Genomic DNA, 288358 nt, shown 5'->3' with positions numbered 1-288358 from the left:
CATATTGATAATCGTCGTAAACGAATTGTCTGCTGAACTTTGCCTTTGAACGGGCTTCTTCCTTACGAGCCCGTCTGTGATAAATAAAAGTAAAAGAAGATCACTCTTCTTTAATTTTTATGGTATCATCTTTGATGAATTCGAAGTAAGTTTTGCAATAATTATTTCCATGTTTCAGAATAAGTTATTATATACAATTATTATGTCAATAAGTTACTTACTAAGCTAGCCTCTCTCTCCCTTTCTTTAAGTTAATTATAATTAATATCATAAACCAAACATCAATGATGGAATATAATAATAATCAATAATCACAAACGTTGGACGTGTCGATATAAAACATTGATTTTTATCAAAATAATGATTGTTTAATAGTTTGTTCAATATTAATCAAATCACATTATAAAATCAAAAACTGTATTTTTCGTTTGAAAGCGAAAAAATTTCTGTCACTCGTATAAAATGTTAAAAGATTTCTCATATGTTCCATCAATTAGTAAAGATATAGAACAGAGCTATGTCGTACAGTTCTGTGACAATATTTTCAATATCTATGACAATTCTTATTACAAATTTTCTCACGAACATCGGTAGCGACCGTAAGTATTGTCATAGAACTGTACGACATAATTCTCTTCTTTATCTCCGATAACTGATGAACCAACCTAATCATAGTCATGGAATATATGGGAAATCTTTTGACATTTTATATGAGTGACAGATCATCTCGTTTTCAAACAAAAAATACACAATATTTAAGAGAGAGTGAGAGAGAGAGAGAGAATACGGAGAGAAAGATGTGATTCAGTCAATTTTCAGACGAATACTAACCTTAAGGCCACAAGGCTCGTAAAAAATGTCGTAAAAAAATTTGTATGTTTCGAAGTATATGTCTCCAAGCTCCAGCTTCCTTCCCTGGCAACCGCTCAATTATTATCTCGAAGTCCGAGCTCCGGCTTCTCTGGCAGCCGGAGCTCAAACTTCGATTCAAGACCACAATCAACCACTCACTTCTCCTTCCGGGATTGCGTGCACGCACAAAATTAAGAAAATGCAAAAGAATTAGAAACGGAAAAACCGGGCTACGTCCACCCGCCGTCAGAAGCAGAGAGAAAAAAAAGGTCCAGAAAACAAAACGCGAGAACCCGCGTCCGTGTCGTTAGCCGTGAGAGCCCCGCTGGCCGGTCGAGCGCTCCTTCAGCGCCTTCACACCGTGTCCCATTCAGAATGAACGTCCATTGCAGGTGCGCACAGATGTTTTATCTTTGTTGTTTACCGAATGTTAAACAAGGATAAAATGATGTCTTGGTGCACCTAGACATTCATTCTGAATGCAGCAGACTCGCTACAAAGCACGTTTATTTAAACAATATCATTTTTCTATATATACTAGAACAACACAAGCGCGCGCTAAGCGCGCGCCATTTATTTAATTTCATGTTTACATATAACTAAATATAAATAATAAGAATTTCAAAAATTATACATTCATGATTAAGAATAATACAGTTCATGATGACAATAACAGATCATGTTCTTGATGACAGATTATGAATAAATAAAAATAGAATATGATTTGATTTATTATTACCCTATGAGTAGACAATGTTTTTTAAATGTTTTATATATATATATATATATATATATATATATATATATATATATATATATATTTATATATTATATATATGTATATATATATATATATTATATATATATGTGTATATATATAATATATATATATATATATATACATATATATAATATATAAATATATATATATATAATATATATATATATATATATATATATATATATAAAACATTTAAAAATATATATATATAATATATATATATATATATATATATATATATATATATATATATATATATAATATATATATATATATATATATAAAACATTTAAAAAACATTGTCTACTCATAGGATAATAATAAATCAAATCATATTCTATTTTTATTTATTCATAATCTGTCATCAAGAACATGATCTGTTATTTGTCATCTGAATGTATTATCTTAACCATGAATGTATAATTTTTGAAATTCTTATTATTTATATTTAGTTATATATATATAAATATATATATATATATATATATATATATATATATATATTCTTTATTATAATGTCTTTTAAATATTAAAAAAATATTGTTTCCTGATAGGATAAATGTCTCTAAAATTATCATTAATAGTAGTATACGTTAATATCACATTCTTGTAATTGTACCCATATGTACAACTCTTTTATGTTTTTTATATAACCAAAATCTACAGAAAATTTAAAATTTAAACATGTTATAATTATTTAGTTTATAATTATTTAATATACAATAACGTTTATACTTAGCACGTGATATGATTGTATTTTTGTATTAAAAACAAATATTATACATAAGTCATCAACTTCCAAGCACACGAGATTATCATATCTCAATAACTTTTGAATCGATCAAGTTCTAAATACTCTCAAACGATGGGTAAAGTTTTACAATAAAAATGTTTTTATTTTTTCTATCCGTGTTCTATGGACAGAGATATCACAATGAAAAGTTCACTTTTAAAATTTTATTTTCTGAGATATACGTGGTCATTAAAAAAATCTTTTAACTTGTGTTCAATTGCATTCTTAATTTCTTTTGTCCTTCATTTAAAAATCTTCACATTTCCCAGTCTTCTTTAAATCCTTTCTATTTTCTACTTTTTTCCTATTTTACACTCTCACAATTCTTCTGCCTTCTTCTTTACATTATTTCACACTTAAAATTTTTACTATCAAAAGATTATGTACGCTTAATGAAATAGTAATTCTTAAAACACAAAATATTAATATATCGTGATAAGCATCTTTTATTAAAAAAACTTTCAAATTTGTGTAAAATTACATTCTTAATTTCTTTCAAATTTTATTTAAAACTTTACCTTTTCCACCTCCTTTAATTACTTTCTGCTTTCTACTTTTTACTTATTTTACACTCACAATTCTTTCTCCTTCTTTCTTATATTATTTCATATCTCTCCGTTTCTCTACCTTCATTGCACATATTTTAAAATCTTTACTAAAAGAGATAATGTTCTATTAAAGAAATTTTCATTTCTATAACACAAATCTTTATAACACGATATGATATTCAACCATTATTAAAAAGATCCTCAAACTCGCGTTCAATTGCATTTTTAATTTCTCTCCTTCTTTATTTACAAACCTTTACCTTTATATAATATAGGTATTCAAAGATTATTTTATTTTACATATATTGAGTGTTGTACAAAAATTACAAATTTATAAAATTTTAATTAACTTAAGCAAGTTAAAATATTAATTTTTTCTAAGATACAAATAAAAATATTTGTGGTTTTTAAAAAGGTTGAATTTTTCTTCAATTGGATTTTATAAATTCGCCATTTATATCTATGTGTTTTTGGAACTCATTGAGCTAGAATTTTATTAATACATTTGGGTGCTTGCATTTTATTATTTATAAACTTTTTTTTAATAATTTTAGTATTTTAAAATATTAAATATTAATTGTATCAATAATTATTTAAGAAGATAATTACTACAGAAATTTTAAAGAGATCTTTGTGTTGTTTATATAAACAGGCGTAAATAATTTAAAATAAATGACTAACTTGAGAAGATTATATGGGAATAATAACTGGAAATACGATCAACGTAAAACATGTTGGATTAGAATCTATATTGCAGGATCCGTGATACACGTAATAAATTAAACAATTTGTCGAAATAAACAGATAACATAGATAAAATTATATTAGAGAAATTTTTATTCTAATGACACAAAATATCAAAATATCATGTAATAGTAGCACATTATTAGAAAAGAGCCTTCAAACTGGTGTTTACTTGATGTCTTAATTTTTTTTTATTCATACTTTATTTAAAAATCTTAACCTTTTCAAACACGAACAATTACTTTCTCCTTTCAATTTTATTTCCATTCTACACTCCTTCGATACTGTCTCCTTCCTTCTTTCCTTTTTCTATTATTCTATTCAAAAATCTTTATCGTCTCCAACAACTTCAATTCCTTTCTCCTTTTAATTTTATTTCAATTCTAAACTCCTTTGATCCTTCCTCCTTCCTTCCTTTCTTCCTTTTTATAATATTCTATTAAAAAATCTTTACCATCTCCAATAGATTTAATTCCTTTATCCTTTCAATTGTATTTTCATACAAAATTCCTTCAATCCTTTTTCCTTCCTTCCTTCTTTTTTATATTATTCTATTGTATTTCTATACTTTCTTTCATTTTTAATACTAATTTTTAACAAACTTTACTAAAATGGATAATATTTTATTAGAGAAATTTTTATTTTTATGATAATTATCAAAATATCAAATAATATTCACGCATTATTTTAAAAAAACCGAACCAGTATTTAATAGAATTCCAAATTTTGTTTACCCTTGATTTAAAAACCTTAACCTCTTTAAACACCTTCAACTTCTTTTTCCTTTCAATTTTATTTTCTTTCTAAACTCCTTTGATCCTTCCTCCTTTCTTCCTTGATTTAGATATTATTCTAATCATAAATCTTTACGTTTTTAAACACCATAAATTCCTTCCTCCTTCAATTTTATTTTCATTCTGAACTTCTTCAATTCTTTCTCCTTTCTTCCTTTCCTTTTCATATTATTTTATTCTTCTTTTTTCCTTGCTTTTTAATACACATTTTTAAAAAACTTTACTAAAAGAGATAATATTATATTAGATAAATTCTTATTTTTATAACAAAAATTATAAAAATATCACATTATATACACTTATTAAAAAAAAACCTTCAAACCAATATTCAATATCATTTTTAATTTTATTCATCTCTGATTTAGAAACCTTAACATTTTTAAATATCTTCAATTACTTTCCTCTTTCAATTTTATTTCCTTTCTAAACTCCTTCGATCCTTCCTACTTCCTTCCGCCTTTTTTATATTATTTTGTACAAAAACCTTTACCTTCTCCAACACCTTCAATTACTTTATTCTTTCAATTTTATTTCCATTCTAAATTCCTTCGATCTTTCCTCCTTCCTTCCTTCCTACCTTTTTGTATTATTTTACTCAAAAATCTTTACTTTCTCTAACATTTTCAACTCTTTTCTCCTTTCAATTCTGTTTTCTTTCTAAACTCCTTTGATCCATCCCCACTTCTTCCTTCCATTTCATATTATTCTTCTCTAATCAGAAATTTTTACTTTTTTCAAAACCTTCAATGCCTTTTTTCTTTTAATTTTATTTCCATTCTACACTCCTTCGATCTTTCCTTCTTTTTTCCTTCCTTTTTATGTTACTCTATTAAAAAAATTTTTACCGCCTTCATCACAAATTTTTTTTTCTACAATTTTATTTTCATTCTGAATTCCTTTGAATCTTCCTTCTTCCTTTCTTCTAATTTATATTATTCTTTTTCTCTTCTTTTTTTTATCTTTAATAGTAATTTAAAAAAAAAATTAGCAAAATAGGTAATATACCAATACAGAAATTTTTATTGTTTATGACAAAAAAAATAAAAGTATTACACGATATTTAAAAAAACCATTATTTAAAAAAACTTTCATACCAGTATTCAATAGCATTCTTAATTTTATTCGTCTTTTATTTAAAAATTATCACATTCTCCAATACCTTCATTTCTTTTCTTCTTTCAATTTTATTTTCTTTCAAAACTCAATTCTTCCTTCTTCCTTCCTTCCTTTTTGTATAACTCTATTTAAAAATCTTTACCTTCCCAGAATATCTTCAATTCCTTTCTTCTTTCAATTTTATTACCATTTTCGATCCTTTTTTTTTCTTTTTTTTTTTTTTAACGGGGGGAAATACTCATAGTACCCCGGGTTGGCTAGACCACGGGAGTGTGGGACTCGGGACGCGGTACCCCTCGCCGGCACAGACCGCTTGCGCGGCAGAAAGTTGACGAGGCCCGGCCCGCCTACCCACTAAAAACCCACCGAGCCCATCTCGCCCCGTTGCGTGGAGGGACCGGGATTGTAGAGACATACGCCAACGTCCCTCCACTGGGGATCGGAGCATGAAGCTCCCCGACGCGCCAGTTCATCGGGTTGGGAGTCGGGCTTTGCTGGCCCAGCCGAGATACGTCGGCCGGTAGGGCCTAGCCCGACCCCGGGGATGCGGAGCGAAGCATCACGCACCCCCGCGCCCATTTAGGGCCATGGGGCCGCTCCCGACATATCGCCGGTGCGAGCCCCACGCCCAGGGACGAGCGGTCGCCGCCGCCCGCCCCACCACCTCCCGTCCACGGCGCTCGCGTGGCCGGGCCGGGCGCCAGGGGAGGGCATCTCGCCCGGCGTCGGGCCCCATCGGCCTGGGCCCCGTCCCGTCGCATCCCCCGAGCGCTAGGGGCAGCTAGGGACGGGCACCCGAGGAACGGCACTAACGCCGCTTCCCCTTGCCGAGGACGGGCGGCCCCGGGGAGGGCGCACTGGGCGCGCCTCCCTTGGGCCTCGCCTCCCTCGTGGCCTTACTCCCCCTCCGCTCCCTCTGCGGGAGTTGGCGGGGGAGGGGAGACAGAACTACCCTAGCCACGGGGAGGTTCTCCCCGGAAGCGTGACTCGACACGCTGACTGCGTCGGGCGCGCCGGTCTCATCGACCGCGCGCGATTTAGGCGGCGGGGGCTCCTCCCCGGACTCCGAAGTGTCCGAGGTGGACCCCGGCAGCCGAGCATCCACCGCAGCCGGGGGCCCATCTACTGGGACCCCGCCCGCGGGAGACGCACCCCCCTTGGCGGCCTCGGCCACCGCCGGACCGTCGCCCCCAACGGCCTGAGCGCCGCGGGCAGCGTCAGCGTCCGGCGATGACGGAGGCCGCTCCATTTCCATTTCCTCCTCTCTCCCCAGATCTGGGGAGGAGGGAGGAGGCCCCCCGGCCCTCCGAGGCATGGGGGGTATTTTGGGGCAGCCCGCGCCACCCGGTCGGTGGCCGGCTGCCCTGTTGCGGGAGGCACACTCGGGACAGAACGGCGGATTCGCGCACTGAGCCCGAGTGTGACCCTCCCCGCCGCAGTTGAAGCAGCACCGGGACCGGTCAAAATAACCGGGACACCGGTGCTGCATGTGGCCCTGAGCCAGGCAGCGATAGCATCGCTGTGGAGGCGCCTTAAGCGCCTCCACGCGAGCAGCCGCCCAGCCCAGGGCCACTTTCCCCAGTTTGGCGAGCCTCGCCGCCGCCGCGACCGGGCACTGCGCAATCACAGAGCCCATGCCCCGGCGGCCGCGAGTAACTCGACCGACTACAATCTCAGTGGCACTGCATGCTCCGGCGCATGCCAGCGCCACCGCCACCTCCTCCGGCTCGGTGGAGTCCAGGAACCCGGACACCCGGACCCCTACCCTACGCATAGGGCAGGTTATCCGGATCCCCGGCCCCCCAGCCACCCGCCTCATTTCGGCCGCGAGGCGCTCCGCCGCCGGCCGACTATCCGCACCGGGGATCTCTAATAAGACACCCCCGGCCTGCAACACCCTGAATTTGAGGCCCAGGGCGGGCTGAGGGAGTATGTCCCCCAGGTTAATCGCCGCCCTGGACCTCCTGATAACATCGGTGTAGAAGGCACACCCCGGCTCCACCGTGATTGCCACCACGGAGGAGCGCGGGATCCGCCTCCCCACCGCACCCGGGGCAGCGGACGCCGCGCGGGACGTCCCCTCCCCAGGCTTACCCCCTTCGGCCCCTTCTTCTTCTTCTTTTTACCGGGCCGCAACCCCGGCGGTGGAGGGGCGGCGATGCCGCACCCCCCCCAGCCGAGACACCCGAACCGGCAACGCCCGGCCGCGGAAGGGAGCGCCCACGGCCGATCTTCGAGGGCGCGGGGGCGGGAGCCGACTTCTTCGTCGGCGCCCCCCCGCAGCAGCCCTCCTCCTCTCCTTGCGGCCCAACCCAGTCGCCCAACTCGGTCCGTCCGTGGACGGAGCTCGAGCGGGCGAGTCCGCGGGGCCGCTGGGTGGCTCGGGGGAAGGGGGCTCCTCCCGCGGAGCCCTGTCCCCCCGACGAACACCCCTCACTCTTTTCGCTCCAGCGCCGGCCGAGGAGTAGGCATAGTACGCCTCATCCTCGACCCGCGCCAGGCGCTTCTCCATCTCCCCCATCGACCCAGACATCCGCCCCAGCAGCCCAAGCACCCTCTCCTCGAAAGAAGAGGGGTCGGGGACAGGGACGGATGCCAGGGCCGGCGGGGGGCAGGATGAGTCCACCCCGTCGCTCCGGGATGCAGCCGAGGGCCCCGATCCGAGCACAAGTGCTCGTCTCGCCACCCCCAGCTGCCCCCGTAGTTCCGCGACCTCGGCGCGGAGGGATCTGAGTTCCTCCTCGCGCACCGCTGCCGCGACGTCTTCCTGCCCCTCATCCCGCCCGAGGCGGCCCATGGCCCTGTAGGCCAGGGTCATCACCGCTTCTCGGGCGAGATGGGTGCATTTCTTCATTTGTCCGGACAAAGCACCATGCATCCCTAGCTTGGTGCACTTCGTCCGGACAATTTCCACCTCTCGCAGCCAACCGTCGGCCAAGCCGGCCAAGTCGGTCGTCGTGCTGCGAGAGATGACGCCGATCTCCCGATGTAGCTCTCGGCGCTGCTCGGGAGTAAATAGCGTCGGGGGTATCTTGATCCGCTGCCTAGGCCGCGAATCTGACCCCCCCGCCACTTCTTCATCCTCGGACGAGTCTCGGATCACGTTGGCTCTGAGCCTCCGTGCCCGGAAACCCTCCATGGGCACTCCGTGGAGACGGTCCTCAATGTCCGCCCCGTCCGAGAGGGGAGACGGAGACCTGAAAGGTCCGCTCCCATCGAGCCGGGGACGGCCACGCGCCCGCTTCCTCCCGCGCTGAGTCCCGGATTCGGGGGGCACGCCCGGAATATCCGGTGTGACCACCACCTCCTCCGGAGGCTCAGGCGGAGGGGCGACCGCCTCCGTCGCGCCCCTGGAGGTCGAAACCTCCATCTCCTCGGGCCGGTCCACATCCACGGTGGTGCCCGGAAGAGACTCATCGGGTGAGCTAGGCTCACCCTCGCTCCCCCGGCCACCCCCGCGGATGCGGATCGGCGAGCGCGAGCGCGACCGACGTCGCCCCCGCCTCCGCCAGACTGATCGGCATCTGCCTCGCGGCGTCCACCGAGCAGCCGGCCCGGAGACAGGGAGCGCGCCCGACGCGCCCCGCAAACCGGGCCCCGTCCACCGACTTCCGCCTCGCGGCTTCCGTCGGGTGACAGGTCCGACGTCTCCCCAGTGGGAGGCACGGGAGCCTCGGCCTTATCGGCCGGCTCTACCCCGGGCCGCCCAGCGGGCAGCGATAACTTCCCCTCTCCCTCGCTGGATTTCGAGACGGGGGCCACGACTCGTAGAGCCGGCTCCACCCCGTCCTCTTCATCCGACGAAGAAGTGACGAACTTCCCCGTGTCAGACTCACTCTCCTCGTAGTCGCCCACGAGCAAGAGTTTGTCGACGTGTATGGCCAACATGTCCAGCCAATCCTCCTTCGGGGCCCATTTAGGGTCAATCCCGCGACGCCTCATCATCCGATCCAGGCGCTCCCAATCTAACGGGCCAAATTGATCTTTGGCCTGTTGCACCCGACTCCAAAAGGGATCAAGCACGTCTTCATCACTGTCCGCAGTCGCCCTATGGTCGGCGGAGCCTGCGGGCACTCCGCTCGACCGCCCGTCGTTCGATGATGACAGGGGGGGACCCGGGACAATAGCCCCCCCGTGCCGGCCCTGGGGTGTCCGTTCACCCCTGGGCGGTAACTTCTTCTTACGTCTACCCATGTACTTGTTCCATAAAGGGGTCTTATTTAACGAGGGGAACCCCACCCTCGCCCCGGAGCCTACTCAGGCCGATGTCCGGGGACCATCGGCCCGAGGCGCCATGGGCAGACGGATCCACCAAGGCGGGGGAGACGGCCCGGCGAGGCCACAGACGGGCGCAAGCACCCGCCCGGGACCACACCGGAACGGCACCCCCACCCCGGCAGCATAACTGCCGACCTACTAAAAACGTTGGCGTCCGAGACACGAAGCACCGCCCCGCTGTTACACGGAACGACACCCCGCGCCACTGACACCACCCTTGGATTTTTTATAGAGGTTTACTCCTCGCAGCCCGGGCGGTGAGACCCAGGCCACCGGTCCGTCCCGCACGTAATTTCAGCACGTGACGGATTACGGTATACCAGCTCGGGCGCCAGGGTCGCTGAGATCCCTGAATCTACGGCCTACGAGAGACCGCAGACCCCCTAGCGAGCTCGGGAACCGCAGGAACGCCAATTCCTGTATCTGGAGTCGTTGCGGAGCCTCGGGAGGCCCCGAAACGACTCCAGACCCCTACGGGAGAACCAGACCCCTTTTTTTTTTTTTTTTGTTTACGGAGGGGAAATGCGTTACCGCATACCCCGGGCCTCGGGGGAGGCCCGGTGGTTATGTGGGGCTCTCCCCCGCCGTCGGCGTGACGGCGGGGGCATACCCACTAAAACCCCTCCGGGTGTCCTGCCCTGGTCCGTAAATGGGGGGGCTCCGGGAACGCGTGCAGCATACTTCCGGAGCCCCCCGGACCCAGTCGGCCAGTTGGCGGCCGACTCGTCTCGCCAGGGGCGCCCTATCGGTGGGCGCCCCTGGCAGGGCTTATAGGCCTAGGTCTGCCTTAGGTCGGGGGAGAGGGACACCGTCCCTCCCCCGCCTCTTCCCCGTTGGTGTTGGGGGTATAGGCCCGGGGGTCCGGCCCCCGCCGGATGGTTCTCGGGCCTAGCTGCGCCGGTTGAGGCGAGCTCCCTAATTTCTCTAGAGGAGGGGGGAAAGCTTGTTCCACCTCCCTCACCCCGGCGGAGCTGGAGGGGGGGGCTATCCTCCCCGTCATGGAGGAGAGACAGCCCCCCCCCGGATGTTATTGGGGATTAGCTCCGCCGGGGGCCATGTTTAGTGTAAGCCTCGCCCTACCTCGGGTCCCATACGCTGGGCCCTCAGCAGGGGGGGGCGCAGGAGGATCGTCCTCCCCGTTGTTGTTGGGGAGGACACCGTCGTCGTCCCCCTCCTCGTCGATAGTTTGAAGGGAGGGGGGTTGGGCGCCGGCGATTCTTCTCCGCTTGCGGCGGGGACCCCCGCCATCGGGAGGTCCAGGTCGATCTCTCGGAGGGCGGGGATCCCCGCCTCCACCATTGTCCCGGGGGTTGGGTCGGCGACGTCGTCGCCTGCCACCCCCCCCAGGTCTTCCTCCGCGTTGCCGCTCCCTCGCGGTCTCGGCCGCCTCCTTCTGCAGCATGACCTGCTCACAGAAGGAGGCGACCGCCTTCCAACAGCTCTCCCTGAGGAGCATCTTTTCGATGACTACCCCCAGGGAGAGGTCGTCCCCAATTTCTCCCTTTAGGACCCCGCGCAGCCCCTCCCACGCTGGGCAGTGCTCGAGGGTATGCTGCGCGGAGTCCAATTCGGCTCGGCAATGGTGGCATTGCGCCGTCGGCTCTTTCTCAATACGACACAGGTACTCACCGAAACATCCATGTCCGGTGAGCACCTGTGTCACTCTGTAAGTGAGACCGCCCCATGGACGGTCCACCCACTCCTCCAGGTGGGGGAGGACGGCCTCCAGGACCCGGGTGCCCACTGTCGGCGGGTTTTGCGTGAGATGATCGCGCCACGCTTGGATTGCCCGCCGACGGGCTCTCTCCTTCCACGACGCCAAGGTCCTCGGGGCGACGTCATCGCCCCGTAGGCGGGCGGCCCTGACCCGAGCGTTCAGAATAGCTCGGGCCGTGGCCAAGTATTCCGCAGGCGGTATGCCCGCCAGGACCATTATGGCGTCGGTGGGAGCGGTGCGATATGCGCGCACGATGCGGAGGGCCAGCAGCCTCTGCAGGGAATGCAGGTGCTTTTGAATCTTCCTGCTGGCCCCCATCGCCTCGCACCAGACCGGAGCGCCGTACAGCGCCCCGGACATAACTGCGTGCATGTACGCGCAAGAACCAGACCCCTACGGGAACCATTTTCGATCCTTCCTCTTTCCTTTCTATCCTTTCTTATTATTCTATTTTTCTTTTTTTTTTCAATAACTTTATTTTATATTTTTAAAAAACTTTACTAAAATACATAATAACTTATTAGAGAAATTTTTATTTTTATGACAAAATATAAAAATATTATGTAATATTTGCTTATTATTAAAAAAAACTTTTAATCAAGTATTTAATTGATGTCTTTACTTTATTTACCCTTTATTTAAATATCTTTACCATCTCCAACACCTTCAATTTATTTCTCCTTTCAATTTTATTTCTATTTTAAACTTCTTTGATCCTTTTTTTCTTTCTTTTCTTTTTGTATTATTCTATTCAAAAACTTTTACTTTCTCCAAAACTTTCAATTTCTATCTCTATTCAATTTTATTTCTATTCTACACTCCTTTCTTTTATATTATTCTATTCTTCTTCTTTTTTATGTCTTTATTTCACATTTGTGAAAAATTTTACTAAAATATATAATAATCTATTAGAAAAATTATCATTTTTATGACAAAAAATAACAAAACATCATGTAAAATTCGCCCATTATTAAAAATAAACTTTTAATTTGGTGTTTCATTGATGTCTTTACTTTATTCATCCTTAATTTAAAAATCTTTACCTTTACCTTCAATTCATTTCTCATTTCAATTTTATATTGTATTTCCATTTGAAACTCCTTTGAAACTTCTTCCTTTCTTCGTTCCTTTTCATATTATTCTATTCAAAAGTCTCTATTTTGTCCAACACCTTATATATTCTTTCTTCCATACAATTTTATTTACATTCTATACTCCTTCGATCCTTCCTTTTTATATTATTCTATTCCTTCTTTTCTATCTTCATTTTACATTTTTAAAAAACTTTACTAAAATACATAATATTCTAATAGAAAAATTTTCATTTTTATAACACAAAATATCAGTATATCATGTAATATTTGCACATTATTATAAAAAAAAGTCTTAAACTGATGTTTAATTACGTCTTTACTTTATTCATCTTTTATTTAAAAATCTTTATTTTCTCCAACACCTTTAATTCATTTTTCCTTTCAATTTTATTTCTATTCTAAAATTTTTTGATCCTTCTTACTTCCTTCCTTCCTTCCTTTTCATATTCTATTCAAAAACCTTTACCTTTTACAACACTTTGAATTCCTACCTCCATTTGATTTTATTTCCAATTTACACTTCTTTGATCCTTCCTTTTTATATTATTCTATTCCTATTCCTTTCTATATCTTCACTTCACATTTTTAAAAATTTTACCAAAATACATAATAATCTATTAGAAAAATTTTCATTTTTATGACACAAAATATCACAATATTATGTGATATTTGCCCATTATTAAAAAAAAATCTTTAATCTTGTGTTTAATTGATGTCTTTACTTTATTCATCGTTTACTTAGTGAACAAATCTTTAATCTGATGTTTAATTGATGTCTTTACTTTCTCCAACACCTTCATTTCTCCTTTCAATTTTATTTCCACTTTGAACTTCTTTGATCCTTCCTTCTTCCTTCCTTCCTTTTCGTATTATTCTATTCAAAAACCTATACATTCTCCAACACCTTCAATTCCTATCTCTATTCAATTTTATTTCCATTCTACACTCCTTCAATCTTTCCTTTTATATTATTCTATTCCTCTTTTTTCTGTATCTTCATGTCATGTTTTTAAAAAATTTTACTAAAATACAAAATATTCTATTACAGGAATTTTCATTTTTATGACACAAAATATCATGTAATATTCGCCCAATATTAAAAAAAAAACATTTAGTCTGGTGTTTAATTGATGTCTTTACTTTATTCATTCTTTATTTAGTAACCCTTACCTTCTCCTACACCTTCAATTCATTTCTACTTTTAATTTTATTTTCATTTTAAACTTTTTTGATCTTTCCTTCTTCCTTCTTTCCTTTTCGTATTATTCTATTCAGAAACTTTTACTTCTCCAACTCCTTCAATTCCTATCTCTATTTAATTTTATTTCCATTCTACACTTCTTCGATTCTTCTGTTTTTATATTTTTCTATTTCTCTTTTTCTATATCATTTCTCATTTTTAAAAAATTTTACTAAAATACATAATATTCTATTACAGAAATTTTTATTTTTATGACACAAAATGTCAATATACCATGTAATATTTGCCTATTATTAAAAAAAACTCTTAATCTAATGTTTAATTGATGTCCTTACTTTATTCAACTCTAATTTAAAAATCTTTACCTTCTCCAACACCTTCAATTCATTTTTCTTTTCAATTATTTTATTTCCACTCTAAACTCTTTTGATCCTTCCTCCTTCCTTCTTTTTTTTCATATTATAGCATACTATTCCATTCCTTTTCTCTTCTCTTCTTTATAATCATTTCATGTTTTTAAAAATATTTACTAAAATAGATAAAATTTCATTAGAAATAAATTTTTTAAATTTATAAATATTTACTAAAATTGATAATATTCTATTAGAAAAATTTTTATTTTTTTAACACAAAATATCAAATATCACATGATATTTACCCATTGTTCTTTTATTTAAAAATCTTTATATCATTACCTTCTCCACCTTGTTAAATTCCCTTCTTCTTTCTGTATTAGTGCCACAAAACTCTTCTTTCTTCTATCATTAATTCATTTTTATACTTTTTCTAATCCAACCTCACAATAATAATGTTTATATACAAAAGAACATTTTAACAACAATAATGTAATAAATGTTAAACGAAATCGCTACCTGAAAATAAAGTACAACACAAAGTATCAATTCCTTCTAAAGATAATTTTTACAACTATAAATAAAGACGTTTATTAAAACTTATCTGAAACAATCATGAAATCCTCCAAAGGAAAAGAAAAATCTTTAGATGCAGGAAATAGAACCAACGCAATAAATAAGTTTGTAATAATTAATTCGATAATATAATAATATTACACTATTAACCTCTTTATGCATGTAACAGTTATTATGTCTATAAATTGAGAAATAATTGGTGTTCAAAATATAAATGGGCAGAAAGATCTTTTATTCAAAGAGCAGAAATTACAATCAGCAGTGCGTCAAACTCTTAAGAACGACAGAGACGAAGTGACAAATTTAATAAAAAGATGACAGCTGTTTCCATACAACTAATTGCTTTTGTTTAATAAAAGAACTCTTTAATACATTCAAGACTTTTAAAGTATCAACTTAACTTTTCTTTACATGTCTAAATTATTCATTTAACACTCCCTCTTAATTTAACATCTTTATATATTTAACTTTTAAATCAAAACATACAATTTCCTATTTCTGAACGGAATTTGACAAACCGTTCTCGAGTTAACCCTTTAGTCAAAAATCAGCAATCTGTTTATCTGAAGGTATATACACAACTTTCAACTTTCTTTTACTACACAGATCTTTAACAAAATTATATTTAATGTCAATATGTTTCAGTCTACGATGTTCCCATTTATTTAGTAAATGTATACAAGATTGATTATCTTCAAAAACAGTAATTGGTTCATCACAGTCATGTCCAAAATCGCGTAACAATTTAATAAACCATAAAATATCAATTGCTGCTGTAGCTAAGGCTACATATTCAGATTCTGTTGACGACAAAGCTATCGTTGTTTGTTTTCTTGTTATCCAGGACACCGTAGCTCCATAAACTTGAATTAAATAACCAGTAACAGATTTCCGATCGCTATCACTGGCCCAGTCTGCATCAACGTATGCAAGCAGAGGAATATTATTTCTCTTCTTTGGTAGGAACAATCCATATTCCAGTGTACCCTTTATGTAACTTAGAATTCGCTTTAGACCAATCCAGTGACTCTCTGTAGCACAATTCTGAAAACGACTAAAATAATTAATTGCTGCACTAATATCCGGACGTGTGTAAAGCATCAGATATATTAAACATCCGATCAATTCTCGATAAGGCTTTGTTTCAATAATACTTTTGACTTCTTTATGATCTTCTTTCTCCTTTATTTTTGCTTCCATCGGTGTTTTAGCTGGTTTGCACTCAGTCATGTTAAACCGTTCTAACATTCTCTCCATGAAAGCTTTTTGACTTAGGAATATGCCATTATGCCGAAAATCAATCTTCATTCCTAAATAATAAAGTGGGTTCTTCATGTCTGTAATTGGAAACTCGTGCATTAGCAAATCTCTTAATTCTTTTAATTCTCGTTTATTATCAGCTGCAATAATAATATCGTCCACATAAAGAAGAAGAAACAGCTTGCTTCGTTTTGTTATACGAGAGTATAAACACATATCATTTTCTGAACGTTTAAGATTAAGTCCTTTAACAAAACTATCAAATCTAGCATTCCATGCTCGTGGCGCCTGCTTCAGTCCATAAAGAGATTTGTTTAATTTGCAAACTAATCCATCTGATTTCTCTAAACCTTGAGGTTTCTTCATATAAATTTCCTCTTCTATAATTCCGTGCAAAAAGGCATTCTTGACATCTAGCTGTCTTGTAAATAATTTATTTTGATTAATAAATGAGAAAAGTGTTCTGACCGTTGTAATATGTGCAACTGGTGCATAAGTTTCCGTATAATCAAAACCTTTTCTCTGAGCACATCCTTTAACAACTAGACGAGCCTTATACCGCTGAACGTTGTTATCTTGATCTCGTTTGATTTTAAAAACCCATTTGTTGTTAATTGCTTTCTTACCTTCCGGTAATTTCGTAAGAGTCCAAGTTTTGTTCTCCAATAAAGAGGTAATTTCTTCTTGTACTGCTTTATACCAGTATTCTTAATCTTCTTTCCGTTGAATATCATCATAATCTTCTGGTACATCATCAACAAAAGCTTCAGCATTCAAAGCTATTCCAATATATTCATCATAATATTTGGGTTTAGTCTTTAGTCTTGTACTGCGTCTAAGTTCTTTATTCTTCTGTTCTTCTTTTCTTTCTGAACTGCAAGAACTCCGTTTATGAACAATTTCTTCTTCATTTGCACTCTCGAAAGAATCATTTTCTTCAGAACTACTAATATTCATTCTTGTTTCGTCTCTTGAAATCCTTTCCTCTTGAAATTCCGCTTCCTCATCCTGATGTTTTGTTGAAATCGTCTTCTTATCTTCATGTTCTATTTGACCGTTTCTATAAAAATCTTCATTTCCATCAAGAACAAACCTTGTTTCATCAAAGATTATATCATGTCCTAAAATGATCCTCTTCTCTTCCGGACACCATAAACGATACCCGTTCGGACAGTAACCCATCATACGACATTTCTTTGATCTTGAATCAAATTTTCCACCAATTAATTCCTTGGGTAAAAGTAAATAGGCAATACATCCAAAAATTCTTAATTTTTGAACATACGGTTTTTCTCCATACCATAACTCAGCAGGAACCTTTCCTTTAATAGCTTCTGTTGGACTTCGGTTAATTAAATACACTGCTGTTTGAACTGCTTCTGTCCAAAAACTCTTGCTCACCTTTGAATTTAAAAGCATACAACGTGCTCTTTCTGTGATAGTACGATTCATCCGTTCCGCCACTCCATTTTGCTGTGGTGTATACCTAATCGTAAATTCAAATTGAATTCCTTGACTAGCGCAGAAATTCTTCATTTCTGTAGAAAGATATTCTCGTCCGTTGTCACATCTTAATCGACTGAGCTTCTGATTGAAATATGTTTCCACCATTGAATGATAAAGCCTGAAATACTTGAAAACTTCACTCTTCTCTCGTAGAGTATACACGACAGTAAAATGAGTAAAATCATTAATAAAAGACAATAAATATTTCTTCTTGTCATAAGATTCAGTGCCCATAGGACCGCAAACATCACTATGAACCAATTGAAGTGCCCTTTTAGCACGTACACCCGTCTGAGAATGTGGTAAAATCGTTTGCTTTCCATTTATACAAATTTCACATTGACCAATTGCTTTCCTGTCAAACTTTTCTTCTAGCTTAATACCGTTTACCAAAAAAGACAGCCGCTTTAAATTATCATAACAAAGGGGGCAAAACGCTTATGCCACAAATCTATTTTATTTTCCACGCTACAGACATTTGCTATTAACGATTCTCTACAAATATCAAGTTCATATAATCTATTTTTCCGTATTGCTTCCGCAACCGTACAGTTTCCATTTTTAATAACTCCTTTACCATTACTAAAAAGAATTGAATAACCATTCATTTCCAGCTTTCGAACTGACAATAAATTAAATTGAAGATTTGGTACAAGCAACACTTCTTTAATCGTGATCAAACGTGCTTTTCCATCTACTAATGTACGTACCTGAATTTCTCCATATTCCGTTGCAAATAATTTATGTCCAGATTTAGCAACATGTATTTGAACAGGTTTCCGTAATACCTTGATATTAAAAAGTTTCTCACCCGAACGGGCTAGATGTTCCGTCGCACCTGAATCCAAATACAACGTCGAAGTATCTCCGTCGATTTCCGCTTCAACATTGAATGCATATTCCTCTTCTGCAGTTGATTTCTTCTTCAGATCCTCCGTAGTAATATTTGCACTTCCTGCTTCTTCTTTTATTTTACGAGGTTTCCTGCAGTCAGCCCGTTTGTGTCCATACAAACCACAATTATGACATTGAAATTGAAATTTCGATTTGTTCTTCCACTGAGATTTCACATTATTTCCACTTCCTTTCTTCACTCCACCTTTACTTGTTGCAAATGCCATATGTTTTCCATTGTCCGCATCACTCGATCCGCTACGCTTCGCTTCTTCGTCTAATAAACGATTCTTCACAAAACTTATTTTGAGTAGATCTGGCGATATAGTTTCTAAAGCTGTCACAACCGCATCATACTCTGAAGGTAGCGTTAATAATAAATGGCAGACAACATCCGTTTTTCAACCACGGCACCAGTGGACTTTAACTCACGAATCAAAATTAAGGAAATGTGTACTCATCGTCTCTGTCGTCTCAAATTTCATAGTTAGCAGCTTCTTCCGTATTCTAAGCTGGCTTGCGATGCCTTTTCTCTCGAAGGTATTTTTGAGAATTCTCCAAATTTCATAAGAAGTTTCTTGATCCTTTACATACTCCAGATGGCTATCGCCCATTAGTGCCCAGACTAAAACGCGCAGTGTAATAATAGTTAACGCGAGTGAAAATAATAATAATAGTATTAATTTGTGCGTGTGTTCCGGAAATAGTTTATATCGTGTGTGCGGTTTAGTGTAACATGCAGGCGGAAGAAGACAGATATAAAGTTCCTCTTTTCGATGGAACCAATTTTAGCAATTGGAAATTTCGCATGGAAACGTTACTCGCGGAACACGATTTAACTGATTATGTTGAAAGGCCGGTAACGCGGACGATCGAATTGAAGGATACGGACACACCGGAACAGAAGGCACAGAAAGAAACGCAGCTGAAGGCTCTCTTTAAAAGCTATCGAAAATGTAAATCGCTTATTGTTCAACGAATAGGCGATAGCCATCTAGAGTATGTAAAGGATCAAGAAACTTCTTATGAAATTTGGAGAATTCTCAAAAATACCTTCGAGAGAAAAGGCATCGCAAGCCAGCTTAGAATACGGAAGAAGCTGCTAACTATGAAATTTGAGACGACAGAGACGATGAGTACACATTTCCTTAATTTTGATTCGTGAGTTAAAGTCCACTGGTGCCGTGGTTGAAAAACGGATGTTGTCTGCCATTTATTATTAACGCTACCTTCAGAGTATGATGCGGTTGTGACAGCTTTAGAAACTATATCGCCAGATCTACTCAAAATAAGTTTTGTGAAGAATCGTTTATTAGACGAAGAAGCGAAGCGTAGCGGATCGAGTGATGCGGACAATGGAAAACATATGGCATTTGCAACAAGTAAAGGTGGAGTGAAGAAAGGAAGTGGAAATAATGTGAAATCTCAGTGGAAGAACAAATCGAAATTTCAATTTCAATGTCATAATTGTGGTTTGTATGGACACAAACGGGCTGACTGCAGGAAACCTCGTAAAATAAAAGAAGAAGCAGGAAGTGCAAATATTACTACGGAGGATCTGAAGAAGAAATCAACTGCAGAAGAGGAATATGCATTCAATGTTGAAGCGGAAATCGACGGAGATACTTCGACGTTGTATTTGGATTCAGGTGCGACGGAACATCTAGCCCGTTCGGGTGAGAAACTTTTTAATATCAAGGTATTACGGAAACCTGTTCAAATACATGTTGCTAAATCTGGACATAAATTATTTGCAACGGAATATGGAGAAATTCAGGTACGTACATTAGTAGATGGAAAAGCACGTTTGATCACGATTAAAGAAGTGTTGCTTGTACCAAATCTTCAATTTAATTTATTGTCAGTTCGAAAGCTGGAAATGAATGGTTATTCAATTCTTTTTAGTAATGGTAAAGGAGTTATTAAAAAGGGAAACTGTACGGTTGCGGAAGCAATACGGAAAAATAGATTATATGAACTTGATATTTGTAGAGAATCGTTAATAGCAAATGTCTGTAGCGTGGAAAATAAAATAGATTTGTGGCATAAGCGTTTTGGTCACATTGGTTATGATAATTTAAAGCGGCTGTCTTTTTTGGTAAACGGTATTAAGCTAGAAGAAAAGTTTGACAGGAAAGCAATTGGTCAATGTGAAATTTGTATAAATGGAAAGCAAACGATTTTACCACATTCTCAGACGCGTGTACGTGCTAAAAGGGCACTTCAATTGGTTCATAGTGATGTTTGCGGTCCTATGGGCACTGAATCTTATGACAAGAAGAAATATTTATTGTCTTTTATTAATGATTTTACTCATTTTACTGTCGTGTATACTCTACGAGAGAAGAGTGAAGTTTTCAAGTATTTCAGGCTTTATCATTCAATGGTGGAAACATATTTCAATCAGAAGCTCAGTCGATTAAGATGTGACAACGGACGAGAATATCTTTCTACAGAAATGAAGAATTTCTGCGCTAGTCAAGGAATTCAATTTGAATTTACGATTAGGTATACACCACAGCAAAATGGAGTGGCGGAACGGATGAATCGTACTATCACAGAAAGAGCACGTTGTATGCTTTTAAATTCAAAGGTGAGCAAGAGTTTTTGGACAGAAGCAGTTCAAACAGCAGTGTATTTAATTAACCGAAGTCCAACAGAAGCTATTAAAGGAAAGGTTCCTGCTGAGTTATGGTATGGAGAAAAACCGGATGTTCAAAAATTAAGAATTTTTGGATGTATTGCCTATTTACGTTTACCCAAGGAATTAATTGGTGGAAAATTTGATTCAAGATCAAAGAAATTTGGAAGCGTATGATTAACCAATCAGAGTAAAGAATTTTATAAATTTACCAATCAAAAAATGCTCTAAAGCATTATTTGCAGCCTCATCGTGACCGTATCCTTAAACGCATGCAGATGATGCACATTAACGTGGGGTTGTAAGATGTTTCAAAGTTAATGTTTCAAAAAAAATCTTTACATTACGTCGCGAATTAACGTTTCAGAAATATCGCATTTGCTACGTTGTTGCGGGGTTTTTGAATGTGTAAAAGTTAACGTTTCAAAGGAAACATTGAAGAATCGTAGCAAACTGAATGTTTCAGAAACATTGTACGTGTAACGTTGAGGAAATGTTTTTAAAATTATAAAAAAACGTTTTATATAAAACGTTACTGTCATGTCACGAAATGTTTCTTTTGTGACGTTCCAAAGGGTCACATTTAAGGTGAAAATGCAATGTTTTTGACACGTTCCATGGACTAACACAAATCGAACGTTACTTTTAAACATATACAAAATCTGTTATTTAACCTACACATACAAAACGTTACAAATTTGCTAAATTAGAGCGAAAACGTAACGTTCCCTGAAGGTTTCATGTTCAGCGGGTAGTTTACAGAAGTAACAAAAAGTTATTTTTAAGTAATATTATATAACATTTGCGATTATCGTTTAAGTCAATCTTGGACTTAATGGAAGGAAATTTATATTGAGAAATAGATGTTTTCATTTTTTTAAATGTGTTCTGTTATAACATCAAAATCCATCTGTTATAACATCAAAGGTTTGTTGAACGCCTCTCGTATTACAATCGTTACTGGAGCGCTCCACGATCGCGTTATATTATCATTAGAGAATCCAAAGAATTCGGGATAATCTACTGAATATAAAGATATCAAAAACTCGATTTTGTTTTGAAAGTATACTATCGATAACACCTTTTAACAGATATTCAAAGAGAAAATTTATTTTTTGTTCTATCCTTTCAAATTGCTCACAAAAATTTGATGATACTTAAGTTAGACAATTACGCTGGCTAAGAAAAATGTTGAAGTTTTAAAGAACAGAAAGCAATTTTGAAAAATATTTTTTCCTCCAGCATTTAGTGTTTTAAAAACCAATTTAAAATATATTTTAATGAATGTTATACGTTAAGATATTATGGAAAAAATTCTCCATGAAGTATCCAGATACATCGCCAATATTATATAGATAACAAAATTGTATTAATGATAATAACGATATTAACTCGGGCGAACTTCAATATAACGACCGATAATCTGGATGTGTTAATGAAGATAGAATTAGGTCTGCGCACGAAAGACGATTTCCTTTTAGCGCGAGACATTTGTAGAATGTTATTAAAGAAAAAACTAGCAAGGACGTCGAAAAACCACTTCTAAGATAAGTTTTCAAAGTGGTGAAATTAATTCGAAAAGTAATTTGAAACTTGTTGGGAAATTATTAATTAAAAACAAAGTTTCTTATACAGGTATTCTAACAATCATGACATATTGAAAGAGATCTTGACATTAGTAATAAGATGTTTTATTAGCGCGGGAGAGGACGCTTATATTTTTTTCGTCACAGATGCACTTAACGCTATATCATCATAGCAAACGAGAAATGATTGGATTGGATAAATCCATATGAATCATGTTTCTGAATCCGCAAAAAAGTGTTGAATTTTATAGAAACTGAACACATTGAATCCGTTTCTTATATCCCTAATTAAATATAATTTATTGCATTTTTTTTACATAAATCATTCAAATGGAATCGACGTGAGCAAAACAACATTTTTGTAATACTTAGTTTCAAAAACAATTTTTGCAAAAAAAATCAATTTCTTAAGAATTTTTCAAGCGGTCACCCATCCAAGTCGTGACACCGGTGAACGTTGCTTGACCTCCGTGATCGCTGCGAACTAATCCTTTATGATGACCTGTGAATACTTTATGCTGATATGTGTATATAATTGTTAGATCAGGTCAATATACGTTATCGAAAAAATGAAGTATGTATAATTAAAGCATATTATTTAACAAATATAAAATTTAACAAATATAAACAAATATAAAATTATAGTTATTTTACTAATTTTGCAAATGTAAAATAGCATCTAGAATAACTTTTTTTGTTGTTTAAATAAGAATGCAATTAGAAAATATATATCAATAAAATACAATAATTAAATTAAATATGAAAAAATTTTTATTAAAAAACCAATTAAAAAATATTGTTTGCTCATTGGCATGTAGATCAAGGTTTCTTCTTATATGGACTTATTTTGTCTATTGATATAAATATTTATGTTTCTCAACAATACATGATGCACACAGGACTACAGGACCGCATGCCTTTTTCTAAACGTCGTGAAGTCAATATTTGAAGGACGTTTATGCAAAGTCGACTTGCAGTCAACTCCGAAAGCCTGACTTAGAAAAGTCGATTTATAGTTGACATATAGATGGTTGTGCTGTTAGGGTAGTTAAATATAATTCATTGCATTGTACATTGAATATGATACCAAAAGCAAATGGCTAATCCACAATTATAGATTCAAACGAATAGACTCACGTTCATTGCATTGAATATTGAATATGATATCAAAAACAAATAACCAATCCACAATTACGGATTCAAATGAATAGGTCGCACGTTTTACTTTTATGTATATTGAATAAGATACAGAAAGCAAATAGCCAATCCGTAATTATTGATTCAAATGGATTACGGATAGAAAACGGATTCAAAAAATCCAAAAACTGGATTTAATTTCGTTTTATTTAATAATCCTAAATATTTTTCAATCATTTCTCGTTTGCTGGGATGTCAGTGCGATTATTGTGTGTTAATTAAATGCAACTGGAATGAAAACATTGCATTGAGAGAATTTTATTTTAATTGCAGTTAGCGAATCAACCTGACAAGTAGATAAAGGAATTATTATTGAACATCGTCGAGAAGGGTCACTTTATGAATAAAAAAATGAACGAAGTATCAGATGTGTCAAATACTACGCTCTCCAAATTGCTTTACATATAATTGAACACGCCATCAAAGAGTTAATTCACTTGAACGTGTTCATTTACAAGGATTTAAAGCGTAGAAATACACTACAAGAGATGCAAGATAAAAGAAAGAAACAGAAAATCGCGTTTTCGACTCCAGATATTAAAGTTAAATTGACGAACGCATCAATCTCGAGAAGCTCGAATGCGCGACGCGAATTTCTCGAGCTAAGGAAACCTCGATGCTCAGGATAATGGTGAAGAAGCCTTAGAGAGTGTTATGAACTACGCTAAGGCGAAGTTTGTGAATGGCGCACTCAAATATGAAATGATTACTGGGGAAGGCTTGCTCGTGAAATTTGTGTATGTATTTGAATATTAAAAATTGTAAGAACTTGAACTTACTCGATTATTAAATATTGCAATTAACGAACGCGCGATTATTTACAGTCCGCTGGTATTGGATGTATGCCAGTATCCCGGAAAACGTACAGGCTGCAAGTTTACTCGCACTCAACAAAATGATTATGATGAGCTCTGAATTTTGCGAATAATTTTTGCAACTTTTGATCACCACATTGGAGCGATCGCCGCATCCTGAGATCCGATCAAATATATACTGATTGGATTAAATGATCTCGCTACTATAATCAGATGAAACCATGGTCGAAATACATCTACAGCAAGTAAATTAACTTTTATGAATAAATTTTTAGCATTTAAAATCAATATTTTAGAATTAATATTAATAATTATATTACATTGATTTTTATTAAATTGATTATTTTTATAGATTTCGAGATGATATGAACGTGCGTAGGACATAAATTCGTATGTTGTCAAATCTAATAATGAGAGAAATGATATGCGTGAAAGCACAGATTTCGGAATTAGCCCTTTGCGTCATCGATGAGGATGAACAGATACGTTGAGATACAAAGAAATTCTTCATTCAATTTTCTCAAAAAGGCAATGTCTTATACAATATAGTTCCGGATATATTAATTGTTGCGCTTAGTAGATCCTCAATTAGGAGAGGAGAAGAAAGAAGAGGATGGCGAAGTGGATTCAGATGCGGAGTGTGGAAGAGGGGATCCACTTTTAATATTAATGGAAACAATAAATTTTAATAAATATTGACTAATAAAATATATATAATTGTTCACTTCTTAATACATGTCTTTGAATAGAAAGACATTTCCCTTTATATAATATTTATATTAACTTATAATTAGTCCTGTTGTGGATGCAGCACGCCGACACGCATCAGATTTATCGTTAGCAAAAGATTAATATCGAGAAGAATTTTATTAAAATCCGTTACTCTATCAACCAACGTTTCGATACCTCATATTGTATTATTATATAATTTTTGATTAATTTCTTTTTGCAAAATTTTGATTAATCTTTACGTGACATTTTGTAAAAACTGTAGAAAGATTCTATTGAAATCAGATCTATAATTTTCACGCTTGTAAGAAAATAAAAATAATACTCAGATATCTATATATATTCCATATTAATCTTTATTACATTATTATTTATTATACAATATTAAACACGCGCGTATTATCATTTTTAAATCATACATGCGCGCATATGACATTATAACAAAGTAAAAAAATTTATAAATGTGGGCGCTTTCTGGTCTCTTTACGTCCTTGCCCAAAAATCGTCCGAAATCCTCTTTCTGCATTTTACGGCTAGAACGTAGCACGGAAAATGAGATCAGTGAGAGGGAAGTGGAGAGGAGTTATTCATAGAGATAACATCGCCGCTTGCTCCGTGTTTGCCACCGCGATGCTTTCTCTCTCTGACTAGTGATGTAAACAGAGAACGAACAGAGATTGTCCGTCTTTATCTAACTAGAAAAGAACGTCTTAGCACGGACACGCATAACGTCAAATGATTTATCGACGGGAAAATGGATGTTAGCAAAGACAACAACCCACATCCACCTTCACGAGGCACTGTTTTTAACGGCGAGTCGCAAATGGATGTGACATGTAGTTCCCATTCCGGCCTAAATGGATGTGCGTCGCTGATGTACGGGAGTTTTCAAGCGATACTGGAAAAAAGGCGGATGATAATTTATCGGCGGTGGCGACAAATGGTGGCGTCAATACACACACACACACACACACACACACACACACACACACACACACTTATCGGCGGTGGCGACAAATAGTGGCGTCAATACACACACACACACACACACACATATATTTTTTTTTTTAATAAACGAGTTAAATTCTAAAATTAAATAAACAGACTTATATTTGAAAGATATATTTAAAAATTATCAAGAAACATAAATATTCCTTGTATTTTATATTATTCTCTTTATTTAACTTTTCCATTTTAAAAGTTTGCAATTATTTTAATTGTTTATCATGTTCAATAATGTTATAAATTATATAATGAATTTCACATAGTTATTTTAAATCCCTCTAATTGGGAATAAACATTAATTTCAATTTTTAATAAGTTTAGATAATTTAAATAAATAAAAACAGTAGCAAACAATACATATAGTTATACGTATGTATAATTGTACGTATAATTATATGTATGTACATAATACATGTAATAATAAAATACATATAATAAGATTATAAAGATAAAACACAATATTTATTTTTAGAATATACTTGCTAACTTATTTCCTTGTAAAAAAATAAAATAACAATTTTAAAGTAATTATAATCATCATATATGTAACAAAAATAAAATATTATTTGCTTTAACCATCAGACTTCTTACATATGAAAGACTTTCGCATTAAATAATAAAACTTATGTAACTTATTTTATTGACTTTAAATATATATTTTTTATTAATTTAAAATTATCATAAATAAATAAGATTTTATTAGATTTTGATAGTTTTAACGCAGAACGTTTTGCTGTGATAAGTAAACTTGCAGAAGAGAATGCACGTTCAGATGCTAAACTTGTAACCGGTATAGCATAAATGCTGCACATCAATTTGTATAAGTTTGGCAAAGAATTAAGAAATAAGAATCTGTATTCTCGACTGTGATTGGCTAATTCTTACGGTACGTCTTATGGTTTCGGTTATAGAAGATGTGTGTTATAAAGGGCCTCGCACATGAAATGCATAACAGAGCATAAGCGTAGCATAAGGCCTCTGGACCAATGGGAATCTTATGTAAATCAATATGGCGACTTTATGCTGGATACTCATTGGACTATCGGTCTTATGTTGTGCTTATGTTATGTTATGTATTTCATGTGCGAGGCCCTTAAGGACATAACAGAGCATAAGCATAGCCACCGACGAGAGACTATTAAAGACCGTCAACACTGGGTAAATTTTCGAAGCCATTACTGGGGTCCCAGGGGCCCGGCGGTAATTGAAGAGCAATGACGTTATCGACTATACGATTGTTAATACAAATATATGAGTAATACGTTATTAAAATCTTGATTTTTTTATTATATTTACGAATACTTCATAAGCAAATATGCATACTTATATTTAATAATATCATTGTATATTGCTTAAAAATTGTAATTCTTTTTGATCAGTTATTATCTCTGTCGATAATCAAACTTAGATGTTAACATCAAAACTGCAATTTTTAATAAAAATCGAGAATTGTTGGGTTACAAATACATAAGCATATCTATGAAACTTCAAGATAACAATAAATTATAAAATTAGTACTGTATTGTCAGTTAATCATTAAAAATTTAACAGTCACACAAACTCCCGTAAGGTTAGCGGTCTTTAACAGTCTCTCGTCGGTGGTATAGCGTAAGACCTCTGGACCAGACCTGTGCGCCGTTTTATTTTATACAGGCGGCGGCCGAATCGGCGGATGATAATTTATCGGCGGCGGCGGCGTAGCGCGGCGGCGCATAGCGCGGCGGCGTAGCGCGGCGGCGTAGCGCGGCGGCGTAGCGCGGCGGTGCAAAGGTCTATTTATACCAACTCTAGGTTCCACTAGGGCCGAAAAATGTTGGGCGTAACTCTCTCTAGTACCTTTATGATTTATGACAACTCAACGCTGTATCGTATTACCTGAGTTAAATTAGACCTCGTGCTTAGCCGATGTACTATGTAGAAATTTCAGAATAGCTATTTGTATAAGTTTCTCATAAATTTCACACATAAATATTGCATCTTTTAAAGGAAATAATAAGCCTCCTTTATTTTTTATGGAAATCAAATCATGGTCATAAGAATTTAGCTGGAGTCCTGTCAAAGCGTCAACACACTGTTCAAAATTTTTTTTTGTAAAAAACGCACTGCAATGCCTGATATGTATGATATAATACTGCGGGAGCATTTTGTAATTAGCTGCGAGTTATTTTTACAATACAAAGCAATATCATATATTTCTAGTTTTTATTATCACAATTTGATGCATCAGTTACTACCCACATAGCACGTAATATTTCTGTGATATCACAGAATCATTGCAATATCACAGAAATATTACATATTACTGTGAAATATCACAGAAATATTACTGTGATATTACACAGTGATAATGACATTGAAATATTCCACTGATATCACAGAAATATCACAGAAATATTATTGTGATATTAAACAGTGATAATAACATTAAAATATTCCAATGATATCATTGCAATATATTGTTGCAATATTGAATTTCAAAGAACAAGGTAATGTCAAATGACGTTTTTATTATGTCTTATTAATGCAACGTCAGTATCGCTTTGATTAATTTCGATATTTTTAGTATCCTTAATATTCTTGGTAATTTCGGTATTCTATAAAAGAAATCAACTTACAAATAAAATAATTATGTCTTTACCCATTCGTGGAATAAAAGTAAATGTTAAGAAAAAAAATTAATTAACTTTATTATTAGTTTAGATATTTACTTAGTTTATTCCTTAAACCGTATATATGTATAAACTATAATGTACGCTCTTCTATGTAATTTATCAATTTAATTATTGCTTTACAACTCGATCAATACTGAATTTATTAAAAAATTACAAAAAAACCTTTGTATTTGTCTTATTGCCATTTATAATTTTTACAGGGGCACAAAATTGATTTTAATTTTTAAAAATTTTTATCATGAGGAATTTAAAAAAAAAATGTTTACAAAAAGTTTTGTTAATACACATTTATTATTCACTTGACAATAAATATTTCAAAGTATATTTAGAAGTTTTTAAAAAAATATACATTTTTACGTCATTTAATATTTATCGGTACATTATTTTGTGAAATAGTTTATTCATTAATATTGATTAGACTATTATACACCACAGTAAAAGGTTTTTCAAGTTAATTAAAATATTAAATTTCCAACAAATATTTCTTTAGATTTCACTTTTTTTCAACTTTATTAAAAAATATGATTATATATATTCTATCATTAATTAGGTATTTTACAATGTTCATTAATTATATGTATGTATATAATGTTGCGGCTCGGTCACCGACCGTCACAACATACGACGAAACAAGCGAGCGCGTGCACAGCCGCTATGCGGTCCCGCCGTGTGTATAAGACTCCACGCAAACAAGTGAGTGCTGGCACCACCGCTAGGTGGCCGCGCCGCTGGAGACCTTCTCGTGAGTCAAGTGCAGCCACAGGTGTTATATCTAGACGCCACTGCGGCCGACCGGGCCGGCTCACTACGACTCACTAGCTCACACTTCAGTGAGATTTTAAAGAAAATCGTTGCTTGTTGTAATTTGGAAACGAATACTTGTTCTAATTTTTTTCCCAATGTAACGTCCCCTGAAAAAAAAGTTGATAAACTTGTTTCAATAAACTGATTACTGATTATATTTTGTCAGTTACTGATCAGTAATCAGTTTATTGAAACAAGTTTATCAATTTTTTTTAAGGGGTACGTGTGGAACGCTGTTCCATATAAAATTTTATATTTTTACATGTAAATAATATTTTGTATTGTTATTTAATCTTGAACATAAATTAAAATTATAATTCAAATTGAATCTTTTTTAACAAAAATGAAAAAGGATACAAGAGATTTTTTTTTGTAAATTAAACATTTATTACGTTTACATTATTGTATTCTGTTTTAATAAATATAATTATTTTTTTTATGTTTAATATATATTACATGTAACAATATGAAAATAATATTAAGAATAAAAATAAAATAAATTGAAATAATTTATTTATTTAATTTCTTGCAATATTATTTAAATATCACATAAACATCACAGAAATATTGTGAAATATCACAATGTGTAATATTACTATGAAATATCACAGTAATATTACTGTGATGCGTTTTCGCGGACATTTTGATATTACTGTGATATCACAGTAATATTTCGTGATATTTCTGCAATATTTCATTTGTAATATTGCAATGTAAAAGTGATATTGCTATGATATCACTGCAATATTACGTGCTATGTGGGTAATGTCTATTTTCCATTATTGGCGGTTTTATTTACTGTCGTAATTAAATTTAATCAAGAAGTAAAATATAATATATTTATATTTGATAATGAAATACAGTTTCCAGACGAATCTTCTTTTAATTCCATATGAAGCAAAATTTTTTTTATTGCACTTTGAAATTGCTTTAAACTATAGAGTTATTATTGCATCTAAATTGCTGTCTTATAATACTAAACATAAGTTCTAAATGATCTTGACTTAATTTGAAAGTGCAAATATATTATAACAAAGAATTTGGTTTTTCGCAAAGCATAATCCCATTAAACATTTAATTGAAATACAAGAACCTAAAAATCTAGCGTTTCTACGAGAATTAATGAACATGTTTCCATATGGAGTTTCTTTTAAATTGGAAATATATTTAAAACATTTATTTAATTTTGCATACATGATGTTTCTATTTCTAAAATTAATTCGTGCCTTATAATCGTATTGTTTCATATTTCGACTATTCTACGCAGTCCACCGGTTGAGCACGAGGTTTAACTTAACTCAGGCAATACAATACAGCGTTGAGTTGTCATAAATCATAAAGGTGCTAGAGAGAGTCACGCCAATATTTTTTGGCCCTAGTGGAAACCAACTCAACTTAGGTTATCGTAAACACCCAGCGACTTCTTAGTTTGAAAAATTTCCGTATGGACAGAATCAAATTCCATGGTGTACACCCAAGGACTTTGAGGGTGCAGTCCCATGGAGCGTATCAGGCGTATCGCGGATTGCGCGTATCGAAAATCTGACCAATCGCGAACGTTCCGCTGCTTTCGGTACGTGAACGTTTTGTTCCTACGGTCCCATGAAGCGGAATTTGCGTAAGCGTATTAAGCGGATGCTCAATCACGAAACGAATTTTGTTATTTCTCTCATCCAAACAGTCTTGTGATTGGTGAACCGCTGATCCGCTTACGCGAATTCCGCTTCATGGGACCGTAGGAACAAAAGCAGACGGAAGAATAGTCGAATATTCACAGTATATATAAAGTGAATTTTATTTAATTTATTAATTTATTTAGTATAAGTAAATAAAACATTTGACTTTTAACAGGTGCAGAATGAAATCGAAAACAATATTGCTTTCAATTGCTTTATTAATAAAACGTTTAAAACGAATAAATTACGATGTTTTTACCAGGCATGAAATACATCGTAAAATTATTAATCGTTATGCGCTTTATTATTAAGCATTAAAAAACGAGAGAAAAATTGCGAATAAAGGAAAACGGAAATATTGGGTCAGACCAATATTTGTAATTTGCAATTTGTAATTTGCAATTCATAATACAATATTTATATCCGTATTTATATTAAACTGAAATAATCAGTGTAGACTAATCAAAAATATGCTTCGTCAAATTCTAAACTAACCTTAAAATATTATAATTAATAAGTATTACAAAAATAATATTTTAAAATGCTATATGCTACTCACAGGACTTATATTTCCTTTGTTCATAATTGTTTTAATTGTATCAATTACAAGAAACTGCTATTTTTCTTTATGTTAACCTCAATCCGCTCTGATCCGCTCGATTGAATACGCTAAAGAATAACTTCGGCGGAACGGCAGCGAACCAAGAACAGCGGAAGCAGCGGAACGTTCGCGATTGGTCAGATTTTCGATACGCGCAATCCGCGATACGCCTGATACGCTCCATGGGACTGCACCCTGATTCTGTCCATGGAAAAATTTTTCAAACTGAGAAATCACTATCTTTCTACATACTTACAGTTCATAATTAACGTAACGACCAATAAGCTCTAGTCGTTTCATTAATCATGAACTGCGAGTATGTAGAAAGCGGTGACTTCTCAGTCTAGAAAATTTCCCTATGGACAGAATCAAAATCCTCGGGTGTACAGTCGCCTACATTATAGTTGTGACACTTTTTTTTCGATGATTTTTGGAATGTAGCCTTGCTCATCGAGCGGCGAACGTAATTGATTAGATCCACAAGTAAGAACCAATCACGTTCTCAGCTCTCGTTATAGTTGCGCGTTCAGAAATGCATCTAAGAAAAAGTGTCGCAACTATAATGAACACGACTGTACACCTAAGGACTTTGATTCTGTCCATAGGGAAATTTTCCAAACTGAGAAGTCGCTATCTTTCTACATACTTACAGTTTATGATTAACGTAACGACCAATAAAATCTAGGCATTACATTAATCATAAACTGCGAGTATGTAGAAAGTGGTGACTTCTCAATTTAGAAAATTTCCCCATGGACAGAATCAAATTCCGTGGGTGTACACCCAAGCATGATGTAAAAAACAAGGTGAAACAACACGCATCGTCGGCGGCTCGATGCGCGGTAAGAGGCGTGGCTCAATGTGATGCGCCAATGAAATTTGGGTCCAAATATATCCGCGCAATTTAAATACGAACAATCATATGTAGTCACACGTACTTAAAATGTAGAAGTTGTTAAAAAAAATATATATAAAAATGTAAAAATACTTGAAATTTATTATCTTTAACACAAATCACTGTTGCAATAAACACTGTTGTTATAAACATGAAATATAACAATTTAGCCATACACATAAGCTCATTCTTATAACTTTCCAAATTTCTTCTAATCCAAGTTTAAAAAATTTGAAATCACAATTTTCATTAATGTACAAAGTCTCAACCTTACCTTTACGTTCTTCTTTTTTTAAGTAGCTTTAAATTTCTTCGATTCACCAATTATCTCAGATTCACGTATAAATACAAGTATACATACGTCCCAGTACCGCAGCCGCAGCCATATTAAATCTCAAAATTTGGATCCAGTTCTAATTGGTCTAGAGTATGGTCTACTGCGCATCTGGTTACTTGTTTCACCTTTCTTCTTACATCATGCATACATACACCCATGGAATTTGGGGTGTGTTCCAAAAGTTTTATTGAAAATGGTCTTTTTAATTATAAAGTTGGTAGCACTGTAACTAACTACGATGTGTTCCGTAATGTAAGTTGAATTTGTGATTATTCTTGGCTTGCAAAGATCAGCAGAGAGGTTAGTTTAATTTCTTGTATTTTAATTATTTTAATTATTTAAAAATAATTGTAATTATGTATTATTAATTAAAATATTATTTACTGACAATAACTTTTATTTTAAAATAGGAATTGAAGAGCACAAGAACTTCCAAAGACTGAAAATTAATTGCAAAGTTTGTTTGTATGATAAATTTTTTGATATTGCCAATATTGATATTACTTTTTTATAATCTTACACTTATTTGATTTTGTATGAAATAAGTATGAAATTATATTATGATAATATTTAAGAAGTCTAACATTTATAAGCATGCCAACCTTTGACTATATAAATATGGACTGCTAGTTGGCTCTTTTAGGCTGTAAGAAACATTTACAGCGCCATTATCTCCTAAGCGACGATTTCCAGTATAAAATAACATATGGTGTGGTGTGTGGCTTTTATACGCGACAGTAATAAACATTTGTGCGATTGAGTGATATAATACAATGGTAGTATATTGTTTTATAAATGGTTGTAAATCAACCAAATATAAAAGTGTAAAGGAGAAACACATTTCTGTATCATTTTTTGGGTAAGTTATTAGTTAATTGCATTGTAACCTAAACTTTTTAATTTTTTTAAATTAGAAAATAAATTAAAAATGAGAAATATAATTCTTACAATGATTCAAGAAACATTAAGAAATCTAAAATTAGATACATTATTTATTAACTTTGACACACATATTAAAGATCTAGAAATATTAGAGAATCACAAATATGTAATAATAAAATTAATTATTACGTATTATTTGAACGTTAAATTAGCTTATGAAGGTAAAATAATTACGTTGAATGAACACAAAGACTTCATAAGACGTAATTTAATTAAAACTGTTATTTTCAGCGGGCAATAATTTATACTGTACACTTTATTACCCGAAAATGACGGTTCTCTAATGAGGCTTCCTTTTATTTATGACATCACTTATTTGTTTTTATTTTTAATTACTTTCTATTTTTTGCTTTATATATTTTATTATTTTATATATATATATATATATATATATATATATATATATATATATATATATATTAATTATATAATTTTTTTAAATATATCTTTAATAATAAAATGTGTATATTTTATATTTATTTTCTTTTAATTTAGTAAAATTAATTCTTATTTTACAGAAATATAATCCCATATTTTGGAGTGAACGTATAAATTCGAAGCGATATATTGTATTCCGTCTCTTTCTTTTCTGATTTTCTACTATTGCTGTCTCGCTTTTTTGTTTCACATTTCTGCCACTTAGGAGATGGAAGCGTTGCAGATCTTTCTTACACGAAAACATAGGAAAGTGGAGGGGTACTAGCAGTCCATATTTATATAGTCAAAGATGCCAACTATAAGCTATTGTATGTAGGTTCTCCAACTACTTAAACAGAATAAATTTTATCATGCACAATTAAGTGCACACAAACGGATATAATCTAATTTATTTACAATTAATAATTTAAAATTAATCAGAACTTGCGATTTTTAGCTTCACGGAATTTTTGGAAATCCATCTTTTGCTTAATTCCTATTTTGAAATAAAAATAATTGTTAGTAATTATTATTTTAATAATACATGATTAGAATTATTTTAATAACTAATACGTCATTAAAATTATTTTATAAACAATTAAATTACAAGAAATTAAACTAACTTCTCCGATAGTCTCTGCAAGCTAATAAAATCACAAACTCAACTTTTATTACGGAGCGTAGTTAGTTACAGTGTTACCAATTTTATTATTAAAAGGAATATTTTCGATAGAACTTTCGAAATACACCCTTTGCAACTCTTGTAAAATTCTTGGATGCGATTGGTTCTTGTCCTTGGTTCCTACTGGATCTAAATACACAAACCAATCATATTAAAGAATTTGATAACAGTTGCAAAGTTGCTTTTTCTCATGAACGCAGCCAATATCTTCAAGCACAACCCAATCATAATTCTCTACATCCATTTTAATGAAACAAATCAAAATGCGTGTAAATTATTAAAATATCACCAAAAATTGTACTCTAATCCAATTTATCGTAATTTCACTCGCCACACTCTTTACACTAAATTCGACACTTTATAAGTTAAGATGATGCGCTCACCTATTTAAATACACGCACAAGTGTTTGGACATATCTTGTATGCTTTTGTCTAATTAGTTAAAATTGCTGTAATTTCTACGCTAGCTACACTCAAATACCACTCAAAGGACCACATTAATGGACCCTACTTTTATATAAAGTATAATCATGGTCAATAAAAAAAGCATCACGTTGTCATTTAAACATGAAATTAAAAAAAAAGAGAAAAAATTAAATTACGAATTTAATTTTTTTTAATTTCATGTTTAACGTAAAATTTAAAAATTACAAATTTAAAAAAAAAACAAATTCATTTATCCGATAAATTAAAAAAAAGTATTAAAAAATATTATAACCTATTTATTAATTTAAAATATATTATGTATATAAATAATAATTTATAGCAAATAAACAAGAAAGTAATACAATTTATTTTATAGTTGGCTATTCATAACCCTTTGTGATTCATGTTTTTTCACTATTTTCCTAATCCAACTGAATCACTGTAATGTCTAATAATGTTTTTGAAAGGGTTTTTGGGCTCTGAAAGATCTGAAAAAATTCTAGTACATTCCTCCAACATTCTAGAATACAACTTCACAATCGTTTAATTCGAAAAATTTTTCACTTTTTCTCAAGCTAATCGGAGATAATTAGCCCTCTAACTTAAAAGTATACTTCTATTCTTTTTTTAAAAAAATTCAACCAATAGAACAACGGACAAAAAAATCTGATTCTTCATATCTATTTTTGTCTTTCTATGTTTTTCGACACAAAAGAACAAAGATATTTCGGTGCACACTTCATTCAGAAACTTGATGGTTCCGAGACTATACTTACAATTACATATGGCTTGTATTCATAGCTGATTCTTATATATAAAACCGTCTCAAATAGTCTTAAGCCCGTATCAGACTACGCATTGAAGATTGAGATTGAAGATTAAAGATTGAAATTTGACCAATCAAAACAAGGAAATTTTAACTCCTTTTATTTTGATAAAAGCTCAATCTTTAATCTTCAATCTCAATCTTCAATGCGTAGTCTGATACGGGCTTTAAAGATGTCATCAACTAATCATAGAGCCATATTAGCATCTAAAAGTATTGCTTAAGATGGTTTTGAAATAAGATTTGATTATGCCCGCTAAACATGAAAGGACCTTCAGGGAACGTTACGTTTTGACCCTAATTTAGTGAATTTGTAACGTTTCATATGTATAGATAATTAACAGATTTATAATTATCTATAACATTTAAAAGTAACGTTTTACTTGCGTTAGTTCGTGGAACGTGTCAGAAACATTGCATTTTTACCTTAAAGGTGATCTTTTAGAACGTCACAAAATAAACGTTTTGTGACGTAACAGTAACGTTTCATATAAACCGTTTTTTTTTGCAACCTTAAAAACATTACCTCAACGTTACGTGTACAATGTTTGTGAAACATTCATTTCGCTACATTTCTTCAATGTTTTCTTTGAAACATTAATTTTTACACATTCAATAACATCACAGCAACGTAGCATATGCAACATTTTTAACTTTGTCATACTTTCCTAACCTGCATTAACGTTGTTACATCACTGAAAGGTTTAAATTTATTAACTACTTTATAGCAGCAATAATGTATTGTATTAAGACAGTCTTAAAATAAGAGTCGACTATAAATACCGTCTTTTGAGTCAATAATTATGTTGTATTATACATTTGAGAAATAAATTTTCGAAAAAGTTTGTTTTAATTTTAAATAATGTATTATATATTTTTATTAAATATTTTTTAAATATTTCTTTTATAAAATACTTGTTTAAGAAAATTATTTCAATAAACATTTTTCAAATGTTTATTTAATATTTATTTATTGTGTATTTAATGTGTATTCAACATTTAAACTATTTATATTTCAATTATTATTTATTTTAAAATATTTTTAAAAAAGTTTAAATTTTTATTTTACAGAATTATTTGGAATAACGATTTAAAATAAAACAATAGGAATTTTTTTATATTTAATTTAATTATTGTACTATTTTGTTTCTTTTTTCTAATTGTATTTTTATTTAAACGAATATAACAGAAAAGTTCAGATGCTTATTTGTAAAAATCAGTAAAAAAACTGTATTCTTATATATGTTTATATAACTAATATGTTTTAATTATGTATTTCACCTTTTTAATAACATATATTTACCTGATCTATCAGCGATATACATGTATTAATAACGCAAAGTGTTCACGGATCATCGCTAGAAATCAGTTCGCAGAGATCATGGAGATTAAGCAACGTTTACCGGAGTCGCGACTTGGATAGGTGACCGCTTGAAATTTCCGAAAAAAATTCTTTAAAAAAAACTTCTGCGAAGCTGGCACCTCCACAATTTAAAAAATTAGGAATATAATTCTAATTTCTCACAGAGAAAACAATTCTCTTTTGATTTAAAAAGCATATTTTAAATATTTTTACTTGCTTGGGTAACGTTTCCCTAACATTGTATTGCAAGTTTTAAAAACGTTGCAGAAACGTTGGAAATGTGATGTTGCATATGTAAGGTAATTGAATCGGGACATTTCTGGTTACTTGAACGTTACCGAAACGTTTATGCGACAAAACGCAAAACGTTGCATGACTATAACGCAACGTTACAGAAACGTCGTTGCAACATGATTTTCCGTTTGTTTTCTGTTCTTGAACTCCCTGAATTAGTGTGCACTTAAAATGAAATAAATATATATTTGAAAGTTAGTGAAAGCAAGATGGAACGTTCCAGTGCAGACTAGTGCAGGAATAGAAAACAAGCCTTTTGTTTAGCAGGCGAACATCGACCTACAATTCACATTACGTAAATTTTCAATCCTGGCAGTAAATTCCAGAACGCAGTTAAAATATCTCAATTTCTAAAAATCTCGCCGACAATATCGACCGATTCAAGTAGCTTTGTCTTTTTGGAGTCGATGAGTAGTGCTGCTACCGACTCGCGGTGGTTACGTCTGAAGTTTGTGATAACTGTGACGTCAGGAAGGGACGTTGATAAAGCCGCTAGTCGCTACGCAGTCGCGCGCGCAGCTCCGTCTTTAAGTATATCCGTACCCTGTGAAAATAAATGAGAAATATGTATACTTCTAATCTTTCATTGCTTATCATAATCTAAAATTAAAGGTCATTTGTCGCAAGAATCAAATGAATTCTTGTGTATTCCTTAAGTTAAATGCAAATTTACAAAAATATTAAAAATATTGTATATGCGCGCGCACACGTGCAAATTGGAACGCGATCTCTATTAGCATTTAAAGCCGGCACTGGCAAAGAGGAACGGAAGAAGGAAGAGAGAGAGAGATGGTCGGCGGCGGCGAGTCGTGGTCGGCGCTGTGCCTCGTCGCGGGCACGCATTGAAATCGAACGCGAGTGTCATGCGGTTAGTGTTTGGCGCGGGTCGGGCCTGACGTCTCTCCTACGGACGTTTGGTTTTTCGGCGCCGTGCGGACGCAGCGTGTCTCGGGCTTTGACGGGGCCCTGAAGATATTTAAATGGGCGGGGTCGCGGGCACCGCCGTTCACCGTGCATGATAAGGGACATGGAGCGACCTCGGTGTTACTAGTGGGGAGCTGCCGCCGCCGCCGCCGACCGATAGTCGGTCGGTTTTTCTCATCGGAGCGTTACATCGCTACGCCGCGTTATATTAAATGGCCGCGACTCGCGCGTCAGCTACGCCTACAGCTATGACGTCGCTCTAAGAGACGAGAGACAGAGAAAAAGAAAGAAAAAAGGGAGCCCCGCAGCATACTCTTTGCTCCCCGCGGCCCGGCTCCAAAGGTAGGAATTTTTTCCCACCGAGATTTCGGACGCGCACTCTGTGTGTCTGTCTCTGTTTATCATCCCCCTCCTGCCTGGTCGCGCTCACACCTTCACTCTTCTCCGCTGCGCTACTGATCGCTGCCTCTGCTGATCGCTCTCTTTGTCTCTCTATCTGGCTTCCCTTCCGCTCTCTCTCTCTCTCTCTCTCTCTCTCTCTCTCTCTCTCTCTCTCTCTCTGTCCTTCTCCACACTTTCTAAGCCCCTCTTCCTTCTCAATCTCTCTCCTTTTTCCTCCATCACTCTACAGGATATTCCCCTATAGGATATTCCTCGGTACCGTCGTCGACTCGCTCAACACGTCGACGTCGCTCGACGCGTCTTTCCGGTGGAGTCGGTGGAATAAATTCCGAGATACCGTTCTCCAGCGGGGCTTTTTTTTAAATACAACGTACACGCGCTATGCCCTCCTTTACTGGAGAATCGTCGCTGTTTGACGCGGTGCAGGCCTTTCTGGCCTTTCCTCCTCCTTTTGTCTCGGAGAGCGGTAGGCAGGCAGGCACGGTGGTTCGTTTTCATGATAAGAATACCACCCGTATATATCCATGGCACGAAAATTAACATGTAGTCACCATGCACCACGGTCCGGTAAAAAAGAAGTTGAGGAAGGAAAAGAAAAAAAGTTCGTTACACTCAAGAGGGTCCCAGTCGCTACGCTTCGCACGCTGCACCTGCGATGTGTGTTTTTCTGTCTCCGTCGCCTGCCCTCCCCTTCCTTCGCCGCTTTCCTTCCTTCCCCTTCCTCCTCCAACGCCTCCCACCCGGTCCGACACACATTTGATCCTTTTGTCTGCCGATCGAGATGTATGTGTGTACGTACGCGCGGCGCGCGCGTGTACTGTACCGTACGTTTGTTTGTATACAAATATCCGTTAAACGCGTGCACACGCGCGTTACGTACGTACATAGGTACTCGCGGTACCCGCTCATGTACATATATACTGTCGATGTTAAACCAGTGATCGGAAAAACCGTACGAATCCGAAAACGGCTTTTCTAAAAACAAAGGAATAATATGACAAAAAACAAATGCGCTAAATAATGAAGGTTCATACATCTTGTCGACACTTGTCGCATGTGAATATCAATGTTTAGTTTGTTATTACATATATGTGTGTGTGTGTGCGATACCACCTGTCTTTTCGCAGTTTTTCTGTTTTTATATACTTCATAATTGATTTGTGTAACATATTTTCTGTCGTTATGTTCTTAAGAATATACAAATATATGAATAACATAATATATTTTACATTAACAATAAGTTATAAACAAAAATTCAGTCAAATTTGGCACTTTTTTTTTAAATTTATACAAGAATAAAAATAATAATAAAAACATACCTCAAAAATCTTTACATTAACGTTTTACAATCGCTGATTTCAAATCTATATTATAATTGGAAAATTTTAATAGCAGATTAAATATGATGGCCAAATGACTATTGAGAGAAATGAGAGTTAAAGTCTAATTTTTAAATTTTACATATTTTTAAAATTTTAGATTTTAGATTTGTAATCAACGATCTCAAGAACTTTCATACATTAAAATTTTGCACAGTATTCAACCGAAAAATTTATGCAACAAAGGGTTAATGCAAATGTAAAAGAGTCAGCGATAAAATTTAAGCAATTTTAAAATCAAACTATTCATGTTAGTGAAATGAGAGATTTGAATTTGAAAGTAGAAATTTAAGAGGGCAATTTGTAGCACGAAATCGAGATGTACAATTTTTACTTTTTCCTCAGAAAGAAACTTTTTTTTAAATCTTTTTAAGATGTGACGAAGAAAGTGGAAATCCAATGTAGCAAATTAAAGTCGAAATGTACGATTTTTATTTATTTTTATTTTTAAATAATGTCAAATCTTTTGAGATGTACGAAGAAAGTAGAATTTCAAGCAATTGAAGTCGAGACATATGAGTTTTAATTTTTTTTTAACACGATACATTTTTTAAGATACGATGGTTTACATAATTTGCGCGCACTTATATTATTGAAACATATATTTCAAACGACTTTCAAGAAAAACATGGATAAACGTAATACATTGAAATAAATCTTCACAAGTCGAACTTACAACTGAACCGGTCATTTAAAAAACAACATGAGTTTTTATCGAAATTGAAATGTTAGGGAATTTAGAATCAGCGCGGAGGTAAATACACAAAATTTCCTTCAAATATCTCAATTTTGACAAAAATTAACTTATTGTTGTTTTTCAAATAACTGATTCAATTACATTTTACATATAACCATCCGATAATCATATTACCGCGCATATTATCTAAATGGTAAAGTGTCAAAGAAAATTGGATAATATCGTGGAGTTGAAATGTCGAGAGAGACGCAGACAGTGTCCTAACGTTGCAGAGCACGTACACACCCGCATGTATGACATGTATTTGTAGCATGCATATATGGAGCGAGCATTTCCTATCTCCGTTTCGTCGACCGACGCACAGACGCGTCTCGTGAGCTTACGTCGTTGCGACGTAAAGTACGACTGGTTGGAAGATCGAACACGATCGAACGAGTACGAACGAAATTGAACGATTGCGTGTATTTTCTCCCCTATGCGACGAAGGTGGACGAACGCGGACGACCGATCTTAGCAATTAACGGTACATCGCCGGCCGAGCATTTAAGCCGCTGACCCTTTAAATCCGTACGCGTGTGACGCCCTTCGATCGATTCTGTGTCCTGTGTATGTGTCGCGCGCGCGTGCATGTATGTGTGTGTATGTTTGTGTGTGTACCGACCGGGAATTGCGTTTCTGCATACGGGGTGTCCTCTCAGCCAGGGACGCTCGCCGATACTCCGATATTGGAGATGCTATCGACAGCTTTCCATTGATATTTTAGCATCGACGCTTCGCGAATTCGAATTGATGAAAATCTTGGTGCAAACGGATGCTCTCCTTTTTTTATCCTTCATTTTTTTAACGGCTTAAATTATAATTAAAACAGATTGATTTGGTTTATCCTGTATCTTTCTGATTTATAATCATTGGCTTATCTTTTTGGGGATAATAAATATTTTCAATAATAACAAATATTTTTCTCAACTTTCTGTATACACGATTCGACAATTTTATCCTGCAAATTTCATTTCTTTGAAAGACTACGAGTATTTTAATGAGTTATAATATTCATATATTTATACAATCTTTTTTAATTAACAACCGTACAAATACTTTCCAAAGATGTTAAAGTATGTACAAGATATTGAAGAATGTTTTCAATAATTGTAAAATTTTTTTTTCAATACTTGTAAAAATATTGAAAAATAAATCCAAAAACGAATGGCCCATCGTGTATAAAGATATTGAAAAACAACGTGTGTACAAAGGGTTAATATCTATTAAAGGCCCGCTGATGATACTTACATAAATAAAAAATATTTAAACTATAAGTATTAGATAAAGACTTGCATAAATAAAGGTATTTTTTTAAACATAGGCATATCAACGCATTGTACCATTTTTGTACAAATTTAGTCGAATTTGAAATAAATTTTATCTTTGTGATAAATATTCGATAGATGATGCTAATTGTAATTTTAATATTTTTAATTAATGATGACTCGATGAACAGGCATTTTTATAGCTTGGCTTTTAGTATCTGCGGTTGATAGGATATCCGGTATACGTGTACATTCTATATAAGACTTATCAAATTGCCCAATACGTGCGTCACAACTCCGCTATGTAGAGAATTACAATCGAATTATTAAAACGGAACGAATTATTAAAACGGAGCGCGCTAGAAAAATCATATGAGAAAGATCAATTTTACTGAAATACAAATCCAAAAATAATTATGTTAAACTATTAAAAAATTGTATCGAATGTCACAACTTATAGTTGTTAAAATGTCAAAACTATTTACGTCAACATTATCATGCTTGAGCGTCCAACGTATTTATTTCAATGGCCCAATATAAAATTATTTTCTGATATGTATCTAGCTAAATTTTTAGATGGTGCAGTAAAGTAGTTCTTTCCATACATCTGCACGTTCACGTATATTTATGAAAAAATGAAAATGATCAGCTAATTAACAAGACTAGAATTAGCTTCTACAATAATTATATAGTAAAATAACTATAGTGAATTGATAGAATTTTGTATAAATGTATCTTCTGAGAAGTCGCGTATATGTGTAAAGTAAGAAATGTGCTAAAAATACTTGATTTGTAATCATATTTTTATACTTTTCCCTGATTAAATTTTATCTCGTGCAAAGTACACAACCTGCAACACATTATTCATTACAACAGCAAAATTACGTAACGAAGGTGATGATGTCCAGCCAGAAATTAAAAATTCGATTTTGAAAGAGATGATCCTTGGTCTGTGAGAATCGTCTGTCTGTTTTACCGATATGCAGGATTTACGGACCGTCGTTAAATCGCGAATTAAAAACGCACTTGGGAACACGAATGAAAAATATATAAGTAACAACAACAGACCCAGGGAGCCCGGCGGTCGTTCTGTGCAGCACGCATACTTATAAATGCATAGAATTTTTCAATAGACGGACCAGAAAGACCGGTGCACACGTAGTAGCTTTTCCGAAGATCCGTCTAGCGGTTCGCCGGCTAAGATTTAAATCGTGCAATCGTAATTCTGTCGCCATCTTCCTGTAATTAATACGGTGATTCGACGATTTAACCATTAAAAGAAAAATATATTAAAGAAGATATATTATTCAATAATTATACGAAGAAAATATATAATTATATATTTTTTAGTTAATTATATAAATTACATAAAAAAATATATTCTTTTTCACAATATTTTCTGTAAAACGGAAGTATAATATATAATGTTTATTATACTGCATTTACTACTACAAAAGTTGACATTGAATTGTATATATTTTTATTAGTTATATTAGTGAAAATTACAATATATATTTTAAAAGATTCTATAATAATTATATATAGATATATTTTAAAAAATTATTTCGTAGATATTTAAAAACTCTGATGTATGTAACAACGTTTCTACTGTAGTAAGTCAACTTTTTGTTACTAACAAATATTATTGTTTTGATTTTAAAAATATTGTATTTAATGAGGTATAACATGGTTTTATACTGTAACATGATATGCGATCTTAACCCTTCCAATGCTATAAATGTCCAATAAATAGCATACTGTTAAGGCGAGTTTATGTGTTCGTTAAATTGGACATTACAAGCGCTAGCTTTGCTGGCAGCATTTACAAGTCCAAGTTTAAAAATAGTAAACAAGTAAAAAACGTATATTAATCTGAAACGCACTACAGATAACGATATTTTGCACGCGCACAAAATCTAATCATTAAAAATACTTAACACTATAAAAATTAATTATGTACCAAGAATCTTAAAAGAAATGTGTATTATCCAAGAATACGTTTTAAATACGAAGAAATTCTTGAAAGTGTGTGCTATCAAACATTTCCCAATAGGGTATAAGAAAATAAATGATAAAACACAAAACAGAAAACGTTATCAAAATTAAAAAAATATTTCACCTAAAGAACTTGGCGTTACTAGATATAACATCCATTCCAACTATATTTACAATTACTTACGTTAAAGAACTATATGATAATTTATTAGATATAATACTAGAATTATATAGAGTAATAAATTTTATTTTTGTTGATATATGTAACTTGGTGATTATTATTATTTTTTTATTATTATTACTTATTGTGTATAATACTTTTTTTAAGAAAAATAAATATAAATGTTAAAATTGTATTTTGTTAATATTATTACAAATTAAATTAAATTGCCATTATCCGTATGAGTCTTCGCGGTTATTAATGCGAACACAACACGATTTACACAAGACTTTTAGTAATCCCTTGTAACAAATATAATTCAAAGATTTGCAACAACCACATTACAAATTCTATGATAACGTATAATTCTATAATAAAGTACAGACGTTTTGATCCATGATGCGGATCCTGTTCAGTATAACCAAGAAACGAAAAACAGAGTTTAACGATGATGGCTGTAAACTCTCCTTCCTCGTTACTCATTTTTGCCCAAAACTTTATATTTGTTAATATTATTCTTTACAATTATTTTTATTTTTTATACGTATTTTATAAATACTTTTAATTCTATTTTTGTATAGCAAAATAGTTATGATTTTTAAATTATGTTTAACTGTTATTATGCTTAAATTTTTTAATATAGTAAAAAAGTCGCTTGTATAATAATTTTTTCATGTAAATACCATGAAACATGACGCTTTTTTATCTCTTTAAGAAAAGCAATTTTTTAGAAAATTATATCATTCTTTTTTATAAGAAAATATTTCTTATAAAAAATGCACCTGTTATTATTGAATGAGTGCAAAAGTTTTATTATTAGAACGAGAAGCAGTAATTTGGCATGTCACAAATTTTTTAATTATTAATCAATAATGTAATTGCAGTCGTTTTTATAACTTTTTCCCAACCTTCTGGTAACATACGGATGCCTCGAACGAAAAACGATCCCAGTTTCGCATTGAAAAAAGAAAAAATATGATGACTTCCAAAGATGCGAATTTTTTCCTATTCAAATTTTTTTGCAATTATCGAAACAAGTAATCTGATGGTATGATGTCCAAAAAAATGTGGTAAATGTGATGTGATATCCCATTCCTTTGGCTTACACAAGGTCTATAGAGTATCGTTGTAGTGAAAAATTTCCTTTTAGCCGATTAGCTAGAATTGGACGCTTCTTCTGGATCACTATCTCTAAATTGTCTAATAATTAACAAAATTAATCAACGTTTAATCAACGGGAAGCAGCTCAAAATAAATTATTATTTTGCAATCCCGTTAAACAGAAAGCATCACTTTCTCAGGATACAAAATGGATTACATGGATTTTGCACGCGCGCGCATCCAGTTTTCAAGAGCATTTGTGGTAAACATTATTGTACAGAATTCGTTTTTCACTGCCAATCACAAGTCGCTCCAAAAACGACTCTTTATTTAGTCAAATAAAGAAATAGCTGCAGAAACTGAATTCAATTTGTTCGTTTAACAAATGCGGTAGCCATATATCGAGCTTCAAAGTGTACCCAATCTTTTTTAAATGCCGTCATGCAGTTGATCAGTCAATGTTGAGTTTCAGAAGATTTCAGCAATCTCTTCTATTGAAATTCCTATCATCAATTCCGAGATACCTTGTGTATATGTATATCTTCTGTTAGTATCTTTATTATTTTTAAATATTTAATTTAGACAATGTATAAGGCTCAGTGAAAAAATCAATTAAAAGTTGTCTGCAAGACATCTTACTGCTATTTTTAGTATATGAAATTACCGAATGTATTTAAAACTGGAAAATATACATAAATGTAACAAACGTTTCGACTCTCATTCAAGTCTTTCACAGTGTATGCATTTAAAGTTACAAAAACCGAGTAAAGTCTAATTCAAACCCTTCTTCACAACATCAAATTAATAATTGAGTCCAATAACACAGGTCAACAAAATTTAAAGAGGGTCTTGTGCTTTGTACTTTGAAAGATGTTTCTATAGAATTTTGATGCGTTGAAAACAACCGTGTTGTCTGTTTTTCTTCATCATCCTTCATTTTTTAAATAATCGCAAAAACAGTTTTTTTTATCTGATTTTTTATTTTTTTTTGTAAAATGATAGCAAGATCAGCTTTCGGCATTTTACACAGAAATGTTACCACAATATTGAAAATATTTTTACACATATAAAAGTGTTTTATGCAAACTGTAAACAAAAAATCCGAAGAAAATCATGAAAATGATAAACAAATGATAAATTTTGAAGTATAAAACCAAGTAGAAATTTGAAAGAAAAAAAATCTTAAAAAATATTTGACCATTCAGGCTTATAACTGTATGTTTCAAGTTAAAATTTTTTTTTTTTTTAAATTAGTTTTTGACCATTTGTTAAAAAGTTATTGAATTTAAAGCATAAATGCCGCACGTGGCGTTACCTACGATGCATGATCGAACTCGAGAGGATATCAGAAAAAAATCAAATTTGAAAAAAAATGTTTTTGCGATTATTTAAAAAATGGATGGTGATAGAAAAAACTCAAGAGAACGTCCTCTCGAATCTATGTAATCGCGCACTGTAGGTGGCGCGCGCGGGATCTCGTATGCTTTATATTCATAGGAGCCCGGATTCTCTGCGCAATATTAAATTTTAACAATGGATTACTTTAACTTGACATTATCTACATTTTTTAAACATTCAACTACTTATCTTGAGACTTAATGTGATGCCGTGGATGAGGATTCGAATCAAGCTTTACTCGGTTTTTGTAGTTCTAAATCCGCACCGAATAGAATTCGAACAAAAGTTGAAACGTTTATTACATTTATGTATATTTTCATGTTTTAAATGTATTATTATAGATAATTTCACGCACTAAGAATTACGATGAACCTTATAACAATCTAATTTTTTATTGATTCATACATTTATAAACGTGTTTATGATCAGTACTACACTTATTGTAATTAATTTTTTAATGATATTAAATTATTTGTAAACACCGTAACCAATCAATTTATTGCAAGAACGAAATATTTGATTAGCTATTGCATCATTTTTCTGCCCGGCTAATGTTTTGGCATCTAATTTGCATAAGCTTTTAGTTTTTTTACAATTATTGATGAAAAAACAGTCGTACAAACTCTTCTAAAATTAGTATGTAGTCAAAATTTATAGCAACACATTTTTTCTGGCGATAACAACGATTTTTAAATAAAAATTTTACAACTCAAACTTTGTCCAATATATCTCTGTTGATGAGGTATACATAGAAGGTAAATAAAAATATTTTTACTTAACGTACATTACCTCAGTTAATGATTAAATCAATTCAAAATTCGATCAATTTAAGTGTTATTACGATATTATAATTGAGGATACTTTCAAATGGCTATTTCGTGTAAAGATACACGATCTATCTCGCCGTTACGCATGAATTTAGCATGAAACACGATCGTGTTTGTCTTGATTATTATATTAATATTGTAATTTTTATTTTATTTTCATGCATAATAAACATACTTGTACAAAAACAACTTTACACAGATTGTAAAATTTTTATCTCATTTTAGTGAAGAGAAAGAGAGAATTGTTTTAAATTGTATATTAAAATATTTGAATAATTACAACAATTCTTTTGTAATGAAATGTGAAACTAATATATCTTTGAATAATTTGATAATAATTTAAAAATATAAATTTTATTATAACATTTATTACAATAATTTTTCCACTTAACGAAAAAATCAATTTTAGATGGAAGAATTATTATTATAACATATAAAGTAGAGAAGGGTTTAGGGATTATTAGTAAGCTTTACGTAAGAATCCAAGAATTCTGACTATGCCTTTGCTATGGCTATCTCGGCGTGGTTTCACGTCTGCTCAGGTGGTTCAAGACGAAGCAGCTGAGGAGTTAGCAGAGGCGGAACAAGAGAGGTCCCTTTCGCCCTTTACGTAATACGTTATACAAAGGATACTTGAGCTTTCACGGTAATCATTATACGGTAATTGGTATATCTTCATCCGCTTTACGGGAAAACGAGTTCGTCGTAGGACTCGAGTTCGTCGAGTTGGCGGAGAGCTTATCTGTTTGGAACTTGTGAATTATAAACGTATTCCAGATCCTAAAATTTTCATAAAAAATAGAGCTTTTGTAACGGCAACCGCCCATAGACAAGAAATTATAGATGCGTGGCGCGACGCGCGTCCTACGTCTCCTCCTACTTCTCCTCGCCGTTCTTCTTACATTATGGAGCAAATTATAAGAGCCACTTTGCGCGACGCGCTCCGTGCTCGCTGCAAGCAGCGTAATAATTTAGCGGACGATGGATCGCCTATGGGCGCGTCGATCGACTGAGAACTCCCTGAGAACTCCGCTGCGATCGAACACCCCCGCGACACAGCCGCTGCTGTCCTTTCGAACGAGGCGGGTGCACCGGTGCGCAACGTTCCATTTGCGAAAAAGGATACGAGGAAAGGTCGACAGGCAGCTTTTGTGTTAAAAGACAAGGCTTCATAGATCAAGAGACGCTGAAAGAAAGACGAGCGATAGTAGCGTCTTTAGAAAATTCAGTTATTTATTTATTAAATTGTAAAAAAAATTTAATCGTTTTAACAGAGCTTTTAATAGAACTCGCGTTTTACAGTTTACCACGTATACAGCGAACTAAAATATCGGTAATATATCACGACACATATACCCACTCGAAGAGAATTTTCAACAATAGACAATAATGCCTTCAAAGAATTTTAATTTTAGTAAAGATCAATCAAAAGTATAGTAAAATTACTGGAATTCCATATTATCTCACGGATACCATGATTTTGAAGGTAAATTTTAAGAAAAAATTCTCTCCATACATGTGCATAATTATGAAATGTATTTTGCCTGATTTTCTTATAAATTCGAAAAAGCAAAATATAGATCCCCGTTATTTCGCACTTTTTTATTGCACGATAGCTACGGCCCTGCACGACGCTCTGAAATTACAAAGCACCCGCAAGACTGTATGAATACCGTCCCGGAATTATTCGAAGCGACGTTCCCTTCGAAGTCGACCTGCGCATCCACCCTCTCCTCCCCCCATCCCATCTTCCCTGCCCTTTCTTCAAAGTCTCACCTGTCTCTGAAACGAACACTCCGAACGCATACGAGACGCTTAACGCGCGACAATGGCTCAACTTCACGAAGGTTTTGAGAGAAAAATCACAGAAAAGTTTTTTTTTTATACAAAACTTTCAGTATATAAACTTCCATAATGTTAATAATTGGACCGGCAAGATCTCTAGCATTTAATTAATACGGCAATCAATTTTCTTATCTTTCGAAGATGTTAATAATTTCGAGTCACTGCTACAATTACAATGAAAATCTGAGAAAAATATATCGTAACACGTTATTATTGGCTTTAATAGTGAAATTGCCTTTTAGTAGAAATGTTAATAGAATAGGTTTTTTTCACTTTCCGTGAGTTGATTCACTGATAAACGTGAGAGATGAGAACGCCTCATGTGAGTCATGTGGGTCGATCCATAAAAAGTGAAAAATGCCTATTGATTCCTATGTTTATTCATAGCCACGTGTAGAGATATATCCACGCGCGACGAAATATAGATATAGATGTAAAATAAATTTCGCCGTATCTACGAAACTAAATTCTTAACTATTAGAGTTACAATACATATTAATTGCAATGCCTGACTCTTTGTTCAAGTCTCGAAGCGTATGTGTACTCTTTTCTGTTTATTTAGTTTTGTAATATGTTACAATAAACAGCGTCGATTCGAGAAGGGATCCCGCGATTCGATCCTCGGCCCTGAGCGGTTCGCCGCTGGGCGAGAGAGTACACTGCTCTAAACCCGCGCAATAATTTCCCCCTTATTAGCCCGTCGCCCGTCGCGATCGATCGAACGTGGATCTCCGCGATCGCGTCTCTGGTACTCGTCGCGCGGTGGTTATGGCAACGCGCGACGCCGTCAGATCTCTCTCGCGAGGACCGACGGCAACGATAGAGCGGGACCCGCAGCATGGGAACCACATCGAGAGACGGTACATACATACGGGCGTCCTGGCATTAGAGCCACACGCGATGCTCTATCTCTCTTTTTCCCTTTCTCCCGATCCCCACCTCTCTTTCGCTCTCGGTTTCTCTCGTGTGTCAACACGTTTCCGACGCCCACGATGAGTGACGCATGCGCTTCGCGCAACCTTATCAGTCCCTCGCTCTGTCTCCTTCTCTCTCCTCTATATACTCCCACCCTCCGTCCCTTTCTCTCGTTCTCGTTTCGAGATATAAGGTTCCTGGGTTCCCCCTTTTGCATTCTGAATTTCGACGACAGAATTTGGAGTAAGCATTTCCTTTGTTAGAGAGACTCTGTCGGGACAATTTTTTAATTTTATGAAAGATTAAAAATGCAAGATTTTGCGAAATAAATTTTGGAAAGAAGAAACAAGAAAATCATTATTTTTTAGTTGTAATTTGAAATTTATTGGGCAATGTGTAGATACGAGAAAACGCAATCGATACAGACTTCGATACTCAATAACTCATTTATTGAAGTAATAATTCTAATAAAATAAAATATAAGGAAATATGACAGAATTGTCATTGTAAATTGTTAAGTGTGCGCAATAGTAGAGAATATGTTAATAGAACTTTGCTCTTCTTTCTCTTCTCTCGCTTTTTCATTTGTTGTTACATCTTCTTTTCTTTTCACTTCTCTACTTGTCTCTTTTCCGGTCGTTTCCAGATGTGTCTCTGTCTTTTCTACTCTCGTCTCCGTGTCGGCGAGTCTCTCGGTTAGACTAGCGAGCGCGGAATTTTCCAATTCACAAGGGTGCATAGACGATGCGGGTCGTCGACACGGCAACATCTTTGATGTCATTCGACAGCGAACGTGGCTTGCCAGCAAGAAAAATTTTATCGTTAGTCGCTTACTGGTAACGAAGATACCCTTTCATCAATACAGCCCTGTCCCGAAAACGTAAACTCAATCGCTCTCTCTCTTTCTCTCTTTCGGTCTTTAGCCCTCCTTTCTCCTCTCTTCTTTTTTATTATCTCACTCTCTTCAGTGTCGAATTTTAATCTCAGGAACCGTGTCCTGCGATCTATACTCAAAATAACTTTTTTCAAAAACAATAATTTCAACTGCTGTTGCATTACAAACAAATTATTTCATTGTAATATTTCACTTTGCGTTGCTACATATACGTTGAAATATTTTTTACGTTACTAACAATAGAAATACAACAAGCTTTTTTACATTGATAGAGAGTTGAAAATTAATTCGTGGAATATCGACCGATTAATATTTGTAATAATAAAGAAAAAAATGATATATAGAGATTCGTGAAATGTTGCTTCTCTGGTAGTTTTTCAATAACCGGGTTCGAAGGCGGCTTAACGGTAAATCCGGCACTGGTTCTCTCCCTCCCTCATTCTCTCATGCTCGCCATCCTTATACCGTCACCCTCGTTCGTACGATACAGCCTTTCCCCTCCTCTTCCGTTCCCATTGCGTGCACCAATTTTCCAATTGATAAGGGTGCATAGTTGATACAGAGCGGAGCAACCCTATCCGTCTGCATCCCGCTTTATCTGCCTCGCTTCTCCGTTATCTCTCTTCTCTCTTGCCTCCTCTTCCTATCTACTTCTCCTTTTGATTCTCATCTTTATCTCCCTTTCGCATGCACCTTGTCAAGCTCAGTGCACGACTCTATCATTTGAAATATTGACAAACGGACTGTGTTCTTTGTCGCACGAAACGCATGCACAAAGCGCAGAGTCACGAATATCCTAACGCACAATTTTGCAAGTATTGTTCTGTAAGATGCTTTACTGCGCCCACATCGATATACGCCATATCGTGAGCAGAACTCAAAGCGAAACCTCCTCTTTTTCCTATTCCCTCCCTCCTTGCAAGCGTGCGACACGAGCGTTAAGTATTTCGCACGCGATCTTACATATGAACGTAGTTTTCCTCGAGGAGATGCCACTCGACTCTGTTCATCTTTTCTGTAACGCCCGCGAATAGCGTCGGGATCGGAAAGTAAGTATATCCGAGACTTTTGCCTGCCCCTCTTTTTAGGTATAGCGGGTGACCGTATGTTTCTGAGTGCGTAACAACGATGGAATACGGAAGAGAAGGGAGCGAACTAGAATACACACCTGTCTTTTCCCCTTTATTTTTTTTATTATTAATCAGGCTAATTCTGTCGATGTATTTTCTTATCGGTTTTAATTACTGAACGCTTCGTGCAGGACATAATGAATGACACTAGGGGGGGCCAATGTCATTCCGTTATGACATTGAACATTCCAACTTTTATAACGTTTGTGCAATATTGTTGAAATGTTACAATACCTATTGCTGAAATGTTGTATTGTATTCTGTGCTATGGATGTATGGATGTGATATAAAGCTCAATAGAGCTAAGGTCTTTTCGTAGAGACTAGAAACCGAGGCTAGCACCGAGCGTCCGTCGACCAGTCGGAAAACTCGGTTATCGATCCGGGATCTCCGATAAACACACAAGGTAGCGAGCGAAGGGAGAACTCGTTCCTACCGAGCGCAGACCGTGCGCTCGTTGCGTAAAATTAACAGTCATGTTCCGAAACTTACTTTCCCATCTGGGATTTCGGTGGAGAGAGAAAAAGAGAGAGAGCAGGGAGAAAACGGAGAGGGGGAAGACATCATGAGAAAACGCTATGAAAGGTATAGAATAAAACCGTGCCTCTAGCTGGCAGAGAAGAGCGGGGAGAGACGCCTCCTTTTCCTTTTAACGCAGAAGTAGCTTTTCCTTAAAGCGCAACATGCGCCATACGTCTCTATAAGGACGGATGTCCGGGGAAGGGAGAAAGAAGAAGCAATCTTTTCTATCGATATCGAATTTGACGAATCGCCTGGCACATTATATCTAAAGATGAGTCGTGAGAAAGAGAACGAAAAATACAAAGAAAGAAAACGGGAGGGGGAGGGGGGATAAAGAGAAAAAGAGAAAGAGAGACATCTTGAGCTTTGTCATCCGACAACGTGACGCATTCGCGACAGCAGCTGCGTCGTGCTACGCTCGACCCGCAACGCGGCGTGTTGATTTTGGCTTAACTCGAAGTTATCAGCGCGTTCAGTGTGCTCGGCCATGATAGCGTCTGGCCTCTGACGCTCTCGTCTACGAGAGAACGCGGCGCTGCGCAGTAGTGACCGCGTGATCATGGTATGGCAGCTCGTATACGCGGTATTACGGTACCATCATACGAGATATAATTTCGAGTAGAAGAGATTCTCGACGCCGATAAGAGTACGGATAAAATTCCCGGGGAGGAATTTGTCCCGCGCCCGCGGAGCTGAAAAGCGAACGTGAGCGGTGCGCACGCGGCGGGACTGGGAGTCGCTCTCGGCATTGTTTCGCGAGTTCTGGCCGAGAGCCGCTTAACGATCACGGCGCGCCTCTGTGTAAATCCATACATTTTTTTATGCACTGTAAAAAGAGTATGTGAACTATATGAGCGACAATAGAAAACTACATAAACAACAAGTGTATAAAAATTATACATTCCATTAAGTTTATAACTGAACATGTACACATTTTCATCATAAATTGTATAAATTTTACATTTGTTCACGTAATTTTACATAGTTTTTTTTTATAATGCAGGATAAATTTTGTCTATCTCAGATTTTTTCTCGGCGCCAAATAAACCATTATAGCGTGAGTTGATGGAATTAAAAAGGCGCATGCGTTAAGCTGAATTCAAATCAAGCAAACGAGCGCGAACAAATACAAATAAACAACTTGCTTCAACGCATGGACGATGCGTAGAAGAAGTAAAACGTAGTCAAAACTAATATTGAATTAATAATTAATATTTAAGAGAATAAAATTAAAATACGCATATAAATCATAAAATATAAATTATGTAAAATATATGTCATATTATAAATACTAATAGAAATAAAATTTGAATAAATATCACTAACAATAAAATTAAGAATGTGTTATTCTGAAGATAAGATTAATACGCCTGAATTCCAATCCTTTTTATCTTTTCTTCAATTTTAATTTTTAGTTTAGTTTTTTCAGACAATTAAAAACCGGATCATCCAGATAATTTGAATATCTAAAATCATAAAAAGCAAATAATTTCAGTATAAATTAATTATTTCTGAAGTATTTAGCAAATCTGGAATGTGTTTACAGCCCAAGATTTTGAATTTTATAAGCGTGTTGCTCAGCACTCGAAAGTTGCGTTCACGCGTTTGTTTTCTCTTTGCTTTTCTTTCTGTTTTTCCATCTGCTTCCCTGCGACTATCGTTATTTTTGCAATAGTCTACGGAAAAGAAAAGCCACCTTTTCTCTCTAGATATTAAATTATACGAAGCAAAAGATCTTAAGTATCTCTAAAACCAATGTAATTTTAGGAAAATTCAATTAAAGCAAATTTTATAAATGAGAAACGCTATGCCATGTCTAAATAGCCGCGGGTAGAGGTCGCGTTGGCGTACCATGGCCACACGGGAATCTAATCTCGTCGAAACGATAGCGATTTCAAATAGTCGCTTCTTCGGTATCTTCACGGTATCCTTCACGCGCACGGACGCGTCACGGAGTGTGTTTACTCGGCTTCTTCAGGGCTGTGTCAGCGAGTTCCCCGGATCGCATGGACCCGTGTGGGTGCGGCCTTTGGGAGGTAGGGGCCCTCGCTCGTCGACGCAGCGCTCTCTCTTCCAGAGTAGGTCCTACCTTTTTTCCCTTTCTTTTTCTCTTCTCTTTCATTCGACGATCCCTTCATCGCGCTTATGGCTTCAGTACTCCCTTCCATAAGATCGCCCCTATCTTCCTTCCTCTCTGTTACCCTCGTAGAGATATTAAGCCCTGTAGCGTCCCAGGGCTGTACAATCGCAGGGATGGAAGAGAGAGCCTTCGAATTCTGATGTTCAACGCAAGAAATGCCTATAATCGCGGTATTCATATAAGAAAAACGATTTTGTGTTACATTTATAAAAAAAAAAATGCAAAATACGAAATGTTGAAAATTCGATCTTAAATTTCATGTATAAATTATATTTATACATAATTGTATTAAATTTTAAATTGAATTTTTGAACAGTCTACTTTATTACATTTCATAAAAACAAAATTTTCATCTTCTAATTAAAAAAAATATATATTTAAGATTTCCAGTATTAAGATACTGTCAAAAAGTGGGCCGTTTAATTTACTGCAATAACATAACTTATTGTTACATAAAATTATGTTCGTGTAGTATTGTCGATGTAGATATCAATGACTCCAATATTAGTGGGAAATAAAAAATGCATTTATTCATCTGTTGCAACATGACATGCAGGACAAAGACGACTAATTTTTTTACGCTATCTTTAATATTTCGTATTTGTGTGCGGTATTTGTTTCATGATTATTTTATGTTGCGGAATATTTCATAGTTAAACTTTTAAAGTCGCGAAATTTTTTATGTCACCTAAAACGAAAAGAGATAATGGACTACGATATGACTTTGAAGGTAACAAATATCTATTCTGGAATTTTCACATTTGCATTCAAAACAAGATACCTAACTTAGCGATTGACTTGAAAATGCATGACACTTCTGAACTGATTATGAAATAAAAACTTTTTTTGGAAATGAATAATTCCTAAAGAATCGGAATTTACTTCTTTTCGCGTAATAAAAATTTTAAGTTTATTCTTGTCTTCTATTTCGATCTTTTTCCTGGTTCGACGTTTTTATATAGTGACTTTTGAATGAAGCAAAACGACGTTTTGATTGGAACGATATCACCTAACGTAGGAAAATAATGACTTCAAATTGAGAATGTTGGGTTTGAAAAATAAAATGACGCTAATTGCGAAATCGCTAATAGTAACAATAATAATAATAATAATAATAATTTGCGCTCTTAATTAATTTATAATTAACTGCCGCGTTGCAAACGATTTATGGAGTTGTGGATTCGGTAACATTGCACGACTTGACAATGGAATAGTTATTTGCATCAGTGATAGAAAATATATACATATATGTGTGTGTGTGTGTGTGTGTGTGTGTGTGTGTGTGTGTGTGTGTGTGTCGAGTACAGATATATTTTGGTAATAACTTGGATAAGGGAGTTTGTAGCGTCTGTTCCAACTGTTGTGTCGTTGTGATCGTCACAATTCGATTGGGGTGTAATATCGCTTTTGCGCATATACATACGATATTCTACTTTCTAACGATCTCGCCGCTCAGTTCCTCCGAGTATCGCTAAATTTACTCACTGTCAAAGTCATTAAACATGACGTGCAGGACATGACGACCAATATTTTTATGTTATGTTTAAAATTTCGTATTTGTGTGCAGTATTTGTTCTCGTTTTATAATTCCACAAATGGTAACATGCTTGACTTAATGACATGTTAACTTACAATTAGATAAAAGTAACGAAAGTAAGAGACGCGATATGTACACAGGAGAAACGTTAGTATTAAATCAACAATTATTATAAGAGATTCATAATTTAAAATTTTATCAAAATATCATATTTTTATTATAATATTAAGGTAATCATTTAAAGATATGATTGTTTTGGTAATAATAGTAACAAAATTTTAATTCTTGTTTTGAAGATATTGTTATTTTCTATCCAATATTTTTTTCCCTTTCAACTTATTAAAGTTATTGAATAAGGTTGAATAAATTTATCTCAAAGCTATACAAAATTTCTTCATGTAAAAGCAAGTTATACCTATTTAAGAGTATCAGTGTCTTTAAAGATTTTATATTCTTGTTGATATACGAGTATGTGAGACAATAATTGTCGATTTATTATTAATTTTTTTATGTACATCGCATTACGTGATATTTAAAATATAATGAATGCACTATAATTAAATACTAAAATTTTTTTGAAATTTCCTTTTAACGACAATGATACATTTTCTTGACAGAATAGTGTATCGATGGTGTATTGTACAATCAATTACTTCCGTCATATCTTGAAATATTTCGCAAGAAAAGAGATTGAAATATCTTTAACTTATTGTTACATGTGTATCCATTTTTCATATTTTTTAATAAACGTGCGTCGTTTGATCTGCGTTATACTTATTTTAAATATTTTTTTTGAAAAAGATTTGACTATTCGGAAACCTGCTTTTGCTTGAAATACCATTATTTCAATATTTAAATGCAAATGCATTTTAATATATATATATTAAAATTACCCAAAATGATTATCTGATTATTTAAATTTAAGTATTCGAGTTAACCCGGATAATTTGAATTTTAATATCTCAAGAATCGAGTTTACGAATTTGTAAAACCGTATCCAAAACTATTCAAACTACAAAAGCTCCAACGGAACATTAATTGTAAAATATAATATATAACAATTTATTAAAGGTGTATAATATTTCCACATATCTGTACATATACCTAAAAAATTTGCTTTAAATTTTATTTTAGAGTCACACAAAAAAAATGAATATATTCTTCACAACGGAAAGAATATTTTTATTAGAAATTATCTTTAAAGTGACTATAATATGAAAAATTCTTATGAACGCAAAGAAGTAAATTGAAACCTTTTTCGCGCGAAATTTTGATATCACTCATATGCTGAAACAGTTTTTTTTTTATTGTAACGCGCGAGATCTCCCACTGTAAAGAATATATTTTTAGAGTCAACTTTAATTGTCTTCCAGGAAAAAAAGATAGGAAATAAATTCAGGTTAACTTGACGATTATTTTTCTGTCCAATTTTGATACTGCAGATGATCTATTTTTAAGTGCGCACAGATAATTTTCACATACAAAAATAACAGTTTCTCAATTGTGATCGTATACGAAACTGTCATTTTTGTACGTAAAAATTATTCGTATGTGCTCAAGAACAGACTCCCAGGTATCAACTAACAAATTCGTAAATTCTAATAGATTTGATTCTTTGCTAACTTCGTGTGTAGCAACTTTTAGTATGCACTAATATGATGTAATGCAAAGTAACCGAATTACTATTAGCACTATGCGCAAGAAAATAAATACGTCGAGACGAAATATCGATAAAATATTAAAATGTTGTAATTTGCGACGCTGACGGCAAAATGTCGAAATATTTAATAAGTGATTTTTCGGTATTTTTTTAAACGTCTATATTTCTGCTCATCCCTAGTCGAAAGCTCTTTGAGAAATTCGGTCGTGGTACTTGACGCGGCACGTCCGCACCTGCGATACGCGTCCTCCTCCCCTCTGTATGTACGCCTTCCCAACCCTTCGTCTCACCACGGGAATGATAGTTCCCCCACGTTGCGGCCGACAGCCCCTCCATTCCGGCGCGTCGTGACGCGCCGCGCGCCGCGCCGCGTATTCGAGTCTCTTGCTCGGTCGGTTAGAATTCAGTTCGTGGTGCGCCGTCGGCGAATGAGGTGTCGTGTTCCCGAGTGCGCGGAAAGACCTCACGGTGCTGTTCTCGGTGCTGTCTCTCGCTTCTGTGAAGTCTCGTGAGGGAGCGAGCGAGCGAGCGAGCGTGATGCGCACGCTCTAAAGCGGGAAGGAGAGAGAGAAAGAGAACAAGCGAGTGTGTCAGCGATAAAGAGCGCGGCGTGCGTACATGCGTGCGTACGTCGTGCACGCGAGTGTTTCCTCCTCCGTAACGCTTTCGGTCGGTGTGCCGTATATACCGCGCTGCGCGTGTCCACCGCCGCCGTCGCCGCAGCCGCCGCTTGGTCTCGATATCGCTCGTGGCTTCTGCTCTCGACGCGCTTCTAAGGCCGCTCTCGTACACACGCACACACATACACGTACGTACGTACGTACATACGTACGTAGGTACGGAGGACACACGGGCGGCCGCGCGCGACATACACGCACGCCAACATACACACGGGAACAACACGACGTGGAGGCATGACAGCGACGCGGGAGTGTTACCCCATACGGTAGGACTAACTCTATACACCGTGTTCTTCTTCTTCTTTTTCTTTGCGATAGCGATTGCGATTGCGACGACGATCACGACGACCACGACCACGACGACGGCGACGATGACGATGACGGAAACGACGAGGACAGCCGAGAGAGCTGGGCGGTGACTAAAGATTCTCTACACGACGACGGCTCTACACGACCTCGGTACCAAGTGCGTAACTCAATCAGCTCGCTATGCGACCAACGCTGGCCGCGACTTGGCCACAATTGTTTTGTCCGAATCGATACGCCCCCCCCTCCCCCGCCGGCGCGGCGTCGGCGGGCACTTTCGTATGCCACACGGCGAACGGAAACGGCACGGGCCTTCGTGTGATTTCATCGCCGTACGTCTTTCTCCGTTTCTCTCTCTCTCTCTCTCTCTCTCTTTCTCTTTTTATATCTCCATAACGACGACCGAGGGGAGCGCGTTAATACCGGCGACCGAAAGATTCGTGTCCGCCCTCCCCCTCTCCCCTCTTCCTCTGCCCTGTTTATCCGTATCTCTCGCGTCTCTATTTATCGCGTTTGTATATCCCCTACCTCCTCTCCCCGTTGTCTTTTTCAGGGAGATTCTCCAAGTGTCTTGACGTAAGGTTTGCTCTCTTTCCGCATCCCGGAAAACTAAACTCGCACGGCTTATCGCTTCTCGATGCGAGGATAAAAAAAAAAAAGAAAAGAGAGGAGGAAGAGGAACGAGCCTACTGCTCGATCACTCGATCTCTTTAATCGTCCTGTCATCGCGTGTCGCGACGTCTCGGAGACGACGACGACGACGACGACGTCGACCGTCGCATTATCGCCCATTCCGCAGCACACGCGAGTGTGCCAAGGAATTTTTTTCCCTGTCGGCGACGCAGCTCCGCAACTGTTTTGCTCGGCGCCCCACCGAAGCCGCGGAGCTCGAGCTCCGGTTCGCAGCTTTCGCACGAAGGCACTCGTGTTTTGCTCGAGATTAAACGACGCTGCGAAGAAGCGAGCGCGTTACCCCCCTCGAGTATACACGCGCATACCGTCTCTCGGATGGTGTCGTGCCCGTGTCTCGCCCGCGAGAGACGTAAACAGGGAGCGAAAATCGGAATGATTTCGAATTCCGACGCGCAAACAGTCTCTGTTTACTCTCGCGACGAGGATACGACACGCGAACGCCGCCGCTCACCCGCTTTACCCTCGACGACGACGACGACGACGACGGTCGAGTTAATCGCGATTAACTCGCGATTTCTAATATAGTCTCGCGGTGTCTCGCGGAGCCCCGGTGCTAGTTGAGTTCTCCCCCTTTTCTTCCTCGTTAAGATTAATCGTGAGTCAGGCGCGTTAGGCCACTCGATTGATCTCATCGGGATTATTATACAGGGCGTCCTGGAATTGTCGATGGACGCGCGGTGCCTAGCTCTTACATTATCCGGAGAGAAATATTTAAATGCGAACGCGCTCGTTTAAAATGAGATCGTCGCGAAGGTTAGCGTAATTATAAAACGTCTCGGTTTTTTTTTATGAAGCGCTAGATTTATTAAGTTACTGGAATTAATTTTTGTTGTTTCGATGAGGAAACCGCGAATTCTCGAGGAATTTCAACGTTTTAGTATTTTAATAATAAATTTCTTAAAAAAAAAATTAGTATATCGAAAGAAACTCTATTTCAAAGGCTACTTTTCATTGTTTGCCTTTGTGTGCTTGTTTTCAAATGAGATCGCCACGAAGATGACCACAACTATAAAAGATCTCGTTTTTCTTATAAAGTATTAGATTTATTGCTTAAATTAACGTTGTTTTGACGAAAAAAACCGCAGAAGACTATTCCCTCTGTATAGTTCTTAGAATATTTCGACGTTTCAATTTTCTAAGTATTCTAAAAAAATTAATATATCGAAACAAAAATCTATCTTAGATACGACATTTTATTGTTTGTCTTTGTAATGCTTAAAATAAGATCGCCGTAAAATTTATCGCAATTATAAAACATCTCTATTTTTAGTAAAGTACTAAATTTATTAAGTAGCTTAAATTAGTGTCATTTTGACGAAGAAGTCACGGAAAAGATTATTCTCTCTTCAATTCTTGGGGAATTTTCTATTTTGGTAATAATTAATTTTCTAAAAAATTAATGTATCGCAACAAAATCTATGTTAAACGAGACATTTCATTGTTTGTCTTTGCATTTGTTTAAAATGAGATTGTTACGAAGGTTAATTACTGTAATTATAAAGCCCACTTTACATGACCTATAATTTGCGACAGAATTAAAAAAAGAAACAATCGAATATTTATATTCTACACATAATTTTAAATCAAATTATAGTTCGTACAATGCATTCTCATCTATATTTATAATATAAAATTGTAAATAAAATTTTGTCTTGGATTCTCTCTGTCGCAAATTATTGATTGTGTAAAGTGAAACATCCATTTTTTATTGAGTACTAGTTTAAATTGTTTAAATTAGAGTTAGTTTGATGAAAGGACCGTGAGAGAGGCCATTTTCTTTGTAATCTTCGAGGAATTTTAACATTCTAGTTTTCTAATAACTAATAAATTTAATAATAACTAATATTTAATAACTATTAAATTTAATAATAACCATTAAACAATTAATATACCCAAGCAAAATCTATTTCATCTGTGACATTTAATTATTTGCCTTTTCGTTTGTTTAAAATGAGATCGCTACGAAAATTACTGCCATTATAAAACATCCCTATTTTTTTAAATAGAGTACTAATTTAAATTGTTTAAATTAGAGTATTATTTTAATTCACTGACATACCATAGGATTATTCGTGCGCAATTCTTTTCTTTGATAAACTAAAAGCACTGTAACTAGTTACAACATTTATGTTCAACTTTTTCTTATAAACAATTTATACAAATTCTATTGCTTGCTTTTGTCAAAAGATTGATGATTTTTATTGACTTGAAACGATACGGAGGACAATTTGTGTCTGGATATATTTGTTAGATCAGCATTTGTCTTCCGTCATTTCTGGATGATCCACTATACAGAGTGTACGAAAATAAGTCGTTTGTGAATTATAGCTACTTTTGTGTTATATCGTAATTTATTTTTCGTAATCATAGTAATTTATTTTATATATTTTTTTTACATAAATAACTTCATTTTGAATTATTATATTATGGCGATAAATTACGATTTTTTAACATAAAAGTCTATAACTTGGAAACGACTTATTTCTGGGTATATGTTTATATAGCTTTTTTCCTTCTTTTTGGGTTCCGAATCACTTCCCGAAGTATGGCGAATGATTTTTTAGACACCCTGTATAGATTTTAATTTACGGCGCAAACTACTAACTCTACTTGAAAACCTACTCATTCTGCTTGTAATAATAATGTTCCTAATCCAAGAATTTTCAAAAATTTGAGATAAAAAATGGCTTTTCTTTGCTATATTTTTTTCATTTTCTTTCTCCTTCCAAAATGTCACTTTTATTCTCTTCTACGTTAACAGTTATAAAATTTTGCTCACATTTAAATGTTCTAACCAGTAATTTACATCAATAAAAACCGTTGTCATTATCACAATATTTATCACATATTTTTCCGCATTTCTCGGAAAAAATAAAAAATCTGTCTTTTTCTCGATTTTATTTTGCAATTAATACTCCAAAATCGCTTAAAACAGAGAACACAATTGAGAAAGTGCATTTCTTTATTCGATTAACAGTCGGATCAACTCTCCTTGTACATTGCCCTCGGTCGTGTCTTGATCGCACACCCGATTTTAAATAAAAAAAGAATATATAATTACGCCGTCTGTAATATTTGAATAGGTAGAATAAATTCGCCTCGATTAATCGGAGGAGATTAATCTTGGTACGGAGGGTGCATTTCTGCATGTGTAAACGTACGACGACTTGCTATTCCGGATGTATCGTATTTCTTCCTCTTTTTCTTTTCGCGGCGCGCGTCTCTCCATTCAAATCGACGTTGCAAAACGCTGTTGCATCGTTCGTTACTGGAATGAAATACACGCCTTGCGACACGGAGAATGTCACTAGCGACTCTTCGAAGCACCGTCTTTCGTACTTATTTTTTCCGCACTCTCGTTGACTACAACGAATTTTCGATCGAATTTGCGGAGCAATTGTTTCGCTCGGCATCTTTGCGAAACACCGCTTATGTGTGCAATGTTTTCAGATAAAATTACCTAGATAATCGTCCAGATAAAGAAATAGCTTTGTTTTATTTTTATCCAGATTATTGTATATTATCTTTATCTTTATTTTAGATAAAAGAGGTGTTTGCCATGCTAAAAGATAACATGAAACTATTTCTTCCTCTATAAAGATAAAGAAAGTCTAATCTACAAAAATAAAGATAGAGTTTTACGTTATTTAAATTATTATAAATAATGTATATTTTTATCATCTTTATTCTAGATAAAAGAAGTGTTATCTTCTTCAAATTCCAAAACTATAAATTTGGGGACTTTATACCAAGCATTTTACATTAGTTATATTCCCAGGTAGCAAGTTGACATTATTTGCCATCATTTTGACGTCAAAATAATGTCTTTGACGACATTTTGACGTCAACATGACATTAAATAACGTCAGCTTGCTGTTATCTACTTTGAGAAAAAGAAAGTTGTTAACTTCTTGACTTGATTTTTTTCATTTCAAGTTATTATTTATGTATTACTTAAATACATAAAATATTTGAATTTCAATTTAAGCATTTATATATTTAACTTAAATGCATAAATACGTGAACTGAAGAATCAAGTTGAAAGATTTAGCCAAATTAACAATTTTTTTTCTTGGTGTAAGTAAAATTGTATACAAGTTTATTTTTCATGTAGATAAATTAACATTAAATCAACATTAAATTATCTTTACTGTAAGCTATATTTATAAGATAATTTTAAGTTGTCTAAGCACAACATTAGTTATATGTATATCCCGCTAGAAACGTTAATAAAAATTATTATTATTTTTCTGTTTTAACTACTGTGCTAAATTGCGACTCGTTGTTTTCCACGGTTTCGAGTGTCGCGAAAAATTCGATATTTTGCACGCGGAGGAAAAAAAATGTTGCGATATTTTTTTCGCGATATTCGTGCGATTCGTGAAAGAGCAAACACTACGCGATTGGCAATAAATAAATAAATACGAAGGTCAATGTAATGCAACACGTGTCTATTCTTCATTAATTACGCGAAAGCGGCGGTATGTGCGTTCAATGCGAACGCGCCCGTTTTAAAAAGAGATCGTCGCGAAGGTTACACGCAATTACAAAACGGCTCTATTTTTTTTTTTATATATAGTATTAGATTTTATTGTTACGTTAAAGTAAATATGGCTGATACACGTTGCTTATTCACACATCACTTGTTTACATCGCGTTAGACGCGATCTATCAGAAAAGTTTTTCGACGCGTAAACCATGTAAAAAATGTTACACAACGTATACCTGACTCATAATGTAAAGGGGAACGAATATCGTCTTCGTGGCCCGACATTGAACGCGCACATATGTATATTCACGCACGTGGCAGCTTACCGTTCTTGGACGCTTTAATGTTTCTCGTTTATGCACGATAAATAAATAGAATAAGTGACTCGGTTATACGATCGACTCACTAACGTCTATCAGGTATGCAAACATTCATCGTTCGCATTTATATTATCACGTATAGTATACATGATAATGCAAATGTCGCGCGAGCGGAACTTCCCGTCATTCTACGCGAGTTTGGAAAAAAATACAGCCGCGAAATAAACGCGAAATTAAACTCTCGACGCCCGCTGGTCGTTCCCGTGAACGTTAGTTAAGGTCAGCCGGCATTTAACCGATTCTCCGTCTCTCTATCCGATCCCGCAGTGCCAATTGGCACGTGTAATAAAACGCAAAAATATGAGAAAGTATTCGAATATTTGTCGTATTAATTTTTGACGTTTTTGTATTATGTCAAAAATTTTGTTTTCTGTTCTTAACAATGGAATAGGTTTTATCTTTTACGCATAATTAAAATATTTATGTGATCGCCAAAACCACGTGTTGCGAGATTAAAATGCCATTATTTGAATGTTCGACACAAACGTAATACATTTTACAAAATAATCTTTTCTTCTTGATGTAATAAAAGTTTATTCCATTTAGCAGTAATTTTGATCACGTACCATTAATTGCTTAATTAATGAATGGTGTACTTTACGCAATTTTCACGATAACGTCATATTGCCAGATAATTAGAGTTTCCGCGAACTTGAACATTTCATAATTTGTCGGGATGTATGCGTCACATTCATTAAAGCATTTCCAAAATTATAAAAACGTCATAAATTATTCTTAATTACATTCGAGTGTCTGTATTAAAATTGAACGCAATTCTCTTATTGGTTTAAAAGTTGTTTGATTTTTGTTTGCCCTTGGTTCTATAATAAAACTGCGTTTTATAATACTTATTTACATATTTGATGGGGGAGTAGCATTATAAATTTTTTTACACATACTAATAAAATTTTGATGAAAATTCGCGCGGAGATTTATTTAGATCTACTTGCTTTAAAGTTTTTAAATTTATATAAAATTACAGAAAAAAAAGGATTGTTTACGCTGCATAAACTATTATAAGCCAAATTATTAGAGGAAAGTTGCCAATACTGTCATAGACTTAAAGTGGGACCTTCTTATTTCTCGAAAACTAAACATTGTACTGTACAGACAACAGTGATAAAAACGTGATTAATTAAAGAGATAGTTTAGATAATTAAAGAAATAAAACATACAGTTAGTATAAAACATACATTTATGGTTAATTTCTATATAAAATCTGCTAAAAATGAATTTTTGAAAAGTGACAATAAAATTTACACGATCTTCTTTTGTAAATTACATAGTTTAAGCAATAGTGACTATCAGATAACATTAGATAATTTTACATGTTTGTAGCTTCCTAAAAATGTTTTGTTTACTCTTTTCTCTCTTGCATAATTTCCTCGTAGTGCGGTTTGAAATCGCTGTGCATTGTAAACCGATGCATTTCTCCGTAAAACTATAGAATAACTACGAATCTTTAATCACAATGTTGACAAATGTTTCATGAATTTTTACTTTTTTTTTTTATCTTCGGATAGGAAAAATAGTCGAAAGCGACAAATCTACATATGCATTAATAAGGTGCCAAAAAATCATATAAAGCGAGAGAGTTCAATTTTTGACTTTTTATATATTTTTACTTTTATAAACTTTGTTGTTATTTAATACATAAATATATATTTTATTACTTAGTGATCAATTTATTTTATAGTTAAGTTCTCTACGGAGCTCTATTTCTCAGACTCTCTTTTTCAGTTATGTTGCGAAAACATTAATTATTACAAAATACCAACAATATTATAAAAAACTGCTATACCATCGGAAGACATTTTCTGGTTTGTTTTACGTTTTTTTGAAATTTTATTTTTTGCTTTTGCTTCAGAAATATTATGCAAAAAGTGATATGTCAGTATTGGTAAGTTTTCTCCTTCGTTTCGTTCATTGCAGCTAGTTTTACGACCAAATTTTTTTGTCATTAGCAGAGAAATAATTAAAAGCTTGCAATTTTCTAATTTCGATAACTGTTAATTGACATTTGAATAGCCAAAATATTTTTTGTTAAATGCAATGCACGAAATATACATATAATATATATGAAGTGTAGTTTTATTCTTCAATATGTTTCGCTCACGTGCTTTCTGTTTTTTCTCTGTTTTTCCTTTGTCAAGACCACATGGCCGATTCACGGTGTAACCTTTCAATCATTCACCCAGAAAATCTATTTCGTTACAATAAACTATATATTTTTTTACTCCTCTTTCTAAACGTATTATCGCATCGATCCTTTACTGTAGGTACACTTTTGTCTCTTGCGGCCACTGTTATCTCTCGCTGCGCGTCCCGATGCCGAAGAAAATGCGTTTGAAGTTCTTTGTGGATCCGAATGAAAAAAAATAGCCTACTTCCCGACCTCTACGAGGTTACGATACATACTCGTAAACTTTTCAATGTAGCGCGCAGGTTGTGACAGAGCGGTGCTGTTGCGAGCAACTTCGCCGATGTATCGCAATCTGTGTACATACCGTATACGTTGATTCCCGTCGACGTCGGGAAGAGAAACGTTTCCTTGAAGTTTTCGTTCTGAACAAAGAAACAGATTACTTTTCCTTGAAACATTGCATATCTGTGTGAACCGTGCTCATTGCGCGAGCCGCGATACGTTGCCAATATTATCTTCCAACCGCGAGTACAAATCAATTTGAACGAAGAACGAAGTTCGTTTGAATTGAACCATCACGATGTGTCGCCGATATTACTTCAACGCCGTCGATTATCTTTCGCCGATATCAAAGATGGAGCTCTCGCGCGCGGAGCTCTTTATTTTGAATAAAGAATAAATTTACTCCGACCTCTGTAAGACCCAAGATATTGCATATTTACGAACGTGAGCGGCTAAGCATTTCATTACGACGCGCGAGGAAGCGGCGATACGTCGCGTCGCCTTCTTGTAAACAGCTCAAGGAAGTAACATCGAAAACTTGTCTCGCGCACGAAATACGCGATCATCAACAAATTTAGCTTCGATATAACAACGCTACGGTGGTACGTAAATTTTGCGCACACATTAGCTGTCGATTGTTCTTCCTTCGAAAATCATACGTTTAATCCTTTGTTGTGTAGCGTACTATACTGGGTGTCCCGTAAGTACCGTAATGATAGATTCTTGAGATTATTTTGAGACGAAAATTCCAATACTAAATTCGAGGCTGTTATTATGTTCCTAAGTCTTGTATATATGTTACGATCAGTTTGATGAATTTGGATATTATACATAATGGCCGATCAATATGCACGATGTCCGCTAGTGTTGGGAAATTTGAATACTAAGAGCAAAAATGTTCAAATTATTCAAAATGATTGGTCATTGTATCCATTATGCCCGTGGATAAGCGGACAATGTGATTAATGGTTGAAAGATTGAAAGTATTTTCATAAAAAAATAGGGCAGTCCGTTTTCCACAATTTCAGCTTGTTACTTAGTACAAATTATCACACACATTTAAATACTTTTGATAATTTATGCAGTAATTGGCATCACCCTCCGATGACCTTGATTTTGACATATGTTGTCAGAGGACATTGTTAAGAACATAGACTGACTACCCTTCAGCAAGTTTTAGCTATCGCTCGTTATTCGTTAAAAAATTATTAACAAAAAAAGTTGACAGATCGAACGTGTACTTCTTGCAACAAAGGTTTACCTGGAGGGTTTTCGCTCTTTTTATTGCGATTGACTGCGCTGATATTGGCCACGTTCTTAGTTCAAAATGGCAATCTGGTCAATTGGAACATGGTCAATCGCGACAAAGGTAAAGCAGATAGTTGTCTGCTTTACGACAAAGCTTTACGTAGGAGCCTTTTCTAATTTTTACAAAGTTTTCACTTTTAGAAAGTTATAAATCCATATGAAACAGTACAATTGCAGACCTTGTTTCACCCCATACGCAGGGAGGAGGGGGTGGGATGAGGTGGATCTTGTTTCGCGTGGAAAGCACTCTAAAGCCTGATCTACAATGTGCTTTTTGCCTCTTGCTTTCTTGTCTCTTCGCGCACTGTTTTACCGACAATCGTGATTTTTGTCACGTGTTTCTCGTTTTTTCTGAAGTTCATCAAATTTTATCTCGGACAACAAAGACAAAGAAACATGTTGGTTAGGTTAAATACGACCATGGTATCGTGGCAAATCGAACATAGTCTCATAAAGAAAATGTTTGATAAAGAAAATAAAGGTGAGATACAAGTAGACGAAGCTTTTGGCGAATTGTTTGCTAATTTTGTGAAAAATGTGTAAAAATACAAAAAGCAAGGAAACAAAAAGCAGAAAGCACAAGACAAAAAGCAGAAGGGACAAGGCAAAACGCAAAGAGCACATTGTAGATCAAGCTTAAGACTGTCGGGAAAATAAGATGGTTTATTATTAAAATGACTGTTTACCATTGGGAAGTATATATAATGACCGAGAATTCGATTAATTCTTTCTTATTAATCATTTTGATCGAACAAATTAGAAATTATTCATATTGACCATTATGTATAATTCCCAATTATTTAAATTGCCCGTAACATGTATAAATGAATAACATAAATATGTAATTATTTTAGAATAATAGTAAATAATAGTAAACATACATGTCTTGAATTTCTACATTAATGTTTCTTGAGATTACTTTCAAATCTGCACTTATAATTGAAAAATTTTAAAAGGTACATTCAATATGGTGGCGAAAATAACTGTAAAGGGAAATATTAAAGTCTGATTTAATTAAAAATTTATTTTTTTAAATTTCGACTTTAGATTTGCAATCAGCGACCTCAACAAATTTTCATACTAAAATTCAATAAAATATGTTGGACAGAAAAATTTGTGCAACAAAGTTCACGAATATAAATGAATTCAATGTTTTGGCTACATATAACACCAAATAAAATTATCGATATTTAAAAACTGTTTGCTTCTCAGATTTCTTCTTTTTTTTCTAATTAATGTAAAAAGTTCTAGTTGTAAATAGTGTAAATTTGAACCTGAATTTTTGTCTTGAAGCTAACTGCAAAAAAAGCAAAACGACGAATAATTCGCCTTTACAGTTTGTGCAGTGCAACTGACCATATGTTGCTGCAGTTTTAGGTACATAACTTTTAAATAAGCGGCTCCAAATAAATTTTCTCACGAATAATTATTTTTATTATTTATATGTTTTATATATTTATAAAATTGGATTTAATTCGTAATGCTAATCTTTTATCAAATTTGCAAGTAAGTAGTACAAAACGTGATTTTACGTAAGAATCAAGAGCAAATAAAAATTAAATAACTTTTAATCCAATAAGAAAATTGTGCTCAAATTTCACACAGATACTCAAATGTGATAATAGAACAATCTATGAAATTTTTATACATTTGATAATACTTTGAGATATAAATAAATTGACGACGCAGACGCGAAGTGAAGAAGCGATTACCCAAATGTTATGTGCAAGGGACTGGCAAGAGAGACTCGGGGCCCCAAGTGGGATCCGTGCCCCGGAACGCGCAAGCTGGTTGGGAATATTGTTCGCCAGACACGGCATATGTTCATGAAGGTCTTATAGCGGCGAGAGAGCAGGTGGTGGCCGGGGGAAGACAGGTATCTCTCAGGGTTTTTCAGGAAGCCGCCTATCGCTGAGCCAGGTACCGCGATCGGTATTTTCTATAATAGCTGCTGCGCCGCTGGCTACGCCAGACGACGGGATAGATTTCGGACGTAGGAATCTTTATAGCGACTACAATACCGTATCCAGACTGCACGCGACCTTCTGAATCCCTTTTCGGAATTTTATTCTTGGGGTACCCTACGCGGTCCACCGGTCCGGATACCCTCAGGATCAGAGGTCCTGGGAAAAGGGAGGAAAAATAAACGCGAGGCACGTTTTCATCGCCGTTGTGGAAGGTGATTTCGCCATCTCCCCCCCCCCCCCCCTTTCTTCTCTCCGCCCCCCGATGTTTTTCGGTTTCCATGTGACGCTGTTGCTTCTCGACTGTTCTCGACTTATCTTCTGCGCTATGACGCTGCCTACATTGATAATGACACATTACGAGAGACGTGAATCAGTTTCCAACGATAAGAGAAAGCACGCGTTTTCTCTTGAGATGGTAAGCGAAAAGTATGTGGTTTTGAACAAAGCCCGTGAAGTTTATAGTTAGTTATGTTATTACTGCCTGTAAATAAATTATGTGAAAATAGATTCTAGTAATTAGCCACTGTACTATAGTAAGTATTAATCTCAGAGTTACTTATGTGCTAGTCGTTTTCGTATTTACGAGATTTTAGCCTCACTTTTATGCTCTGTATTCTTCGTTTTGAATAGCGATTCACATTTCCTTGTGTCTTAAACGAAATAATAAATATCCAGACAATTATGTAATTCTGTTCCGTCACACAGAAAAAAGTGATATCAAATCAACAAATATTGTCTTATAAGCGAGAATATAAAACTTTTTTAAAGATGATAATTTAAATTTCAGCAAAATATTTTTTTTTTATTTTTGTTTCAATATTAAAGGATGCGAATTTAAATTTTTTGACGTCTGAATTGAATCTCACGAGTTAAATCAAACCGATTTAATCGTTGAAACATAACTTTTAATTAACAACATAATTATTGTTGGGTAGAATTTAATATAGATGATAAAAGATTTTTATGTAATAAAAATAATATTATATGATATAAAGTTATTTTAAATATAATTTTATAAAATTGTTAACATAAGATTCGCATTCGAATATCTTATTGTTAGAATTTTTGAATAGTTCGGGTTTCAATCATAGGGATTCAAATCTGAATCGAACTTTACCTGATAGTTCGCACGTCTCGACTGTATTATAATAGTCACCTAAAGAGCACAATACGATTGTAATAGTATTGAATAAATTTAAAATCTTGATTTGAAGACATTTTCAATTCGATATTTTTCCCCTTTCAATTCAAACAATTAATATTGAATTAAAACAAATATATTTTTTCTTGATAAAACTATTTTTTGATATAACAACATTTCTTTCAAGTTTATTTTTCTTTAATTTTACCAAACTCTTTAAAGATTTTATATTTTTACTTGCATTTGAAACAATGATTGTTATTTGATAATAATATTTTTGTGCATGGAACAAGATTTGTGTACCACAAAGTATAGTACCTGCAATATGTAAACGAACGAACGCACATTTGAACTTATTCTCTCCTGTTTCTTATGAATGGCTTTCTAGATTGTCATTTCTTTTTTCAAATCAAGAGAATACGCACTGAAATTTGTTTTCTCTTTGTTGTCTTCAACATTGATCGCGCCAATCGGTCGATCGAGAAAGCGTACTTCACGCGCGCACAGCGCGTTTGCAGCCATGGATGAGCAATGCGCAATTTACCAGCTTGCAATAGCCTCGCAACAATCACGGAATGCGCGTCGCAATTGTTGAGCACTTTCGCTCTCACGAGCGCATCGTTGATCGGCTGCGGAAGCCGCTGCTGACGTTGCAGCAAAACCGGCAAAGCTCTTGACCACGATCTGGTTATGTTGTAAAAAATCGTGAAAGTCGGAATCGGCTTGTTTACTAATACCGAATGTCTCAAATCGCAACGTCCACGTGACGATTTGTGCGAGGATTACTTTAATCACACTCTTGGCTACATGTAATTTATATAAATATCGTTTAAAAATAGAAAACGTTACATATAGAGAGAGAACGAGGAGGAGGAGAGGGAGGGCAGAGCAGAGGGAGGAGGAAGAGGATGTTATGAAATTTTAGTCTCACTTTTTTGCTTTGTATTCTTCGTTTTAAATAATGATCTACGTTTCTTTGTTTTAAACAAAATAATAAATATCTAGACAATTATCTAATTCTGTTCCGTTACACACAGAAGAAAAATTAATATGAAATCAACAAATAAGTCCGAAATATTTTCTAGATAATAGAAGAGAGAGAAAAAAAAACGTAAAACTTATTTTTTTTTTTAATAGACTAATATTACCTTTCTAATTTTTCAATTTATATCGAAGACCTTTTCTGTTTCTTAAATAAAACACTTTTGTTTTTGCACAAGAAATGGAAACGGAAAAAGAAGAAGAAATTTAATCCTGGAGCAATTCAAGATCTCGATTCTCATCTGTTTTAGACTTTCTTCCTTGTATGTAATATATTTTACACATACTCCTCCCTCTCTTTCCCCACATAATATACAATAGTATATGACATATGTTACATAAAAGTACGGCGATCATATTTGTACTTTATTTTCTTTGGAAAAATAAAGGTCACGTCTGAAAATTTTAGGGTTTTCTTCATACGTGGTTCTTAACCATATTTAAAACAACTAAATTCATCAATTGTTCCAACGACAAAATTAGATTTGACGAATATAAATAAATCTAAAGGACAGATATCCGAAAAAGATTGTCTCTTAAAATAAAGGACGCTTGATACTGTGTACATAATAAATATATTATATAGTGTATAAAATTTATAATAGATTACATATATGTACACAATTCTATTCTGTTCTCAGAATAGAATTTTTTCCAAGACTTTATTGACATTTCGTGTTTCATACTCGAAATATGTTTCTACGGTATTTTATTCGGGTCTTGCGTGGGTGTACGGTGTTCTCTAGGTGAAAAGGTGTTCTTCGGGTCTGCTGAACTTTTCGTGGAAACGCCTTTCTGAAACATGAACGTGGACAATTGCTGCTCCCCATTACGTAGGGTCGTAAGACACGAAGGGGAACCAACCATCTCTCTCCCTTCTTTCTCTTTCTCAAAAGGTGTTATTTTCCAATATCCACTTAGCCGAGCTGCGTCCAAAACCGTATTGAGTAACTAAAAATTTATAACATACGTAATGTAAATTATAGCTTCTTAGTTACTGTAGAACGGTTTGGAACGCACCTCTGTGAGTTGTTGTAGATATGTGACTACGCGATGATTATTCGAAATTCTTTAAAGTATTTAAGTGTAACGACTAGCAAATCGAAAGAAGCGTGTCTCGCCTCACTGATATGTTATGATTAGTTTCATTTTTTATTTCTTTTGAAGATTATACTTTGTGTCGCAACTATAACAAAATTTCAACTGTTACAAAGTTTTCTGCGCGAAATCGTATTAGTTGCGTATTAATATCGCGTGCATTTTTTCCAATGACATTTTAAATTTTAATCGAATGATTCAAAAGGTTTAGTGTTTCACGAGAATTAATCCTTTTGTTTATGGTTTATCTCCTTTTTCAATATATTGGGTGATATTGGGTGAGAAAATAAAAAAAGAAATGGAGAAACGTTTTATCTGGGTGAAGCTAACTTTTCAATATTACGTTAGTGTAAAGTTGTTCACCAGAAATTCATTTGTTAATAATTTTTTTTAAAGATGTGAAAACGAAAAATTTATCTGTTTAGGACTGTGCAAATCTACTGTTGATTAATGCTACTTCAAACGCATATCTTTAGAATTAGCGTCAGAAACGTACTTTTGCGGTGTAAAGTTGGCCTTGAAACATTATTATTCACTTTGTAACTAAGAAGATGCAAACGCACATGTATCGATTAATGCCATTTTAAACGCAGTATTCATGTTTCAAGCTTATTTTGATGACAACATCAATTGTTCTCGAAACTCTAATTGTTAATAACTTTTTAACTAATGGTGTGTGAACAAAAAAATTAACTTGTTTAGGAATGTGCGGGCGAAAATCTATTGAAATCTACCGAAGATTATTTGGATCTAATTTGCTTATAATTGGAGAACTATTGTGAAGTTGTCCCCTTTTCCAAATTATTTTATTAACCTTTAAGTAAGTAGGTGGAGTGTCGACAAACCCAAAAAAATGTTATTGTCACATTTTCCATTAGTATATTATATTTAAAATATTAATTAAGATAGAGGAATTTTAGAAGACAGAAGATGTTAAAAGGAAGAGATTTAAGATTTGGGGACAATACTTTCTATTTCTTTTTTTAAATAAGGTTTCTAATCCTACATTTTTTGTTGCTTGGAGTGCTATGGCCACTCTACCTACTTACTAAAAGGTTAATACTTTTTTTATTAAAAGTGTGCAAGTAAAAATTGGAAATGTACACACACATGTGCAAATGATAAGTAATTTTATAAGCTGTAGAAAGTTATTTTTTTAAATGTTGGGGCTAACTTGATTCAAATAAACGCTTTCTCAATTTTTTATTTTTTATATACTGCCGTAAAAGAGATGAAATTACAAAATTTATTACCTAAATTACAAAATAAGAGTTTATAATAAATAACAGTTTATAATTGAAAGATTAGGCTATGATTAAGCTATGATTCATCGTCAAGATGAAGAGTAACGACAATAAATTTAGGTACGCTACAACGAAACGTTTGCATTATACAACTTATATAATTTAGACAAAAGTGAAACGGCGATGTGCCGAATCTTTTAATATTAAATGTTCCTCTCAATGTGACACGAAGAAGCAAATTTCACGATCGTAATTGCATCGCATAGTTAATTCCTCCGAAATCGTAATATCAAACGTAATTTGCTGCAACGATCGCGCGAGACCAGAAGATGCCCGAACCGTATGCGTATACATTCGCCCTTCGGTCCTCCGAGATTCGTTCTAACTCCGTAAAGTTAGTTATCCATCTGCCTTTTCCCGTGGGCGTAGGAGGGAATCTTCTCCCGAAGGAAGTTGAGTTCTAATCGTGCGTCCAAGAGACGAAAAGAGTAGAGCTTCTTTACTACGATATCCGTACCTATTATACATATAGTATGTTACAATTATACAATTATACGGAATCATAAACGTTAGTAAAGTCGTAAGGTGTGTCTTTTGTGATACTAAGGTGTTTACTACCGGGAAAAACCAGGAAAATCTGGAATTTTCAAGGAATCGATTTTTTAATCCGTAAAAATTATGAATTTTTATGGACTTTATTAACAGGGAAATTTTTGGAAGCTTTTAAAAATTTGATCTCTTTTCTGACAAATATGTTTCTTTCGATTATTTTTTCTTGATAATTCCAAATCAATGAACAATAAAGATCCACGTATTCTCTTATGAGTTGCGAGTTTTTATAAAGGATTAGTAATAATAGAAGACAACTTACATTGTTTCAAATTGGCGTTATGTTTCAAACACCTCTCGAATTTTATATTATGAGCTAGATTCTATTCGTGTTATTGTAGACAATTTGTTGTTTCATATTTAGTTTAATTCTTTTTAATACTTTTTCAAATTTAAAATTTAATAAGTGCAAAAAAATGCAAGGAACACGAACAGACTTTTTATATGCTGACTGCAATAGTAAGTCACTATATATAAAGTCCCTGCTTACAAAAATCTCATTGGTTAATCAATTTAGTTTCTATATAGATTCATCCAGCATTTAATCAATGAGTATACATACTACAGAATATATAACCTATCCTAACCTAATCTAATCACAGAATATATAACCTATCCTAACCTAATCTAATCCCTAACCTAACCCTGACCAATCAAATTTTATGTTTGCCAAAAATACATTTATTTATTATTACAAAAACTCATGGTAATTATATGCTTTAAACCAGGCTTGATTAATAAGAAGTTTATAGCTAAAAATTGATAAGGATTATATTGTAGTTGTGGAGATCTTTGGTCACAATCGAGCTACTTCAGTGAAACGCATATGTATTTTCTCCGGTTTTGCCAACTTTCGGTTAGCAGCAGTCGGTCGTAAAAAATGACTTTGCATGATTAAAAAACATGATAAATTTATTAAAAGATATGATAAATTTATATTTCTTAAATTTGCATTTAAAAAATTCTCTTTTATCTTATCTAAAATTTTAAATAAAATTTCTGAAAAATTCGGAACTTTTAGAGAATTCTTTAAATTTAAGTAAACTTTCTGCTTACGCTATCACCGATACAATGCATGTTCCGGTGTTTTCGAAGGCTTTGCCTTCGAGAAAATTGAGTTTTCCAAATTGGAATTAGAGTGTATCTACGCGATAGAATTTATAATTAATCGATCATATTTATCTGTTTCTTCTTTTGGGACATTACTATTCTCATCTTCTACTGAGAGAAAAATATAATTATAATAAATGTTACAATAATTATTGTTAAAAGCTTTATTTTCATAGTTATTGCAATAATGTTAGTAAGAATGACGTACAATGTGTTACACTGACAAAGAAATGTGATTACAACGATCATAATTTAAATATAATTGGCACCGAAAATAATTATAAATTATAGTCTCTTTGTGTCAACTTATGTATTATGGTAATTGCAACTATTTTTTTCGGTGTAGCGCGTTATATGTTATTATTATTAATATTAGAACAATAATAATTATAAAAATGTAGTTCTTAAAATCGTAATTATTAATATTAATTTTATTATAACATCAAATACCAAAAACAATACTTGTCTCGCAAGAAGATGCTTGAGTAATATTTCAATGTGTGCAGCCTTTTGATTAAAACTGCAAACTAAAGATTGTCGCAACGGGCGTTCAAAATTACGCGATCTTAACGCGATTGATATACAGTACCGGCCAAAATTATATCACCTTTCGATTATTTTTGAGCATAATTTGTTTCAAAAGGCACGAATCTCTCTTAAATCATAATATATTTTAATGATAAGTATAACTTACGTAAATAATAACTTTTTATTAAATAATAAAAACAGCAATATGTGGAAAATTATTTTTATTAACAATTTCCAAAATATGTAAAATTTGAATCGTAATTAATTTTAAGTCATAACAAGTATAAATAATGTGGAATATTAAATTTAACTGCTAAAACTAGGTTATGATGGTAAAAACAATGATCGCGACATGAAAAACAAAAAGTACAAAAGTGCAACTATGAAAAAATTAATAAAAAATTCGAAGATCATAGTGTATGTTGTCAAATCTCATTATACTTTATATACGAGGTGTAACTTTCATCAAGAATTTATTATACAATTTTTTCGATGCACTCGATACACTTCGATAAAAGTTATACTCCAAAAATCGAAAGGTGACATAATTTTGGCCGGTACTGTAGATCGCGAGTCAATGAAATGGTATGCGAGACTCGTATACACGTGTATGACGAAGAAATTTCCGTAATAGAAACGCGCATAAATTTTTGTGAAAGAGCGGGTCGGCCAAGGCATATCGTAGCCACGAATTTCTTAGTCAGCAGCCATGACGCGGAGGCCGCAACCTCTTCGAGCGGAGAGACGCCAACGTGCGAGCGAGCTGGTTGGTTCGCTCGCGCAATTGCGCGATCGCCTCGGCGCAAGACTCGAGCGATAAATCGAACGCGACTCCTTGAAGTTTTTGCACGCGGGACTGGTTCGCAGGGGCCCGGTTTTTAACGCTACCGCGAGTCGCGTGTCACCGCCACCGATCGCAACGTCGATCCTATTCGGTCGCGCGCAATTCTGCGCAATCACTCTTTATTGATAAAATATCCGACCTGGACCATGCATACTTGCATGCGGTAACTGATCGCAACGTCGCTTAGCCGATTCGGCGAAAGACCTTTTGCCGACCGGATATCTTCCCCCTGCGAAATTGCAATGTAATATCTCCCTCTGTAAAGTCCCTCTGTTTACATTTTTGAAGTTCTGAAGCTTGATATCTTTAGCCATCGATACTTTCGCATTGAAGCGATTGTCTTTCTCAGAAGCCTCTTATCTATAATTGCAGATGAAGGGATATTTGAATAATATGGGAATTAAGTTGACTTTGCTGGAAAAGTGTGAAGTAATTAATGCACGCGCGCGCGATAAAGTTTTTTTTTTTTTTTTACTTGGCGTAACGTGTAACGGATCGTGATTAAGTTTCGCAATGCAGTAAGCGATAATGAATTTCGCATCAATCGGATATTCTTATGGATTTACGTAATAAGCATGTGACTCTATTTCAATATTTAGTTTTATCCTTTGTTCATAATGCATGTGGAGAATTAAATCAAGAATCACCGCGTATGCGAAGAGAGATGAATAATAATTTCCTTTTACATATACTATTGTATCAGCTTGAAATATTTGTCGTAAATATTTATCGACAATAAATATTAATCTATTTAAAAATGAAACCGCGCTCACAAATGCATTTTACAATTTTTAACAGCTGATAAATTTGCAATTGCGACTTTCTTTCACTTTTCTTTTTATTATTTCAAGTATTTATATAAATATATATGCGCCGAACGTGTGATATAACGAACGAGAATATTGAAGATAACAGTTGTGAAAGTTAACAAGTGCACAGACTGGCACGGTTCTCTTTTTGTAATATATATTTTGTACGGCACACAAGGTGATCATAATTTCCGAAAACTCGTTATAACCGGGATCTGCAGTGAAGAAAATGCATTCACTAGAGGACCACGTCCTCGTCGAACGTATCTTGAATATTTTAATAGCCACATCCTCTCATCACAGACTCTCCGAACCTAGCGATTGAGAGTTGCGTGTTCTTGACTGCGCTAAACATAATATTATCTTTATACAACATTTACTGGTTTCCATTATCGGAAATATTGATAAGTTAATTTATAACAATTACGTAAGATAGTTACGAAATATGTAAACGAGATTCACGTATAACTCAAGCAGAACGAATACATTATTTAAGTTTGATCCTTTAATTTATTTAAGTATAAATAAAAATGATTGAATAATTTTTAAATCTTTAATCAATAAATAAATCAATTTTTATTAGTCGTATCTTTTTCAATATATCCAACGTGCATCATTTTATCAAATTCAAAATTAAAGGAGTTTCTTGCGATGGAGTAATATAATATTTATATCATTATGAGGAATAAAGAATATTATGTGATTTGTACGAATATTCAAGTATAATATAGCGATAAAAGTCGAATATAGAAGCAATTTTATAATATTTTATTTAAAGAAAAATAAAATTTAGGAAAGCAAGCGAAAGAAAGTATGACTTTGGATTTCTAAAGAAATAATTGTGTAGGACAGGTGTAATAGTCATTCGCTAAACGATTAGCTATCTTACTAACTCTTATTTATTTATTTATTTATAAAAAGCGATTTATAGAATCATCTGTTAATCAAGTGATGAATTAAAATACTCGCTTTGTGCACATGATATTTACACACATATATCATCGATGTGTGTAGAGAGAGAGAGGAGGGGGAGGAGGGGGAGAGAGCTTTTAATTAAAGTTTAACGCGTTTGACAGAAAGTGGAAAAACTAATGCGATGAGGAAAATGTGAAATCAGTAGTCAGATCACTAGCCCTCGGAGAGCAAGATGGGTCGGTCTTCCTCTCTCTCTTTCGCTCTCTCCCTCCTGCTCTCCTCTCTCTCTCTCTCTCTCTCTCTCTCTCTCTCTCTCTTTTGTGCCGTGGTTCTCCTTGTTCGTCTCTCTCTCTCTCTCTCTCTCTCTCTCTCTCTCTCTCTCTTCCATTTTCCATCTCCCTTCCTCTCGAGCTCTCTGAGGTGCCAGCCAGTTTCGTGATACGAAGCGGTTTGGATCGATAGAGAGTGAGCTCCTTCGAGCCCTCTCGGCCTGGCGATTCCTGGAGGATTCGGAGGAAGCCGAAACGTTCTTGAAGAAGGCCCCCCGGCAACCGGGCCTCGATTTCCGACCCGGGGACCAATGACCTTTGTTCTTGTCTGGAGGGTTCGAGGACTCGAGTGGACGATGAAAGTCTGAGATCGGCTCGACTCGAGTCGAGTCGAGTCGTGGCAAAAGGCGACGACGCCAGCTGTGTGCTTCGGAAAATCGAAAACGCAGCTGCTCGAGAACGCGCCGCCGCTATTTCGAAGGAGTCGATGGATTTCAAGCCGATAGAATGTTATACACGGCCGCTACACTCGAATCCGTGCTGAAATAGTTCGAAATAGTGCGCGCGCATACGCGGCTGTGTGTACAGAGGACCGTAAGCGCGCGATGAAATATGAGAACAATATATGGAACAACAAACGATATAAGTACGGTAGAGAATTATACGGCACCGATTAAAGGCCCGAGTCAGGTTTTGGTTTCTGCTGAAGAAATTTTTAGATTTTCCCATTCGCGCGAGCCGAGATCGCTCCGAGAAATACGAAGGATTCCAAAACGGCTGTAGCTTAAATAAGATATTAACACGGTTGCTTGAAATTAGATCTAAGCAAAACGACTAATACCTACAAATATACCGCGATCTCCGGATTCACTAGCGGAGTTTTTTTCTCCGTCAAATGCTCTCGTCGCCGCACATTTTGGTGCTAAATTTTGAAAGCGGAGACGAGTGGTTTTCCACTTTGAAATGCCCTTCAGTGACATTTTCCGGGATATTTTACGCAAAGAGCGTTTCGTATTTGACATAAAGCGAAGAATCACTAAATCTTCGCTCAGGTCTGGCGCACAGTATGTGGTGTCGCCTCGTCTTATCGAATTCGGGCTGCTACATAAAACGCGTTACCTTCGTCCTTACAGCCAAATTCGAGCCGTTGACCTCAACGCATTGTCTGCTGAGCTTCGTACAAGAATATAATAACAAAATTATTGCGGGTGCAGCATGATTAATGTCTATTTCCATCGATATAAAACTTGGATCTTAATTCAGTTTGCTCTTTATTTTTTTTCTACTTCTAAGAATTAAATCGATCAAAATTAATCTACGTTGGTAGAAACGGATATGTAAGATAAGATAAATGTAAGTTTATCTTGCGGGTAGCGTACTTTTTATTTTGTTACATCATTATCATTTATACGTTTGGTAGAGGAAATACGTCAATACTGGCGTATCCATCCTAAAGCGTCATCCTTTTATTTCTCAGAAACTAAATATTGCGCTATATTAATACTGATAAAAACTTAATCTACTTAGACAAATAAAAACGCATACATTCATGGCCTCTTTCTGTATAAAATCTACTGAAAACGAATTTTCGCAAAGCGAGAATTAAAATTTCATCCATCATCTTCTTCTGCAAATTGCACAGTTTAAACAATATCATATATATTATTGATAATATTAGATTATTTTACACATTTGTAAAGATGATTCTTCCTAAAATGATTTTGTTCATATTTTCTCTTTCATATTTTCCTTGTAGTACGATTTGAAACAAAATCGTTATGCAGCGTAAATCGGTAACACTTTTCCGTAAGACAATAACTACGAAATCTTCAGCTACAATGTTGATAAATGTTTCATGAATTTTTTCACATTTTTTGAAATACCTTGCGGTAGCGATGTCAGACGCGACAGATTCACGTATGTACACATTAATAAGAGTAAAAAAAAAATTATTAAATGTAAAGGTTTAATTCTCGTTTTTTTTATTTTATAAACTTTACTGTTTATAAAAATATATTTTATTACTGTACTTAATTTATTAATTTATTTTATATTTATTTTAGTTGACGCCTCCACGAGAGGGCCGTGTCTGATTTCTGCCATTATTGCTATTACTCTGCCAGTTTTGGGACTCAATTCTTTTTGGGTTATGCTGCAAAAGCATTGTTACAAAATACGGAACAATATTATAAATACTGCTACATTATCTGATAGAAAGAGAAGACACTTTCTAGTTTGTATTCATGTTTTTCAAGTTTTATCTTTGGCTTCTGTTTAAAAAATATTATCAGAAAAAAAACAAAATGATATGTCAAGTAACTTTTCTCTATCTATTTATCATTTAGAATTTTGTATTACGTGACATTTAACTTTCATGAGTATCAAAAAATTTCGAGTTTCATCAGTGGCCATTATTTAAAAGTCAGTCAATTGCCAGTCACGGATGGTTACACTAAAGTTGACTGAAATGACTCTAAACGCTAAACCGAAGTGCACACGCGTGTTAACCCAGACTCGCCTTTGACTTTGCCTCGCCTCGCGTTTTTGCTTTTGTCGCTTCCTTTCTCCGCGTCTCTCGAGAGAGTAGAGAGAAAGAGAACCAGACACTGTCGTCATCATCGTCGTCGTCGTCGCCGTCGTCGCCGCCGCCGCTACTGCAAGAACAGCAGTTTAAAGGTAAACGGGTTTCTCTCCGCTCGCGCAGACACACCGTACCACATCACCAGGAGGCTGGGTCTCGCTCCCGGCTCTCTCGCTGGCCCCGCTGTATATACACACACAGCGTGTGCCCGGCACGAATCGCCACGCATATTGAGGCAACGGTGCCTGCCTGCCTGCCTGCCTGCTTGCCTGCTTGCTTGCTTGACTGCCCGGTTGTCTGGTTTGCGACGTCCGCTCGATGCATATCCCACGCGCCGCTTCAAAATTTCATGAACTCGATAAAAGGAATCGGAGAATATCACCGCGCGTGTAGCATAAACGTTACAATGAGAGAGCAGGGAGAAGGGAAGAGGAAGATCCTCAAACGTGTGGTTATTGTTAGCCGACGTTTTTGATCGAGCCAACTATTTTATTTATTTATTTTTTTTTTTTTTAACTTTTGAAACGAAATTATTCGGCTAAAAATATCCGTTCGCGCATTGCGGGCTGCGAGTTTAAGAACCTTGTAGATAGGCGAAAAACGATGCTCGATACGCATTGCGCCTGGAAACGTGGTTGAAGAGTCGATGAAGAGTAGACTAGATTAGCCTTTGTATTACGGAAAATGTGAAGATCGATAAGAGTTCCTCTTCCGCAAAATCCGACTCTCCAACCGTTTCTAATAATCTTCATCTTAATTCCTTTGTCAATTGATGAACGCATCATACACGTGATCGCCTCTTTGGAATGGTAGTAAGTTTTTGTTCGCGGCGACGAGACGGCGTCGTGAATATTTACCACGTGTCGAGGGAACCGATTTCACACGCTGAGACAGAGGTCGCACGATTCCGCTTTTGAGCGCCTCAAAACGCGCGAGAGCGTGCTTTCGGGAACGAACGTCTTGTTTCTACCGGTTTACATTACAGTTGGTAGATCTTGCGAACAATCTCTGGGAATAATATTTTTATTTCTGATTTCATTCTCGAACAATTTGAGAAACTTATTATTTTTCCACCGCTTTCTGGTATACATTGTAATACAATTTCCGAATATTTTTTTGCTGTATCTTTTATGGTACGTATAATGTAAAGCAGAATCGCGTTACATAATTCCGTATTACACTCTATGTCTACACATTGTGCCTTCATCGAGAAACAGTTCTTCGATCAATAGTCGCGATGCAACGCGCGAAGAGAAAACTGTATTAAAAGTATAATAGTAAAAGAAATGAAAAGATTCCTGGTCGTCTATACATTCATACATGCATACATACAGGGTGTTCATTAATGGTTGTACCTACTTTTTACCATAGGAGCATGATTTACCGACGGATACGTATTTTTAACATATTATATTAGAAATAACAAATGCGTGCTCCTATGGTAAAACGTGGGGACAGCCATTAATGAACACCCTGTATATACGTACATGCATATATAGAATATATCTGTAACTTGATGCTAAAAGAGCCAATGTCCTAAATTGCCAAATTTGAGATATATTCATTAATGAGCTCTAAATGAGAGCCACTATTATTGTTAAAAAGGGCCAATGTCCTTCTATGAATACATTTTGAAAAATAATAATTGTATAGAGGTCAATCTCATTTTAACCTTTGTGCAAAAACGGCCAATGTACACGTAGACCACGTTTACTCAGCACTCATTAACACTGTTAAAACATCAGTAAACAGCATTAATAATTAAAATATAAAGAACACAAATTACGTACAAAACTTGCTGTTTTAGAAATATAAAAAATGAATTATAAATTTCAGGTAATTTAAAAATTCGGACATTGGTTCTCGTAGCTCCAAAGTAGAGATGTACGCTGTACCTAACAAAAACTTAATTTATCAAGTATTATTTATTATGTTTAAAGCAACAGAATTATACCAATAAAAACTTTATACTGTCTACTATTATAAAAAAATTTGAAATATGAAATATTTTTTTTTTATATTTGTGAAAAAGAAACTTCCGTCATATATCCCATAAGAGTAGGCTACTAAATGTGGAGGATGTACGGCGCAAGATAATTTACAAATAATGTTTACAAATGTGGTGTAAAGTAACACATAATAACTTACAAAATGTGTTTACAAAGTTTATTGGGGAATAAGAACGATAAATCTATACGAAATAATAATAATAATGCAATATAGAAGAGGTTAGCATGTGCAGATAGTAATAAAGTGCAGATATGTGCACTTTGTGTTCTTTGCACAGGCGCAAGTGCTGCTCCACAATTACGAGGCATCTGTACTGCGGCATAAATCCCGTGTGCTAAAAATGCTATGTAATTACAGTGACCATGCGTCTTTTATTCTAAAGGACTTTTTATTTAGTTACCTTTTAGATTTGTTCATTTTCGTAAAATCCAATTTTGTCATTTAGCTGATAAATGAATAGCTGATAAATTTAGTTATATAAACTGGTTTGGAACCAGGTAGAAAGAAAACCTTAGAACCTTTCAAATGTATCCTTTATTTTCTCGAAGAAAATAAAGGACAAATCTGGTCACCGTATGTTTCATCTCAAACAGATGGAATGTACAAGACATCAAGTTAAACAAAAACGAAGCACTTATATTTTGCTATATTCCATTCTGTATCCCTCTATACTTATGCGTTGTGAAATAATGATTAAATTTTTTACATTCTTTACAATAATTATTTGAAGTGAGTTGTAATTACTCGCTAAAAAAATTGATTCAACCGATATGAAGGTTTCGTTAATATTAACATTAAAAAACTGGAATCATAACAATACAAATATAACATCAAGACACATAACTGCAAGCTAATTATTTTCATTTGTTTCATTTCTTTTTTTTTTTTTTTTTTGGTGGCATAAATACCAAAGTTACCATATATATATTTAATATTGTTTCGTTCATCTCCTTCGTTCGTATGTCATATTTTGTTCAAAGGCATTTATTATGGAACAGACTTTGTCTGTTTAAAGATTGAGTGCTCCGTCTCTTTTCCTCATAGACAATCGAGTTGCTTTATCACGTTGTCAACGTCGAGCGAGCTAGTACGAAGAGATCCGCCTAAAAATACACGACGAACTTACGGTTATCGTCGGGGCCCGCAGACATTTTTCCCTTGTACCCGGGCCCGGCGCCCGCACGAAAGCGGAGAGAGGGCCCCGAGTCCAGACCCGAAAGCAACGGGGCCTGGATATTCCGGTTCACTTAATCGTTTCCTCGGACCTGTGCCCAGGGATCACGGGGCGGCCTGGCGTGGCGCGGCGCGGCGATGCCGCGATGGTTCTCGGCCCAAAAAGGCCCACAAAAAGCGGCGGCGAGCCGAGAAAGGATTCTGAGAGAGATCCTCGCCACGTCGAATAACGCAAACAGAGCGCCGGGCACAACTTCGTTTAAACTATCCGTCAAGAGATGATATTGTTCCGACCAAACTGGAACATGCCTTCATATTACTACCGTTACAAATAGAAGTCCATTTTTAGTTATGATGAATATGGGAATAATTATTTTCGAGTTGAAAATGTTGAAAATAAATGACATTTTGATTGCTCGAAGTTCATGTATAGAATCTAGAATAGAATATAGAACGTAATTTTATTCTTGGAGAAAGATAAAAATGTAATGTATATCGAATTATATCACGTGTGTGTGTATGTGTGTATTACACACTATTGCACACAAAATATGCAATGTTGATTGTATTTATTGTTGGTTTTGTTTACAGTAATTTGATACAAAGTTATAGATGAAACTAATTGGGTTTTAATTAACAATCAATAATAACAATTTTTTAAAACTCAGGGTTTTGTGGTAACTTTTTAAAATAAAAAACTGATTTTGTTTTGGGAATTAGATTTTTTTACTTTTTGATTTTTTTTTGACATAAAATATTTGTTTTTAATTATTTTACTTCAATAGTTTTAAGCTAGTGATACATAGAAAAACTTAATCAGTAAAAGTGTAAGCAATAAAGAAATTAACATTTTTTTTATTTGCCACTGTTTAAGTTATTATCTAAATTGTTGTAATTAGTCAATTTACTTACTGACTGCTTGTGTTTTTTTATATATCACTAGTTCTACATTGAATAATAAAACAAACTAATTTGAGTTAAAAAACATTTATATGACTTTAAAATTATATAATTTTGCTCATATATGTGTGTAGAGTGTCCAGTAATAGTCGCGTTGTCTCTCGTGAGCAGGCTAAATTGAGTAAAAAAGTTCTTTGTCATTTTTTGATTCAATTAATGAAAAATTAATTAATAAAAATCTGTGAATCAGCATGCACCCGTGCGATTCAGTGACAAGAGACAGTCCAATGTTTACACGTGTTCAAATGTCTCCCAGCAACTGTGAACACGTGTAAACGCTGGGTTGTCGTCAAATCGCGCAGACGTACGCTGATTCGCGGATCTTTATTAATTAATTTCTCACTTTATTAATTAATTCCCGCTTGCGGTTTATACAATACACAAGGTATCTCAAAATCCGTAGACACAGCGTGATTCTCTGTATAATGTATGTGCCCATCTCTGCTTATACCGCGTTTGATTCATGCATAATTTAGAGCGTTAACTTTAAATTTTCATTTAAAAAGTACTATTCGGGCTTAATTTGTTGTCCCAGAATTTTTTTTTATCTGTTAGACAACGCTGTATGCATTTCATGTCCGCGAATTCTATGACACCTTGTATATAGCGTTACAGAATGCGTATAGAGAGAATTTTCTCTTAAAAAATGTAAAGTCCTCGTGGTATAACATGGTCATTGAAGAATTTTAGTATTTAATAAAATTTAGTAAATTTTATTAAAATTATAGTAAAGTTCTTCTATGTGTTGTCCCATGATTACTATGATTTCAAGGATAAATTCTAAGAGAAAACTCCATGTATGCACATGCGCGCGCCGCTCATGTGAATTTGTCATAAAATTATATTTTAAAAAAGATAAAAATTGAATGTAATGCATTAGAAAATTATCTTTTATATTGAATTACAATTCGTATTACCAATTGCGGGTCGATGTGCAGCGTAGAATCGCGTCACAATCGGCAACACGAGTACCGTAAATGAATGCGCGTAACACACACAATATGAAAGTCAAATGTGCTATGAAAATGTATCGCTTCGTGTAATATATGCATCCACATCTGCAAACGGAAGCTAGCACAAATAATTTTGTTTTATTGCTTGGAATAACTTTCTTGGAAGATAAGTAACAATAATTAACAATAATTAGTTATCAATTTATTAAAGCTAATCGACTCAAGAATAATAATCCCACTCCAGAGTACAGTGAATTGATTGTTAATTATGTAATCATCTCTTAACTTTGCATTTTTTTTGTTTGGTTTACAATAACATCTATTTATTTTCATTTATTTAAATAGTTTTGCTATTGGTAATTTTTTTTATAATGTGATTAAAGTGTGATTAAAAATGCAATTATTATATATATATATACAGGGTGATTATTAATGAATGTCTCTACTTTTTACCATAGGAGTATGATTTACCGACGGATACGTATTTCTAACATATTATTATATTAGAAATTACAAATGCGTGCTCCTATGGTAAAAAGTGGGTACAATTACCTACCATTAATAATCACTTTGTATGTGTGCGTGCGTGCGTGCGTGCGTGCGTGCGTGCGTGCGTGTATATATATATATATATATATATATATATATACCGTATGTATTTTAAGAGATAAACATTTAAAATATTCTTTAGAAGCGTTTTCGATATTTTTTTGACATATTAGTATCATTTGAGAAATTATGATTATAAAATAATGAGGAGACAAACATATTGACAATAGAATGTTACTATTTTATTTCCAGAAAATGTTAATCAAATGTTACGAAAATGTTAATAAATAACAATTAAAAATTAGATTTAATATGATTAAATATCGTAGATTATAGAGAGAAAAATTATTTTGATTATATTTACATAGAGTAAATTGGCCTAGAAGATATAAACGCGTAGTGTCATTAATTTGTACAGATAAAATTATTGATGAAGCTGTTCTTAATTATACTATTTAATTATTGGATATTTCTAGAATTTCTAGAAAAACGCAATTTTTGCGAAACTTTTATTCAAATATTATATTACTATGATGTATTCTCGCAATTTATATGTACGAAAGAATTTTGAAAGATTGCTGTAATATTTCGTACATTCTTTATTTACTTCATAATAATACGAGGCGTGTGTATACGAGATATATTAGACTACCTGTACGACTCTTTTTCTCGACAATGGAATGGATGGTTGTCGAAAGTTGGGGAAAAATTTTTCAATGCCAAAGCCTACCTGAACTAACAATGGAATTTCGGTCTTTTGGAAACTATTGAAAGCAGAATAAACCTGGGTCAAGTCTGAAATTTTAAGTAGGAACATAAATCAAATTGGACATTGTTGGACAGGTATTTTAAAGCTAAACAATTTTTGTTTAAACTTTTTTTGATATCAGGTTGTTTAATATCAGAAAAAAAAATCTGGAAAGCAGGGATTTGAAACTATGTCCTCTGGAATTAGGGATTTTTTTGGAAATTTTATTACTAGTCCTGAAAATTTTTGAAATTTTACTTTTACATTTAAATTTTATATCTTTCTGACGAAAATATGTCTTACATTTTTTTTATATCTAATAATGGAAAGCATGACAATGCTCCATAAGATGGCTGGAAAATTGTGATTTAATACACCCTATATAAGGAAGAGTATATAGGGAAAAGTTAATCGTATTAGTCAAGATATTTTGTGTTATATTTCTTATTTGACATTAATTTGCATGCAAGTTAATATTGGACATGATTATTTGACGTTTAAAACATTTACTATTATACTGGGTGTCCCGTCAAGACTGTAACAACATGTAGATTTCTGAGATCATTTTGAGTAAAAATACCAAAATATCGGAACTATAATAGTTTTTAAATGAGATATATTTACAATTGGCGAATCAAGAAAGATACCAATTGATGTCGATATTAAAGAGAGTAATTTGCTGATAATTTTCTATATTATTCATGTGTGTACAATACATAGGTAGGCGAAAAGGAACTCCGTTCCTTCCCCATCTAAAAAAAAATAACCCACATTTTAGTTTTTAATTGGAAATTGCTTCACGTGAAAAGTAAAAAATTTATATGGAACAGTACAATTATAGATCTCATCTTACCCTGTAAACAAAGGAGAGTCCTTTTTTCAAGGAAAAACTTATATATTTATTATTTTATCACGGAGAAAAAAATTAAGGTTGCCGTAACAGAATAATAATGTTATTTTTTGCCTATCTATTAGAATTGATAAAAATCATATTCTTTAAAATAAAATAAAACGTTGTGTTTTTAAAATGAAACGTTGTGTTTTTGCTCAATATGTTAAATATAACATATTATGTGTTAAAAACATGTATTAAACAAAGAAACAATGTTTTATTTTTAAAAAAATATGATTTTTACCTGCTATCCATATAAAAGAGTTATAGGATATACCATAATATTTTAAAAGTGACCTAGGTTGCCTTCCAAAATTCACTGCGAATGCTTAAAATTTATAGTCACATATACTACAGATTTTCAGTATTCTGAGTAAATAACAGAATACACCCATAATTTGCCCAATCTTGACAAGCTGATGTTATAATAATCTATATCATCAGATAAGGATAATGTACTACCAGAAATATGATAGAATCTGTTCACTTAGCAGTTAACTGATGGTAGAAACAGAGCAGCTTTACACACAGTTTAGCAGATTGTAAATTAGCAGCAGAAATCTAGCAGAATCTCTCTGTCGCCTATCTGCCATTAGATTAGCTCAAGTTATATCGGACTCTACAGGAAGAATAGGAGTTTAATGCGAACACGATTGCTGCTAATCCGCTGGCATACTATAGAAATTTTGCTGAGTAATGGGATATAAATAATATGCACCAAAAGGATCATAATATAACACATACTTTATTTTAAAATTCTTTGCGAATTGATACTGCTACTATCAATTCTATTACTGCAATGAAACTGAATTCTCAGTGCTGTACCGTGCAACTATAACTTATAGATCTCATAATCATACTATTTGTTCTGCAGACTACGTTAAAGAGATAGTAATAATCCTTTGAGGATAATCTTTGAGATAATCATAAATAAGGGTATTTTAACTGAATTCTTATTTGTTACTTTTGTTATTTTATATTATAAGAATTATGGTTAGAGCTGTATAAATGAGCATATCTAAAGAGCTGTATTTAATGTAATATTAATATAATTTGAATTCACATACATTTCTTTTCCAAACATACTTAGAGAACAATTGTAGCTATTTTTTTTGTGGTCAAATAAAATAACAGATTTATTAAGTGCTACATATATTTGTAAAGGGTGAAACAAGGTCTATAATTGTACTCTTCCATATATCGACTTTCAATTTTTCACGCAAGTTAACTAAATTGAGGGATTTTTCCTCAAAGGAGTTTGTTGTAACAACAAATTTTGTGAGAAAATTTAAAAAGTTTAAGGAAAATATTTATAGGGACAATGAATTAAAAGAAATTTATAATGTTTTTATAATATTTCTATATTGTGTATTTGTAGTATTTTTATTTTCTCAAAAAAATCCGTGATAAATTCAAATTTAGGGGAAAATTGCTTAATTTAGCAATTCTGCATTCCGCACTCTTCGCCGTTCTGCTTAAAAGACAAAACGGGACAGAACGGGATACTTTGTATTGTTTCATCTGGGTTTTCCATTTTTCACATAAAACAATTTTTAATTTGAATCTAAAATTGGTTTTGGGTTAGGTTATAATATTGTTGGCGAGACAAAGAGTGCAGAGGGAGGTACGATGCCCTTCCTCCAACCACACGCGTACTACTGGTACTACTACTACTACACATACGTAACATAGGACTGATAATATAGAAAATTATTAGCAAACATTACTTTCTTCAATATTGACATGATCTGGTACATTTCTCAAACTTTTTTATTAATGAGTTTTCAAGAATATCTGCCAATTGAACCCTTTAAAGGTTACTCAAGGTTATGACCTTGACAGCACATGTCAAAGTCAAGGGGTCACTGTGAATCATTCTATCCTTGTTTAATATTGACGAACAACAAGGATAAGATTATTCGATGTGTTACACAGTATCGCCTGTGTACTTTGTAGTTGGAAAGTATCCCATATCATCACCGTGATATCTTCTAAATGAAATAATTATCTTACCAAAAATTACATCAATCAAATTGGATTTTTTAAGTATTTGTATCGCGCGCAAACTAAGACGTAATCTGGACATTTTTGTGTCTATTTCTTATTATTTATTGCATAATTTTGCTACTAGTTGTCATTTATATTCTGCAAGGGAAAAAATGCTGACGTACGATTTAGGTGACCGGTACGCATTAGGTTACTCTCTTTTATATACTATAATAAGACACATAAATGTTAGGCTATAATAAGACATCACAAAAAGAATAGATGAAATAGGTCATTTTGCGGTTATATTGGCGATTCATTATTTATTCAAACCTGAACTGCAGTGACACAGTGATTTTTCGAGTAATGAAATCGACCGCGACACAGGATTAACTAATACACGTGGGAAACGTAATAGCGATTCGAAACATAAACTAAATGATGTTATTACAGAAGTGGTGAACATTGTACGTATCATCAAAACATAGAATGTGTAATAATATTGCTGCCAATTGCGGGCCGTAAACTGCCGGACTTAAAATACCCTTAACGTTTCATTTTGTATTCATTCTCGTTCTTGCTGGAGTACCTCGCACTTGCGAAAATTACGGAAATCAATTATGCATATGGTATTCGAATCGAACGTAATTCTGGTCAGGGGACTCGTTTATCCTTCCCATTTCTCTCTCCTATCTGACGCCGTCGTCGCCCTCCTCGCTTGTACCATTACGTTAATCGCTAAAATGCATCCTTGTGCGCTTTTTGCTCACCGCATGGAACTGTCTGTCTTTTTTGCTGCATGGAACTATTTCTATTCCTTTCGCTTACGTAGATTATAGTTTACATCGCCCAAGTAGCAATAAACATCGCTCGCACCTTCACGGATGGTGGAAACTTTCCTTCCATTTGTTTTCCCCTGCGCTTCGACCTATCGACTGTATGCATTATTTGTAAGTGTCTCTCCCTTGTTGTATTAACGACTGATTGTACCTCGATTCATTATGTAAATATCGCGATCGATAAGAGAGGGTAGCGCAAAAGCGTATATACTTGTACGATTTTTCCTTCTCTTGTTGTGCCTCTGCTTACCTAGGACTTGGATGTCTAAACGCGCGCCTTGCGTGCCGGCGAGCTGTTGAAAAGGAGCGTTTATTTTGATGTTCGTTAATTTACAAAACTGATATTTCTCTATAAATGTCGATACACGTTTTGCGAGGGAAATCCTTGAGAAACATGAAGTCAAAGCGTGCGAGGGACTTTAATACGGATGCAACGTTTCATTGTTGCAACGGTTGCTGACACATTGCAGCAACTTGTGATAAGATAGTCGATTACGATTCTTTATTCATTTTCGTTTCTTAATTTTTCTATAACCTTAACTCTCAAAAATTTACTGTCTTACAAACTGATGAATGGTGCTGAAATATTGTGAATACTTACAGTATTGGTAATGACTAAATGAATACTTTAATAGCATTAGGAATAGCAGGAATAGGTATATTAATAGAAGTTACTTCGTAAAACTTATTTATAATTCACGGCATGATAAAGAAGCTTTACTGCTTCTGATAGTGCTAATTCTCTTTTATTCGATTTCTATCAATTGAGTACATGACGACTTATTTGGAATATTTAGTGAAAAATCAATTTTAACCTTACACATGCAACATCTTTATCTATAGCTGAGAAATAAGAAGAAAAGAGAGAAGAGAAGCAACAAATTCTCAATATACGCTACTACTCAAAAGTTTCAATACATTTAAAATTTTCTTTTACATGAAATTAAAAATTTCGGTAAAAAAATTGTAAAGAAGTTTTCAAAGTTGTATTTTAGAGAGAAAAGATAGAGCTTGAAATCTGTCTTTTAATTTTACCTCTGCAATATTTGTTCTTAAATTATATAAAATTGAAAATTGACAAAAAATTATTTTGAAACAGACTTTCTAAGCTTTAAAATGCTTTTTTAAAAAAATTCAGTGCTACAATATCGAACTTCTCATGTAAAAACTATCTTATTAAAAATTATTTTTTATAAAATAAATTTTAACTTTGAAACTAAAGAGTTTACATAAAAAAAAGAGAGAAAAAATGTTTGCCATAATGTGCTTGATTTACATGAATTTTTTAAAATCTTTTTAAAAGTTTTATATTTAACTTTCCGTAAGATGTGAGAAAATCTCAAACGTACTGAAACGTTTGAGAGATAGTGTATACTGCAAATAAAATTAGCAGACGACTTATAAGTGGTCATAATTCCTTTCAAGATGTCGTCCACTAACAATGTGTCCTGCATTATTTAAAATGACAATATGTCTTTTGAAAATCGCCTCGTGAAAAATTGTTGCTCATCAAAGTGCCTTTGCATGCTGCTCGAATTTCATGGATTTTCAGGTTACCTTGTTTTGCGCTGTGCACAAAGTAAATGACATTAACCGTTAAAGAAAGTTGCTATCGAAGAAGAATCTGCAAGCGCTATTTACGACGTGCGCGACATTTTCGAAAATTAGCGGCATAAATATTCGCATTACATGACTTTGCTAACGTTCCGTTCAGCTTATTGAATCTGATTTACATGTAGCACTAAGTCGCTCCTTTTCACGAGTGCCTTATCGCGATATTTCAGTGTTGGTAAAAATATACGATCTCGTGTGTAACAGCCAAATTGTTATGTTTCTCGAATATCTGCTGGAATGATATCTGTTCATACGTGGTACTTTTATTATGTAACAATTGAAACTGCTTGTAATACACTGAGAGAAAAATATTTGATATTTGACTATAATTGAATATACAGGGTGATTCTTAATGGTTGTATCCACTTTTTAAAAAAATTTAGTGCTACAATATCGAACTTCTCATGTAAAGACTATCTTATTAAAAATTATTTTTTAAAAAATAAATTTTAACTTTGAAACTAGAGTTTACAGAAAAAAAGAGAAAAAATGTTTGCCATAATGTACTTGATTTGCATGAATTTTAAAAAAATTTTTAAAAGTTTTATATTTAACTTTTCGTAAGATGTGAGAAAATCTCAAACGTGCTGAAACGTTTGAGAGATAGTGTATACTGCAAATAAAATTAGCAGACGACTTATAAACGCTATAGGAGCATGACTTTTACGGCGCATTTGTAATTTCTAAGATTAGAAATACAAATGCGTCGGTAAGTCATGCTCCTATGATAAAAAGTGGGTACAACCATTAAGAATCACCCCGTATAAATAAAACATTTATTTAATTTTTATAGTTATTACTACTAGAATGTCAGTAATAATAACATATAGTGGGTGTTACAGTGTGTTACACTGACAAGAAAATGATTGCAATTACCAATTTAAATATAATTGGCCAAAAATGATTATAAATTATGATCAAATATTTTTTGTGTACAACAGATTAAGCCTCGTATCGCTTATACTTTTTGCATTTAGAATCTTTCTCTTTTTTTAATATTGAAATGTATGTTTATCTCGTTTAAAGTACAAACATTTTTGAAGACTTCAAGCAACTCGAACAAATTTAATGTATATTATTATAATATTATAAACATTACAACAGTAATAACTGTAAAATGATAGTCCTAATTATAATTTAACAATCAATTATAATCACAAATAATTTTCTCTTTTATAATCAATGTAATCCCAATATATAATTTTAATAATTGTGTACATTTTTTAATCAATGTCCAACGATGTATCATAAAAGTAAAGACAATATCGACTTTTGCTTAAAATTGCGATTGAGTTTTGTGTTTAAAACAGAGATGTGTATATAATTTCATAAGACTGTTTAAACTCTTGAGAAATACAGATCGAGGCAACTTTGTGTTTAAATATACACTGAAAGAAAATAAGTAAATTGCAATTACTATGATACATAGTCATTTTTGGTGTCAATTATACATTTAGTTGTTTTAACTATGTAAACTGTAGTTTTTAGTTTATTACTACGCAAATAGTAAGCGAATGATGACAAAATAATTGTATTCACTATAATTATGATTGTTACATAGAAATGTTAATTTTATTTTTACCGTTCATATCTTGATATTTTACTATATTAATATAATTCAAATATATTAATATAGTAAAATATTAAGATTATTCATAATTTATAGTACATTCTTTTTTATAACTGACAGTATTACAAACATAAAGTTATTATTACTAACATTATAGCAATAATGACTATAAAAATGGAGCTCTTAACCATAATCATTTTACCACGCAATTATCACAAATATCAAACACTTTTTCTCACAATCAGTGTATTTAGATATAAATGCAGTTATCAAGAAACGTGCGTGATATCGCATATATAAGATACACATATTTTTAACAACACTGTCCGCGACATGAGGCAAGCGAGAGAAGACTGAGGATTTAGCAGAGATTAAGAGCAATATTTAGGAAAAGGTCATCCATGAATTACGAGCATACAGCACGTGTTGTAGACGTCGAGGAACGCATCCGATTTAGTTATCAGTCGATTACACAAGTCGTTTACTTTGACAATCGATAGCCGCATTTTAAAACGCTCTTAGAGGAAACGTACTTCCCGACAATGCTTTTGGATAAGCGTAACATACGTTTCTCTCTCCGCGGCATATACATGTTTGCTTCTGGCTCGATTGATTACTTGACGCGGATATTTAATTTGTTCTCGCGACGTTGAGAATTGATTTAATTCTCATTGAAATCGGAGATAAAGCGCTAGGGGGTCTCTGTCGAGTCCAGTCGAACCGTCATCGACCGTTACTAGTAATCGACGATTACTTTCTTTCTAAGCTCTCTTCAGGAAATAAACACGACACGATCGAACGAGTTTCCATGGCGAAAAATATCCAAGTGTCGCGAGGCGCGGTATCGGTGGTACGCGACCAACTCGGACGTTCCCTCGACGCGTTTTGTCTCGCGTTTCGAAATGTCAAGTCGGGGGGAGGGGTTAGAGAGACCGAGAGAAAAAAGAGAGAGAGAAATCTGCCACATCCGTTCAGGATCCTCCCCGACCAGGTAACATTTAAATACCCTCGCCAGGTTCTTCTCGGTGCACGTCGATCGGTTCAACCAGTGATCTGGTGAGAGAGGCGAGAAGAGACAGCCGGCTGGCTGCGCCCAGCGTCGCCCAGCGTCGCGCGCGCATACCGAGAAGAGGCCTCCTTGTGTCAAGCGTGAGGACGAGGACGACGACGACGACGACGACGACGACGACGGCAACAGCGACGGCGAGGAGGAGGAGAAGGAGAAGGGGGAGGAAGGGGAATACCGCCGGAGAGAGCAAGTGACAAAAAGGATAGGGTGAGGCAAGCAGAGAGAAAGAGAGAGAGAGGGGGAGGAGAGAGAGAGATAGAGAGCGAAAGAGAGACACGAGCGAAAGGAAAGAGGGACAGACGGAGGATGAATGGCCCCGGGAGTCATCAGCACCGCAGCTTGGGCATGCAGGGACGTTACAGAGCCGTGGTGGCCAATGGCGCCCCGTCGGGGCCGCACGCGCGCGCCCCCGCGTCCTCTCATCCCCGCAACGGCGGATGGCACCCCCATGGTCTGCATCAGCAACAGCAGCAGCAGCACCAGCCTCAGCAGCAGCAGCAGCAACAGCAACAGCAGCAGCAGCAGCAATTCACCGCCGGCAGCAAGGAATACCCGTACCGGCAGTGCCCACCACGATATCACAATGGGTATATTAACGAACCCGTGCAATTGCGCTCTGCCACTGCGCTCTCGTGAATATACGCGAATTCTCGCGGCGTGCACGTTTCAAGTACGCTTCTCGAGAGAACGGGGACTCGGGCGATAGTACCGTGACAAGAATATTTTTCTGTAGAGCCGTCGGTAGATCTAATTTTTTTTTTCTTTTTTTGCGGAGACGCTTTTGTTGCGACGAAACGCTTGTGATGACGAGGTAAAACTTCCTTTGATATTGCGTCTTGTTTAAATCTCATCCCCACGTATGTCGATACTTTTTACAGCCTCGATATACAGAACTATAAATATATACATCCAGAGAAAAGTTATGTTTAGATTGAGGAAATCGTTTCTTTAACTTTTTTTTTACGTTGAAATGAGAATATCTAAAAAGAATTATTTAATTTCAAGAAATGACATTATTAGCCTTTTTGAAATAAATAAATTATTTGTTTAATTTAAATAAAGGATTTTTTAATTTAAAAATAATACTAACAGAAATGTAAGAAATAATTTGATTGTTTGGTTTCAAAAATGTACTTTTGTTTATTTAAGGGAAAGATGTGTATTGCACAATCACACTATTTCTTTAATTCTAATAAAAAGAACAATGAAAAAATTTCTTTGTTTCAAACAAATTGTTTTAAAAAAAAAAAACTTTTCTCTGGGTATAGAGTACTACACCCTTATAAATTAACGTAAACGTTTTGTCTTACGAAAAATCAATTAATATTAGAAAATAATATTTATTTTTATAATAATTTTAATATTTTGTTAGTCCTCTTTTCTTTGTTATTATCTCTTTTTTTTTTAAAGAAAATGCATTAAATTGAAGGTACTTCATATTTATGGCCAAGGCTGTACATTTTGATAGGATTTGTTATTCGTAGAAAAAGAAGAACAACATTTATTATTGGAGGATGACAAACTTTCTCTATAACACAATTAATGTTATTAAATGCTTTGTAAGTTGTACTTTGGTACAACTATCAACGTTGTTAATCCTTAAATACCCGCGTACAATGGAATTTTGTTCTTCTTCAGGCGCACTTGACATTAAATTCCTAGAAGAGCTACTAGAAAACTTAGCAACAAAAAACTATATTAATTCCTTTTATTTTTAAAGAAAAAGTATAAGGTGAATGAAAAATCGTTGGTCAAATTAATACAAAATTTGGCGAATATTTAATTTTAATATACAGAGAAAGAGAGAGAGAGAGAGATATATATATTCTTTTTATGTTAGGACCATATCCTATTATTTTCCACTATCCGGTCTCTTGGGATGTCGATGTCCAATATTCTTCCCATTTTTTCGTTTGTCTTTCTGGAAAGAGAGGTTTGAATATATTATATAGAGAGCAATGCAAAATTAAGAATATTGTTGAAATAATTGTTCTCGTTCTTAATGCATACCATCTTTACGCTTCGATCACCGTCAGAAATATTATCCACGTGTTAGCCACATTTGCTCGCCTGGGTGCCTTCCGGTTTGACACTTGGGCTGAACGTAATATGCATGTGTTGCACGATAAGATCGTTTTGCGTTGATGGAGAACTTTTACGCACGGCAACTCTCATTTAAAAAAAATGTATAGAATATACCAAAGGTCAGATTTGTACTATACATCGACGAACCTTAAATCGCCTCGAATGAGAGATTTAATGGGATGGCAATACTTCCGCTTTAATAGAAACTTTGTTCTACTCTACAAAAATTTACTTTTGAAAATACAATAAATTTATCACAGAAGATACATGTGAACATATTGGTAAATTTATCAGTACGCTCGTGACATGTACTTTATGTATACATTTGTTCATTAAATCAGCTCTATGCGGAGTATCACGTAATGTAACTTTTTTACATTTATTAATAATTTCAATATTGATAACTTTTTTAACAATTTATGAATTACTTTTTTTAAAAAACAACTTTTTGTAATACTTTTTTTTTAGAAAACTTGATCTCTAAAAGTTGAATAAAAAAAAATTTGTTAATTTAATTGATATTTAACGAAGAAAGAAAATCTCATGCTTTTATGTGTGCCTTTGAAGTTTATCTTCCAAAGATAAATTATATGAATTGCGCTAATCGTAACTAAAAGTCTCTCTGTCTGTCGTACTTTGATATTTTTGAAATGGAAAGTTATTACGTTACACGGACGAAAGAATTCTTTGGAGAAGAATTCCTACGACGAATTTGGGACGCCCTGTACAATTTTCACGAACTTTCTACCAGCTGTAGAAAGTCCGAAGTAAATAGAATTCCGTTTATTCAACGCCTGGAAAACGCTCTTGATCTCTATCAGATCGTTCAAAAGTCGACACGCGTTTCATTACGGGATGGATCGAGCTTTTTTTTCTTTTTCCCATACGGCAAACATTCTCGTGCCATGTGCCCATTATTCACCGTGCATTTGTGCATTTGTGCATTTGTGCAAATATCACAAGCTTAGCAAAATATGCTTTAGTGAGACTGTCGTACGATATGTATTTGTATTATTATGTATATACATTACTATATAAAATGCATTAATGTGTGTGCGTGCGTGCGTGCGTGCGTGCGTGCATGTGTGTGTGTGTGTGTGTACACACATTAATTAATTTTATATAATAATATATATACATAATAATTTTTTCAAGTAAATTTCTCGAAAAATATGGCAGATACGGAAAAATGTTTTAGGCAAAAATTATTATTAAAGGAAGATAAATAATGGTAAAATCAATATTCAAAAAAATTAAATATCACACAGGTTGTTATTTTTTTTAATATAATTGAATTATTTTGCATATAAAAGTATTAGCATTGAAATCTAGCTCTGGCTCTTGTAATCCGTTTTTGTTTATTATTGATTGGATTTAATCTTGTGAGCTCAGACATTTTGTATTGTTTATTATGAAATTAGAGTTATCAAAAAATGAGTAGTTTACGAAGAATTTTATTCTAGCATATTTTAAATTTTGTAAACTATCAATTTTTGATAAACGTATATTTATACTGTTACGTACAGAATAATTAAATTGATAAGGTGAATTAATGATGTAAAAAATAATACAGGTTTGCTATAAAAAAAAGTAATAAATGCAATTTACAAAGTCTTTTTGGAAAAGAATCATAATTTCATTAGAAAAAAATAATTTTTATAATATCTTGAAAAATCGACTTTTTATTTTGCTATTATATGTTTGCTTTGAAATTCTACAACTCTTGTTGCAAATGTTTTTTTGTTGTAAAATCATGTGCTCTGTAGACATTCGATGATTAAAATTTAAATGAACCACTCTTTATACATGCATATGTACATCAAAATACTTATTCAAATATATATATTGTTATATACGGGTACATATGTATGTATGTGTGTGTGTGTGTGTGTGTGTGTGTGTGCGCGCGCGCGCGCGTGCGTGCGTGTGCGTGTGCGTGTGTGTGTGTGTGTGTGTGTGTGTGTGTGTGTGTGTGTGTGTGTGTGTGTATATTACATAAAAATATTGCATTCAGATCAGGCTGAGAGACGACGGCGTTCGCGTATATTTAATTTTCAGAGGAGCCGACGTTGAAGAGTCGACGATTCTCTCTAATCAACGATAATTAACAGGCCCGCCGCGATGACGTGCCCGCGAGACGCGCTTTATTTCCGCGCTCTCGCACTTCGAAACCCCTTTTTCGCTGGTTCGCGCGCACAGCGCCCATTTCTCGTTCATCTGCCTACCTTAATTTAAATCGGTTTATCGATTTTCCTTCTCTCTCTTTCTCCCCATGCCGACCACGCGCACTTTCGTTCTATGTATACGTGGCACCGCTGGATTTCATTAGACACGAGTATTATACTCTTGTGCCGCACGTGTGTAGACCTCACAGACCTTACGGACTTACGAACGTTCAATTAGGATTTCTCGTTGGATCTCTCGTGTAGGGTGTCCCGATACTCTGCCTTTGATCTTAATGACGAAGTTTGGAGTCGATAGTAACTCCTTAGTGAATATTTTCAAGCAAAGCCGTAATAAATAATTTTTTTTTAGCGTAATGTAACACCAAATTAAATTTGGAAATGAAACTCCGAAAGTTTGCATAGAAATTTAGATGGACAGTTCTTTTCTTTGTTCGCACTTTACTATATCATTTATCACAATTAATTCGAAAATAAATTATAAGCATCTCGACTCGATTCTAATTGGAAAAAAACTCGAGTTTGAGTAAATCGAAAACTCTACCATTAAAATTGAAAGCAGGAATTTTTCTATATTTTGCGTGTATGTGTGTGTGCGGACTAGATAATTATAATTGTTATTAATGATAGATGCTGTCAGATATTCAAAAACCCTAAGAAACCTGCGAAACAATATTTTTTACTCTTTTTTAGAGTGAGATTCTACTCCAAAGAATTTAGAGAGTAAGTGTATTAATTTTGACAAAATATCCAAATAGAGGGTCCAAATTAAAAATACCATTTTGATTTGTACAGAGTTATCATACGTCTATACATGACGCATTTGCATCCTCTTGCAATTATTCATCGTCGGCCATTATTGTTTCGCAAACAGAAATCAAAAATTAACGCAAACAATTCGATTTTTGACGCAATTTTTCGCCATTCGTTTATGTATACGTCATTGATAGGAAGTATGGTCGGTCATCCTGCATGCTAAAAAATCTGCAAGTTGCATGCGAAGAGACATTGAAAAAGTGTTGGCTCATGCGTTTGACTTGACTTCACTATCAAGCCCTGCCTATATACAAATTCATGTTGCAAACACGTGTTTATAACTTTATGATTGCACGATTTTGAGAGATACAATTCTTTCTGTCTGTGGGAGAAGGTTAGAACCAGTAGAAATAACTTTATAGAGTAAAAGTTTTTTTTTCAGTAAAAAAAATATGGCTGATATTTAGATAAAAACTTATTTTTATATCTCTACTTCTGTCTGTTCTATCTATTTATTTTAGATATTTTATTGCGGGATACAATTCTCTAATAAAATTCAACGCTATCCAAATGATTTAATCAATTAACTAACATATTATTTCATTTTAGGAACGTATTTTTGAGAAAGTTTTATATTCTTTCGTGCCTGACTTTTGTAGGAGTAACGATCAACTAATTCACTAGATTTTTAGGCTCACTAATTATGAATTTATAGTCAAAATTTCGAAATTCAAAGTGACGGATTAAAATCAATTTTATTCAATCTCAACAAAATTTTAGCATTTTTGTTCATTATATTGAATCCGTCATTTTTAATTTTGAAATTTTTCCATTAGATTTGTCATCTCAAAAACCTTAAAAACCTACAGGCCAAAATGCTAAATTTTGTTGTATTTACGCATAATCATATAGAGGGTGTTCGATAATGGTTGTTCCCACGTTTTACCATAAGAGCATGATTTACCGACGGATATATACTTCTAACATATTATTATATTAGAAATTATAAATGCGTGCTCCTATGGTAAAACGTGGGGACAACCATTATCGAACACCCTGTATATATATACACGTATATATACGTAAATTTGTTCCTGACCTTACGTGACACTCGTTAATAGCAGATTCCTGAGATTTCAAGACAAAAATCTTGATATTAAAATGTCACGGCTACAATAGTTGGAATTTAGACTCCGAAATTCACGCACCCAGGTATGGCACATTGCACAGTAACAAAGGTGTTCCTAAATATGATACTTATTTTTCATATTGATTTTGCATGCATCTTCACAATACGATGTGCTGCTATATCTGAGCACGCGAATTTCAGGGGGGAGGGGGACAGTTTGAATCTTTCTCATTTAAAAACTTGTGTCCTCGATATATTGATATTGGAATTTTCGTCTTGAAATAACAGGAATCTGCTATTAACGAATGTCACGCGAGGTCTGAGACACCCTGTATACATGTGATTATACGTACAACAAAATACAACAAAATTTAACATCTTGGCCTGTCACGTTAAATCCGTCATTTTGAAATTGAATAGCAATTTTTTTGTATAGCCCTTACGTTGACCTTTAAAATGCATCCAGAAAAAACTCGCTATTTTAATTTTTATGGAAGATACATGTATTTTTCACTTTTACGAGTATTTGATGAAATATTCGAGGGGTGAAATTTTCAAAGTCGATCTTTTAATGAAGAATCTATCCATAATTTTTCAAAACGAGTTTAGAAAAAAAAATGCTGTCTTTATTTTTGTGAAAAAAATGTGTATTTCTATAGGATCGTGACATAAAGCATGAAAGGGTTAAAATTATACTTTTAATGCGGCGCGGACTCGATTTGCGGTTTAATTAGCGTAACAAGCAACACACATCCCATTATAGTCATCATTTTTCGACGGTTTAGATGGTTTCGAGGTCTGTCTTCGCTGCTACGTGCGATCGTACACAAACTGGCGTAATCTTACGCCGCTATTGACGCATGACATCGACATCTTTGAGAGTCATTTAGCTCCGTCAATTGACTCTAATATCCATGAGGATACGTATGGTTCTACTACGCCCGCTTCAATATTTTACTTCCCTTGACTTTTTCTATATCATGTTTACTATGTCCCGCTGTGTGGTTATGTCGTTTAGCATGCTCGCGCATATTTATCAGTTTCTTGCAAACGTACACATGTATAGATTTTTTCCTTCTCTCCGTTACAACCGCGAAGCATTTCTCAATTCCTTCTCTCGCGAATGTTACACGTGACGACTAAAATAAAGAAAGGGCAAGGGAACAGGACAGATATTGCCGACATACAAATGTGATTTTTAATGAAAATCGAAGCGAAGGTCACTCGAATATAATAATGCAACGAATTAAATACATAAATACGTTAAATAAATCGCGCGTACGATATGCAATGCCATTAATATTGCACACCGTATTCGCGATTTATTTAACACCAAGCCGTACAAACGCGCGGGCGAAATTATGTAAATAGTATTATGTTACATCATGTACTACGAGAACGTAGTGCGACTATTTTACGAACGTCACGTCTCGTACATTATGTAACGTTACAGTTCGGTTTCCATTGATACGTATATTCTTTATGTCGCCATGGTTCACAAAGTGCCCGGCCCTGATTGTATAACGATAAATAAATCCGCGGCAAACAAAAATAAATAAACCGCTGGCGCACCAGTTTGTCGAATCGTTAGCTATAACAGCCAATTTATTCGTCCGTGCTTGTAGGTCAAGCGAATATACAGAGAGAGTGCTGTCCCGCTACTGTCGGACGTCCTTTCGACCGCGGATTCGTTGGCATGTCGTTTTTCCGTTAATCGAAAATTAAAGGCGGAATCGGATATATAACGGCGATGAATAATACGTTAATGACAAAGTTGTCGTGGCTCTCGAATCTTTAATACGGTGCGAACGTTTCTAATTTCGGCCGATGTAAAATCGTGTTACAAATATCCTGACAAACGAAAGCTTTGCGCTCGCGACTTGCTTAACCTATACAGCTCAGCAAGATTGCAGATATATTTCTTTGCAAGATTGCAAAATTGCAAAAACATTGCGAAATGTTGTAACATTGCAGCAACAGTAGAATGTCCTCTTTTACGCTGAGAGAAAAATTCGTAGTAACTTTGGCAACTATAAAAATGACACGCAAGTTTTGTATGTAAAAGTAATGTTACATAGTTTAATAAACTATTTTATAATTATTGTAACTACAGTTTTAGTTGTAATAACTATAAAGTACAATAGTTTATATCACTATGGCAACAATATTTGTGCAACTATTAGTTTATAGTTGAATATTACCTCAATTGTAATTACGTAGTTACTTAGACTTTACTACAAGCAAGTTATGACAATTATATACTTTTAGTTTACGTATGGCCGATTAAGGACATGTAGAACATTTCTTGAAACATTAAGATAATTATGAAAAAAATACAGATTATTTTATGTTGCATTTGAAAGTAGTGGAAAAAATTTATTTAACGTATTTATAAATATGTGCTTTAATAGAAATATCATAAAATAATGAAAAAAAATTGAATTTTTAAATTTAAGTATTTTAAATATTCAAGATGATTTATGTAAAGTTTTAATACGGGATCAGTTCTGTAAAATAAACAAACATATTTAAACAAATTTATAAATACATAAATAATAAATTTATTTATTTATTTATTTATTTATTTACAATAACAGACAATCACAATAAAATGTGTATAAATCATTTTGAATACATAAAGTACTCATACAAAAAAAAAATTGAAATTTTTTTAAATGTTGTAGAAAATAATTTAATTTTTAATAACAAATAGAGCAAATAAATTATAAAAATATGTTATTAAATAAAAATATAATTTATTTTACATAACTGATATATATATATATATATATATATATATATATAAAATTTCTTTTAAGAGTTAATATTAAACACATTTCCAAATTTTATTTACTTTGCAGAGATTGTACGATCGATACATCTTTAAGTATGCCATCGGAATAATTATGATAGCACTAGTGCAGGGTCTTAAGTGCTAGGAATGAGAACTAGTTAGAATCTCAATTCAATGTTTCCATTACTTACATTTACATTGCTATTTTCCTATATTGTACTAAAATGTTACTGCAGTATTACTGTCTTTTGTTATATAACCTATTGTTTTTATTACAACTTTGTAATAAAAATATTGTAATAAACACAGTTGATGTGCTATTTGTTCACAAATTTATAGTTTGTACGATTTTCTTCTCTGAATGTAAAAGCAATTCAATGCAATATTACAACAGTATTACAATATAATATATATTTCATATTACTTTATAATAAATACTTTGTAATTATATACAATAATTGGGGCATTTTTAATTTTTTTTTAATATGAACAGTTTGTTGGTTACGTATACAAGTGCCAGAAATTAAGAAAGTAATTATATAAATAGATTTGCAATGCTTTATTAAGAATTATCACAATACGTATCTATTAATACTATTAATATTTATTAATACATTTATTAATAACACAATTGCAAATTTATTCATATTTATATAGCTGTTTTTTATTTTTATCATTCGCATATACGTCCCGCATTGTTGTGATTTTAATAATTTTTATTTATAGTTTTAATTATAATTTTTAGAATAGAGATTTTTAGAATCACATTAAGATTTAATATTAAAACTTGGCTATGAATACACAATTACAAACTTGAATTGTATTTTTTTTAGAAAAATTTCTTTGATTACATGACCATTCACGACTAAACTTAACTGTATTTTCAAGGCGCTACGAATTTGCTTAGATGTTAAATGTGTTACGTAAAATTATTTTCTAGCAGTTTTCTTTCATAATATATATGTTTTATTAAATGTTTCTGCAACATCATTCAGAGATCACGTTGCACATCTATATTTTAACGATTCCGAAACATTGCATTGTAATATGCAAGATTGCAATTTTGCTGCAATGTAGCTGCAAGATCCTGTGCCGTCAAATTCTGAAGGCGTCACTTGCGATTCAACGACGATATTTTCACTACGCAATAGCGATCCATTCTTATTTACGAATAAGACGCGTCGCGTCACGAGTGGACGTCGCTATCGTTTCAATTCTGATGACTGCGACTTTCATAACTCGCTCGCGAGAAGAGGCTTGCTTAATTGCGAGTCGCTCGAGCATACAACCGAGTCGCGACATCGCAAATCGCCGAGCAGTTGGGAATAAACGTCGCGAAATGCTTTGCCAAAATCGCGATGAGACCACGAATAGGATAAGGATAATTCTTAGAGAGATTTCCCGATCGGACGGAACCGGGTCTTCGCCCGGAAATAAGATTTCGCGAATTTGGCGCGCACCAGCAAGATCTTGCTGCACGCCGGCGAGTTGAGCGACTAAAATTAATTAGACACGTCGAAATAGATCACGTTCGCGTCCACGCGGATCAATACGCTCTAGATTAGAAGTGCGAGCGAGAATCGCGGGATTAACGTTGACTCTTTCAAATTTGCATAACATCGAATTTCCGTAGCTTCCTTCATTTAAACATCGAATTAAATAGCAGTATTTCTGTGTGCTTCCACACGTCAGCCGGGAGCCAGCGCGAACGATGAAATTTTAAGGAAAATTCCATGTTCATACGGTTCCACTATCGATTCGCTAAAGGAAAAAAAAAAGACGGAAAAAATATTGTAGTATCAAATCAAAACTATTCTACTTAACAAGCATTATTTTATATGTAAACATGAATATAATTTCAATGGCACGGAAACATGCAATGAATAATCTAATTTAATCTTCTCCAAAACAGTTGATAACCTTAAATTTCAACAGAAATATTTTTATTTCGATTATTATAACACATTATAATAATTATCAGAAGAGCACACTATGATTGTTTTGATAATAATAATAAGTGTAAGCAATTCTAAAATTCTCGATTTAAAATAATTTCCTTTTCTATATTTTTCTCTCTCAGCTCATGAAAATTATTATTAAGTAATGAGAATATGTTTTTCTTCATGGATTATACAAAATTTATGTTTAAACAAATTATGTCTGACGCTAACAAGATATCCCAGGTTTTTCCTTGAAACTTTAGTATGTACAAACTACAGTATTTTATATGAGCAGAAATAAGAAAAAAATGTTGTGTAAATATAGGAGAGACTGGGGCAAGTTAATCCACTTTTCAGTTTCAAATTTTTACAGACAAAACTGAAAGATTTATTAAAAAATTAAGTTCTATCAGTTACTAGATATGTTAGGTCATTTAATAATATTGCAATAATAAGTAAAAACTTGTTGATGACTTGTGAACTCCTCAGTCACGATCACAGTGGTGATTATGGCTTAAGAGTTGCGCATTTGCTTTCTGATCCAGGTTCAAGTCCACCCAGAACAATATCAGATTTTTACTTGATGACCACTTCTTGAAAAACAGTGGCAAACCACTGAGAGTATTTTTTGCAGAGACAGTCATTGGAACTTGCATAAAGATCACGATCTTCAGTCATAGAAGATTGATTTGAAAAAGAGAGAGAGAAAGAGAGAGAATAATAATTGATATAAGAAATTATTTTTCAAATATGTGTCAAATAGCCCCACAGTCGGGATAAATTAATTCCAATATTTGAATTACGAAATAATATATATTAAGATATCAATATATTTCAGTATATTTTTATTTATTTTAATATAATTTATCAAAAATTGAAAATAAACTTATTTAAATAATTTTTTAATTATAACAAATTTTTTTTTTAATCTGTTAATTTTACAATTACAATAAATGTACGAGATCTTTTATGACACACTCGGTAAAAATTTATTCTTGCACTCGGAAAGAACGATTTGCTGAAGCTTAATATAATACAGATCTAAAAATAATTTTGTTGGACCATCAAAATAATTATAAAGGATGTTCAAGCATGATGAATAATGCTGTGAACGTTTTGGCATTCTACCCTGAGCGTCCTACATAATTACTTTGATAATCTGTCAAAACCATTTTTTCAAATCTGTATCCAGTTAAATTTTTGCATTTTAAAATGCTGTCCGTTCGTATCAATATAAGAGCATCCACACAAGAACATCTCGTTAAGAACGTTAAGTAACAATATAATTACTTACGTTATGTTACGTTGCTTCATGATTACGTTAGTCTAAGGTTGTTTATAAGTATAGACTTGAGCTTATGGTTTATATTTAATGCAACGTAACGTCTTATGAATGTTCTTGTGCGGATGTATTAAAGCTTGATATTGATGTAATATTTATCACTGTAGGAATTTCATGCCGATTTCGATTGAGGGGAGATAGTGGATTGAAAACTTTAAAAAAGAATCGATTTTTTTTTACATTTTCTTAAAGTTCGAATTCTGAAATGTATAAATTAAATTTTATTTATATCCGATAAAAATTAACCAAGTTACGGATTTATTAACGTTGCCAGATTTCCGCTGTGCACGCTAATTCCTAGAATGAGTTTCAGAGAAGTTCAGTATTACATCAATGTCAATCTTAATATGATCGGATGCTTTGAAATCAAAACTTACGTGAAATTGTTTTTCACACATTCCTTTTTCTGCCATAATTTCTTTTGGGATACGTTTCGTTATGTCCATGGAACATTTTTCTCTCATTTTTGTTCATAGAACATATTACTAAAGTTTGTACAGAGAAATCTGGGACTATGATCTCATTTCAATATTTAACACTTCGAAGATAGAGAAATTCTCAAAACGAGAAAGTTCTTTTTTTTTCTGTTTCGTAATCTCCTGTAATTTTTGTTAAGGGAGGGGTTTCTCCGCGGCTTGTTTTTTTTTTCCCACGTAGAAAACTCCTTCGCGGAATCGTCGCGCGGTAATATCGCTGCTTCGTTGTGCGGAGGCGAGTGGGACTCGCGTTGGCCGAGATCCTCGTACCGCGCGGGGCCACGTATGTGACTCATCTCGTTACGAGTGCGGCCAGTATCGGCGCTTATAATCGAGTTATCGCTCGGCAGAGAACAGCGTATCTCCCGGGGATTTATTACGTACTTTCCGCTCGCGTTTCTCTGTGCGCGCGTCCCCCGCGTGATACGCGAACTCCCCGGCGTATCTCTCTCGCACAACTCCCGCTCATAATTTCTCCTATGCACGACGCAGGGATTGCCCCGGGGTTGGCACGTCCTCTGGGCCGGCCGGCAAGGAGGTGTCCTATCACGGGAACGTGGGTGGAAGCAGCGTTGGATATAAGCCACCACCGCAGCACAGCCCGCAAACGAGGGGTCCGCCGCCGCACTTCCCCCAGGAGCCAGTAGGCCCGCCGGCCAACTCACCGCCGTTGCACATCAATATCTGTGGACAGGTGAACGCCTCTTCCTCAGTCCTTTCTCTCTCCCTCTCTGCCTTGTCTCCCTCCCTCCCTCCCTTTCTCTCTTCCGAGGAGATCGCTTAATTGCAATGATCGCTGTGATTTCAGGAGAATACGATGCGTGGCCCTATATTGAACATGAGTCCTGGCCTCGGAGCCAGCGGAGTAGACATGGAATACCGCAGGAATTCTCAAGGTAGTATTTTTAAATATGTTATCTTTATCGTCTTCTACGTCAATAGTTTTAAGATTTCTCTTTTTCACATTTGAGTGCTCTAACAAATAAATAATTCATCGTTTACGTTCGCTGTCGTAGTCATAATTTTTTTTTTTTTTTTTTTTTTAAATCTGTTTTTTCTCTCGATTTTATCTTTCTGGAAAGTTAAGAACTGTTCTTGATATCTCTGTTTTCCTTCACTGAGAGAAAATGTTTGCGATCACTGTAATTTAAATATAATTGGTGCCAATTGATTATTATAAATTATGATTAGATTGTGAAAATTGCAGCCGTTTTTTTGTTAGTATAATAATAATAATATACAATGTATACATATTATTATTGTTGTTGTTATTGTTTGTATTATTATTATTATTATTATTATTATTATACTGAGAGAAAAGTTGTTGACTTGACTAAATTTTTCAACTTAATTAAATTTCTTCAGTTTAAGCATTTATATATTTAGCTTAAATACTTAAACTGAAGAAATTTAATCAAGCTGAAAAATTTAGTTCATTTTTTTTTCTTTTTTTTAGTGTAACATTGTGGCAGTAACAATTATAAAAAATAAAGTTCCTAATTACGTTAACATTCAATTATAGAGGAAAGTGCAAACACAAAATATTTTTTTCTCAGCGTTCGTCTGTTCATCTGCAATGGAGGTTTCCTGTACGAGCCTGTGTGCAATTTTTTTTTGCTTTTTTTTTCTCGTCGCGCCGGTTTAATTCGGTGAAAGTAGCCCTTAGAAATAGTTGTTCGTGATCGGATGTCGCGAAAAAGTTACGTAAACTTCTGCTTTCAGCCACGAACCAGCTACCTCTGAGCCCTGTACAGATCCAACCGTCGCCGCCTTACTACAGGCAGCCTAGTCAGGACGACGGCAGAAAAGTGAGTAACTGTTTTGCTTTGTGCATCTATAGATCTGTTTGCGTTTTTTCGAATTTAAGCATTTTTCTCTTCAACGTTTGAATAATATTTTCCTCGTTTTGGGCAAAAAATTTTTTTAAGATTTGGAGCAGCGCAAACCTTTTGACGACAGCTAGAATGATATCTCAGTGCCAATCTGATCATTTGTATTTTCTGTTCAATAATTGGTACGAGAAAAACAAATCGATTGACAAGGAGATCGCAGTTGACGACGGCAGAATTGATGAACTGAACTCTCTGATTCAAATAAGAACGTTTTCCGGTCTTTTCATATAATAGCGAAAAGCTATTATATGAAAAGACTAAAGAACCATTACTGTGACATAGACCTCTTATAGTGGCTTTTTCTCGAAAACTAAACTATGCACTGTATTAATACTGATAAAAACATGATCTGCTTAGGTCATTAAAGAAATAAACACTTATAGTTCATTCATAGTTTTTTTTTCTACACAAAATCTGCTAAAAATGGAAAACGAGAATAAAATTTGTACGATTTTTTTTTGCAAATTGTATAGTTTAAATAATAGTAAGTATATTATTAATAATATCAGATCATTTTACATGTTTGTAATTTTCTAAAACTGTTTTGTTTATATTTTTCTCTTTCATACTTTCCTTGTAATATCAAACAGAATCGCTGATGCAACTGGTACACTTCTCCGTGATGTTAGACAATAACTACAACATTTTTAACTTCAATATTAATGTTTCATGAATTTTTTAACATTGTTTTTGATACCTTAAGATAGTGTCGAACACAGATCCACTAATAAGTATACATGAATAAGGTATCAAAAAGACGTATAAAATGACAGGATTTAATTATGGCCTGTCAATTTTATAAATTTTGTTTAATACATAAAAATAGATTTTATTATTTTTCTTTCTTAATTTAAAAATGTTCTTCGATTTATTTTATAGTCAACTCCCCATACGGGGCCGTGTCTGATTACTGCTATTACTGTTTATTGTCTTTTTTGGAGCATTTTCCAGGTGCTCTTTTTGAATTATGTATTACAAAAACATTAATCAATATAAAATACGAAACAATATTACAAAAATTGCTGTGCCATGTGACACAGCAAAACGCACTTTCTATTTGTATTCATGTTTTTGAGGTTTATTTTTAGCTTTTGTTTAACAAATGTTACTAAAAATAAGGATAATTGTTATGTCAATATTAGTGACTTTTCCTCTATGAAACTTGTTTTTGAAAATAAGTTTATGATTAATGTATAGGTATTCTTGAATTTTTTCAAAATTTTTTTGCATTGTCTTCTTTAAATAACTTTCTAAAATAACATCTTTAGGAAAAAAATTGTATTCAATTAATCACAAAGTATAAGAATTTTGAAAAACCATGTTTATAATAAAGAATGAAGTTTAAAGAACATTTTTAAATTAAGAAAGAAAAATAAAGTTTTATTGTTTTATTTTCATATAAAAATATGAAGTGTTTCATGAATTATACAATTCCCTTTAAATATGATATACTGATTTTTATCATTTTTATGTGGCAATGTTCCTTATTATTATATTTAAATCGTTATGAATAATTTGTATCAATTTTTAAATAATAAGTTATCTCTTATTGCTTAAATTTTATTTATTATTTATTATTTTGGAGATGCCAAAAGCTCTTGTATTAAAAAATATATATGAATGAACAGTCACGTAACTTTTCTCGAACAGACTGCAGAACCTTCTTAAATAAATTGTGTGTACAACGTACACTCAACAGTTTCCGATAATCCAAAAGTAGGCTTATGATCTTTTCAACAAAGTACAATATTTTTTTTTTGTGATGGGAGAATCGCGCATCTTGTTGTCTTGAGCGAAAGATGTCGAGAAAAATACGGAGTGCCGATCTCGTGAATTTTATTTTACAATAAGCTTATGCGATCAACTCACTTAAAGGGTGTTTACGTGTGACATTTCGATTACTTCACTGATTAATAAAACGACGCAGTGCAAGTTTTTAAATATTCTGCAGACGAACCGAGAGAGCTTTTCTCCAAAACGGCACATTTATTTGGAAGCGAGTAAGGAAGAATAAACAATATAAAGCGTGATATTTTTCAGAGCGAATCGCCGTCGAGGAAGCGTCGCCGAATATCTCGCAACGGTGCCGTGTCCGGAATAGAGGTCCGGGAAACGACGCCGCCGGCGCCGACGCCACCCCTGCACACAACCCCACCGCCTTGGGAATTTGGGGGCGCGCCACAACGGCGCTCGCCCCGTAATCACTTATCCACCCGCGGCAGTCCGACGGTCAGGAATCGTTATCAACGGTACACGGAACCGTTCGGGCTCTCCTATCCGTTCCTGCCGGGTCATAACCCCCATCAGAGTATCCACAATTCCCATCATGGCCTTCACAATTCGCATCACAATATCCATGGCTCTCACCCTCACGGTCTGCACAACTCCCACCACAATATCCACAATGCACATCAGACGCATCCCCATCCCCATCCGCATCCGGCGGCCGGTGGTACGGGGCATCATCCTACGCAGGGCGCGAATGCGCCCGTGGTCGTCGACGTTGGTCAAGTCGGCGTGTCCGGCCTAGGGGTCGCCGTCGGTGGAGAGCCGCTGTGGCATCCACAGGCAACCGGCTACAGGATTCCGTGTCAGCTTCATAGCCTTTACACACCTCACGGAACGCATCCATTTGGACATTCGTGCCAGGTAAGTTAGCAACAAGTTTGTCCATTGTGAATAATCAAACGAATGCCTCTTATTTTGTCACTGTATCACATGTATAAATCTGTCCCTATTTGCATTCCCTTGTAATCTGATCAAATTTTTATCAGATAAATTCTACATTTTATTACATGTAACGTTTGTTCAGGTGACGCATCATCACAGTCATTATTCCGCTGCTCATCCAACGCATCCGAGTCACGGAATCGTTGGCTCTTTGGTGGGTGCCGCACCTAGAGGATACGCGCCACCAGCTGGTGGTGTCGCAGGACTGCATACAGCAGGTCCACCGCCCGTCCACACCGATTACACCGCGCATCATCAATTATCTCAACAGGTAAATTTGAAGAAATACGTGAAGAAATCTTAGAATGATTTTCATAGTTTGATCTTATTATTTGAGATTGTTCTGATAAGGAAAGTTCCAGGTATTTATTTTGTAGATTTTGGAAAGTTAGACATTGAGATATAGGGTTTGATAAAAATAATATGTAACATTCAAGTGCCAATGGATTATAGGACTATAATTGCAAGATTTTCAAGTTTCGAATAATTATATTGTGATACATATAGTGAATAGCCAAAGTTTTATAGAATTTGTATAGCTGTAGTGTCTAAGTGCTAATTTTCTCCAATTCGTAGTTTTTATTATATATTTAAACAGTACATATTTCAAAAATAAATTAATATGTTTTAATCTTTTTAAATAATTTATTTTATTTTAATCTTTTATATAAATTTTTAAATAAATAAAGTTAAAAAATGTTTCTGTAGAATTATAAAAAAAATTTAAGAACACAGGAAAAAATAAATATTAAGAAAAAAAGAGATATTAGAGTTGGTCTCGTACAGTAAAGAAGAAAAAAAATCTTATAACTCTAATCCTTTAATTCATTGGCACCTGTTACAATATTACTTTTATGACATCAAATTCTATGCCTGAGGGAGGGGGGATATTTTAGTTCAAAGAGTTATTTTTACTAATTTTTTGCTCTAAACTGAAAACGTTTAGATACGTATTTTATTACGTATTTATTACCTTTTAACTTTATAAAAATTTTATTTTTAATTATTAATATAAAATAGAGATATTATTTATATATAGTGTAATTTAAAAAATCCTGTTTATATTGTCCCAGGTCGTGCGACTCTTGTTTGCATCTTTTGTGCTGATTTTAAACCAACGATTCAAGATTTATTTTAATCTATTTATGTAGAATAAATAAATGTAGAACTAAAATAAATCATTTATCGCATTATTGAAAATAGCGATCATCTAAAAATGAAAAACGGAATTTTGCAAAATTTTGAATTTTTTAAACTTTTACAGGATATAAAAAACTTTTCAATATATTAAAAAAAAGTTTAGTTTTAGTTTGCTTCAAGGCAGATGTTAATTGGTTCAGTAGTTTCTAAAAAAAACCTGATACAAGATTAAAAAACATAGATTTAAAGTTTTACAAAAGCATCGTTTGGCCCATACGTTTGCCTCAAACCGTGAAAACGAAAACAGACTGTTTAATTTTCATTAAATTGTTTTATGTACAGATTTATTTTTAATAGTACAAAGATTGAAAAACTGATTGAAAAAAATCGCGATTTTTTTGACCCGTTAAATTAGAATATCCTCTTAATATCAAACTTTTCAACATCTATAAAATACATACCTAGATTTTCCTTTGTAAGCTTCATAAATGATCTCAGATATTTTCAGAGCCAGTCAATGAAATTACTATTGCATTTCGAAATTATATTTCAGACATTGTTAAAGATAAGATTGAACTCTTGGACTAAATGAAACTTTTAACCGATTACATAGAATATTCATTTGCAATGTCTGATTTCTAAGGACAATAAATGTTATTAGTGTTTGAACCTCTACATAGAAAAAGAATTAGTATCAAATCAATAATCATTGTTTTATATATAAGCAAGAATATAAAATCTTTAAAGAATTTGATAATCTTAAATTTTAGCAAAATATTTTATATATTTTTATTTTAATATTATAATAATTATCTAAAGAACACAGTACGATTGTTTTGATAGTAATAGTATTAAAAAATTTTGATTCTTGAAGATATTATTTCTCATCCGATTTTTTTTTCTTTTATCAAAATTATTGTTGAATAAAAATGAATATATTTTCTTGATAAAGCTACAAAAATATCTTTATGTATAAGCAAGCTGTGTCTGTTTAACATTATTGAATTCTTCAAACAAGATTTTGAAGAATTTTTATATTCTTGTATATGGGACAATATTTGTTGATTAATTTTTTCACGGTGTAGAAAACATTCTCATATTTAGCTATCAAAATGAACGTATGTTAGACATTGCATAACAGTTTTCCTTCGTTTTTGCCGTTAGACTATAACAACTGCTAATATTCTCTTCTCATGTTTGTATTTCTAGAGAGAAGTCGAGCTTGAATTGATAGAGTCCCATCATCACCATAGAGTGGGCGCTGCGGCTGGTGCACCATTGCCGTTACCACACTCATATTCTCCGCCGGCTCTTACGCAGGTGACGACACCGCCGCCCATATTCCTGTCGGAGACGCGAAACAGTCAATTGGAGATTGTACAGAACAGAAATCGACGACTAACAACCAACGTCCTGCGACGACCGAGATTTGGTAGATGGAGGAACACGACTCAATTACCCATGGCTTATCCGGGATATTTACTACACTTCCTGTGCGTGTTTCTGCCACATATTGTTATAATTTCTATGGGCGTATAAAACGGGTTAATTTTAATTTATATGATGATATTTATTTATAGAGCGATGTTCAGCAATCCACCGCTATCCCCTTACAATCAGGCCGAATTATCCTCGCCCGACTCGGTCACGGAGAACTACGAGGCGTTGCTGTCCTTAGCCGAGAGACTGGGCGAAGCTAAGCCACGGGGTTTGACTCGTGCGGAAGTCGAACAATTGCCCTCTTACAAATTCAACGCAGAGACACATCAGGGCGATCAGACCAATTGCGTCGTTTGTATGTGCGACTTCGAAGCCCTCCAATCTCTACGTGTCCTGCCATGCTCTCACGAATTTCATTCTAAGTGCATCGACAAATGGCTTAAGGTGAGTTCGACAAAGTCTGTTTCAATCTTAAGAAAGCACGTAGACAGCTCATAATGAGAGTCAAATTTTTAATAGAAAAACGGAAAAAGATTAAGAAATCATGTTTGTTCTCTGTAAAGACTATTTGGCATTTAAATTTTGATTAGTCAACATAACGGTTTTTTTTACTATAAATTTTTGTTTTCTGTGACAAAAGACTAAGTATTGTAAAAAGAATTTAAGTACTCACTAGTGATTGATGTCAGGAAAAAATGTAAAACTACCAGTCGATTGATCGAGGCAACTCCAAGATACAATGACTATACGTTTTTGAAAACACAATTTAAGAAATTTTAAATAGCGACGCTTTTTTATATTACTTTTCAAATAAAATTTAAATTGTCAAAAAAAAAAGAAAAGTATGATCTTTACAATGGAATAAACAAAACTTTTTTTATCTTTTTTCATAAAAATTTGCAAAATACATACTTAGATTTTTCTTTGTAAGCTTTATAAATGATCTCGGATATTTTCAGAGCCAGTCAATGAAATTACTATAGCATTTCGAAATTATATTGCTCCTTAATCGAGATGTATCCTAATTACATTTCTATAAATGATTTTGTTTCACAGTCTAACCGAACGTGTCCGATATGTCGCGGTGACGCTGGAGAATATTTCGGAAATAGCAGCAGCAGTTCTGACTGACGCCAAGCCGGCGATATACACTAGCGCGAGACGTCGCAGCCATCAAGAACGTTACTACTGCGCGTTACGGAGATACCGGTCGTCGCGTTGCTGCTATTTCACGCTAATCTGTGCCGTTAAACATCCACGTCACCTTGGCTAAAATACGCTGCCGGTGCAAGAAGTTTACGGTTGGTGGTCAACGATAAACGGTTGGTCATCTGTCGACCGTTGAAAATAACGACGCTGAAACTGGCTGAATACAAAGTGGTGAAAATAGTTGAATGTGAACGTACGACTTCATTGTACCGGAGTGTCGCGTAGTAAGCGGGGATATCAAGCTCGAGGAGCGTCTTTTCGTCTTGTGTTTTAAGAGAAACAGCAAGACGCAATAAAAGCAATTTAGCGAAACGACGAAATAGTCAAGAGATTCAACGTTCCGTTAGACGGCGCATTTCCTATCAAAAAGAGAGAACAAGGAGTCGGATATTACTTGATTCTTGTTTATAACGCTTCAATTAATATTTTAACGCTCATTAATTATTTGTATTGCTACTCTGCATTATCGAATTTATGTACATAAAATAGCTGTATATGCAGACATTGCAACTTTCTATTAACGTTCCATTTTTTTATAGTTTTTGTCTTTCAATCTAATAATTGTATATATTTGCATATACCCTTATACATATACGTGTGCGTACAAAACCAGTGTTAGTTTTGTTTGGACTTTAACCAAATGTAGAACACGAGGAATTCTTTTGCAATAAAAAAAGTGTTTATCGTCAGGTAAGGGAAAAAAATTGTAACTTCCTATTGTTATAGGCTCTTGTGTCTGTAGTGTGTATATATACATATACATATACATATGTATATGTATATATATAGATCAGCTAATTATTTTATTATATTATAGAAATGTATGTAAGTAATATTAAAATTAGTTGGCACCTTAAGTGCCATAGGTAGAGATTGTTGGATTATTGCACCAGATGCCACGTAACTATTTTATAAAATATCTGTAGGTCCATGTTCAATCCAAAATTTGTTTCTCTCTCTCTTGCGGCAACTAATCATGATTACTTTTTATCTAAGTGTGCTCTAACGTATGGTTACGATTGTTGTATCGCGCACTTCGTAAAGTCTGATTTAAGCAATACATCCAAGCGAATCTTCGAAGAATCTTTCCAAGAAAACTTCGAAGAAGAGGATTTTGCTTTTTAACCGCGAGAGAGACAAAGACCTGGCGTATAACGGTCAAGTGCACCCAAAAAGAGAAAAAAAATGGAAAAAATAACGTAAGAATATCGCTTCTGTTTCCTGCGTATCTACCTCTAATAGAAGAAACGAGACGATTCATATTTTTTTATAATACACATCTCATAAACAATAAACATACCTATGATAAGTAAACGGGAAAGCGACCGGTTAGGAAACAAGGTCTATAGATTAAATATCTATTTCGACACACATTCAATGAATGACAAATAAGACTAACGATTGTAGAAAGAACTTCTGGAAATAACCACATCCCTTAAATACGAAATACGAATACAATCTCCAAATTGAGAAATTTTATTATGAGATATGTTGAATTTTTCAATTGGAATTGAAAATACGTTCCGCGGATACGTATACGCTTCGTAGAAACGGTCGTAGTATTTCGCCACGAACAAGTTGTGTGCTTTTAGTTGATTATATAACGCTTCCTTATTTACGTGTACTTTTGTACCAGTGTCGAAGGATTGCGAGAATTTGTTTATTAATCTCGTTATTTTTAAGATGTTCAATTTACATTGTTAGATAGCGTATGTTATCGGCAAGATATGAATTGTTGAAAATAGTTTGTTTCGAAATTAATAAAATTGAGGAATATACGAATGTGCGTCGTTTTGACCGATTTATCGGCGTTTACATTTTTTTTTTCTCGATACGCTCCTTTTTCAACAAGCAAACTTCCGTTCCAATTTCTCACAATAATCAAAGAGAGATGTTCGAATGTCCACGCTGTGAAAACTCGATAGTCATTTCCAAATGTAATTTCGCGAAAATTAATACGGCTCATTTCGAGATTGCACACATGAAGTAACAATCACGAGAGATAAAATCTAATTATTTGTTCGAGTAAGATTTATGCATTGATGGATGCGCGTGTTGTGTTGCGTGCGTGTTGTATGCGTGCGTGTTGTATGCGTGCGTTTTGTATGCGTGCGTATTAATTTTTCGATTTGCTTAAGATGCATTTGCCTCTGTACATTCATTTCTCTCAGATGTAACGACAGAACGCGCGAGGAAATCTTTTTACGGAATTTGCACATTACATCTACGTTGAAATCCACAAAAGTGTATTAACATCACGTTTCATGATTTAAACTTCAAAAACATTAATCCGAGAATAGTCACATGAGATGACTTTTACACTTCAGCGACAAAATAAAAATTAGTTCTAACAGTGTTCTTTATTAAAACTGTATCTACTTTTTTTTATCTTTGTTTTTTTTATAAATTATTAACTAAAATTATTAACTATAAATTATTAACTAAATCTGTATACTTAATGATTTTAAATTTTAATAAGTTGTAAAACAAATAATATGTACAATATGTACAATTAATAAGTATATAATAACATTTTTAATGGGATGTAGAAATCATTCCATGTGATGCAAAAAAAACCAGATAATTATTCCCGGATTAATTACAGTATGAAGCATTTTACAAGAGGAGTGTTATCTATTATAAGCTGTAATAATGCATAATCAGCCTCGCAAATCCTGTTGAATTTTTTTTTTTTTTTTTTTGCGTTAGATAAAATCCCGTAACATATTCGAGAGGATTCGACGTCACTGTGAAATATCGTCAATTCGAGGAGAAAATTCGCTCGATAGTTGGTCGGAATGCTGCCTTCTGGACACCCCTCCTCGACAGAATACGCGTCGCGTAAACGGAGCTCCCTTACATTCCGAGCGCTTGGACACTTGGACACAATGGAAAAAAAAAGAAAAGGTCTCCGTTCCTCTTGGACCTGTATCCTTCCGACTTCTTATAGCGTGCCTTTCTGCACACCGACCGACTCGTTGCGAGAACATGCGTGCTTGGTTAAAAGAACGCGAGCGATTCACCGTGTTACACGCCCGCACAAAAAAAAGAGAAAGAGTATGTGTGCACACGTGTGACCGAAATTTACATTTTTATATCCGGCAAATGTTTAAGAATATCAACGTAGCAGCGATACTCTGTTCGATGTTTTATAAACGCGTTAATAACTCTCCGATAAAATGTCTCTGGCTCGTATTCATCCCTGGTAAAATTTTTTTTTTTTTTTTCAGAATTTTTTATATATGTAAATTTTGAAATGTTTTAAGATTTGTATAAAACGTCTGAGAAATTTTTTAAAGTTTTAAAGTTTTAAAATTATATAGAAATTCTGAAAACTTCTGAAATTTACATAAAAAATTATATGAGAAATTTTGAGAAAAATCTTATAACTTTGGTGGAAGAACTTTTAAATTTTTTTATTTATTTAAAAAAATTTTTTAATTTCAGAATTTTTTAGAATTTTTGTATAATTTTATAACTTTTCAGAAAATTTTTCAGATTTTTTATATGAATCTTAGAATATTTCACATATATGAAAAAATGAGAAAAGATACAGATTTTCTCAGTATTTCTGAAAAGAAAAGTGTTCCAATTTGTATAAAATTCTGAGAAAAATTTTCACCATGGATGGTCCCATTCAGCATCGCGTTCAGCACTAAAACAGCCCATCCATTTCGGGTGAACTCCCCGGTAAAGAAAAAATCTATATAATCAAATATAAATACATATATATAAAATATGTCCATATACTTCTTTTTTTTATATAAGCTCTGTTCGTATATGTATAGGAAAAATAAAACGGAAAATAATTAGAAGAATAATTTTTGCATTGTTTTTTTTTTTAATAAGAAGTGAAATTTGAAGAAACGATTAATATAATATAAAATTGTATGTGATTATACATATAGAATATTGTATGATATAACTGTAATTTTACTCTTTGTAAAGAAGCATAATTTATTTTGCAAACTTTGCGAAAGTTATTTTTTTAATTATTTTTCTCATGAGTGTATATGGACAGGGAAATATACGAGAGAAAGAAAATATAGGCATATTTATACTGTATAAATATATTGTAATAGGTTTTTTTACCGGGTCGGTGTTCTTGTTCAAAGGAACTCGATATGAACGATATAAAAATACGAATGGCGAAGGAGAGGGTTTAGCTACGTTTGGTGTTCAAATGTGCGGTACGTGAACACGGATCTCTCGCGAAGCAGCATGCTACGTATGTTGTGAAAAGAACGAGTGAGCATATAACGCACACTAAAACGGTAGGTGTTGCGATTCACCTTTGATCTACCGTTTGTGTCGGTACAGTGAGATCTCTCTCGATGACTCCTCTCAGCGCTGTCTTAATTTTATTTCCATTTCCCTTATATACGCGCCTGTAATGAGAGATCGACGTTCATTCAGATTGACATGGCAATAACCAAATTTTATTTTTTCGTAAGAAACTCTCGGAGGATCAATATTTATTTTTGAGCCGAGCATTAGCAAGCCTTTAATATCGATCATGCACGAGCACTATAAAAAAATTATTTCCGATATCTTCGGTTTCAGAAAAGCTATATAAATATAAATACAAATTTTATATATGTATCAAACACTGTATAATATATATTTCAATTACAAAAAAATTATATATACAAATAATATATATATATTATATATTTTATATATATCCCAATATGCAAAGCTTCCAATATAACAACAAATTGGCAGGAAATTTACTCAGATATTGCAATAGATCTGATGTTATCTGTGTATGTCCGCATATTAAACTCAAGTTTTACGGGTAGTGCTTGTCGATGATCTAACAGCAGAATTCAAATAGAATCCATTTTGTAATCTTTTATATCATTTAAATGATTATATTTAAATAACAAGTTTTGTTTAGTTTCTGTAGTCAGTCTGCTCATATTTTGTTAATAGCTTTTGTTACACTTCTGCTGACGTTTTATCGACAAACTTTGTAGAATACTTGTAAAACTTGTTTTTGTCAGATTTGGCTCTTCAAAATATTATATATTTAAGTTATATATTTATGTTATATATATATATATATATATATATATATATATTATTTATATATATATATATATATATATATATATATACATTTACAATTATTTAATTTACATATAATTATAAATTATTGTACGCATATATATATGCATAATTTATTGGCCCACTGCTTACAATTTCTGTAATTTGCCTGTGCTTGTTTCATATCGATTAATTTTCGAAGGTTCATCATTCACTTTTACTTTTCGTTCTATTCTCACAAATATTGATCGTCTGAGCCCACCTCTATAAACTCGACGTAAACTCGTCCGTGCTTTACCGCATATACGTAAACTATATACCATACTTTCTAGTAGTGTCTAGTTTCTAATGTCATACGGGTCCTAACTTGTCGCATGTGTTGCGGGAAAACGCCAGAATTCTATATCCTACAAGAATATCAAAAGTCTTGCAAAGACGACAAGCGAGCGAGCGAGCGAGCGAGCGAGCTAACTAGCTAACTAGCTAGTTTGCTAAGAAAGCGCTGTTTATCCTTCCTAGATGTGTAAGAAGACATATCATTTTTGTTTTCATTGCGCTGAAAGGTACGTTGTTTCGCGTTTCTCGCGCTTTCTCTCTTTCTCTCTCCCCACAATGACAGGAGAGAGGCGAAAGGAAAAGTCAAAGATAGCTCACTTATAACTATAACTTAAGCTTATGCAAACCAACAAAACTGCGATCGGGAACGAACGTTCGATGGACTCAGAACAACCTGTCGATTACAACATAGAAAAACTCTATAACTTTCGTGAGATTGCGTTTAACTCAGGGATAATCACCTGGAACGAGTTTTACACCTTACATTTTTAAATTTATAATATTAAATTGTACTCAATTTGAGGAATTTTTATCATTTCTATAGACTGCTATGGATCTTACTCAAAATATAGTTAATTTAACTGGAACAATAATTAAATTCAAAAAAGTTCAGAATTAAACAATTTAATTCAAGAAATGTTAATTAATTTGACTCAATTTTATTATTATTTATGTGCAAGATAAACACATTTTAATATGAACGCTAGTTATTTTGAAATTGATTCAATTTTACCACAATAATGGATTCCTTAATTTGATTGTTTCTTCTTCTTCTTCTTCTTTTTTTTCTGTGAATACCAGCCTAAGAGGTTCAAATACATGTATTGACAATCTTATAAAATCATTAAAAATGATACTATATAATTATACTATATAATCAATATTATTTTTTTACAGATAGACCTTTCATTATCTATATTAAAATTTACTCCAATAATAATGTTGTTATTTAAAGGTGTTTTAACGATTTGATTCAAGAAAAAATTTATCGATTCAGTTCGATTCAGATTTAAAGAAAAAAATGAAACTTAATTTGGTGTCAAAAAATCTTGATTTGCACATTTTTATTAACAAATTTTCGAGCAGTCAATAATATATAATTTATGTAATTAATTTTTTATTAATTACTTAATTAGGGTGTACAATACACTTTATATGTGATTGTTTACGACTATTCCTGAGTTAAGTGAAAAGAGCAGATTCTCGTATTCATTGAACGAGTAAAAATGCTTTATTGATATCTTTCTTGCGTTTAACTTGCTACTGTTGTTTATTTGTAGTATCAAACTTTTTTTTATACACAAAACTTGTAAAAATTTTGCAACGTATATTTTATTTTCATAAATTTATGAATTTGTTTATTAAAATTGTAATATTAAATATGTAAACACTTTGCTGTGTTTATAAAAAAAAAGCGAAGTGTTTTTACATGAATTTTCTGAATCGAGGATAACAAATTGATGACAGATATCGATGGAATTCTTTTAATCGGAATAGTCCTGGTCCATCTAACGCGGCATTCCTTGATGTAGCCTAGATTAAGATGGCGTAATTTGTCATAAGTAACCTTAAACACATTTAATTAGACTATTGTATGAACCGTGATCATTCGCAGAACAGTCTTATAAAACTAATCTGACGAAATTGTTTACAATTACGCTTTACATTTCTGGAAGAGAATTTTACCTTTTATGAGGAGAAATTTTACTCTTGTGGAAAGTATATTATTATTATTTCAATCTTTAGTGAAACAAGAGAAGCGCAGAATAAGGGTAACTCTGTCCCTGTTCGAAAAATCGAATGACGAACACTACCAAAAGTGACTGTTTCGTTAGCGGATTAGCAAATTTGCAAAATGTAAAATATGCCAAGCCTATGTACACTGAGAGAAAAAAATGGTTGCAATTACCATATTTAACTATAATTCATTGTCATCTTCGGTGCCAACTATATATTTATAGTTGTTTTAATGCAAATTATAGCTATTAATTATTATTACTACGTAAACAGTAAGCGAATGTTTAAAAAAATAGTTATATTCACTATATAATTGCATTTATTGCATATGCAAATGTTTATTTTATTTTTATCGCCCGTATTTTGATATGTTGCGATATTATTTAAAATTTATCATAATTTATAGTAAAAAATTTTTTGTAAAATAGTTGGTAAAACTATAGGTACAACAAAGTTATTATTGCTAATTTTATAATAGTAATAACTATAAAAATGGAGCTCTTAATGATAATTCTTTTACCATACAATTATAGTCAACGAATAATTTTCTCTCAGGGTATGTTTGCTATGTATGCAGTAAATAGGAAAGATACCTCTTACGGAAAAAATTATAAGAACGAAAAAATTACTGAAATAGTATTGAAAAATTGCAGTTCTTCAATAGTATATCAGTAATTTTTTTATATTCTAGTAGTTTTCTTCCGTAAGAGACGCATCACATTCATGCAGTATTCAGTGAAGTTTGAATTTTTTACTTCTCTGAGGCATTTACAAAAATAATTTGAAACGAGATGGACGCCGTTGCTTGATATTTTTTACAACAAAGGCTCATGGGAGCAAGATGCAATAAGCACGTATGCAAGTCCTCAGTTTCTCTTTTTTTTTTTTTTTAAGTTTGCATCTCTTTATTGCATCTTTTTTCTCAAATAAATAGCTTTATTTTGTGAAAAAGGCACGCTCCGTACCTATATATTACGATTCTTTGTAACTTTTGTATTTAAACCGTGCAAAATTCTATTGTACGATTTCACGGAGATCTTTGAAAGTGAATGTGCCACGATAGAAAAAAAAAGAGAAAATTAGGGCGAGACCCTTGCTGCGCTGTGCTCGAGCGAGTCCGTAGTTTCACCACCAGCATTAACGCGCATTATAATTTTGTCACGCAGTTAATGTCAACCTTACAAATTCTTGAAGTCTATGAATGAGAAGTCTATGAATGAGAAATGAGAGAGAGAGAGAGAGGAGGGGGGAGGAAAAAGAGGAAAGAAGAGAGAGAAGGGAGGGAAGAAAGAGAGTACGAAGGTTCGCGATTCGCCACCTTTTCAACGATAATCATATCAAGTGACCTGAGACGATAGAGGCTTTCATATTTTTCATATTCCCAAACAAAAATGTCGCACCGAGTTTTAAATGATGCGGGAGCATTCAATTCAATCAAATTCGTTGCTCGTTTGACGTAGGTAGAACCCACACAGTACAGAATATTCCAGAAATATTGCAGCGATATTACAGCGAAATGCTGTAATGTTGAATATTGCTGTAATATTGATGAAACGTTCTGTGTGGGAGGAGACGCAACTGGATTACCATATGTACCATATGTAGCTACTCTCTACGCGCTTTAGTCGTTCAATATTACATTTTCCTTTTTTCTTTCGCAATCGGAATAGAAAATGTTCTTCGACCTATTGTACCTTCTTAAAATCGCGGATTCACCTCGGCGGAAACGTGTAGTCGAGGATTATTTAGGCTCGCGCGAAATTAAAAGATCATTTCAAGTCTCAAGGTACGAATATATGACGTGTGATTTTTCAATTGATGTTGTACACACACATGCGATGTTGTACACACACATGCACGCGACACGTGGTTGAGAGATTGGTTTAATGAAACCTTAATGTGGTGTTTAATAATCAAAATATAATGTTGCAAATTAAAAATAATGATCTCAACGAGTTTTAGGCTAAAATTGAAAATCCGACCTCTTCGAAAAGTCTCTATGTAAAGAAAAATGCGATGGTTCTGAGACAAAAGCAGTTTGTTACATATCCGCAAAAATTGGTCTACGTTAATTCTTCTGAAATGTTACAGTTCGTCTTTTTTTAGCGTAAAAAAGTGATTTCGAATTTTGTAAATACGTAAATGATATCTTCCTATTGTCCACTTTTCTTTTTTTTATCGAAAATTGTTACACGGAGGAAATTTTCTTTTAGAATTTGTGATAATCGTAGGACAACATGGACCCCGAAGAATCTCATAATGTTAATAGAATTATAATAAATTTATTTTCTATAAATTTTATTAAATTTATTTTTTAATTTTAGTATATTTAGTTTGTTATAATATCCTATAATAGCACAGAACATCTCAGCAATATTACAGCAACGTTTCAGTAATATTACAGAAATGTTGAAAATATTGCAAAATTTAAATTTACTTTGTAATTTAATTTTAGTAAAATTTAAGTAAGTTTACTAAAATTGTAAAATTCTTCGATGTTCATCACGATTATTGTGAAGAATTTAAGGTTAAATTCTAAGAGAAAATTCTTTCTGTATCATGGATATGATTCTCAAAAGATCATCGTTTTAGGTAAAGTTAATATTTTAGGAATTCGAAGAAAGACCTCGTGAAACTGCGTGATAACGTGCGTAAATGTTGTTTATTCGTAATATCGTGTTGACAGGGACGAGAAGCGATCGTGTAAAGTTGCGTGAGAGAAAGTGTGTTGTCACTTTTAGCACGTTATCTAGCGAACGAATGAATTGTTTTCTCTCGTACGTTAACTATGATCGCTAATATTAAGAGCAACGACAGAGCGGTTACTTAACGATCTAATCATTTGCCGCCGTTGCACAATAATCTCTGCCGTCATTACTGTTTACTAGGTACACGATATTTTAATTTGTTCACTAGTTATTGTTATTGCAATTGTGTATTTTTGCTATTAGATTATCGTTTCATTATTGCAATGCATTACGATTATTACTTGCGTTATTATTAATTAATTAATTTTGCAATCGCTGATTTATCTTATTAATTATTATATATCGCATCCGCCACAACCGGACGAATAGGCTTCACTCACTAATGTTCACAGTATAGATATTAATTTCGGAATGTATGCGGCAAACTCTCACAATTCACGAAAAACTCGAAAACACCGCAGACAATAGATTATTGTACAGACGCAAACACATAACGATGCCAAACATTACATATTACTAGCATTACGTTTTATTATTATTATTATTATTATTATTATTATTATTATCTCTATGATTATATATCATTATTATTCTTATTGAACAGATTACACATTTTTTCATATTAAACTAACATTGAGTTGACCCTCTTTCGTATTGTCATTTTTGTTTTTAATTTCTTTTCCTATTTCCCATTATCAAATCGTTCCATCCTTTTACCGATCGATTTCTCGTGAAATTGCTTGAAACGGTTTACATGTATATCGTGTGATTCTCATCTCGTGGACACACGCGCTCTTCAAGGTTCAATTTAATTTTACGTCAAGTTAATTAAAGTTTTGGAGCACGTGTGCAAAATGTTTATTATCTAGCAGTGCAATATTTCGTGGGTCTTTAACTGCTATAACTATTTTTTGCTCTCATTCGCGTGGAAAATACGAACTATTTATACGGTGAACCGTAACACCGCTCGGTCTCCTCTCGAGCTCTCGACATTTCTAAAGCGAAAAGAAGGGTGCGCGGAGCGTGAAGGAGAAAGAATTGGCACGCGAAAGCAAGAGGAATGAAAGCGAAAGAAGTACGGGGAGAAGGAGGGGATTGTTTCGCGCGCGAATGTGCTACACGAGAGGGTGACGAGCGAGAGTGAGGGGAGAGAGAAAGAGAGAGAGAGAGTGAGGGAGGGAACTCGGTATTCGAGAATTTAAGACGGATATGCTCATATCTCCCGGCATTTGGGGCGGCGCGATTCACGGACACCCTCATTCTCTTTAAAGAGACGTTCTCTTGCGTCGATAGCTCGGCTTTAACAAAAAGCTCCCTCCAGAACGTACAATTTATGGAGGGTGAAGCCACGGGCTTTGGCGTATCGAGAATTTCTCCCCTTCGAGCTTTCTCCCCTACGTTGCCGGGTCGTTTTGCTCTCACTTCCTCCTTTGCCTTCGAGCCTGTAAAAAAACGCCGTTTTCTTTTTTCTTCTTTTTCCCGTGTTGTCTTCTCTCTTCGCTGTTGTCCTTTGCACGGGTTATCTGTGATTGATCCCCGCTAAAATTGAACGTGTTTTGAATAGCTTCACGTTTCGCTTTCCCTCTTTTCTTCAACAGTTAGAACGTACCTCTTGCGCAGCTTTTACAAATACATATATATTCGAAATGATATATTATTCTCTTAGTTTAACATTAAAAATAAGTACTTGATAGTCCTTTCTTATCATCAGAATTGAAAACTTCTATAAACTTGAACATTAATTTTCTTCTATTTTTGATATTTTTGGAACTAGAATGCATTTGGAAAGTGCATTATCAGCGATATCACATCATTTCATCTTTATCATTCGTTAGACGTAAAATAGGAATAGAATGATTCAATAAAGTTAATAGCGTGTATTCATCTAATATCATGTGCAACCTATGTTTGTGCTCGTATAAGCTCATGTTCATTAAATCTTATAATCTTATAAAGAGAATAATATAAACAGAGAAAACATAATAATAATTAAAAAAAATTTATACATTAAGAACTAAAAGTGAAGCAAGAAAAGTATAAAAATGATTTTATCGGTCCGATTATGGTTTAGGTATTATAAATTTTGTAAAATGTTGGTACGCGCGATTTACGGTTTTGATTCAACTGAAGAAGAGTTGTGGAATATTTATTGATTCCAGTTCCGATTCGTCCAGATTCCTGTTTATTTATTAATTCAAAGATTTTCTTAGTTTTTTGTTTCTTTTCAATTCTTATGTAAAATCATGATGAGGAAATAACATTACATGTTAAATCAATTGTTTTATATAAAACTAATAATTGTGCAAAAGTTTATTTAAATCCATTTATTAATTTAAAAGTTATTTACTTAAACTGCAGCAAAATAGGATCATGTATGTCATGCATAAGTCATTATGATCATTATTCAGAGTCGATTCTTATATTTAAGATCGTCTTAAGTACTATCTTAAGATCGTTAACAACCAATTACAGAGCTACATCTGTGATTAGAATCTTAAGACATTGCTTATTATGGTTTTGAAATAGAATTGAAGATTGGATAATGAATATTAGTATAAATCAAATAATTTGTTGTTTTGTTTTTTTGCAGCTGGTTCCAGAGTTACAAGTCAAGTACCAAATTTTTTCTTGGAGAGAGAAGAAAATTAACTTACGAAGCCTACAATTTAAGTTTTGATAACTTATAGCTGATATTGTATAGCCAAAACAATGTTAATTTTCATTCCAACTTTTCCCATTGTATTCAGTTATCTGCAATTTTTTTCCACATTGATTTGTATACCCTTTCCCCACAATACCCTTTTTGCTTTGTAATATTGATGCAACGAACGATGACCAAAGAGCGAAAGAGTGAAAGGGGAGGAGAAGAGAAATAGCCTAGTCAAAATCAATCGCTGTGGGATTATAGTGCTACTTCAGAATTCTATCGCGTGAACGTCGACGCAATCACGAGCATCTCTATAAAAAAAAACCGTTGAATACTGAAAGGATAATTTGAATAGAAATAATCGAATCTTTGAATTTCTAAACATCTCATACTTGCTCGTAATCACCAATTATTTTAAAGACTTTCTAATATCTTCTAATTTTTTGTATGCCTTCTCTTGCAAAGAATACATTTACAAACTTTATATATTCTATGTAATTCAATTTTAATTTAATTTTAATCATACAAATTATATTAATTGACTCTGAATGTGACTTATTCACTCAACATTGTACAAAAGAGAAGTAATTCTTTTTAGAAAATCGTAATTTATTTTTGTTTTACTAAATAGACATTTTTACGATTAATTAACTTTTCTTATCGAGAAAGTATATATATTAGATGTAATATGATGTGTCATGAGAATCACGCGATTTATCATAAATTATTAACGTTATTGAAAACAAAACAATCGCACGTTTTTGTTTCATGATGATTATATACATACATACAAACGTAAAACACGCATTATTTAAATATTTAAACTATTTAAACGATGTAGAGACAATTTTGAACATTGTGAAATTCGAGTGAGGATGGTTAAATAAAACCGAAACGCCCCTGTAATTAAATAAACCATTAATTAAGTTTATATAATTAACATCTGTTGATGCTCATTTATTGACCTTTTTAAATATTGTGTTTATTGCTTTTTCTAATTTAAGCCGGACTTGGTTTTTGTTCTTAATTATAAATATTTTACCTCTACCACTGTTTTTTTTCTCCAATCTAGTCGTGAAAAAAATTTTGGAAAGAAAATTGAAAATCAAATGCGGAAGATTCATTTATTTTTCATTTAATGTACACTTTTACAAATACATTTAAAATCACACATACATATTACGCACGCACGCACGCTTACACAATATGTATGTATATGTATTAAATTCAATAAAATTCGAAAGAGTTTCATCCGCGGATGCTCGCCCCAGAAAATAAAGACTCAAAAAGGTTTCAACAAACAAATCATCTAAGTTTAAGCCTAAGTTAAGCCCTAAAGCCAAAGATTTAAAAATTTACAAAAATACATGAAATAAATATATATAATATAGAATCGCGAGACACGCACACGCGCGCGCGCAAATACTATACGGATAGTGCTGGTATTTTTCTAGTCTTCGATGTTACGTCAAATTGAATTTCTTTTATTTTTACGAAGAACATTATCCATGCCGTTAATCCTTTTCACAGACTTTTTGTTGCAATGCTTCGTTGTAATGTACAGTGCGGTTAATACAAATGTATATAATATATCCAGGAATAGAAAAATCAAAATGTGTTAATTCGATGTCATATTGATTAAATTATGACAAAAAAAATTGACAAATTTGATTAATATGACGTCAAATTGACATTACTTTGACTTTTCTGTTCTCCACGTGTACCAGAAAATCTCCTTCAAATAATTTCAGTAAAGTTTATTTGAATAACATTAGTTAAACAAATTAGAGAAAACCGAATAAAATCCACTTCGTATAATGTCTATATGATATGAATCTCAATGATCTTCAAAACTAGAATTAAAATTTTTTATTTCTCTTATATTTTTTGGTACATACACTATATTATTAAGACAAAATTAAACGACGAAGATCATATACTTTTCTTGGAAAAAAAATGCATTACAGAACTGTATTGTAAACGTTTCTAAGATAACAAAATACAATTTTATAGTTTCTTTTCTGTTGTTTGTATTTTTTTTCCACGAAGAAAGCGTGTAGAAAATATAAACACACACATATTTTTTTAAAGTAATTTAATTTTGAAGATATGGAATTTAATTCACTCACGCAGAATAAATTTTTATCGATTCTTTCTCAGTCATTAATTTTTCAAAATCTATAATTGAGAGAAATCCATGTTAAAAGATCGCTATAGAGAACTTCACTCGCATGAAAGTAAGAATAATATTATTAATATTTTTCGTCACACGTGTGACATACGTAAAGTCAATTTAACGTTGCAACAAACAAAAATCGCATACTCGACGTTAAATTGATGAACCTGGATAATTAAATTTAGCAAAAGGGAGGAAATTTAGACAAAAGAAGGTACTATCGCCGCCCTAAAAAAAAAGTGTATATATATATACACATATACGTATATATATATATATATATATATATATATATATATATATATATATATATGTATGTATATGTATATGTGTATATATATATATATATATATATATACACATACATACATTTGCGCATTATCTTCACGAATCGCTGCTTTATTGCCTTTCCCTTTTCGAAAACGATCAGCGAAACATTACGTGAAGAATAAAGAGCATTAGGCCATAAGTTACGTGTACATGTGTATACCAGAGAATACAAATGTACAAAAAGCAATATTTACCACATACCTACACATATGATTGTTACGTACACACTCGTACACATATACGTAAAATGATTATACGCCCCACCCTGCTCTCTCGACTCGATATTGCTCGATTGTCGGAAAATATGCCATTTCGATTGTAAATTAAGATACGCTTTGTAAGGATGCAAGTATTGTGTATATTGTATATAATCTGGTGACGAGTGTGTGAACGTAAGGGACTAAGACATTGTTTAGAAGAAAGAGTCGTTGTCCAAGGAAGATAATGTGTCTTACGTATGGCAAATAGACGATGAGAAAAGTTCTCACGCGATATTTCTCGTACTATACAATTAACGGTTTACGAAATAATAGGTGTGTTCTTCTCGCGTTAGAAGGGCTGAAGGTGTAATAGTTTGATAATTATTTGAGAAAGAGAAAGAGAGAGAGAGAGAGAGAAAGAGAATGAAAGCGACAGAATGAGAATAAGAATGAATGAGAGAGATAGAGAGAAAGAAATACCAATTACAAAGTCACGAGGTCTGCTTTGTCTTGTTATAATCAAATACTTTGTATTATGTAGCACAGGTTGTCATTAAACGTGTGAACAAACCTATATCATTAAAATCACTTCAATCAAATTGACATATATCAATCGAGATGTAATACCTTATCATGTTGTCCTTAAACAGATATTCCTTTACTTACAACTTACCTCGAATTTTCATATTTATGTCTGGCATGTTATGTTGATTAAAAATTAACTAGTAGATTACAACAAAGTTGACTTATAACAGTACTTGTTAACTAATGATTCAAATTAAATAATAATTTCATAATTTTTAATATTATAGGTATTAGGAGTTATATTTTGAAGGAAAAAATTGTTTTAAATTACTCGTTGAAATTAATTTACATTTAAACTTTGTTTTATTATTTTCTAAATAGAGATCTACTATTCTCTTTTTAGTAATAAAATAATTATTTTGCGTAAATAATGTTTTATTTATATGAAATATAAATGTTACTTGATTTATGATCAATTTTGATTTACGTCCAAAGTCTCGAGTAAAGATATACTTGCTAGCAGAGAAAATGAAATTGTGAAATCTGCCGATAGAAATATAAATTCCAAAATTCTCCTCCGCTAGAATTATACGAATTAAGACGTAATTTGCTTACTTTGCGTCTTCGTAATTAAATATTTTAGCAACTGAAACTCCAAATGTGACTTGTGATTAATTGCAAACAGTAAGAAATTCTTGAAAAGATGTTTTAATTTGTTGTTACGCTACAAATTCTTGTATACAAATTTCAGATATTTTAATGGATTTTCTCGGTTGCAATTCGTCATTGTTGCGCCGCAATCGGTTTTCTCCCGCTTATTTTCAACTGATTTACATTCTCCTTTTTCTCGTCGAACGCATTCTCTTGTACTTCATCAGGGTCGATCTCGACGATCGATTGCCAAGGGATAGGATTTACGTATGCTGGCTTCGCTTTCTGATGAGCTAAAAGATAACGCGCCAATTTATTTCAAGGATGTTCAGCTTGCAAAAATGAAAGAGTCATATTGACTTTTCATCCATATATATATATATCTTTTAGCAAAAGAATTTTTAGCATTGTCAAAATAATTAATAATGAACAAAATTTAAACAATAAAAACGATAATTTGTTATTTAAAAACATTTTCTTTATAACTTGATAAGTATTAAGTATGAAGAAATTGAATAAAAATTGTTTATAATAATAATTTAAATAACGAACATTGTTGCAACCTTGTCACTGGTATGATGTGATATCAGGGTGGCTGTTCAAATTTTGTAAATCAATTCTCTGAGAATTCTAAGATTTTTAAAGGATTTTAATTAAAATTCCAGGTAAGACACATTACGGGGTACATTAAATTCAATTACATTATTTGAAAGCTACATTCAAGATCTTCAAGCTAAACTAAAGTTAAAAAATTAATATCTAACCTGTTTTTCTCAAAAATTACATGGAGAGTATACATTTCTAAAAATCGCTATCTGCAAAATCTTAAAATTCGCATTAAATTCAAAAAGTTATTCTAAGAGTAACCGTTAAAATTACTTCAGTTTATTTAAACATTATATTATAGTATTGTTACTGGCCATTAGTGCTCACTGCGTTTTTATCTGTAAAGCTAAATTTCAGTTTTACAGATAACAGTGATTTTTATAGGTGTAGTCTCTATGTAATTTTGATTGAGAAGTATTTTAAACATTAATTTTTTAATTTTAGTCTACCTTGAATGTGACTTCCAAATTATATAATTCAATTTCACTTGTATCGTAATATGTGTATGAATTTGGTATATAAAGTTATATACTAAAGTTACATATCATGTAGTGAGAGGGTGAAATATATAGTCGTGAGTCATTTGCATTACGAGCGTAAGACCGCTCTTGTACTTTACAACCTCATATAGTAGACATTGCTTAATGCTTATTATTAGCAGCAACAAAATTATTTTAAAAAGTTTCAAGTTTGGATTAAAAATTATTTTTTAATCCAAAAAAATTATTAAAAAAATGTTTTTAATAAATTATGTTTTATAAAATGTTCATAAAACCTTGTTTTATGGCACTTATTAGTACACTGAGAAAAAATTGTAGTGGTGGCAGCTATAAGGGAACAATCATACAAATTTTGTTAATAGAATTATAATATATAGTTAAATGAATTACTATATTACATAGTATATTACAACTATTTTTTTTTATTAGTTCTCTTAACCATTAACTTATTTGCAATAACTATAATATAATTCATTTAACTGTATATTATAATTTCTTTAACATTTATATGGTTGTCTCCTTAGAATCGCCACTACTACAATTTTATTTCTCAGTGTATGTAAGATATATGAAGTATCATTAATTTGTGACTTTTTAGAATTAAAAGTGTCTTTTATGACATTGTTGTTACTCCGTGATCTTCCTGCTGTCTTATAAATGCACCCAATTTCTCTCTTTAGTAAATTGTAAGTTATGTTCGTTCTATATACCCGATGAAATTCTACCTACAGGGTGATTGATAAAATTCTGTGACTAACAAACTGGTAATGTTAAGAATTGTACTGCATTAATATTTACTGAGTTATTAAAAAAAATAAATAAATAAAATGGTATTCCACCACCTCCTTCCTTCCTCTATTATCCGAAACTATACACTAAGGAATTAATATTGAGTTATTAGTTATAAAGTTAGTCTGGACAATACAGAGTGATTATTAATGAATGTTCCCATTTTTTACTATTGGAGCACGCATTTGTAATTTCTAATATAATAATATGTTAAAAATACGTATCCGGGAAATCATGCTCCGATGATAAAAAGTGGGAACATTCATTAATAATCACCCTGTATATTTATCAAAGGATTACAATAAAACGTTATTTAAATATTGAATGTAACAGAAATGTACACAAAAGTATAAAATAAAAAATATATTATTAAAAAAGGTAAATATCTAAACATTAAAAAAAAATTTTATTTGCTTAAAACTTATACAAGTCTTTGGTAATAAAATGAAACTCAATAGTCACAAAATTTTTTTCTAAAATCTCCAACATTAAAATATATCTTAAGTGTTACAAAAAATATTTTGCATTTAAAAATCTCTAAGAGAAAATAGTTTAAAAATTATATATCGTTAACGACGTAAGAAAAAGACGTTCTGCGGCAACCAACGCGCCGACTTCCGCTTGTGCCCAGCGCGGACGCGCGCTTCTTATACTCGAGCAAATAAAAGTCGCGGCTCCATAATGCGGACGTGTCGCGCTCATTAATTGCGTTGTTGAATGAAGTTCACGCGTGGATCCGAATATCGAGAATATTCCAGTGCAAACTCTCGCACTATTCGGATACACGAAAGAATGTACAAAATCTATTCCTGTTTAACTTAGCGCCTACTGCAATAATCACGTGAAATAAACGCTTAACTTCTATAGAAAGGATGCAAGTGAATCGTTCATATATCAATTTTATTAGTTAATGAGTTATAATTATATTTATTAGCAAGATAAGTAATATACTAAATGATTACTTGTCTCAGAACAATGAGTTGTACACGTGAATCCGACGATATTTGCGCGTGATACAAGACATTAGATCAATACAATATAACAACGCTAGATGTCACGAAGGTAAACATATAAATACAGAGATTTCGGAGCAGTAGCCGAATTGTCGTTTCTCGACTACTCGGTGTCACTTCAGTAAGTGTTAAATTTTGTGTTAATTTTCCGGATTTAGAAAATTTCTGCCACGATACTTGTGAAATCTCTAATAGCGAATTCAATTGGATTGCACTAGTGCGCACTGGTATACATTAAAACCGCCGTTACCTGTTCTAATCTCGTTTAAAAAATATACAAATATCTTGATTGATAAAATGTACATTTTGCCAAATGGCATAATAAAATATGGACTGAGGATTTCACAATTTAATCTGTTTATATATTCATATTAAATACATATCTTTACGTCGATTTGTGTACAGCGGTTTCAACGTGCATCAGTGTTCACTAGTGCGTCCAACCAAATTTGCTATAAATAATTTTCGTATTAGTACTTAGAAAAATTTCGATTCTAACAATCGAGTGTTTCCTGCTTAGAATTCTTCGTGAACTTTCCGGATTGTCATTTATCGATTGAGTCGAGGATCAAGGATTGCTATTGTGTGTAATACAGAGCGAGCGTTACCGAGAATTGTCGCGGCAACGGCGACGACCGCTCGACTTACGTGTGAACGAGATCCACAGCGCATTATTCTCCAAAGCAAATTCCTCTTCTTCTAATAATTAGTAATATTTGTTTTGCTTTCTTTCCCTTTCTTCTTTTTTTCTTTTTTTATTACTTAGTATTCTCTCTTACGATTAAGTTCGCAAGTGCATAATTATATTAGTGTTACGTTCTTACATGTGATTTGAGTGTGAAGGCAGCTCACGATCAGTGGCAGCGCGCTCGTTCGGGAGAATTTACGCATAACACTTCTAGTGAAGCTATCCCTTTTTTTTGTAACGAAATAGGCAAGAGTCTCTTCCTTTCCCTTCTGCTCCAGTATCTGATTATAATTATAGGATAGCCGCAGCAACGGGCATATTACGATAGAGGCGTTCAGGATTCGAGTGCGCCACCGCCTCCGCAGTCGCTGACTACACGGACGAATCGGCCAGCTAAGAAATCCAAATCTGCCCTCTGTGCCGAGAGCTGTTTCCGCGCCCACCAATCAGGCCGGTAACAGGGATGAATCTTCCTCCCTTAGCGGACAAACCGCTGCGTTCGCGTCCGCTAGTTCCGAGTTTGCCGGTACAGGTACGCCCGCAATGCCTGAAACCGCCAGTTAACTGGCCGCCATGTCGCGTTCCTACTCGCCCCATGAAGATTGTAATCAGAAAGATAGAAAAATTTAATCATAAGATTACAATTGTAAAACCAGTAGAAAGAAAGGAAGTAGAAGAGAAGAACTGAATGTTAATTGTCAAATAAACGAAGGAAAATGTAGATAATCGAATTACTTACCCGCATTCTTCTTAATCGATGAGCATCAACCTCCGAAAAACGCGTGCCAATTTTAAGGAAGCTCGTAGGTTCTCTCCCGATATCAATCACGATTATTGTCCGAGCCAATCGTACTGCGTCATGGAGTGCTGCTATAAAAGAGCTCAGTCCGATCAAAATCACTGCATTAAATGCATTAGGAAGCTTCAGGATAACAATATTTCTTCCTTCCACTTAATCGTGTCACATAAAGTTATTATCTCCACGCGGTGGAAGAAATATTCAGCATTTACCAAAAAGCCTCGTTCTGTAATTACATCGCCTCATTAAGAAATTATTAGTTTAGCATCTATGAGCATCTCTACGATCCCAATTATTCTAAAAATTTGTTGCAAAAAATACCTCGGTGGTCGAACTGGCTAGGACGCCCGCACGAAATGTAGGAAGATCTAGGTTTAAATCTTAATATTTTCCGCAACAAATTCTTTACAGTTTTTAGGATAGTTCGGATTGTAGAAATATATGTAGGCATCAAAATTATTAAACTGACTGGCAATTGAATTTCGTGACATTTCTGGTACTACTGCTACGTTTTAAATTCCGACAAACATGCTGCAGTTAAGGGAACTTATTAATGTTTGTAAAATCACGTAAAAAATTATCATTGAGCACTAATATCTGTTTTTTACTTGTACGACCATTCTTTCAATTTACATTTTAAAAATACTAATTTTCAATTTTATATAATTTTAGAACAAAATATCGTTTTTGTTCGAGTCGTTCGAGAGACGAGAGAAACTGAGAAATAGATTTTTTTAAACTTTTCTCATTAAAAGCATTGTTGCAAATTTCTCTAACCGATTTTTTTTTCATTGAGATACTTTTTGCAGGATGCGAGAAAATCGCAAGTGACTTCGAATTTATAAACGTATGATAGTAAGGTAAAGTTGCCGAAATCACATCACTTTTGACATAAAGGCTTATAACTAAGAAATTGTGAGAAATATTTTTAATTTTCTTACATCATAATAAAGTACAACATTTCTTCTTTCATATTTGTTTTTTTTCAGATTTTTATGTATTGTCATAGTTTTTTAAATGACAATTTTAAGCCTTTAAATAGCGCGATTTAGGCAACCGGTCTCTTAAATCGCAGCACAGGTTAATGTAACTTTTCTAAGAGCAAAGCAATACTTTTTCTGTTAGATTCTTTCTTCTCGAGCAAAAACGCGTTTGATAAGCATAATTTTATTAATATTGGAAATAAATACCGTAAACTAATAATATTATAATTTCCGTTAATATCATCATTTCGACAATTTCAATAATATTGCAATATTGTTACATTATGACAATATTGTTACAATATATGCTCTATATGATTATTTTAATTGATTTTATATAGTAACCACGATCAAAGCAATGCTTAAAGGTGCGATTTAGGAAATTAAGACATGGTGCAATTTAAGAGACTAAAACTTTTTGTAAAACTTTATTTATTTAATTTAAAAATAAGAGCACAAAGTTATTAAACTTTCTTAATTTAATTTTAATAATATTGTGATCATTACAGATTATCAAAATTTAAATTATTTATTTTACCTTTTTTGCAATTAAACTAAAGACAAAAAATAATAAATGAAAAATTAGAACTATGAGGGCTAAAAAGAGTAAACCGAAATTGTTGGAACGTAATATAATTACAACAAATTTATTTTCTTCCTCACAACATAATATGTTTCGACTTATTATTAGTTTCGAGTCATCCTCAACTACAAAAATTTCTTAGTAAACGGCGTTACATAGTGAATGCGCTTATGCGAAACGTTCCTCGCGTGTGCGGTTAAGAAATCACCCATTACAGTTCGTTCCACCTTTCACTGATTGTGAGCTGAAAAGTCACTATAAAGAGCTTACGATTAATACATTTTCATATTAAAGTTTCTTAAAAATAAGTTTCGTTGAATATGACTGGTAATGACATCGTTGCGTGCCCCTTTAGGTGAACGTAAATAATCCTTTCATAAGGAAAATTGTTCATTGACTGGAGTTGTCAACCAGAAGAAATGTTATCCTTGTTTCTGGAAACTGGGGTATTGCCCAACCGGGGAGCGCGTCCTGTATAAGCGCATTCACTATGTAATGTCGTTTACTAAGAAAATTTTATAGTTGAATGAGGATGACTCGAAATTTAATTGAAACGTACTCTGTTGTGGGGAAGAAAATTTTGTTGTAATTATATTACGCTCCAACAAACACGATTTACTTTTATTAGCACTTATAGTTCTAATTATTTGACAATTTTGAGAGTATCACACTTCGTGTGGTATTTTATTCTAATTTTGAATAAATGAAAAAGTTGAAGGCTATTTTTTTTAATACTATGTTTAAAATTATGATTTTATATTAATTTTTTAATTTTATTTAAAATAATTTTATTCATTAGAAAAAAGAAAAATTGGAAAGTAAATACTTTTGGAATATTTCATATTTCATGTTCAAATATATATGTATATTAGGACAAGCATATGCATACGTACAATGAGATTCATTAATGAGATCTTTTTTCGGTGGAGGAACTCCAGCAGTTTAACCAATCATGTATTGTCATTGGCTTAGTGAGTTCGTCCGATTGGCTAAGATTGCTGTGATTTTTGCACTAGCTACACCGAAAAAGGACCTCATTAATGCACCTCATTGTACATACATATACAATAAAATTACATAAAGACAAAATTATTGTAAAATATATACTTTATATGAGATTATATATTTTCTATTCTAATAGAGGAAGGAAAGGGATGGTAGAATATTTTGTTTTTTTTTTTAATAATTCAGTAAATTCACGCAAAATAATTCTTATCAATACTAGTTTGTTGACCATAGAGTTCTACCAATCATTTTATAAAAGAAGTTCATCGGATATATAGAACAAATGTAATTTACAATTTATTGAAGAGGAAAAAAGATATTTGTGAGATAGCAGAATAATCGTGAAATATCAATAATTAATGTCATAAAAGACATTATAAAAAATTATAATTTTATTCATTTTTAATTAGAAAAAATCACAAATTAATGATCCTTCGTAGATCTTACACACTAACAAATGTTTTACACACTCACAAAACATAGTTATATGAACATTTTATAAAATAAATAAATTAAATCATTCGTACTACATTTATGTTGATAACTTCATTTTTTATACTTTTTCAAGACTCAAAAATAGGATAAAAAATCAAACTTATTTTTTGAACAAGTGTACCATTTATTTATTTATTCAACAAAATTAACAATTGTAATACCGATGATAGCCGTAATAGCACAGGGCAAAGGAACTAAAAAGAGTCTACTTGGAAAGTTTCGAGGGAATTTTGATATTTGACATAATTATATAGTTTGATATTTTTATTATAATAAATGTGTCTTTATAACGAATTTTATTACCAAAAAATTGACGCGCCGGTGCGATCATGTAGGATAAATTGGAAAAAAAATCAGTTTTTTGCACGTATCTCGTTCTAGATGTATTTATGGATAAAAATATTGTTATATTATATATATATATATATATATATATATATATATAAATTATAGAAAAGAAAATTTCCTACAGATTATGTCCAATAAACTTTTTTGTCAAATTAATATCTTATCCGTATCAAAATAATGTAAATTTTTTAATAATGCTAAATATGAGACGCGTTTTTCTTACGTAGTACCCCTAGTAGGCCTAATCCACAGCAACGAATTTGTTTCATTTTTTTTTGTCGTTTTTACATATGTGATGGATCGGATTTGCCGATTTTGCAGATAATCATGTCTTCATGTTATCATTTTCGTCCTCATTTAGCATTATGTCATCAAAGTCTTTATTGTCGCTCTCAAAAGTTGCCACTTGCATATTTTCACTTGAATCAATACAATTAATGCATACATTAAAGCACTTTAAACCGACCTTTTTACATCTGCATACTCTGCGACATCCTTTTGTACATTTACATGAAATAGTAATGAGTAATGATTGAGGCGCAGGAGGCCTGTTAGTAGAGAATGGCATTAATCCAACGTGTAATAGTAACGTGGAAGATGTTTATAGTATTATTGAAACATTTACGTAACTCTGATAGACTGATATGGGCAAACTATTTATTTAACAAAAAAGTTCATTGAATACACTTTGTACGAAATGTTCTCCTCTACAATTTATTATAGAAGCACTTTTGTCGATAGATACACCTAAAATGAGATATAAGTAAAAAGACTTTTATTTTATATATTTTATTTAATATTTATCTCGATTTTTCTAATATAGCACATTGATTTTTTGATGACAAAATGTAAATTTGTTATAAGGGCACAAAACTATATAACTGTACCAAATATCAAAACATCCTCGAGACTTTCCAAATGAAACTATATATTTCCTATGCTATAAGTATACTTGTATTAAAATGATATTTGATTTTTTTAACTTTAATCTATTGACAGATTCGAAATCTTAATCATGAACAACGACGAACCATGCAGACAATGCAGAAATGAATTGAACATATCATTACTCTATAACTTTTATTATTAATCTATAACTTTATTATTACTCTATAATTTTAATTATTATATACCTTTTTATTAAAAAAATAATGTTTATCTATAAAGTGTAATAAACAAAAAGCAAAAAAAAATTTTTTTTTAATATTTATTTATTTTCCCCTGAAAATTCCTAAAATTCATTTAAAAAGCGATACGACACAGTACAGTATTCCAAAAAAATAAATTTAAATATTTTAAATTATTAAAACTTTGAATCATTAAAATTATAAAAATATTTTTAAAATGCAATTTTAAAACCTGTTTTAGAAAACTTCTTTATGTTCTGTCAAATAAACGATATTATCTCTTTACTTGCATTTGCATCAATTATTATTTGAATGGTATTGTATTTTACATACGAAGCAGTCCCTGAGTAGCGGGCTTGGGTTTGTTCTTAGAGTTCTCTCGCCACTTCTCGTACGCCTTTGAACTCTGCTCTAGCCTTTTCTCACGCTCCTCGTCTATCTTTCTCTGCCTCGTTTCCTGCTCTTTACGCCGGGCTGCAAAACAGGAAATATAAATTCTTAAGCAGGTTTATACATAAACATATAATTTATAAAAAAATTTACATAGTTAGATCTCATTTATACAGGATGTCTCTAAAGTCTGACCCAGGCCGTATATCTCAGAAATGATTTAGATATGGAAAAAATGTTTCAGACAAAAGTTGTAGTATCCCAGTAAATAAAAATAAATTCAAATGAATTGAAAATTGTAATTTATTTTAATTCATCTTCGCGTTCTAGAGTCTTTTTCGCGTTCGTGTATTTTTAAATTCAAATGGACTCAAATTGATTGAAATGCGAAATGCGCTAATTCGTCAGTTTAAATTCGGATAAATTCATGTCTCCATTTTATTATTTTTGAATTTAAATAAGAAATAAGCTAATCATTATTTTGAATTCGGATGGTTTCACACTTCTATTATATTATCTTTAATTCAAATGAATTGAAATGAGTTATTCATCATATTGAATTTATATTATTTTTAGATTCAATGTACTCGAAAAATCTGAAGCGCGAAATCGAAAATGTCAAATTGAATTAATTTCTATCCATTTCAATTCATTTTTGTTTGTTAGGATAGTAAGGAGGATATATGATATAAATATGGACTTGATCTTGAGTGATCTTTTCAAGGCTATGTCAATGTGACCGATAAAACTCTCATATTTTGTTTAGAAAAACATCGGTGATTTTTTTTTAACCTATTGAAAAGGTCACTCAAGATTATGTTTATATCATATGTCCCCCTAATATCCTACAACTTTTCTCTGAAACATTTTTCCATATCTAAAGTCGTTTCCGAGATATTAGGTCAGACTTTAAAGACACCCTGTATGTAGCTTTTATATATAGATGAAATATAACTTTAAAAATTTTTTGTGAATAAAATAGAAAAAGATAATAAAGTAGTACTTATGTTCCATTGTAAATATCATACTTTTCTTCATTTGATATTTAAATTTTGTTAAAACATAATATAAACCCTATAAGCGCTATAATATTATTTAATATTAAATATGTAATGTTCCTGAAATATTATTTAATATTAATAAAAAGTAGTTATATCTCCTGATAATATTGTATGGATATTATATAAGAATAATATTAATTTAATATTTTAAATTATCGGAATTATTACAATGTTTAAATCTAATAATTACAACTTTTAATGTAATAAAGTTTATAAATATTTTATCCATAATAATTCACGTTAATGTAAATTATTTGAATAAAAATAACATTCGTAGAACATTTTCATAATAACACGGATATTGAATTAATACACTACGAACATCATATAAAGCGGACATGTAACATTAAGACAATATTTCTATAATATTAAAAAATGTTATATTCTAGAAACAATATTCTTGAAATATTATTTTAACATTATTTTAATAATATTCGTATAATATTCGAGGAATATAATTATAGCGCTTATACAGAAATAGCATCGCTATTCAAGTTTTTCTAAATTATTTTTTAAAAACGCCATTTACGATGACCATTGTTGTTCCCAGAACTCGTTAGAAAGTAAAATGGCGCGAGTTTTATGAAATTGAATATAAATTTAGTGCTTGATAACGTGTAGTTGGTTTTTCGAAATATTTACGTTTGAACAAAATGGTAGCTGGTCAAAGTCAACATAGCGGTTTTTCATTATAAATTTTGTTTTGTGGATGTAACAAAGATCTAAGCATCGTAAAAAAAAAAATCTTACAAGCACTAGTTTTTAATTTAGAAAAAAATGTGTAAAATTGCAAGTAGATCGATCAAGCCACATTCAAAATGTAGAATAACGCGTTTAAAAACGTGCTTTTAAATAGCATTAAATAGTCATTTATTTTATATAATTTTTTAAATAAAATTTAAATGTCAATCACAGAAAAGTAAACTCTATCTCTACAATGAAATAAATACTGCTACTTCTCTATCTCTTTTCGCTTTCCGCAAAAAATTTGCCAAGGTAGACCTCGTGTCCCCCTTAACATTGCATCGTTCCGCGAACGCACGGAGCTCGACAAGTCGCGCCGGAAATACAAAATTGTCCCACCCTTCTGCTCCTCCTTCTTTCTGTGGAACCACCGACGAAGATACGTGGTCTTCGCGCCAGCGAGATTATCTTCGATTTCCTTCAGACGCCTCTGCAATTCCAACTCGTTCTCAAGCATCGCTTTTCTGTTGACCTCTTGCTGCCTCTTGCTCTCGATCCACTTGAGGAAGTTCTCCTTTTCCAGCCGTGCCTTCTCTTCCTTTTCTTGCGCTTCCCTCTCTTCTTCCTCTTGACGCTTCCTGGCGGCGCGTTCCTCTTTCTCTTTCGCCCGCTGCGCGGCTTCGTGTTTCTTGCGCATCCATTCCGAATAAGCGATCCTTCTGCCGAGGTCAGAGGACCCATTCGATATCTGATGATCGCCTGTGCTCGATTCGACCGAGAGCGATGTCGTGGAAATTCGTATCACCTGGCGACCGTTAAGGACGCACCTGCAACAGCGACAGCTTAATAAAAATCGTATAGAAATTTACAGAAAAAACGGTCTCCCGAGGTTTAAAAAGAGTTAGCTAGATACAGATTTGAAAATAATTTTCTTGGACCATCGAAATAATTATGTTGGACGCTCAGAAGCTAATTCTCAGCAAACAAGATGACGTCAAATGATGTTTCAATGACAAATATGTCAAATCTTATTGACAATAAAGACGTCATTAAGATGTACATTATTAAGACGTCATTTGACGTTACCTACACAGAAAACAATTCAGTATTAAATCAACAATCTTTGTTTCATATATAAGCAAGCATCTAAAATCTTCTTGGAAGAATTTATAATCTCAAACAGACATAATTTGCTTAGATCAAAAAAATTTTTCTTTTCATGTAAGCAAATCGTGTCTGTTTAAAATTTATAAATTTTTCGAAGAAGATCCAATCGGCACAGAGAATTCAAAAAGAATTCAGACTTATGTCATCATTCAAAATTCATTTTCAAATGCAAAAAGAACTCTTTTCTAAAAAAGAATTCTTTCTATATTTCAAAATGAACACTATATTGATGACATAAGTCTGAATTCTTTTTTAATTTTTTTTTAATCTGTGTGCCAACTGGGGATTTATATTCTTGCTTATATATGAAACAATAATTGTTGATTTGATATTAATTTTTTTTCTGTGTAACTTGTTCGCTGAGAATTAGCTTTTGAGCGTCTAACATAATTATTTTGATGGTCCAAGAAAGGTATGTTCAAATCTGTATCTAGCGCTAAATTAGACATTTTAACAATAAAACCGTTCTTTTCGTAAATGTGCTGAAACGAGAAGCAAATGTACTTGTCCTGTTTTATTGTCTCATTCTGATCAGCATTCGGCTCATTCTGTTCAATGAAGTCGCTATCAATTTTGCATCGTCGCTCCCGAGTAGTGCTCCCGGATGAGATTGCGGACCGAACCGTGGACGGTTCGAGGGACAACATCACGTCCGGAAAAGATGACGAGTAACATCTGTAGGTGCTCTGTCCCGGGTGTTCATTCACGTGATCGACGTTCGTTGCATCCTTTGTGACGATAGGTAGATTAATTGTCGAAGCATTGGAGGTGCAGCAATTCGCATCTCCATTACGATATCCTACGAAAAAATAAATTATAAAGTATTATGACAGGAATTCACATAGAGTAGCGATCAACTTTCAAAGTCGGAAGAGGATCATCCTATTAAAATGTTGTATTATTTCTCCGATCAACACATTGTGCAAATATTGCATAATGATATCATGAATTAATTGATGAAAATTAATTACGTTAACAATAAGACGATATGTCTTAATGTAATAGTTTGTATATGTAATGTAATAGTTAGAATAAAATTTGAAATAACATTGGTCAAAAGAGATAAATTTAAGTTTGAAGTATAAATATTTACAATTGTTTGATTCTTTATTTAATAATGTCAAAAATTGTTTGATTTTTTATTTAATAAAATATTGTCATACTGACTTTGTAATATTTCATGTATAATATTTTTATATTAAAAATTATGCATTTTTGTAAACATGGAAGTATATGGATTAATTATATTTCTAAATGTTTTACACATAATAGAGCTAAAATATTTTATTTTTTTCAATTATTGAACAATTTTTTTTCTAAAAATTTTGCAAATATGTTATTAAAATGATTCGTCGTATCATTTATAGTTTTGACAAAATATTTCAAAATTGATTGCACAAACAGTTATCAATATTTTGTAAAAGTTCAATATTTGTACATTTACTTTGTAGTAATTACACATGCAAATTATAATTTTTAGTTATCAAAATTTTGTCAGAAAATTTGACAAATGTTAACCTATCATGGATTATAATCACTATAAGCTAATTCAGATTTTAAAATTATTGTTCTCTTTACAGAAAGAACGGTTTTGTATGTAAATTTTTGTATATAAAAATTTAGGTAGATACAAATTTGCAAATAATTTTATGCAGTCATCAAAATAATTATATACAATGTTTAAGCACGATAATAATGCTGCAAAAAGTTGTAACATTCTGGACACAAAAGAAGAAGAATTTTGTTTCAAAAATATCTTTATTTCTGTAATATTAAATATGAAGATAAGATTATGTAACGTTAAACAGACATAAATTGTTTACATGAGGAAATTTTGTATAATTTTATCAAGAAATATATATTCTCGTTATTCAATAATAATTTCTGTGAGTTAAATAAGAGAATAAACATCATATAGAAAATAATATTTTCACATCAAGAATTAAGAACTTTTTAAAACTATATTATTAACATATAAAATTATATTGTATTCAAATTATATTCAAATTATTAGATATTATTATATTTAGCTGAAATTTAAGATTTTTAATTTCATAAAAAAAAATTAAAATATATATAAGCAAGAAATTATATATTATATATTTTTGTTTATACAGTACATTTTTTCAACATATTATATAAGAAATTAATACATCTCGTTTTATTAATTGTAAATAAAGGTTTTGAGATACAATTATCTAGAAATTAATATTTTATGAAAAGTTTTGTACTCTTTTTATATCGAAATATACAAGAATATAATATAAAAAATCTCGTAAATTATTAATTCTTCGATAAATTTATCTTGATGCTTTTATATACAGAATAATTAGAGCAATCATGTAATTATATGAATTATGTAAAAATTATGTAATTTCATTTTCAAAATGACGATGAGTTTTTTTACGATCTCAAAAAAAATACAAATTGTTTTCGAATATTGATTTTATCATTATTTGTCCTTTTTCAGATCATACAACTTTTGCCTAAAATATTTTTCTCAATAATGCTCGAGATGTTTGATCAATCCAGAGATTTTTTAAAATACATTGTATATAAAACAATGATTGTCAAACAGAATATATTTTAATTTGATGCATTAACGTTTTTGTGTACATAATTATTTTGATGGTGCAATAAAAAATCACGTTTGGATCTGAATCTACATAAATTTTTAGATACTTCAATAAACCGTGTATCTCTTTCTAATATTGCCTATCCGAATCGATTGAAACTTATTTCATTCTTTTTAAATCGAAATTCGAAAAGGCTCTTTTTAAAGAATCGCGTTCTCTTGATCCTCCAATTTAGATTTGACAGCGACCTTCCTGCTCGTGATTACTCTCCGGCCCTTCTTCACTGACGGATTCCGTATAAATGGCGGGGTTAATGTAACGAATCTCGGGACCGGAATTTGAGTTTTTTACTCGCGTCAGAGTCATATCTTCACCGGAATCGAAGTGATGATCGATGAGACCAAATCCTTTTCGAGCAAATCCACTAGAATCAGATTCTGTCTTCCAGCTGTCAATGTCGTTATCATTGATCATCATTGCACACCTTTGACGATTATAACTCATCGATGTCACTTTTATTATCGCTCAACGTGACACGTTATCATCACTATGAAGCTTCGTTACGATTCAACCGCTCGTAAATATTTTTACAGAAACGTCATTACTCATTCAAAAAGTCATTCGTGTAAGAGATTCATCCATGATAGACCCGATGCTGTATTTTTTGGAGAACAATGACGAATCCTTTGAAGCATTGATCATATTGATTGAGGAGAATCTAAACTAAACTTTAAACCCTTCCATTTACCAATGATTGTTAATTAATATACTTTAATATTATAGACTTCAGTATAATTTTCTAGAAATCGTGATTTACTTGAGAAAGATACCCATATTAGGTAGCGTAGATCTTCTACAGACGTCTATGGGACATTCAAAGGACGTCATAAGGATATCCTTGGGACATATTTTGGATAAAGCGTGCTGTTTGGGATATATAAAATAAAATTTTCACTTATTCCGAAATTGCAGCGTTTAGTTTCTTTACACTTCTAGTGTGTATCATACAAAATATTTCTTAAACTCCATAGAATAGTTTAAGAATAGTCATCTAGTTTTCTTACGGCATAAACGATGTCCTGTTTAATAATTGATTTGAAATTGTTAGGTATATATATTTATATTCAATAATTTTTTTAAAAAGTAAAAGAAGAAATGAAAAAAAAATAGAATCTTCGATCAATAACGCAAACTATTGCACTGAGCCTCGATTTCTCGCTGCTGCGATGTAAAAATGTTTATACAGTACTGATTGTTGTGGAAAGTTTTTAGAAAGGATTCAATCTTTCACATTTCATACGCAATAATTCTAAAAAGATTCTGCAAAATGTCATGTAATGCTGCAACAGAGATGTTCCTAAAATTGTGTGATATGAAATATGATAAAAGACTTTTAAAATCTATCAGGTACAGTAAATTTAAAAACATATCCAAGCAGAACAAAAAGTTATCGTGGCATTAAAATGACATCAAAATGATTTTAAAATAATTATTAAGACACTTTCAATTACGATTCATTATATCATTTTAACATTATTGTTTTTTATTGTTTTACTTAAGTATGGTTTGTAATAATATCAAAGACAACAGATTGATATAATTACGTACAATTAAACGGCAATAACTATATTAAGAATTAAATAATATAATTTATACTAGTACGTTAAATAACAAATAGCATTTGCGGTAGTTTTAATTTTTTTATTTACAATAAAAAAGTGAGTTTTTTAAAGAAAAAATTGATAATGTTATTCAAATATAAATTTCAAATTTTTATTTTATGTAGTAATAAAAATGTTATATAAATAAAATATCATTATCTTTTATATATATATATAAGATGATATTTTATTTACACATACATATAATACACATCCTTTATTTTATAAACATTATATTTCAGGAATCATATTTATATTTAATATATTAGTTAAATAACAAATACTAAATAAAAACATACAATAAAACGTTAATTATATTTTACATGTAATTTTTATTGTAAACTTTTTACTATTTTCAATTTTCTGAATATAATAAATTTAAATGTAAATATTAAATTTAAATATCATTTCCAAAGTTTTTTAAATATATAAAAAAATAATGTTAAAGAAATTTAAAAATATTTAAATTCATATAGTCAAAGAATTACTGTTAGTAATATTTTAAAAGGTATTGCAGTCTTTTTATAACCTTTTGGTAGTATTTTAGAAAGATTGTAGATTTTTTAAAATAATTTTTCAATAAGATTTTTTACAAGGTTTCAAATGCAAGAATCGCAGATATTTTGCTATTCCAGAGTTGTTTCAGAAATGTTGCAGACATTTTTCAACTTTTATAAAATGTTTCACTTTTTAATTGAAATACTTCTGAAATATCTCTGAAAAATTTTGATATTATGTTGGAGGTGGTTCTGGATTAAAAATTAATTTTTGAAATCACTTTATGAAGAGAAATTCATATAAACATATTTCAAAAAAAAGTTTCATTTCAAAAATATCTTAAAAATTCTATAAAATTAGCATTTTTTAAATTAATTCCTAAATAGAAAAAAAGTGTCTCTTAAACTCGTGCCAATAAGTAAAAATAAAAGAAAAATAAAAATACAGTTGTTCATAAATGTTTAAATGAAGCATATTATATCTAAATTTAGCATGTGAAGAAATTAAGATACAATTAACATAAGTTAATTTAGTTAAAAGATAGTTAATTTAGTTTAAAAATACTAGAACAAAAAATTAATAATAAGAGAACATAATAAGAGAACATAGAAGAACATGTAAAAAATATAATTAAAAAATTAGTTTTTTAATTTCTTTTAAGAAAGCTAGAAAAAAATGATTATTTGATAGAATTTTTAATATTCTGGGCACGATCCACTTGACGTTACATATCCTTTGAAATATTTTTAAATTGATCATTTCATAAAATTCTTTGTTCTGATTGGTTTAGTACTAATTTCGAAGAATTTATAATATATTATGTATATTAAGTGGATCGCATCTTCTTATCTCTTGAAACAAATCCTTTGAGAGTTGTTGTCTCGTATTCACATAAATTCTTCTTCATAAAATAATCTCAGAAATTAAAATTTTAAAATATTGAAAAGTACATAAGAAATATTTTATATAACAATATATCTCTTACAAGAATATATCCTTTGTCACAATAATAATCTTCGACAGGTTATAAAAAAATTATGGAAAAGTAGGTTTTTAGAATGGGCTAAAGTCAAAATAGGAAAAATACAATAAAAATATCCAAAAGTTGATTTTCAATTTTTTCTTCCTTTTATAATTCAACATATTTTATTACAGTATTTTAAAAATATCCTAGTTTTTCTCACTCTTGAATGACGGTAAACGATTTACCGTATATAGATTCGGCATTATATCATTTAATCGTAAATCTAGTACTAGATCATGATCAAATTATCGTTTGTACAGTATAAATTTTATGGGTAGCCTTAAAATTTCATCAGGCTACATGTATATAATAAAATTATTGTAAAGCACTTTGAGATCGCACTTATGACAATCTTAAATGTATAAGGTCGGATTATGTATATCGACCTACGTACCAATACAAATTAAATAATTCGTGATGATTCGCCCTTTGATTTCACATGAATTCGTAAAAAAATCGCTGTTTACATAACAATAACAAAAAATGCAACAAATTCAATAAATTTGTTCATTTATTATTCACGTTCTTAAATCACGAATCGCTCTGGCGCTAGTTTATATAATATTAAAATATATAATATATAATAATATTGTATAGTTATATTATATAATAATATTATACATTTATATTTTCATCCTGCTTTTACTGCTTACAACAGTTATGCCAATTATATCGTAGAAATATTGGTGTATAATTGTACTTTTCATAAACTAAGACTAATATGATCATAAATGGCAACAATAACAATTTTATGAAATGTACATAAACAATCAGCGATAACTTAATAAATCTTTGGACGAAATATTAAAAAACAATATCTTGCTACTGTGCTTTTGTACAAGTTTTTTCCTTTAACTCCCAACTAGATTCCCAGAACTCTTTGAGCCTATTATCTCCATTGGAACAAAAGTGTCGAAAATCCTGTATAATTTTCTTGTTAAAAAATTCGTCGCCCGCTGAAAGAGACAATGACTTCCACTTGCGGCTTACCATATGATTCCAAGACCATAAAAAGCCCACCTAAAATTAATACCAATTGTCATTTTTATTAGGTGCTTAAATATGACACGTCTGATTTACAATACATTATTTATGCGCTTTAAACTCACAAGCAAAAAATTTTTATGCTTATTTTTTAATAAAAAATTTTTTTCTAGTTAAGACTGAATAGGTTTCCCAGTGAGTCCTTTTCATATGTTAATAACAATCCGTTAAAAACATTAAATGCGTAGAATTTATGCCACATTTGTCTTTGCAGAAAACTGTATTTGAAAAAACATATACAATTTTTTGTAATGGATAAATGTGAACAAATGTAGTCACGTCTGGAATTTTTTACAGGGTTACATTTTACCTTGAATTTGATGCAATTCATAAAAAATAATAAACAATTTTTAAAAAATCATAAAAAATAAATAAAAAACACAAACATAAAATATAAAATAACAAAAAAATACTAATGCAAGCATCCATACAAATATTGGTGACAGTCTCAATTTTATGAAACGCAAAAAGAAAATTTGGCTAGTTTTTATGCTAAGTTATATTTAATACTTAAGTTTATATTTTGTGTGTGTGTGTGTGTGTGTGTGTGTGTGTGTGTGTAAACGCGCGCGTGCGCGTGTGCTTAATAATACCTTAAGAGTATTTAATATGTATATTTGTTCTAATAGGAGGAAGAAGGAGGGGGGGGGGGAGAAGAGCGCATGTTATTAATGCCTAGAACATCAATCTTCTTTGTACCAGTCCTAGAATTTTATTAGTCTACTCATCTGCCAATGAAAAAAGTTTTGAGCTAAATTTTAAAAGTCAAGAAAGAACGCTAGTGTAGATGTTAGTATGATTATAATTATGTAAAAAATATACATGAACATTTCGAGCTTACTTCCCCCTTATTAACATGGTAATAAATTAATGAAAAGAATTAAAATGAACAGAATGCAAAGGTCGGCTCAACCGCAATTCTAGAATCTACAGATAGGCCGACTGTTGACAATCAATTTTTCACGGATTAATGTACTATAGTCGAATTGCGGTTGAGTCGACCTTTGCATTCTATCCATTTGAATTTTTTTCATTAATTTATTACCATGTTGATAAGAGGCAAGTAAGCCCAAAATGTTCATGTATCTTTTACATAATTATAACCATATATTAACATCTACACTAGCGCTCTATCTTGACCTTTGAACAAATTGACACTGCAAATGCATATTTATGCAGCTTGAATTATACTTGTTGTTTTGAGCTAAATTTTTTTTCTTATGGATTTATAAAGCGCATAAATAGTGCATTATTAAATTAATTTATTAAATTTTGATTAAGTGAAAGGATTATGGGTAGACATAAATTTGACACTATTTTCAATAGAATATGCTATTGAAGAAGAGCATAACAGATTGAAACATCTTGTAATATATCTAAATATTTTTTTAAATATTTTATTAAGAGAGAAATCCATTATTAATAAAAATGAGGAATAAAAAGGGTGTTGAATAATTCCTCATTTTTATTTGTATTATTAAGAGTCCTTAATATAATTAGCATTTTTTACTTTGCATTAAATCTAAATCTTATTGTATCAATATTACTAATTCATAAAGGTTTAAACGATTGTCTAAATATATAATAAAATCACTTACTTTTCTATCTATACTATAATCGTCCTTTTTTCCTCCAACATGTCTGGTAATGTACGCTTCGTGCGGACTAGATTGGTCCGGATGGACAGGGTATCTTTTCTGACCTGTATTTCGCCGCATGACATTGGTACCGGTTCGTGGACGAGGTCGAGTATTCGTGGTGGATGACACCAATATAAATGCATTACCAGTGACGTGAACATACTGACGATCATTTTCGCAATTTTCAACTAAGCACGGCATGAAACCGAATCTCTTCAGAATATTTTTTTGGAGTAAAAATAGCCTTTGCGCATAGGTATCTTCCCGGAATTCTGCAAATTTCCGTTATCTTTATCAAATAAGATTATTTTTTTTAAATAAGGCTGTGTTGATATGATTAGTTTGAAACAAACCTTCAAAAAGGTGCCGCTTATTTGCCATCAAACACTCTATATCAAGTGGTATAAAAATAGGTCCTCTGAGAGGATCGCTCTTTAAAGTATATGGTAGCGCTAACAAATCACTGGGAATCGGTACCATCTGTATTCCACACATTTGAGCTTTGCGTTGCCAAACGAATATCTGACAGACATAGAGTGATTATTAGTATAATAATTTGCTTTTGTACTTTCCGTCTTTTATTTAAAAAAAAGTAAGAAAAAACAGGAGGCAAATTAATACTTACCAGATCAGCTACTATACTGCCGGATGATGCTACCCATTGCACTACGAGTTCATAAGAATTATCTACTTTGTAAACGGACTGATATCTTAAGTGACCCCATTCAATTCTGTCACTTTTATTATTGATGTCAATGTCCAGATGAGTATGTTTATACAATGGCACTGAAAGAGAACGAATCAAATACAAAGTGATTTGTTTTATACAAAGTGTTTGGCAACAAGTGAGAGAAAATTTAAGGAGTTTTTAGATGATAAAGTAGAATTTAAGAAGATTTTAGATTGAGTAAGACAATAATAAAAATAATAAAATTGATTAAGACTTTCTTTTTTAATTATAAATATTTATGTAAACAGTGCTTAAAGCATGAATTAAACATTAGGATTAAAAACAAAGTCTTCACAAAAATTTTGTTATTTTCTATTTTAAATATTTGAATATTCATGTAAAAAGTATTTGATGCTCGTGAATATTTAAATATTTATGACTAAAAAATGAAGAGCCTTGAGAGAATACTAAAGTCATGAGTTTTATCGACTGAACAGCGGCTTACACACATACAAATTACGAAACATCAATACATCACGTATTCTCAATATCGCACGTAGACATACAAAAATTTTTAAGCACACTAATTTTTCATATCAGATATCTAAAAAAGCTCAATTCTAAAAATTCAACATTATACTTTCGTGTAATATGCGTTCAAAATCATTCCCATTTTGTAACAAATACATTGCAAAATTTTTGTGTAAAGCAAATTGGTACACATTAAAAGCTCTAAATGCCATATTTGATCAAGAGTAAATAAAATAGATCTAAAATTTTTTATACTTTTTTTGTTTTCGGCGTAAAATTGATCAGTTTAGACCATATTAGTGTCTATATATTATATTAATCACAAAAAAATTTTTACATCTATAAAGGCAATTAGAAAAATAGTATACTGGAAAAAACATGTCAATAAAACAGGACAACTTAAGGATTCCTTTAATCTCAATTTTGTTATTCTTGATTTTTGTCTTATTCTATAATCTAAAATCATGCCTTAACTTTTTTCCCTTTCTGTTATTAAATGCCCCATTCTATACTTCATCGATAATAATCTTGATAGCTGATGCTAAATATGTTTGGTGTTACCTGTACAATTTCTATCGTCCATCGATTCGGTCAAATCGATGTCGTCTCTTAAAAAAGGTGGAACGTTAGATTCATCAATAGCATCGCAGCTAGGTATTGTTATAGGAGTTAACACTGTCGACAATATTGTCGAAGATGGTTCGCACCATCCTTTTGGCGGTCTCATCTCAACCTCCACCCATTCGTTTTCAAAACTTTGCAGATTCCCGAGTGGAGCAGAATAATCTGCGGCTATTTACAAAAAAATGCGATTAAATTGCAAATCATTGAAAAATCAGTAATCTTATTTACCTTTTTGATTTTCTTTATCTTGCACAATGTGATACAAATAAAATCCTAGGACAAATGGTTGCGAAAAGTCGCCGGACGCATGGCATATCAATTTGTCTTGAATCATCCCCTGCACAAAGATAAATTGTTATTATGTAATATTTTATTCACAACGAAGCTTTCAACTCGTTGAGGTTACACTTCCAAATAATAACATAACGGTCACATGGAGTCCACTGGACCAATCTGCACAAAATCAGTCGCTATTTGCCAGCTTTTTGATATTTCATCGCAAAAATTTTACTGGACATACCTTGAGATGTGTTCTTTATCATCCAATAATTTTTTAAAATTAGAATTTAACATAAAAAAACTCAAATAAAAAAAACTGCAAAATTTGACTTTTTTACAAAAATATTCATAAAATTTTTAATTTTTAAAATAATTCAACAAAAATTTAGGAGTGTATTCTCAAGATAGTATACTTTCAGATAAAAATTAGTTTTATAAAATGTTATTCGATTTTGAATGGTATGTGTACCCTTGAAGTTAGTGCGGAGTTTTAGTGACCTCCACGGGTTAATAAAATGTATAATTAATTTCTTTTTTGTTTAAGACTCCTGTCTACTCGTTGAGACCATATTGATGTTGTGACGTTATAAGCAAGAAATCACACATAAAAGTTTCTGTCGTGGCATGTGTAAATGAAAAGAATTTGGATAAAAACAAAATAACGAAATCGCTTTAAAACACTTATGGACTTAAAACAAAAATGGACTATCCTTTTTTCGCTTAATAGTTAGTAAACGGTCAACAACGGTAACAAGCATATAAAGTGAAGCCTGTTTAAACAGGAAAACATGGACTGTTGAAAGGCGTGAAAAATATGCTTTTATTATTATAAAATTCAAAGAAACTTGCGGTTCATTTTTACAAATTTGGTAAATACAAGACAAGTCATATTTTCACAATGAAACACATAATAACAAAATGACATACACAACATCTCATTGTCAATCTGTCACGTTTCACATCTATTAGTTCTAATTTTGTTCGCGCTAAGGAGTCAGGAGTCTTAAGTACCTGTTTTTGTATATCGGCTATTGATATGTAAATAATATAGGAGAAAGTTAGGTCTTCAAAATCGCACCATTTTTCACATAAAAGCTTATAACTTAGAAATTACAAAGAATAATTTTAAGTTCTTTACATTATAATAAAAGTATTTTTGTCTTTTTCTTGTATTTTTTTATAACTTTTTTACATCACTTTTTAAAATAATAAATTTTGGGAAACCTACAAGTAATGTGATTTAGAAAAGGAGTTTTCTAAATTGCACTACAAGCTGCCAAAATCACAATCATTTTCTACTGTTCAAAATCTAGCTTGTTCCATTTCACATAAAATTTTATTTCGATAATATCGCAAAATTATATTTATACAGTATTTTTTGAGTTTATTTTCTTTATACTCATTGAATTCATAAATTCTGGATATCACTTGCATATTTTTTTTAGCCATTTTCTATCCACTGTAAAAACAAAATTATTTATACCACGATAGTCAAAATTTCTTTCAGTACCATTGTGATTTAGGCAACGTCATGGTACGATTTAGAAAACCAGAGCATTTTGTAAAACTTTGTTTATATAATCTACAAGAGCGAAAAAAACCTAACCCCATGCAATCTAATTTTAACAGTATTGTGATTATAACAAATTTTTGAAACTTAGACATTTAGCTTTCCTTTTTTGCAATTCAGCTACAAAATGTGTTGAAAAATAATTACAATATTATAATTTTTCTATAAACGTAAATAATAAAATTTCTATTGTACCTAACATTTGGAGCGTAATAGCAATACTATAGAGTTTTCAAATATATCCACAGAAACTGGATATGTACAATAAATTTTTAGATAAGGTAATGCGATTTAGAGACTGGTGTGATTTCGACCTTTTTCTATGTAATATACAGGGTGTCTACGAAATCTGTGTCTAACCTCTATATTCCGGAAATAATTCAAAATTATAAAAAACCGCGAAATACGACAGTTTCAAGAAGCTACTCCATTTCCTAACATTTTTAAAAGAGTATCCTCTTAAAATAAAACTACATATTATCTATTTCACTTCTTGAAATTGACTGAACACATATTTAGAAATTTTCATAATTTTGAGTCATTTTCGAAATATAATGTATAGAGTAAGAACAAGAACAGACATCCAGTATGCAAGTTAAGATTAAATATATTGATAAGAAATTTAAATTGTGTAAACTATATCAAATATAAAACAAAATTTTTCAAAACCTTTACCTTCATGATATTAATACCCCGTTCAACCCCCACGCCGCCTTCTATGTGGTTGTTTAACCACTGAATCGCATCGGCACTAACAAACGTTTGACTAGGAAGCGAAGGATGTTGTGTTAAAAAGCCGACACCAGTTTGAGGATGTTTCATAGCTTCCAAAATCTCCACGTTCGTCGCATTGCTTTTTATCTTAGTTAGCTCCTGATTTGTACTGTAAACAGATAATTAAGTTTATAATTATCATATATTTATGTGATACTAAGATAACCAAAGCTTATCCAGAAGATTCTTTATTTATTTTATAATACCGAATAAGATGAGAAACTGTATGTCCAAATAAATTAAGGTTGTATTGCACCCTTTTTTGCAAAAATTAATATTGTTACGTTAATATTGTTACGTCCGTAGGAGAGCTTGCAAACTCGTAATAATGGAACTTAATAAGCTCTCGTGCACTCTCACACGCGCTCGTCAAGAAAAGTAGAAGGCTCTTTAAAAAGGAACAATTTTATTTGTGCAAGATGTAATACTTTCTGCACGAAGTTGTGATTTGTTATTTTTATCTCGGTAACTATTGCGAATAATGAAAAATGGTAAAGAACTTTTTTTCTCAGTATGACTTGCTCTATCAACCCACAAGAGCATGAAAGGTTATTTTCTAACACCCTGTATATGAACACTTGATTTACTTTCCAATAAAATTCAGAAAATTGATATGTTTGGATGTTTTATTGCTAAAGCGGGCATTATTAAAGCAAGTGTATTCTTATACTTGTCGTCATTAACGTCGAAATGATCTTGCTGTTGTTGCTCCAACGATAACGGCAAAACGGCTTCGCTGGCAGGCGACACACGTCCTCTGTCCATCACTTTGGAACCAGATCTACAAACGAAAGTAAAAGGCATTCAATAAAAAACTGAATTAATTTATGCAGAAAAGCCAAACTTATCAAGCGATATGTTAACGCTATCTACGAAAAGCAAAAATTTATTTCTATTTTATATCACATCTGTCACCTCATAACAAATTAAATAAAAAAAGAAACATTCCCCACGATTTTCTATCACAAGGTGTTGTTATTTAAATTATATTTGTTATGAAAATTTTACAAGTTTTATTTTTGCAAAATATGAGTACAAAAAATATATGAAATGCCACTGTTTCATCGAGTATTTTTTTAATTACAAACGTAAGTTTCAATTTTACCCTTTGTGAAAAATGAAAAAAGAAAGAAGCATGCAAATCAAGAGAAAATTTTCAAACAAAAAATTTCTTTTTGAAACTTTTTTCAATTATTCTACTGAAATGTAGTTCTGTAGTGATGGAAGAATTATGTTAGAGCAATAAACAGAAAAAAAGAAAATGACGGAAAAAGACATGAAGCTATGCTGCCTTATTATAAGTTCGAACCGTACTTTGGTAGCGTCGTGAGTGGAGGATGATTACTAGTGAGCTGAAACTGGTAGCTCTGGTTCGCAAATCATTCAAAGATTGATGGAGCTCACAGAATTTGAAGACTACATACAGAGTGGAAAAAGGGTTGAGATTATCTCAGAAAGATAAAGTTTTTGAAGAAAATGTTTCAGACAAAAGTTGCAGGGTTTAAAGGGTTCTATTTACTGACCATATTAGTTTGACCTTAGGTGGCGTTGCCAAGGTCAGGTTAAAGTCACATAATTTTTTTTAAATAGAACATCCTATTTTTGATTTCAGAATTTAATAGCTAATATCGAGAGCTTTCCAAAACACTATAATACAGTTTATTTTCATTAAGTACTTTTCGAGTTACTTAAATAATAGGAATAGCTATACCAGTCAAAAACAGTTCCTAATGCTCAATAATTTTCTAGGTAAAATTATAAACATTTACAAGACTTCTTAGAAAATTATAATACATCATAAACAAATTATTGAATATTAATTACAGAAAATCTTAGAACATTTTTGACAGGGATGCCATTATCGTAATTTAAATATATACGCTTCCCAGTCATATTAGGATTTCGTTTGTATCTTCAAATTATGACGTTTGAAAGTTACTGTTGACATTACTCAAGGTGTCCCATGCAGAGATTGCCCGGTCAAATTATATTTCTTTTATACATGTAAATCCGACACAAAAGAGGTATAAATACGTACTTTAACTTTCGAACATCATAACTCAAAAAGTACTTAATAAAAATAAATTTCATAGTGTTTTAGTCAGCTCTCGATATCAACTATTAAATTATAAAATTAAAAATGTATTCCATTTGAAAAAAATCAATGTGACCTTGATCTGACTTTGGCAACGTCATCCAAGATCAAATTGATATGGTCAGTAAATCTTTAAAATCCTGCAACTTTTGTCTGCAACATTTTCTTCCAAAATGTCATCTTTCTGAGATAATCTAGTGCCCTGATCTTTTTCTTCCATCCTGTATAAAAAATCAAACAATTTGAAATCGACAAAACAAACTGGAAAAGCAAAAACCACGTAAAGAAGAGAAAGAAATCCTGGGAAGACAAAACACACAGCATGAAGAGGTAGCTGATCGGTGCCACAATTGCCATTACAACATCGCCAATGATTGACGACTTTAATATAAGCTTTATGAAATAGTTACAGTGACTGAGGTTGTTTCAAAAATGTGATCAAATCAGTTTGATTGCGTGTGGGACACTGTTCCTATTTACATACGCTATTATATGCAAAGTTCCAATACATATGTAATTCTTTTGCTAATACAGAGTTGCTCTAGAGAATATTTTGTAAAACTTTTAGAAAACAAATATTTTCAGGGGGGAAAAGGGTTAATATTTAATAATACGTGATATTACTTAATCTTGTTTAACTTAGAATTGTGTTATGACTAAAAATTAATTCGGCACGCAGTTCATTTAACTTGAGGAAAGTATATAAAATCACACAGACAATACAAGCACAAGACGACTACGACCGTAGAAGACATTCTTGTTCAATTTGTATTGATACAGCAACGGTCAAAATATCTCTTTCTATTACAAATTTTTTGTTTGAAAATTTTATTTCCCGATTTGCGTACTTCTTTTCTTGTTTGCAGGTCATTGTTTGTCACAACTTCCCATAATTTTTGTCAATAATTTTCTCAATAAACTTCGAGTAATTTCTGTTACATTACTTAGAAATCTTTTTATTTACGCTTAAATTAATAAAAAAATAAAACGAAGAGTTAATTTACTACAATAATTCATCATTTAATATAAAATGTTACTGTTTGCACGAGCTAAAAGAATACTCGACAATGTGAGTTTAAGATTAGTACACTTACATAAAAAGTAAAACGCGTTTGTGTTTAATGTTCAACATATGTAAATAATTTAGTACTTTTAATCTAAATTGCGAAAAGAATAAGAGAGTGAGACCAACCTGTTTGGCACGTGGCGAGGAGTGTCGAGGCACGTGCGGGCAGTCGCAGCAGTATTCATTACATGCCTCTCCTGTACAGAGGAGCAACAACCCCGTCACTCCTTCACTCAGTACCAAAATGCTCTAAATGGTCACAAAGAGCATATATACAGATGCCTTTAAGCTAATGCTTTGCATCTTGTTCGCCTCTTGACATGTCGTGTATGTATGCTCTTTGGGCCGGAATTAATTGGAACACGAAAAGAAAAAGATGAAAGAAGCTAAAAGATATTATGTAGAAGGGGGGGGGGACACCTTAGACTCTCTCACTTTCTTCCTCGCGTTGCACCTGCTCCACATCGAATGACATCGAAAGGATATTAATCAAAATGTATCGCGACGGCAGTTGTTATCAAAGCCCATGAGCAAAAGTGCAGAGTGCGAGTACTGTTGTAATACATGTAAAGTACGCAGACACTTTCGTACTTTCTGAGAAAACTATGCAAAACAAAAGACATGCACAATAATAGTGTAGAATTAAAAACGTCGTGTGCAATAAGTTTATGGGAAATGTACCGTTGTCCTTTTTTTTTTAGTTATGTTTCTGATCTTAGTGAGAGGATGTAGCAATCACCAAAAGCGTTAAACTGAAAAGAAACTGAAATTTAATGTACCCATACATGTTATAAAACAATGTCAAATTCTAATAAAGCATCAAAGAATAGTTTACTTATGCTCCATATCGTCATCGCGCATTTCAGCCTCAAACGTTGCACTGATTGGCCTCCTTTATTTAAATCAAAAGCACTCTTTGTGCATTGGATAAATAAATTGTACTTGATACCAAATGCACATGGAAAATATGTAGCATTGATAAAATAACCGTGTATGTTACGCAAAATCAATGACCAATAAAACATAATGTGATGCAAAAGTGTTTCGCTCCAATGACCAAACATTTGCCATTTGTACATAATAAACCAAGCAAGAATAAAAACCACTGACACACCAATTTGGAATAGTCCACTGAAAAAAAAGAACAAAAGAGGAGTCAGCAAAACTACACAGCTAAAGATTTGGCACAAAGCAATAATGCTGAAAATCGTCAAGGTAGACATATTCAAACCTTGGTCTCGGTTTCTCCGGCAGACGATTGCTTCCGAGTCGCTCCCTGAAAGGAGAGCTGCCGACTAGATTGGTCTGGAAATTATGATGACATGTATGGGTAATTGTGAATGGACAAGCTGATGATATTGTGGAGATATATAACTAGAATGCTACATTTTCAACATTAAAAAGTGTCACTCCCGTATAGGACGTCTTAAATCGTGTATGCATATGTATACATACACATACATACGTATAGTCGTGAGCTAAAAGGTTGCAACACATTTTCTTTGATGGTAGATAGTTTGATGCTTAATTGGTTGGATCCACAGATAAGAACCAATGACGTTCGCCGTTTGATGAGCAAGTCTACATTTCAAAAACAATCGAAGAAAATGTGTTGCAACCTTTTAGCTCACGACTATACATATATATATATATATATATAATATATATATATATATATATATATATATATATACATATGCATATATATTTTTGTCGCATTTTACGAAAATATCTCCATAAAAAAAATCATTGAATATTCAAACACGCACTTTAAAGAGCCAAGATAGAACTTTAAATTTGCATTTTAATTTTGTCTCTACATTTTGTTCCTAAATTATATATAACTTTTTAAACTTTAAAGTGCCTTTTGAGAAAAATTGATACAATAATTTTTCATTTTTAACAATATCAAATTTTTTGTGTAAAAATTTATTTTTAATAAAACGTTAAGTCAGTAATAATCTTTTCATTAATAACCTTTTCAGTTTATGTATGCTTTTTATCAATGTCTTCAAACTTTTGATCCTGCAACGTATTAATATTTTATATCTCATAAAAGTTCAACTCAATTAATAAAATAAAATAATTAATAAAATTTATAAATGAGCTCTTTCACTCAAAAAATATGATATTATTGCCATTAAAATTATATCAATTTAAAAAATTAACTTTAAAAACTTAACTTTAAAATACATTAATGTTAAATTTTATTTTAAAGTTTCATTAAGTTAGAACACTTCAAAGTAAAACAAAAATAGTGAAAAAAATATCAATTTTTAATTTTATGTAATTAGAAACCAAATGTTGAGACAAAACATTAAAGCTCTATTTTTACTCTATAAAATGCGTGTTTAAAAATTTCTCTATAATTTATTTTCACCATAACATCTAACTTTTCGTAAGATGCGAAAAAATCACAAGCGCTTCAAAACTTTTGGTCTGCAGTACATACTTATATATTACTACCTTTAAAAAGTTCGCAGAATTTATTTATTATATAGAAATAAGTAATCTTACATCTATTTATTCAATATTTTCATTGAAAGTTTTTTTTGGAGCACTGATATATTTGTGTCAACGTTCGTGAAGCTTTTGAAAGCATTTCCATAGAGAGATTCTGTAATTTTTATCGACAGTATTGATATCGTTATACTATTGCGCATATATTCTATATGATAAAAAAAACTGCAACGATAATGTCACATTACTGATACTGTCGTTAAAAATTAAAGAATCAATGACAAAAAAGGATTCTATTTTTCGATCTTTTTCAGTGCTTTCTTCGTTTCTTTTTAATTATTTTCTCGATACTTGTAAGTCATTTATATTATCTCTTAAGTATCATATGATACGTTACCATCTTGTTAAGATCATCAACCAATGACAAAATCAAATTAGCACTTCAAGACGTAACTTAAGACGGTATTCAAAGTTAATTCTTGAAATAAGAATTAATTATGAATACCAGCCATAGTCATTTTTTTCATATTTTTCAGAAAAACTAAAAAAAATGCATTTTTTATTTTTTACAATTAAAAACATTAGTTTTCAAAAGCTTTCCTGGAAAGAACATTCGATGAGTTGAAGACTGGGTACAAAAATCTGATCGATCAATGTAATAACTTAAAGTCGCTCGTTCTACCAGAGTACATACTGCACGTGGTAATCAATCTTATTTTTGATCGGCGAGCAATACTTTCCGTTGTTCATTATCATTCTATTCATAATCTATGAACGGCGATACACGAACAGATCTCTGATGATGTGAGGCCTGTACGACCCTACAAACATAAGTGTACCATTGTTTAAAGGAACTATTTTAAAGCAAGTATTATGTAAATAGATGTCAGCTTACTTATTTTTGTTTATTACTACTTAATCAATTTCAGAAGTTTTTTGAAGTTAGTAATATATACATATATAAACAAGAGAAAAGAGTGTAAATCAAACACATCGTAACATCTGACGCATAACGGATAAGCTCGCTAAAAATCATAGATGCACATCCAATGCAAAAATATATCAAGCACGATCACAGTTATCGTGAGATTATATTGTATTGTGTAAGCTGACCTGATCATTCCAGGTAACACGTATCAAAGAAGCGATTCTATTGAGAAATTTTAATACATTTAGCCTTGAAAAATTGAGGATAAAATTGCACTAGCTGGGACCATTCCACATCTGAGTAAAAAGAGTCATTTTGCAATGACAAGTTTAAAAAAAAACCACAAAATGTTAATGCATTAATTATTATAACAGTTGTGAGCGTCTGTTCCACGCTCTTCGAATAATCTTGAATTCTCTTCTTTTTACTGTTCTGTGCAAAATTATCTTTCCTGCTGCATCTTTATTTCGTATGTAGTATTCTTTATAAATATATATATTGTGTATATACGACAGCTCGTAGAGAAGATCTTTCCAAGAAATATTCTTTCATCGTACCGCTCACAATAGTCGGAAGCTCGTGTGAACGAGAATCCCAACAACTGGACTCAGTGTATCGAGGCTACAGGAAGGGAGGATGTACCTGGTTAGTGAGGAATATCAGGCTCGTGCTGTGCCTGCGTCTGGTCAAATGAGAGGCAGGATCTCTTGGAGGGACACCACCTAGAGCTGTGGGGCTCTGAAACATATCATGCTGAAAATCCCTCCCCATACAAACATTCCAGCTAAAAGTTTCTACCTATCACAAACCTGTACGTATTATTAAATTTGTAAATATATTTGTAAGTAGAAATTTATTCTGACTTTCATAATCGTAATTTTGATCTGCTATTAACGCGTATGTTTCACAAATACTTTGATATGTATTTTTCGGAACGATCGTACATGTTATATACCCTGGTAAAAGAATTTTTATGAAATTTTGATGAAATTTCAATAAACTTGACGTTTCATACTCTGTTGAGGACAGTACGGCAAAACACACATTTATCCATTCAGACGAGACAGCATAATTGCAGTCGAACTTCACAGGTCAGAGTTCGTCATCTATTCAATTTTAGACTACAATCCAGACAAAATAATTCTCGTAAATTTTTTGTTGCTGAAAACGAATCTAATAAAATTGCTCTATCACATTTCAAAGAAAATTGGACTTAAAGATGCTAAAAATGACATTTTTATGTACTTTTGAGCCAAAATTATTTAAAATTGTGATAGAACAATTTTATTTACAGATTCGTTTTCAGTATTCTAAAATCTATAAAGCTTACGTATTGTATTAACTGCTTTATGCAAAATTTACAGTCATATATTAGAAGAAAAAAAAATAATAGTCCTCTTGTGCTTTTAATCACCTTCATAATTCATCGATTGTAAATCTGTGGTCAAAACTATCAAATATAATATATAATTTATCAAATATAAACAATTATTGTTTCACAAATACGATGGAAAAATAATGCAATGTTTATAAATACTTTTCTCATAAAATTCAATAATGATTTTATTAAAATCAAAATTTTCATATATTGTCTAAAAAATCATTGTTTAAATAAACTATATTTGACAATTTTAAACATATGTTCATAACCGGCAATCCCAGAAATCGTTATGTGCAGAGTATTTAATTGCGTAAACAGACCATTTTGCTATTTTTTAACTATAATTATAAATTGCAATTTGCAATTAATACGTGAGTTTTATAGATTTTAAATTATTAGAAACAAATCCGTAAATAAAATTGTTCTATCACGTCACATTTTTGAACTATTTTAAATCAATTGTACTCAAAAGTGCCATTTTAGGCAATTTAAGTCCAATTTTTTCAAAATATGTGATGTGATACAGCAATTTTGTTCGCAGATTCGTTTTCCGTGCCAAAAAATGTATAAAAATTACCTTATCTAATCTGTTGTCTAAAAAGAAAAGTTTAAATTTGTCATATAGTATAATTCATGTTTTGCTTGACAAAAAAAATAAAAATTAATAGCTAAAAATAAAATATTATCAATGAAAAATATTTTAAATCTTAACCAAGATATTTGAAAACATTGTTGTTCATTATGTCTTTCAAGATGTTTATTTCAAAGTATTTTGTATTCTATTGTAGTATTTTATTACTGGAAATTGTAAGATTCGCCCAATAAAGATTTTTGAGCACCATATTGACCGAATAAATCTTCTTCACTTATTAATTTATATTGTTCACACATTCGTCAATTTTATTTAATACTATTTATTTTACTATATGTTTGTTTCACACTTTTAACATATCATTTTCATAGCTTCTTATGCTAATAATCTATCTAATTCCTTCATATATTGATTTTAATACTTTTCAGTCAAATTAAAATTTTTTAATGGTCAGAATCAGATTCAACAACTCAAAAATTACAAAAAAAAAAACCATAACATTTTTACTTGCCACTCCGAAAGCTAAAATTGGTCTTACCTACTGTCCTTTTATTAAAATTGTAATAAATTTTGGATAAAATTGCAATGAAAAATCGTAGATATTGATAAATTAACATTTTATTCAAATTATGATAGATTTTTATGAAATTGCAACAAAAACAGCATAGATGCTCCATGATGATTTTTATTAAAATTATTAAATTTTCTTTATAAAATCACTAGTCAAAATGTTACAAAATAAACATAAAATTATTTAACAAAATGTCAATAAAATTTCATCAAAATTTCATTAAAATTTCATAAAAATTTTTCCACTAAGGTAGGTATAGGAGTATAAGTATTACATCGTTAAGTAGTAAATTAATACTGCCGAATGTTGCTATTATACATGTTATAGGCTGACGTTAACGCAAAGTGTCAAAAGAAGCTTCATAAAAAGCCGTGCATTTTAATTTCTTAATTGTATGTCCTAATGTTTTGTATATTCTCTCATAGCATGTTTATACAGCAATGTTTTATCTACAGACAATTGGATTTATGTATCATCAGATACTATTATTTTGCTAATAAGATTATATTTTATACTACAATAAATATGTTTACTGCATAATTCAAAAATTAATGAGGTAATAAATAATTAACAAAAGCATTAAAATAAATTTATGCAAATCAATCATATAAGCATGCAACATTCAAGTATAGTATAGAGGAGATATTCCAGAAGATGCAATTTTTATACATATCTTCTCGTACGTATGCAAGAAAGAGACTGTCTTAAAGAATTCTTTGTATTTCGTGTCATATATGTAAAATGTGATTCTTGTATCTTTGTTTTTTTTTTTTTCAAATATTAAAATGAAAAAAAAAAGAATATATCTCCTCAAACAGCATAATTTACAACAAAACTCAATCAAGCACTTTTAAATAAATATCACATAAAATGAAATAATTGTAAAATATTTATAAATACAATGGAATGTCCCAAAAAGATTTTATATTAGCAACATATGTTCAAATATTACGCAATAAAGATCTGATATAAAAATTAACGCTTAAATGAATTAAAATTGAACATTTCTGTTAAAAATAATGGAAAGTTGTTTTAGTGTAAAATTCTGTTGTTATGATGAAACTACTTTTTGGAACGAATCTTCTATTATTTGTTAAATTATTATACATTAAAAATTTCTAACAAATAATGAGTAAATTGGAATTCGTTAATTCATTTCTATTCATCTTTGTAAAGAAAAAGAGAATTACCCAGTTTTTGTTGGGATTCGGCCGTCGAATTTTGTTCAGCCATCCTTCAATAAACCGTAAAAAGCCATCCATCAGTGATGCTTGTTCAGCATTACTAAGCGGAGAATATATGTCGCATCTTGGGGAACCTTCTAAAATTTTGCGGGTTGCAGGATTATTATAGGGTAATAGAAATACTCGAAACCGCCAATATTTGAGTGCCTGAAAGAAAACATATTTGAGATCCTGAAATAAAACGAAACATCGAAGTTAGTATTCTCTTGATAATGCAGACAACCAGATTTTTGGAAATCCACTCACTTCTACTAAAGCAAAATCAGTGTGGCCACGTGTGCAAATGTAGTGGTCCAGATAATTCCAGTTATAGGTCTCAAGTTTCTCTGTGGTGAAAGACACCCACGAGACTTCGTACGTGTCGTGATGAGGAGCGTGAAACCGATATTGATAGTGAATATTGAAGGGTGGGTAAGGGTGTCTGCAAACATAATTACTCCGAATACTTGTTAACTCTTTTTTCTCTTCTTTGTTATTTTCATTTCACACATTTAGCTAAATTTAATTTTATGGCCTGACACGACATTAAGATGTAAATTGTTTTTAAAAAATTAGACCACTCATGAGGCCCTAAAATGATAACTTAAGTTTAGGAATTTTTGTGGATAAATGAATAACTTTATTTAAAATCTGCTTATTGGGCTTTATCGTACATATAAAACTAACAATAAATAAAAAATATTTCTTATGTCCCTTAAAAAAATTTAAACACATTTTTCTAAAAAAATTTTAACAATTTTACTCGTTAATACATTCTGTTGAGAAATACGTAGCATTTTTTCAAAATATTGAAAACTTTTTTTGCAGTTAATATTTTTATACGTACATTTTATGACAAAATACAAATTTTTTGTAGAAATAGCTGCCATTTAAAGAAAAATCAATATTTTATCCCTATAAACATATTTCTTTAGTCTTTGATATGTAGATAATGAAAATTCTAAGTATTTTATTCAAAGTCAAACTGTGGGTCTGAAATCCTTTATACCAATTTGAAATTGTAGAAAAAAAGATCTCTCAAGTAGACCAGTACGCCACCATTTTTGATATAAGAAAAATTTTTTTAATATTTTTTTTACTTACAATTAGTTTTATATATGCAATAAAGTCATCTAAGCAGATTTTAAATAAAGCTATTCATTTACTCACAAAAAATCCCAAACTTAGATGTTGTTTTAAGGCGTTGGAAGTGGTCCAACTCCTTAATGTTGAAGAAAGTTTGAAATGTCCGTATACAATTATTCTGACATATTGTTAGATTGAGAATATATATTAATTTTTTATTTCTAATTTAATCTGGTTCGTCTTTGACCTTTGATCTTATCATAAAATTTGTGTGTGCATACATCAAATTCAAGATTAAGTTTACATTTTTTTAAATATAAGCAATGAAAACAGAAGATATGTAAGTCAAACGCGATAATTGAGAAGTTATTTTTACAATATTTTTCATCGTACAACGATCACTATGTTATACATGCAACTATTAGGATATGAATTTCTTTAATTATTAACCATCGTTGAGAATGACTTCAAAAAAAGTCAAAACGCGTCCGATGCTTTACGTTCAAGATTAATTATCAATTTATTTGCGCTATGTATTAAGCATTTATTAAATATATTCACATTATTTTATTGACGCACCAATTACCGCGTTTGACTCGCATATCCTATGTTTTCATTGTTTATGTTTTTAATATTGCCGAGACTGTTTTCGTTTAAATTTTATTTTTAATATTGCCGAAGCTGTTTTTGTTTGAATTTTATTTTTAATATTATTGTACCTCTCTCTTTCTTAAAAAAATTTACTTGCTTTCTTAAAAAAAATTTCTAAAAATTTTCTTAAAAATCAGCATATCAAAGTAAAAACCTTCTCTAACAATAATTAAAGTTTTGGAAAAATTGATTTTTGCAATAAACGGTTGAGTTTAAAACGTAAAAACCAAATGCATAAAGAAATCTGTTAAGTTCTAACACAATCAGTTATTTGGTAAAATATAAAATTATGAATTAAATTATATTTACCGTGGACGATATCTCGTAACAGTTATAGAATTATCGAATAGTGATATTTTGTGAAAAATTCTTCCAATGCTAAGCAGATATTCCTCTTTGGGCTCGGATTCGGTTTGCCTGCCACGTATTACTGTACTAATCGTGGGAATAGTATTGCTGCCAGTGGCACTGTTCTGATTCTTGTTAAGCGATGGTAAAATAATTAACTGGAATCCCTTAATATAATATGTGTGATTACTCCAGAACGAATAGATACAATTATATAAAAATACAGGTATCCTTCTACTTACGATGAGTTTACATTCTGAGATTTTGGTAGCAAATCGAATCGATCGTAAATCAAATAGTACTATAAGCATTTATACACAAAAATAAAAATCAAATTTGCATGGTTTTCTTTTATAAATTGCATAGTTCAAGAGATGCGGTAGTCTCGCGCCAAGTAAACACGCAGCAAGAGAGATCGTGTTTCTTTAAGCGGTGTCTAAAATGGGGCCGTAGAGTCGTAGGAGCGATCGTAAATTTCTGTATTTTCGGTCGTAGTCGTAGTCGCTCGGAGTTGATTCAATTCCAATTCCAGAGATTACGGTCACTACGGCTGATCAATCATACGAGAACATGGTATATCGCGTATTAACAGAAACTTCATAGTGTATTTACGATCGCTCCTATGACTCTACGACCCCATTGTAGACGCTGCTTTACGCGAGTCTGCGACTTTCGAGCACCCGAGCTTATCGGATCTCATAATCTCGGCATAACTTATGAGAAGGTTAGTTCTTGCAATAAACATATAATGTTTCTTGATATAAATTTGTAAGAAAAATCAGTTCAACGAGAGAAATTTTTTCCGTCAAAGTATTACATGTTATATAATATTATAATTCAAAACATTTAGTAATTAAAAATAGGCTATTGAGAGTCAGCGCGGGTAAAAGTGCGCAATCGCAAGTATTAATATTATACCAGCTATTTATTCAGTTTTTAAAATTACAAAAGGACGAACGTTTCGACTCGCTTTGGAGTCATCTTCAGCGTATCAATAAAAAATATAAAAAAAATTCTAGCCGTCATCAGTCACCAAAAACAGGAAGCAGTCGAGTCATCAACGGTTTGCCAAATCCGTAGTGGCAGTGTCGCAGGAAATGACACCTCTCGGTATGAGGTAACCATTTGAACTGATAAAGACGTTTTTAGTGACTGATGACGGCTAGAATTTTTTTTTATTTTTTATTGATACGCTGAAGATGACTCCAAAGCGAGTCGAAACGTTTGTTCTTTAGTAATTTTAAAAAATAAATAAATAACTGGTATAATATTAATACTTGCAATTGCGCACTTTTACCCGCGCTGACTCTCAATAGCCCATTTTCAATTACTAAATGTTTTAAATTTCGAGAGTCCTGAAATAATTACTTTGTATAATATCATTCATAATAAAATAATATTTATAGAAAATAATATTGAAATAATATGTGCAAGAAATAATCTGTTAATATTGTAAAATCCTATTACTTGGTACTATCCAAAGCTAAAAGATATGGTAGGATCTTATTAATATCTTATAATATTCTATGATATTTTATGATATCTTTTTGGAATATCCCAAAAATTCTACTTACTGGGATATCCACGATATCGCATTTGTCAATCTGGAACAATGTGGGATATTCTCACAATAAAGTGTGCTGTGTGGGATTGTTCTTACCGTCCCAAAATCCAATTATACAAAATATAATTATATTAAATTATTACACTGGTATTATTACAAGTCATGACCTAGTAAAACAATAAGTTACAATTGAGACAGTTTTAGAGTAACAAAATATCCGGAATTACACTTAAAAAAAAGTTCACAAAGTTATTTGCTCGTATAATAAAATAAAAGTAATAAAGGACCAGAAACGAGTAAATTCAAATGTAGTTTTTCTAAATATTGGATTTATTTTAGCGAGACAGTACGTTTCAGTCTAACTTGACTTTCATCAGCCATCAATATTTAAAACAATAATAGTATATACACACATAGCCGCAACGACTTGGAGCGCAAGTATATAATAATGTTTACGTTGTCTCAATTTCAAATTGTACCCACTTTCTGCTGTCTATTGGTATACAAATATAAAAAGCCGATATTTTATTTCATATGTATACAGAGTGTTGTTTCAGAAATGGTTGGCAAAATTTTAAAAGCAGATTCCACTCATTGTAAGAATAAAAAAAAGTCATATAAAAATGAAAAGTCGTATAAACATGAGTTCGGAAATTCTCCCTTTCCAAGTTATAATCATTTTTTTATTAATTTTACAGAAATTGATGATTTCCTTCTATATTAATACATGCTTCGCATCGACGTCGCATGGATTGTCGAAGACGTTCAAAAATTTCGTATTTTACCGGAGTATTTCGTATTTTTTCACACAGCGATAATACGATTTCGCAGTACTTCCACGTATTAAGACTCTTGTGTATGATACTCCTGTTGCTACTGTGGACGTACTCCGAAATCGTATTATTGTTGCGTGTGAAAAAATATGAAATACTCCGGGAATTTTTGAATGTCTTCGACAATCCATGCGACGATGCAAAGCATGCATTAATGCAAAAGAAAATCATTTCCAGCAATTTCTGTAAAATCAATAAAAAATGTTTATAACTTGGAAAGGAAGTATTTCCAAACCCATGTTTATATGACTTTTTGTCATCCTTATAATGAATGAAAAATGCTCTTAAAGTTTGGCCAACTATTTCTGAAACATCCTGTATATATGAATATTTCACATACATGTATATGCTTCAAAAATACTTCTTATAGCATTAATATTATTATTCCAGTTTCATAACCGTGTTTCACGTCTGGCAAATATGTGACGCGCAGTTCGAGTTGGAATGTATGGAAATTTTAAAAATTAAAAATTAAAAAATTATTCGACACAAAGAACTGCTATGACTGACATAGGTCTTTTAATCTCGTCAGTCTGATATGAGTTATTGTAAATTATTATAAATTAAATAATACAGAAAAAAATAATAAAATTATAAGATTATCAATATATCTGACTTTAGTATTAATAAAATAAAAGTAGTTAACATTAGAACTTAAAAAAACAATATAACTTAAAAAAACAATATAACTTATTATTTTTGATGAAATCTGAATCTTTTAGCCAAAGTTATTGTTTACATTGATGACAAGTAAAATATAATTTATATAATAAATTTCAAAATGCACATATTAAGATCAGAGTTGATTATATATATGTAAAAAATAATTTACAGTACGCGTATAGTGTCAATATAATTTATATAACTCTGATCTTAATATGTGCATTTTGAAATTTGTAAGTGACAAGATTCGCACCGCGAATCATTTAATAAAGAAAATGAGGAGGAAGAAACGTATGATCTTTTATGCATTATGACCTAATTGTAAAATCATATTTTAGTTTCTAGACGGAGGAGAAGTGACAAATTAAATATACGTTATTATGTAGTTATTTATAAGTTTTCCTTTATAGTCTTGTTTCAAGGTAAAGCATGTGTCCACTCACCTCTCTAATTTATTAAAATAGTCAAATTCGTCCAACCTATCATTATTATAAGAATATCAGAATGAAACCGACGCATGCTTTATTTTGAAACAAAACTGTAAAAGATTTACACGAACTATGTAATAACTCACATTTAATTTGCCGCTTTGCCTCCGTCTAAAAACTAAAATATGATTTTACAATTGGCTTTTTATTTACATAAAGGTGATTATGCAGCGATACATGGAGCACTTTTTATGCATTTAACAACGCTGAGCAGATATCATTACTGATATCCAATAATCTTGTAAGTCGTTGGCTGGCATGAAAAAACGCGGTCTGTCTCGCTGCGCGTTCACTTAGCGCGAGACACTACCGTCTCCCTTGATTAGTGTTTAATTTAAACGGATTAACTTCAATAAGTGATTAAAAAATTGGCATTTTTTCTTCAAACTATAACTCTTAATATAATATTTAATATTATAAAATTAATATATAAATTTAACTTGGATCACTAATTAATAAGCTTAATCAGCTTCGTTATAATATATTAGTTAATTTTTAATCACTAGCATGCTGGTCATAAGTTTTAAAATTCATAAGTCGAGACAATCATGAGTAGAAGAATACCTGTATATAAAACTGAATGCTTTTTTTACTTGAGCCAAACGCTGCGAGACCAGCTCTTTAAACACTTCTACGGTTGTGAGCGGTTTTTTGTATATTGCTCGCTGTTGGGCAAAATCAGCATTAACGTCGTCTGGGAGAAGATTGTAATCCGACACGACGTAATCGTTTTGTAAACTCCGCTTGTCTGGGAAGTAATCGGTAGTGATGGGCAAGCATGCGGGAATCGTCAATGATTTCCAATCGACCCCTATTTGATATAAAGTTTTAAAGTGATTAAAGCGATTAAAATTGTTTTACATATATGCAACAGAAGAAACAGATAAGTTGCAATTTTATAATTGACATTTAAGAATGTTTTTTTTCTAATTTTCTAGCTCTATTTTCATTTTTATTTGACATCTATTTCTTCCTTGCGCAGCCATAAAAAGTAGATCCTCGATAAAGTATCACTTATTAAAAATGAACAGAAATTAAAGAAATTGACTTCATCAGAAAAAAAATATTCTAAAAATTTTTTCAAATATTCTTTATACTTACGAAATGTTATAAATAACATTAACACATTATTGTTTAAATTTATTTTGCCGTGAAATTTATTTTAATATCGTTATATACATATATAGTCAACAGTGAATCCAGTAATCGCGTATGATTGGTCGTGACGTCATTATTAGCTATTTCGGCGGATAGTTCGCAAGTTTGCAGTATACGCATCATTTCGATTTCGAAATTCCGTCGTTATTAATAAAAAACAAGAAATGGTGACAGTAGTTTCGTGAGGGCGATACAGATAATCTTCCTAAATAATTCTCGCAACAGTATAAAGCTGACTATTGTAAAAATTCTCGCCCATCGCATCTTATAATTTTAACCCACTGTTTTTTCACCTTGTCTTTTGAAACCGGTAAAAAATCTTTGTAGGTGCGTTAATTGTTGTATTTCCACATTAGTGGAAAAACAAGATTTATAACATCTCTTTTCCTTCTGACATCTTGTGTATATAACAAATATGTACAATGACAGACAGCAATTTTGAAGTTAAACACGACGTAAATAAACACATATAATGTAACAGATGCAGCGACAGGATTGGTTAACTACCAATGGCTAATAATGACGTTTTTGTCCGAAAAAATTCGTTTCAAATATAACTATCTTTAATTCATTATTAAAATTATAAATATGCATAACATAATTTTTTACATATTTTTTTTATAACATATTTGACCTACAGACCTACATTATTATTTTAAACAATAAAAAAAATATATACTGTTGAACCCAATTATAGAAATTATAGAAGCATTGAATAAGATTATTATTTTATGTTTTGATCTTGATTGTGTAATAATTGTCTTTACAAAGAAATATAAGCTTTAATAGTTGAAAAATATCAAATTATCGAGAATCTACTACATTGCATATTTAATCTCCCTTTACCATATGCAAATAATACAAGGAAGACCTCTAAACTCCTAATCGCCGAACCCGACAAATAATGTATCATTGGAAAGTACTGACCTATGTCATCACCCATATATAAGTTGTTGCCTCCCGAATGAACCTCGGTACAGTATTTACAAATGTAACAGAAAAGTCGGAACACTAATTTATCTCAAAAAACACAAGTTTCAAATAAAAGTTGTAAAGTTTAAAAAGATCTATTCATTGATCTTACCAGTTTGATTTAGAATGGTGTTACCAAGGTCAGGTCAAGATCACTTTTTTTTTAATGGGACACCCTATATTTAGTTTCATAGTCTAATAGTTGTTGAGAGATTTCCAAAACACTATATTAATGTTTATTTTCATTAAATATTTTTTGTGTTATAAAGCGTGAAAAGTATTATCAATGGGGAGTCCTCTAAACATCATACCGAGATTTGTTCGGAGATGAATTATATATATAGCTGTGATCATCTCTGTGTGTGCTTTCCAATGATATATTACTTATCGAAATCGGTGACTGGCAATTGGGAGGTCTTCCTAGTTAATCTACTTTCCTGCAGAAACTACTATATAATCAGTATACAGAATGTTCTACAATGTGTATATTAATAACAGCTTAAAACATTCTTCACGAAATTAGTTAAATATTTTTAGTAGAAATCTATATTTTAAAAAATACTATTATACTAAAAAGAACTATTATATTAAATTTGTATACATACACTACTGATCAAAAGTCTAAAAACGCTTAACATTTTCTCGCATTTCGAAAAGTTAGGTATAAAGTCTTTACAAAATTTTGAAAAAAATTTATGCAAATCATGCATATTATAACCGACATTTTTTCAACTCTTTTGTTTTAAAATAAATAAAAAAAAACATTAATAAAAAAATAAAGTTACACAAAAAGTTCAATATCATCGGATTAATTAAAAAAAAAGCTTCGTAAACCTATTTTATAATATTTTTACAATTTTTCTACGATAATGTTTTTATCAAGTTTCTTCACAACACTTCAAAATAAAAGAATATTGAAAAAATTTCAATTTTTAATTTTATGTAACTTAGAAACAAAATATTGTGGAAACGGAACTAAGAGACATATTTAAAGCTTTTCTTTTTTAAATTTTCTTTTTTAAAAATACATTTTAAAAAATTTTTCTATCATTTTATTTTATCAAGATACTTAACTTTTCGTGAGATACGAAAAATATCATAAGCGCTTCCAAATTTCTGACCGGTATGTACATGTAGAAATTTATATTTAAAAAATTTCTAAAAACATTCTGTACATTTAATTCAATCTTTATCATATTAAATACACTCTCTATTAATAATACAATTATATTAATTAAAGCCACACTGTATATAAATTCATAACAGCACTATTGTTTTATAAATACTATAATTTATATATGATAAAGATTAAAGGTCTTCTCTCTTTGAGTGCATGCTATTTGACAATTATTAGTCATAATGTGCTTAATAACAAATATTATATAGTCAATATAATATATCAATTTTGAGTTATTAACTCACATGTATAACACAATAGATAACTAAGTCTAAAAGATACACATTATATTTTTTATATTTCAGTGCAATAAAGTTACTCGATTAGATCTACAGAAAAGAGAGAATATAAAATGTGATAAGCGTCTTTAAACAACTATCGTACTACATATCGTAGGTATACCTTAAATATATAAATATGAAAATTCAATATTGTAGTACATTTTGTCAGTGAGAGGAGACACAAAAAAAGTATAAAAAAATATTAATGCAGAAAAATATAAGCTTTTTACATGAAGTAACATATATTTAAATGACGAAAACAGCAGTGTGCAAAATATTTGGCAAAGAACAAGTAGCGTCTTAGATTGCAGTAGATGAAAGCTGCTTGAAGAAGTAAAGACATTAAGCTTTAACGCAAAAGGATAGATCAAAAATATCAAAAGAGACATAATATGTTTTATATCATTTTAAAATGAAAAAAGGAAATTATTTCAAATTCTAAAAATCTGCTGTACATGCATCAAACACATAGAACAATTATGGCGAAGAAATGGTGAAGAACTATTTAATAATGACGCTTCTACTTTGAGCTTATACAATTCCCTAATATAGATAAACAAATGTATACCATAACCGGATCAATCCCTAATAGTGTATGGCGCTAACCTATGATTGCTGTAAAACAGCACAAGTGACATCATAGTTGCACATCACACACGTATCAATGCGTCCAGCGTTGCATCCCAATTAGACGTACCATAGCATGGAAATAAACAACATTATTCGTATTGATGATTCATGATCTTGTAAAAATAAATATTGGATATTTTCAAGAATGAAAATATTTCTTTTTTGTAGGAAGAAAACTTCATAGATTTCGTATGAAATACATATATCTGAATGTAATCATCCAACGATATAGAGATGCGATTCTATAAGAACAGAGTTTAATTGCAAGACTGAGTAAGACAAAGCTATTGTAAAAAGAAAAGACTTAATTTACCAAAATAAAATAAATATAAAATTATAAATAAATAAAAAAATAAATATCTTATTGGAAATCATGATTTAACTTATTATTAAAATATATTCTCTATCACGCAAGAAAATATGTTTTTGTATTACACAGATCAAATGATATGAGCGTATAAATGATGATGTCCTCTGGGATAGTAATTGTTTTAAAAATACTTTTAAGTATTTTCATTCTTTTATAAATGTTATCAGTAATAATTCATTAATTTCGTTTGATGCTGATATTTGATATCAAATTAAAATTTTTCACTACCAATTTATCAAATTAAATTAAATTTTTTTCACTACCATTGCATTATTTATAGGATCATAACAGGAGCAAATCTGTAGTGAATTCCAGCAAACTATGTGTTCTATTCATTGTTTTTGTTGACTATATATTTTATAGAGGATTCATTTATACGTAAATATAAAATTTATAATATAAAATGCAAGAGAAAACTAATTTAAATTGTTTAGAACTACAATATAATTTGAAGCCAAAACCCGTAGAACCATTCCTGCTTATATATAGATATTTATATTATTTAAATTATGTCAAAACCTTTAAAATATTGTAATACAATATACGTCACAATTTATGTATGCAATAAATGATAACGTTTTCTATATTAGAATATTACATACGTTTAAGATATTTTCAAATATTTTTATTTTTTATAACGTTATCAATTATTGTAATGGTGTATTAATCTGTTTGATGCTGATATTTGATATCAAACATGTAATTGCAGTAAATTGAAATTTGTATTATATTATCTAGAAACAGAAGCAAGTCTGTAGTGCTTTTCAGACTGTGTTCTGACCATTGTCTTTGCCTTTGCTAACTATATGTATATTACTATGTAGTAATATATAGACTATATGTTTAAAGATAATGTAATACACATATAAATTATTAGGTATAAATATCAAATTCATAATATAAAACACAAAAATGGAAGAAATTTATTTTGATTAATTAGAGCCATACTATAATTTGGAGCCAAAACCACAAAACCCTACTCCTGCTTATTTTATCAATATTAATTTAATTGTATCAAAAACTCTGAGTAAAATTGTACGTGATTAAAGCACAATACACGATACACGCAAGAAGCGTTATGTAACTTGTGGATATTGGATACTGGATTTATATGTGTTAAGTGTAATGTAATTTGTTATTTAATGGAACATTTTCAAATCTTATTGTTGAGGAATTCTCTCTTTTACATTGTAAGTTTATTGACGATCACACTAACTCGATAACTTTGTTGCATTTTTTACAATCTAATGTATGAAATAATATTGAACTTTATTATAATATACAGAAACATACGAACAGTCACGGATCTCTTAAATATCTTGCAAAATAATCATTAAAAAAAATATTTTATGTTTCATTTCGCATTGTAAGTTGTAGACTTTTAAGTAGTGCATTATAGTAGCTCAAGACTATATTTCTACAAAATTCATGGGACTCTAATTCAATCTAAATTTATCTATTATTCATTGACGTAAATCATCAAGATTTCAAGATTTTGTATTGTAAATTCTATCTTTTGAATATTCTCAGAAAAATTCAAAACCAAAAAACTAAATTATATTGTACAAAACTTTCAAAGTTAGCTGTAAAAATATGCAATAAAAATTTTTTATTGTATATTAAATTAAAAAAGGATTTATTTTTATTTAAAATTTAAAATGTTTAAAGTAATTTTTTATGTGCCTTGACTGGTATTCGAGATCACATTATTATTGCTATGTAATACGCCACTTAAAATCCTACAACTTTCGTTTTTCGAAAACATTTTTTTCACAAATGCTTATTTTTCAAGATATTTAAGAAGTCCGAGACTTTAATACACCCTGTATAATGTACGTACAAATGTATGTATGTACATATGTAAGCATGTACATATGTGTGCGCGCGCGCGTGTGTGTGTGTGTGTGTGTGTGTGTGTGTGTGTGTGTTTTATATATTGTATATAAATTACTCAAACTGTTTTATATTATATTTTCTTCCTAACAATCTAATAATTATAGAAAAAAATATTAAATAAATGTGTAAATGTGATAATAACACACTTTTAATATTTTTAGCATTTCCTACAAAATGTATAGATATAAATTGAAAAAATTATTAAAAAATATTAAAGCAAACCTGTTGTTAGAGCAGGCGTCCATTCCTGCTCACCAGTAGCACCCCATAAGAGAGTAATACTCTTTTTCGCCATGGTCGAAGGATTTGCAGCTTTGTCTCCATTAGCTATAGGAACATTAGATCGTTGTAATTTTCCTTTTGTATCTATAAAAACATAAATTTCATTATTTGTTGTATCTCCATTTACGTTACTTTAAGAATGTCCCAATTTAATAATATTAAATACTAACAATCTTGAAATCCTGTCTGAGATGCTGATCTTGAAATCTGATTTGAATTATTCGCTCCAATTTCCATCGGAGATCCACTTATAGTCAATGGTGTAGCCTCACTCTGTGACTCCAAACAAGTCTGCATTGGAACAGCTTGGTAATGATGTTGTTGTATTAAAACTCCTGTAGGCCCTATGAAATTATATCAATATAACTAATACAAATCAATATATTAATATAATAGAAAAAATATACATAAATTTATATCATCTATACAAATTAATATATTAAATAATATGTGCAGAGTAACAATTGGAAAGTTATTAAAACTAAATAGCTGTTATTTTGTAATAAATTGAATTAAAGCAATTATACATGTTATAAAAAAACCCATTGTTTATGCAACAATATCTTAATTGTTAATATATATATATATATATATATATATATATATATATGTATATATATATATATATGTGTATATATATATATATATATATATATATATATAAACGGTATTTTTACATTTATAATCTCGTATAAAACAAGATAGAGTTAATTATATTTATTAATATAAATTATTTATAAATATATATTACTTAATAAATTAAATGTTGTACGATATAAAATGAAAGAATAATATAATAACTACCCTTTGGAAATATATGAGTCCATCGTCGTCTGTTGCTGGTAAGTTTAATGGTAACATGTGACGGATCAAAAGGATTGATTAATGCTCTACCAGGCCTAAGTATGTTCGTTGGTTGGGAAATTGAGTTTGTTGGGCTACCAGCACTACCAACAACAGGTCGAAAGGGCGGAGATATCTCAGAGTCGGTCAAATCGCTTTTGATCGGCGTCCTTGATACACCTGAAAAAGTTATTCACAAATATTTACTAAAAATATCTCAACTGCATAAAAATTACTACAGAACGTGCATACTTACCAGTCCGGTCCTCATTAGATTCAGTATTATCGTCATCAATTTTATGCGGTATCGTTATCGCCGCACTTCGTAATGCAAGAACTGGCGGCGAATGTGTTTCGGGTGGAGGATGATGTATATCAGGATCTGACATTTTACGTTTCAAGAGCTTTAACAAATGGCCATTGTTATGAGTTTCAAGGCACACCACACTCGTTTTTTTTCTCCTTGTATTTATCCTTTGTACACTAAAATGACAATTAAAAAAACAATTAATTATATATATATATATATATATATATATATATATATATATATATATATATTTCAATAAAATAGCAATGATAAAATAAAAATGATTAAATTTATTTTTATAGAATGAATTATTAAAAATGTTACAGGTTATTATTCTTAATACAAAGCAAAATATGAAATTTTCGTTCCCTATCAGCCGTTTGAAAATAACATTTATATAATAAAATACTGTTTTTTCTAGATAGAATAAATCTAAAACATATCTTTATTTTTTTACAAGAAATTATATGACTTCTTTACAGAATATAATTCTCCTAATTATTTTGCATAAAAAATAAAGATAGAGATACAAACAAATAATTTAAAAAACATTTCATACTTTATTCTTGTGTAAAATATAAAATATCTCGTAAACTATTAATTCTTTAATAATTTTAATACTTTCATGCACAAAATAATGATCTGAATAAATTAGTGTAAAAAAACGTAGTTACTTTTAAAAAAAAAATTGTAATATCTTTAGTGTTTCATTCATCCTGTATGTAGAATTTTACTATAATTTACATTTTTACAAATACCTCCAAAAAGAAAAAAAATGTATTGTTATATTGAAAAGAAAATATTTTTAAATATTTATTACTCGATACATAAGCATGAGACGCTAAAAAACAACATATTTAGTTTGTTTAGTGTGTAGTTTAGTTAGTTTACCTTGAGGTATGAACTGTTGGTAATTGAAATACTTGTGCGTCATAAGCATCGTAATCGAATAACGTATTGTGCAGACATTCTCTTGGATCTTCTTGTAAAAGTCTGGTTTTGCAATTTAATTTTCCGTTATCCGTCGGATATTTTGACACCTTTTGCGGTAGCTTTATTCGCGGTATAAATGTAGAATAAGGTATTTTTTTGTTTGTGGAATAGAAACTGAGATTTATCCAATGTGGCATACTATAATCATCTGGTGCATTTATGGAAGAATCTTTGTTATGAAACTAGAATAAAATATTGCACATCTCACTTTTATATAAATAAATTATGCATGTATGTATATACATTACCATTTATAAATTCGGGAATACTTGCAAATATTTACTGACTGATATTTATTTATAATTTAATATTTATAACATTAGTGATTTTCATTAGTCCTTTTAAGTTAATAATTATAAATACTTATAAAATATTTAAAATAATTAACGTAAAAAAAAATTAAAATGCATATTACTAAAATTCAATATGCATATTACATGTAAAATTTACATATAACAGTATTCTAAAGTTAAAAAATGAAAATATGCAAATCGAGAATGCAGTAACAAAACATTTATGTAGTAACAAAACATTTTTTTGTTTCTTGTAAACGTTTTAATTTTGAAATTAAAAAACTTAGTAAAAACAAGTCTTTATTCAACAAATTCAATATCATTACAAATTCAAAATCATGACAAGAACTTTTAAAAAATTTTTAAGCTACACTCCTATTTAAAAAATGTTTTTGTTACTTTTTGTCCGATAACGTTTCAAATTACAGCACTTTAAAGTAAAATAAATATAGAAAAAGTATCAATTTGTAATTTTACATAATTTAGGAACAAAATATCATAGAAGTAAAACTAAGAAATAAATTTACAGTTCTATTTAAAAATACATTTTTGAACAAGTTTTGCGATTTTTTTTTCTTCAAGATACTTTTGGAATTTATAAATGGTAATGTATATACTATATGTATTTGTATTTATAGCACCTTCAGTAACGGAACTGCATGAAGCGGTTGCTCCCCAACGCATACTAAGTCACTGCCTACACCGTTATCAATGATTCTTTGCTTTGTCACATTCGTTAACTCCCTGTCAACTTCAAAGACTCCAACTCCAGGTGTAATAACTACAGATAACTGACCAGTTCTATCAAAACTGCGATCCAAGTAGTGTTTTTCAAAAACTAAAAAAAAATATGATTTACGTACAGAATATTAGTTAGAAAAATGGAAAAGATGCAAAATGGACAAATAAGTGCGCAACTAAGTTCCGGGTTTTTTTTTTTATCAATAAAAAATGGAAAATTTCAAGAAAAATATAAAAAATTGTTCATTCAAAGTATCGTCCCTCACTAACTACACATTTTTGCCATCTCTCTGGCAAAACATGCATACCGCGTCGATAAAACGACACTTTTTTGGACCAAAACCATTCATCTAACCAATTTTGCACTTCTTCAAAATTGGCCAAGTGTAACCCAGCCAAGCCATGCGCTATTAACCGGAACAAGTAAAAATCAAAAAGGGCCAGGTCTGGTGAATACAGCGGGTGTGGTAACAGATCCCATTTCAGCGTTTTGATGGTGTCCTGTGCGATGAAAGTACGATGGCACGGAGCGTTGTCGTGCTGCAATATCACTCGTTCATGTCTCGTGTTCCATTCTAGCCGTTTTTCGAGCAATGCATGGTTTAAATTGATTAGTTGTTGTCGGTAGCGATACCCACTGACAGTTTCGTCAGTTTCAGCAGCTCATAGTAGAGCTAGCAATTCCTTTCTGATCCAAACGCAGAGCATCTTCTTTTTTCCGAAGCAATTTGGCCATGCCGTCGATGTTAATGCTTCGCCAGGTAAAAGCCACGATTTTTTGCGTTTGGGATTCTCGAAGTATACTTTTCATTACCCGTAACAATTCGATGCAGGAAACTTTTTCATGCTGCAAAAGCAAAATTTCGGAAACGGCTCTTCGATTTTTTATCTGTCTCTCAGTTAATGTATGCGGCACCCATTTTCCTTCTTTTTGAATTTTTTCCATGGCATGTAAATGTTTGGAAATACCTTGGCGAGTCATGTTTAACGTATTCGCAAGTTAATCTTGTGTTTGCGTATCATTTTCATCCAATAACGCTTGTAGATCGGCGTCCTCAAATGTTTTTAGTCTTCTGGAGCGCTCTTTGTCCTCAGTGCCAAAATCGCCACTTCTGAAATGTTTAAACCAATCTTCACAGATAATTTTAGATGGTGCATGTTCACCGTAGGCCTCCTCAAGCAAACAACGTGCTTCAACTGCATTTTTTTTTCAAGTTAAAGCAAAAAGCAAAACTTCCCGCAAATGCTGTTTATTTGGCACAAAAGTCGACATCTTTATTGTTAAAAAAAATATTTTTACGTTGCGATATTTGTTGGTTATTGTTAACAGATGTCCAAACTATAACAAAAAACAACTTTAGATATGTATGTCGACTACATGTGTCGCTAGCGCCACCCATGTGTGAAATCTGGAAACTTAGTTGCGCACCTAGTAAAACTTGGAAAAATTACAATATTTTAGCCATTCTTTAATTTTTTACTTACCATTCAAAGACATATTTAAAACTTCCAGAAAATTGCCTTGCGCAGCAGTGGAATTTACTGCTGTAGGAATATTAATGCCTGGTTTTTGGTGATATTCCAAGACTATTTTTTGATAATCAGTGAACAATTTACGCAACTGTACCAAGATATTACTCCAATCTTCAAATCTTTCATTTTGTACCGCGACTCTGTAAAAATCTTCATAAAATCTTCCTCTGTAGTCGTGTTGTAAACACTCCCTCATGTGATTCGGAAATTCCTCCAAACTGGTTGCATTATAAAAAGTTCTTGAAAATAATACTATGGTAACTTCATGATTGCTGCCATTCTTTTTCCATTTTTGAAATAAATCCGCTAAAAATCCATTGACTGCTTTTTCAAAGTAAAGATCTCCATGTATGTCAAAATCCCACATTTCAGAGCTCATTTGAATAAACAAGTATACCATACTTGTGGAAGATCGAAATACTACCTACAAATCAGATCTTTGTATAAACACAAAGGCACTATATTAACAAACCAAATGTATTATTTCCAAAAATAGCTACGTCAAAGATTTGTTTCGACTTCATAAAACTTTTGGCATTTTACTTTCTAATGAATCCTGTGTAAGTAGCAATGGTCATCATAAAAGCAATTTTTAGAAATAATTTGAGGAAAACTTAAATGGCAATAGTATTATGCTAAAATAAAATTTAAATATTAAATTACAAGAAGTATCTTTACAGTGGAATAAACTGACTTCTCTTCTTTCCATAAAAAAAATTAAAAAAAATTAAGTCTCGTTTTGATCCGTTTAGATGTACATAACTCTTTAATTAATAAAATACCATAATTTTGTACAAACCTTAGTATCATCTGTTATAACGCCGCAAGCAACACGATCACCCTGTGACCACATTTCGTATACTTGACAGCGTATACTGCCGCCACAAAATTCTATCTTCTTATTGATGTACACGCAAGTGTTTACCTAGATAAAACATTTTTATATAATACTTAAAAATATAAAAAAAAAAAACAATTATAATAAATAATTTTCTACAAAAACAAATAAATTTTTTTTTAATCTAAGTTATGCGATCAAATCATTCTCTATTACACAAGCAACAATTTGACGTCCAAATAATATCCAGTTTTTCATACATGGACATCCATTTGATGTATTGAAGATTACCCGAAGATGTCTTAGGGTTTTTTTCACGTATAATGTATCGCTTAAAGACATCTAATCCAGATAATACACATTCCAAAGATGTTATAAAAACTTCTTTACATTTTTTAGATATGCGTGTGCATTAAAAAAAGTTATATAATAGTTACATTACTATTTATAGTTACATTACTAATTTTGACATGTTTCTCTCCCAAAAATATCAAATTTCTGAATTAATTTTTAAACAGAATTAAAGAAAATTTTATTATCAAAATACTATTATGCACTTTCACCTTAGAGTCCAATTTTAGAGATTCAGCTTCAAGAAAAATTCTCCTATTTCAAAACATATCACAACATGTCACAGTAAGACTGTAAAACTCTCATAATACTGCCTTATTTATTTTATCGCATATGGATTTTATTTACGAGAAATAAACTTCGCCACTGCCATCTGTTGACGATACCGCATATAAAACAGTATTTGGACGTTCTTTGAACGTCTACTGTGTAACGGTAAAAACTCGATGTTTCAAAACTATTATCAAAATATTCATATAAAATATATAAAATAAACTCATCTCTTTTTCTAGTTCTTAGCTCTTATCAGAGCGTAGTGACCCCTCAATATATTTCTATGGTGTGCGCTTTTTTACAATTTACACAGATATACGAGATCTACAGTTTAAACACCAGATCCTAACGGTCTAATTTAGAGATGTTCTGAATAATGTAACAAAATCAAACTCGTATAAGTAATCAATAATAAGAAATTAAATAGACAAGAGCCATAAAACGAGCAAAAATTAAAACAGTGATATTAAATCAATGTATACATGTTTCAAAAAATGCTGCATAGATTAAACAAAATTAATAAAATAAATTTGAATAATTAATTTAAAACATAACTTTTAACGCGTTTCGAGCTACATTGAGTTTTCATTAGCAATAATTAAAAACAATGTTAACCGAAATTAAAGACTATGTGAGAGGTATAATTTTAGAATTAGAATGACATCTTAAATATTACCGCAAATTAGCAAAATTCACAAGAGTAAGAATCCAAGAAATAAAGCGACACACAAATTCATAAATAAATAAATACAACATTAAAATCCACATTATCAATCCAATTAAAACAATAAATAAATAAAACAATAAATGTAAAAATAAAAGTAAAAAGATAATATTAACTTAAAGTCCATAAAAATAAAACTGATTGGAAAGCCATAGTCTCAACTCATCTTCGTTTTTTGACGAAAATAAGTGAAAGTCAAAATGATCAAAATGTCGTTCGTTAAGAGATTAAAACTAGATAAAAGTCAAATAAAACGCTTCCAACCAGAAAAAATTGATTTTAGAATGTAAAAATGAGCTTGTACGCAAAAATGTCGTCGTATTAAATTATGAAAAAAATTTTTTAAAAACTTAATAAATTAAAAAGAGGTCAAAATACAGAGAAAAGGCAGTAAAAAAATTTGTCGTATTAAACTTCAAATCGAAAACAGCTCTTGCCTATGTGACTTACAAAAAGTCTGATGGATGTCGGACAATATAAAAAAAGTGTGTAACAATATTTATAAATATAAGGATCTGTGTACATGTAAGATCATTTAACAAATGTTTTTGTAAAGCCACTTAATAAATCAAAATGTGTATTGTACAACATCAGTGTCTTATTGTTAGTTCAGATTAATGCGTAATGCCATTTTTTTGCTCTTCGATGTGAACCATTTCCGAGATGAGTCTTTTATGAAAATTAGATTCAAAATCAAGAATAGTGACCTTTTCCTACTTGTATGATTAAATTTTATTATACGTTCAGAGAACAACTAAATGTTAATTTTGATTTAATCTTATGTTATTTTTGTGTTCTCTAATTCTTGTTCCCACTTGTCTCTTAGTCTGCCCTACATATGTGGCACCACAATCCTTTCAATGAATTTTATAAACAACATTATTGTTGATTTCAAGTTGATTTTTATCCTTATGCACCCTGACAAATTTATTGAGTTTATTAATAATTTTATATCCAACAGTGAGCTTTGACCTGTCAATTACTGTCGCTACTTCTGATATACGCTGTACATATATTATAGTAAAATAAAAAGTTTTTTTATTGTCTGGTATGTCTTCGTGTTCTATGTCATCTTTATCAGTGTCTATTTTGTTTTGTTTTTTCATGTGCAAAAACTTTAATTTATAATTCATTTGATCAAAGATGATCTTTAGAGAATAATCATTATCTATCAAATTTTGAATGCAAAATTCAAAGTTTTTTTTATAAAAAAAAGGGTGAGACAGCAAAAATAGCTCTTGTGAATTTTGCTAATTCGCGGTAACATTTGAGATGCCACTCTAAATCTAAAATATGCTTCTCACATAGTCTTTAATTTCGGTTAACATTGTATTTAATTATTGCTGATATAGGCTCAGTATAGCACGAAAGTTAAAGTTATGTTTCAAATTAATTATTCACGTTTATTTCAATAATTTTGTTTAATCTATGCAGCGTTTTTTTTTTTAAATATATACATATTGATTTAATTTAACCGTTTTAATTTTTGTTTGTTTCATGGCCCTTGTTTATTTACTTTCTTATTAAAAAAGTTCTTTTGACAAGATACTTTCAGTGATTTATCATTGCCTTCCGAGAGGTAGCAATCAAATAAAATCAGATATTTCTAATCAGTAGGATTTAAACACGAATCTTCGCCACAGAGAGCAGACGCACAACTCTTTACGCCGCATTACTACACATCTAATATTATTTAATAAAACAAAAATATTTTTAATTGTAATTTTAATGAGATAAAAGATCGGACATTTTGATAACGTCTCCAAAAAATGTCTTTATAGGATTAGAATCTTTAAAAATGTATTTATAGCGTAAATGTCATTATAGAATTAAGACGTATTTTAAACATCCAATCTTTCAACGACGTAAACGGAATTTTTTATAACATACTTTGGACATCTCGAGACATCGAATTGTTGCTTAGATAGTAGAGTTCTCATCGTGTATAAATTTTGTTTCCGCAAGAATCAAATGGATAACGGCAAATATAAATGGGCATAAAATTTCCGTAAGATTCAACAAGTTTGTAGGGTTTGTATTCATAATCATTTCTTAAATCTCAGATCTCTGTCTGTTTTTGTTTCGCATTCTACTTTTTATCATATGCGAGACAGACAGACTGAGATCTGAGAAATAACCATGAGTATGGATTAAAAATTAAAAATTTTTTTTTCTTTAAAATAGGTCCTCAAAATATTAATGTGTATATATATATATATATATATATATATATATATTTGTGTGTGTGTGTGTGTGTGTGTGTGTGTGTGTGTGTGTGTGTGTGTGTGTGTGTGTGTGTGTGTGTGTGTGTGTACAGGGTGTCCCATTTTAAAAAATCCACATCGATAATTCTTCAATAAAGCATTTTCAGCAAAAATGTTTCAGACAAAAGTTGTATGGTTTCGAGGGGATCATAAGATAGTATCATTAATTTGATCTTGAATAGTTGCTTGACGGTCACGTAAAAAACATTTTCAATTTTTTAAATGGGACTTTTTATTGCATATTCTTGTAGCTTATCTTGAGACCTTTCCAAAACACTATAAAAAAATTTATTTTCGTTGAGTACTTTCCGAGTTAAGAGGCTTGAAAGCTACAGTGTATTGTAACTTTCAAGTGTCATAACCCGGAAAGTACTCAACAAAAATAAACTTTCTTGTAGTGTTTTGGAAAAATCTCAAGATAAGCTACAAGAATATGCAATAAAAGATACAATATTAGAGTATCGGTAGTTCCCTAATTAAAGAATATCGGTACCTCCCTAACCCATTCTATATTTTTTATTGCATTTTCTTGTAGTCGATTCCTAACCTTTCTTTTAAATGGATTCTTAAAATATTAAATGAAATGTACAACTTTATTTTTATGCCGATTATGTCCACAAAAAATTATATTTATACAAAATATATGATTTAAAAATGAGTTCTTGTTTTGTAAAAGTTGAACTTTTTTGGATTTCTGTACATTAAAAGAAAATTTTTCTAAATAAAAAAGAATATATTTTCTTAAAACGATGTATTTTAATGCAAGCATGAGTTCTAATTGAGTAAAAATGTTTACTTTTAAGTAAATATACATTACCTTAAATACATAATTTTGTATTTTTACATTTACATTAAAATAATAATTTTACAAATATCATTAAACTAATTAATTAAATTGTTTTCTTAGCTTAAAAATCTGATTATAATATATTATGAATATAAAACTAATGGTATATATTTTCTAGAACTGAAAAAAAATTATTTAAAAATTTATTTATTTACATAAATATTTCAATTAAGAAATTTTTAACTTTACTACAAGTAAATAAGATGTTAGGATTGAGTAATCTTTTGTTAAGTTAAAATTTTTTCAAGGACTTCTCTTAGTGTATGAAATTTCATTATACAAATATAAATCTGCAATAAAAGAGAAAAATACCAAAACTAATAAAAGTAATATCGTGATTATAATTGTGCAAATTAAAGTATACAAACTTTAAATCCTTTATTGTATACAACTTCAAACGTTCCGATTCTCTTTGGAGTCATTCTCAGTACATATTAATGTATATTCCCAACATATCTGACAAATTTAAAACCGTTTCTAGGAATGTAAACGTGATGTTTTTTAATAAACATTTATTAAAGTACATAAATAAGGATATATATATTACAGTATTCAGATATTCTAATCATTGTAAAAATTTTTACACTTATACACTATATTTTTTTCTGAATTCTCTGGAAAGAGAATTTTTGACAATTTCTTACATAAGTGATTAATATCAGATACTGCATAGTGCAAATGTAAAATAACAGTCTTAATTTATAATTAGATATTAAATACTTCCAATCATGCTTAGTTATATGATTTAAACAAATTACAAAAAAATTTATTATTTTGATGTTTATTTTACTTTTTTCATTTAACTTATTTGAATTTTAATGTATGACATAATTTATTTGTATTTTTAACTTGATTCATATTCAAAGTTTCTCTATATATTCTCAGTCTCTCTAGATAAGCTACATTTATTTTCATTTTCACCAATACAGATTAATTTTGATCTTAGTTTAACTTACTCTTGTTTTAATTCTAAAGATTAGAAAAGATAAAAAATAAGTTAAACTAAGGTTAAAATCTACATTACTGAAAATGGACATTAGACAATTCGATTAACTAACATGTCATCTTTAATACTTTGTTATATACATTTTCAGGGGGAGTATTTCATTTTCTCTGACATATGTTACAATTGGAGGATATTAATTCAAATTTGATAACCTGTTAGTGACTCAATTGTGACAATCAGACTGAGGACAAATGATTGACTATATAGAATTCTCTAATATGCACTGAGAATAACTACAAAGTCAAAACGAAGTTATATATAATAAAGGATTTAAAGCTAGTGTACTACCATTTGTACAATTACAATTGTGTTATTACTGTATCTTAGCCTTTAGTATTTATTTGGTATTTATTTCAGTTTTAAATTTTGAGAATCCATTGTATCAACACATGTACAATTTTTTTAAATAAAAAAATGCAATACCAAGCTGTTTTTCAAACGCCACATTTCGCTGCGTCCCATGTACTGATCCTTAAAGGTCAATTCTATAGAATCCAGAGCTACATCGTCAGGATTCACTATATTCATGTACACGTCGGCAAACGTTCGCAGCTGGAACATCGATGCTACGTTATTCTCCACGCTGATGGTTTCGCGACCTTGCAAGTCCTCTTTAAAGGAAGTAACTTGCAACAACAAGCGACTGGATTCATCCTCAGGATGGTAAATTTCGACAACATCGCCAGTTTTAATTCCAGGATAATCTTTTGGGTTGATAATCAGATCTTCCCCACTGAAATTCTTCTGATGCACTATCAACTTAAAAAGCTTCATACTTTATCCGGCATTTTGAACTATGGGACATAAAAGTTTAAATAAGTTAAACTTTCATATACAATGAAATAAAAATGTTAATAATGTGTTTATAAATATGTAACAATTGTGGAAGTTGCACTTCGTAAAAGGGATTCGATTATTTATTTATTTACTTTTGTTTACGTACGTTATAACAACACGACTGATTCTATCGGCCAACAACCATACCCGAAACCCGAAGTTTCTTTCAGTTTTTCTCAGAGAACATTTCTCTTTGTATGCAGATCATGGTGGAAGTATTACATGGTGTGTGCAAAATCCGCAAACCACGCCCCTTTTTCGCTTCGGATACCGCTCAGACCCCAGGTGTACCAACTTCAAAAAATTAAATGTTTGATAATATCAGGTTACTACAACTGTTATGATTGCATCTTTGTCCCACTCTGCTATATGTTCGTTGTGTCCTTTTCTCTGAAAGAATTGCAGTTTGTACCGTTTGTAGTACGCGTGATTTCGAAAGACGTACGTAATTCGAGAGATTTTATGTGAAATTTAGTGAAGATGGTGCGTCGGTGCATTGTAAAATAAATAAGAAGCAATACTTAAAAAATGATGAAAGGAGAAAAAATAAAAAAATGAAAAAATTATTTCCGCAACAAAAACATAATTTTTGCAACAAAAAATAAACATAGACCAACTTTTGGTGACTTAGTCAACGATTTGCGAAAATTTTTAAAGAAAGACTGATCCTGCTTCCTTTAGAGTGTTATTATCTCAACAAGACTGCATCGACTTTCGTGGTAGATGAGCAACCTATACAAGTCAAACTTCCACAAAAATTAATCAAAGTTTGTAAAATATCAATTTTACATTTACTCGCGGCATTTTGTGCAGATCGAGTAAAACGATCGCGGCTTTTCAAGCGGAACGATCTTAAGAATTTTATACATTACTCGCGGCATTTTATGCGGATTGAGTAAAAAAATCGCGACTTTTCAAACGGAGCGATCTAGGAAAAGCACTATATATAGTGCAGTTCGCGGCCTTATGGCGGATCGAACTAATTTGGGAGATAATTAACTGAGAATTCTTTAAAATTAAATTTTTGTATTTGTTTTTTCTTTTTATATATTGAAAGAGACCTTCAAAGAGTCATTTTATTGCATTTTATGTAATTTTATTTGAAGCCTTTCCAGTTTAATTTATGTTAATATATGAACAAACTTCTTCAATTATTGTAAAATATTAAAAAATATTACTTACATGCAAATCACACTCTTCCTTCTGTTCGAGGCTCTCGTACGATATTCACGTATGCGATAAAAAAAGATCGAGAGAATACAACATGATGTGCGTGCAACGAAGACAACTATATTCAGTTGTAACAACTTTGTGGAGTTAAATAAGATTGGTACACCTGGGGTCTGAACGGTCAGAAAACAAGCGAGAGGGCAAAGAATTAGAGAGAGATGCTTGCAAACTGCACACACCATGTTACTTCCACCATTTGTATGCAGATTGCAGATGCAGGCGCAACCGCGCAGGCTCACCAACACAACATATATAAAGAAAAATGTCAATTCCGTGTTAAAAGAAAACAGGCGACTGCCGCGAACCTAGTGGGGTGGCACGTGTACTACATACTGAATTATGCTCTCATGTGATAACTTTGAATCTTGTATTTAGGTAATCGTTACCTGAGATTAACTTTACCTTAATACAGAAATTGTGTAGCTCGTACGTACAAAATGATAGTAGAGCCCACTTCGCATATTTTCTTCACTTCGCACATGCATATTTCGCTCAGCGAAGCTAAAGTGTCATAACACGGACAAGTTCGTGTGACATAAACAGAGCAATAGGGTGCTCAACAGTAGTTAATAGGTCTTTTCTCAGATGGCGAAATAATCGAAAAACAAAGACAGATCTATGCGATGGACAAAGAGCGATATCCTGGTCTCACTCGAAAACTAATCTACAGTGATCTGCAGAACCGACGTCGAGGAAGTTCTTCTGTTACTTTACCATCCTCTTAATGCTGATGTTTAGTTGGATTTAGTAAGTAAAATGTCATTGATGTTACATCATTTTATATAACGTATATATTATATTAATAAAAACATTAATAAAGATTCAAATATATTTATCCATAATGCAAAATAATAATTTTTTTATAATGTAATATCTTACCAACATCCAAAATTTATATTTATATTTAGTAGTTATTGTAAAAACAATGAATGAATAATCAGATTTAATTGTAAAAAGTATTCCGAGTAATATCAATAAGCATGCATTTAAATTGATAAAACTGTCCATATCTGTGAACATTTCATATAGAAATTAATTACATATATCAAATCAATTTACAATTATTAATTACAATACTTTATTAATATAATAAAATTGCTATTAACAAAAACTTATGTGATAATAATTTGGAGAACATTTATTTTTCTCACAAAAACGCGACAGTTTTTTTTAATATGATTTTGGGTTTATTCGCTATAAATATTATAAATCGATACTTTATCTTATCACATTAAATGCATAATAATTCTCGTTAAAACACTCTCACAGATGTCTACATATATTTTTTAGATCATTCTGACCACTAATATAAATCTATCTAAAACTGGTTTTTATTTTATCCTTTTAATCAATTTAAAAGGACGAAATCATGACGTGCAGAATATAATTCATTTGACGAAAATTTCGTTCGTCTTTATTAAAACTTTCACGTAAATTCTTTTATATACATATATGTATATACATGTATCTATGTATACATATACATAGATGCATGTATAAAATTTTTGATCAAGAATCGTCGACAATCAATAGCACTGTCATACATATAAATATATGTATCAATATTATCAATCTACACACCGTGAGTAAATAAAAAATGATTAATATAAGATGCGATATTAAAACTGTAATGTAATTATCGAGAGAAATGAAGGGTTTGCTTTGCTATATAACAGGATCGTTATCAATCCAAGTTCTACAATCGCACCATTTTTTGATGGCACTGACAGATTTGTGTGAAAGTTTTAATCAAATATAATCTATAAAGCAGCCTCTAATCTTTTTATCTCCTTAGAGATTTCCGTTTTCCGCGCGACTTTGTCGAGTATCTCTTTATCAGGATTTTTCAGAGCACCAGTTTTAATTTTATCCTCTAACACTTCTATTTCCCTAATTTTTTTGCGAAGGTTCTTTAATCTCTTCTGCGGATCGGTTGTCGTTTTCTGCGTAGTGTTTGAATTGTCTTTAGTTACATTGTTTGTCGTGGTCTGTTTTGCAGTGGACAACGACTTGTTGGTGTGAGCTGAAACTTCCTTATGAAATTCAGGCTCTGAGATCGAGATTTTGGACAACCCTTCGGCGACAGGTTCCATGACTTTAGATTTGTTTTTCTTCTTCTTTTTCTTGGATCCTTCTTGAGTTTTCGCTTGTGCACCAGGTATCACTTTGTTCTTGGCCGCTAGAGCCTCCAGCTTGGCTTTGTGTTCTGCTATAAATTCTGGACTGGCACCCACAGGATATAAAGGCTTTTTTATCAATTGTTTTCCTTTACTTTCATATCTGTGAAAAGAGATAATAAAAAATTAGTAAGTGACATTAGAATGTATTTGATTATACAATCCAAGAAACGAAAGTAACTAATATTATTGAGAATAATATTCTTTTAATTTTATATATTTGGATTCCATGAGATCGTTATTAGTTTTAACTGTGTTAAGAGGATGCTATACTGACGGAAATTACCGACCATTACAGTGTTCATTAATTTTTGAATTAGCTTTACAGATCACAAAATCCTTTTGCAAAATAAAAGTACGCACCAAAACAAAGTCTGCTCTGGTAAATTTTATGAGAAAATCGATCAAAAAGTTAAAAATTCATTTATTTTCGTCTCGTGGATCTGTCAACCAAGGTTAATTTTTGTTATTTACTGACGTTCTGTAGCTCGTATGTATAAAATGAAACCAGGGCGAACTTCAGAAAACTCTAACACACAACACTGACTGTGTATCGTTTCAGTCAACAACCTAACAAAAAAGTTTAATAGGTGAACAGCTGTACGTGTCCAAATTTCGCTTAGCGCACGTAAACGATGGCAAGAAGAGCAGTTGCTGTAGTTGATAGGTCTTTTCGCAGATGGCAAAATAATCGAAAAACAAAGACAGATCTATGCGTTGGACAAAGAGCGATAGCCTGGTCTCCCTCGAAAAATAATCTGCAATGCCGACGTCGAGGAAGTTCTTCGGTCACTATAGCATCCTCTTAAAGTAAATGAAATATTTTTGATAACTGTTAATAAGTTTTTACATAATATTTATACATATTCTTAACTTTGCCAAAATATCAGATGTAAATGTACAATTAAACAGCTAGATTGCAACATTTTAGTGCTTACTACGTATCACTGCATTTTTAATGTTTACCTACTCTTACAACACCTTTAATTTTTAATTAATATCTTTGTAACTTTAATTTTCTTCATTTTTTCAATAATTAAGTTTGATATATCAGTTTTTTTTGTAAATCATAAAAAAGTCATTGTAATTAATAACTTTTAATATACTTATAAACTGTCTTGAAAGTGAACGCACACATTTATATGCTCAAAATTATGTTAATAAGATATAAAATATCTTCTATAAATAACTTATCACCATTTTCATCTATAGCCAATACAACCTCAAGAATATATCAGTGATTGCTTACAATGGAACTTCTTCCTGAGGAATATATCCATCTTTCACACGTCGTTGCTTACGCCATGTGCCATCGGGTCGTTGGCTTGCTGGAATAAACGTACCTGAAATAATAATCACATCGTTTCAATCATAACATCTCGATATATCTGCGCACAAAATATTAGTGTTAGCATTTGTCATTGTAAGAACATTTTAAGTATCATATTAAATATAAAAAAATATAAAAAGAATCGCATTACAATTAACACAAGTGTGAAAATTTCAATACGGCGATCAATCCGGGGATCACGCCGCCGTGGACGGGCCACGTGAAAACTCCGAGGTTGACCGGTCTAACTATAGCGCGTGGGAAAAGGAACAATCTATTATTACGCGAAACCGATCGTTTTACACTTGTTTACACGACCGAGGTTAGAGCCGGCGCGTAACGTGGACGCAGGTACGCTCGTACGCGACGCGGCGGACAATCGACTCTTACCCGTTTCATCCTTGATGTAAGTCGACGCCATCGCCAATTGCTTCGCGCGTCTGCGAAAAATATAAATAAACGTAAAAAGTTCTCGACTATCAGCGTGCCATCCTGCAATCTCTTGTATCGTACGGACTGTACGGAGTGGAGCAGTGGAGCACCCAGGTCTCTGCTCCGGTAGCTCCGGTAGCGTGCGAGTTTCGGCTGCAGTCTTAACAGGCGCGCCGACAGATGTCGCCAGCAGTTCGATTCCGAGTCGCAGTTCTCGCGCGGGTTCGCGCGTGGGAGCGGCCGACTCTCAATCGGCAGGTCCCGGATTTGAGTTCGTATTCGTTTCGTATACCTGATCATGAGAAATTGGTATATAGGCCTCTTTCCATAAGGAGTTTGAAGAAATTTATTTGCGAGGATTCAAAATTTGCGCAAGATTGAAATTATAATACATTTCAAAAAAATTTTTTTGTATATCTCATATTTCTAAAGATTTTTCGTATTTTACGATTTTTTAAACTTATAAACATTTATAGAAAAGTACTTATAATTTCTTTGAATTTTATGCTTTTTTGAAAAATAAAATAAGAAATCTTAAAATTCGCACATATAAGGTTTCCAACTACGACACAAGTCGTTACACGCTGTGTAACACAGTGTCCATTAGTGTAAGAGAGAAAATTGTAGTTGTCTCACTCACACTAATGGACACTGCGTTACACAGTGTCGACTTGTGTCGCAGCTGAAAAACACCCATAAAGAATTGAAAAGAGATTTTCTTAAGATTTTTGAAAAGCGTTTTCAAGTTTGTACAAAAAATCTGAGAAATTTTTTAAAAAGTTATGAAATTTATAAAGAAGCTCTAAAAAAATCATGTGAAGAATTCTAAGAAATTTTTCGTTAGCATAGTTTAAACTGTAAATAAGTCAGTTGAGAGAGAAAGAGAGAGAGAGAGAGAGAGAAAGAGAGAACTTCGTGTTCTAGGGTCTGTTACATATTATAATCCGTGTTGAAAATGCGCTTATAAAAATGTTATCGCACTTTTTTATCATTCAATCCTTGTTTTACGTTTAATAAAGATAGAATGACAAAAAAACGCGCGCACACCTTAATAAAAGCGTTCTAAATACAGGCTTTTGTGTTTTTAAATAAAAATTGTAATCTTGCGAATCCGGATCTGCACGAGTCTGATTGCGCCGCCTCAAAACGAGAGCTCCAGTGCAATAAATTGCACGATTGACGGCGGCACAGGATGTTTTCTAGAGATCGGGCGCCTGTGCACTTCCTCTCATTCGCGAATTATCGTGAAGACAGAGTTGATTTTCTCCTTGATGAGTTTGAACGAGAAGCCCTAACTTTTTATACCTTTTGGCATAACTTGAAAAATAAAGCTCGTTTTTGTTTAAAATACTCAAAGTACGAATTTAAATAATAATTAATATACTTTCAATAAAATATTTTAAATAAAATGTTTTTATATATAAAAATGTCTTTTCTTCGTAAAGATTATATTTTATAAAATAGTTTAGTATAATTTATTTATAATATTTGTGTTTAATATTTGTTTTTAAAAAATATATCTTTATATTACGGTAAAAAAAAAACAATAATATTAATGTATCGTCATGCTTTTATCAAATATGAGGAACGTACGTATAGTTGTTGCATCTAAATTTATATATTTTTATTAATAAAAAGTAGGTTATTCGATCTATTTTAAAAATAATAAAGTACAAGTGAAATATAATATACATATATAAATAGACTAAAGTATTTATTAACAGTTCTCAGAAAATATATATATATATTTTACAAATATATATTTGCTTATATATATAGTACACAATTACAAATCGAACAATGTTTTACGACGTTAAAAGTTTACTTTAAATAATTTTAATTTAATACTAATGAAGCAACAATATTAGTTATTTTAAGTAATAATAATTAAAAAATTGAAACTGATAAATCGTTCTTAAAGATAATAAACGAAAATTAAATTCGACCTTTAAAGTATGAAGAAGAGAGAAATTCCAGAAATTTTAGCTTTACAATTTCATAATCTTAGACTTTTTATGGGGCACTTGAAATAAGGGTCAAGGAAACAGGGACGCGTATACGGGTACTTCGACGTCGACGCGTACAAGCGGTCCCGAGGGCTACCCCTCGATCTAGCCGGGCTGCTTCCGGGGATGCTGCGCGCGCGCACCGGGGGTTGCGCTCCGCTTTCATCTCGCAGTTTCGCAGCCTCCCTTTCGCGACCCGTGTCAAGTCTACCGCCGCTCGATCGGAGGTGTGTGTGCAGTTTTCCGCGTCTCGTTGTCCCCGGGTGCATCGGGACGTCCGGCCCGATACGATCGTTATCGTGGTCCCGGGCCTCGGATTCCTCACGAATCCACGCTCGTCTTTCGCTTCATCTCCGGACTCATGCACAATCCGAATGCATCACTCCGCGCCGGAAAATGGAAACCGCAATTGGTACGTAGCCGCATAAACGAATCCTCATCGACCAGTACACCTTTGTGTGATAATCGAACGTTGCGATTGCGGGGAAGTGAATTCTAATTGCACCCGGTTTCCCGGTGCACGCGTTTCTCATACTCGTTTGCAATTCCTCTAAAGGTCATTAGATGTTACATGTAAAAAAAATGGGATCGTGCGGCGCGGTACCGTTCAATAGATATAAGTTCAAAGGCTCGCTTCTTTCTAAGGTCATGGGAGCAATGCAGCGAATAAATTTAAAAAGTCTTCTGATGACGCCTGCACGGGGCTGTCCTGGCTTATGTAATCAGCTAATCGTTAAGCAGCGATTGCTTCTAAGTAAAAAAGTTCATGGCGGTCAACTAATGTAAATATATTTTGTTGCATTGTATTTTGCATGAATTTACATGTGGTCTGGTTTTAGTTATTATATACCCGATAGATGTGAAAATACATGAATGTGAATTGAGGAAAAGATATTAAAGCTAATTTGTAAAACGCATTAAATCTAAATCTTCTAAAACTTTTTGTTTTTGAGTGCTTTTCTTATTACATTATTTAAATTTAAATCACGCGTGAAGGCGTTACATAATAGCACTTTTAGTTATGTGCTTGATGGAGGTGAAAATGATTTATGTATGGATAAATTTAGGAAAACTTTCAAATCTGAATCTTAAAATATTGTGTTATTACATTTAATATTAAGTTTTTAAATGATATAAACACACGATTAAAATAAAGATAATTATTTTAAAAATTTATATAAAAAATGTATATTTTAAACTAAATTATAGGATATAATATTAAAATAAAGATATATTTCGAATTATTGAACAGGCGCTTTTTCAAATGATATAATTTTCTATTAAAAGCGCATTATACTTTATGCCATCAATTTTTAGAGAAAGGCAGAAACGAAGTCAAAGTCATATACAAACACAAAGTTAATTTTTCAAAAAGCAATTAATTTATACAAAAATCGTATATAAATTTTATATAAATTACTACTACTTTTATTACTTTGAAAAATTTGCTTTGAAAATTTTGAACAATAATGTTTTTTAATAATACAATGTAATGTATATAAAAATTAAATAATTAATTTTTAGTAATTCATAGAAATTATTGTAAATTATAAGCATTTACTGCGATTTGAATTTTAAAAAGAAAGCGGTCTCAATTTAAGGTTTTAAAAACAACAAAAAAATTGAAATAATATGAAAATAGAATAATACAATTCTCTAGCATAATTTGTATACATTATGAAATTTTGTAATTATGATTTAATTGAAGCACACTTGCAGAAAGAAACAGAAAGAGAGAGAGAGGGAAAAAATTGGAGAAAAAAAAGTAATAAATAAAAGTCTCAGTTTATTTTTTCATTTTTTATTTTACATTTCTCCATTGTTACGCTCGCCACCTAGATAAAAATTGTAACGTCGAGTCGAGTTACAATGAAAATTGCATAATAGTACATGGATAACGAATGAAAAATGTACACGTAAGCCGTAATGCTGCTCAATTTTCAGCTAGCCGAGATAATTATATCAAGCAATTTAGATTCCAAAGTAAATATTTTAATGACACGATCGCCTGTTGCGGATGCCTCACAGCCGGTCGAGGGTTAAAAACATGAGAATCTAGAAGAGAGTTGCCGTGACGCGTTGAACAACTTCACCCAAACTGCGGTCCTGGACCTTGCAACCTCCTCCTCGTCCTCCTCCTCCTCCTTCTCCTCTTCCTTCTCTTCTTTCTCCTCTCTCTCTTCCATTCCCCCTTTTTCATCGGACATTGCACCGATGCAGGCGAAGCGTATGAGAAACGACCGCCTCGCTAGAAGATGGGATCGTCATCCGCGGAAGGAGAAGCTGACTTATGATCCGGACTATTCGCCTGCACCGCACCGGTTCCACCCATCTCTAGGACGCAACCTACCGCGAAATAGAGTCCCGGAAAACTTACGTAATTACTGTAGCATCCTCCGTGGTTTTCTAGGATAATTTCTACCATACCGAAATTTCCAAGAACAACAGACTTGTATCGAGCTAAACGTCGAACGAGGCCAGATACGAAAATAACGAAAGAATATAAACGTTTAAAATATGTCATTTATCTCAGGATGCGTACACACGTCTCCAGTAAGATTTACGCATTTTTTTATAGAAAATTTTTATTTTTTTATACAATTTTCTACATTCGGCATTCTCTTATATTTTTTTATATTAGTTGCTTGACTTTGGAATAATGCGCGTCGAGCTAAAGCTATTGAAAATATGTAAATGCAAAAGCACAATGTAAACATTCTTCTTTTTGGAGGTGTATGAATCTAAAGTCGAATCGAATTGAATATCTTTGATTCCGATTCAATATAAATCGAATTCAAATTAAATTTTTTCAAATTTTTTCAAATTAAGCAATAATGTAAATGTAATAAAATATTTTTAATGATGTCGCAAATCTTTTTTAACAGACAAGAAAAAATAGAAAGCAAAATTTTAGAAACTAATTAAAAAAATAACGTGCTAAGCAAAAATTTATAATATTTTAATATGATAGTACTTTAATGTGCTTCATTAGGAAAGTATAACGGAGCAATTTTTAATTTTAGAAAATTATAATACACGCTTCTAAAATATTAAAACAAATCTACAAAAACGATTGTCGTGTATATAAATTTTTAAATAATTTATAAGATTTATCATAGAAATAATAAAAAAGTTTGGAAATTGACAATCAAGCACGAAAATCAGTACGCGTTGATTCAAAGTCAATCGCGCGGGAGATATAATTGAAACAGTCAAAATAAGCGATTAATTCGAAATCGGTGATTTAAATTTTCGAACTATTCGAATTCGAGTCTTTTAGCTTTGAAAACAAATCGAATCCACTGTGATTCAATTCGCTTTGAATTCGAACTGTTCGCACATCTCTAATTCTTTTTGCTAAAAATTTAGCAATATTAATATGTGAGTACTTCGTCGGTTAAAGTTATATTATGCTCTTGTAATTAACATATTTACATCAATTTTCCATTCGGGTCACTTGTTATTTTGAGCAGAGAGAGAGAGAGAGAGAGAGAGAGAGAGAGAGAAAGAGATTATTATAAAAGGTTTCATAATATCATTAATTCATACACGTAATTAATGTGTATAGAAATATATTATGTAATATACGCAGCTTAAATAGAAAGTTTTGCAAAAATAGTTCTGCACATTAAATAACCATGTTTGCATTAAATAACCATGTAAACATGGTTATTTAATGTACAATGCACATAAAATATTCCTCTAAAAATTTGGCAATATTATTATTGTATATCTCTTTGCTGCACAATGTAGCACTGGAAGCTACACCAACCATTCAAGTTATTTCATTAATAAATCGTTTCACGTATTTCTTTAGCATGTTTGGCATTGCTGGATTGCTAAAAGTTTCTGCTGAAAAATTGTCGTTTTTAGCGATTAAATTTGTTTGCGTAAAATTTGGACTAATAACCTATATTTCAAAATCACTATCTGGGGGTTTTTGAGATAGCTGATTATGAAACCAAAGTAAAAAATTGAAAATTCAAAATGGCGGATACAATATGAGGGACAAAATTATCAAAATCCAGCAAATTCGCTTGAAACTTGCTGTTTAGAAGTTTTTGAGGTCACTGATTACGAAGCCGATATCAAAAATTCAAAATGGCAGATCCAATATGACGAATATAATTATCAAAATCAAAATAAATTTATTAAAAATTTGTTATTTAAGTATATTTGAGGTCTCTGATTACAAATCCAATGTCGAAAGTATAAAATTTGAAATGCCAGATGTGTAATAATATGGCGGACCAATATGGTAAACATAATTTTCAAAAATCTATCCACCATATTGGATCCACCATTATAAATTTTGTATTTTTGATATCGAATTCGTAATCAGCAATCTCCAAAATTCCTATGCAATAAATTTCAAGTAAATTTAGTTGGTTTTGAAAATTCTATCCGCTTTATTGGATCCGCCATTTTGAATTTTGTATTTTTCACACCGGCTTCGTATTCAGCGACCCCAAAAGTCCCCAGTTAACATGTTTCACAAAATTATATTCACTGGAAAAGAAGTGCAACGAGAGTGTCTCCTGTCAAAATTGTGGATGTCGCATGTCGAGTATCCGATCAGCATTGTTCACGCATGATCACATTACGCTTTTATAATTAAATAATCATACGTACTAGTGTACAGCGTTCGCCTCAGTGGGGACAGAGTAGCTCGGAAATTATGATTATTCGCAACTATATACCGAATGCTACCTACCAACAATTGGCCAATTTCTATTATATGAAAGCAGACAACAGTTGGGATTTATCTTTTTGCGCGCGCAAATCCTTCGATTTTTACTTTACCACCGCAGTCCCGAATAAGATAATCCGCGATGTCGCGAGCCGTAGTGCAGCATGTGCGCTTAACGCCAGATTGAACTTTATCCCCGCATACCTTGCCCTCGTTGCATAGAATGCAGCCGGCGCGCCGCTGCTACGGTGCACTTTACGAGAGACCGAGGCGAGGTCCGTCAAACAGGCCACGATGTGCATATATCGTAGTACGCAGCGGCATTATGCGCGCTACATAGCGTATCGAGTACATCGAATATCCATCGCCCATCGACGACGGCGGCCCCGTCGTCGCCTGGATGGTTTTCGCGGCGTGTCACTTGCGTATGTATAGACCGGCATAATCGCGGGCTTACAGTCTACATAAGGCGCTTACAATGCTACGAAATCTTAAAGCGTCTATCTTCCCATACGAGATGCTCCGAAATTTCCCGTGAAATTCAACGACGTCGTCCTCTTTAGATCCTTCGTGCTCGGTCTCTCGTCGAGCAGAAGTCACTCTGGCAATTAAGTGACTATTAAATCTTAACTTTATAATTGCTAAAATGTTAAAGCTAAAGATGGTTAAACTTGGAGCTAGAATTCTAGGTATAATATTGTATTAAAGAAATAACAAAGTTAATTAAATGCTTTATTATTCTGAACTTTTCAAACTTGCTGCGATCATCGACTCTGGAAGCTCTAATTCACTTATTGGTCGTATAATATTTTCAGGATAAAGAAATTACGTATGTCATTTTACGCTTAGGTAGAAATCACAATTCTCGGATTATACTTTCAATTAACGTGAAACGAAATTTGTTGCAGTAACGGAGTGACGCATCCAGATTTGCCGAAAGAGGAAGAATAAATTTTACGGTGGAGACGGCCATGCGAATAGTGAAAAGGCAAACGATAAGGACGAGAAAAAGAGGATCGAGTAAATGCAGATGAAGAAGATTATTATTCCGTAATCTTTTCCCCAATGTGATTTATAAGCCGCCGTTTTTCAACGCACTATGTGGTAGCCGAAGCAAAACAAGCGACAGAGAAGTATACGTTTGGCAATGTAAAAGGAAGAGTCAAGACGGATTTATCTCTTTATCGCCATGTTTTTACCATGGTATTTGATATCGATTTTTAAGGCGAAGGCGACGGAATACGACGAACTCATACCGCATCAATAGTCTAATGAAAGCACGTCACAGATGAAACGACATGCGTGGGCAACTGTATACGTATACGTGCATACAATTAAATACGTAAAAATGCAAGGCTTCTATACGTAATCCGATACATTGATCCATCGACGAAGTACTTTCTGCGTATCTTCCCTGACGGTTATTACCGGCGAAACGAGAAAAGGAAACCGAATTAAATGCGACAGAGAGAGATTGACTCGGAATTGGATTAGTCGCGATAGCAAAAATGTAAAAAGAAAAAGAAAAAAAAAGAGGCAGAGATGAGAAGAGAGGCGGAATGATCGGAGGTGGAAATGAAACACCAAACGCACGCGTAACGTAAACCACCTAGTTAACTTTGCCTCGTCGTCCTCCCCATCGACTCGGCAGAGATTCGCTTGGGCCGCGCCGGGTCTCCCGGTGATGCATCGTCGAGCACGAGCTGGATGGCGGAAACGATGGCACCCAATCGTACAATGCACGACGGAACGACGACGGGAGAAAAGCTGAATCTCACGTCGATGACATTCCTACCTTCCAATGTGGTCGCGGCCGCGTTTAACGCCGAGACGACTAATCCGTCCGCAGCGATGACGGGCGACCCCGCGACCGTCACTACCATTAAACCGCACCATCGCGTCTACAACGCGACAGAGTATCTCGTCGAGCAGGACGAGCTCGATCACAGTAAGTAGCACGGCGTGTCGCGAAAGGAACTATAAAGCGCACGACAAAGACGGCGAAATGGGTGGCGTCGCCTCTTCACTGTCCGAATATTAATTAATTATACATTCGAAAGGTTGAGATGTTGAATTCTTCGGGAAGTCTTGACTCATCTCGACCGTCTTTCAAAGTTGGTCACGTTTTAAAAATCATCTGGAAAACGTCGTTTTCCAACGGAGCTGGGAAAGTTTGGAAGAGACTTGGTTTTCGTATAAATTTGTAAAGGACGATAAGTAAAATTGGGCGATTTTGGCCTCCGGAGTGGCAAATAAAACTATTTATAGTCTTCTTTTATAGTCTTTAAGCCGCAGAATCTGATTCTGACCTTTAAAAATTTTAATTTGATGGGGAAAGTATTATGAAACATCTAGTATCATAAATTATCATTATTGAACGTTATAAATGTAAATCATATTTTGATACTAATAAAACATGATAATGCTTTAATAAGTGTCATATTCTGCTTGATAAAAAGAAAAAAGAAAAATTATTAATATTCAAAAACAAACCGCATCGATGGAAACTATTTAAACTTTCTTGATTATGACCTAAAGAGCATTGTTGTTCATTACATCTTTCATTAACATATATGAGAACATATTTTCGTAATAACTTTTTATGTATTTAATACATAGTAGAAAATATTTGGCATTTATATTAAAATCGGTCTTTGTTAAAATCTTGTGTTAAATTTTTACATATTCTAATGTTAGTTTAATACAATATAATTAAGTATATAATGAGATATTTAAATATTTTGCATTAAATTAATATTCAGTATTTTTTAGTGTCAAAATAACGTAATTTAGAAAAAAATGACAAAAATAATATAATTTTGTAAAGTTAATTCTAAGCTGAATGAATAAAATGTACGTTAATATAATAAAAATGTAAATTTTACTGAAAAAATATGCTTCAAAAGTTTAATACAAGGTGAATATGTTAAAACGTAATATTATATACAAAATTAATGCAGAAAATATAATACTTTTACATAATCTGTTTTCGAATTAAATTTAATTAATTTCTTGTATTAAATTTATATAAAAATTTGAGTGAACCATTTGGAACATACAATATATTATGTTAAATTTCACGCAAACTTTTTAACCGTGTAGCTTCATATGATTTTAATACTTTTCCAACAAATTAAAATTTTTAAAAGTCAGAATCAGATTCAGAAACTCAAAAACTATTTAAAAAAAAAACACCGTACGTTTTTACTTATCATTCGAAGAGATTATCAAAATCTTTATTCTACTTATTGTTCTTTGCCGAGTTTAACAACAATTCTACAGAAATTTTAACTAAAAAAAAAAAAAAAAAAAAAAACACTTAATCCTGAAAAATGCGAATAACTAATAGAAAAACTGAAATTACTTTCATTTTATAAAGTTTATTCATTCGTCAATATTTTAACTTTTCCGTTTACAAATGCTGGAGGCAGATTTTTAACTTGTTCAATAGAATTCTTCATATAAAGGAATCTTTTTCTTATTCAGTTTTTTGTTCAGTTGTGCCTCGGAAAGGATTACGAAATGAACCAAGCTGCGTGTAAAACTATAATATCAACGTCATTGTGAAATAATCGTCGATTTATGTGCATCCATTTCCGTCAATGCACTGTACGCGCACAAGCTCTGACAGGATAATCGTACGAAAGGATCAGCTAGTAAAAGATTCAAGTTATTATTATCGTACTTTCGCTTCGAGAATTTTATGATTATTGTATTTCAGGTATCCTTGCCAACTTTTCAGACGTACAGACCGTTTTGCTTGCATGCATATCGACATTATTACCGCTGATCATCGCCTTCGGGATCGCCTTCGGCGTCAGGTATGCTAATTTTGCTTATTGCAAAAGGGATATACGCCGTCCGCGTGATGTGCCGGCCGGTTATTTTTTAAGTTTTTCTAATATGCGTACCAGGCACGTGTGGCGAAAATATCGGAACGACGGCGATGGCGGGAACGGTTTACCTTGGTACAAGAACGTCTGCAATCGCGACAATGCAGTCGAGTCGCAACATCATCATCCGCATTCCGGAAATGTTCCCGTTGAGGCCGCCACGAGGGTCCTCTCAGCACAAGACGTAAGTTAACGACTTTTTAACAACCTCACAAACGTGCAAGAGAGATCGTACGGGAACAGATTTTGATGAATAGAATTAACGCTGATGAAATTATCGGGCTGTCCCTCTATTTTTTTTTCTTTTTTGTTTTTGGTCGAACGGAAATCACGACGTAGAATTTACTAGAGTCTGGATATAAATTTTCCTTCATTCATAAAATGTACCAAGTATATAACTACGCGTCAAGAATGCGGAGACCGTGCTGTAATAAAAAAAGATTTTTTTCTTTGAGCAATAGTAAAACCGTGCGCAAAGACCTCTTTGCTAATTGGGGCAAGATTTTTCGTAAGTCGCGAGAAGACGTGCGCGGGTAACTCGAGAGAGGATACGCCACGCGGGAAAAGTGTCACGGCTAGCACGACGTGGATACGTTATGAACTTTAATGAAATCGATACCAGCCCGTTTGATCCTCGTATGCATGCTCGATTAGCTTACATAACACAGTAACCACGCAAATACCGTCGGCCTTGGTTTAAATCTTGATGCTGTGCCGTAATAGGATATGCGGCAAACATTTACGGAACTTGCCCCAGATTGCACAACGGGGCCGTAAGGATGGTTCTATAACGCGCGGCTGTGCGCAATGTGCAATGTGCAATGTGCAATTGTCACGGTTGCTGCGCGGGGCCGTAGAGTCGTGCGTCCGTCGGCTCCCTACTGGGGACCGATCGCACATGCAAAGCGGACGTTATAGCGACCGGAGGAGCCAAAATCTATGGTTACGGACGTACCGTTATAACGCTTTGCATTTAATAGCGATGCATCACCGGGCTGTTGCGCCCATTCGTCTCGCTTGACCCTTTCGTCGGCGGATTCCTTCCGGCTAAAAACCTTCTCGTAAAATATCATGACGCGCGTACACGCTCGTCTATATTCAATTCTCGCATAATTGAGTCGATGGCCGATCAATTTTGCCGACTGAGATTTCGTTTTATTTCACAACGTCGCGTATTAATTGAGTTAGAGTTTAAAAAAAAAAATTTGATGTTGAAACAAGAGGACATTATGCAGTCAGCTTTGCTGAAATCTCTATCAATTTCTCTTATTTTTAAGAAATTTAAATTATCTTATTTTGCGTATCATTATCGAAGAAGCATAGATTAAGCCCTGTCTATTTAAAATTGAAATAATTGATTCATATTCATGTGATTCAGTATTTACATTTGATTTATATTCCTTCGATTAGTCAGTCGAAAATTTTAATGGCGATAGGATTAATTCTCAATTCTTATGTACTATCGGGTTATTTATCATATCCCATTTCTTTGGAAATTTTAATTTTAATACAGTTAAAAATATCCTCTTGTTTATTAAAGACTCTAAAAACACTGATTTATAATCACCTGTTACAGTATGTTTAACCTGTCGTGCTTGGTGGGACGTATAGAACCTAGTCTTTAAAAAATTCATATCTTCCACAAAAATAAAGATAGCAACTTTATTCTGGGTTCATTTTACAAAAGAAGAATAAGGCTCTTCACAAAAAAAGTCAACATCCTTGTGAGTTTCACCCTTGTGAGTTTCATCCCCTTGATTTACATATCTCGTCAAATACTCGGAAAAATGTAAGATAAAAAAGGGAAAAACATATATATTGTCATGTCCTTCGGTCTTGTTTCTTGCGTTTCGCAATATTTTCACAAAATTAATTTCTTTCACAAAAATTAAGATAGCGAATCCGTAGTGGGCTCATTTTGAAGGTCAATGTGAAAGCTATATAAAAAAAATTGCTATTTAATTTCAAAATGGCAGATTGAAAAATAGCAAATCGAAATGCTAAATTTTGTTGTATCTGCAGTAAAAATTCCAAAATTTAAAACAGCGGATTTAATATGGCGGACCGAATGTTGAATTTCGTTGAGTTTTGATCCGCCATATTGAATTCGTCATTTGAAATCATTTCAAATTTTAAAGTTTTGACTGCAGATCATAATCAGTGACCTTGAAAACTCTTAAGAGACGTGAATTAGATGCTAATTTTTTCTAGAAAAAAGGCAAGCATAGAAGAAAAATTAAACCTCAAAATTAGAATTTTCATTATGAATAGCTATCTTAAATTTCGAGTTGTAACATGCCGAGTATTTAGAAATTTATGGAGCTTATTAATTTACACCGGACATAATTAGATCCTGGATAAATCATAATCTCGGATAGACCAGCATCCTGTTAAATTAGAAATGTGTAATCAAGAAGAAGGAAATGAAGAATTGATTCGTATTAAAAGTATTAAAAGATAGCTAAAGAATCCGCAAAGTTCGATCAAGTTATTTCATAAACATTCGAGATTCTCCAATCTCTTCAATCTCGTAACTCTAATTCGAACTTGAATTTTTTGTCGCATTTGCAACTGTCCTTCGCAGCCCGGCGGAATTATAACGAATCGCGTTCATGCATTGTGCACGTGGCCAATAAATTCGCGTTTGCTAAGCTTATACGTAGAGGAATCCATTAACTTTGCCTACCAATTGACGACGCATGCGGTGCATATTGTTCGAGCTGCGTGTTGTACATCGCGAGCGAGCGAACGAGCGAGCAATACTCTTGCGTGTAGGCGAGCACACGCTGCTAACGCATAACGCATGCATGTATACATACGTATCACGCACACGTTATTGTTTACGTATGTGCGTATGACTCAGCCAAAAATACCGTACGTCTGCTTGGCTCGGTGGACGGTGGGATTGACTCGATTTTAATTTCGCGCGTATGCGATCGCGACTACGGCGCTCAGCTGAATTTTTCGTTTCTGCCGACGCGTGTTTACCGTAAATTGTTTTCATTCTATTTTCTCGTTTCGTCGAACCCATCGATGCAGTCGCGGCGTGCAGATGCAAATGTCGACTCGCGCGCGCGCGCGCGCGCGCGAAGGTCAAGAGAAGTGCATATCTCATTATCTTGGCATATTGTACCTAGTGCGGTATTAACTTGAACGGGACGTGTGTGATATAAATTTTATATAAATAATTTATTATATAAATATCTTATCATCGATTAAACGCGAAACTTAAAAACAATATCGGGTTTAAAGGAACAAAAGAAATAGAAAAAGAAAGTTTATGACACTTATATCGGTGTTTCTTCTTTCCAAATAAGCGAGTTTAAAAATATCGTTAAGTATTAGATGTTACACTTAGTTTTGAGGGTTGATATTCAGATGGCGTTAGTAATGAATAACAGTAAATTTATTTTGCTAGAGGAGAGGGGGAATTATGGCTACTATAAACGGTTACCCGTATCATCTCCGTTATTAGATGACGAATTCTAACAATTGCTTATGGAATTATTCATTTAGTAGCCCGCCGTTTTTGTGGCGCCAATGTGCCATTATACAACAGCTGACAATTGTTAGAAGGCACTTTTACTTTTGAGCACTTCTGAACTTTTTCAAGATACATTTTAACTCTTAATTACACATACTTTCTCATTATTTTCAAACTTGAGCATATTATTACATAAATGTATGTTTTTGTTGTTTTTTAACATTTTATTCGGCTGTACACGTTGCGAGTTGTGCAAAGTTAAATGATAACATATGGGATTTCGTTAATATGATTTTTAAAACGAAATTTTTATGTCTTTGAAATTATTTCTTCGATAAATCGATTATTATTCTAGAGGACGATGTTCAGAAACATTGGAGATGTCATTTTGTGTTTGTTGTTCAATGTTATAAACAAAGATAAAATGATATATTTCTAATGATATTTCTAAAGTTTCTGAACTCAGGAAAATTTTAAATGATGGAAAATTAAAAATATTGTATACAATTTTGTAATAAAATACTATATATTTTTTAAGCTAAACCAATTTCTTTTTTAAATATTTTTGGGCTATCCATATTAGCACATTAATTTTTTCTTTCACCGTTTATTCAATGCGATTTTTATAAATCGCGTCCTAAGTAATAAATATTTCATCACTTTGAGTCTAGAATCTGTTAAATAACACTTTGACAAATATAACTGCTTAAGTTTAAATATAAAATATTGATTATAAACAAAGTGATTCAATAAAATGAAAATAGGTACCGTATCACCCTCTTCTCCTTTAACATTTGCTATACGCCAAAGATATAGCATTTCTGCACGTAACTTAACAGTTGGAATTATTGTTATAAAAATGCTCATTGTTTATAACGCGTAAAATTTAACTGCGGTAAATAACATTTTTGACACTTATTACTTTTCTTTTTTAATTAAAAGAAAACAGCCGCTGAAACTCATCGAATTATAATTGGAATTTCCCTGATTCTGTTCCATCCATGAAAACAGGAAAATGCTTAGACGATTTAAAAATAGTAATTCTGATTTGGAAGTCAAGAAATGTCCAAAATAGCCAAAAAAAAGTTTAAAAATGAAGAATTGCAAGCAATTTTTGATCAAAATTCAGCTTGAATGTTAAAAGAACTGGTTGCCTTATTGAATGTTAGTTAAAATGCTATTTCCCAGCGTCTAAAAGCCATGACCAAGATCCGAAAGAAAAGAAAAAATGTATTCCAAATAAATTGTCGAAGTTGTTCATTCAAAATCGTTATGACACTTGCGTTTTGCTGCTTTTAAGACTTAAAAGGAAGCAGTTTTTGTGTCAAATTGTAACTGAAGATAAATAGTGAATCTATTATGATAATTCTAAACGGAAAAATTCATAGATCCATTAGCAACCATCAACATTGACGCCAAAATGCAATATTTATAGAAACAAAGTATGTCATGGGATTATAAAGGTATTGTATACCTTTATACAACCTTTGTACAACAAGCTGCTACAAACAAATGAAACCGTTTCAACCGATTGCTATTCACAACAATTGAGTAAATTACAGCAAACACTGAATAACAAACGATTACAAATAGCGAACAAAAGACGTTAGATGATTCTTTTGCATGACAATACCAGGCCACACGTCGCTAAGCACGTGAAAGCAAAGTTATTGGATCTTGGATGAGAAGGAAGTGCGTTACCTCACTCCTATTTTCCAGACATTGTGCCATCAAATTATTATATGTTCCAATAAATGCAGTGCGCCCTTGGAGATACACACGTTTAAAATCTCGAGGAGGTCGGAAAAAGTGAATCAATGGATGGATTATTTTAAAAGCAATTGCAGAATCCACTATATTACCAGAAAAATAGGAAAAATTGTAGCAAGTGAGGAAAAATATTTTGATTGAAATATCATGTATTGTTATTTTAAAATAAATGCACTTTTAAATTAAAAAAAAATCGTCAAAATCAAGTGTAACATCCAGTATTAATCTTCCTGATTATAAATACTTATCTTATTCTCTATAAACAATTATCTTGATTCTTATTATTTCTTAATTCTGTTAGTAAAAAAAAAAATAAAAAAAAATATGATCAATGTAATCGAAAATACACGATCACGCGGAAATAAAACTCGCAGTGACAAAAGATAAAATCTTGGTAGAATCAAAATACTAAAACGTTTCAAATCAATTCAGCAGAGAGAGACTTTATTCGTTGGGCAAGTGACGTATACGTGTGACCTAACGGTGACGCTGCGTAGCATATGTCGAATAATGGCGAAGAAAGCTTCGCCCACTAATGAAATATATTATACGCCTTTCTTTCCTACAGTTCGGCTGCCTTCCTCCCATCCCCCGACCGTAGTCCGCGGAGCAAAAGGGCATATAATGCATAAACACAGACGTCGGTGAAAGTTGCGCATACGATGTTTGACTTTTGCAATTAAACCGGGCCAGCTTTCCATGCGTCGCGATTCGTTTCTTTTCGAACGACGCTTTCATTAGTACCGCGGGTAATCCGCCTCTCTAATTTCGCCGTTCGCCGTCGCGCCGTCGCGTACTTTCTAATAAAATTGCGGTCAATCATTTCCAGTTTTTTTTTTTCCGACGTGGCGAAGCGCGCGACTGCGACTTGCATGCGGCGCAGCGGTGCGCAAAATATCGCGTAGAAAATATTTCCCTTTTGCAATTGTCGCGATATTAGGCTTACATCGCAATTAAACGTGAGATTGTAATTCAATTACAGAAATCCTTCAGAAATATTATCAATAGATCAAATAATGTCTTTCTCGTTAACGTTCTATATTTTGCAAAATGATTATTTTTTTTGATTGTGAGAAAAAACTTTTTGATATTTGTGATTATAACTGAATGTTAAAATAATAATGTGCTCCGTTTTTATATAATTATTCTTGCTATAATGTTAATAATTAACATACAATGTACTAAAATAATAAAAAAAATGATTGTAATTCAAATGTAGCTGCCACCGAAGATGATTGTATCATTTATTGTGTCAGCTGTATTTAAATTATATATGGTAAAAATTATTTTTTTTTTTGTCAGCGTAACAGAATGTGTTATTATTATTATTAACATTAGAGCAGTAATAACTATGAAAATGGAGCTTCTAACCATGATTATTTTAATATTCAATTACAGCCACAATTATCAAATGTTTTTTCAATAATCGGTTGACCACAATCGTCATCCTGAACGAATACATGCGATGTTAGAATCAGAAGGAATATCCATAGAAGTTGAAGAACAGAATTCGAACAAAAACGCGGTCGTTCGCGACTAACAGTTTTTATAGAAGAACATTCATCATGCGAATCAAGAACGAGGCGGAGCAAAGCAGTACAGCCCGAGCAACGCTAACTTTCATTGATCACACGTGTCTCTACAGAATTAAATGCACTTGAGAACGATCAGCAGCGGAGCTGCGCAGCGAATAAACGATTCAAAATAATTCAGGGCAAACAGTCCTTCGGCGAAAGTAGAAAAGCAAATATCGCCGATGCGAATACATGTTACGCGACAAAGCAATACGTTTATTGAATGTCCATACCATTTGCATTGTTCTAAATTTCTCTTCGTTTTTGCTTTATTCTTTTTTTAAGAGAAGAGGGAACGAAAGAACATTTTGCACTCTTTTAGAAAAACAAGCTTTCACTTGGAAATATTCGATTTATTCAAGCTGCAGCTCCATGGAGTAATCAGAATTAGTTACAAACTTTGCAAACACATAAATATCGATATTTATTCACAAATATTATCCCAAAACTGACGATGAGATTTTCATTTTTCTTTCATCACTATGTTTATTTTAGTTTTATCACTACTTCATCATTTTTTCACCATCACCGAAGCTTATCGATTGCATTATCAATGCATATCACAAAATTTTATTGCACTATACAATGTCGTCTCTATTATTTCATGCGCGAACAACAACCGACGCAGTGAAGTGCACGTTTCAAATTAAATACGTGAAACACGAGAGAGTTAAAAATTTACGTATATTAATATACAAAAGAGAAACGGTTTACATGAGGAAAAATATAAAAGATGTTTTCTTTACAAAATATATATGTCCGTTATTTCATTTTTGTAATGTGCATCAGAAACAAGTACGTCGGCAACAGCAAAGAAACGTGCACTTTTCGCACATATTTATATTTTTACGTTTTATATTTGGAATTTAGAGCGATAACGTTTTCAAACTAAAAAAAAAAAAAGAAAGGGTGACATTAGAAATCACACATGCTAAGTATTAGATTCCGGTTCACGCGCATGTTTCTACGGTAAAACTAAAAAAAAAAGGGGGAGAAAAATGTCGCAGGGTAACGCACTTCTCACTTTTCCGAGTTACGAGAACGGAGGAATTTTCACGAGACGGTCGGCGGGCTCCCAATGTCGCACCCGCACTATTTTCCGGTAATAGAGCAAGCACGGCGCTTGTCTATGTCGGCCGCTAGTTGCCCGCGTAGTACTCGGTGGTGGGGGGTATTGCGCGCCTTCTTAAAGCCTTGCGGTTTTTTCAAAAACGGCGCGCTACCCCCACCGCGCTTGTTCTAGCCCCCCACTTATCCCCTAACGCATACGCGTTGCATGCGTATGCCGCGGGACTTGTCCCGCGCCGTTTCCCCCGCCATCCCTCTAAATCACACTTTCCCGCCCCACCTCCTTTCCCTAGAGCCGTTGCTCTTTCGTACCATCGCTGCACCTCTCGCCGCACACAAATATACATACTGCACTCGCTTCAGCACAGAGTCTCTCGTACTCTGTGGCTACGTAGCGCCTATGCATTTTACGCCATGCGCATACGTATTCGCATAATTCTTCCTTTTTTCTTCACTTTCCTCGATCGCAAATATACTTTTTTTTTACAACGAGAAGATTTCTACGGATCGGATTTGAAAAGCTTTACAAGTAAAAAAAAGGAGCAATTTTTCTTTTGAAACAATTTTCGAGCAAATTTATTTTATCTTTTTTTTTTAATCGAAAAACTATACAGAATCAAATAAAACAAATAAAATTACATACACGTGAAAGATCACGCTAAAAAATTCCTCGAAATCACCGGTCTCGTTAACAGTACATTTTAACTGCGCTTTTCATACATCTTTTTATTTTATTCCACGATGCGAATACGCGCTCGTTTCATTTGACGAGCGAGGCAAGAGCAGCTACTAAAAAGAAAAGGCCTTTTGTTCCATGCGTTCTGAATACGGGCTTTGGATTTCAATAATCGCTATGTTCTACATGTGCAACGCGAACGGACGCGGGACGTAGCGATAGCGACAGAGTGCCGAGAAAGTGTGTCATTGTTTACGCATAGTCGGTTTACTCTGCGACTCGTGTCGATACTTAGCTTCCACTCGCCGGTTGGTTTAGTTTCGTCGCGATATTTTGAGATACGCGTTAAAGAGAGACGCGATAAAGCGTTAGATACTGAAAAATGACTCATCCTAACTGAGCATCGCAGACGTTTCATCTTCCTCGTCCGTGTATAAAGGTCGTTCTTTGAAAATCCAAATTATTACATTCTAGGAATTTTGAACTTTTTATTTTCATCGAGAAATACGGCTCAACGTGCGCGCGGAGCGTAAATGAAAAAGTTCTTTTGTTACATACTCGCTTTGTACGAAGTAAATCACTCAATTTTCTCATAACGAGTTTAATGTTCCAAGTTTGAAATATATTTTTAGGATGCATACACATTTTTGCGTTACATTTACATTATAATCTATTGTCACGCATTATATAATACAATAAACAATATATTATCAATAATAAAATTATAAATTATAAATATATTTTATTAAAATAATTTAATCGTACTGCCCTGTTGATAATTAAAAAATACTATTATTATCAGCAGTTTTGCTAATACCTCGCCATTTGATGTGCCCATAAATTCTCTTTTCCAAATTTGCCGTGCCTCTGCAACTGTATTCATATGCACTTCAATAAAGATAATAATAATAATTATATTATTAGTTTATACTATTACTATTTAATATACTAATAGTAATAGTTTAACATATTAACATTACAATTTATTGTTACACACATTATATAATAATAAATATATTAGCAATAATAAAATTATAAACTATAAAGATGGTTTATTAAAATAATGGTATTATTCTGGTATTAATAATTTAAAAAATACTATTATTATTACTAGTTCATACTATTACTATTTAACAATTAATGCTATATATTGCTATAATACAATATAATACAATATATATATATAACAATACATAATATCTAGTGTTGTTACTAATAACATAACGTTAATATTTTCTCCACAAGAAATAAAATGAGAAGTGTATTTTTCTTTTTTTGGTTAATTTAACGCGAAGGTGACGGACTGATTCGAGTGCCACGCCTTGACATCGAAAGTGATTTCGAATGCAAAGAGGCATTCGCACTCGAGAGTGATCAAACTCATTCTTAGACACGATTAAGCGCGTTGCACATGGCCATTTATTTTTATCCAAAGCAGACACCACGAAATTTCTTAGCCGCGGCACGGAGTCGCATCGCGCGATAACCCGAACGACTTGAAAAAAAGAAGAAAAGTAATGTACGTGCTACATACTTTCTCTGTGAGTCACACTATTTATCCATATTGGCTTCAACAGCGCCGATCGCATCTTGCAATCGCGAGGACGAAACTCCGTTTCGAGCGCGGGCTATATGCATATTAAACGGCATTTCTGCCGAGCGTGCATATGTGCATGCATGCACGCGGGCGCAGCGTGAGAGAAAGCGATCTGTGCATCGAAAAATCGTCCGCTCGAAGACTCGAAGACCTTAGCTTGTCCGGAACCGGTGAAAACTAGCCCTCCCTCTCGCCCTGCCCCTCCATCGCCGGTCGGCGCTCCCCCCCCGTCATCCCCCGCCCCTCGCTCGCCGCGCGATTGCAGCGTCCGGTGCTAAAATAAAAATCGGAATAGGAGCGAGGGGAAATGCTCATGTCGATCGAGCGCGAGGAGGTAAGTTAGGTCACTGGGCGCGTTAATGCGCCGGCTAACCTTACTTTCGCATTGCTAGATTCAATTCATGCCAAGGCTGACCGGGTGCGTTGCCCTCGATTGCCCCTATGCCATCGCCGCCGTCGTTACTGCCGTTGCTGCTGCTGCTGCTGTTGCTGCTGCTGATTTCCCCTCGCTCTTCGGCAACCAGCCGGCCGGCCGACCGGGCGGCCGGCCGGTCGCGCGGCAGCGCGGCGCTCAGACGCTGCTAGACGCGGCGCTCGCTCTACACGCTCCAAGTCGTCGACGGAGTCGTCTGACCAATACGTCACACGTCATTTCCCGCAAAAAATAGACTGAACCGCGTGTTTAGCGGCTATTTAAGGGATGTTTAGAAAGTTAAAAGGAACGCAAGTGACAGCGGTTTCTGAGACTCCGTCTTTAGCCGCGGACAGCTTTATTATCAGGCTTGAGGCCGCACCCCGGCGACGGGCGGCGCTCTATTTGTTTACAAATCGTAAAACGTCGACGAATATTTTCCCTCTACTCCCCTCTGATATTTTACTCTTTTTATGTACAAGAAAAATGTCGTTCTCCTGCTGAGAAAAAGCGATTACTTTATTTCCAGTTTTCTTCTTTTAATTAACAGTTATGTTGGCAAATATTTTCTTAAGAATCATCTTGAAATATCTACACTTATCATTTACTTAAAATAAACTTCTGTGTGCACACAGAAAAAAATATATATATATATTTGAATTAAATAGAATAAGGTCACTGAAATCGCACTTTTGACATAACTTATAACTAAGAAATTGAGGAATATTTTTAATTTTCGTTACGTCATAATAAAGTACAGCAGTTCTCCTTTCATTTTTTTTTTTTTTTTTTTTGAGAATTTTATGTATTGTCATAACTTTTTTAATGACAATGTTTAATAAGCTTTCAAATAGCATTAAAATAATTAGACAACCGGTCTTTTAAATCGCAATACAGATTAATATTTCGTTTCCTGGGGCAAAGCAACACTTCTTTTAGATTCTCGAGCAATAACGCGTTAGAAAAGCATAATTTTATTAATATTGAAGATGAGTACTGTGAACTAAATATAATTTCCGTCAATGTCATTATTTCGATAACTTTTCAATAATATTGCAATAACATTGCTACATTATGACAATATTGTTACAATGTATGCTCTGTATGATTATTATATTTGGTTTTATACATATAATCGCGATCGAAGCAAGTGGTGCAATTTAGGAGACTAAAGTATTTCGTAAAATTTTATTTTTTTAATGTACAAATAAAAGCACAGAAATATTTGAACTTTATTAATATAATTTTTATAATATTATGATAATTACAAATTATCAAAATCTAGGTTATTCATTTTATCCTTTTTGCATGCAATTAAGCTACGAAATGTGCAGCAAAGTTACGATTTTTTTATAAGTATTATTTACAAAATTTCTATTGTTCTTAACATAGTGAGTACAATGAAATATGATGATAATGCTATGTAGTTCCCAAATAATCCCACAAAGAGTATAAATACTGTAGTTGAATTTATATGCGAAGTGATGTGATTCAGGTGCGATATCGGCAACTTTATCTTAAATATTAGAAGAGAAGATAGTATTATGGGCATCTATTTACGTTTTATTTATTAATTTTGTTAATAATCAATATTTTATATTAAAATTTAATGATTATACTCATCAAAATGTTGTTTAATGAATTCTAGACTCAAAATTATGAAATATTTATTAGATACTTAATGATTTATAAAGTGTGATGACACTTTGTGACGATTCCTCAAAGAGGAACAGAAATGGTAATATGGGTCGCCACAAAAATAAATTTAAAAAAGTGGTTTTGTTTGAAAAACATGTAGTATTTCATTACAAAATTATATATCGTAAAATAAATTGTTAGAAAGAACTACAATACCATTGGTAGAGATATAACCGCAAAGTGTTTTAAGATAGATAGAGATAAATAACTTTAATTAGAAGATAGATAGGCAAATTGCCAAAATGATATTTCCAATGTTTCTGAGTGCAGCCTTCTAGACAATCGATTTATAAATTAGATCATTTACGAAATAATAATAAGGTAGTATGAGCATCTTACAGCTTCGAATGAAAATAGAATTCTTAATGGTGTTAGTGAACTACCAACAGTTTGGAACCATGTCATCGATAACAATGGAGACTACTGAATAAATATCTGAATAACACTTCGTAGTATCGTGATATTATCTTTTGTTATACCATTACAGAAATACCGAAAATAAAAAGTCTTACTTTATTTCGTAAATGACTTAATATAAAGTCTATTTTACATAAAATGTGTATAATAGAATAAAATGTAAAATAATAAAAAAAATACTCACGTGTACATACATTTATGATAATACGTTCAAGTTTAAAAATAATGAAGAAGTATGTATAATTAAATATTAAAATGTACCTTAAAAAAATTTTGAAACGTTCAAAAGTAAAAATTCCTTATAATATTATAATTGTCAGGTATTGTGTATTTTGGCATATTAGCGCCACTACATAACGACAGGCTACTAAACAAATGATTCCATAAGTAATTATTAATAATTCGTTACTATCCGTTACCCGTGACGGAGATAATACGCGAGTACTTATAATACTACTCGGCCCGTAATACCATCTTTTCTTCTACTTAATTCAAATATTTCATAAATTCATATATCAGCAAATTTATTACATCTAGTTCATCATAAGCATCAAATTTATTCAATACATATTTTAATATAGAGAATTAATTAAGTTAAAACAAAAATTTAATTGGCCTATTAGTCTGACTTTTCTTCGATGCAATTCTATAATATTCTTCGAAAGAGTAGCAATTTCTTTTTTCAGTACATGAAAATGAATCTAAAATTTATGTTGAGTATATTTTAAGGCAATTATTTAAAAAATATTTTTTGTTAAAGACAATCGTTGCCGATGAAAAGAAGAAAAGTACGTTGAGTAAACGCTTTTCTCAACAATAGAATTGATATTTTTCTGTGTGTAGCACATCTCTTGTGGAGAATTGACAGGGATTAACGCGTGAAATTGAAGATTTCTCATTGATTTCTCGTTGCAATTGTCGAGCTTCTTCTCCCAATTCTTTCGAGATTTCTGCGCGCATTCGTTTCATTATTGTAACAAATTGATCTTTTCAAGGAATTGATCTCTTTACATTTTTCTCTTATTATTGGTTATATTTAGAATAGGTAGAGATAATGGGGGATCCAGAAATACACTAGACCACACATATAGATACCGAATATTCTATTCATTACCGAACGCTTCTTCAACTCACAGATAATAATTTCCACATTCCTTGCAAGCGCACCGGCGATGACCGCATTCCTCGGCGAACAATAAGAAACCTGTCTGCAATTTATAATTCGAATGTAATTGGCATCAGAAATGAATTATTCAAAATTCTCATTTGTTCCTAAAATATCTTTCCAAATAGATGACTAACTTTGAAACGTCGCGAAATCAAAAAATTGCACGAAGAGAGTTTTCTTTTAGAATTTATCCTTTTTTAAATTCATGGTACCCTGGCGGCAAAAATTCTACAAAATTCTACATAAATTTAAGAAACGCTGAAAAAATCTACAAAAAATGCTAGAACACTTTTGTTAATCTTAATTAAATACTTGTACGAAAAAAAAAAAAAAATTTCTATAGAAAGAAATTTCTACTTTCTATTTTTAGTAGAACTATGTACTTATTAATAGAAAATTTTTTCCGTCGGAGTAAGTTACTTAGAAATGTGTAAAATATTATAGTTTGTTGTAATTTTTCGTAGTTTCCTCGAGAAATTTTAAATCGTAGAAATAACGCACTATAAAAAATACAAAAATTTTGAAAAGTAGATTTTTATATAGATTTTTGTAACATTTTTTTTTTATTTTAATTTTGTAGAATTTTTTCCACCAGTCGTGGGACACACAATGATGGACTTTAAAGAATTTTACTACACTTTTAGTAAAATTTAATAAAATTTTAATAGAATTAATTTAAAATTCTTTGAAGTCTATATTGTTTCATGACTATCATGACTTTGAAAGTACATTTTAAAAGAAAATTCTGTCTGTATGGGAATACTTTTCAGGATTGGAAAAATGAAAAAGATACGAGGAATTAACTGAGATAAACTTTGAGGAAACAGGCGATATATAAACATCATAATTCTAAGTACAGACTTATCAAGTAAGTCGTTCATGGCTCGTCTTCGCCGCCCGATCAATGACGAATAGAACCGCTTCGCGGTCGAGCATTATACGGAATTCAATCGATTTCTCGGTCGTATTGCACGAGAATTCTTCGATATATCGTCGCGTATCGTGTATCATTTTCTCAATAGAGCTTGTCACAGCCATTCATTGAGTTACGTATTGATCCCGGCTACTCTTCAATGCATTCAATATATACGTGCGTCGAGTTTGAAATAAATCTCCGATCAATTAATAGCCACGTGGACTTCTCTCGGCATCAGATTTCTCCCGCACTTATTTCCGTCTCTCACGTTCATTTTCTATAAATGTTATAAATATTTACCACGCACTGTGCCTTCATACTAAAAATAAAGGGTAATAAAATTTTATAAAAGCATCGTGTATGTATATTGTCTAGATTAATCAATAATCGGATTGAATGAAATATTAAAAAAAAAAAAACAAATATATAAAAACGTTTTGCATTTACGTTAAAATCAGTCCTTGTTAAAACTTTTGTATTGAATTTTTAATATATCCGTGTGTTACTTTAATTTAATGTAATTGTGTTACGTCATAAGTTATTTAAACGTTCTAAACATTAAATCAATAGTCGACACTTCTTAGCGTTAAAATAAAACAACTTATGTAAAGTAAATAAGAAAAACATAAAAATAATTTAATTTTGAAACATAAATTCTAAATGAATATAATGTACTTGTTAATTAAACATTGTAAATGCTAACTTTACCAAAGAAATATGCTTTTCGAAGTTTCAAAATGTTACATCTTTTGTGTTAATTCTTTCCTACATTATTTGTTCTTTATACACAAGCCATACCTAGCATATTCATTATAATCAAATTGTTGGAGTATTTATTTTTTACAACGAATACACTTAATTATTTTCATCGAAATATAATTGGGATATAAAATTAAAAGCTGATCAGCTCTTACATAGAATATTAAATAGCATTAATATTCTTGAGAAATAATATATACATGTATCAAGCTACGTGCTTAGAGCCTAATGTGGCATATTAAGCGCATGGAGAGCAAAACGATAGATGTCTTTATCAGCACTACAGAGCTTCATCCGAACAAACAATTCTTCAGCGACATACTTCTGATAGCTAGACAGATATGTGCCACCTGTCCGCTTTTCCTCATTAATCTTTTTTAAGTGACAGTCTCGCGTCATATAACTGACCGAATCTTTCTCCACTACCATCGTCGTAGACGTCGTCGTCATCTCGCTGCTCGGCTCGCGATTACAATGTTGCGCTGCGGCAGCAGCGGCGGCGGCGGCGGCGGCGGCGGGTATCTCGCGCGCGAGATCCATGCATTCGGCTCGCGCGATTCCCCGGGCGTTTATCCGTGCCGATCGCGCCCGTACGCCGCGCCGCGCCGCGCCGCGCCGCGCCGGTTCGGCCATATATTTGTCCATCGGTGTGCATCGCTTTAACCACCCGTTTATTCGGCCGCACGTCCATGCACCCGTCTTTCTGACCATGCGCGTGGGCCCGCTCGGTCCGTCGGACCGAACCCGCTCTCGCCGCGTTGTATCGTGTCCGCGGGGTGGCTGACCTAACCAAAGGGGTCGTTGCACCCGTGTGCGCCTGGGTCCGCTTTCACCCCACCACCTCTTCCTCTCTTTCTCTATACTTCTTCTGGTCAGCTTCGCGTGCGCGCGCGCAAGCAGACCTATCCTCCCGTCAACGTCTTGCTTCCACCATCGCGCGGCGTGTGACGGCCGCTCTTCCTCCTTTCTCCCTCTCTTCTCCTCTTTCGTCCTCGTTTTCTTATTATTATTCTCTTTCTTCCATTCCCCCTCCCCTCCCTCCTCCCGCCCGCACCCTGCTCTTCCTCGCTCTTATCCTACGTATTGTCCATTTCGCTCAAACCCCGGCTGTGTAGCCGGGTCCAAAAGAAATTATAGTTATTTGCCACCGACCCTTTCGGATAGTCGATTATTTCGCGGCAGTCGCTCGTCCCATCACCCTTCCCCCCTCCCCCTCTCTCGCCCTCCCACCCTTCCTATTCTCCTTCTCCCCCTGCACATCCTTTCCTCCCTCCATCTTTGATCGTGATTAAATTATTTCAACTGATGTAGCGAAATGTTATAATAATTAAGTACTATACAAAGATATTGATTTTGACATTATTATATTTTACAGTTGTCCAATAAGACAATTGGTTTAACAGAAATATTTTAGTCCTTCGCGAAAAACTCGGAAATGTGACGTGCAATTAACGAAAAACGTTTGCTGTCCCTCTCCTCCACTTACTTCCTTCTGCCCCTCGTTTTGCTTCTTTCTTCTTCCCCTTCCTCCTGTCCGTTGATTACGAAATTTCTCCATCGCGAGAGAATTAATTCTATCTTTTATAGTACTATGCCCTATATAGAGGCGGATATCCATAAAAGAAGATGAACAAGAAGAACTCTGTTCTTGAAGATAGAACGATGCTTTTATAACGATGCTAAAAATGCTATCAAAGATGTATACAATAGAGAGTCACAAATATCTTATATTAACAGTTTATATTTCGCTATAATATTATACTTTCTAATATTCTCGTATTAAACAATATTAAGAATTAAGCGAGAAATTTTTGTAATTGATAATCTATAAATGACAGAATAAAGAAACGCTGAAAAATTCAGCTTTAATTCGACATATAATTATATAAACTAGAAAAAGAATTTCTAAATTGGACTTTCTTCATCACGTTATAAGTTCATTTTAAAGGAGATAAGATACGGTTGATTTCTAGCAAATGCTTATATAGACGCAGTATCTTGAGTAAAAGCTATCATTGTTGATACAATTGCAGCAATCAGATTTTTGCGAGCTATATTCAAAGAATAATCAACGCGCTATATCATAACGCGCAAATTTAGGTTTTTAGCACGGAACAACGAAGCGCAGTTATCGAATGACGTTGGTGTAAAGTGATAAGGCTCGTTGTTTGCTATACGTTCGCGAGGCGTACCAGACTATGATAGAGATTAGCTTATCTCGACTACGAACCACAAGGAGGTCTCTGTTCATTTGCCAGCACTATGTCAATATTATTTCGTTGACCGCCGTCACATACAAGCGCGAACTCCAAAACTAAACTTTATTCGCAACACACACACACACACACACACACACACACACACACACACACACACACACACACACACACTCTCTCTCTCTCTCTCTCTCTCTCTCATATTTCTAACAAAAAAAGACAACAAGTGTTAAAAATTAGTTTTCCAACGATAACAGTTAATTTACAAAAAAAAAAGAAGAAATTACAAATCACTTTAAAGAAAACGACTATTTTTTAGCCTTTTGTAACAATGCGACATTTAGACAAAATTTTTGTCAACAGATAAATTATAAAACCCACACAGAAAATTCTAGCAACGTTGCAACAATATTTTTAACATTTCTGCAATATTACTGAAACGTTGCAATGTTGCTGCAATATTGCTGAAATGTTCTGTGCTGTATGAGAAAATCATTGTTAAAAATTTGAACTAGTATAAGGGAACCTTCTGACAAAATTTAACTTTTTCGAGGCAGAATTCTGTTTAACCGTTTACAAAGTTGCAAGCAAAATTTGTGCACTTTTGATATTTTTATCTGTCACCACCAGAATAACCAAATATTTCGCTCAATTCTTACAAATGCCAAAATTTCAAACCAGCGCAGTGCATATTTGCTTGCCATAAAAATAGAAAGATGAGACCCAAAGCCGTTGTATGTACCGTTCGTTGAAGTTGCCACTACTTTTTATTTCTCTCTCTCTCTCTCTCTCTCTCTCTCTCTCTCTGTCTCTCTCTCTTTCGCTTTCTCCCTCTGTTTCTCTTTCTGTCTCTGTCTCTGGTACGACTTTTATCATAAAGGTCAAACAAATTCGTGTAGTCAATTCGTATCTTCTATGGCTTTTCCGAAACTACCGTCGGCCATAAATATTGAACTTTCCCAGAGTGATTGACATTAATATGTAAACGTCACAAAAAAAAGAACGCATAATAAATTTATATAATATTAGCAACTTTAATAAATTATTTCATTTTGTTCGATACTTTTGTTTTTAGTTGTAATATTTCTCATTATTTCTTCCTAATAAATGAACGACGTGACATAAAAAAAGCCAAGGTGCAATCAAAATTTTGAAACGCATGCGCAAGCCTTTTTAAATAACACTTAATTAACTCATTGTCAGAAGAGGAAGAAAAAAAACTAATTTTCTCACATTTATGTTTTGCATATCATAAATATCATGAATAATCTCACAACTTTACGATATCTTACGATAGCTTTTATCATGTAGTGCTAACAAAAGAATGTGGCACTTGCAATTGTTAATGTTAAATTTAGAACTATTAAGAATGGAATAAAATGCTACCGCTTTAAATTTCAAAGTAGAAGAAATATAATTTGAAAAATGGATAATTACAAATTACAAATGCTTGGCGGTATTTAACGTAAATATAATCCAGGTATTGTATGGAAATAATCTGACGCATGTAAATTATGTCGGAAGAAGTTCGAAAATCCTTCACGTCAAGGTCGTCATTTTTCTTTCTTCATTAATGCATCAAACATTCAACAATCAATTACCTATGACGCATTAGACCCTGACCTCGACGGCGAAATATCGCGCATAGTCATTGGCTAGCCTTTCACATTTAAATTTCTACTCACGAATGCAAGTGTAATCTTAAATGAGTTTTTTTTTAGAGTCTTCTGAAAGACGAGAGCTCGGTAATATATAATATCAACTATAACATTGATAGTCAAATTTAATGTAAATTAATAAAACTAATCAGAATTATTTCCTGTTTTGTAAAAGAACGTGGTTAACTTGCGAAAGAATATACTGTAAAATTATACGTTAGCCTTTGACACATTTTGATTGCTTTCCAGCAACGGAACACAGTCATACTCGGTGTGACACAGTGTCGACTTTTAGTCGAGACACTGCTTCTGTCGAAACTACACGTATTCGCAGAAAATCGCGCAGAAACCGAGATTAAGAATGTTTGCTAAAAAAAAAGAGAAAAAAACGGTATTCTCTCCATCGATATCGAATGTAAAAATCTGGTATCTATGAAGTGACGTAAAACTGTTACACTTTTAGCATTTTAGCAGTGTGCGACTGCGTCGACCTGCGTTATAGTTGAAAAGCACCGTGTTACACAGTGTCGCTTGTGTACGCAGCTGGAGAGCACTCTTTGTCTATTATTCATTTATGCCTATATCATACTTTAAAATCATACGAGTTAATTTTATTACATGTGCACGCTCTTTTCCCTTTTCTTCCTTTCTCCCTCCTCTCTCTAGTTTAATATTTCTTTGATAATTACACGATGTTTGGCTGGACGACGGTAATTTATTCTACGACTTAATCGACTTAGGCACCGTGGTAATAATACGTAATCAGATTTTAGATTGCTTTAGATGATGAAACAATTCAAGGCCACTTTTATACAGTTCATGGCTATCTATTCGTAAAGCCAAGGTCTGTTGTATAGAGGAGAGACTAGACAATTTTGACCGTCTGGGACCTCTAACGGTATCGTTAAAAGATGCGTCACGAATCGAATATCCACGCTACTTTTAGGTACACAACTAACGCACGTTCCATTCGCTATATACTATTCCGCCCGATCTACTTATCCTCTTCTTCTCTCGCTGTCGTTTCTTTTAATTTTAAACAACTAAGACAATTCCAAAATTAAATAATTACAATTTAGAAAAATGTAGTATTATGTTTCTTGCTTATTTTTTATCATAACGTTCCGTACTTGATGCAGATTTCTCGTAAAAAAGAAATAACTTTAATATGTATCACGCATTTGTAAGAATTTATGCTTATCATACCGTGCGATATTGTGTTTAGATTATAATTTGGAACGACAAAACATTTTTCAATTCAATTATGCTAAGTAAACAAATTTAGTTCTCGTTAAAAGTTAATATTTTTGTACAAAAAAATTAATTACGAACACTGAGAGAAAATTGTTTGGTATTTTCTATTATAATTGCGTAGTAAAATAATTACGAATAGGAGTGCCATTTTTACAATTTTTATTACTGCTATAAAGTTAGTAATGATAACTTTACGTTTATAGTTCTATCAACTGTGCAAAAATTGTACTATAAATTATGAGAATTCCAAATATTAATAAAGTAAAATACCAAGAAATTTTTATGTAGTAAATGCAATCACGATTATAATGCCTAATTATTTTTTTTACATTCACTTACTATTTACATAGCAATAATAACTAGTAGCTTTAATTTGCGTTTCTTTCTCTGATATTATTTTAAAATCAACGGTAGTCACTTAATGAATGATAAAAGTCAAGCTCGCTCTACTTACAAACGTAATCAATAGAAGGTTATGAAGCCAATAATCAGCAAAATTAAAGTCTTTAATGTATAGATATATCATTTATTTTCGAATATATCCAGATAATCTAATTATTGTATTTCAATTCAAACTTTCATTTGCACAGGGTCTTCTTCAGCGAATGTTCGCAACTTACGGTAAAAAAAAAACACGAAACTACGTCTTCCGAGAAAAAGAAACTCTGGGTTTTCTCATACATAAAAGGCATCTCGGAATCAATATCATCTTCGGGGAATAAAAACCAATTTATAATAGGTTACAGATGCCTTAATAAACCAAACAATTTCACCAAGATACACAAGGATATAAACCAACACTGTATTAACAGCAATGTTATCTATAAAATCTGTTGCAAAGATTGCAATGCATCCCATGTTGGGCGAACCAGCAACTGAACACAAGAATAAAAGACAGCACAGAAATAATAAAAAACTAGATTCGAACAAACAATCCGGTCGTCTCGGAATACAATAAACGGTGGCTACACTTTTGATTGGAAAAGGATTTTTTTGACCGAGAACTCAATTATTATAAAAGGCTTATTTCCGAGATGATACAAAAGAACAGAAGAACGGTATTGATTTGAATACAGATACAGAGTTGCTCGATAAATCGTATTTCCTCATACTCGATGTGCCTTCGAAGATGTAAATCTAAAAGTATTTACAAGTCGTTAACCTTCGTATGTATGACTCGCACCTATTGTATACATATCAACACATTATCCACACAGTCTTCTATCAGACTTCGTACAGACGGACTAATATCAAATTATAAAGTATAACTCGCATACATGCATAATTTCGCGCCGCTTAAGATATCCGCCTAGAAACACCTCATTTTTGTATAAAATTATAATCGTATTTACATCGCGGCGAACAGAGCGTTACACACTTATAAATATTTTATTTTCGAATTTTATCTGGCTCTCGTGATTTTTTGACAACCTCATAAATAATCGGCCTCGACCCGTTCTCGCCATCAAACGGAGAATAGATAATGAAGTTTTTTTACACTTGATCACGTTGAAGTTTTGTTGTAACGCACTGGCCCGCATTTTTGGATTTTATTTTATTTATTATAAGATTTTACGTATATATGACGTTATATACTTCCAACGTGATGTGGCCTCTCTTTCTTATTCTGTAATTTAAAAAAACTCAGCAGCGTTTCGTTAGGTTCGCTGTGTCCATGTTAGTGTTAGAATATTTAAAAAATTGCAAAGAAGTTGCAAACATTCGCTGAAGAAGTCTCTGTGCAAGTCGAAAGGTTCGAATTGAAGTAGAATATAATTAGAGTATCCGGATATATTCGAAAATAAATCAAATATCTACACGTTAAAGACGCACTTTAATTTTGCTCGTCATTTCGCCATTGATTTTTGATTATTCAATGATTTATAATACTCGCACTTTCTAGTACCTATAATAACTGATTAAAAAGTCCGATTGAAATGTAAGTATCGACGTATATTGATTATTCATCGATATATTTAAGAGACAGACAGTTGAGCAACTCTCTCATTCTTCATTAGGCGTCTAATGGGCGGAATAAAAATTAACTATCTACAGATCTATCTACGGATAACTGCATATCTGTTTGTCATAAAAGTATTGAAAATAATCGCCCACAAGAATCTTCTGTAAGTAACTTCTATAAGTGTCTTTTAATCCTTCCATTGCGCGATATACTATAGTTTTAATATATCTTATATTGATAATAATATCAGATGGCTTTGAAAAGCACAAGGATGATACACACGATAATTCTTATAAACATTTTTGCCGCTGTAAATGAATTTACTAATGAAATTGCCCTATCGCGTTACATTTTTGAGAAAATTGGATTTCAAGGTATCAAAGAAATGGCATTTTGGGTTATCTCTGAGCTAAAATATCTAAAAAAGATTACGTGATAGGATAATTTTATAAGAGTACTCGCTTTCGCAACGAGCAGAAATACACACATTCATAATGCAGAAAAAGTCAAATTTTGTCGAACATTCTTTTTATCTATAATAATCGAAAATAAATGAAATTCGATACTATATTCAGATTAATTAAAAAAACGTCTTGCAAATCAATTGCGATAATTGATTCCACACAATCAAATTTAATTCTTGTTAAAAATTCACATTTTTGCAAACTAATTACGAAATTAGTGTTATTTAAAAATCCATGATAATTATTTAATGTTTAAACTTTAAAATAAAGATGTATATAATAACAGATTAAAATGTCCGCCGAAATACGCACAATAATTGTTCACATATTCAAGAAAGACAATCAACTCTGGCGCAGTCATTGCGAAATGAAAAAATTATTTGCTGCGTAATATTCATTCATTGTATATATAGAACATTCTCCTATTAATGTCCTCCATTCGTCGTGACCGTCTGCCACCTCTAACGGTGTTAACAAAAAAGACCAGACGCAAAGTGACGAATGTCCTTGAGTGTGCTTAGTACTTGGATATCCGCTAGAAGCGGTGGTCTGACCATGGCTCAATACGAACTCGCTTAGCCTAGGTATATTACAGTCTCACACAAATACACAAGTGGATTTACGTCTGTAGCACGGTCGTTATGTCCGCCAATTTCCTATAACCTGTTGGCTGTATTTTGGAACGATTAGTCTCCATTTCAAAGGCGCGCCCGCGTATCGGAAATCCAATTAATTCTGCGGTTACTTAATTAAAAATTAATTAACGTCGATTAACGACAAGTTCTTATCTATCAAACGCTGTCCAATGTCGATCGCGTTTCGTACTAATAAATTATTACGGTTGTGTTCTAGAGGACTACGTTTTTGTAATAATTTCCTGCGTAAAAATTTGCAGGTGTCACTTTTAAAGGTTACACGTCGATTCACGGGCGTATATAGTCAATTTGTAACGCAATTATTTATTTATTTTTTTTCTAATGATTAACGTACGCAAAAATTATTGATTAATATTGATCCTCGCAATCCTATTTAGTATGTAACATTTGACCGACCAATTTGTGGCAAAGGTGAAAAGCGTATATGAGACACAAGAGTTGGTCGAAACTCATCTATGCGATGTGTTTTTTTGCGACACGTGCCGATGCTTCATATGTAAATAGAAACGATTCGTGGATCAATCTTCATAAACTGGATAGGTTTTTCGACAATTTTTTTTAAAACTTTTATTACAAAAAAAAATCCTTTGAAACAAAAAAAATTTCATTTAACACAAAAAATTATTTACTCAGTGGGTTTTAGTAGCTTATTTATTTGCGGTCGAGTTAAAAAATGTTTTTTAATATTTAAATTGAAACATTTATATAAATAAAATGAAGAATATTTTTTTTTTAATTAATTTAATCTTTTTCTCACAGTTCTAGAAAATATTTAGATTATTTTTGTATTCAAAATAATCAAATCTTTTTTATTTAAAAAACATTTTAAATTAGGTTTAATAATATTATTAGCTCATTTAAAAAATCATTACCTAAGTAAAAAATGTAAAAACATAGTTATATACTTAATATATATTTACTTAAGAACAAGTATTTTTACTTAAGCAGAATAAATGCTTGTATCAAAATATATGATTTTAAGAAAATGTGTAGAAATAAATAATCTATTTTTTACAAAATTCAGCATTCATTATCGAAATATTTTGGTATAGGTTGACCATGATTCCTCTTATTATTTTTTAATACTTTTACTACTTTTCAACGAAATTATAGATTCCAGATTGACTGATCAAGTCATTTTTTTCAACTTTTATAAATTTTATAAAATTTTGTTAGACAAAACGTACTGTGAACGGAAGAAATAATCTGAAGTGCGCTAATTGTAAGTTTGCCGAGTGCGGCAAAACATTCCAGTCAAGTTAGAACAATATATCTGCAACTAGCGATGACAGAAGAAAGTCGTCGCCCAATCAAATTGCTGCATGATTATGTTCTGTCTCATGTAAGCGAGATTGGTCGAAGATACACTATTGAAACTTGAAGGTTTCTCGCACCGGATAGCACCTTCAGATTGTCATTTATTCCGTTCGATGTAGCGCGCTTTGTCCGATAAAAAATTTATAAGAGTGAAGAAAATGGAGTAAAGAATTCATCGCAAGAAAGAACCAGTCTTTCTATCGAGTCGGAATCTATAACTTGCCTGAAAGGTATATGAAAGTATTGAAAAATACTTTAGGATTGCTTTCAGCATTGAACTATACATCGGTATATTCCGCTAACAAATATTAAATTTTCATAGAAAGTTTTAATAGTGGACAATTTGTTTGTAAAAAAAGGGAATCAGGGCTGAATCTCCTGATTTTCCTCGCTAAAATTTCTCGAGCTTGTTTATATTATACATACAGCGACAAAATAGTTTTATTAAAATACCTATCTATAAATTTAAATGCAAATCTATAAAAACAATTTTATTAGCTGATCAAAATAATTACGAAGGACGTTCAAATAAGACAAGTTGTGAAAAAGTTTTGACATTTTAGCAACCAGCTTGATAGCGTCCTAGAACGTCTACCAAAGTTATTTTCAGATCTGCATCGGACTTAACTTTTCGATACTCGAGCAACAAAAAAAAAAAAAAAAAAAAAAACCGTTCTTTCCACGTACAAAAATAGCGATTCTACGTCAATCCGTTTTAGAAAAGAAAAAGGAAAGATCTGTTTTCTGTGTAACGGTCTGTATGCGCATCGAATAAAATTTCCGCCCGGCCTACGCGTAGAGGATGACAGAGCTCGATCTGGGACAGGTGGCTATACGATCTGTGAATGTATCATAGCGTAGAATTTCATCGAATCGACTTAGAGAACGTGCACGCGCGCGCCCAACGACGATAAATAAGCGCTACGCGCTTGTACATACATTGCACGCTCCGCGTATTCGGCGCGTATTTTCAACTGGCATCCGCGAGTACCGAGCCCGGGCCTCGCAATGATACCTGCTCGCTTTGGCTAACGTGACGACCGGTGTGTGTAGCGATCTAACAGAAAAGGAACGGAGAGACGCAGCACAAGAGCAATGCCCCTTGGGTCAGGTTCAGTACCCTTTGGCACAAGGCACTCGGAGAACGACGTAACCGGCATGCATCTGCGCGCGTGTAGGTGAACGCTTACACGCGAACACCTACTTGCATGCGAGATGGCCTTTTCGCGACGCGATAGATAAAAAACTGAACGAGACGTTCCTTTCCTCCCTTCCTCCTCCTCTCTCTCTCTCTCTTTCTCTCTCTTTCTCTCTCACCTCGTCGTATCCCTCTTGCACGCGTTTCGTAAATTGGGACAGCCTCGCGCCCCATCGACTGTAACTAAATCTTCCGTATCCTGCGCGAGTCATTCTCGGTGATCGCCAAAAAATCACTCCGTCCTGCGAGCGCGTCACGGTACTGTTCTTGACTCGGAAAAATTCTCACTTTTGGGAAAAGGAACGGTTCCTTCCGCTCCCTTTCCCTCGCTGTATTTTTCCGTCTTTCTTCCTTTCTTTTAAGATAATGTCACCTTTATTGTCTTTTATCTTAAAAGTTTTAGAGTTTTAATAAGTAATTCAATAAAGTCCGCTATCATCCGCGGTCGTATTTTTCCGCAATCTTGGGGGAAGAAAAATGGAACCGGGTTTTCTCCTTAATTTTATTTTGTCGGAAAATTTAGATCATTAGTATTATATTGTAATCTTGCTTTTTCATATTTTTGAAAGAAACGGAAAAAGTTTTTTTTTTTTATTTTATTCTTCTAGTCACGCTACAAGGCTTTCGAAGTTTGTCGTCAATTTCTATCTCGAAGACAGAAATATGTAACACTGATTTTTTTGACTCATTGGACAAATTGGCACAGATTTCATTTTTGCTAAATTGATTCTTTGTAAATTTCAATAATCGACAAAAGAGAAAATGTATTCTTTTGCAGTTTCCTACGATCTTATGAGTTTTACCCTCGTCAAGATTTCATTTTACGCGCCAAAGTGATGAATGAACTTTCCAGAATCTTGTGAATACTCGTTAGCATCAGAATTATTAAATTATTAATTTAATATTGTGATATTACTTTTCTAGTTCAATCTAAGAGCTACGTTTTAAGACTGGAAGTAACGGCGTGGAGTTTGAAGAATTAGAGAACGTACATAAAATCATATAAGAAATATTAATAAATAATTCAAAATTCAGACAACTTGCTGGTAAAATAACTTTGCTACACTAAAAAAAACTTACTAAAAAAAAAAATTTTCCTTAATTTTAGTAAACCATATATTTGTATAGTACGGCAAACGTATTTTTTTTTAATAAGGAATTGTATTTACTGATTTAAAGAACGTAATACTTTTTTTTAGTAAATTATTCACTAATTATCAAATTTAGTTTATGCAATATAGTAAATGTTTATTGAAATATAAATTTTATCGTTTATAAATTAGTTATTTTCCAATTAATTTCAGAAAATGATTTTTCTATTAAATAAATGATTTATTTATTAAAAGAAATGGTTTTTTTTAATACAATCAATATTTATTATACATAATAATAAATAAAACGTATTTACAACGTTTCGACCGCAGATTTAAATCTTTTTTAAGTGAGTCGGTTGCAATATAGACATTATAATAAATAAATCAAGAAAATACGTCCGACAGTGAGTCCTTGAAGAATCCAAAAATTTGGTACTAAAATTACTATAAGTATCAAAATTAACAAAAATGCTCGCTAAACTTACATATTTCTATTGTCAAAAGTGTGTAAAACAATTAAATTTCGTCAAGGTATTAAAAATTACACAGAACGTCAGCTCAAGTTAAAAGCGCGTATATCACTGTCAAGCGAATAAGTGCAACTAACAGTTTCAAACAAACGGAAAGAAGAACAAACATTAAGTGTACTTTATTATTTTATTACAAATTTAATTTAAATTCTCGGCATTTTCCTGTAGATTTTTATTCTTCTTCATGAAAAACATTTCAGCGCAATCTCTCTCTCTTTGCCCTGCTTCTTTCATAATGTAAAATTCAAGGTGTTGATTAAAATCATGATTATTAATAAGCCGGTGTTTGCTACCCCAACCAAATGGACACTTTCATGTTTCTAAACATCATTTCCCTTAACACGAGTCGCCAAATGTCGTTTCGTTCGTCCGATGTACAACGCATCGCATTCGATGCACTCAAAGCTATACACAATCTCCGTTTTCTTTCCCGCAGCGTTTAAGCCATCTTTTCGCTTCTTTATTAATCTATCTGATTTTTTAGGGACCGTAAGAAATATTTACAATATTATTTGGGCACTTGGATTCTGCTATGATAGGTTTCTCGATCTTCTGTCGATTTCAATTGTATTATATATGTCGCAGGCAAATAGCAATTTTAGGAAAATAGTATCTGACTAGGCAAATAGCATTTGCCAGGTTAGGTTAGGTTAGGTTAGAATAAATTACATAATTTTTGTGTTTTTAAAGCAGGCATTTTGTGTTTTTAATTCTCTACTTTAAATACACAACATGCCTGCTTGAAAAACACAAAAATTCTATAATTATTGGGTTTTTAAAGCAGGCATTTTGTGTTTTAATTCTAAGCTATTTGACCAGGCAAATGCTATTTGCCTAGTCAGATACTATTTTCCTAAAATTGCTATTTGCCTACGACATATACATCGCGATTTTATCTCAACGGCCGTTTCGATGAATGGAAATGTTCGAAACTTTTGCTTTATCGCGTCAACGTATTTCTTTGCGTTTCAGTTGGTGAATGGCCTAGAAGCACCCCGGCGATACATGTGCGAAACGGAGGTGATCGAGGACGTAAATGTTGCCGCGGCGGCGGCCGTGATGGAATACACCACTACCACCACTTCCGGTAATCATACCAGCAAGAACGCGAACGGGAACATCATCACCCTTACGCTCAAGAACAATCATCTTATCGTGGAGACGGAGGAACGTGCGGTACGTTACACAATAATTTCCAGCGTACTGTCGCTGTAAACGAGACGTCGCTCACATAAATCTCTTCGTTTTCTGCCACGTTCATCCTAAGCGACGAGGCCTGTAGTGAAACTCGTCGTCAGTCGGAGTCAGCGATAACCGGGTCAGAAGACTGGCTCGTTTTCAGGCTGTGGGGAGTAGATTCGTAATTATCGAACTTGGCCGACCCTGGTAAGGTCGGAGGTTACCGGGCAATTTTGCCCCCACCTACCGTCCTACTTACGGCCTCGTCTTACTCGTGGAGGCTCGTTCGCGTCGAGGATTCCGTCTCGAAATCCGTCCGTCGAGCCGCTCGTCTCGACCGACACCTACGACGTTTCCTCTTCCTCTCTGACCGCGCTGCATCCTCCGTCCCTCTTCTTCTCCTTCTGCTCCTCCTCCTTCTACCGCCTGTCTCGCACGCTTCCTCATTTTCCACCCCGATCTCTCTAAATGCTCTACTCGCGCTCCGATTCAATCCATTCTTCCCGCGCGTACGTACCTATATAAAGTGCCCCAACTTTCGAACAAGAAAAAGGCGTGGAGCCGATTCGGGTCTGTAACTCGGGCCTGTGGAAAAAAAAGGAAAGAAGAAAAAAAGAAAAAAGATAACGGACTGAGTAGATACGCATGAATTCTCGTGGGAGAATTTGGAACGTTTGGCCGGAATAATAAATTTTGAGTTTAATCGGAGATTTCGTCCTGATTTGAATAAAAAATTCATGTTACACTCTAGTTTTCATTTTTTTTCAATTATTAAACGACGATTATTCTGCATTGAGTAAATAGTGCTTGCCGCACGTCTTACTTTTGCGTATATGAATGTGTATCACTTACTCTTTGATCAATTTCCAAGTTTTAACAGAATTTTATTTTAACTTAATTATTAGAAATAAATGTTCCGAGTGAAAGTTGAATGGCTTGAAGAGTACTTTATAACAGAGATGAAAAAAATTTCTTTTAACTTTAAATTTTCAAAGTTTACTTATAAATTTAAAAAAATTTGTATTAAGTACTGTTATAAAGTACCTTTCAAGCCATTCAACTTTCATTTACATTTTTTTCTATCTCTTATAGTTTCGACAATATTTGCTTCAAAAGAAAAATACTGGTTTTTTCAAAGGGGTGTTTCATCTCCCCCCCCCCCCTAAAACTAAAAACGGATACGTATAAAAAAAATAAGTGTTCCTTATTTTGATCCGTATTACAATATATTAAAAGCTGATCAAAATCAGAGAACATTTCAGTCTCTTTCCAGGGTTAGTTAAAACCTAGAGTAACAAATCCTATTCATTAATGTTTACAAGCATATATACTAAAAAAAAAGTAATAAAAATATAATTGGATATTTATTTTAAGTATGAATTTACACTATCAATTCGAAATAAAATGAATGAGAATATTTATTTAATCACGAAAAATTTATTTATATAATATATAACACAGGGGGCTGAGACACCCCTGACAGACATAAATTAGCGACCTAACCCGACTGCCCTACTGTTGAAGAGACCGTTCACTTTTTTTAAATTTCATTTTATTTCATTTAACCTACCTATTTATTAATTTGATCAATAATACAATTTTGAAATCTTATTGAGGTCTGGGAAACTCAGTGTGTGTATATTTAGAATTAAAATTCTGAATAAAACTTAATTTATTTTATTTTTTAAAAACTCCATAAAATTGAACAGAGTTTTAAAAGTAGATTTTACTTAGCTTTATTGATGTATCTTACTAAATTGATGGATCTTAACTTATGATAGAGACAATTATCAAAAATGTTATATTTCATTATTCCCTATGGTCCAATGTTTTTTCTCGTTTTTATACTCCAACCGGTGCCTGATAATTCTTTTGAAAGGATTTTTGGATTTTCAAAAAATCGAAAAAAATTCTGGTACATTCTTCCAATATTCCAGAATACAATTTCACAATTGTTTCATCTAAAATGTTTTTCACATTTATTTTATTATATGTGTTCGAATTTGAGGCAGAATAATTGTAAATTGGAAATGAGTCTTTCCTGGTTGAATCACGAAGAAATAATGTGTGATATATATTTTGCTATTATTTTGCTCTCAGGTAACAATGGAGGATAACAAGCCCACGTCGAGATACAAGGACAGCGGTTCGTTTGTGGTCGAAGTACCGCCGGATTATGACAAGGAAGAGACGGAGGGTAACAAAGGGTCGTCCAACGATGTGACTACCGGTGTAACCGATCAACAGGCTCTGGTGCACAGGGAGGAAATACCGGACGACAAATCTTCAGGTGATCATTCTCGTGATGCATGTAACCCCCTGTTTTTGTGATTTATTTTTTATTCATCGCTTCTCATACAGGTTTCGAAAATACGCGACTGTTTGGGAGCACCAATACCGGTCTGTCACAGTCAGACCTTTCGATATCCAGTCAAGGTTCGGCCAATCCCAGCTACCGCTACGGTAATCAAGTCGAATACGATTCCGGCCACCTTGGTTACCCCATGTACGGTGGTAGTTACGAATCCGATATGCTATCGAGGAAATTGGAGGGACGATCGAAATGGGTGGAATTCGACAAGTCACCGGATATAGAGAAGATTCTGTTAGATGATTCTAAAAATTTCACTAGTGAAGAGGAGGAGGAAGAGGAGGAGAACAAAAGTGTAAGTAAATAAATAGATTAGTTGGTTTATCCGAACTCTTTTTTTGCGTGCGTATCATTTTATTTCATTGATTTTGATGTAAAAGAAGAATAGACCTCCAAAACAATTGTTGCATTGGCAATTAATAAAATTTATTCTTTCAAGCACGAATTGTTCGCCACGATTTTTTTCTGTTAAAGAGTAAGTTTAATTAAAATTAAAAAAAAACCTATTTTGTTACAAATTTTAAAAAAATGTTATCAATTTATTATTTTGGAGATTTAATTCAGTAAATTAAAATTATTAATATTGAAAAATTTCTTTAATTTCTTTAATATATTAACTTTTTTTAAATTTATTTAACATATTGACATTAATTGAGAATTGAGTTTCCGTAAACAATAAAAAGTATTCGCTCGTTGTTTGCAACGCAATATAATAAAAAATAGCGGTCCGTTACGAGCAATTACTGCCTTGTTAATTAAAAGAAAAAATGTTTCGAGAAATTGTATTAAAATACGTTTCGACTATACTAACGACAAGTCTTCTTCAGGTGTACAATAATTATCCATGAGCATGTTAAAAGTTACAATAATTGTTATTAGAAACCGCTACTTTTTATTACATTGAGTTTCTGTAATTATTTGAATGATTGTCTATAAGAATCAAAATTCTCTCCGGACTGAATTTCTATAGTAGATTTTTATTTTTATTAGTGACAAATCATTTGAACAGATGCACAAGCTGAATTTTCGCTCTTTTAGAACGACGTTTCACTCTATGTGATTTAGAGAGTACCAATGCACTTAAATAACTTGAAATAATCTAGATAAAGATAAGCTAAATTATAAACAAATGTATCTCAGATAAGATCAAGATGATTTAATTTTAATTTAGTTAGATACATTTATAAATAAATATGGTTTGATCTACATAATTTTTAAATAGTAACATTATTGAGCAAAACAATTTAGGATATGAACACAATACGTGTTCACGTTTTTATTTTTAAATCTTTATTACCTAAAAGCAAGTTCTTCAAATAATTTAATTTGGCAAGAAACATTCCTCTTTGAATTTGAATCGATATGCAAATAAAAATCAAAGTTAAAAATTAGAATATCTATTGTAACTCGCATTTTACAATAAGTAAAAAAACTCATTTTAAAAGTTTTAGAGTAATTTATATATTGTACTACTGATCTGTGCAATCTGGACTGCGTTCTGATGTATTAAAAGCCAGCACTAAAAATCTATAGTTTAGTACGTATACTACAGTCTTTCAGTATCAGCAGTAAATTTCGGAATGCAACCCTCGTTACTTTGGAAATTTTTCTGTTAGGTTAACCCAAAGGTCGAACAATATTTCATTTTCGTTATTGTACACCTTATCTCAAATAATTTAAAAAAGATAACACTTCTTTTATCCAAAATAAAGATGGAGATAATACTATATTATTATAATTTAGATAAAGATAAGATGAAGCTACTTCTTTATCTGGATAACGGCAAACGCTAGAAAATATGTATACATATATTAATCGGCTAGAGAAAAGATCCTGGTAATACGGAAAGTGTCCGTTTTCTTTCAGCCGCAATTCTTCGAAAAATCAAAAAATATATCGTCCTTGGAAGACGTTGTCAACGCGGCGATACGGCAGGACTCGTTGGAGATGGACAGTTTCCCGGATGCCGTGCGATCAAATCCGAATCTTCAGGTGAACGGCACAACGCCCAACAAACTCGAGATTATGGAGCAGAAGGCTCTGAGCAACGACTTCATCAACAAGGCAGAGAACAACAAGCCCGTGATAACCGGCGTGCTGCTGAAGGACGACGTTCAGGAGGACGCGTTCCAGGAGCAGCAGCGTAAACTGGGTAACGGCACGCTGACGCCGGAGCACAAGGGGGACAAGACGGCGGTGGCGGTGCGCAAACCGGAAGGCAGCGTCTTCGTGCCGAGTCACAAGCGAGCGGGCAGCATCCCGCCGCGGTTGATCGAGGAGACACTCGAGATGGATCGCAAGAAATCGCTGGACATCTACAACAAGTACAGTCAAATCAAAACGAGCACCAGGGGCATGTTGCCGAGCTTGAGCCCGAAATTCGAGCTGCTGCAGAACGAGGTGAGTCCGATCGAGGAGAAAGAGAGTTAATGCGAGCGCCAATCAAGGAAGAAGCCCCCCTCCCCGGCCCGTCCCGCTTCTCTCGTCATCGTCGTCGTCGTCGTCGTCGCCGCTAGTTGCCCGACTGTGTCGTCGGGACGCAACGTCCTCTGGATAAATTGCAACGAAAGATACTAATCAGGGATTATTGAAAAAAAAAAAAAAAACAAAAACCAAATGCAGCGAACACAGTTAATGGTGTACTAATGGTGTAGGAATTATGTTACTTCGTGTAGCGAATAGGAGTTGGCACAATGGTCGGTCTCATGACTAATCTCTTCGCTGCGCATTCACTTGGCGCGAGACGCGACCGCGCCTCTTGACTGATTTCAGCGGATGACGAAATAATCTCGCAGATTTGAACAGAATAGACGAGTACTTTACGGAACTTGTACGCGACGAGGCGGATTCAACGTGAGAAGTTAACGTTTGACACACAAGCAATTTAATCAAAAGGTAGGAGAGACACGCGCGGTCGCTCCACATGTCGTATAAAGGACACTTTACACGCAATCGCAATAAAATGTTTTTTTTTTCTTTCATGAATATAACGAGAAGTGTAACAATAGATCAGCAGCTGCGTTTTCTAATCGTAATTCAGAAAGTCTCTCATTTCGTCGTATATATACGAATATACAGGGTGATTATTAATGACTGTTCCCACTTTTTACCATAGGAGCACGCATTTGTAATTTCTAATATAATAATATGTTAGAAATACGTATTCGTCATCATGCTCCTATGGTAAAACGTGGAAACAGTCATTAATAATCACCCTGTATACAATAACTTGAAATACAGAAAACAAAATTTGTCTTCAATACGGACCACGCTATTTACTTTCGAGCCGAATGGAAAACTTTTTGCGACCGAAACAAACAAACGATAATAGTTAGTGTTAAGCGTATAATACATGTACCGATTACGAGCTAATCAAAAAAAAAAAGCATTGCAGATAAGAATCTTTTTTCATCGTAACTTCACGTAGACGTAACAGTTCATCACTCAATTTGTGATAGTGACGTAGTCATGTAATTCATGAAATTAACATTAGTGATATTAGGAAATATACATACGTGACACTTGACCTTTTCTGATTTCTATTTCTCTATCTAAGAGCACGTAGTCGCATTTGAAATTTCTTTCGCAAAATCGCGTTAACATTATTTTTTTATTTTCGATGGTAAAATTAATTGCTCGCAAATTAACGTATACATTTTTAAATGTTCGTTAATGCGTTTTAGAAAATAATTTAAAATTTACGACAAAGTGAATTTGTGAATAACAGATAAATCGGTTCCCGAGATAAAAACTCGGTTTGGTTTCTATGTCATTATGATAGCACTAAAAGAATAAAATAAATTAAATAAAATTTAATTCCTAGATAAAATTCATATATGCCTAAAAGTTTCGGTTCGTAACTGCTACAGATTCATTAACATTCTCGATCCAGGATAAGTCACTCGAGTATCGCCGTCATAACAACATTATGTAATCGTAAGTTCCCTTTAGTGTAAGACATTACATTTCCAAACATCCATATTCAGTAAAGCGAGTCAGTGTATACATTATACACATCGAATGTACATGTACATATATAACGAAGTTCACGCGTAATAAAGCACGCACGCATCACGTATGGACACGTGTACATTTAAGCGCGCACACGGTGTTGCAATTTTTTTATTAGCTTCATAGGCGTTTCAGGATGTCAAATCTCGACGCTTAAAACCTAACGATTACGTGGATTCTAGTGCCAAAATAGTTTAAGAAGTTTCGAATCGAATCGACCTGTGTGTCGACGAACGTATTTATCTGTTGTATTATATAACTACGTTGAGAGAGGAGAGCGAAAGAGAGAGAGAGAGAGAGAGAGAGAGAAGGAAACCTTACGTTATTGACATTTCAGATTTTATATGATTACGTTGAATATTGTTAACATTATCGAATGTTGGCTTTACGATGTTTTGCCGTGCATTTCACGACGTGAAATCGAATGTCCTCACCTGTATATACCCAGAGAATATGGCCCTCAGATATCTTCCCAATTTTCCACGAGCACTGTTCTCATCATTGCTATATCTCTGTAACGCACTTTACTCCATAAGGAAATCAAAACAATCTACTTTGGATTGCCTGGACGCTCGTCAAGCGCGAGCAACGAGTACATTTTCGCAACGAGACGGGTATAAATGGGTCAAGACAGTAAAAAAATGTTTCCTGTCCATTATTAAACGTTTGATCATCTCCTTCTGAGATGCGACCGAAGTTCGTCGATCACGTTCGAAATGCTTGAGCCGACGCAGCGACGTTGAAATTACAAGAATTAAAGTATCGGTATGTGTTTCGATAACCCCCCCAGCCTACAGCTTATACACAGTGAGGGACGTATCGGTATTTAAATGAGACTTGGGTCTTTAGCGTGCGATCTTTATTTTCCTGCGGGTTGGAAACTACGTTCTTCATCTCTATCATTCGATAGTGAATATTGGTGCTTCTCATCCACGTACCCTGCGACCGGAAATGAGACCTAGTGGCAAATCTTCGAACGTGATCGTTACCGCACCGTTGAAGAGAGGAAGCTTTTATTTTCTCTAAATATATAAAAGTCTCTATTGCGATATAAGATAATTGCCGATAGAGCATGATTTAGAGGATTATCGTAGATTTAGAGTCGAAGTGTATTACAACTGCGAAAGTAGAAGTCGTCCGAATACATAAATGCAATATCGAGGAGGAGCGAGGCAGGAAGTGTTACGGTAGTGATCGATTTAATTGCACATTATATTTTATCTCTCCATAAGATTATTATCTTAATACCGTTAAAACGTGCGTTAAGGATTTGCCGTGTTTTCTAAAAATGTGAAACATGAGCTTTCACACGATCGGGCTGGTACGATCATACGAAATTGTTTGCTTATACAAATTTTAAAGAAAACACATGTACTTAACACTATTACATATTATATATATATATAGTTTTGACTTTCAGAAATTTAAAATTATATATTATACATTCTATACATATATATATTATATATTTTTGTTCTACATTTATATAATATATTATATATTAGAAATATATCCGAGGATTGTTCTTTCCTTTATTAAGGGAATGCTAAAGTCGTGAGTTTTACCGATTGAACAAAACTTACATACGTACACTGAGAAAAAAAATTGGTTGAAAAACTAAAATATTTAGTCCGATACGCACGGCTAAATATTTAGTTGATTTAATTAATTCTTAGTTAAAAAATTGGAATGATTAATATAAATAAACGACATCTTTTTTCGTGCAACTAAATAATTGTTGAATCAACCCAATGTTTAGTTGTGCGTATCGGACTAAATATTTTAGTTTTTTAACCAATTTTTTTTCTCAGTGTATGATTTACGAAACATCAATACGTCACCGCATACTATCGCTTCAATATTGCACGCGAATAATTGCGTTGTAAATTTTTAAGCACACGAATCTTTCATGTTAGGTGTTTCAACATAATTTTAAGAATTTAACAAACTTTGTATTTTCGCGTAGTTTGTATTCAATATTCAAATCCATTTTCATTTTGTACAAATAAATCGCAGAATTTTTCGTTTTCGATATAAAATCGATCAGTTTGAATTATATTAATGCTTGCATGTACATTAATTGTAGAGAAAGACTTTTCAATTTGTGAAGGCATTTAGAAAAATAGTATGCTGGAAAAAATTGTGTCAATCAGTAAAACAGGGCGACTTTAGGATTTCTTAATTGCTAAATATGTGATCGCGTTGCGAATTTTTTAAATATATCTTGTCTTAAATAGTCTAATCTTTTGTTAGACTCTCATACAGGGTGATTTATGCAATTACATTGCAGCTCTTGTTAGTTGCAGATGAATCAGTTGATGCAAAGAAAGCATAAATTACATTTAACGAAAATGTGATTGCAAATTATAGATATATTTTTAAAAGCAATATAACGTAATTTTTTAACTAATTAATGTATTTCATTATTATTGGCGTAAAGATATTAAGGTAACAAAAATAAAAAACTGAATATTTTACGAAATATTTTATATTTTATAACAAAATGCATTAAAGTAAAATATAAATATTTTGTTAACTATTAATTTTTTGTAATCTTAGCTTAAGTTTTTATACGCAAACTGTTTGTAAGAATTGATTTATATAAAAAAAAGCACGCGATTCCATTAGAAAAATATAATTGCATTTCATGTAATATAATTGCAATCCATTCTTGTACTTGCAAAAAACGTAGAAAGATTGATTTCATTATACTATTCAACTTTTTCTTTGTTTTTTTCCGAGTACTTTTACCTTAAATGAAATAAGATCTACAATTCGTTCCAATTGCATGACTCATCCTGTATAGTAAAGATATAGAGATCTAATGTAAGAGATCTAATAGAATTACTATTAGTGATCAACGATTAACGAAAATGTATTATATCATTGTTATATTGATTTTACGCGAAATATACGCACAATTTTTTCTGCGGGGCAGAATAATATAATGTCTGGTTTGTTCATGTGGAAGTACTGGACGACACTCGAAATCTACAAGCTGTTCAAGGTTAAAGCGGTCGAAGGTGCTAAAGTGATGACATGAATGACTACGTTCTTGCGTCCGTCCTTCTATGTCGTACTCGCGAACGATTAAAAAAAAAATTAATTCTTTCATGCGCAAATTAATCGAACATTACAGTTTATAAAACATGTAATCCTATTGTAATATGTAATTCTATGTAATTCTCTTCTATGGAGGTTTAGTTTTGAACTGAGAAACGTTTGACTGAAAATTAAACCTGATTCTTTTCACAACAAGAGGCATAAGGACTTTTGGTGAATTATTTTTATAGAGAAAATTTCGAGTCGCGCGCAATATTTTCTACTCAATTATGATTGTTCTAAAAGACTTGCGTTTACAAAAATCGATGCGCATGAGAGGGTTAGTGCGAAGATTTTAACGTAATGCATAAGAGAGAAATTGATAAGGCTATTGTTGAGGGAGCGTTAAGTAAGCTTAAAGGCTGTTTTAATACTTTATAAAAGGTGCAAGCTACTCAGAAACTGCAATTTCCTACTAAACATCTCTTCCTTTTCACATAACTGACAAGTCGAAAGTAATAATAGTTATTGCGCTCATTACGTGTAATGCGAAGGCAACATGTGCCGGAGGGTTTTTCTTACAGACATTTATTTCTAACAATCGCTAAGCTATCTATCTCATTGTACGTGTCGACTTATTTTAAAAAGTGAGCTATTGGGCACGAAGAAGGCGCTGTATCGCATATGGTTAACGATTAAGGTTACTAGCGCTTAAATCTAATATTTTATACTTAATTCCCCTAATTTTTACATAGATATGTATCAAACGCATTATGTTTGAATGTACACGAGAAGCTTGATCTAATGACATGCCAAACAACCATCAAAACATATGAAAATAAACGAACGAACTTCTTTCATTAATAAAACTCAGTATTCTTCTCTGCGGCTTTTCAAATAAAATGTATCATTATTTAAAAAAAACAACAAAAAAAACGCGAGAGATTTCCATTGGGACCACAATCAGACATTTAGATAAACGTAAATCAACAGAAAGCTTCACTCTTCTCTCACACACACGTGGCATGTTATTACGCCAAACTTTTCATTTAAAAGTTTCTACAAAGTGAACCCGTATGTTACATGCGATTTATTGTATTTATATTGAACAACGTATACTCTGTTTATATCCGATTGTCATATCAAATTATTGGAAGACAAGCGTGAACATTTCTATTCTATTTCACAAACCAGTGCGAAAAATAAACATTTTGTTCCTTCTAAATCGAGGACTAATTTATTTCTCTTCCTAACCGAAGCCTCAGATCAAATTATTGTAAAGTAACGAAAGAAACGATTCGGGCAATAAAACAATTTTTTTTTTTAAGTACCATAGGATTAGTTGGCGGAATTGCCTCCGCGGTTAGCGGGAGAACTACTTTATCATCCCAATCCGATCAGGGGAGGGAGGGGGCGAATCACCGTAGACTTTCTCCCCCGTTCAGTTAATAATTACCCGTGCATTTGTAAAATAAATTTGCTCGTCAAACATGTGTCAGATACGTCTCAGTCTGATGCCCGTTTAATGTAACCATTTAATTAAACGGCATTAGCATTCGCTTAATCAACAAGGCCAAAAATCTGACGCGTCGTTAACGCAGGGAGCTAAGATACTTGATTATACGGACTCGGGCTACATTTTCGCGCGATAAATTTCAAGCATTGTTGTGATTTATACATGTTATTCATAATTACCATCGCATTTAAATGCAAAAGAAACGAAATGAATTCACGTAGATTGTTTCGTGAATCAGAGGATAAGTGTCCGACGCGCTACCTAGACGCATTCGTCGGCGGGTCATCCACGTGTGGACTAATTGTCGGATAAAATATTGTTTTTAATACTGTAGACGCACACATATACGGATGATGTATCTCCCGGAGAAATGCGTGGGAGAGGTTTCCTCTGATATAATTGCCATCAAGGCTACATCATGTATTTTTCGTTTAGCAATCGATGATGACACAAGCGCGCTCATACAACCACCGTTTTTTTTTTTATAGCCCCGTAAAATCAATGTTACCTAATTATTTAATGCGTGACGATTGCAAGTCTAAATATATGATCAGTCAACGGAAAACTCTACTTTAACTAAGTGGCCGAATCTGAGCGAAAGAAATAATTCATTTCGCTGGTACCTTTTGTATCGTTCGTTGTTTACACGTAACGTACTTTGATAAGATTATCGATCATTGTCCGCAAATTGCGCCAGCGTTTCTCCATCCGTATAATAACTTTCAATAGTAAATTAAATGATTGTTGGTTTTAATGATTTTACGATACGGCTGTAAAACAACGTCGCTCGCGATTTTACATGCGTATATGGCCTGCAATAATTATTAATTTCATCATTGGAAAATCATGAATCATGCTGTTCCATTTGTTGTCCGTAGTTTTCCATTTAGTCTTACATTTAAATCATTCTGAAATAAAAACTTTCGAAAAGGCTCGTTCTCCCGGTCGGAACGGGAGACACGGGAATGATTCACGCACTTTAATACGCGGAACTGATTACTTTTCACAATCCTATTTAGCCGTCTGCCGAACCTCTGGACAGTGATTTAACTGCATCGATACGGGAAAAGAGAGGGAGAGAGCAAGAGAGAGAGAGAGAGAAAAGCAAGATACGAAGGCAAGCGGAAGGTGGATACGCGGACGAACGGTGAACGGCTAGATGGACGGATAGATCAGAGCGAGAACAAGAGAGAATAGTCGAGTGGAATGACTGGAAATCAGGGGGCAGTCTGATTGGTCTCCGTGCTGATGGGAGCGTCGTTGCAACCCATGCTCGGGTTGTGTACGCGGCGTGCCAGGGGTTGCGGGGAATCGAAGGCGGATGGAGCCGGGGGGGTTGCGGGCGGGGGACGAGTGAGGGGCTAGCGCGGAGACGGGTGAGTTTGAACGTCGGTACAGATACGGCATTATGAAAACACGAATGTACTTTTAAATCAATACCACCATCGCATTGTGGGCACCGGTGAGGGCGGTACGTTCGCAACCCGCGAATACACGGGAGATGAGAGGGAGAGAGAGAGAGAGAGAAAGAGAAAGAGAACGAGAGAAAGAAAGAAAGAAAGAGAGAGGGAGAGAGGAGAGAGAGAGAGAGAGTGGGACCGACTCGGCGCTGCCGAGGGGGTCATAAGGGAATAGAGGGACAGGATAGGATACAGGGAGGTTGGGATACCAAGGGGTAGGAGACCGGAGGAATGGCTCCGTTATGCGAGAGAGGCACACCGTCGTCGTGACCGTGCGCGCTGGTTACATTAAATTATGACAGTATCCGTAACGGTACGATTACCGCGCGTCCCGTGCCTCCTTCTTGCGAAGATGTCTTACCGCGTAGGAGCGAATTTGGCATAGGCGAGGAGAGATCTCGCGGGCAACAGCCGTTTCATCCGTGCAGGCTCGTAATTCGCACGCGAACGTGCTGCGCGCGTATTTTTCAGAATTTTAACGTCTTGTCACGCTTCGCTGAACGATGTCAGCGTATTGCGCATTACTTAGAAGAATACATTATCGCGGAGGCTCGTTTGCAAAAATTATTTTCCAGCTCCACAAATCTCATTCGACAACCACTTGTAAATTAGAATCTTTTTTTTTTTTTTTTTAATGTACCGTTATGTATACACTTTGTCATTATCTCAAATTCAATGAGATTTTAACTGATTTCGCTTCGATCATAATTGTATTATCGTTACTGTTTAACGTCGCAAAATAAAACCACTGCCTCCGAGTGGCCGGCGGAGGAATTCCTAAACAGTGGAAATTTCAGATAATTATCTTCATTATGGCGACGGCGATAAAAATTGACAGAGCGAGAATAAAGAAGGAATATTTCGTGTAACGCGATATTACTAGATTTGTTAGAAAAGCAAAGAGTTAATACCACTTAACGCCAAACGCGAACGTTATTGAATAAAACTTTTTATTCCGCAGGCGTCAGATTTTTATTCTGTTATTCGCGCACGTGTAAAAAATTCCGTACGCAAACACCGTTTACGTGCCCGTGTGTGCGTGTATGCGTGTGAACGTGGTGGCTAGCACGTGCATGATAGAAATTTTTACTCGCAACGAAGGAATGATGGAAGCATAGTCGACCACCTGTATGCTTTAACAGTGGATCGAACCGTGCCTGTTACTCAGCCGACACATCTGACGTGGCGCATCCCTAAATATATATGTATGCGTTTATCTCTTGGCCTTACGAGACCGGGACGCTTTTGGCGATCTCTGCGCTAATCGAGAAATGCGTTTTTAATTGCGTTTATTTATTTAATCGGTCAATTTCCGTATCTCTGTAGCTTTTATCTTTTTCAGTACGCAGTTTTAAAACTGCAAAAAATTACGACGCGATAATTTTTTTAAGAAAATGGTGCTTCAGCGGATCGTATCTTTTCAGATAAATCAAAAGCGTATAAAACGGTCAAATAAATTATCCGCTTTGTAACTGGTCTACCCGCTGGTATTCTGCAATCGAATCTGCACATCATTTGCGTTAATTTTTAATTACGTACTTTTTAATTGCGCGCATTGTTTTTTTTTCCCTCGATGTTGCAACATCGTTACGCGTTACTAAACGTGCTTCGGTCAATGTAAAAATAAAAATTTTCTCTATTGACGAGATATCAACAGAAATTAACAGTCGGCGTAGGAATATGCCTTTTGGAGTCTGCGTAGGCAGCAACTGATGAGGGTAGCAATGTTTCCGGCATAGTCCCCGGGCACGTGGTGCCGCTACTATTGATTTTAATTTTAGTGAAAGGGGTGGAAAAATTAGAAGGGTGGAAGGAGGATGGCAGCCGCGCCGCGGGTAGGAAGGAAAGGAGGCGCGAGCGTGTAAGCTAGAGAGGGAAATAGGGCTGGCGAGTGTAACGGAAGGGTGCGAGAGAGAGAAAAAGGGATGGGGGAGAAAGAGAGGGAAAGATGAAGAGAGAGATATAGCGCGTGTCGAGTGATAGAGAATAAGAGAGCGAGAGAGAGAGAGAGAGAGAGAAAAAGGGAGAGAGACGTTGTAAAGGGGAGAGAGAGAAGAAGAGAGACAAACGGAAAAAAGCTGAAGGAAAAGAGGGACAGCGAGAGCGGAAAGTCGGCAGTGTCGAACAGTTTCGCTTTCATTTCCCTCTTTGCTCGAAGGCAAAGGTAGTTGCTCGAGGGTAGGAGGGTAAGTGGTAGGAGGGTAAGTACCTGCCATAGAGAAGGGCAGAACGGCAAGGAGTCGCTGGGACGCGGTAGAGAGAAAGAGAAACCCCACGGGAGAGACGACGGGTGGCTGCAGCGACAAGGATGTAGGACTCGGATGAACGACAAGGGGGCGGAGGGGTGGAGAGAGAGAGATGGTGAAAAAGACGGACACGGGGAACCTTGAAAAAGAAGCTCGCCACGTTGTTGAGCGAAAGGCAACAAGGGGTGAGATATTTAAATAAAAAAGACGGGAGCACGCGCGTGACTACGAGCGGGGGTTGAAATGCTGACGGTATTTCGGTGCGAGCTCAGCTTTTGACGCTGTAAACGAGCGCAAAAGTGACCTCCACGCCAGCGATGATGGAAGGAAGGAAGGAAGGAAGATGAGAAGCAAGCAACGAATTTATATGCGAATTTACGTTCCATCAAAATAGTTCGTTCATACCGGTTTTATATGAAAAACGTTCGTGATTTTAACGAATCTTACAGTCAAATCCTACTTATCCATGTAGTCGTTGGACAACAGAGATTTCGGACAATCTCACTGCTTATTTAGTAAAATTTTCATAAATTTTAATAAAATTGTAATAAATTTCTTCCAAGTCCAGTGTTGCGACCCTCTCCCCTCACTACTAGCGTAATTCCGAGGGTAAATTCCAAGAGACAATTCTCTCCGCGTAACTCGCTTCTAAAAATAAATGTATGGCCGCCGATGACGACACAGAAACAATTGGGTGGCGACACACGGGAGCGCCACCGCATCTTCCGGCATCGGGGACTTTCTAACCGTTCTCGACCCGTCCGTTTCCGCAAAACGTATTCTCCGACATTAGCGCGTTTTATCGGCCTTCAACACGCGGCTCTCCGCACTTTCTCTTGCACGCGCCACGCAATCCTCTTCCTCCCACCGCCACGGTGTGCCTTCCCGGTTTTTTAATTGTACCGTGCGTTTATTCGCACGGGCACACAAACGCGCCCGCATACCCTGCTTCGCACCGCGCGACGTTCACGGACAGGCACGTGTCCCACACATATAGGCGCGCGCACTGGCAGAGATACACGACACAGAAGACGCAGACAAGGAAGAGGAGGAGAGACGAGAGAGAGAGAGAGAGAGAGAGAGAGAGTGGGTGGGGACAGAGAAAGTGAACTGGTTTACGAACGTCTAGATTAAGGGCAGGTATCGACGAAGCGCCTGGAGAGAAACCATTAGGTTTCGGAGAGATCATATTTATTCCACCCGCGCCCGCGCGCGCGAGAAAGGGACAGAGAGCGAGAAAGAGCAAATATCACGAGCGACCGCCGACGTTTTTACCGTCGATACGCACGATCGCCGTTGGAGCTGCGACACGCGCGAGAATGTGTGGGATTTAACGCGATTGTCAACGATGTTGCACACCGCGCGCTCGTCATTTCGTCCGCTATAAGGCAAACGCGTGAGTGCCTCTGTGCGACACGTGGCGTTACGCGAGCGCCGCCGCCGCCACCGCCGCCGCCGCCGCTGCCGCCGCCGCATTACAAACACAATAGAAACGTAAAATTTGATTCGCGATAAAAAGGACAAAGTCATTACGATGCCTAATTAATACCTCAGGTAAATACATTTGCGATAAAAAGATAGATCGAATTCTGTTTTGCGCCGCGATTCAATAACGCGAGAATATTACAATGGGTGTCGCGTTTCAAGCTATTATTTTGTATCGTTATTAACGAGCGTAAAATTGAAGCCCCGCGGAAAATGTGCGGGGGAGGGTAGGAAAAAAATTGTGGGAAAAGGACAGCGGTATATAGGCAGACGATGGGATAGCTACGCCTCTTTTCGGCGGTGCCGCGCGCACGCATAATTAGACGAGGACAACCGAAATCGCCCCGATCGGCCATCGGGGGAAGAGACGGTGTGCGCGGCGAAGAAACACGGCGAAAAATTGACACCGGTCGAGAGCCGACGGTATCGTCGATGATCGTCCTCATTGGCCGGTGGCGAAAAAATCCCATCGAATCAGCGAACGAGGTGAGATTTGCAATTAAAACGCGGGCTGGTCCGCCACGCGGGCGGCGGGGAGCGGCGGGGGGATGGGGATGGAATCGGGATCGGGTGGAGAAGGGGGGAAGCGACGGGAGGGCCCGGGGGGTGGATGGATGCCGCCGTCCGAAAGGGCGCAATAAATGTACGCATTGCGCAGAATTAGTTGATTAAAATATAAAAGAAGAACGGGTGGGGATGGCGGGGCGCGCGCGCGCGAGCGCGAGCGCGCCGCGGGGTCGCGGCGGGAGGGGTTGATGTGCAGGAGGGCGAGCGGGAGGGAGGGAGGGACGGCGCGCGGAGAAATATGGCAGGGAGAGCAGAGAGATAGGCGCCAGAAGGAGAAATCTCGTTTCCCCTTTCAGTCCCGCGCGCGCGAACGAGCGAGTGTGCGGGCCCCCGCGTGCTCCCCCGCGCGACTCGCCCTTCCGCCCCTCGCGCCACCCCCGCGTCCGCCAAGCGCCAACTACAGGAGGGTGGATGGCGGGGTCCAGAGAGCGCGCGCGGGAAAAAGAGAGGACAGTCGCGGAGCGAGAGAGCGCAGCAGCCCGGGAAAAGAAATAATCTGCGAGCTGTATTGACGTTTCTAGTCTAACTCTGATTGAATTATGCATGAGCACACCAGCGATACCGACGGCTCTCCTTCACTGCCGCCGCCGCCGCCGCCGCCGCCGCCGCCGCCGCCGCAGCCGCGCCGCCACCGCCGTCGCCTCCCTGCGAGCCCCGGTCGTTCGCTTGGGGTGCTCGCCGCTTTTTTTTTTTATATAGATATATATGTATATACATATACGTATACATATATCGCTCTTCGATGTAGTTCGTTCGCGGTGTCAGAGAAATGGTAGAGCACGTAGATATATGGGTTCGTACAACGAGGCTAACCGTCGGCTAAACTGCATTATGAGGAACGCGCGGATACAGGTACAAGCGGATTGACGTTTGGGAAGCTGGGGAGCGTCGCTATTGGCGAGATCTGTGCGAAATGTAAAATATTATTGATTACAGTGAGCAAAGTTTTTGCTTTGTCGCACATGAATGGCGAATGCCTGTGAGAAACGACGGTGCGATCATTAGAATAGTTTTCTTTCCCTCTCTCCTTTTTTTTCCAATCCTAAATAACGGTATAGCGTTTTGAAAAAAATCTATAACGCCAATTAAGAGGCAATTGAAATAACTCTCTTTTTTTTCCGTATCAGTTTCGCAATAGAAATCTACAGATTAAAAACGTTCAGTTCTGCGAAGCTCGCGCGCTATTTTGTCGAGTAAATTTTTATAAAAATCTCCCCTGCTTTTATTTTTCGATGAAAAAAAAATATATAGTAACTGGGTTAAACCTTAAGACGTCGAATCCGAGCCGCCTTAAAGACGCCTCGGAAACTACGCTGGAACATTCGCGATGCATAACTAATAACAGCGAACGGCTAATGAATGGACACAAACGGTTAATCCGCTTACACTAAATTACGCTCTATCCTGTTTTACTCGCGAAGCGACGTGCCGCGGCGCGCATTATGGCGCCCTCGATTGTTGCGCCGTTTAACCGATTCGCTAATGGGGAAAGCTAACGGAAAAGAGTACGTAACAGCTACAGATGCTTCTCTCCTTCCTCCCGCATTCTCTTCGCCCCGTGATGCACGCTCTCCGGGTATAGGATTCTCTCCTTTTAGTACCTCGCGCACGTAACCGATCGCGATACCGGTGACAACGATTTACGTGCTTTCACTCGCTGCACCTCGCTCGAAAGGGTTGGCTCCGTTTCGAGCTACTCAGAAATACGTAAGAGCTTTCGCACCAAATAAATTTTTCCGTGCAAGTTTTTATTTATTTTACGACGGACATGGAATCGATGGAATCTCGTGTGATTTAATTTGCACAAAAAATGTATATTTAAGAAATAATTGTTTAAATTTGAAAATCGCCAACTGGCAAGAAAACGTTAACGCAAACTCTTAATCCACCGGTTATGGGTATTATGAAATTATCTCTCGTAATTATGCTTCTGATATTAAAATGCCATACTAGTCTCCTCGGAGAGAGAGAGAGAACGGCAAAATGTTCAACAGCCGAATGAAGAAGTGAAGTTTTTTTTAATCTGTTTAAAATCCATTATTCTCATAAAATTTTTTTTCTCTCGTATTTCAAAATAGATTTCCTATATTAGATTTTAATTTTATTGCATCCCATATATCCCGAAACTATTTTTCTTTTTAAAGGATTAACAAGATAGAAGAGAAATAAATAATAAAAACAATCGATGATGTGACTATCGCGAATATGGGGGAAAATAGAAAAAACAAAATAAAAAGATACTTCTGTATGTAAATAAACAATACAGATCCCACTTCTACAATCAATGTTTCGAAAATATTAGTTTTATAGAGATATAAAATATGTACGGAAGAGGCTCGAATTTTATGAGAATTAAGAGTGCGTCCGCGTGCTCTATTTCTTTTTTTATCAAACGCTGCAAGCGAATTTCATATTTTTACTCGGCTACGCGTCACGCAGCAACAGCAGGAAGAAACGCGAGGAAGTGTACAAACAGGTTACGGTAATCGGACGCGTCGCCTCTCACGACCAGGTCGGGAGATTACATCTAGGTGCCGCCGCAGAATTTATCGCTCGGCAAAGAGTACTGCTTTATTATGCATTTATAGACACATACGTCGCGCAGCTTCGGTAAGCCGACCTCGCGACAGGGGCCGTTGCCAGAGGGATGCTGAGGCTCTCCCGCCATTGCGGGCTAGGTATAAGCCCCCCACTTCTCTCTCTCTCGTCGACGAGAGCGACGTAGGAGCATCGCGACTACTGCTAAAAACGGGATCGATACTAAAACGCTTTTAAAATCGAGGCTTTTGTAATTAACTCGCCAACTTACCGGGGTCTGGCCCGCGCGACACGTTGACGACGCAGCCGCCGTGGATGAACGCCGCGTTTACGTGAGACGCGATCACTCGCGCCATCCACCCTTACGTTGTACCGTACAGCTCGCGCTATCTGCGCCGGGAATCAAAATTATTCCTGGTCGGTGGAAACTTTGACTTCGATATAAGCTGTCGAATCTTCGGTACGGTATATTCGTAGTATCTCGAACGATATGTACTCGCAGATGACACCATGACGATCATTTGGATTAACCAAGTGGTTCGTGATATATCGGAGGAGAAAAAGTATCGAGGCCATGTTAAATTCGAGGCATATAATTATTGCCATCACGGGGGAAGTTAATGCTATAATTTTCACGATAACTGTCATCTTTAAAGACATTATCAATGACCTAAAATTTTCTGTTAATGCATTTCAATTTGCAGTATTATGTCAGAGCCGGTATTCTTTATGAATATGATCAGTATATCCGGATTTAAGCTTAATAATATCTCCTGATAGCATTTACAAATTAACGTAATATTCCTCTCTGAAAATGTAATTCCTGATAACTGGATTACTTTTACGAACATCTCAGGTTGGTAATAATAGCAGACTTTATGCAGTTGCTTGTTAATTATCTTCTTACTTCTCATCCATCGTCCCGACTGGACTTCTCATTAGTCACACTTACCAACTACATATTCTCGAGATGCTTACGATTGTATCGAGATTATGTGTCTACGGTCTAAAAAAATATGCAAAAAAAAAAGAGGAAATATTGAGCGCACAGCGCTCAGCGCTATGCACAGCTATTAACAGCGTGAAAAAGAGAGATAGTGCCAGCCATTCATCCCTGCATATTTGTAAAAAAACTGATGGTTTCAGAAGAGAGAAAAAAAAGGGCAACTTGCACGAGCAAATTTTTCGAGTGTCAAACAATTTTTCTCAATCAGACGCAAGAACACACTACGTATATAAGAAAAAAAATATCAAAAATATAATATTCATCATTTTGAGTCTTAGTTCAAGCAAGTTGTGTTTGATATAAATTTTTAAATTTAAATTTTTGTAAATATTAAAAAAACTTAATAATTGCGCGATGGTATTGCAACACACATTTTTTTATTTATTTAGCGTAAAAGTTGATTCTTAAATCGCGGATTTGCGTTTAATTAAAAATCTTGAGCTCTTGCATAAGAAGCATGTTGTTTTTAAAATAATTTTCTTTTTAAACGAAATATTTCTTGAAAGACCCTTTATAAATTTGAAAGCACACGCACACTTCTGTCTTCTGATTTATTGAAATTTGTGGTCGGAGAAGTTTTTAATTTTTTCAACCCCTTTTTTCTACGGATAACGAATGAAACGTTCTAATTTCTGCATAGCCAGAAACTTGTATATTTCAATAGTGCTAGAATGTCAAATAATTTCTTTTCAGTACTACGTAATTTGATGGCTCTAATTACGGACGCCAATCTAAATCGGTATTGAAATTTTATTTCGGAAAATTGAGAAAAATAAAATGTTACGTCTCTATTATCCTCGCTTTCGGCTATTATTTCTAAAGATTGCAGGAACGACGTTTGATTATGCTACTCAAATTCAATACGCTATATCATTTTCAATATTTCGAGCATGCAAGTAAAATCCAACATTCTTCCCTCGAGTTCAAAGTTCACTATTGTATTATTGAAAATAACGATAATTTGTGCATTTTTCTGAAAAAAAAAGAAACCGAATCGGATGTTCGGAATGATGAGCGCTGACACGTGTATAACGTGACGTTTATGAATTTTTCTACGGCGGCGTGTCGATACGTTTCCGAGCGTAGCCGTCAAGGAACGGCGCGAGGACGTGGATAAGCGAAATGCGAGATAGGAAAGGAGATAAGATACGCCCTGGACGATGGAGTACCGCCCTCCAGCGAGCGCGTTTTATTTCGCTTTTTAATAAGGACCTCGTTTGGAACTCTAGGCTTTAAATAGATCAATACCTACGTACTTCATCCCTGGCAACGAACCCATCGCGTTTCCGCTCGCTTCAACCCCCTGGCCACCCTTTTTACCTCGCACTCTTCCACTACCAACTCACCCCTTCCCCCTCCCGCCCTGCCTGCCTTCACCGCCCGCCTCTTCCTCACTCCACCTTCGCTCACCGTCTCCGTCTGACCCACCTGTTCACCCTAATCCAGTATCTTCTTTCCCCTCGTTACGCATAATACTGTCTTTCTCTGCGTTTCTGCTTTCCCCCTTTTCTCCTTCCCGTCTTTTCCATCCCTTCTCTATTGTCTCTCTTTCTCGCTCTCTTTCTCTCGCTTTCTCTCTCTCTCTCTCTCTCTCTCTCTCTCTCTCTCTCTCTGTCTCTATCTCTCTTAACAAACCATCCGCGAGGGATCACCCTTTTTCGCGACTCCCCTCTATCTACTCTCTTCCCTCGGTCGCGGCACACACGCTTATTTACAAACGGTTCCGTGTACAAGTACATTCTTACACATGCATTTATTAATACGTAACGCTCTATACGCGCTATGATGAATGTTGCGTACTTGCGTGTGTGAATGCGCGAGTGCGTGCGTGCGTGCGTGCGTGGCGTGCGTGCGTGCGCGCGTTCGTACGCGCGCGTGCACCACTCTGTTTTCATTTTTCCCTTTATTCCCCTCTAGCGCGCTATTCCAAAGCTCGATAGTGTGTAGGTTGTGGAGATAGGTGGCGGTTCGCGGCCCGCGGCCCGCTTTTTCCCCTTTTTCTACGCTTTTTCCCTTTTCTCGGGGTTTTTTCCCTTTTTTTTTCTCTTTATTCCTTTTTTTCCTCTAAACCTGCCGCACCCCTCTCGGCCCCCTCCCCTACCAACCCTCTCCGATTCCACGTCCTCCCTCCCTCGCATCCCGCCACCCCTCGCCCTCACCCTCACGGCGTCGTTTGTCGGCCTCTCCGCGTGAATGGGCGAAATGTAGGTAGAAGCCCGTTTTCGCTTTCTATACGGCTCTCGGCGAAAACGAGAGTCACGTACGTTCCGGAGCACCACCAACGTTTCTAGCACCCGATATATATGGCAGAGCCCGCAATCTCTCCCCGACCCCGCCAACACCACCTATCGCCCTTTCTCCTCGGCACTGTTCGTCATACTGACCAAATGCGCGTAATCTGTGCGCACGGCGTGCGCGCTTGTTAATGCAAAATCATGATTTTCTATTTATCCGCACGTTATCTGTATTATAAATAATTTATCCTTGCAACAATTCCCGTCCATCGTTATTGCGCGAATTAGGCTCCGTGCACAATGGAGGAATGTTAGATATTGTAAATAGCAATTAGAATTTTGTAATCAGTTTCGTCAATCAATACTGTAGATAAAAAATAAAGGTCGTAAGAACATCGTAATGACGTCATTATAACTTTATTTGTCAACAAGCCGATAAATGTTACCCTTGTGACATCATACCCTTATGATGTCAACGAGTAGCAAACGAGTGCCTTTTGATATTATTATGACTTCCGTGTTCTACCTGAGTACGTTGTGTCTTGTGCGACACGTTTGTCTTACGTCTTATTCGTATCCACTGTGCGTTACGTGGTGTTTAATGTTTGTTAAAGAAACCGAGTTCTAAAATTCTGTAACTCCTGTTTCTCATGTCTATTATTCCCCCACGGTACACAGAGTCTTATGATGCCTATAATATTAATAACACAGTTTTATTCTTCGATTCGGAGCTTAATTCTCGAAAAGCACATCATTCCCGATCGCTTACAGCACACTCAAAATAAAGAACTTAATATTTAAATGTTTTATTTCTACCGTCGTTTTTTTATATTTAAATACTTGAAAAAGATTTAATTTTAAACGGTGCTTAGATTTAAAACACTAAAACGTTTAATGCCGTGAGCGATTTCAATTTTTAACGTTTTAGTGTTTTAAATATAAACACCGTTTGAAGCTAACATATTTTTTAACTATTTTAAAAATGGAAACAGAAATAAAATGCCTTAATGATTCTTAACACTCTGTGCACACGATTCGACAATTTTGTCCTGAAAATTTCTTCTCTTTGAAAGACTGACCGAGCCCGTAATTGTAACATTTATAAGCTCGCTTTACACGCTTTGTAATTTACAACAGAATTCAAGACAGAATTATATTTATAATTTTATGACATTATGAATATAATTATAGATGAGAAAAAATTATATTACACGAACCATAATTTGATTTCAATTTATGTATGGAATATTCAATTGTTTCTTTCTTTGATACAGTTGGATTATTAAAAAATATGACATATTTCGAATTCTGTCACAAATTATAGATCCTCTAAAGCGGGTTGTGTACAAATTATTTTCTAACAAACTGTCATACAAATACTTTCAAAAGAAGTTATAGTATATGTAAGCGTCATTGAAGATTTTTTTATATCTGTAACAATAGTAAAAATTAATCCAGGAGTGTCGCGACCCAACGTGTATAAAGAAGGTGCAGATAAACAACGTGGGTTAAAATTAAACCCTTCTTTTTTAAGTGTACAAAATTTTGCAAGTAGTTCGAACAAATTAGAAGCCGTGTGTATGTAAAAATCACATATGAAATTTTAATTCGGCATCAAGATCTTGCTATGACAGTCCTGACTCATCTTCTAACTTAATTCGTTTTATACAAAATTTTGTTAGGTCGATATTAAATTAATTGTAGAATCCGCAAATGTGAAAGACGACTTGCTATCTATGCCATACAAAACATAAATTATATATAGCGTTTAATAAAAGAAGTAAAAGTACTCAGTACTCGAGGAATAGAAGACACATGTAGAGTACGTTGTCTAAAAATAAAAATTCTTAATCCTCCGGTTTTCGCTTAGTTATCTTTTTGCTCATATTTCTACTTCTACCTTCGCGATCCAAGACGTCTTATCTCATCTCATCCGTACATCGCACATTCTTTTATTTATATTAGAAAAACGTTCCGAGCTCTCGAAGAAGTTTCTGGCTGTCGAGCGTTCGAAGACGAGATTCGCTTCGGAAGCGAACGATTTTCCCGTTCATTTTAATTCAATGATTTTTCGTTTCATTGGGGTCAGACCCATCCGCGCCCTCGAGTCGGGGGGCGAGAAGAGCCCCGGCCGATCTCCTTCTCTCTCGCGCCTCTCGTCTCTCCACCTATCCCGCCTCCCTCGCGCGCGCGGACTCGGTTCCTTCTTTTTTTTCTCCGCCACGGACCTACGCGCCGGAAAGGGTGATTTGTCGACCTGACCTCGAGAACCGTGGGAGCCGTCCTTGACCTATCGACGCGGACAGAGGACGTCGCGCGTCGGAAGTAGTGGATGTCCCTATGCAACGGACGGGACTCCTTGCTGCGGGCGCCAATTGACGCGCAGTATCCCACGATCGATCACCATGAATTCACTATGAATCTCGTGCGCGGGAAAACGCGGGACGGCTAGCTTAGTTTTTTAATCTCTATCGATTTGATTCGGTTTATAACGTCATGTAGCGGAGCCATGTTTATCAACGAGGACGCCTCACGATGGCATGGAATAAATGAACTACGAAGAATGGGGCATTGTCTATGCGCCTGTATGTGATTTATTAACGATACCCAGCCGGAAGAACAGGAGAGTCATGACTGACGTATCCGCGACTTGCAATGTTGCGGTAGAGTTGAATATTAGCTCGGTCTACTTTTTTTATTATTTTTTTTTTTTTACATTCGCCAACGAACCGTCCAAGCTCCACAGTCACTTTTCGCGATGTCAATCAATTGATAAAACTCTAAGAAAACACGCGCGAGATCGAATTAATATTGAAACTAAATTATAAATCAACGTGCGTTGCAAGTTGCGCGCGATCATTATAGGAAAATTAAGTTGAAGACGACGAGTCGTTCGCCGTTCAACATTCAATTTCGGCGAAGTTAGCGGCGACGTTAGGGGCGAATTGCGCAGCATACGCGGGAAATACTATATTCTCGTATTACAGGTTGGAAATTACCAACGTTACGTTAGACACATCACCTTGAAGATGCCCTCATTAAACCCGTCTTTACATTCGAGTCGCGAAAAATCTGCGAGGCTACACGCAAGCGGAGAGAATAATGGGCGCGCTCGCTCGCCCGCTAGACAAGGAAATGATGGCAGGGGGGCGGGAGGGGGGCAGAGGGGGAAGGGAGGGCCTCTCTACACACATATCCGCGAGCCGTATAATTTCCGCGAACCGCCGCAAAATCAATAAAAGAAACATTACATCGGCGGCTGGCAGTACTGAGCTTGGCACGGGCTATGGGATTGGATGGGGAAAACGAGATGGGAACGAGGCGCGCAAGCGTTGCTAGAAACCTTGACGGCGGCAGAAGGGCTCGGTAGCTCGGCTATTCGGCCACTAAAGGAGGTAAGAGCAAAAGAGGAGAGAAACCGGGGTAGGGGGAGGGGAGGGGGAAGGAAAGAGGGACGACGCAGGCGGGAATAGTAGGCGGCATGGAAAGCTGCCGGATGAGAGAAGCGAGTCTTATGAAATATGGCCTCCTTGCGGAGGAGCCCGCTTGTGTTCCGCGTTGCTGGTATGGCTGGCGTTCTGCGCGCAGAAGGAACGAGTTCTAAAGGGAGCGAGAGGAGAACGAGGAGAAGAAAGAGAGAGAGAAGGAAGGAAAGGGAAGAAGAGAGAGAGAGAGAGAGAGGAGGAAAAAAGATTTATTCTATTTCAGGATTAAGATTCCCATAAGGACGCTAAGCTCTGCGTTATGAAGCTGAGAAAAAATCTATCGCAATATTTCGGGCAATTACCGCAAAATTTTTAGATGCGAGTTAAAACAGTGGCGATGTGCGCGTGTGGATTCGCGTGGCGTCAAGGTAGCATCGGTTCTTCGTATCGAGATTGCGGGACACCATTAATTAATTAATTAAAATTAATCTGAACGTTAATATCTAGAACGATGTCGCAGGAATTAAGGGTCGTAAAGGAAAAAAAAGGGAAAATCAAAATATACACCAATTAACATTTATGTTAATCAGCGGGCACCCCCTTTAGCGACAATAATTCAAAGATGTCGAGCTAGAGATACGCACACCCGATTAGTAGATACACTTTCGACGTATCATCTTGTCGCGAGCATATAATTTATGCGAATCACATGCGAATTACACGCGTTGGTTCTCTATCACCACCGATGGGCAACGAGATACGGTATTTGCGGCTTGAGCGAGGCGATCCTTTCACGCGGCGCGGAGAGCGATGGCGAGAGGAGATCGGGGTAACTCGCTTGACTATATAACAGTTTGGATTACGACGTAGCCGTACTCACGATCGAGAGAATTGATCGCTATAGAACGGAATTGGGACGTGGATGCAAGGAGGGAGAAAAAGAGGGAATAAGGAATTCAGCTTTTATATGCGCGCGTGGAGAGATACTGAAAGGGAGATACATCTTTTACCGTTAATACGTTATTCAAACGATCAAGATTGCGGAACGTGTAACGCGAGTCTTGGATATTAATTTTCGATTGGAGATTAGTCCCGCTGCATTTGCAATTCGTTCTTCCGTCGGCGTGTCGCTTCCAAATATTCCATATTTATTCTTCGATTCTTACGTACTTTTCATTTCTCTTTTGCTTTTAATTCGTAAAACAAGACGGCCCGGACCGTCTAAATTTTATAAACGCGTATGCAAAATTTAGATCATTTTTAAGTACGTGTTGCAGTATGGTTTTATTGGTTTAAATAATAAATGAAATCAAAATGCAAGTTCATGTTACCGCTACTTAAAATTATCTAAAGATGATATCCGTAAATACTGCACATTATATAAATACTGACGCTAATGCAATGAAGCAAAACATATTAACAAAAAATAAAACTGAAGAAAGGAATGAATCTACAGTTTTTCTATAACTTTTTTTTTTAACAATACATATATCAAGTCAATTGTTAAATTTTTTTAGATTGATAAAAAAATCAATCCGGCAGTTTTCGATAGTTTTATATTTAGCTAAACTAAAGATTACGTAATACGAGGAAAAATTTAATATTTCGAATATTTTACGTTAGCTTCTCATTTTTAACATTAAAGTATAATTTCTCACATGAGATATTGGAAGATTAATTTCGAGAAACATTAATTTGGCGACTCTCTCAAATATTTATCGACTTAGAAAGTTTTAATACTGACTGGTTATTCAGCAACAAGGATGTACGAGCATGTTACATTTCAAAGTATTTCCAACAATTTAAAAATTTCGTATATTATTTTAGCATTACGTTTGTCTGTATAAAATTTGAGCACAATTCTCAATTGATTCAAAAGTTATTTAATTTTTTATTTTCTTGTTTCTTACGTAAAGTTACGTTTCGTAACTTATTTGCAAATGTGGAAGTAGCATTACGAATTAAGGCAAATGTTTTACTTGTACTAATAAAACTCTCATAAGCAAAAGTTCATGTGGATCCACTTACTCGTTTAAAAGTTATTTTTCTAAAACTGCAGAAAAATAGAGTTTCTTTTCGCAGCATAAGCCAAATTTTTCATTTTTTTTTTTTCAGTTGTCTTCTTTGCATTTGTTTTTAAAACCAAAATACAAATATTTACAAATATTACAATATTTAGGTCAAAAATGTTTTAATTAGAAAAAAAAAGAATAAACCTAAATAACTTGCAATTTTTAAATTTCTTTTGATAAGCTGAGTCTTACAGTTAATCATTAGTGAGTCCTTTTAGCAATAAGTCGTTCGTTGTGAGACCAGCAGGAGTTAGAGTTTTAATTACTATTAAAGCTCTATCTATATCTATTAATTACATTTATGTAGATGATTCCTCAAAGTTCGATGGCAACTTAATTGCTGTGACATCTGACTCCAAAATTAAAGGAAACTTTTAACAAGAACAATTAACTCCAAAACATTTTTTCGATAAGAATAGAAGGTGTATTTGAATTGTGACAGCTCATAAGGAGATTGCTGAAAAAAAAAAATTGTTAACTTCGAAATTTATAATTATGTAAGCGTCTGTAAGACGCATGATCATATGATGATAGAAAGCTTTTTTACACTCGTGATATACGCAATTGTTTTATTATTAATTAGATATGATTATTTAATTTTATTCATGTAATTTTAATTTGTTAAACATATTAACATAGACGTTGTAGACGCTAAAGACTAAGCCCGCAACGTCCATTACTAGCATTATTAATTGTGTACTTTGCTTTGTAAGTTGATGATTAATTATATTTATAATTATTGCACCAAAATTGATATTATTGATCGCTCATTATTGATCTAGCTCTACATATCGATTTGCATTCCTTCGACAACTTTTGGCTAATATTATAGAGTTGAAAGTTCTTTAACTGTATGGAGATATCGTACATAAGTAATTTCTAAAGAGGAATTTTCTAGAAAGATTTCGATCTAAAGTTTCGTACCCTTCGGCACTGTTGTGTATACAGCGAAAGATTATTGCATCGAGAAACAGGCAGCGCGAGAAGCCCGCGCGCGAACTAGCCAGCTTGTTTCTTGCGGTCGGGGAGAAGTCGAAAACCTCTGGTGAACCCTACGTACCCCCCACCACCGCGTGGGCCCCTCCGACTCCTTTCTTTCGTTTCGGACCGGGCCTGCTTGCCCGGGTTTGAACCGCGTACCTAAAATGCAGGCTAGGTTTTCGGACGGGCTCGCGCGTACCCGCCCACCCGATATTCCCCTCCATTGGCCGCGTTGTTAGGCATCTTCCTCTCGTTGCTAGGGCCCCGCACTCGATAAGCCTACCCTACCTCATTCTCCACCTCGCCCCCTCTCGTATATGCTACCGCCGTCGAATAGTCCCAAAATGCATCGGTGCCTCCGTGCCTCACCCCTCACCCCTCCTCATTGCGTGGCGAGAGCAATGCCGGACCTCCGTTCGTCCCTCTTCCTCTCGCTTTCTCGCGAATTCTCACACACACACACACACACACACACTCTCTCTCTCTCTCTCTCTCCTCTCTTTCTTTCTCTCTTCCCACGTCTACTACCCTCTTTACGTCTCTTCAGCACGACGCACGACAGCCTTACCTGCCGAACTACCTCTCCCTTGGGTTGCTAGGTCCGCTTTTTCGCGAATAGAGCCGATGCATGCCTTCCACCGTGCATTGGACGTGCGACGAAAAGTTCAAGACCTATGCGCGTTCGAGTCGTGCTTTAAATTTGAATACATTACGAATTATTAATCAGTCTACTCGAATAGCAAAATACGAGGCGGTGATGAAACTCCAAAATTGGCATTCTGTTTTTATTATCGCGTCTGGTTACATCACTCTTTTCTCTCCTCAATTTATTAGGATATTATTTGTGAACGTATTCTTTCCACTTATCAAACGACAAATGTTTTAACAGAACGACCGATTAGGTGGATCGAAACAAAAAAAAGTTCGAGTTACTCCCTATTTTATTTACACTATGCCAGTAAAATAACATTGAAATAAATCCTAGAATAATATAAGATTACAGCGAATGTAAATCGTTGCTGTGGCAATTAAATTCTATACTTGTTACGAAAATAAATATGTCATATCTTGTCCAGCTCGCACAATTTAAAACGATATTCTGCTGTATTTACGTCAATTGTAGACTAAATTAGATATTATACAAAGAAATTGCATTAAAATGTCATTAAACGAATAAAAATATACATTTCATGCAAACTGCAGCTTGCAATTTGCAAGCGTGCAAGATTTATAATTATTTCAGATGTTATTTGTCCAGTAACGGCAGGAAAGAATCAGCTGATGTAATATTACAAGCACAGTCATCGGTCTAAAATTCAATGTAACATACATCGTTTCGCAAAAAAAAAAACGACCGAGTACGCTCCGTTCCAGACAAATCGCTGAACTATGAAGGCGGCAAACATCGTCAGCAATATTTTCGCACATATGTCACGTTACGAAGTTAGCCGATAGTACACAAGCCTGCAGCAACTCAAGCGTACTAATCAAAAATTAACAATTATCAGACGCGAGACTAATGATTATTGTCGTTTCGTTGTTTCACGTCATATTAATATAAGAATTATTTATTTTATAAATACAAAAACACGATGTGAAATGCATATGAAAAGAAAGCTGCGCATATGCGTTTGATTCGGGAATGAAACTAATTGACTTCAAATCACTTTCTCAAAAGACGTTGTGGAACAGCGCGTTATCGAACCTCGGAATTTTTTTCATTTTTAATTCCGATACAGTCCGCAGAATGAAATTTTCGCTCCGCGGGGAGAGAAAGTTTATCGATAACGTTTGACTCTCCGAGCGAAAGAAACCATGTCGCGTTTAACATCTGAATATATTGCGATTATCATTCTCGGCGAAGTTCGCGCGTTCAGGTGAGGCGCGATAGAGCCGAAATTCGGCGGTAAGACCGTATCAGAATTCGCGAGCTAGGCGCGGCCCTGTCTCATTGCTAGAGACCCCCTCTTCCACTTCGCAGGCTGCACCTAAATGCGCTATCCGCCGCGCTGCCCCCACCAAGTGCATTCCACCTATTTGGGCCCCCCACCATATGGTACCGGACCGAAAAGTGCAACGGCCTAAATTCACGTAGAGGAAGGTAACAAGGGCCTTGGGTTTCTCCCACCCAGCGGCTCGGTGCAACAACCTAATTTCTAGAACCCTCCTCTTCTCTCTCGCACTCTCTTTTCCCTTCTTTCTTTACTCTTACGCGTTCCGTCCCCCTTCCGCCCAACCCCCTGCCGCTTCCATCATCGCCGCCGCCGCCGCCGCCGCCGCCGCCGCCGCCACCGCCGCGTCTTTTTTCATCCTCACCTCGCGCGCGTTACCCCCTCGGCCCCTTGAGTTCCCACCAACCCTCATCGCTCTCCCTCAACCCGTCCACGCCGAAACTCGCCGCTCTCAGTCGGACGTTCGCCGTTTCGCCAGACCCGCTCCTCGAACCATCGCATCGCGCTTCTTCTACTTAATGCAATCGCTAGTTGGTTTTCGGCGGCAAGCCCTACCTTCCCCCCTCCCGCCCCGCCATCCGTTCCCCGCGGTTCCCTTCTTCGGCTATACCATCTCTCCGCCGATTGCCCCGCCGAGCTCCTACAGACCGCTTCCATCTTTCGCCATTCTCTTCTTCTGCGCCGTTCTCTTTTTCCTTCTTTCTTCGCTTTACTCATTTTTTCCCCTTTGCCTCGGTGCAATCGTCTCCGCTTACTAGCGATTCGTGCATGCAATACGATCTCTCGTCCGGCTACGGCTAGCACGAAGAAGAGAGCGACTCTGCACTCTCGCTCGCTCTTCCTCCCTCTTTCGCTCTCTTTTGAGACGGGCCAGCAAAAGTTTGTCGTAAAGAATATATAGCCAATCGTACGTGCAATCATTTGAAAGAAGATCGAGTTAAATCGCGAGAAATGAAGTTCAGTCTGTTCGGACAGATGATAAAGAAAAAAAAAAGAAAGAAAGAAAAAGTCACACGGCACTTTACGGTATGTGCATGCAGCGTTGCGCTTGCCTTCTTTTCGGACCCTCGTCACTCAACGTAGAATTTTTTAGTCTTATCTTCCTCTTTCTTAAAGCTTGCTTTTAGCTGTTATATTTTCTTTGCCGTACGCGTATCGTTTACTTGTTTACCTCGTCGCATCGCTTCCTATTTTACTTCTAATTCCTAGTATTTTTAATTTTCCAGAAGAGTTACATTGAAGAAAAAACTAATTTTTTTCCCTTTTCTTTCGTATTTTTCGAAAAAATTACTATGATAACGAAATACGAGAAATACTAGTGTCTTTTTATTTTTTATTACAAATAAAATTCAGGGTTGGAAAGTTACTTTGTAAAAACAACTAGTCACAGTTACAGTTTCTTTCTTCCAAAAAATAACTAGTTACTGACTTTAAAAAATAACTCATTATAGTTACAGTTATTCAAAAAGTAACAAGAAAAGTAACCTTTCAGTTATTTTTCTGTTTTTTCTTGTAATATTCTAAAGCATTGGTGATTTAAATACTAGACTTTTACATTTCTAACATTATTCAATTATTTTATTTATATTGGAACATCGAGTCATCGAGTTTTTAGAGGCGCTATTGCTTGAAATTCAGTGAGGAACAAAGATAAAATTATTCCTGTGTTTATTTGTGTCATTTGCTGAAGAGCACCCACGTAAAGTATCTTTAATTATGTAATATGCATGTGACATGCCTATATTAATTACTTATACATGTATGTGCATATAAAAGCTATATGAATTGTGTTCTAAGATTTAACCAAGGACATTAAAGCTGCGTTTGGAAACATCAGCTAAGCACCCTCATATATATCATTTTATCCTTGTCGATTTGTTTACCGATTGTTAAATAAAGATAAAATAACGTGTACATGTTATGCCACTCAGGTGATGTGCAAATGCAACCTAAATTGACGAATGAGTTTGAAATGTGTAAAGTAACTATAAAAGTAACTATTAATTTAGTTATTAGTTACACAAATAATGTAACTAAGCAAAGTTATAGTTACAGATGGAAAAAAAGTAGCGAAGTTAAGTTACAGTTATTAAAAAAAAAGTAACTAATTGTAACTTCGTTACAAGTAACGAGTTACTTTCCATCCCTGAATAAAATATAACTGTATTATTCTCGCACTAAATGCTGTTGTCCGTGAATTTTCCTTTCCTATCCTTGTAATATGAGTACACAGCTAAACTTCTTGCTAAACAGCTTTGAGCTATGCACATTCACGAGACAATCAGTCTCCAGTCAGTAAAATTATATTACCGCTTAATTTTAAATAACCTCTTTTTTTTAATCAAAGAAATGGTCAATAAAATTTTGTTACATTTAATTTGATAATTAATATTCAGTGTAGAGAATTTGTTGAGAGAAAAAAATTTACGTTCTAACAGAAATCTGTTAAATGATCATGACAATAGACTTTATTGATGAATTACTTATTAAAACTCTTAAATAAAAAAAAATTTTTTTAAATTATTGACATAATAGAGGTGGTAGAACATTAGTTAAAGTACGGCAAGGAAAATTGGAAAAAAATTATTCTTTTCCCTAAAGTTTTTGAGAAATTTTCTGGACTAACACACTAATTTCTAAAATAAATATACTTTTAAAACATTCAGTGTAGAAAAAATTTATGTACAAAAGAAATTTATACTCTAACAGAAATCTGCTAAATGATGATGACAATTGACTTTATTGATGAATTACTTATTAGAGCTCTTAAATGCAAAAGAAATCTTAAAAATTATTGACATAATATAGGTGGCATTAAAGTACGGCAAGGAAAATTGGAAAAAAATTATTCTTTTCCCTAAAGTTTTTGAGAAATTTTCTAGGCTAACACACTAATTTCTAAAATAATTCTGCGTGAAGATAATGCATAATAAAACATGAATGCACTAGCTGCGATTCGCTTCTATGATATGTTTCTAGAGTGCAGAGCTCATCGGGCTATCTGATGATCGTGAGTTGCCGCGTTCACGATATTTAAGTCACATAAGCGTAATAAGACACGAACAACACGTGCAGTTGTGTTTAGACCGCGCTATGAAGGTCTAGTCTATTCGAGTGTACATGCAGCGCGAAAACTTTGCTGCATCGCGAGAATATTTATTCTCGTCGATTTTTTTTTAGTTTTTATAATTTATGTGTCAACAGTTTGAAGAATTAATATGATTTGAGAAGTCTATTTTAAAAACCGCGATCTCCATCGTCATCCAGCGATGCAAAACATTGATATACGAATACCTTTTCAATTTGCAAACAAAAAAAAAATCACAATAAAACAAAAATTCAATTATTAACAGCAATAATATTCTTGCTAACTTAACAAAGGTTAAAACCGTGTAAAAAAAAAAATAAATAAACGTTCTGAATAACTCCGATTCTTGAAATTCTAGATATTGGCTTTTCATTCTGTCATATTAGTGCAGCTAAATATTGTAATGCGAAAGGTTTTATTCTGATGCGGTCACCGGGTGAGAATAGCAACTGCAGCTTCCTCAAGTGGGTTAATTTTCTAACCCAGTTCTTTTTTTTTTCATATGTAGGTCGATCGAATGTAAAGAAGGTTCACGAAGCATACAAATGTTTTGCTCTAGCGCGAGAAAAGCATTCGGCGTGCATAAACGCGAAAATAATAACGGAAAACGAAGTGCGTGCGAGCATCTGTTACCTAAGCCAATTTCTCGTTTCAATATTACACGAGGCGATTTGTTACGCACGGCTGTACGGATCGCGACAACACGCGCGACGTGTATTAAAAATGCATCAAATCGAAGAGGGAATCCTAGTACAGAAGTTGAATTTGCGGAGACGAGAGCCAGGGCCGCGCTGAAGAAAATCGGTTAGAAGCAATTCGCGCGTCGCGCGGCGCGGCGCGGTGTGGCGGCGGCGGCGCGGCGCGCGCGCGAGAGCGCAAGAGCGGAATGCACTTACGTTACTCTCTCGGCACACAGGCCGAAACGCCCGGAGGGAACCAATTCCGTGGTAGCGGCATCGAGGACGGAAGAGAGAAGCTCGTTCCACCACGTTTCGCGCGCGAGAGGAGAGAGAGAGAGAGGGAGGGAGGGAGGGAAGAGAAGAGAGCACGACGACGACGACGACGGACGCGCGGAGGAGGCAGCGAACGGTGCAGCAAAAGTAGGAGAGGCGAGCGGAGGGAGGGCACGGAGGAGGGTCAAATCATCCTTACACAAGACGATACGAGACAACCTCCGTTCTTCCCTCTGCCCCGTCCCTCTTGCGACTACACGTAGCGACTTTCGTCCGATAAAGTCACCCCGGTGGCGCAGGGAGAGGGGGACCTCACCGGGAGGCACTGGATGGAGAGTCGCGCGCTGCGCGCTTTCGAATTTCACGCGAAATTCGGTCAATTTCGGCGGCGCGCCTGCACTTTGTGGCTCGCGCGAATGGTTTCGCGTTGCCTTTTCCTCCCCGCCCCTTCGCGTCACCGCGCGCGTCGTCGTCGTCGTCATCATCATCATCATCATCATTATCATCATTTGGTGTCCGTTGTTTCACGCACCGATCGGACTTGGCCCCGCGCGCCTTCGCCGCGAAAGGATCATCGACGTTAGACGTGCATGGGGCCGGGGACGGCGCGGAGCGGCGCGGAGCGGCGCGGTGGACGGCGCGGTGGACGGTGATGGAGCATAGAAAGGATTGCTCGGTGTGTTGCACACGCAGGCTTCCTCGCGCTCCGTTCGCGGTCCCGCGTTTCATGCGGATCAATGCCCCGGCAAAAGTTCTTTGAGCCGAGGACCACCTGCCCGCGAAGGACCCGCCCAGAGCGCGCAACGGCACCGGTGCATTGGCCCCTGTTACTCCCGTACGCCGTGACTTTACTTTACTTGACTCGACTTAGCAGTCATATGTATACGGGATTTGACGCCCTTTGTGGTGCGCCAAATGCCGTGCATGCGAAGTTTCCGCCTGACCAAAAGGGACGGTGTGTGCTTTCCTCATTTGTAAATCTCGCGGTCGGGATAAATCGCGCATCGTCCTTACGTCAAGCTTGTATTATTTTTTTTTGTTTTTGTTTTGTATGAATAAAATAAATCGAGCAGATGTAACGAGCCCCAGACTTCTAAAGCGTATTTCGAGAACGCAATGTCCGCCGGAAAAAGTGCGAGTCTCCTTCTTCGGGAGTTTCCAACTTTGTCCATGCAGAAACGTGATATTTTTGAAGTTGCTAACGAATGAGAAACCCAAAATGGCTTTCATCTAGATGAGTAATAAAAAAAAAACCAGCTGTGTGAATCGCGCTGGCTTATTCATGTAGCATTTTCCCCGGCAAGTTTTCGCAATTGGCGCGCGCGGGAGGAGCGGGTTTTGCTAAAGTGTCTAAGTAGTTAAGTTGGATACAGATCTGAAAATAATTTCATCAAAATAGTAGACCATCGAAATAATTATGTGGAACGCTCAAGCTTTCTGCCGGAGAATGTCAAATTTTTTTGCGGCATTTCTTATTATTTCCTCCAGCGTCCTTCTTAAATATTTCAATCTAACAAAATTACTTTCTACTGCATCTAACTAAACTTTCAGATATTTCAGCCAAATCTTTATTTCCATGCACTATCCGTTATTACGCTATTCTTGACGCAACCACGTCAATTTTTTATTACGATTGTAGCGAAATCGATAGATGAAATTGCTAAAATGAAATAAGAATCGCAGGAGTTATGCTCCGTTGCGGAAGTCAAGTACCGATATAAAAATTAGATGTAAAAAGAGCCAATGTCGAAGCTCCGCGGGGCGTTTGCTCGAAGGATCGTCGTCTCGCGTATATTTGTGACGAATTACCTGTGACCACGTAAGGTTCATTTCTATGAATATAGATTAATTTTAATCTCGATCGATTTCCTAGCTAGAAATAATTATTCGTTGTTTTGAAAATACTGCATGAATAGTCGATGTCGAAATGTCGATATTTTTATCATCTTCGACTTCATCGTAATCGTTTCTGCGCTAATCGAGCAATTGCGAATCTTTCTGTAAGTCAACAAAATAAAAATACTAATAACGGCCAATACCAAGAATAGTTGCGTGTATATATAAATTTATTAAATTTAAAAAAAAGACAAATATTTTGGTTCTAGTTTTGCATCATCTTCGATATTGGAACAATTAAATTATATTAGGGGTTGGTATTTAAAGGTGGAAAAAAAGCCTTCAATTGATAGAACGTATTGTAGGATTGGACACATAGCAAGTAAATAGTCGAATGTGTCGATATTGTCATGTATCCGCAACGCAAAACGACGGTCTATTTCTATAAGAATTTTATTGTCTCTCGGCCAATTCTACATCGAATCGTCACAAAATCGAAAAGTGGTGTGTACATGTATGAATGTATGTGTGTACATGTATATTCGATGTAGAAATAGCTGAAAGAGAGCATAAAAATCTTTGAAAAATATTCGCAATTGCTCAATTATATAACATACTCTCTAAATTCTTTAGAGTGGAATCCCACTCTAAAAGTGTGAAAATCCAGTCTTGATAAAGAGTGGAATTCTACTCTTTTAGATGAAATTCCACTTCAAAAAGTTTAGAGAGTAGGTACAATTACGATGAAATCGAAAATAACAAAAGCATCAAATACATGTAAAGAACAATTTTGTTGAAGTATCTAGAATATTTAGCTGGATAGGCTAATGGCCTATTATGGGATAGGCTTCTAATACGAGGTAGCGAGGTATCTGCTACATTAATAAACCCATGTGGTTGGTACCATCATAAACTTATTACTCTTGGGGTGAAATTGATTTAGTAGAAGATTCATTATTAGATCATGCGTGCAGTCGTTAAAAAAAAGAATTTTTTTTTTTGTAATTGGATGTTATCGAAATTTATTGAGATGAGTCTTTAAACCTTGTTTATTAAAAAATAAACAAATATTTGGATATAAAAATAGGAGTTAATGATATAAATTAAATGATCTACAAGCCTTTAAAAAGAGGTATCTCCTAATAGACGATTTCACCCTACAGATCTGAAAATATAATTTTATCGAACCATCAAAATAATTGCAACGAATATTCAAGCACATGAGCAACATTGCAAAAAAATTTAGACGTTTTAACAATTCAGTTTGAGACTCCAACATAATTATTTTGATAGCAGGTAAGAAAATTATTTTCAGACCTGTATCCAACGAAAACTTTGAAACGCTTTAGCAAAACTATTGTTTCCGCGTGACATTCGGCAACGCGTGAATGTCGATTCGACTAATTATTTCTTTCACCGAAGTGTGACACTCTTTATCTTTCTCTAATCCTTACATTTGGAAGAAGATACAAAAAGCAAATTAAGCAAGATTATAAGGTTGATCTACGTCGGTAGAAACGCGCAACGTAACGTCGACCGTTTGGGACGTACGAATTTTCGTTACGATGCAACGGCCTTAAACCCTTTAGGGCCGAACGCCGGGCAGCGTGCGTGACTGCGGTGCGTGTGCATGCGCGCCTCGTGTTCGCTCGCGTGTGCATATGTAGCGCGCGCTGTTCATACGTGCGCTCGGGCATAGGCGTGCTTCGTGCAACCGACCGACCGCGCGACTGCTTGCAACGCGCCGAAACTTTATTTCCAGAATGTTTGATTTGAGAAAGAAATAGCTCTGACTCGTTCCGCCGGTTTCGTCTTCTGCAAACCACGCCGTATATTTAACAATTTCTCGGTATTCCCCGACGCAGAAAATGCCCGATGCACAATTACGCGCGACTATAGTTCTTCTTTCTCGCGTAGTCGCGGGAAGCTCAAACGGAATAAATGCGTTTTACGTTGATATTTCTCCGATGGCCGCCTGAGAATATCTCACGGCACGGAAGAGAAGCCGCGGAAGAGAATTAATATCAACGGATTTAATTCGATACAATCCTATCCGTTTAAATGTAAAAATAAAAAGCAGAGATAATACAGAAAATTATGTAAGGTGTAAATAGTTGTAAACTCGCGTTTCTCTCTCTCTCTCTCTCTCTCTCTCTCCCGCGTCTCAAGGCGTGACGCGAATTAATATACGCATTGTTTTAAAATGTTGATTGTGATTGTGTCCTATCCTTTTTCGCTTCCTGCGAAAAAAAATTAAATTGCCAAATTATACACGTGTATTTTTAATTTGCAACGTTCTAGAATTTTTTCAACAACAAATACCGCAATAATTGTATTTCGTGAATTAATTTTTTCCTTTTTAAATAAGGTTAAATGAGATACTAAGAATATGATTACGCTTTTATTCTTATTCGTCATTCATTCATGTTCACGGGACATAAACGTGACGAAAAACGTGGCGTCGCCTTCTGCAGGAGTTTCTCATCGAAATAGCGGCGAAAAGCGAAACTGGAACTCTAATTCGCAAAGTGAATTCGCTCGCCGAATGATTCTCAAGCGGCGTGCGCGTTTCCATTCGCCATTTTTTTTTTTTTTTAATCCCAAATTGAAGAGAACACCGTCTCGCCGAGGAATTTCTGCGGTTTCGGTGCGAAGCGTAGTTAGCGCGAAGAATCAAATGCCATCCAGCGTGATGAAATAGAAACGGAAAGAGTCAGAGAGGAAAGGCGCGGAGAAAGAAAGAAGCGGGGCCGGAATGAGAGCGCGCGCGCGCGCACAGGGCGGCAGTCTCGGGCGCGGATAAGCGACGCGTTGGTTGTACGTACATACACTGACGCAACGTGAATTTTGGCCCGGCCCGGTCACGGTTTCGTAGGCACGCTAAAAATTCTTTTTCGTTCTTCCTCTCGACAATTGTTTCGTTGCATCCTGCTGCCCGGCCGCCGCGCCGCTCCGCCACGAGCCCTGAAAGCGGAACGAAGCGGGGTGCTAGCGTGTATTCGGCATCTCGTATTTGGCGAACGTGGATACCTTCCCGAAACACGAAACCGGCGAATTAAGAGAAATTAACGAGAATCTATATTCCGGGCGAAATTACAAGTTCTCAATTCTCTCTAATTTCTCCGTAAAGATTTTCGATCCCCATTTTCTGTTCGTCCTACCTCTCGTTTCGTCCGTACCTTCGGTATATTTGCTTTAAATTCAATCTACAATCGATGTAGTGAGTCTTTAGTCTTTTCTAAGCTCTATAAACCGTAAAAAAAAAACGGTTTTTTTCGGTAAAAAGCGCTAAACTGTAATCCATAAGCTTTAGGCAATCTGGTTAATTGTTTCGCATGTTTCAAAGTTAGAACTTAGTAAACGAATTAACGTCATAGCTCAAAGCAAAAGGCTAAAGTCTTTATTCTAGATTAGGTTTTAAGTCATCAACAGACTTAAGTAAGTCAGATATTTGGTACAAATTGTGAGAGACACGTTACAATATTTCCTTGAAAGATGTTTGCTTAATTGTTTGCGAACATTTTTGCTATGTATGCGATACAATTTACTAGCATCCGCTTATGTCTTGCGGAATAAAATCGGTGAACGAAAAGCAGGAAGACAGAACGGTGAGATGTACGAGCGACTCGAGCAACGAACTGCGACTGTGAATTCAAAATGATACAGTTTGAATAGAAATGTAAATAGAAAAAAAAAACCACAATAAACCTCGTCTTTTCTCCAATTTTTTCTAGATATATATTTAACAACCATTTTTGCTTACTAGAAGTCAATTTTTCATAATTCTTTTATTTATCAGATGATAGATTTTAACTACCATTATTTTAAAGGTACTTTAAATGTAAATTACGTTAAAGTTGGCTGTTGTTGCGTAATTACTATTTTTAATTAGGTAAATTTTTCGAAAAGAGCATAATGAATTTTATGAGCACTTTATATACATATTTTTACATATTTTTACATAGACATACGCGAGCTATTGTTTTGCAAGTTCTTCGCTATGAGAAATATATTTAACCCAAGATATTTTTCCAGTATTTTGAATATCTTTGAATAAACAACCAACTTCTGTGCGAGCTTACGCTCCAAGCCTCCTTTCTCGCTTCAGTATTCTCAGATACAGACGAGTTTTTTAATTCATCGATCAATCGCATTATGCGCAAATGCAACTTTGCCCTGCAAAAGCTGCATTTACGTACAGTATAACTGAATTCAATCGATGAGTTGAAAAAACTAACTCGCCTTTATTAAAATACACTACTCAAAAGGCTCAAAAGAAATTATATCAAAGAAATTAAAGACTGGATAGCTTTACTGGTACTATAGACGTCGGTCCTTGATACCTACGCAAAACAAAGATTGTTTACGATCTATTCGTGACTCGTGTCATTACGCTATCATACCGACCAGAATAAATCAAAGGACTCTGCACATTTCTTATGGATTTCGGTTGTCGGTCAAATCTTCTCATATTTTGGGAAATTGTAGCCCCAGGTGTCCTGATTAAAGGTGTCAATGGGTGCGACCTTCTAAAATTAACAGTTTTCGAGATATAGCTGGTCAAACTTGGCTAATGTTAAAAAATATCAACACATTTTCATGGTTGATCCCCAAATAATTAACATAAACTGTGTGTTACGTCCGGGTGTTACAATCCGGAGCGTAATTTTATATTAAGGCAGCTGTCCCCAGCCCGAGACTCGAAGGGTGCGAAATGTTATTTTTATTTATCTTTCATAATTAAGATGTTTGCCAGCGGTTGTTATTTAAGATTGGAAAAATTCTGTAGGGTTTTGATAGGTAATCTCGCGTGTTATAAAGTTCATCTAGGTATTTTTTTCCAAGTCTGTAGGATCATTTGGGACTGAGAAACAGAGATTATTTGTATCCACCAACGTCCAAAATAATGGAATAATAGCCAAATTTGGCCCGCTATATCTCGAAAACCGTCAATTTTAGGAGGTCGCACTTTTAATCAGGACACCTGGAACTATTATACAATTTCCCAAAATATGAGAAGATTTGACCGAGAACCAAAATCCACAAGAAATGTGCGGGGTCCTTTGTATTCTTTTCATGAAAAAAAAAAATGCTTTCTCTCACTACAAAGAACACTTTTTCCTACGTCTCTAATTCTGAACGATATAAATTCTTTTTCAGCCTAGAACCAAGAAATATATTCTACACATTTTCAATACATTGGCAAAGAATGAAAGAAAAGTATTAGATAATTGTTACTATAATTGCATGGGAAAATAATTATAGTTAAAAGATTCATTTTTACAGTTATTACTGCTAAATGTTAGTAATGAGAACCCAGTGTGTTTGTAGTTCTACGAAACTATGGAATGAATTTTACTATATACAAATTATGATCATTTCAAATATTAATATAGTAAAATATTGAGATAAGGACGATAAAAGTAGAATAAACATTTGTATATAGTAAACGCATTCGTAATTATAATAAATATCATTACTTTTTTAGCATTCGCTTACTATTTACGCGGTAATAATAATTAATAATTGCAACCATGTTTTTTCGCAGCTTGTTTTTCAAATTTTATTGTGTATAACACTCGGGAAGATTCTTTAAATTAAAAATGCTATTATATATCTAATTATTTAATTAAAATTAAAAAAAAGTAATTATTTTTATAAATGTTGAAGTTGCGTAAATAACAAACTTGGCCTCTCTTCCCCTCCCACTCTCTGTCTCCCTCTCTGTATTATTCCCCCTTCTTGAAACCGTAATTTTTTCATATTTATGCGTCGTCACATATTTATCCAATATGTCGAATGCTTTTAAAATTCCTAAGTTTATTTTACAAAATGTATTTTCTGGATTGGTTATTACGTGTATAAAATTTTAATTGCATATTGCGCATTTCAAATTTTAATTGGTAATTACAGATGATAATAATTTCCTCCCATATATTCCGCGATATATACGCGACCCGTAATGTATTCTCTGTAACTTATGCTAGCGTACTCTGAAAAACCTTTAAACTAGTTTTACCTACATGCGACAATATTATACAACACTAATAATATTGTAATGTCATTGAATGCTTTTGTGTTTTATGAATTTTGCCGCCATATAACCGTGACAAATAACAGGGTATCGCGCAGAATTGTTTCAGCTAATAACATCGTACTTTTTCCTCCATCGTACTTACTCGTAAAAAAAAAAAATAAATAAAAAAATAAAGACTATCAAACTGAACGAGATCCAGCTCAAAGGAATAGCTATCATTCACCCATTCAAAACACCACTGTACTCTCCTTACGACATTAATATCCATCAGACGTGTGTGTGTGTGTGTGTGTGTGTGTGTGTGTTTGTGTGGTGGTTTATCGGACAACCGTTTTTTTGAAAAGAAAAAAAAAGTAAAGCAAAGAGCTGCTCGGGACTGTTGAGCGTGATCAGCATTATCGAATTAGCGCGATTGGCGTACGGTCGGAATTTCGCGATGGTTGCGCGGACCCGATGTGTTTGCATTAGCGAAGGCCGCCTGAGGGAATATTGCGTTTCGATTGGACATACACGCGCAAATCGCGGACGATAAATATTAATTATTTTTGTTTGTCTCCTATCGCGCGGCCCGGCATTAATAACATTTCGATCTCGCGTGCGCTCGCGCTCGCACGCCTGCTTCCTGTCCCGCGTACGCGTCTCTCCCTCTCTCTCCATCCCTCTCGGCCTCCGCTCGCGAGTAAAACCATAACGCGCGCCGGCAAACGAATTGGTTAGCGCTCTCTCGGTGTGCTGCTTTCCTCTACCTGCGCATAATGACCCCACCATCCCTCTGCTCGCCGACAAAAACGTTCAAGTAACAGCGATGATGATGTCTCTGCGTGCTCATCCCCCCGCGCACGCACTCTTTTACACACACACCCCCCTCGCGATTTCTCCTCGCGGGGTCCCCTCCCCACAGCGATCGGCGGACCCCCGCTCGCGCGGGTGCCACCGCCACCGATCCAGCCGCCGCCGCCGCCGCCATCGTCACCGCCATCAACCCCGGGGAAATACGTAACCGAGGTTACAATGATCGTCGCGCGAATACGTAATTTTCGCAAACAAAGTAGCCTGGCAAATAATAAAACGCGCCTGTTTACCTTGACCGATGTATATCTCCGGATTGCTGCTCCGCTATTCGCAGGATGAAAATTCGCGATGACGGCTAAAGCGGCAGCCTCAGCGCCGCCCCTATTTATTCCGGAACAGTCTCCGATATGTAGTGGTAATCAAGCTGGTGATCGCATCCGACAATTTCCGAGTGAACGGATCGCCAAGGTGCATAATGTTACCCTGCGAATGGCGGGGAAGCAACGTTCGAAGTTTACGAGACTCTGTATTCTATCTGTTTCTGTATTCTATCGCCGACAGATTGAGAGAGAGAGAGAGAGAGAGCTGTCAATTGTTGAAAAGATTTAATCGACATAATATTAACGACTATTATTCATGTATAGCAACATATTGAAATAGATTCCTCTCGCTTTGCTTTTTGCAACATTTAACTGTCATTTTACTTTGTCAAGCAATCGTTATTTGTAGGAGTCGTTTTACACAGGAGGCACACGATTCATTAAGTATGATAACGATTTATATACTATCTCTAAAGGTTTACCTCTTCTCGCTGTTAGCGACACTATTAGAGATATTACTCTAACTCACACGTTTAAATCGGCTAATTGAGAAACAAAATACGTTAATTTTAGTCGAAATTGAGATAGAAGATTCAGAATCAAGAAACATAAATACACAATTTTTTTCAAACATTAAGCATATTCCTTTTTTAGATATCAAATATACAAAAACTCATAATAGACGTCAGTGATTGTACCTTCGTCACATTATACTTTGCAAAAATACACTCAATAACGAATTACCTTAACATACTGCAATTAAATGTTACGAATTTATTTTTATAATTTTTTAGAAATTGTGTATTTTTCTAAAAGTTAAATGCCTTACTTAAAATACAATTATTTTATAATATTCTTGGAGTCTGTCAGTACATTTACAGAATTTTCTAATTAAAAAACTTTATTTTATATGTAAGAAAAAATACTTGTTTCGCTAAAAAACAAAATATGAGTAAAATTTTTCAAAATTAGTTTCTTTTTTGATATAAAGTGCGTTTTAAAAATGATATGTACCACTCACTCTTAATGAATGCAAAAAATGAAATATTTTACATATTTTTAGTTATTTTTAGTAGTAACTGTCGAGTTTTTACAACTGCAGTTATAAAAACTCGACAGTTTTTTCAGTTCTATAAAAGAAAGACTTTTTTACTTATGTTGTTTCTCGCATGACTGATTAATTTGTTTATTATACTTTTAAAAATGTAATAAATGCATGGGCTCTTCAAACAAAAAATGATATTTTAATCAAATCTCATGTCAATCAAAACATCAATTTGCAATTATTTTCAAATTACAATATTTTAATATTTTTCTCAAACAGGCATTTACTAATGATTGAGCGACTAGTGCAGTGATTCTAAACATTAAAAAAAAACCTAAACGTTAAACAGTTGGTGCAACGCATGCAGTTCAGAAAGAATTCTCAGATTTATGTGCAGGCACACGTCTATCATTATTCTTTCATTATTTAACCAAACCGATCTTCAAAGAGTACGCGCCTCGCGCGTCATAATACATTTTATACATCGCACATGTGTTTTTTTATCGGTTTTTACGCGTTGGTCCCACTCGGCGTTTCCGCAAAACGCAAACGCACGCTTCCTGGTACGTAACACGGATGGGGCGTGTGCGTGTGCGTAGAAGCGCAGTCAAGCTCGCTTTGAGTAAAGGCGGAAGACGCGCGTTAGGACGCGCGGCCGAAATGAAATAAAAAGGAAGATTACGGGGCTGCGCGCGGCCCGGGTGGGCGGGCGTATAGGAAGTGCACAACCGGCCGGGGTCGTTACAAATGGAATGCAGAATAACGTCGAAAATTGGTTGCGTTTCAACCACATACGTTTTTCGAGGCACGAGGGTGCCGCGACGCTCAATGCTCACTGCTCGTTGTCGCGAGACACTCTGTCGCAAACTGTGCAAAGTATCCCGCGCAAACGTTTTTTCGAACTTATCGTTACTTCTCACAAAGGATTCTACACGCAGAGAAAGGATTAGCCACGGAGTTAAAATATAACCATGGCGGTTAATAATAAAATGTGCCCTTAAAATAGAGATAGCTCGAAGCAGAGGGAAGTAACGTGTTATTCGTAACGTCTTAGTTTCTTTTTTTTATGGCAACAGTTAGTTACATTTTTTTTTCAGTAACGACGACAAATTTAATAATTACTTTAATCGTTATCTTTTTTTACATTTTTAACTTATTTGTGACGATTTTCGTTGTATATGTGTGTGTGTGTGTGTGTGTGTGTGTGTTCAATCCTTAGTTTTCAGCTGATATTCCATATAATTGGTTGTTACGGTTAAAAGCATCTTAAATATAGTTTTAAGATGCCATAAACCAGTTATATTGCCGCATACATTTTAAGAACACAATTTTGAGTTTAAAATTATCATATTACAGTTTTTAAACACAAGATTGAGAGTGCAAAAAGGTATAAATTTCGCTGTGTAAAAAATTATAAATTTAATGCAAATTAAAATTCTTTTAATTTACATTTTGAGCATTTTTAAATATTTTTCTCTCAATTTTTTTTGTGACCTTATGAATTTAAGATGCAAAATAATATCGTTTTCATTGATACTTTTAACAAAAAACAACATAAAAAAAGTAAACTTTACGTTTAATCTTGTTTTAGCAGTAAAAAAAAGTAACAGAAAAAGTAGCGAATCGTTACATTTAACGATAATGATAACGAGTTACTTTTTAGAATTAGAAACTAGTTTTTCAACTCGATAACGAGTAATAGTAACGAGTTACTTTTAAAAAGTAATTTCCCCAACCCAGGGATAGTTAATTTGATGTCGAAGTTCAATTTATTAGTTATTAAAATGTAGCAGCTACAGCAAAAAAAAAAAAATATTCGCCGTTAGAACTAAATATACGCGATAGGGTCCCGTAAAAAAATTGCGGATCAAACGCGCGGTTTTATGCGCATGAGATATTGAGAAATAGCTACCACTTTTTTTTTTAACTACTCGCACTGAAGCACGTTTTTAATTTTAACTAATAAAGTTGCATCTCGCAGCAAATGTATTTTTATCTTTAATGAACAACGTTTAGCAATGACAAAAAAATTCAAACCAGCTACTGACATTTAGTTGATATTTTAAGCAAGTCATTTTTATCCTGCAGAGAGAGAGAGAGAGAGAGAGAGAGAGCCGGAGTTGAAATTAATTTCTCCTTTATCTGGAAACACGTTTGATGGCTTCCGATGCCGCAGCGATGTAATTCGAGGAGCGAAGTTTGTTATCAGATGTCTTCCAATGCCGGGCTTTCCTGTGACCCACCAATTAAACGAGATTCATAATAATAAATCTCGACGTTACTCGCACGGCAATAATCGGAAGCGATACCGTGACGCGTCGCAAAGCGGCCGTACCGCCGCGCGCCGCGCCGGTTCAATATCCCGAATCTCGATCGGATTCGGTGGGCGGCCACCGAAGAAATTCCTCACGGACTCGTAAATTTCCTAATGCAAACCGCGAAAGCAAACAATTCGACCGTGATTCAGTTGTCCTTGGCTTTATTTGCCGCGAGAGATTCGAATCGCGAGGCAGCGTGCATCTAGCTAGGTGAAAAGAAAACCACTGCGCCGCTGGAGAAAATTCGTTCGCCCCGTTTATTATATGCTCAGTAACGAATTTAGCAAATGTGAATCAAAGCGTGAAAAGTCAAAACGGGTTATGAACTAAAGACGTCGTTCATTGAATTACAACGCGATCTAACACCGTTGATCAGTTTTGGGAAAAATGATCGAAATAGAAAAGAAAATTATTTTAATAAAAATACTAATAAAAATATTTATTATAAAGAATGCATCTATAAAAGTGCAATTTGAATCAGATGTTTCGTACAATGAACACAAAGAAAGCAGATAGTAAGATAAATGTGGAAAATTTGAAGAAGATGCCACGTTTAAGTCTTTTTTTTTTAATAACTTTATCATATTATGGAATTAAATAACGTATAAATGAAGAATAAATGAAGTATAGAAAAAATAATATTGTATTCTTGATATTTTTAATTATTCATACAAATCATGTAATTAAAATTTTAACATTCTAGATTTTTGAGAAAAATATTATAGTTAAGTCTTGCAAAAAGGCTTTTTCTGGTTTTTTCCCAATCTGGCTTTTTCCCAATTGTCTTCCGCAAAAGAAACGTTATAACTAAATGGAAGCTTGTGTGTTTTGTTTATCTATAGTCAACAATCAAGTTTATAAAAACGCTAAAATAAGTAATAAAACGTAAAATGGAAAATGGGAAACAACTTTTTATACTTTCACACTTTTATGGATTTAAATAACGTCCCATAAATTTAAAATGTTTAGCATTATATAAAGCTCTTAATATTTTAATTTTTCAAATAATTTTAATAAAG

General features: G+C 34.1%; 5 protein-coding genes and 2 long non-coding RNA genes across 17 annotated transcripts; 2 read left to right on the top strand and 5 right to left on the bottom strand.

The window, feature by feature from the left end:
• Positions 1-38040: 38040 nt before the first annotated feature.
• Positions 38041-40933, bottom strand: LOC120359027. Its single transcript, XR_005575921.1, has 2 exons — positions 40116-40933; positions 38041-38959 (listed from the first exon to the last, which is right to left on the bottom strand). It is a non-coding gene; the product is annotated as an uncharacterized LOC120359027 (long non-coding RNA).
• Positions 39182-120965, top strand: LOC105204511 (RING finger protein 44). 4 transcript variants are annotated; one of them, XM_026138279.2, is made up of 10 exons: positions 39182-39681; positions 97993-98633; positions 111244-111445; positions 111560-111647; positions 112474-112559; positions 114684-115292; positions 115456-115644; positions 117723-118006; positions 118094-118397; positions 119010-120965. In XM_026138279.2, exons 2-10 carry the CDS (start codon positions 98353-98355, stop codon positions 119082-119084), a joined length of 2118 nt encoding a protein of 705 aa, XP_025994064.1. In that variant the 5' UTR covers positions 39182-39681; positions 97993-98352; the 3' UTR covers positions 119085-120965. The 4 variants fall into 4 exon arrangements, with proteins under 4 accessions (XP_025994064.1, XP_025994063.1, XP_025994062.1 ...); XM_026138278.2 differs by lacking the exon at positions 39182-39681 and adding an exon at positions 59637-60192; XM_026138277.2 differs by lacking the exon at positions 39182-39681 and adding an exon at positions 59637-60392.
• Positions 120966-135562: 14597 nt separating this feature from the next.
• LOC105204518 (coiled-coil domain-containing protein 34) lies at positions 135563-152119 on the bottom strand. Its single transcript, XM_039455221.1, has 5 exons — positions 150584-152119; positions 148264-148576; positions 146992-147419; positions 144791-144931; positions 135563-135814 (listed from the first exon to the last, which is right to left on the bottom strand). Exons 1-5 carry the CDS (start codon positions 150837-150839, stop codon positions 135654-135656), a joined length of 1299 nt encoding a protein of 432 aa, XP_039311155.1. The 5' UTR covers positions 150840-152119; the 3' UTR covers positions 135563-135653.
• Positions 152120-153599: 1480 nt separating this feature from the next.
• Positions 153600-196689, bottom strand: LOC105204519 (GATOR complex protein Iml1). 8 transcript variants are annotated; one of them, XM_039455292.1, is made up of 26 exons: positions 196645-196689; positions 195325-195411; positions 194805-195175; positions 188878-189003; positions 188031-188502; positions 186446-186642; positions 185410-185693; positions 184465-184691; positions 184170-184388; positions 183536-183709; positions 183306-183449; positions 180794-180802; positions 177193-177410; positions 173013-173218; positions 171234-171408; positions 170934-171158; positions 167842-167937; positions 165043-165116; positions 161321-161431; positions 160552-160759; positions 158256-158364; positions 157965-158195; positions 156828-156988; positions 156556-156724; positions 156161-156474; positions 153600-154538 (listed from the first exon to the last, which is right to left on the bottom strand). In XM_039455292.1, exons 3-26 carry the CDS (start codon positions 195153-195155, stop codon positions 154341-154343), a joined length of 4698 nt encoding a protein of 1565 aa, XP_039311226.1. In that variant the 5' UTR covers positions 195156-195175; positions 195325-195411; positions 196645-196689; the 3' UTR covers positions 153600-154340. The 8 variants fall into 8 exon arrangements, with proteins under 8 accessions (XP_039311226.1, XP_039311225.1, XP_039311227.1 ...); XM_039455291.1 differs by lacking the exon at positions 196645-196689 and having other exon boundaries at positions 195325-195475; XM_039455293.1 differs by lacking the exons at positions 165043-165116; positions 196645-196689 and adding an exon at positions 163938-164008 and having other exon boundaries at positions 195325-195475.
• Positions 196690-197502: 813 nt separating this feature from the next.
• LOC105204520 (partner of Y14 and mago) lies at positions 197503-200524 on the bottom strand. The gene is made up of 3 exons (XM_026138252.1): positions 200346-200524; positions 199875-199968; positions 197503-198728 (listed from the first exon to the last, which is right to left on the bottom strand). Exons 1-3 carry the CDS (start codon positions 200374-200376, stop codon positions 198209-198211), a joined length of 645 nt encoding a protein of 214 aa, XP_025994037.1. The 5' UTR covers positions 200377-200524; the 3' UTR covers positions 197503-198208.
• Positions 200525-202542: 2018 nt separating this feature from the next.
• LOC105204513 lies at positions 202543-247060 on the top strand. The gene is made up of 8 exons (XM_011173602.3): positions 202543-202805; positions 207992-209031; positions 210805-210904; positions 210998-211160; positions 239838-240041; positions 242145-242334; positions 242406-242710; positions 244282-247060. The coding sequence occupies exons 2-8, from the start codon at positions 208791-208793 to the stop codon at positions 244843-244845; spliced, it is 1767 nt and encodes a 588-aa protein (XP_011171904.1). The 5' UTR covers positions 202543-202805; positions 207992-208790; the 3' UTR covers positions 244846-247060.
• On the bottom strand, positions 239929-240939 carry LOC120359031. Its single transcript, XR_005575924.1, has 2 exons — positions 240292-240939; positions 239929-240208 (listed from the first exon to the last, which is right to left on the bottom strand). It is a non-coding gene; the product is annotated as an uncharacterized LOC120359031 (long non-coding RNA).
• Positions 247061-288358: the final 41298 nt, after the last annotated feature.

Source organism: Solenopsis invicta, chromosome 11 (genome assembly GCF_016802725.1).
Source record: "Solenopsis invicta isolate M01_SB chromosome 11, UNIL_Sinv_3.0, whole genome shotgun sequence".
Classification (NCBI taxonomy): Eukaryota; Metazoa; Arthropoda; class Insecta; order Hymenoptera; family Formicidae; genus Solenopsis; species Solenopsis invicta.
Note: the sequence above shows the minus strand (reverse complement) of the source record. Positions and strands in the feature narration are given on the sequence as shown.

Excerpts from the sequence above, each read along its gene's own strand:
- LOC105204511 (XM_026138279.2), top strand. The coding sequence starts at position 98,353 with ATGAATGGCCCCGGGAGTCATCAGCACCGCAGCTTGGGCATGCAGGGA. Across the intron at positions 111,648-112,473 it reads ATACCGCAGGAATTCTCAAG|CCACGAACCAGCTACCTCTG; the intron begins GTAGTATTTTTA and ends TTCTGCTTTCAG. Across the intron at positions 118,007-118,093 it reads GGATATTTACTACACTTCCT|AGCGATGTTCAGCAATCCAC; the intron begins GTGCGTGTTTCT and ends ATTTATTTATAG.
- LOC105204518 (XM_039455221.1), bottom strand. The coding sequence starts at position 150,839 with ATGAGTTATAATCGTCAAAGGTGTGCAATGATGATCAATGATAACGAC. Across the intron at positions 147,420-148,263 it reads GAGACAATAAAACAGGACAA|GTGCGTCCTTAACGGTCGCC; the intron begins GTACATTTGCTT and ends TCGCTGTTGCAG. Across the intron at positions 144,932-146,991 it reads AAAGAAGGAGGAGCAGAAGG|CCCGGCGTAAAGAGCAGGAA; the intron begins GTGGGACAATTT and ends CCTGTTTTGCAG.
- LOC105204519 (XM_039455292.1), bottom strand. The coding sequence starts at position 195,155 with ATGAAGCTTTTTAAGTTGATAGTGCATCAGAAGAATTTCAGTGGGGAA. Across the intron at positions 171,159-171,233 it reads CTGATTTTGCTTTAGTAGAA|GATCTCAAATATGTTTTCTT; the intron begins GTGAGTGGATTT and ends GTTTTATTTCAG. Across the intron at positions 156,725-156,827 it reads GCAGTATAGTAGCTGATCTG|ATATTCGTTTGGCAACGCAA; the intron begins GTAAGTATTAAT and ends TATGTCTGTCAG.
- LOC105204520 (XM_026138252.1), bottom strand. The coding sequence starts at position 200,376 with ATGGCGTCGACTTACATCAAGGATGAAACGG. Across the intron at positions 199,969-200,345 it reads TTACATCAAGGATGAAACGG|GTACGTTTATTCCAGCAAGC; the intron begins GTAAGAGTCGAT and ends TTATTATTTCAG. Across the intron at positions 198,729-199,874 it reads CCTCAGGAAGAAGTTCCATT|ATATGAAAGTAAAGGAAAAC; the intron begins GTAAGCAATCAC and ends CTCTTTTCACAG.
- LOC105204513 (XM_011173602.3), top strand. The coding sequence starts at position 208,791 with ATGGCGGAAACGATGGCACCCAATCGTACAATGCACGACGGAACGACG. Across the intron at positions 210,905-210,997 it reads GGGATCGCCTTCGGCGTCAG|GCACGTGTGGCGAAAATATC; the intron begins GTATGCTAATTT and ends TATGCGTACCAG. Across the intron at positions 240,042-242,144 it reads TGGAGACGGAGGAACGTGCG|GTAACAATGGAGGATAACAA; the intron begins GTACGTTACACA and ends TTTTGCTCTCAG.